The sequence below is a fragment of the Miniopterus natalensis genome, chromosome 13, assembly GCF_054644295.1.
Source record: "Miniopterus natalensis isolate mMinNat1 chromosome 13, mMinNat1.hap1, whole genome shotgun sequence".
Classification (NCBI taxonomy): Eukaryota; Metazoa; Chordata; class Mammalia; order Chiroptera; family Miniopteridae; genus Miniopterus; species Miniopterus natalensis.
The window spans coordinates 53,557,000-53,799,967 of NC_142093.1; the positions used below are offsets into that span (position 1 = coordinate 53,557,000).

The window sequence follows — 242,968 nt, forward strand, 5'->3', positions numbered from 1 at the left end:
TGGGATAAAAGGGACGAGAGAAGGCCAAGTTCAAACACCACAAGCTCCACTGTTCTTACCAAAGTTCAGTAGTTTCCCTTTGATAATCCCTCTTCAGATTGTTGTTAGCCTCTGGTTAATATCCAGATATAATCTTGCCAATGTTTTGTTGTTTTTGTGGAAGAATAGATTTGCAGAAGTTCTTACTTCACCTTCCAGAAGTCCCACCTCTGCTAGGGACCATTTCTACGCTCAGGCTCTTGTAGGACTTAACTAATCAGGAAGTATTCATAGAAATAGGATTAAAGTAATGCCCTCATCCTGGAGGTATCTGGGTTAAAAAAATAAAAGACACTTAAAGGAAGAAAACACTTGTCTTAGGATCCATAGGAATCATCCCAAAATATTGGGGTGATGTAGGCTGCCAGGACACGCACCGTGGCCTGGGCTCCCAGCCCACTGACCTCTTGGCTGCTTCCCCGGGCAGCTGCCTCGTACAGGAAAAGGAGCTGCCACGTGAGTATTTCCTCGAGGTTACAAGATGCATATTCATTATCCTCACCACTTACCATCAAAGAAAATTATCTCATTTCCACTTTACAGATGAAGAAACTGAGGTTCACAAAGGTCAAGTCACACGCCCACGGTTAGAACACTCATGGGTCTCCCACCAGTCACAGAGCTGGGAACAGCAGTCATAGGTATGCCTTGCCCCTGCCACGAACACCTGCTGAGCAGGGCTCCCAGGCCAATTGCTCCTTTTGTTCAGGAGCCAGAGCTTCTAGACACTTCCCCCAAATCAAGGGTGGCAAGGGCAAAGCCTGGTTGTGACTTCAGGGCTGGTAGTGTAGGATGGTCCCCTCCCCATGTATGCAGAATAGAGTACGCAGGCCTGAGCCCCCACCCAGGCCACTGCAAGCCAAGCTTGTGTCTGCAGGACAGGGGGGCATGTCCCCAAATGTCCCAGCCTCCTGACCAGCCCACAGCGCCACCTATTCCCACTGATTGCAACAAAGGGGCATATTCATTACAAAGCCATTCACAGAAGACAAGCTTTATTTCGATAGCTCAAAAACCAGTAAGGAAATAAGCACAGCGACAACAGTGCCCTCTCGAGTGCTAAATCATCTTCAGATGCATGACCTCACTGGGTCCTCACAACCATGTTGCATCGGGGGCACTACTGGCCCACTTTACTGAGGACTTGGCAGCGGCCAAGATGCCTCCCTGCATCTGGTCCAGCTCCTCAGTCCCCAGGCGGGCAAGGCTGCCACGGGCACATGCAGATACCTTAACTTCCTCGGCTCTGAAACCAGGGGTCAGGCCACCCACTTCTAAACAAAGATGCTTGTGGGGTCTTGGCATCCCAAGAGCCCTGGCACCTATGCATGCCAGGGATTGCTAGGTCAATGGCGGCTGTGCCAAGTGGCCAGCCAAGAGCCTTGACAGGCCCCTGGCACAAAGGAACCTGGAGCTGAGCAGAGAGACCACAAGCGCGCTGACCATTGCTGAGCCAGGTCTACAACCAGGCTCCCCATCGGGGAGACCATTCTGGTCTGGTCAGAAGGAGGGACTCCTCCTCCTACTGTTGGCCCAGGAAGGGGAAGAGCCACCATCCCCTACCTTCCTCTCTCTGCTCTGCTTGTTACCAACCCGCCTTTCTGACTTTTCTCCGGAAAGAGGGCGGCTGTACCTTCTCCACCTGCAGGGGACAGCTCAGACCTAGGTCCCATCTGCCACTCACACCGCAGGCCTGCTTCAGGTCTCAGAGCAGGAGGGCCCCATGTCGGGACCACTGTCTCGATCTCCCAGCGACACATGGGGCACTTGGCTGTGTCCCTGAAGACCCGCCAGGCACAGCTGCTGCAGAAGTGCGTGTGGCCGCAGGGCACCAGGCAGGTGTTGGCAGCGTGGTGGAAGCAGATGGCACACTCCTCTCCTGCGGTGGCTGGGAAAGGGACAACATAGGTCAGGGGCATATGGGGTCAAGGGTGGGCCGCCTACGCATGATATAGCCACGGAACGGAGAACCAGGCAGTCATGTCGGGGAAAATATTACCTTGTGAGAAAAATGCTCACAATGTAATCAAGTGAAAAAACTTGGTAAGAAACCATAATGTACACACATCGATATCAAATTCCAGTTTAGAGGAAAGAAAACAAAGCTGACTGGGGGAAAACCCACCGAGGAAGTAATGGGTGCTTTTCTTCTTTTTACTTCCTTCTTTATCCTTAATATTTTTTTATTCCTGTTCAGCAAAGCTTCTACTACGAACGTGGGCCGCTTTTGTAAAGCAGGGACAAAGTGACATCACCAGCTCCTAAATGTGCTCTCGGGGCTTGTAAAGCTGGCCGCTGTTCTGGAAGGCAGAACCGCCAGACGGCTGTTGGGTCCCGGTAGCAGAGCCATAGTGTCTGGCCTGAAGCCTGTGCGAGACTTGATGGGACTCAAAGCCTTTCCTGAGCTCCCAGGGCTGGGGCCTCTCCGGCTCCCCTGGGGCTGGAGGCCTGGGGAGTCCCTGGTGCTCCAGGAAGCCGCTTACCTTCAGGAGCAGATGGAGTCTCCTCAGGGAGAGACCTGAGTGCTGCTGTGGGGAAGGCACTGGCCCCGGGATCTAGGGCAGAGAGGGAGACTCAGGCCTGTGGGAGCAAAGCCAGGGCGCTCCGGCCCCTCCCCCGAGGCAGTGCCCATGGCCTTTCTTTTCTGGGTGGCAGTGTGTGAGAGCTCCCGGCAGATCTAGTGGCCCCGTCCCAGCCGACCCCTTTCCCAGTTTAACCCAGCAGAGAATTTGTGGGGCTTTGGGTCCTTCTTCCTAAACCGCCCTTCCTTCAGACACCACCTCTTTACCCTTCTGCCACTGCCTGGGTGGAGACCCTCAGCATCACCAGCATGGAAATCCACCAGGTGGTGGGGACACAGCTGCTTGGGCCTCACCCCACACCTACCAAATCAGGCTTTCCAGGGGCGAGGCTCCAGCAGCTGTGACAAGTGGTGTTGGGGGGACATGGGCCACCAGCCTAGGAATGCCAAAATTTCTTCTTCTGGGTGTTTCTGTATCTACTCCCTCCCCTGAATCCACTGGCCTTGCAGGCGGCCAGAGGGACGGTCTTGTTTTCCACCCACTGACTGCACATCTCACCCTTGCCCCACAGGCTGTCTTCTTGCTCATCTCTACCCCTCACACTTTTGTTCCCTTGGTTTGCCACTCTTTCTCCAGTGAACTCCTACTTAGACTGCAAAGCCCCACCCCAAAATGTCTTCCTTTGTGAAAGGTGACCAGCCTTTTAACTGATGCGCGGGGCGCTGGCCATATCTTCTTATAATTCTTTAGAGACAGGTTGCCCTTCCCATCCCCAGCTCCCATCTTCATAGCTGACACTGGCAGGAGCCCATGGAAAAACTGAATATGAATGAATGAATGAATGAATGAATGAATGAATGAATGGTTCTCCCCGGGGCTCTGGATGCGGGTGGAGTACACCCGAGTCCACCGCCCCCCTAGGGCAGTGCCTGGTCCCTGCCGATGGCCTCACCCAGCAGCTCGATGGCCTTGGTGGTCCCGTACACATCCATCACCGCCCAGAGAGGGGCGCCCGTGGGCACGCCCTTGCGCAGCACCAGCCGCGGGCCGCCGTTGACCTTTGCGCTGAGCCGGCCTCGGCGGTTCACCCAGAAGCAGACCACGTCCCCCGCCAGCGCGCAGTTGTCTGGCAGCATCGCCGCCCACGTAGGGCTCTGCTGCTCCAGGTCCGGGCACACGAAGGGAGGCAGGCTGGGCGCTGGCACGCACGCGGGGTCCAGGCGCGTGAAGCCCACGCGGAGGCCGCCGTGCCAGCCGCGCTCGTGCCCCAGCACGCGCAGGGCCACGGGCTCCCCGGGCCGCACGGGCCGCTGGCTGAACACGATGCCGTCGTGGAAAGTGGCGAGTCGGCAGGCGGTGCTCCGCCCCGGGCCCAGCAGCACCTGCGCGCCCTTGGCCTCGGCGTGGAAGCGAAGGGCCTCCAGGGGCAGCTTGGCGTCGGCGTCTGCAGGGGCAGGGGGGTGTCGTGAGGGCGGCCGGGACCCATGGGTGCGCATCCAGCCACCTGGAACATTCCTTCTCCCCGACCCCCAGCATCCTGGAGCAACCATCCCAGCTCCCTGGGGCCACCGCCCCTCCCCTCATCCTGGGGACCCCTGAGACCTGCTTAGAGCTGGCCAGGAGCCCGCTCTGCCTCTCTGGGATCTGAGTTCCTTCAGCGAAAGCCCTCAAGCCTCAATTCCCCTCCCGCAGGGTGGTTGTAAAAATAAAAGGCATATAAATTCTTTGGTTACTCTCTCCCCCCACATATGCACAACCCAAGGACACAGACAATGGTGGGGAGAGGGACTGGGGAGAGGGAAGGGACGGGGTGGAGCGGGTCATTGGGGAGAAAAAGGGACATCTGTAATATTTTAAACCAAAAAAAAAAAGAGAAAGGCACCGGTTGTAAAAGCTGATGCGTCCAAGGCTCTCAGCCCCCGGTGGTTACGTGGTTGTTACATGGCGCAGGTTTGAGAACGCTGGTGTCCCACGCTCCTGGCTCTGTTCCCCAGTGTGTTTGTTTAATGTGTCATCTATGTTCCATCTGTCTCTGCTTGGCTCTGGCCCATGGGTCCCGGGTTGGTGCTGTTTCCTTGTCTCACTTTCTGATTTTCCTGAGCACCCTCCCTCACTTGTGAAGGCCAAGCCTCCATGAGGGGCCTTCCTAGCCCTGGGGGTGGGGGTCCTGGCAGCTTCCTTCCAGTGAAGCGCAGGCTGGAGAAGGGGTCCCAGGGGGTCCTGGGGTGAGCTTTGAAATCAAGGGACTTCCCAACCTGACTACGAGGCAGCCAGGAAGGGAAGTTGCTTACTGGGCAGCTTTCCTCTCAACTCCAGCAACCTGGGGGAGGCCTGGCGGAAGCTGGAGAAGCTCCCTGCCCAGAACTGCTCTTAGCTCCCCAAGCCTCCTCACTCACCCCTCTCCTCCTGCGCCTCCTGGCTCTACTCTTTCTGGGTTGGACTAAGGAGGCTGAATATAAAAAGAGCTGAGTTCAGTCTGAGCCGGAGTCAGACCCCAGCACAGAGGAGTCCCCAAGTACCTGAATGTGAGGAATTAAGTGCCCACCTGGGCAGGCATTGGGCTGGGGTGGTTGGGGGTGGTAGGACCTCCTGGTGTAACCAGCCAAAAGCCCCCCAGCCCCTCACTTGGCTGGGTCACTGCCATCCCTGAAGTGGGCACTGGCAAGGAGTCCCGGAATGGGCTTGGTTAGGGGGGTGAATGGCATTTGAGCCCTTTCCACACACTACCATGTCCATTGCTGCCCCCACCCTGCCAGGCAGACAGACCCCTCCTGGCAGTGGGCATACAGCCTCCGGCCTTGCAGGGTAGAGCTGGGGTTCAAACAGGAGTTGCCTGAGCCTGGCCTGGATGCAACCCCTACAGGGAAAGTGCACCCCTGGGCTGAGGGACAGGAAACCCCTCACCCTTAGCTCCTTGGGCTGAGAGGGTAACCTGTAGAGGTGAGCCTGACTTGGCTGGACAGGCTGTCTCCTCTCCCTCAGGAAGGTCAGTGTGTGGAGTTTCTACCCCATATCCTGCTCGGCTGCCCTGGACAGAGACTGACTCAGGCAGAAGTGACTCTGGGACAGGAGGGGGGCAGGGAAGGAGAGCAGCCAGGTTCCCCGTGACTAGAAGGCAGTGCAGGGAGGAGGAAGGCCCTGCCCCAGGAGTGGCTTTGGCAGCTGCAGGAATCCCTCTGCAGGAAGGGGAGCCCTGGGGACTCTGGCAAAGCAAGCTTGGTCCTGGACAGGACTTGATGGTCTGCAAAGCTTGCCTATCTCTGCCTTCAGAGCTTCCCAGCAGCCCTTGGGCACAACGTGCTCACCACGGTAGAGGAGGGAGGCTGAGGGGACGCCCAGCTGCACAGGCCACAGGCTGCCAGGGAACATACCCAGGCTCTCCTAACAAATGACCTCACAGCCCCTTCAAGGTGCTGCTGGTAGGGGAGCCAAGGGCTCCAGAGAGCCTGCAGACTGCATAGCCCACCAGGGCTCCTCCCTCTACTGAGCACTGGGCTCTGTGTTTGGAGCTGGCTCACAGTGGCATAGAAGCTGTGGGTGCTCACCCCACTTATGCACCCCCTCCCTCAGGGCCTGCAGGGCTCCCTGGCCCCCGTCCTCCCACCTGGTGCACCTGCCTCAGGACTGATGATGAGGATCCGCCCTGGCTGTCATAAAACATGAGTTGTGGCCTTTGGATGCCCGCCCCACCCCCGACACGCACACATACACAGGGGATTCAAATCAGAGAAACTTTGCAGAGAGGCTCTTAGATCTAAGTGACTGAGAGTCAACCTGCTGCTCAGTGAGGACCCCCAAGACTTCCATCATCTTCATCACCGCCCTCCAGCCACCCAGCTTCTCCAGGTGCCAGGTGCCCACTGAGTGCTTTACAGCCTTTCCCCGCCCACACCCCATGGGGAAATTCTCAGAGGGCACTGAGCGTGGGGAAGATATGCAGGTTGCTGCCGTCTCGCAGCCAGAGCAAGGGGAGCCTGGGTGCAGCTCCTGGACCCTGCGCCCTGTGCTGCCTCCTTCATGGCACCGCCTGGGATCCAGAAGCAGTTGCCAAAGCTGGTCCCACCCCAGCCCCAGGCTCTGGGTGCCACCTGCTGTTGTGCGAGCCCTCAGTGCTGCTAGGGAAAGGGAGGGGGGGTGGGGGGGGGCTCTTTGCCTGGAAGGGAGCAGTGTCCAGAGAGGCGTGCCCATATCTCCGTAGGTAAAAGCAGGTTCTCCATCTCTGCCCTTCACACAGAGGGACATCGTGGCCTCTGGGGAGGTGCACCAGTGTGCCTGGTGACGTTTTGGTTGGTGCTGCTGGCAGTCTTGTAAGCCAGCAGGTCAGCTGCACCGGCTCAGCCTTCAGATGAAGGAAAAGTGACCTGCTCCGGGTCCCACAGCTCAGCTTTCACAGCTGGAACCCCCCATCTCCCACCTGGCCCACTAAACTCCATCGCTTCCCCCCAGCCAGTCTTCTCCCTGAGAGCAGGACCCGAAGGCAACCGGGCCGTGTGGGTCATCTGGTGATGACAGGGATGGTGGACTTGGTCACTGGCCTCTGTTGGATTCTTGCAGGGACAGGAAGCTCACAGCCTCCGTGCCTCACGGCAAGAGCCCACCAGCCAGGTGTGCCAGCCCGATCAGAAGCTCTTTCTGAGCGACACTGACCCTGCCTGCACCTATGCTCCCTGAGCCTGCCCCTTCCCACGCCACCCTCAGCAATGGCCCAGGGCCTCCCCTGCCTCTTGCATCCCTGTCCGGGGACCACGCACAGGGCTCCCACTCACCGGCCTGGGAGCAGAGCTGGGCCCCCATTGGGTCTGGAAGGAATGGTCCGAAGAGGCCAGTAGACAAGTCACCAGAGTCTCCACTGGTCCCCTTGTTATGGGCTGGGATCACATTACAGAGTTGATGATTAATTAAATGTTGGGAATTTCCTAATGTTTCCTGGCTGCAGCTGGCCAATCCGAGGGAAGCAGGGACTGGGATGGCCTGGGTGGGATTTAGGGGAGACTTCTCGCCCACTTGTGAGCAGTCTGTGCGTTTTAATTGCCTGTTGCACTTTAATAAGTACCTGTGCCCACATGACCCAGAGGCCCTGATTCCAGCGGCCTGGGGTAGGCCCGCATCATTTTTAAACACCCTGGTAGCCCGGCCTGAGTGGCTCAGTTGGTTGAACGTTGTCCTGTGCACCAAGGGGTTACCAGTTGAATTCCTGGTCTGGGCACACACCTGCGTTTCGGGTTCCATCCCCGATGGTGTTCGGACACATCGATGTTTCTCTCTCTCTCCCTTCCTCTCTCTAAGCATGTCCTCGGGTTATGACTAAAAAGAAAAACTACCCTGGTAGACTCTAACGTACCCAGGGTCTCCTGGAGAATCCCCTGGCACACAGAAGGTGCTTAAGTGATGTTGCTGAGGTAAGCCAGCTGAATTATCTGTTTCTTAGGACTTGTGGAGAGGCCCAGTGGGGTCTCCCAGAAAGAAGGCGAGGCAGGTGGAACGGGAGAGTGTGATGCTCCCCGATCCTTGCTGGGGCTGGAGTTTCACCTTCCAGAACCCACCTCAAAGTGCAAGTCATCCCCAGAAACTCTGGCTCCCAGAGTTTCCCCTGTGACGAAGAGACCAGGAAGCCTTGGCCCTCCGTTCCCACAGGGACGCCGAGGCTGGGGGAGGGCAAGTGGCTGGCTTTCACCTAGTGCTTCTCACTTTTCTACACGCACACGACTCTCCTGGGGAGCTTGTTGAATGTGGATTGATTCGGAAGGCATGGGCGTGCCTGGTAGCACGCTTCCCTTAACAGAGTGGCTCTGTGGACCCTACTTTAGAGACAAGGCCCCAGGTTAGTCTGGAGGCTTGTGAGTACCCTGGCCTCCACCTCCAAGCTAAGCCACTCCTAGGACCCCAGATCAAGGCCATGACCATGACTTCTCTGAACCTGGCTAAAGGGATGGATACCCCATGCAAGACCCTGGAGTAGCAGGGAGCAGCGGTGCTAGTGACTGGGCTGGGGAGGTGGTGGTTTGGAGACCCAGGCGCTGCCTCCTGTGTTTCCTTGCCCTCCCTTGCCCCCTCTGTGCCCTGGCATCTCCCCATGTGTAAGACGGGAAGCCAGGGGTCCTCTCCGGACCCAATGTTCGGTGACTTCAGAAGATGTCGCTGCCACCAGGGGCCTTCTTGCCCACACCATGCACCTTGCCAGGCTCCCTCGGTTCTTCTTCTAGAAGCAAAGGCCAGAGGCAAACTGGAGAGAGGTCAGCAGCATTCACTACGAGTCCAAGGTTGAAGGTTCAGCTGGTCCAGCCTGAGGCGAGGGTCCATGGTTCATGGTCCTGCTGGCCCAGCCTGAGGGATCCAGGCACGGGGCATCCTCTTTTCTCCGGGCAGTGTGGAGCCCAGAGATCTTGCCTTCTCCCTCCTCCCCGACCCTGGCTCCACCTGTACAGTCCCACCTTGGGCGGCCCCCGGAGGGCTGTAGCCAAGGGCACCCTGTTGATAAACTACATTCCTATAAAGGGTAATTATGGAATCTTATCAGGGAAATCAGGTCTTGGGCTTGGCCTGTGTGGAAAGTTACTGCACAAGCTGTAAACATGGGCTTTCCAAAGCCAGCAGGCTGGGGAGGTGTGTGCCTGTCTTCAGGACCTCAGTGGGGGTGGGCATTCTGAGGAACTGAAATCCCAGGCCTGACGCAGGGGGTGGGGCTGCCCAGGCAGAAGCCCCATCCCACTCCCACGTGCATGTAGCCAACAAGCATGCTGTGCTGAGTCCAGTTTTACGTTAACTTGCTAATGTCATGGCAGCTCCTCAAAAGAGTCTATTTTTTGTAATCATCCCCATTTTACAAATGGGGAAACTGAGGCACAGTGAGGTGAAGCAACTTGCTCACCAGCACAGGCAGTAAGTGACAAGCCAGGGCTTGCAGGGGGTCTAGCTGAAAGCCAGCGCCTTAACCACTGTGCTGTGCTCCCCCCTGTCTCCTGACTCTGGCTGCTGTGCCCTTCTGAGCATTTAGTTGTTACCAACGTCCTCCCCATTCAACTGTGCTGACACACAGTGGGAGCTTTATGGGTAGTTGAGCGTGAGGCATAGGCTGCCCCACGATAGAGCCTACAGATAGAGCCTGCATCTTTCCCTCCCGTCCAGGCCACCAGCAAGCAGGACAAAGCTGTCCTAAATGTTTGTTCCAAGAAGACAGTGACTGGCTCTTTGCAGGATTGAGGCGGCCCCTGGTGGCTGCCATCAGTACCCCAGGATGCGCCAAGGCCCTCAAAGCCAGGAGGGGAACTCCCAGAAGGAGAGGCCACTGAGGCTTCTGAGGCCTCCGCACCTCCTCCCCCATCCTTCAGCTCCCCGCATCCCTCTCTCCCTCCTGAAGGTCCCCTCGCTGGCAGTCAGTTTGCCTAGGACCCCATCAGTTCAAAGGGCTTTCACAGAGGTCAGCCCTAAAATGCTTCCAGCACTTTGAGAAGCTGCTGGACTGCTGGATGGCTGTTTCAGTCCCCACCATACAGCTGAGGAAGTCAAAGCCTTGTCCAGATTCATGCCAGCATGCGGCTGAGCAGAAGTGGAAAGCCACAGACACCAAGCCCAATCTGGGACACTGGCAACCCAGCCCCTCTGTCTCCTGCAGTCAGGGCTCTGGGACCTCACCTTATTATATTTGCTCGAGCTCAAATGTTCTCACTGGGCCGAAATCTCAGAGGGCAGGGGGCTGCCAAGCCTGGAAACTAGCCCCTAGAACAATCAAGGCCAAGCTCACAGTAGGTAGTCAGCAAGGATTTGTCAGTGCCAAATGGAGCAGTGTGGCAGTTTGACACTTGCCCACCCACCTAATGAATGACCCAGTGATTCCACTCCTAGGTGACCACCCAATAGGCTCAGGTGCCTATGTCTAGAGAGGCTGCTACAGAACTGTTCAGAACCATAGCCACAGACTAATGTGCGGCCCAAATGTCCGTTGTCCTGGGCCCTGTGATGCACTGCTCAGAGCCCACTGCAGGAGTGAGGGACTCGGTCCCTCAGAGGCTGGGGTGCTGCCCTAAGTGGTTTTGTTGCAGCTGCACTCCTGCTGGGGCTCTCTCCTCTGTCCAGTCCCAAGTCCAAGCTGTGAACCCTTAGAATGCTCCCTGATGAGCTCTGTCAGTAACCTCTGTCTCAAGGCTGCTCCCTGGGGCACCCAACCTCCCACTCTCAACAACAGGAGCGTGGAAAAGGAAATGGCCATGCAGTCACACCATGGCAATAAAAACAAATTACTCTTATCAACAACAACGTGGTTAAACCCCACCGACGTGATCCAGAGAAGATCCAAGCCGCACCCACTGCATGCTCCTATTTATATGAGGTTAAAAAAAACCCTAACTAATCTTTGCTGTTAGAAGTCAGAATAGTGCTCACCTTCCAGAGGGGTACACAGGAGCCTCTGGGGTGCTGGCAGTGTCCTGCATCTTGGTCAGACAGTGTGTATACATATGGTAAAATCCATTCAGCTGGACCCTCAAATTGCATGTCAGTTGCACCTTAATTATATATTAGCTAAATTTCCTTCCAGCCCCTAAAACTCTGAGTCTGCTTGAGTCAGTGAACGATGGAAACCTGCTGTGGAAGCCGAGCTCTTAGCCAACACTGCCACCTAGTGGAAAGAAACAGAACTGACCGTGGGTCCCGTACCCTGGAGGGAAATGGTCCCTGCAGGAGCCTCCTAACAACTGGGGGGGGGGGGAGGGCGGTCCACCAAATCCTCTGAATCTCCACCCTGGGCCTTTGGGGCTACAGGGCAGGAGAGTGAGGCCAGGGTATCCAGCAAAGTAGCCAGCCCCTAGTAAAGTCTGTGCTGCCACTTCCACCCTGCTGGCCTGTCCAGATCTTCCTGGGCCCTGGTTCCGCTAAGCCCTCCACTGCCCTGAGTCCCCGGGTTCCTGCCCTGCCAGCAACCCTCTGGTGTGAGTGTGGAGCCTGATAGAAAGGGGATATGGGGGAGGGGAGCCTACCTGGCTGCTTAGAGGTGAGGGAAAGGGAAGGGAAGAGGCATGGCCTCTCCTCTTTTGGTTTCCTGCTTTCCTTCTTCCTGTGCCCCACTCATCCCACACACATCTGTCAGGGTATCTATTCTGAGAACACTGTTGCATCCACGCTGGGGTGGGGGTGTTCAACAAAAATTTATTGAGTACCTACTGTGTGCCAAGAACTGTCCAATTTCTGGGTAGCCAGAGATTGAAGAAAACCCAATTCTTGTCCCTCAGCAATTGAAGTCCACCCTGGTACTTAGGTAAGTGCTACAAGAGGGCCAAACTGGGGACTGGGAAAACTATGGGTGCAGAAGGGGGTGGTTATGCTCAGGGAATGGGTGAAGGTTTTGTGGAACAATGCATCTTAAAATTGCTCCTCGTAGGATAATTGGGCTTTCAACAGCAGAAAAGGAAAGAAATGCATTGCAGGGAGAAGGAACCACATATGCAAAGGCATAGAAATGTAATCACTCACAGTGCTGTCTGGCTGTATCAGTTAAGATTACAATTGTTTGCATATAGCAGAATATCCAAGAGAATAGTGGCTTAAACAAGAGGTATTCATTTCTTTTTAACATAAAATAGGTTGAAAATAGGCAATCCAGGGTAACCACAAAAGCTCTATGGCCATAGGAACCCAGGTTCTCTTTACTTTTCTGATCCACCATTCTAGCACTGGCCTTCATACTCAAGGTCACTTTATGGCCCAAAAGGGTTGCTGGAGCTCCAGCCAGCACATCAGCATTCAAGGCAGCAGGAAGGAGAAAGAACCAAAAGAGCATTCCTTTCAGCTAAGTCAGTTCTCAATTATGCAGACTTACTGGAGAGCTTATGTAACACTTTTGTTGACATCTCTGGCCAAAATTTTCCCCACAACTAGCTGCAAGGGAAGCTGAGAAGTGCAGTTTTTATTGGGGGAGCAGTTTAAAATTGAGGTTCTACTATTGAGGAAGAAGGAGAAATGGATTCCAGATGGGCAGCCAGCAGTGTCTAGCCCAGTGGTAGAGTGGAATAGTGGTCTTCCAGTGTGTAGAGAAAGATGACAGCAAGGAACGAAATCGCAAAGGCCATGTAGAAAACAGGAAATCACTGAAGGATTCTGAGCAGGAACCTGGGGTCGAGGGGTCTGGAGCAATGTGCTATGGGGAAAGATCAAGGAGAGCAAGCTGTTAGGAGATGAGTTGAGGACACCAAGGAGGAGGCAATGCAGGATTGAATCAGGGCACAGCATAGAGCCAAAGCTAAGCCCTGGGGACATTGGGAGGGGATGCCAGGTACCAGGGGAAGGACCTGCTGAGAACAAGCCTGGGCTCAGGATATTTGAGTCTGGGGCAGCTGGAAGCCATCAAGTCAGATGGCTCAAGGGCTCCTGAGAATCCACAGGAAGCTCAGTGGAGAGGTCAGGGCAGGGGAGATAGATGTGGGAGTCGCTAATCATATGGAGGCGGATGAGGTCAGCTGGTGGGGCGTCCAGTTGTTGAGCTGGAGGAATCTGATGGGCCCTCCAGTTACTAATCCAGGAAGACAGTGGAGCGGGTAAGCGCACAAACTTCGGAAACAGACAGAACTGGGTTCAAATGCTGACTTCATCACTTAACAGCCGTGAACCCCTGGACCAGCTGGTTGCCCTTTTAGAGCCTTAGCTTTCTCACCTGCAAAATGGGAATGAAGAGACCCACCTGAGGGCTAATAGGAGGACTGAGTGGGTGAGTCAGGGAGCTGCACTCATCAGTAAACACCAACTCCTACCGTTAAAGGGGCTGCCCTCCTGTTACTGGAGGGGCCATCAGTGCCTTTCTTGGGGCGATAGGTGTGCCCTACAGCCTTCCCACTCGAGCCTGGTGGGGCTGGCTGTGGAGTGAGGCAAGGGCATGGTGCACCTCCAGGGCCTGAGGACCTCTGACCAGCACAGTCAGATCTCTGGGCAAGGGTGTCAGCCACCCACAACTGGTGGCTTGCGGGGGAGTTATGCATTTGCCAAGAAGTGGTCCAGCACCCACAAGGGGCTCTGCAGAGATGATTCCAGGGAGACCCAACCCATTTTGGAAGCTGAGAAAGACAGCAATTGCTGGCAGAGGGGGAGAGGCCACCCGGTAGCCACTGCGAGCGGAGCAGCGGCCCATGCAAGTGTGCTCAAGCCCAGCTGGGGGGCGTGGGCAATGGCCAGCCAGGAAGAAAGGCCTGACTTAGAGTCTGGGTACAGTACCCCCAGCCCAGCCCAGAAGCCCAGCACCCCCTTTGCCTCCAAGGCCGGCCTAGCCTTTATCCCCATAATGATTCCAGACTGAACTTTGGAGAAACCAACATGAGCAAGACAAACACAGGAATAAGGCCCAGGAAGGACACTGGAAAGCGACACAGAGAGACATGGGAGGTGCCAGGAGCATGGCATTCAGAGGGCTGAGAGGGATGAGCAGAAGGTGGCTAGGCCCAGCTCACCCAGTGTGTTCACCCACGAGGAGGTCCTGATGTCCCCAGAGAAGGGGAAGAAGCAAACTGGGGGAGGGGGAGAGTGCTTGCGAGTGACTGTACCAATGGGCTGTGAGTGTGGCTGCAAGCGACAGAGACACAAAATGCTCAGTGTCTCGATAGAGGCTCATTTCCTTCAAAGTACAAGCCTGGGGCTGGGGCCTCCACTCTGCCAAGCTGTCGTGGGCCAGGCCACTCTGACTTTCCATCATCTTTGCTGGGTACTGCCCTCCTCCACGTGGCCCAGAGAGCCTGCTGCCCAGCCAGCAGGAGGAGGGGCCAGGGCAGGGCAGGGCAGGGCAGGGCCAGGAGTGTTCACCGGGCCCCTTCCTTCAGCGCGCATCCTACTGGCCAAAGCTCAGCTACAGGACCAGGAAATGGAGCCGTTGTTCGGGACAGTCATGTGTCCCCCTAGAAATGGGACAGGCTGTTGTGAGGCGAAGGAGAGTGGGTACTGGAGGGAGGCAGGGAGGTCAAGAGGCTGGGTGAGAGGCATGCAGGCCTCCTGGGTGCACCCTGCGTGCGCCCAGCTGGGTGTCCATGGAGCCCTCCACTGTGAGGGCCCTGCAGCAGGTGGGGAGGGAGCTGCGGCTGCTGAGGATGGGCTCTGCGGCCATGAGGACGAACTACTGACCTTTCCAGCAGGTTTTTAAAAAAATATATACCTTTATTGATTTCAGAGAGAGGAAGGGAGAGGGAGAGAGAGAGTTGAAACATCAATGATGAGGGAGTCATTCATCAGCTGCCTCCTGCAAGCCCCCCACTGGGGATTGAGCCCTAAACCAGGCATGTACCCTGACCAGGGATTCGAACCACGGTCTCCTAAATCCTAGATCAGTCGATGCTCAGCCTCTGAGCCAAGCCCGGCAGGGCTCCAGCAGTTTTTCAGGGTTCCCTGGAGGTCCTGCTGGCCCCGCACCAAAGCCAGAATAGCACAGAGTACAAAAATATCTTCTCTCTGCTCCTTGGAGCTTTGCCCGTTGTAAATGCTCATTTTGGCCATTGTCATTGTGTCCAGTGCCTGGGCCATGGGCACTGTCCCCAGGCAAGGAGTGACGCTTCTTCCACTGTGTGGCGAGGCTGGGACTCCAAATGCTGGGTGCCAGAGGGCTCCAGCCTATTCTGTCTCCTTGGGGCCTCTCCTCCCCACCGGAGCTTTAAGAAGCTGGGTGAGAAGGAACCCAACCCCAGGGGTGAAGGGTTAACAATGGGGCGTCTCTGCCCCCTGGGCTCTGTGCTGCTGACTGCTGGTGCCTCTCTGCTCCTCCCCGTGACAGCACCTGCTGGAGGGGAGGAAGGCAGGGCCTCTGATTCCGGCTCAGTGGGCCACGCTATCCTGAGGGCTGAGTTCCCGTGGGTCTCTGGGCAGCTAGATACAGGCTTTGGGCACCACGTGTGCATACAGCCTGCCCCATGCCGTCCCCTCTGCCCCTCTGTGGCGCCCATGCATCTGCCTTTGGCTGAGCCTTCACGAGGGACTTGGTTAACGCATGTTTTCAGTCAGACAGTCGGCAAACATTTCCTGGGGCCTGTGATATGCCAGCCGGGGCTAAGTACTATTAGTGTCGCTGCACAGAGCTGGTCTCTACCACCCACCGGTTGTGGGACTTGGGTACATTACAGATAGGAAAACTGAGGCTCAAGGCTAAGTAGCTAGTATAGGTTAAACCAGGACTGATTCCAAATTCTCTACCCTTTGACGAATTCTACAGATAATTAGGCTGCAGGGTGAAAGCCCTGGAGGCATTTGAAAAACGTGCAGAATACCCCGGCAGGTGTGGCTAAGTGGTTGAGTGTTGACCTGTGAACCAGGAGGTCAGAGTTCAATTCCCGATAAGAGCACATACCCGGGTTTCGGGCTTGATCTCCAGTACGGGGCGTGCAGGAAGCAGCCGATCAATGACTCTTCTCATCATTGATGTTTCTGTCTCTCTCTCCCTCTTTCTTCCTCTCTCTGAAACATATATATTTTTTAAAAGTGCAGAATTGTGGTATATGTTCTTGGCAGCATATACATATATTTTTTAAATCTGCATTTCTTTGTTCTCAGGGGTGCTCCTGGTAGTTGAGGTGGCTGAACCAGAGGCTTCTGGGTAAATGAGGACTGTGCCACCTACGCATGGTCTTTCCGTGGGAGCGTCCTCAGAGTGGACACCCCAGGAGACCGAGTGGAAGGCGCATAGGTTTGACTGAAACAAGTCACGAAGGTCATCCCAGACTCAAGGAGAGAGGAACTGCTCATCACTTCTTGATGGGAGAGTGTCAAGGTCATACTGCAGAAGCATGTGGGATGGCAGATGTGGTTGCCTCTACCTGTGGAGAACAATTTAGCACAGCGAACAAAGAAATTTATCCACATGTAAATCTAAACAGCCATTGATTTATACCACTGCCAACGATAATACATAACTGGGGATGTTAAAAGTAAGTAAAAAATAAAATAGTAGCTAACACTACCTGGAAACGGGGGGGTGGGTGTGGGTAATGGAGTTGACGCTTTGACGGTCCTTGGCATTGATTTTATCCCGTAACTCAAATGCACGTGATCGAGACATAACTACTAAAAGCATAAAAATACAATGTGTAGTGTCCCAACCAGTAGAGGGAAAGTGGGTGAGAGAAAAAATTTGATCAATTTAATAGGCAGTGAAAGGAGATGCAAAGAAAGAGCTTGGTAACATAAGAGAAAGAAGACAGCGAATTATATCCAAACGTATCAATAATAACAATAAAGGTAAATAGCCTGAACTGACCGCTCATATAACAGAGACTCTCAGACTGCAATTTTGAACCTCTAGCCATATGCTGTTTATAAGAGATATACCTAAATCACAATGGCACAGAAATATTGGAAGTATTTCTATCTGAAGCAGATACTAATCAAAAGAATGATGGTGTAGCTAATAATGTGATAAGAGGAATAATTCACCAATAGGAGAAAACAATCTCAAACCTGACCGCTCCTAATAACTTCAAAATGTACACAGCAAACGGTTATAGAATTACAACGGAAAATGGACACAGCCACAATCATAGTGTGAGATTTAAACAACAGCAAGAATATTTTTTGCACAACCCTCCCCACACAGTGGCACTGGCCTTGCACACAACTTGCGCACTTCCGCCCCCCTTCCAGCTTTTGCTGGGTGTGCGCCTGTTGAGCCTCGAGGAATCTGGGACAGGCTGGACAAACTGAACATGCTGAGGACTAGAGAAAGATTTTGTCTCACAGCCCAGAAACCAAAGCCCACAGGGCCCTGCCCTTGTCTGTAAGGCCCTGCCCACCCTGGGCCACATGCAACCCTGCCAGCCCTGAGAAGAGGGCAGGTTGCAGGTTGTAGGTTGTGAGCCTAGTGACCCACAGAAGGCGGATTTTTCACACGTCAATCTCACTGTCTTCACATCAACACCAAGAGAGAAGCATTCCCATTTTACAGGTAAGGAGAGTGAGGCACAGAAGCCAAGCGGCATGTCCAAGACCACACGCTGTGGGACAGGGCTGGGAGCTGAACTGACTCTGAGCTCAGGCCCTGCCACTGAGGGTGGGCGCTGTGCCTCGGGCTCACGCACCAGCAGCCATCTCGTCTCCTCACCAAGGGGGTGAGCAGCTGAAGCCGCAGGGGTCAGAGCAGAGGGAACAGGGCCCCAGAGGGTGGGGTGCCCGGTTGCCACCTTCCCTATCTATGGCTGCCTACTCCTCCACAGCCAACAAGAGCAATGCCATGGAGCTCAGGCTCCCATGGGCTGTCCACTTCAGGGCATCCCCTCCACTCCTCAGTCTGGGGCCACTCAGGAAAAGCTCCCGAGAATGCACCAGGCCAAGGTGAGCCCCAAACCCGCCACCTCCTTCCTGTCCCCTACACTTGCTGGGAATCCAGGGCCTGCCCAGCTTTCTCCCCACCCCAGGCGGCCCTGCCTCTTCCCAGGCTGGCCCTCTGGCATGGCGGTGGGTCCTGGGTGGTGTGCAGGGTGCGTGGAACAGATGGGGGTGGGATGGGATGCTGGGGAGGCTGGGTCAAAGCCCTCCCCTTAGTCTACTGACCCCTTCCCAGAGGAGGTGCAAAAACCCCAAGTCCAGAAAGCGTTGGCTCTGGGGGACCAAGCATCTGGGTTTGGCGCAGACAGCCCCAGCTGCACAGGCTGGTATGAGGCAGAGGCCATTCATAAGGAAACCGGCTTCTTTACAGGACTTGGCTGGGACAGAAACTGTAGATTGACGCCAATTCTGACCCATCTCCATGTTGGTGTGTAGGGAATGTGCGATGCACCCAAACACTAACCCTGTCCCTGCAGAGAGTGTCCACCAGCTCCGCAGTGCCCTCCGCGGTGACAGCTGCGTTTCCGGGGCACACACAGCTCCTCCTTCTGGAGCCTTTCGCACCCCGGACAGTAATCACTCTGCACTCTTACAGATAAGGAAACTGAGGTTGCTGAGGTTAGGTAACCTGACCAAGGTCACATATTTAGAAAGTGGTGTAACTTTTCAAACTACGAAGTTGGGGAAATGCTCATCATTTGTAGAAAAATTTTTACCAAGACGTAAGAACCCAGTTTCCGTTAACCCTCATTTACCCAGAACAGCCTCTTCCCCAGAAGGCCAGGCACGCCATGCATGTGCGTGTGTGTGTGCCTGCTGGCACGGAGGACTCTCAGGGCCAGAGCTCTTGGCAAACAGCTGGGCCACAGGGAAAATCGTGCAGGAACCAGCCACTGTAGTCTCTAAATTCAGCCGTGTGCTTAGAGGTCCCCAGGTAAAAGGTAGCAAAACACACCTTGTTCCAAGCAACCGGCAGGGAAAGTGGAGGAAGCTGCTGCCCCTGGGAGCACAAGCGTCCATCTGGGTCCCTCTCCAGCTCCCTGCTCTCGTGAGCGGCTGACAGACCACCTCCTCGGACTCACTGAAATGCTGAAGGAAAAGCAGGGACTGACAGTGCTCCGCCACCACCTGCAGTGTGGCTGTGAGCAGGTCACCTTCCCCTCTCTGAGGCTCAGTTTTCCCAGCTGTAAAACCAAAAGTCAGAAACTGTTCACGTAAAAGGCCAGACGGTGAATATTTTGGGGTTAAGGTCTCAGTCACATTGTCTGTGGTGTTGGGTTGTGTGTGTTTTACAACCCTTTAAAAATGTAAAACCCTATAAAAATGGAACCAGGCCTGAAATGTACCAGAATGAGGCAGAACCCCCTCTGTTCTCCATCCTACCCCCAAGTTCTCATCAGCTCCTTCAAGTAGAGACGCTGTCAGCTTTCTCCAGGAGCCCAGGGGCCCCCTCTACCCTGAGGAGTCACGATCACTCCCCCCCACCTCCGCTCTAAACCACTTATTATAATATTGACAGACTTCAATATCAGTATTGGCTGCTGCTCCAGGCTCCTAGAGTGGCCCCTATCCCGGGGTGTCTTTCCCTTCCCCAGACTTCCTCAGAATATGGCAACTACATGATGCCAGGGGTCCTGGCAGGTAAGTGGCCAGGCTGACACAGCACTGCCAGCCCCGTCCACCAGCACTGCCCTGTAAAGGGTGTGTGTGCACCTGGGGTCACCTGTGTTCTCCTCCACACTCAGCTGACCCTGGATGCTCCTGCCCTTGGCCTTGTGAAGCCCGGTCCTCCATGCCACAGAGCCTCGCCGTCCATAGGACTTTTCCGCCTGAGAGCAGCTGTGCCTGGTCCTGCCTGGGAGCTCACAACGGTCCTGCTTACAGGGCACATTTTGTGCCAAGTCAGCGAGCTGGGCTGAGGCAGTGGTGCAGCGGGCCCAGGCCAGGTGTTCTGGGTGGCTCAGCAAGATGAGCCATCAGAATCTCCTTTGCACTTGTGCTGAGGTTGGAACAAGCTTGAGTTCAGCAGGGTCCCTGAGAGTTTCTGTGACTGCAGAGGCCGAGCAGCTGAGTCAGGGTCTGGAGGGGTCAGAACCCACGCTGGTGTAAGGCTGGACAAGTTGGTGAGGAAGCCCCCCGGACCCCCACCTGGCCCACTCTACCTTGGCAGTCCAGCCTGAAAAAAAGAATTAGCTACTATATATAGATCACTGTTTCTGTGAATTAATGTCAGCTCAAAGGCACCTTGTTAACTTGGGCCTCGCCGTGTCTCCCAGGACGCTGGCTGAGGGCCAACGCTGCCAAGCTAAGGGACCTGGAGGTGAATTGCTGGTAGGGCACCCGTGTCAGGGATATTGAACCAACTGAGTGGTTCTTTTCAGGTTTGTTTCAAGCTGGTCCTTATGATGGGAAGCCAGGTCTGTTCCAAGAAGGGTAGAGCCCCCCAGGAGTGTCAGTATGAGTGTTCCCCGAAAACTTTCTGAAAAGCTTCTCACCTCTACCCCCCAAAAGGAATGCAGGAATTTGCAAGCTGGTGGAGAGGAACCAGTAGTGGGAACAGAGGGTGCAAATGCGTGGAGGCCTGAGGGGCTTGTGGAAAGCAGAGAAGGTGGGGACAGGGCAGGTCCTCAAGGGGCCTCAAGGAGGGTCAGGGCCCACCCCGGGCCCTCAGCAGAGCCTGTGGGCTGGAGGAGGCCCGGTCTCAGCATCAGCCTTTCTGCCCTTAGCCCTCCTTGCCCCTTTTCTGGGGAAAAGAGGAACTATGTGGGGACGTGGGGGATTTCAACGAGGCCCCAAGGACCAGCGATGTTCCAGCCCTGGAGCTCCTTGCCTGGCAGTCATCTGGGCCCCAGAGAAATATTGGCGGCTTTGGCTAACCGAATTATTCTTTCACTTTGAACCAGCTCCCCCTTTTGACTCAAATCCGGTGGGGCAAGGAAAGCACTTTCTGTGCTCAGCAAGCCCGTGGGGCAGGGGCGCAGGGCACTGCTGTGAGAGACGCGGGCTCTCCCTGCTGGGGGGGGGGGGCAACCCTGCCTTCCTGGGTGGGTGAGGACAGGGCGGCTTGGTCCATGGAGCACGTGTTTCAGGCACCAAAATAGAACAAAAGCAGGGCAGTTTGGCTCAGCAGTTGAGCATCAGCTTAGGATCCAAGGGATTCCTGGTCAGGGGTCAGGGCACATCCCAGGGTTGTGGCTCAGTCCCCAGCAGGGGGCATGCAGGGGGCATGCAGGGGGCATCCAAACAATGACTTTCTCTCATTGATGTTTCTAGCTCTCTCTCCCTCTCTCTGAAATCAATAAAAATATATATATTTTTAAAAAAATAGAGCAAGAAAAATGCTTGGAAAGAATTTGCTATTTCCAAATGAGTGTCATAATCGCCGGACGGGAAAAGTAGGCCTTGTAGAACTTCCTTACACAAATTTAACAATTCAGCCTGTTTTTATTTCAAATTGCGCAGGGGCGGGGGCATTGTGATCTTTTTTAGGGTTAGTGTCCCCCTCCACCCCATCCCCGGGGCCCTCAGGCCTCAGTGCCTCTCCAGCGCACCTGAGTATTTTTGAACCCCCTTTTCAAGTCCCTGGGGCCACAGGGCAGTCCAGCTGTTATTTTGCAGAATTTCTCTTGCCGCATCCTCAGCAGTTCTGCTTATTACTCCTGCCACTGACTCACAAGGGAGGAGGGGATTTCTGAGCTGTTTCAAAACTTAACCAGAATATTAGGGTTTTCAAGCAGCCCTTGTTTATTTTTTTAAAAAGTCCCCAAAACCAACACTATATGCCACAGGAAGAGAAGGAGGGAAGGTGGGGTGGGCAGGGGCCTTCCAGGACCAAATGGCCCATCTGCTGTGTTGGCTTTGGACCTGGCACCTAGGTGTTCTGTCTCCCTTCCCGCCTGGCTCACCCCACACCCTCTGCTTTGGCCTGGGCTATGGATAAGGGCTGGTACAGAGCTTCCCCCTGCCAGGCAGGTGCCAAGCCCTTTATAAGAAAAGCTTGTCTAGTGCACACACTGCACTAAGAGGTGTGAGGACTATTATTATTCCACCCTCGGTTAATAGATGAGGAAACTGAGCATAAAGGACTTAACAGAGGAATTGGGGGTGTCTGCTTCAGGTGGAGCCCTGGAGGACAAGCAGAGAGGTTCACTATGTGGACCTAGTGGGATCTACTTAACCGGGGAAGGGCACTCAGGCACACAGGGAACAGCACATGCAAACACTTGGTGTCAGAAACAGAGCATGGGGCATTGAGAGGACAGCCCTCTCGGTGTGCCTGTATTGACAGATTTATCACGGGGGCTGGACGCCAAGCCATGGCCATGCCCAAGAGCTGTTCTTATCCCAGGCCCAACACCCAGAGAAGCACCTCCATGCAGCCCTCCGCCTTCAGCTGTGACAAGGACCACATAGGCAGGTCTGGAAGGGCCTACAGGGTCCAAGGCAGGGAGGAAAGGCAGTTGTAACAGAGAGGGCAAGCCCCATGGCTGAAGGCACCAAGGCACAGCTGGGCAGCTGGGGAGAGATGAGGAGCTGGACATCTGTCCCCTTCAGGGTATCTGAGGCAGCTCAAGATGGTGACTCTGGAGTGGAGAAGGAAGCCTCCGGTGTGGGCTCTTTGAGGAGCTCTAGTGGAGTGTGCACATGTGTGTTCCTATGTGTGAGCTGTAGGCTCCTCTGCAAGCAGGGTGCATGTGCAAATATACAGGTGTGTGTCCACAGGTTTGCATATGCATGCCTGATATGCAGGAGCAGACAAGGTGTCCACCAGGTGTGGGAGGAATTTGAGCTCTTGGAAAGAGGGCCTGGGGTGTGGACAGGGCTGTTGAGACCTGAGTTCCCCTTGAGCCCTCCCTGCCAAGTGCTGTTTCAAACAAACCTTGTTGGGATGTCAGGAAAGGACGAGTCCCCCACCCCCACCCATGGCAGTCACAGGGTGGATGATGCCACGATGATGAAAGCAGAGACCTGGACTTCAGGTATGGGACTGAGTGTGGGTAGAGGCGCAGGGAGAGCCTGAAACTCCTAAGGGACCTTGAGTTTTTGGAGCCAGTGGGCCCCAGATACCTCCAAGCCCGGAAGCTTTAGTTTTGATATCAACAAAGTTCCATGAGTGCTTTAGGGGAGCAGGAACTAGAGCAGCACCCCCAAATCTTGGTGTCCAGTATCGAAGGGGTTAATGGGGCCCACTCAGGTTGGAGATGAATCACTTGCCCACAATCCCTCCCAGCATCCTGGTGTCCCTGCCAGACCTTAAGACCCCACTAGGGCCCTTGGGACCTTTCAGCTACAGCCTGAAAACCTGGAAAACCTGATGGGGAGGGAATCTCAAGGGCCCAGCCCAAGTCACTGAGGCCGGGGCCTGGGGCAACTCAGCCTGGGCCCCCCTGCGGTGCACACAGGTCAGGACTGTGCAGAGGGGCCAGTGCTGTGGCCAAGGCTCAGGCCCCTGAGCCCCTGATATAGAAAAGTTGCCTATGTACTAGGAGATGGTTGGGTCTGTCGTTGGTTTTTTAGTATCTACTTCTTATTTTTCCCACAGGCTCAGAAGCACGCAGAATCTGCTCAGTCAGAATACGCAACAGAATGACCATTTGTTGAAGGCCTATGTTATTTTTTTTAAATGTGTTTTTTATTGATTTCAGAGAGAGGAAGAGAGAAGGATAGAGAGATAGAAACATCGATGATGAAAGAGTCATTGATCAACTGCCTTCTGCGTGTCCCCAACTGGGGATTGAGCCTGAAACCTGGGCATGTGCCCTGACCAGAAATCGAACCCTGATCGCCTGGTTCATAGGTCAACGCTCAATCACTGAGTAATGCCAGCCAGGCTATATTATTTCTTTTCTCTTTTCCTCTCCCCTCCCCTCCCCTCCCCTCCCCTCCCCTCCCCTCCCCTCCCCTCCCCTCCCCTCCCCTCCCCTCCCCTCCCCTCCCCTCCTCTCCTTTCCTTTCCATATATCTTTATTGATTTCAGAGAAAGGGAGGGAGAGGGAGAGAGAGAGAGATAGAAACATCAATGATGAGAGAGTCACTGATTGGCTGCAGCCTGCAACCCGGGCATGTGCCCTGACCGGGAATCAAACCCTGATCTCCTGGATCCTAGGCCCACGCTCAACAGCTGAGCCACACCCAGCTGGACAGGCTATGTTATTTCTAATCCTTACAGTAATCTTGCAAAGTAGCTATTGCTAACCCCGTTTTACACATGGAAAATTGAAGGTTAGAGATGGTGAGTAACTCATTTACGGTCACCTACAAGTCAGCCTGGCTACAGAGCCTGGGAGGGTTCTGTTTCACTCACCAGCTGAGAGTAAGTACAGCCTCGGGGGAAGTTGTGAGCCTCTCTGTGCCTCCCTCTGTCCTTTAGTGAAAAAAGAATTTAAAAAGTGCCTAAGTCTGCTCTGGCTGGGTGGCTAAGTTGGTTAGAGCATCGTCTCGTACACCGAAAGGTTATGGGTTTGATTCCCGGTCAGGGCACATACTTGTGTGTTCCGTCCCCGATTGGGGCACATACCAAGAATCAACCAATGAATGCATAAATAAGGGGAACAACAAATCAATGTGTTGGTTTTCTCTCTCTCTCTCTCAATTCAATAAAAAATTAAATTAAAATAAAATAAAAAGTGCCCAAGTCATTGCAAGAATGAATTGCTTAAGGTGCTTAGAGCTGGGCCTGGTCTGCCTCAAGGGTTCAGCGACTGCAAGCTTGGGCTCTTCTGAGCTGCTGTGGAACAGGCGTGAGAAGCCCCTGGGAAGTGGCAGGGCCCCAGTGGCCTTATCTGCCACGTGCCCAGATTAGGGCCACCGAGAATGAAATGATACTTGTGTCCGGCTCACAGCTGGGACCCGACTGGCCCTAGAGGGGGTTTAAGGAACAGGTTCTAGCAGCAGAGAGGCAGCTACTAGATCAGCTTGCCTGCCCAATTCATCACAATCCTGCCCTCAGGACTCCGAAGGTTGTGCCGGTGGTTACTCCGCCCCAAGGACCTTCCTGCAAGTGCAGAGGGAAACAGGCATTTCCCAGGAGGTTGGGTCCTCCCTCTCCTGTCTAAAGTGTCACGTGGGTCCCCAGCCCTTGGCTCTGATGGGAGGGCAGCTGTCAAGATCTGAACTCTGGAATCTTGGAGAACGGGGGACCACTGAAGAATGGGGACCCCTGGTCCCCTCTGGCACAGTCCCCCCCCTGAATTCACATGCAGGGCAGCCCCCATGAGGGACACTGAGAAGGCAGTCCCAAACTTTCCCGAAGCCCTTAACAAAAAGATAAACTGAGGCTTGGCTGCCGACACTGCCCGGGCCCCATGGCGCAGTTGGCAGGGCCCTGGCATCCGCCCTTCCTGGCTGTGCTCCAGCCAGAACCCGCCTCTGCTCCTCTGATGTAAGCTGATATTTTAATTTTCTTACAAGGAATAGTGTTTAGAGAAATGACTTAACCCGATTACTCATCGTCTATAATGACTTGGCCTGACGCCGAGACTATTCCTAGACGTGACGCCTAGGGCTTTGATTCTCTCTTTTCTTTTAAATACCGAGAAATAACAGCCTGGGGACAAGCCTGCGGCCCCGCCCCTGCCCCGCCCGCCGCGCGCGGCATGCTGGGAGATGTAGTCCTCTCCCGCCCGGTCCAGGGCATCTCCGCGAGGGTGGGTGCAGGTGCAGGTGCAGGTGCAGGTTTGGGGCCGGGTCCTGGGAACCTGATGTGATGAGGAACCCTACAGCCAAAACCCCGGTGGTGCGGTCACAGGACGCGTCACTTAAGTCTGCAGGCCTTGGTTTACTCACATGTAGTGGGAAACAGTCATAGACAGTGCTGAAGGGTCAGCTGAGACTTTAAGTAAAAAGCCCTACACGGACCCCACATTTTAAAAAAGTGTTTGTCCAGGCCGTTTGTACTGACCTCCAGCATAGACTTACCACATGTGTCACAAAGTGACACACAGACCAGACTTTAGTTATCCCGGTCTCCAGGACTTAAAAGGATGGGGCAGGCTCACCGCGGCCTTTCCTTCCTCCTGACTGTCCAGCACTTACTCTCAGCTCCTCCATGTCCTCAACTGGAACATGGGGGTAAAAACTATAGCTCCCACTTCATAGGGCTGGGGCGACACTAAGTGAAATAATCCTATAAGATGCTTGGTGAGGAAACACGAGTCAAGGTGCCCCACACCCTTCCCAGCATAGGCGGTGGCTTGGCAACTGTCTGAAGAAGGAATGGCTGGCCCAGTGCTGGCACATAGTAGGACCACAACAGATGTTGGATGAGTGAACAAATGAGGCATTACCCCTGTTTTCCAGATGAAGGATCTGAGGCTCTGAGAGGTCAAGTGACTGCTCAAGGCCACACAGCTGGGCTGTCTGAGTGGAGATAAAAACCTAGTTTCTCTTCTTGTCCCCTCCACTCCCAACACACACACACACACACACACACACACACACACACACACACACGGAATTGGACTTTCACCCTTCAGGCTCAGGATGTGCAGAATTTCGGTTTCCAGCCTGCTGGGACCTTGGTAGGAAGGGGTGCTCCCAGCCCATGCCCAGCCCACCAAAGAAAGTTGCTCCAGATTCAGCCAGAGGGCAGGGCTGAGAGGGTTGGAGGGTAGAGGAAACTGACGGCCAGGTGTGGACTGGTGCCAAATGTGGACAAAGCTGGGGAAATGAGTTTTCCCGTTTCATGGGGGAAAGGGGCCAAAGCTCTTTAGGCAGGGAGTTGGGCCCTTGGTGATCTGGGCTGAATCTTTACCCTAGCACCATGCCTCCCCACTCTCTTGCCCCCAGCAGTTCCCCAAAGGCCAAAAGCTATTCTTGGCTTTTTCTAAAAGAGGCATTTGAAGCCATGAGCCAATTTTTTCCATTCCTGAGCTGGGTATCTCTATTTTGGGCGTTTGTTGTTTTCCATGAGTTGTGAATGCCACTGTGAAGCTGGCCTTTCCTGGACAGCTAGCGTGAGGGAGCAAGGCAGGAACACGGGGGCCAGCAGTTAAAAATACTTCCCGCTTCATTTCTCCTTTGAAAACAAAGCCCTGGGGGCCTTGTGCAACAGCTGAGCCTGGAAACAGAGTTTCCCAGGGCAGAAAACTGGCAAGACAGAAAGCTGTTTTGTTTCCTGAGTACACTGGCTCCCAGAAGAAGCCACTGACAGTCACTTGCTGTGTGACCTCGGGCAACTTGGTTAACATCTCTGGGCCTGGTGGCCTCCTCCCTAAAATGAGGCCAGGGGGAAAGACCTTGAAAGCTCCCTCCAGCTCTGAGAGCTTCAGGATAAAAACTATCCCCAGGGCCAGGTTTTCTTCCTAGAACTGAGCCAGTAAGGGGTGCTAGGACTTGGAGGCTGGAGTTAGAAGGCAGTTTTTAGCTCAGTCTCTGGGAACACTTTGTGAGCTCCCAAGCCCTGAGAGTATTCTTATGGGTTCCAGAATGTTCTCAGAGGATTCATGTCATTGTAAAAAGGTTAAATACCATCAAGGGGACTAAATAAAGACATTATTTAATGTCGTGGTGGTAGCGCCACACCAAGTCCTGCAGCCTGTCTCATTCAAGAAGCAGATCTGTGTTCTGACGTGGAGAGATCTCTGAAACATACTGATGGGTGGAAAAGCAATTTGCAGAATGAGACAATTAGAATTGCATCATTCATTTTAAAATACAGTACTCATAAAACAGTTACTTTTTTTTTTTCTACACCAAGGATACATATATTTATGAAAATACATAGGGAAAGTTCTGGAAGATTTTACCCAATTTGATAATAGACCTTTTCTCTGGGGCAGGGAGGGAACTGAATTTGGAGTGATGTTAGAGAGCGCTGATTTATTTAATGTTTGTACAGGAAGAATGGGTTTATTAGTGGTGTTTTGGTTTTCTTTTTTATTATTAAGACATACAGAGAGACACCAAGACATTAAGGGCCAAGGCAACTGCTCTCAGGTGGTCCTGGGCTGGGATCCTGCCGTTGTTGGAGGCTGGCTGTGGGCGGGAAGTGGAGGTGTGTTAGTGGCTTAAGCAATAAAGGTGTTTATGCTTTTAGGGAAGCAAAGAAAGATGTCGTTCCTAGGCAAGACTTATTGGCCTTTGTAAATTACTTTCTATTGCAAACAGTTTCCTCAGGGGGCCATTAAATTTAGATCATATTGTTCCAGGGTTGGCACAGGCAGGTGTTGACTTGCTGAGGCTTTGCACAACAGCTACTGTCTGTAAGAGTATGCTTGGCTGTCTAGATGGCAGAATAACTCTATCCCATGTGGGATGAGCTGCTGCTTTGTATGGTAGTAAGCACCTCGTCAGAGGGGGTATCCAATCCAGGAGGGGGGGGTTGACCTAGACACTGACCCGGAGGGCAGCAGCCAGTCTCCAGCCTGAACCTTAGGCAATTGATCCTTATAGAATGGACGAAGGTAGAACTAGAAGTCTGTTAAACTTCCTGATGGCATTCCATCATAGTGCCTGCCACCACAGCCTCAGCTCTCCCGTACAGCTTATAAACTGGAAAGTGGGGTGCACTATTATGACCACCATTATAACGATTATTTGCAGCAATTAGTAAATATTGTCGGTGATGTGTCTGTTACCAAATCTACAGGTGCTGGCTTGTAGAAACCAACCCATTATGAGGCAGAGGAGGGAGGCCACAGTGTCATCCACTCTGGACTGAGCCTGGAGAGGTCTTCCATCAGGGCCAGAGAGTAAGGCCGGGGTTTCAGGCTCACCAACCTGCAGCCATGGTCCATTTGTTTAGGGTGATGACTGGGCAGAAATGGGTGCAGAGTTGGTGGATGCCTGGGTATGAGCGCTCCTTTACCACCTGTAATTCCAACTGTGCCTTGCTTTTGGATTCTAGGCCTCAGTTCCAGCTGCCAGCTAAACATCTCACTGCCCCCCCCTCCTCACCAGGGTTCAGGTCTTCCCCCTTATGCTCTCTTCGTCAGGCCACGATCCTTGATTCTGTAAATAGCACTGCCAAGAGATGACTGAGGGCTGTTCTGGAGCCCCATGGCTTGGGTTTAGCTCAGGCTCCGCCACTTACCAGCTGTGCTACTTGATCTAATGAACCTCCCAGAGCATCAGTTTTACCCTATAAAACGAAGACAGTGATGGTGTGGAATTCATAGGATGGTTGTATCAAAACTAATCAACAAAAATATTTTGAGTGCTTGTGTTAGGAACAGGGTTCAAGTCCTAGCTGGCCACACGCTAAGACCTTAGGCTCTTTTTCCAAACTGTGGCATATAACATAAAATTTACCATTTTAACCATTTTTAAGTTTACATTCACATTTTTGTGCATCCATCACCACCATCCATCTCCAGAACTTTTTTATCTGGCAAAACTAAAACTCTATACGTATTAAACACCAGCTCCCCATTTCCCCTTCCCCCCAGCCCCTGGTAACCACTGTTATACTATTTGTCTCTATGAATTTGACTTTAATACTTCATATAAGTGAGATCATACAGTATTTGTCCTTTTGTGTCTGGTTTATTTCACTCATCCTGATGTCTTTGAGGTTCATCCCTGTTGTAGCGCATGCCAGAATTTCCTTCCTTTTTAAGACTGAGTAATATTTCATAATATTGCAAGCATATACTCCAGTTTACCCATTCATCCACCAGTGGACATTGGGTTGTGCCTCTCTTTTGGCTGTTGTGGATGCTGCGAGACCATGGGCTCTCAGACCCGAGCCTCAGTTTCCTCTTCTATGATGTGTACATGGCTAGTGCACATGGCCAGGCGAGTTGCTCCTCGCTCCAGTGAAAGCCCTCCTCCACTGGTTCAGCATCTTCTCTGGCCCCCACTCCACCCTAACTAAGCCTCACTCTCATATCTCAAAGCAGGGGCCACGACATATGTAGCTGCCACCCTCTGTCTTCATGACATAGATGGACACTGGCCACCAAGGGCAGGCTTCCTGTTCTTGGCATTTCTAGGACCCCCACAGGACTTTGGCCAAGGACTTGCTAGTTCGTGCTGGGGTCCTTGCTTAGCTAACACCACCCACCTCTACTTGAATGTTGAGCTGGGAACTGGGAAATGTCCACCACCCAGTTCAAGTGAGTGAAGCACTTTGCTTACGCCACCCAGCCCCCAGTGGTCTGCTGACAAGCAAGGAGGGTTTTCCAAGACTCTAGTTGTGCCTCTGGAGCGCAAGGCAGCAGGGATTCCTGGGCGTCTTGCTTCCGCCCCTCAAGGTGAGGAGCCTAGGAAGGGGGGAGCGCACTACAACTCCCAGAGTACTCGGGGCTCAGGGGGCGGCCCCTGCCCCTGGCGGAGACTCCAACCCACCAACCGGAGTCGGAAGGGGGCGGGGTCAGGGCGGGGCTACGGGGCAAGGCGGAGCCGGGGCGGGGCCGGGCGGGGCCGGGGCGGGGCCGGGCGGCGAGGCTGCCAGTGCGCCCCGAGCGCGGGGTTGGGGAGCCGAGCGTGCGGAGGGCTCGGCGCGCCGCGGGACCTCGCCCGGCCATGGGTAAGCCGCTCGCGGCCGGCGGGGACGGGGATGGCGGCCCGTGGGGAGCGCGAGGCTGCCGCGCTGGGTCTCTCCCCGGGCCTCGTGGCCGTGGGCGCCGCCTCGGGGAGCGAAGCGGGGCTGGGGCGCACTCCCGAGCGCGGGCTCGGGGACCCAGCCGGCCCAGGGACGAAGCCTGCCCGGGGCGCCAGCGCCTCCGCCGGTGCGGGAGGGAGGCCAGGTGTTGGCGCGCGCTCTTCGAAAAAGGAAAGACAAAATGTTCTGGCGGCCAGGGATTTCCCGGGCGTTTATCTCGAAACTCTTCTCGCCGTCTCCTGACCGAGATGTACCGAGTCCTGCACGCTCTGTCATCCCACTTCCTGCTGTGGTTTCAATCTCTAGCTGGCCTCAGCTAATTTGTTGTGACAGCTGTCCGCGGCCGTCTCCCTGCCCCCCGCCCCCGTCTGCGCCCCCATCTGCCCCCGCCCCCCGCCCCATCTGCTCCAGGACCCCCATTTGTCCCCGCCGCCCTCTGCCCCCCACCTCCATCTCTCCCCCTCTGCCCTGCACCCCTGTCTGCCCCCTGGCCTCCTGTCTGCCCCCCGCCCCCACCTGCCCCCACCTGCCCCCAGTTCTCAGAACCCGCCGCGCCGCCGGGAAGAGGCTCGGGTCCAGGGCGCGCTCCCCACCGCGCGCGCCGTTTCCTGAAAGTGACGCTGCGCGGGTTTTGAAGAACTTGCTCGACGCACTTTGAAGAATCGCTGGTTCCTCTTTCCGCCGGAGCTGCCCCGGTCCTCGGCGCTCGCCGCTTCTCGCCCACCCTTTCTTTCTCTTTCCTCTCCCTTTTTCCCTTTTCTTCCCGCTCTCCCCTCGTGTCTCCTGCCCACCGTCCTAGTCCCCGCGGCAGCAAGGGGGCCCTGCCCTGCGCTCTCCTGTTCTCTCTCGTCTTGACTCCCCCTCGGGTCTCCATAGGGCAAGGCGGCCGGGAGGGATTGGGTTCCTCCACTGCGTCAAGGGGCGCCACCTAAGTCCCCCAGTCCTGCAGACCCCCGAGGGCTCCGGGTGCGGGTCCGGAGCCGCTGCGCTGGCCACGCCCAGAGTCCGTTTGCGGGGTCGTCGGCCGGCGAGGAGGGTCTCCGGGTCAAACGGAGGATAACCGCTATTCCCCTCCCGAGCGCCTCCGTGTGTGTGGGGGGGGGGGGTACCGGGGTTTCCGCGCCTGCAGGGCAGGGGAGGGGTGGGAGGTGGCGGCTAGAAGGTCGGCCCCAAGTGGAGTTCCAGAGTCCGTCTGAGCCCGGGAACCCATCGACTTGGAGTGGCAGCGGTAGAAAGGCCTCCGAGAGTCGGCCCCTCCTTTGATTTAGTCTGAGAAACAGGCCTGGAGACCACCGCCCCCCCCCCCCCCCCGTGAGGGAGGGCAGGCCTCTGAGAACCCACCCCCTCCCTCCCTCCTCTCCTCTCCTGTCTCCCGGTGGGAAACTGGCTGGGATGGCCCTCACTCCCTTCCAGTTCCCACACCAGGAGCATGCCCAGGAGAGCCACCCTGGGGGCCTCTGGTTGGGGCGTGGAAGGCACCAAGGCAGAGGAGTGCCCCTGCATGGGTGAGGCTGTGCCTGTACTGTCGTCCAGGTCTTGGACAAGCCCCTGTGCCTGGCTGCTCCAGGTGCAGTGGGAAGGTGGAACCTAACATAGTTCTCTGGGGCACAGGAAACAGGCCAGGGCAGGAGCTGCTACTGTTATCATCAAATGTCACCCAGGCTTGGCAGGGAGGGACATGGGGATGCAGCCCTGTCCTGGAATAGGGTCTCTTAGGACATTCCAGAGTTGCTAAAAGTGCCTGGAGGCCCAGTGGGGCCTGAGAGGTAGCGGTCTCACCTTTGGTGCCCCTCGTCCCTACCATTCCTTACTCTCTCCAGGCTGTCACTCTGGACCCAGCAGCTGGCAGACCCTGTCCCCCAACCCACCAGCTGAGACACTGAGGCAAGGCTGCGGCAGAAGCTGCACCCTGAGCCTTCTGTCCATGTCCAGCTGTCTGTCCTCAGTGCTGGCTGGAGAGCAGCCCTCCAGAAACCGCCCACTGGAGTAGTGCCACCCCGGGACTCCACCAGTCAGCCTGCTCCCAGGCGGCAGAGTGGACTGGCTGCTTCAAAGGCTGCCTTTGTTTGGGCTCCAGCTGAAGCTACGAACAACTTAAGCTGAGAAGGGGTGGGGCCATGTCTGCTGGTTGTTGTTGAGGCTGCTGTTACCATTATTGTCAAAATAGACACAGCGCTCCCAGTAGGTGACTTTTCATGAAAGGAAGTGTCACTTCCCATCACACCAAGTGTGAATTGGGCGGGGGAGAGTGGGGAGGGGAGAGGTGTTATGGCCTGGCACTGGGTCAGCACTGAGCTACTGACTGGCTGTGTGGCCTTGAACTAGCCACAGCCCAAGCCTCTCTCTGGGCATCAGGAGTGTCTGAGATCAAGTGGCTCATGCTGGTGTGGGGCTGATGTCTGTGGAGCACTGGTTCTGCCGTACGCTGCTCTGGGCTGTGGAACACGGGTAGCAAGCAGGACAGTTAGACCTCAAATCTCGCAGAGGGGTGTGGGCACACACACTCACACTCATGCATGCATGCACTCACACACTTGCACATTCCCATATGTACACTCACTCACATATACACGATACACTCTCATAGTCACACACACACTCACTCTCACACTCATATTCACTCACACACACAGTCTCATATACTCTCACACTGATACACTCATTCACATAACATACACACATTTACACTCACACACTTACACACACACTTGGTTGTGGTTTGTGGGGAAAGCCTCATTTCTCACTTTGTTCTGCTCAGCACCATGGAGTCTAGCACAGCCACTTTATAGGTGGGGATGCCGAGGCACAGAGGCAGTGACTGGCTTGATAAAGATGCACGTATGTGGTGTCAGAGTCCCCTCCCCATCGCTCCTCTGCACCTTCATCTGATTTCAGCAGGCTCTTGTTAGCACATTAATAGTAGTGTGATGGGAGGTTGCAGAACTGCTCGGGGAACATAGGCAAGCTTGCACTCTGAGCACAGGTAAGGAACGTGGGCCTCCTTGCTCCTGTTAAAAAGACCTCTAGACTTCAGGGTTCAGTGTCTTGGGACAGTCCAGCTGCTCTGGTTCTGAATCCCACCTGTGCCACAATAAGCTGTGACCCCAGGCAAGTTACCGAGACTTTCTGAGTCTTGGGTATTGTGTGTGTAAAAAGGGGAAAACATTCACTGGCTGCTGGGAGTATTCAGGGAGGCCATGCGCCAGAACGCCTAGTCCAGGGCCTGCCCTGAGTGGAGCTGGTGGAGTGTAGAGCGCGGAAAGGGGAGGAGGGAATGGCTGCAGGACAAGTAGACAGAAGGGAGCACCCTCTGTTGGAATTAGGGGCTGAAACTAACTTCTTCACGGCTGTGGTTTTAGGTTCTGGGATGAAATCAGAGATTCCTAACACGGAAAGAGTCTTGAGCAGTCTCCAGCCCAGCAGTTGCCACGCTGCCCAGTGAGGGCCAGAGTTCACCTGGCCCAGCCACCAGCCTCCCTCTGTCCTCTACTCAGAAGTGAGGGGATGTCAGGGACTGTGGAGCCAATTCCTACCCTCCATTATCAAGGCTTTTCTCACACTATTATCTTACTTCACAAAATAAGAGGAATAAGCTTAAAAGGAAGGACACGGGGCCTTTAAGAAGGACCATCTGAGGACCGCAAAGGGAGACCTGAATCTGTGGAGACATGTGGTCCTGAGAAGGAAGATGCAATCCAGAAAGGTGCTATTTCTTCTCAAAGTAATTTCTAGATTTAAGTGCAATTCAATCAAAACCCAGTGGGTGTGCTTTTTTTTTTTTTTTAAGGGAATGTGACAAAATTATCCTAAAATTCAGATGGAATTTTTTTAAATGGAAAAGTAATGATGGGGATGTGCCCTCTGCATAGTAAGTTGTTTTACAAAGCCACAAAAATTACAGCAGTGTGCATGGGTCCCAGCATCCTACAGCAAGTGGAACAAAATCAAAAGCCCAAACCTGTCCCAGATGGCTTCCATAGAAGCCTTTAGATCGTGGGAAAAGTAGCGTTTCAAATTATTGGGGGGCAAGGGGGTCACTCAGTCAATACTGGGACCACCTAACCAGTGAGGAGAGGAGTATGGTTAGGTCCTATCTCATACCTTATGGATTCCAGATGTATCCAAAGTAAACAATGAAACAGCTATCACCATTATTGTCATTATTGCTTCCTGGATAGAAAAAGCAGTGTCTGAATGCCATTCCTTTGGAAAGCAGGGGTGGTTGTAATTGAATCTGCCTCCTCGGTTACAATAAGGCATCTGAGGCTTTGTGCTCAGAGGGGTCTGTACCTGTAAGCTCAGAACAAGGCATTCATGCAGTGGCTCCGTGGGCCACAGCGGTCACTCAGCAGGTGGGTTTTTCCTGCCTCTGCAGGTTGGATGTGGCTGGGAGACAGATGGCCCTGCATTAGGAAGTGTGAGAACTGGACGCTGGGCAGGTAGGAGGGCTAGCCCATCACCTATGGCAGGGGGGTTCAAACTTATTTTTGTAGCAGAACCTTTTTTGCAAATGCAGATTTCCTGGAGCCCTGATATACAAATGACTGGGGAAGGAAGGGATTAGGGCAGCCAGCCAGGTCTGAGGCACCCTGCACTCTCCCTCTGTCATTTAAGGCTGTGACAGTTAGGCCAGAAGGCCCAACCAGGACAGGGAGAGCATACTGGCCCTGGTTGGGAGAGAATGGAAGCTGAGTTCATGTGGGGACTCAGCTGGACACAGAGGTAAAGAGAGTTAGTCCCTTTGTGGCTCTCAGCAAGCGTTCTAATCCCTTTGCCATCTGGGGTTAAACAGCTCAGATTGGTGACCTCCTTTCCAGGTAACCAGAGCGCCTGATTCCAGGATATCTTTCCTGAGTGTGGCCCAGGTGGAGCTCACCAACTTCGAACCCCAGTAGAAGGGACTAGAGATCCTCTGGCCCAGGGGCTCTCAGCCTGACTGCTCCCTGGGATCCCCTGGGGAGCTTTAAACATGGATGCCCCTGGCAGGACCTTAAGTCAAACTCAGGTGGGCGTGGGGAGACAGGCATCAGTGTCTTTAGAATGCTCCCCAGGTGATTCTAATGGGCCTGTCCCCACCACCTGTTTCTCTGAGGCCAAGGACAGTGACTTGCCAGGTCACAGACCCAATCTGCAGGAGGCTCAGTGAGAAGCCCAGGCCACAGGGACAGATGGGGAGAGTCCTGTGATGCTGAGGATCTGAGCCCGCAGGGAAGAAGGGAGAGGATGTGAAGCGGAGGGGAGAGGGCCGAGGGGAAAGGAGAAAGGCTGCTGGCAGCAGGTGCTCCCGTGACCCAGAAGACCTGGAGTTCTCCGACAGCTAGCAGGGGACTCGGGGCTTCCCCTCCTGCTTCACAGAAGGGAAGACTGAGGCACAGAGTCACCCAAGGAAAAGCAGCAGTCTGAGGGGGGTCATTATTTGTTTCTTTAAGCCTTACCCGAGGATATGTCTAGAGAGGGAGAGAGAAACATGAGAGAGAAACATCTATTGGTTGCCTCCCGTATGCACCCCAACCGGGGATCAAACACACAACCTTGGGTATGTGCCCTGTCCAGGAATTGAGCCTGCAACCTTTTGGGGCACGGGGACAACACTCCAATCAGTTGAGCCACCTGCCCAGGGCTGGTGTGGGTGTGGGTGTGGGGGGGTGTCAGTGTGAGCAACCAGTTGTTTCTGGAGACCAGCCTTGTCTCTGGTGGTCAGAAGCCAGCCTAGGAGGATGGCCGTGTCTCTTTCTCTCAAGCGTTAGGACTGGTTTCTCTTCCACGCTTATTTAGTCCCCTCCTCAAGGCTTTGCAAATGTTGATGGTAACCACAGCAGCCGCAGTGATGGCCAAGCCAGGCCACTGGACTGGGGGTCAGACAGACCTTGTTCTGAATTCTGGTTTCCCAGGGGGACAAGAACTTTAGCCTCTCTGGCTTCAGTTTCCCCCTCTTTAAAATGCGATCCCTTCTGGGATTAAACGAGAAAGCCAGAGACACAGAGCCGAGGACCCATGTAGAGTAACTGCAGGCATAGTGGCACTTCTGTGAGCAGCTATTGAAGGGGACAGCAACCCGCGGCCACGTGCTTCCGAGTGCCACTGGACTGTGGGCAGTGTTGGTACGGGTCTGTTGTTAAGGGGATTTTTTTTTTTCGGTCTGGGGTGGAGGGGTAACCTCCCAGGTTCCCAGCAGTAAGGATTTCCTGAGCTGGAGCGAACCAGGACCCAAGAGCAGTTCAAACTAGATGAACAAAAAGAAAAAGGGAAAGGAAAGAGAAAGGAAGAGTGGTCAAAAGATGTGACTTCCTGGCCTCAGATCTGCTGCCAGCCTGCCACGTGGTTGGGGCAGTTTCCATGGCAGTGTTTTTGGCAGTGGCAGGGTGTTGAGTGTTTGCGACCATCAGCTTGTGGCTGCCGAGTGAAGGGTCCTTGGCTCCTCCCTGCATTCGCCCTAACTGGCCAACAAGTGACAGGCAGTCAGTTAGGATGGTGGTGAGCAGTGAGGAGACCAGAGAAGCAGGAGCACTGTGCTTGGCTGGGGGCTGGGAAGGGCCACGCTGAGGAAGTGACCTGTCAGGTGGGACCCGAAGGGTCACCAGGGCCCTTGCAGGTGAGGGGAGGAGGGAGTGGTGATTACTCTGCAGATGCTCAGGGAAAGGCCCAGTGCATCACAAACAGGAACTTACTCTTTCCTGAATTATTCCTGGAAGATCTACAGTTCAGGAACCCCCATGGTGCTTTTGGGGCCCACAGACATGGCAGACTCAGCGGCTTTCCCAATTCAGCCGAGTTGCTGGGAAAACTTCCTGCCTGAATGTGGGGCAGATCTTGGAGACAGGATTTCCCCAAGCGCCATGGCTCCAACCCCGGCCTCCTAGGACTCGATCCCCAGCTGGTTTAGAGTTTCTTTCAGAGATGTGGGGAGGTGCTGGAACAGGCGAAGGACAGTGGCAGGTGTGCCAGGCCGGGCCTGGTGGGGGGTGAATTTGGGAGAGCAGAGTCAGCCCTCTGCCACCAGGGCAGAGGACACCCTGCAGAGGAAGGAGAGGACTCTCCCTACTTGGCCCATTCAGATCTAGCACCTCTCCCCAGAGAGCCTCTCCTCACCACCTGTTCCTGCCTGCCTGCATCTCATGTGTCCCCTTTCCTTCTTTCCCTCTTCTTCCTCTCCTCACAGCATCTCCTGTCACAGGGAAAAGGAAACAGTCAGAGGGGGGTGACCCCATAGACCCACCTGTGTCCCCTCAACCTGATGGTGAGCAGAGCAGGAGCCAGAGCCCAATCCAGCTAGAGGTGAGTTAGGTGATTTTCCCCGGGTACTTTCCAGGTGAACTTGGAGACCCCCAAACTCTCAGGAGGGAGATGTGTTCCCTTCCCCAATGCTACACAGCCAGGAGAGGGGCCCAGCGATGGTCCCAGCCCTGCACTGGGAGGTGTGGGAGCCAGGCAGGCAGGAGGGCTCGCCCCCACCAGGGTGCGGCTGTCAGACTTCTTTTTCATAGCGGAACCCTTTATCAGAAGATTACCCAGACCCTGATCAGATGACACAGATAAAAGCACTGTCCTATGATGTAAAACTACATTTTCATCCATCCCTCCGTCCACATGTATAACGTGGACGTGAGCGTCACTGGGTGAGATCAGGGAGGCTGTTCTGCTCCGTGAGCTCAGTCTGAGGAGGAGCTGGGGAGCCGAGTGGCCAGCCTCAGCACCCATTCATTCCGGCCGTTTGCTTTGGTGGCAGTCTGGAGTAAAATTCCTAACTCATGTAGAAGAAGTGTTTGCAAGTGGTCACAGTTTTTAACAGCCCACGTGGAGCTCAGAGAAGAACAAGCGCGCTCGCGCGCGTGAGGAGCGGGGGTGAGCGCCTTCCTCCTGGGGCGGCGCCACCCAGCGCCTTGGTCTCCAGCATGTTCCATTCATAGGCAGCACCTGAGCCTGTGTGTTTATCACAAGAACACCGAAACGGCACTGGATAGAATATTTGGGAAATGCATGGCTCTCTGCACTGCTCTAGGCCCGGAGGGTTACGTCCTTCTGGTATTTGGGGCCTCCCCACCCACAGGCCGGGAGTTGTCTGCTCCCCGAGCCCTCAGCCCCAGCCCAACCGTATCCTCTGCCCTGAGCCACCAGCCAGATGAACAGCATCAGTAGAAACTGCACCTCTGGGAGCAGAAACCAAAAGCTCTGTGCCTCTGACAGAAGAGTGCCAGGAACCCAGGGCATGGCTCCGGCTCCCCAAGGCTGGCACACAGACTGGCCAGGGAGGAGGGCCACTACGGCAGAGGTGGGCTGGGCGCAGGCCTGGTGGAGCGGCCCACAGCGCCAGAAAGCACCAAGCACCTTTGTTCCTTCAGCCTCTTTTTTTTTTTAAACACCCTCACCCAGTATGTTCATTGATTTTAGAGAGAGGAAGGGAGAGAGAGAGAAACAGATGTGAGAGAGAACCATCGGTTGGTTGCCTCCTGTATGCGCCAACTGGGGATCAAACCCGCAACCTTTTGGTGCTTGGGATCATGCTCCAACCAGTTGAACCATAGGCCAGGGCTGTTCCTTCAGCTTTGACCACAGGGGGCATTTGGAGACCTGGGGACACCAAAGCCTGCCCCCAGGAACTCAGCCTGGTAGAGGAGCTGAGACACAGACATAAGCAATCTAGAGCCACATGGAAGAAGTGGTCTGTGCCCGGAGAGAGGCCTGGAGAAGGTGCGAGGCTGCTCCTTTGGCCACCCCTGGAGCCAGGCCTCTGTGGACCCTCACCTGGGGTCCTGGGCACTCGTAGCTGACAAGGGCATCTTTCTGACACCAGGACCACCCCTCCAGCCCAGAGTAGTAGGCTGGGTCCTGGGCACCTGCTCTCTTCTGTGGGAGCCGGGGTTTGGGGGCCACACAGCTCATTCCTCCCCAGCAGCCAGTGGTTTAGCCTGTCCCCAGCCACCAGCTGGGGGCTGATCCCAGTGCCTCCTGTTCTTTCCCTAGGACTCCCCCGAGGCAGGCGGGGAGCGGGAGGAGGAGCAGGAGCGGGAGGAGGAGCAGGCCTTCCTGGTGAGCCTCTACAAGTTCATGAAGGAGCGACACACGCCCATCGAGAGGGTGCCCCATCTCGGCTTCAAGCAGAGTGCGTGCCTGGGGTGCAGGCAGGGAGGGGGGCCCGGTAGGGAACCCCCCCCAGGCAGGGCATCTGGACAGGCACCTCCACTCTGGTGACCCTGACACTGGCAGCCCCCAGGGGTTGCACAAAGAAAGGGTGCCCCCTTCCAGGTACTGGGCTGACTATGGGCGGGCCTGGATTTCCATCCTCACTGGCCACTGGGCAGCAGTGCACACGGCCTGCCCAGCCTGCCATCCACCGCAGTGGCCCTGGCTCTGTGCCTGCCTGACAGAGTCGTGGGGATGGGCTGCGGGCTGCCCCCTCCTCTGGCAGAGACTGACAGCGCCCTGCCCTCTTTTCTTCAGTTAACCTGTGGAAGATCTACAAGGCAGTGGAGAAGCTGGGGGCCTATGAGATGGTAAGGAAGGCACCTCAGAGTCCTCGCCATGCTGCGTCTCCCCGCACATCCCAGCTGCACCCAGGGGGATCTGGGGAAGAGGGTGAGCCCAACAGAGCTGCCCTTGCCTCCAGACAGGAGGAGGCAGGGTCCCAAGTCCTGCCCCTCCCCAGCTTCCCGGCATGCAGAGGGGAGGGAGAGGGGCTCACCTTGCCCGCCGGTACTTTGCTGCTCAAAGCAAGTTTCCTCTCTTCCCCATCTGTTCTGCCTTTCCCGAGCTGGGAAAGCTGCTTGGGCCAGCAGTCCAGTGGCCGGGGTGGGGGATGGGGTGCTGGCCTGCTGCCAAATGAGCCCCTCCAACCCCCCCACCCCCAACCTGGCCCCGCGGCTAGCAGGCACCCTGCCTCACCTGGTGCCCTTGCAGGTGACCGGCCGCCGCCTCTGGAAGAACGTGTATGACGAGCTGGGGGGCAGCCCAGGCAGCACCAGCGCAGCCACGTGCACACGGCGCCACTACGAGAGGTGTGGCTGGGGGCAGTTACAGGACCTCCAGGCCCTTCCCTCCAGGGCCGGGCAGAGCCGCAGGGGTGTGGGTGCAGGAATGGGGTGCTGAAGAATGTACAGCTGTGTACAGGGGTGGGCAGGATGAGCGGCGGGGGGTGGGGCGTGCGCCCCACTGCAGGCCTGGGCGGGATGAGGAGCGTGGCCCTGGCTGCGTGCACTGTCCACAGGAGTGTGCACGGTTGTGGGGAGGCACAAGGGGTGGGGGTGCCTGCCAGTCCTGGCCTCCTGGTAGACGTGCCGCCCCCTTTCCAGGCTGGTCCTCCCATACGTGCGACACCTGAAGGGGGAGGATGACAAGCCGCTGCCCCCCTCCAAGCCCAGGAAGCAATACAAGGTGGCCAAGGAGCCTCGGGGGGACGAAGGGGCCTCTGAGAGGCCAAAGAAGGCCAAGGAGGAGAAGCCGGTGGGCCAGGTGAGCTCCGAGCTGGGGCCACCAGCTGACCCTGGGCTTCCCTGTCCCCTGCCTGTTGCAGCTGCCCCCACCTGTCCCCACTATGGCGTGACCACATAGCTCCCTGCCCAGAACACCCGAATCTGTTGTTGTAAACTGTTCACTGTGTGAGGGTCCAGGTGGGGTCTGACTGCAGTCTGCACTCATTCCCAGGCCATGTCCTGATACCAGGCTGTGTCCATTCAGACGACAGGACACCTTTTGAAAATGTTGCACAGAGGCTACTGGGTACCCCCTGGGGCCCTGCTGTCACCGCTTCCCCAGCTCAGGATGCACGGCTCATGCCCAGCCCTGAGGCCTGACTTTTTCTCATTTTAGATAATGCCAGGAAAGACCAAGATAGACACCATTGACCTGGTGAGGCCCCCCAGCCAGGAGTCCCCCCAGGACAGTGCCGAACAGCCAGGCCCGGCTCCCGGGTCTTCTCTGCCCTTCGTGGGTGCCAGCGGCTGCCCTGAGGCCTACAAGCGGCTCCTGTCCAGTTTCTACTGCAAAGGGACACATGGCATCATGTCACCACTGGCCAAGAAGAAGCTCCTGGCCCAGGTGAGCAAGGCAGGAGCCTTGCAGTGCCAGGAGGAGAGCTGTTGCCACGGGGCGGGCAGCCCTAATGCGGAGCCCCAGGCGACCCCAGCTATTCGCCCCCTCGAGAGTCCCCGGAGCCCAGGAGAGTCACCTGAGAACCATAGGCACCGCCTGGCCCCTCAGGAGGGGTCACAGGCCTCTGGTGGCAGCTTCAGGGAGGAGGCTCAGGCGGGCCCCCACCCTCCAGCCCCCATCTTCACTGGCTGTTTCCACGCCTACCCTACCAAGGTGCTGAAGCCCATCAGCCAGCACCCTCGGGACTTCTTTCCCCATCTCAAAGATGGGGTGCTGTTGGGATCCCCTGGCAAAGAGGAGAGGCTGCCAATCAAAGAGTCGCCGCTGGTGTGGGGCGGGGATGTCAACCGTCCCTCTGCATTCCACAAAGGTGGCTCCAGAAAAGGCAGCCTCTACCCCAAGCCCAAAGCCTGCTGGGTATCCCCCATGGCCAAGGTTCCTGCTGAGATCCCTGTGCCCCTACCCACTTACCCTGGCAGCACAGGCCTCAGCAAACGCAGCCGGGAGGAAGAGGGCTTTGTCCCTGGTGCCAAAAAACTGCAGGCAGTGTCTCCCTTTCTCAAGGAGGTGGATGCCAAGGAGTGCGGGGCCAAGTCCGTGGGGCCTGGCTTGGCTGTCTCCTGCCTGCTGGGCCCGGCCCTGGGGCCTACCCTCCCGGAGGCCTACAGGGGCACCATGCTGCGCTGCCCATTGAACTTCACTGGCACCCCGGACCCCTTAAAGGGCCAAGCTTCACTCCCCTTCAGCCCCCTGGTCATCCCAGCCTTCCCAGCTCACTTCCTGGCCACTACAGCCCCCTCGCCCATGGCCTCTGGCCTTATGCACTTCCCCCCAGCATCCTTCGACAGTGCCCTACGCCACAGACTTTGCCCAGCCTCATCTGCATGGCACATACCGCCTGCCACAACCTATGCAGCACCCCACTTCTCTTTCCACCTTAACACCAAGCTGTAGGGGGAGCCCACAGCTCTGCGCTATGCTGTGGAAGGTCTGACGCAGCTCAAGATAGGGGCACTGCCAGGGGGCTCTGGGCTGGAAGCCCATTCGGCAGGAGAGCTTGGCTGTGCCCAATGCAAGAATGGGCCCTTGGTGGGGCAGCCTGGCACAGAGGGAGGCAGTGAGAAAACTGGGTTTGTCTCGAGGTAGCAGCCTGAGCCTGGGGGCTAGGCATCCAGTTGTAGGGAGGCCTGGGGAGAAGAAGGTGCAGGGCTGGCAGCTCCCAACTGGGGCCCCAGAGCGGAGGCCAGGAACAGGATGAGGGGCTGAGAAGTCAGATAGCAGCTTGAGGCATCCAGGTGCCCACGGAAAATCCAATAAAATGCCAGTGTGTACATGGTGTGACCTTCTTGAGGGCTGGTGAGGCAGGGCCATGTCTGTGGGCAGGGCTGTCAGTGGGTGGCCTTTCATAGCCCTGGAACTCACCCTGCCGTCGGGTGCTTACAGCCTCAGACCATGGGAGTGGCAATTAGTGTGACTACCCCTTAGTTAACAGGTGAGCAGGCCGAGGCCAGGAACACAGGATCACCACTGAGTGTGACAGACCCAGGCCCAGGCACATTCAACATGTCTGGCAGCTTGGGGTGGGCTGCCAGGGCTGAAGGCCATCCAGTCCAGCCTCCAACTCAAGGGGCTCAGGTGGGCACAGGTGAAGTAGCTGCCCTCCAGGCCAGGGCCAGCGATGTGGATGTCAGAGGGAGATGGTCACCGCTGTTGGGAACACTCTCAGGCTCTGGAGGGGGGAATGTCCCAATTCTCTACTGCCCTCCGGGGAGCTACCAGATGCCAGTCCAGGTAGCTGTGAGTAGCTGCGTGGCCTCCTGCTCTGAGCTCCAGCTCCTGCACACAACCACGTACTTCCTACCTCTCCGAGCCCCTGGGGTCTCATTGGTTGACGGGGTGCTGGGTCAAATCCTCTGGGTAAGGAGAGGTGAAGACTACCTGTTGTGTGCAAGGTCCCCTTCATCTGCAAAGCCGCAGCTTCCAGGGGCCAGGTGCACCTGCGGCAGTACTTGGGCACAGGCCTCTCAGAGCTGTGGTGGTGGCACCCTCTGGAGGCTGCTCTGGGGACTACATGTGTCCACTTGGGGCTGGGCACAGCTCTGTGCCTGCCTTGGGTGTCAGCAAACACCCAGGGCTAAATGTGGGCATGTTTTCTTGAAAACCTCCATGCACTGTGCCGCAGCTCTGCTATGACAGCTTAGCAGGGCTTTCTCACAGTCCCAGGGAAGGGACTGTCCTTATTTACAAATGGGGAAACAGCTCCGAGATCTGGAACTTCAGGCACTGAGCTGGGCTGAGTGGAAGAGAGCCCAGCTCCTGGAAGGGTAGCCTACACGTGCCTCCAAGTTTGAGCAAAGTGAGGGGGGACAGGGCACTGAGGCTGCACACATAGAACAAGTGAGCTGGGAGCAGAGGAGGGTCCTGGTCCTGGCTTAAGAGCGCTGAGCTTTGGGGTGGGGGTAAAGAACCCACTCAGTGACACAGAGGCAGCAGATTTGGGCCCGGGTGGGGGTGTGAACTCCTCTGGTAGTGCTTTTTGTTTTCTTAGGGTGGGGGGTGGGGGTTGGAAGTTGGAGGTGAGGGAGAAGGGGGTCTAAAGATCTGGAGGGAGGGAGCAGGCTGCACTGGGCAGGCTGATCTGGGAAGCACCCGTTTGATTCGAGGATAGTACTAGGAGAGTCCAGGAAGCAAGAGGGACCCACCGAGGACTGGGTGCGGAGGTGGTACAAGAGTGACAACAGTGGGCCACGGGGTTGAAGCTGGGTGAGAGGACGGAGAGAGGGACGCAGGAAGGCGGTGAGTGGGGACGGGGGTGGGTGGGAGAGAATGTCATTGGAGGAGAGGAAGTCAAGGACCAAGGGGTCAAGATGTGGGAAGCCTTGAGATCAGCACAAACAAGCTAGTACTGGGGAGGGACTTGAGGGTCCACTGACGACAGCAGAGATGACAGAGGCCGGACCTTCAGAGTGGGAGCCACAGGGTCTGGATGCAGTGGGAGGTTCAGCCCCTCAGGGTAGTGTGGAGAGGCTGCAGGGAGCGGTCTTGGTGGGCACAGCCGAGGCTGGCAATGGGAAGGAGAGGAAAGGGTAGCTGGGACCCCACAGGCGAGATTTCCATGGCTCAGGAAGGATTTAGGCTTAAGACCAGAGTCTGCAAACAGCGGTCTGAAGATGTGTTAGGTTTGACCCATGAGATTTAAAAAAAAATGTTTTTGTAACGCCAGCATTTAAAAATCAAAAGATTGCACATAAAAATTTGGATATTGGGGTTCTTTTTAAAAATCAGAATTTCTGGTCATGTGGGGCCACTGCCTGGAGCTGAGTAGTGGCTGCTACGCCTTGGGCAGGGTGTACCTGCCCGTTCACTACAGTCCCCACAGCCCCACTTGTCCCCAACACTGAGAGATTGGCCCCCCTGAGTCCTTGTGCTGCTCCGGCATTAGGTAGCAGCCTCCGTTCTTTGTTGCCATGGATGGGCCAAGGCCAGTTCCCTAAGCAAATGACTCCGAGGATGTCACCGCCGGAAAACTCAATGGCAGGCAGGAACGCAGGGCAGAGTTGGGTCACTGCCAGCTCGCCAGTACAGTGTCCTTGTTTTATGGGCCAGCAGGGGCAGGTGGGCTGGACAGGGCATGGGGTGCAGCCTCCCATCCTGCCTGACTCGCAGTGTCCCAGCAGCTTCTGCCCCTCCCTGGCCACATCTGTGAACCCATGAAATGAGTGCAGTCACTTCCAGGTGCTGCACTGTGACCCAGAATGAGGCACAGATTAGGGTCTAGTGTCTGGAGAGGGGTAGGTGCCCTGGTCTCCAGAGGCCCTTCCTAGCTCCCCTGGGCCCCTGGCCACTCCTGCAACACCAACATCATCTGCCCACAAGTGGCAGCCACCTCCCAGCCCTGTTTGTGCGGCCCTCATGGGGAGGGAAAGGGCTCCTGGTAGGGCTCTTAGAAGGGTGAGCACCTCCCACTTCCACTCCACTCCCTGGCTCCTGGTTCTGTCTCGGGTTCTTGGGACTCCTCCCACCTGCCCACTGTGTCACTATATGGAGCTGGAGCTGGGGGAGGGAAGGGAAGATCAAGGAGCTGGAAGCCAGAGCAGGGGCCCTGAGATCAACTCCCCCCTCCCCCTCCCCCCCAGCCCGGGTTCAGGAGGAATTCGAAGGTCACCGAGGCAGGAGAGGCTGTGCAGCTCTCCAACTGCAGGGGGAGCAGACAGGCGCCCCTCTCTCCCACCCACTGGGCACTGCTGTCCTGAGCTGGAGCTAGCCATGGCTCAGCATTTAGTGGTGCCACGCTGGTACCTTGAACTAGGCCAAAGTGAGAACACTCATACCCTCAGGGAATTAGCAAACGCTGCAAACAAGGGTTCTCCCTCTCTCATCCCTGGCCCCCAGCCTCACTGTACCTGCCACCTGCCAGCACATCACTGCCACAGCCATCCCACTGCTTACTTCCCAGTGAGTCTCAGCTTCAGGATACATTTTCAGGGAGTCTGATCTGTCCTGTGCTTACCTGTGCTCCCGAGGCACCAGCCTGTACCTCAGAGGAAGTGTGTCTGCCAAGTGGACCACATGGTGACACCAGGTGAAAACACTTCCTTGGCCTCCGTGTCCTCACCTATGACATGGAGGTGAGTCATTTCCCATCAGGAGCTATGGGCATTTAATGAGAGTGCTTGGCAAACTTGAGTCTTGCATGAATGTGCATCACCAGCTCTTTCCGGTCCTGTGTGGCCAGCTGCCTGCCACCCTTCACCTCAGAGCTTCTGAAGTTCAGGTGTGACGCCCCCTATTGTCCTGTATGACTCAGACTCAGACTGACCCTGACCTTGGGTCCTGCTTGTGTCTGGGTCGAGTGGGTAGTCAGCTTCACCCAGGTACCAGCCCTGACTGATCATGTTTCCTGCAGCTTTGAGCTCAGTGTGAAAGTGGTGCCATTGACTGGCAATGTCTGCGAGGCCCAGGGCAGGGGCATGCTCACCGCCAGGGTAGCCAACCCTGCCATGTGTGTGCAGGCTGACTAGCTGGTGACCACCTGACAATGGGCTATCTGAGGTCCTGGCCTCAATGCCACACCTCAGCCCCAGGGCCCATGCAGAGATGTCTGGTTTCCCCCCCAGAGGAAGGGCTGTGGGGGAGCAGGACCTGGGCAGGGAGCCCAATCCTAGAAGCCTGGGTGGGACCACTTGCTCATGAGCTACTGAGCTGGATGCCTGGGTAGTAATCTGCGAGGCAACTTCTTGGGAGAAATCAGGTAGGCTGCCCCACCCCCAACCACCACCACAAAAAATGGTCTTTCCTCTCGGGCTGTGAGGTAGGGATAATCTGTGATCGAAACCAAGGGTGGAGTGGGCATGGAACAGCTGCAGTCTTGTTTGTAGAGTAACTGCAATCCTGTGGCCTTGGGTATGGGGGAAACCAGTGGATAATACAAGAATCATTCACATTCCCCTTTGTCTTTGCTAACAGCACTCCAGCTGGGTCCACAGCAGCATCTCAGGATTAATGGAACATGAGTGGTGTAAGCCAGTCCTAACAACTGCGTTCCCTACTTCCCCAGCCTTCTGGCAACTGGCCCACTGAGATCCCGTATGGACTAAATTGTAGCCCAGCCCCACCCCACCCCCCATTCATATGTTGAGCCCTAACCTCCCAATGTTACTGTATTTGGAATTTGGGACTTTAAGGAGGTAATTAAGGTTAAACAATGTCATAAGGATGGGGCCCCAACCAAATAACTGGAATCCTTATAAGGGACATACTTTGCCTTTTTGGGGTGACCAAAAGGGGTGACCAAAGCAGCCTTCCAAGTAACTTGCAAACTTCTTGACAAATGGGGCTGTGGAACAGTGTCCCAGTCTGTCTTTAGGTGAGTTCAGCCTCAGTGGCAACTGCCCAGCACTGCTGCGCAAGCCCCAGACTGCCACCTTATGACATATCTCCTGCCTGTGGTTCCCTGGAGGGCAGCTGGCTATAGGATTCCTAGTGCTAAAGCTCTGAACAGTTCCTGCCTGGTTTTGTGTGAATTTGCATCTAGCATGTTGTAGATTCAAGACATGCTCCCTTTCACACACAGATGCCCAGGTCTTGGTCATGCTCTTTTGACTGTTGACATCTATGTGGATGCAGTAGACAGCTCATGGCCATCTCCGGAAAGGTCCAGCACAACCTATTCCCCTGCTAGGGCTGGGCACGACCTAACTGGACTCATGAAGCTGAGTCAGGGTCATGGCTATGGCCTGTGGAGGCCCTGCATGTCCTGGGGCACCCCAAATCTTCCTTGGAGTCTGAAGCATTCTCAGAAGCTTTCCCAGGGGCCCCAGCCACAGTCCCAGGCAGCAGAGCCATGTCAGTGGTGCTGGGCTGAGCTTTGCTGTCCTGCCAAGTCTGTAACGACTGAGCAGACTCACTGGACCTTGTGCTGAGCTGGGGCCACCTAACTGGCCAGCATAACAGCCTCCATGACCAATGCAAGGGTACCGATCTTTGGGAGCCAGAACCTCTACTCCATCACTTTTGCCTAGGAACAGCCTTGAGGGCAAGGAGCTCACAGTGCCCTGAGCTTCCATCTCACTGCTAAGTGAAGGACTCTGTCCCAACCGGAAGTCAGGCCTCTCTGATTTGTAATAAGGGCAGGAAGGCTTGCCAGGTAGTGAATTTGAATCACTCTGGAATTTTCAGGAAATAGTTTTGAATTCAGCTACTTTTAAGAACTGGGACCAAGAGGGAGACCGGACTAGTCTTCTCTGGGAAAAACCTATCCATTTGTATGCAGACAATGCTGGAGTTTACAAAGCAGTCCTTGCAGGCTTCTTTACCCCATTGTTGGGCCTTGTCAAGCTTATGCTTGTACAGGAAGCAGGGGGAGGTCAAATCAGACACAGTGGAACCTGGAGTCTAAGTCAGAGGGAGGGACAGGGAGAGAGAGAGAGAGAGAGAGATCTGTCCTCCCGAGGAGAGGTTTCCACTGACCTGCAGGAGGAATGAGGGGAGGTGATTATAAGCACCCAGAGTTCTGTAGGGAGTCTGCCACCGACAGCTACGCAACATTCTTCCAAGTCACTGGGCCTCTTCACTTTGACCCTCTCTTACACTATGAAACATCTTCCCAAGGTACAAGCTAGAAAAAATCATATTCACAAACTCCCTGCTGTCCCGAGCAGGCATGTGACCCAGGTGCCACCAATCAGACATGGCACACAGATTAGCAAGGGAGACGTGGGAGGAGGTGACCAGGTGGATGTGTTGCTTCCCAGAGGTCTTGCTGCTGTTGGTGAGACACTGCAGCATCTAGTTCGTCTCGCGTTTGTTTGTGCACTGGGAGCCCGAATCAATTAGGCATCCGGACCAGCCGGGGAGAGAACAAACGGCTCACGGATTTGAACCAAACTAGCTAGGGCACAGCTCACTGATCTGAAATGTTCAAAACTGAGTTTTGCTTTTCTGTGTGTTCTTCACATAGAAATTTAGAATCAAAGCTGTAAGGCTGTCTGTTTCTGTTTCCGAGTATATAGTATTTCCTCACCTTCAGATTAGATTATATCAAATTACGTTAGATAGCAGGTCTCTTAAAGGATCTCTATTTTGATTGAGATTTGTGTATTTTAGAGATAAGAGTTTATATAAATTGAATATTCCTAAAATCACTCCAAATTAAGGAAATTGAATCTCTAGTATTTTCAGTGTGGAAAAAGGCATTCCTATACAAACTAACCCAAATGTTTTAAGAATTCACTATCACAGTCCAGCTGGACGTGGCTCTGTGGTTGAGCGTCGACCTAGGATCCAGGCGATCGGGGTTCGATTGCCGGTCAGGGCACATGCCCAGGTTACGGGCTCGACCAATGACTCTCTCATCATTGATGTTTCTATCTCTCTCTCTCCCTCTTCTATCTTCTCTTTGAAATCAACAAAGATATATTTAAAAAAAAGAAAAGAATTCACTATCACATAATTTATATAAATCCTTTGCAAATGAGGCTAATTTAACAGTTTTAAGAAAAACAGGCATGTCTTCTCTGAGTTATCAGTGTTAAGTATAGTCCAAATTTACATTTTATTCTGTTTGGGTATGCTCTTTCTAAATACATACAGGTTTACCGATCAAATAAGCTAGCACCACTATTTAATGTTTAAGATTATGAAACATTTATAACCAAACTGAATCATTATTCTGACAAAATTTATTTCCACAGTAATCATGCTTTGTAGTATGTCAACCAGAAGACAATTTCTAAGACCTTTAGGTAACTTAAAACGGAACTGATTCTAAATTGAGTTAAATAATTGATATTCATTCAATTCCTAAATCATTTTTAGTAAAATACTAAAACATTAATTACAAGCACAATTTTATGTATTTTTGCCTCTTTACATGGTACTGAAGGCCACTATGTATATACATGTATATGTACATATATATAGTTTATTAATAAACATGGTCATTTTTCCACCTTAGGAAGTTACACTATAAAGGATGTATATGAGTACAGAAAGCTGTGAGTTTTCAGAGGAATTTTGAGTGGTCAAAGCTGGCTAAGGTTTGATGGGTTTATTTGTAAGATTTTCAAAAACAGCTTTAGCATCAAATATTGTCTGATACAACACTAAAATTTGCCCCCCTCTCTGTTAAAATGATAAAATTACCTTGGATTATTTGTCTTCTCTTAAGAGATTGTTAAAGGTTTTTCTTTACCTTCTGAGATTCTGTGTCTCATAGGAATAATTTCCCACGCTTTATGTGGACTTTATCATATCCTTTAAAGTTACGAGAGAAAATCTTACTGTATATTTGAAAGTTACTAAGAGAGTCTTAAAAGTTCTCATCACAGGAAAAAAGACTTGTAATTATGGGTGGTGATGGATGTTAACTAAACTTATTATGGTAATCATTTCCCAATATATACAATATATACATATCAAATCATTATGTTGTATAGCTAAAACTAATACAATGTTATATGCAATAATATCTCAATTTAAAAAAAGAAATGTATATATAACATACCAAATCCTATGAATCCAGCAATTACATTCCACCAAAAGATATGGTACATGTATTCACCAAAGGCATGCACACGGTGGCATTATTTACAGTAATCCCAAGCTGGGGACTATCATGTGTCGATGCATTCCTACAATGAAATGCTATACATGAAGAAAGACCCACTGATATTCACCATGGATGAACCTCACATGATGTTGAAAAATGCCAGGCACACAAAAAAGTACGATCCCACCATTATAAAAGTTAAGAACAAAAGACTGGAGAAACCAGTCTCTAGTGGTAAAAGTCAGGAAAGAGGTTAGTTACTCTGGAGTAGGAGGGGGACAGTGTGGTAGTGTTTGTGTGTGATTTAGAAAAATCATCATATTGTACACTTTCTATTTATGCATTTTTCTGCATGTACAGTGTATTTGAGTAAAAAGTTTACATTTTTAAAAGTGCTATGTGTGGATTCTCCACATTGTCAGGGACACTACTGGCTCAGAAAATTCTGTTTTAGGGTTTCCTGTGACTAGCTAGAATGGGCTCCACAGGAGGCAAAGACTTTTGTCTCCATCCCCCATTATCTGGCATCCCAGCTCATGAGACAACAGCACTCCCTGAGTGAGCCCACAGTCTAGAGAAGCAGTAACAAGTATTGCTCAGAACCAGAAACAGAAAGAGCCCTTCTGGAAGATGTCTTGGTTCTTCCCAGCCCCCACCCCCACCCCCATCAGCTGTGTGGCCCTGGCAAACTCCCTTCCCCTCTCTAAGACTCAGGTCCCTATTCTGGGAACTGAAGGTGCCAGAGATCCTCAAGGCTCACCTAAGGCACTTATTAAAATGTGTATCTTGTGGTACTCCCCCAGACCTGAGTCAATAAGCTGAGGGTAGGGCTTGGTCATATTTTAAATCCCAAAATAATTCAGTGAGCCAGGTGAGTGGAAAACATGGCAGGTGTAATCTCCAAGGTCCCTCTCAACTGTTATTTACTTGGATCACAAAGAGCAGGACAGACAGCCCCCTTCAGATGCCTTTCTACTCTTTTTTAATGGTAAGTTTAATCTATTTATATTTACTATAGTTACTGTCATAGAACTTATTCTGTATTTTCTGTTTAGGGTATTTCCTTTTTTCTTCTTCTAACTTTCCAATAGCTTTAGCAAGTTTTATTTTTCTTGCTGGCTTAAAAGGTTTACATTCTATTTTTGTTCTTAGTGTGGTTACTAACATTGCCTTAATCTACTCTTAGGTTCATGTACCTGTTTCGTAATATCTTTCCACAAGACAAGAGCTTCAGCACGCTTTACATTTCCTTTTATCTCTTGCTCACCGCTCCAGCCCCAATCGTTAATATTATCTAGAATTTTAGTTCTAGATGGGCACAGATTATATTTTGTGCCTGACCTTTTTTAACAATAAACTTTAGAAAGGTATTTAATCACTCTCATTTCTTATGTTTCTTGCTATTTGGTTTGGATTTGTTTCTAAGTACTTCTACATACTTTTAGTGAGTCTTGGCGTCAGACTTTTGAAACCTTGCATGCCTGAGAACATTTTTATCATGCCCTCACATTTAAATTCTATGCTTTTTTCCTTCAATACATGAAAAACATTAATGAATTTTTTTAAATCCTCACCCAAGGATATTTTTCCCATTACTTTTCAGTGATAGTGGGGGGGAGGGGGGGAGAGAAAGAGAGGGAGGGAGGGAGGGAGGGAGGGAGGGAGGGAGGGAGACATATCAATGTCAGAGACATTGACTGGTTGCCTCCTGAAAGTGCCAGACTGGAGCCGGGGATCGAACCTGCAATCCAAGTGTGCCCTTGACTGGAAATCAAACCCATGACCCTTTGGTGCAACAGCCAATGCTCAAACTATCCAACCACACCAGCCAGGGCTATCTGGTTATTTTTTAGTGTTTTCTTATTGTTTCTTATAATTTCTACCCTTAACTCCTTCCATACATTCACCATATATGAATATATATGGACTTCTGGGACCATCTCTTCCAATGATTCTGCTTCAGAAGGTATATGTTGTCCAGTGTGCTGCCTTTTTATAAGGCGAATGTCTCTTCAAATGTCTAGTTATTTGGGCATTGGTGTCAAAGAAGGCCAGTGGGGAACCAAAACTATCATTCCAATGAGGGGTAATGAGGCCTCTAACCCTCATCCCTACTTTCTCTTTGGAGACCATATGATTAGCCTGGAACATCCAACCCTACCTGGAGGTAACAAGGCACCCCACACACCACCCCAGCTGGGGTGGTATCAGCAAAGGCCTAGTGGAGAGTCAGAACATTTACCAGGAGTAAAAAGGACACGAAACCCCTACAGTGTAAACTGAGGCAGGATGAGGGAGAGTAACAAGTACCCCTTTCCCACTTCAACCAGGTTGGCATTAGCAGAGGCCCAGTGGGGAGCTGAAGCTCCCACCTCCACCCAGCAGTACAGAGGAGCCCCTCTCCCACTCCAGTGTCAACGAAAACCAACTAGGGACCCTAGACTTCCATCTCACCTGGCAGTACCAAAGCAGCCCCCTTTATCCTGCGAGAGCAGTCTCAAGCAAGTTCTATTAAAACAGAAGATTTAAATAAGATCTATGGTTTCACAGATAATACCCAAGGTATCCAGGTTTCAATCATAACCACTCAAAGAACATACCAAGAACCAGGAAATTTCAGCCTGAATGAGAAAAGACAATCAACAGATTGTCAACACTGCAATGTCACAGATATAAGAATCATCTAACAAGGACTTTAAAGAGGTCATCATAAAATGTTTCAGTAAGAAATGACAAACACATTTGAGACAAATGAAAAAAAGAAAAAGGTTCTCAGCAAGGTGATAGAAGATATAAAGAACAAAACAAATTTTAGAACTAAAAAATATAATCACATAAGTGAAAATCTCAATAGATGGACTCAATAGCAGAATAGAGGGGAAAGAGGAAAGAATCAGTGAACTTGAATATACACCATGGAATACTATGCAGCTGTAAAGAAGAAGGATCTCGTACCCTTTGGGACAGTATGGATGAACCTGGAGAAAATTATGCTAAGTGAAATAAACCAGGCAGAGAAAGATAAACATCACATGATCTCGCTTATATGTGGAATCTAAAGAACTTAATAAACTGATGAACAGAATAGATTCAATGACATGGAAGCACAGATCAGACTGACAAATGTCAGAGGGATGGAGGAGGGTGGGTGGGTGGAGGGGGAGTAACCAAAGAATTTATATGCATATATGCACAACCCAAGGGCACAGACGATGGTGGGAGAGGAACTGGGGAGGGGGGTGGGATGGGGTGGAATGGGTCACTGGAGAGAAAAAGGGACATCTGTAATATTTTAAACAAAAATAAAATTAAGAAAAACAAAAAACAGAACAACAGAAATAATACAATCTGAACAGAGAAAATGGGGGGTGGTGGTGGTAGGAAGAGTCTCAGGATCCTGTGGGACTATAATTAAAGATCTAACATTCATGTTGCTGGGGTCTGGAGGAGTGGAAGAGAAGGGTGGGACTGAAAAAATAATGGCTGAAAACCCCCCAAATTTGACAAAAAGGCATAAGCCTACAGATTCAAGAAGCTGAGCAAACCCTAAGACAAGCCCAAAGAAAATCATGCCAAAACTCATCATAGTCAAGTCTGAGAACCAAAAACAAAGAAAAATATTAAAAGCACAAAGAAACAACACCTTGCCTATGGGGAATTTTTTTTTTTTTAATGATAGCAGATTTCTCATCAGAAACCAAGGAAGTAGCATATTTTTCAAGTGCTGAAAGAAAAGAATGGTCAATCCAGAATTAGAAGGATGTTTTCACTATATATACAGGGTGTCCCCCCAAAATGTATATATACTTTAACAGCTGATAGGTCAGCTGTTGAAAATGAAATGTATTTAAATAAACACTGCCTTTATAATTATTCAAAGTGTGTGTATACATTTTTGGGGGACACTCTATATATCCAGTGAAAACATCCTTCAGTAATAAAGGGGAAATTAAGACAATGCCAGTTGAAGGAAAATTAAAAACATTTATTGACAGCTGACCTCTAAAAGAATGGCTAAAGGAAGTTCTCTAAACAAAAAGGAAATAATAAAAGTAGGAATCTTGGAACATAAGGAAGAAAGAACACTGTAAAGAATTAAAATATGAGTAAATACAATAGATTTTCCATCTCCTCTTGGGTTTTCTAAATTACACTTGAAACAAAACTTATAACATTGTCTAATGTGTCTCTCAACATGTAGACAATTATATCAAAAATGGGGGAAGGTAAAGGAACATAAAGGGAGGTTAGGCTTCTACATTTCAAACTAGTAAATGTGAACACCAGCAGGCTGTGGGAAGTTTCATGTATACATAATGCAACATCTAGAGCAACCACTAAAAGCTCTCTATACAAGCAGATACACTCAAAAAAACTACAGATAGCCGGGCTGGTGTAGCTCAGCGGTTAGATCGTTGGCCTGTGCACCTGAGGGTCATGTTTGATTTCTGGTCAAGGGCACAAACCTAGGCTTGATCCCTGCCCCCAGTCGGGGCACATGTGGGAGCAACCAATCCATGTCTCTCTCACATCGATTTTGTTCTCTCTCTCCTCTCCCCCCACTCCCTTCCACTCTCTAAAATTCAATGGAAAAAATATCATCACTCCTCGGGTGAGGATTAAAAAAACACAAAAGAAAACCAAATACTACAAATAAATAAAAATGGCATTCTAAAAAAATGTTCAAGTAAGGCACTTGAAGACAGGAAAAAGAAACAAAAACAAACAGAAAACAAAAACTAAAAGCCCTAACAGAGCTACAGGGTGGGCATAGCTACACGGCAGGCTTACAGTTGTTTGTATGGAAAATAATACAATAATTACTAAATAATAATACAAGAATAAACTGTTTTGCATGCTCACAACTGTAAACCTACTTCTGTCCCACCCTGTATAATTGCATTAAATGGAGACAGTTTAAACACACCAATTAAAAGATAGACTGACATCAGAGCAGACATCAGAATGTCAGATAAAATAAACTGCAGGGCCAAGAAAATTAGCAGGTATACACATTACATAATAACAACCTGCCAAGACACAGGAATCCTCATTGTGTATGCACTAGATGACAGAACTGCGAACTGTGATGCAAACACCGACAAACTGAACGGAAACAGACAGTCCCACAGTTAGTGTCAGAAAGTTCAACACCACACTCTCAAGTACAACTGTCAAGAATGACTTGACAGGAAGTGGGTAAGAGTAAGAACCAGCCATGAGTGGGCTGAGGCAGTCAGGTTCTTTGTGTTCAGAACGGGAACTGGAAGACAGAGACCAGCCATCCATGCAGGGCTCTGAAACCGAAAAGTCCTGTAACAGGATCACAACTGGGCCCTCGGCAGCTGAAGTCATGAGGCAAGTAGCAGAAACTGTCAGGTCCCGTCTGTGAGAACACCTACTGGGAAAGACTCCCTCTATAAACTAATTTGGGTGGTGAATGGTTTCTGCTTCCTGCAGCCACCAATCTTAACATATGCTTTTAAAAGGGAACTAATAAGGTACCAGATTTCTCTGCATCATAATTTGCTACAGCCCTGTCCCTATCCTCCTGAAGTTTAAGACAGCTATCACCTGAACAACCTAACCCTCATCTCACTTCATCACTCCCCTAGGTCAGTGAGACTAGAGTTGGAAGGGAGGGAAGGAACACGTCTCCACTATGGATGGTGACAAATGAGCCCACTTGTGCAGGACCCAAGCTGTCTACCACAACAACAGCTTCCACCCACAGAGGGTTCCAATGCCAACTATAGGGACCTGGAATTTATGGATGAGGGAAGGCCCTCTTGAATATAAGTTCATAAATAATCTGGTACTTGGAATTCATTCATTCACTTCTCTTTCAGAGGGAGTGAAGGTATAGGATGTATAAAGGGATCTCAATTTCTCAGGACTAAGGGTTAGGGACCCCATCTACTGACTCTGGCCCAGCCAAGAGTCCTGCCACGACAGCAGCAATCACTGCAGGCCTGGTGACGTAAACTGAAAAGGGTCACATGAAGGCCAAGCCACCATCCCCTCACCTCCTGGGCTAACCTCCACTTCTGGGAGCATCTCTGAACCCCAGCAAGTGCAGAGGAGAACAGACACTGGCAGCAGGCTGCCTGGGTACTAGTCTCACTTCTGCCACTTCCTGTTGTGTGCCTCAGTTTCCTCACCTGTACAAAGGAAATTATAGTACCTACCTCATGGCAAAGGCGCCAGTGAGAATGAATGCAGGCATTACCACAGTATCTTAGCCTTTATTTTCTGAGCCACTTCACTGGGTTGTTATCAGAATCAACATGAGAAGTCAACTGGAAACAAGCTGGAGCGATGCAAAGTTGTTTTTATTTTAATTGTTTTTGCTAATGTAAGAACAGAACCGTTACAGTGGCTCAGTCTATAACCCATCCAGCCCAAGACTGTTCTTGTGGGGGGGCCAAGGATAGACAGGAGGACCTCTCACACAGGGCATCAACATGCCTCTATCATCCAAGAATCTAACCAAAGTCTTCCTGCTCCTTCTATGTCTTGGCCAGTAGTATCCCTGTCTGAGGTTATAGACTCCAGGTCTGCTATGTGATGGGTGGAGGAAAGCTTCCTTTTACATTTCAAGCAGTGTGGCTGAAGACATGTGGAAGTGGGAAACATGACTCTATGGACTTCAACTTCTCTCTGTAGCCTGTCCCTCTGAGGTGAAGAATCTGTGTCCTCACAGCTCCCCTTCTCCAGTCTGGCATTCTTCAGTGTACAACCCAAGCCTCAGGAAATCATCCATGGGAAGCACACTAGGATGTACATAAAAGCAGGAAGGTGTGTTGTTCCTCTGGCCCCAGCACACACCAAGTCAGCATTTTCTAGGAGCAGCCCTGCCAGTGCCATTTAGGATGCACTCCTACGTCACAAATGGCTGTTCAGGACCCTTTGTCTGTCCTAAATGATTCCTAAAAGCTTCATAGTCTCACACAGTCCTATTGTCCTCGGGCCTGTTGGTATATTATTCTACCTGTAAAGTTATCAATCCCCTGATCCATGGATGCCTCTTTCAGATTTCATATCTTCTTCAAACTTACTAAATCTTCCTGAATTTCAGAAAGCAGTTACCCACCAGCTGATGCAAGAATACAGAGTCATCCTGTGAGTCACCACTGAGACCAGCTCTGCAGGAGTCAAGGAGGGACAGTACGATGTTTATCCACTCCTATCATACACACACCCCAGATCTGTCTTGTCAGACTCCTGCACACTGTGCAACCCTCCTGGCTGCCACTCGGACGCAAAAGTGACACTCCTGAATTGAATGCAGGTGGCCTGGGTTGGATATACGCTGCACATGGGTCAGGCCCCCGGACCACAGTTTCAGCCATAGCATGCTGTGGGCCCTCCCTGCCTACAGATACTGAACAGAGTCCCATTGGGTTGCCTGACTCATCACTGTAGCTGGAAACATTCTAGAGTATGGAAGGAAAGGGAGGCTGCTGTGGATGACTGATTCTAAGCCAAATCTAAAACTACCTTTGCACAAAAGTATTGTGAGGAGGGAAGAAGGGACTCTCAGCTCCATCTTCAGCGATTACTTGTCCAGGAATCTCCCCTTCCTGGGCTCAGGCTGGTACCAAGAGCCCTGCACAGTAGCATCAGCATCAATGATTTTCCCACTTCTCAGCACAAAGGCAAGTCACATGGGATAGAAACAGATACACTGAAGCATGGCCTTCATAGTCTTGATGCCTAAGCTTTCTGGGACGGCCCAGATGTTTCACCTCCAAGCACTAGAGAGACAGATTTGGAGGGTGAGGCTTTCTTCCCCAACCCTGCAAATTCTTCTCATCTCCAGTTGATCAGCAGTTCCTTAGGTACTAGAGGCAAAGCCTCAAGCCCGAATCCTTTTCACCGCAGGACTTACTGACACATCCTTGAAGCTACTTCATTTGCTGTTCGTTGTTCTTCTTCGACCTTTCTGGACCGGCAGGCTTTCTGCATATAGGAACTGCCCAAGCCATGATAAAGAAAAGAAAGGGGCCAGATTTTGTCTCCTAGCAACTGCTGCTCTCCACACGTACAGTGGCCCAAGGGGCTGAGAGATGACAGCCCAGTTCTCTCTGCCCTCTCACGGACTTGAAGTTAGGTATTCTGTCTCAGCAGGTGACTCTGATGTGGCTCCTAAGAGGCAGTTGCATGGGCAGCACTCTCCCATGCTGCTAGTGAAGCAGCAGCAATGTCCAGAACAAGCCCTTTCAATACTGACCAGTTGGTTGGTGGGCCAGGATGACCCTGGTCCTCAGCAAAGGGCTCGAAACCTGAACTCCCGCAGCCCTGGACCACATAGACATCTCCTCCCAACTTGGCACAGGGGCAGTACAGACTTCCATAAGGAGCTCCTTCATGAAATGCAGTAAGCAGTCCAACACTGCTGCTTAGAACAAGTCCCAGCTAGTGCTGGTGATCCGTGAATGGCCAGACCTGCTGAGGAGCCTGCAGATTCTGGGAACCAGATCTGTAGATGCTGGAGGACGACGCTCCCCTTGCTGGCACGATATCACTTAGCCTAACAGTTTCACAGGACCCAGAGGCCCAACCCCGAAGACAGCTCGCAGGGAGGCAATAGAGTGTCTTAAAGAGGTCTTCAGACAAGTGGACAGCTCAGCAGGACAGCACATGTGCCCGGGTTCACTGCAGCAGCCATCACCAACCTGGTAAAGGAGGACCATCACACAGCATCTTCAGGGAGCTGGAGGCAGGCGCTATGGCAGGAGAGGTAGTGAACAAGGGTCAGAACTTTGCCAGGTTAACACATCTGGATCCTCTGGCCCCTCAGCCCTCTCCTGAGACTTTATACCAAAGTGATTCTCAATAGGGAAGAAGCTGGGTGCTCGGGACATGCATTCTAGCAGCCAGTGGTTCACAGAACATGGACGATGCCCTCAGAGACCCCGCCACGTTCTAGGGCCAGTGACCATGCTCTCTGAGCCTCCTTTCCTCATCTGTACAATGACAGCACCCACTCCCCAGGTGCTTGTGAAGTTAAGTGAGACAATCCGCATAAAGCACCCAGAGTGTAATACCTGTTTAACTACAAAGATAAGCTCTTATTACACCATGAGGACAGGAAAAAAATGCAGGAAAAGGAACCAGGTGAATGCTAAGGGTGACACTGCTAAAGGGAAGTTTTCCATACTTGTTCTGACTAATCATCTTTTAGGTCTCTCTGTGTTTTAGGTGTTGTGGAGGGTGCCCTGAATTGTTGAGCCCTGCAGCTCAGGAAGAATGAAGCAAGGTGGCCTTTTCTTACCAAGGCCTCCCACTTCTCTAGACTTCACCTTTGGAAAAGCAGTGAAGAGGGGAGGATGGGGGGCGCAAGAGAGGAGGAATGAGGAAGGTCTGATAGTCAAAACTGGAGAGGATGAGCCTCCCAAGTGCTCACCCGGCCCAGAGGTGGCTGTGCACAGATGCTGCCTGTCTTGGTTAGGAATACACCTGGAAATGGCCAACTCCCCAGGGGTTGCCACAGGGTCACAATGTGGCCAGAGAGGTATGGTGGGAAAGGGGGGGGGCCGGACACACCCCATAACCACAGACAAGGACTCAGATGCAGGCACAGCAGTCTCTGTCCCCACTTCCCCCTTCAGCTTCTCAGCTGTGAGGTGTACACAACAGTCCAGCTCAGTGAAGGAAACATACTGCAAGAACCCATCAGTGCCAGAAACAAAACAGATGATTTGTGCTTGAACAGACCTTAGAGAAGTCTAGCTGGTGCTCACAACTACTTTTTAAAAAAACTCATTCTATCCATAAATATTGCAGTATGTAACCCAAAAACAGAAAAGGGTTATTTTTTTCAAACTTTTAAACACCATCATCACATGTAAAAAGGTTAATAATTCCTTAATATCAACAATTACCCAGTGTTCAAATTTCCAAATGTCTTATAAATGTCGTAAATGGGTGGTTTGTTTCTCGACCCTTAAAAATTCATCTTCTAAAGCCTGAGGAGATTCTGAGACAAAGCCTGCTAATCCCACCAGCACAACAGTCACCACCTCACTAGACTAGACGAGAAGACCAAAGCTCAGAGAGGTTGGCTGATTTGCCCAGGCTCACACAGCTTGTTTAAGACAGCGGGCTGTCCACAGCCCAGTTCTTTCCATGGTATCATACTGTCTGGCAGTCTGAACACTATCAGGTAACTGTTAGAAGCTTTCAAGTCAGCAAGTCTGAATCTAATAATACCTCCTTTGTAAGAAAAGAATCGCCATCAGAACCCTCCTAGTAATTACACACCCATTTTACTGAGATAAAAACTAAGCTCTCAGTTAATTCCCTCAGGTAGAAGTCAGATGTTATCTTTATTCTGTGCTTCCATTTAGCCAGGAAGAGGGTTCCCAAAGACTCTTAATCTCATCTCCATATCAACTAGCTCCCCGGGCCACAGCAAGCCCAAAGGACCACCTAACAGAGAGGAGGGCATCATGTGGTGGGGACCTGGTTCTAGTTGTGCCTCTATGTGGCATCAGCAAAGGTTAGAACTACCTGAAAACAGGTCCAACTGTTTAGAGTCATTTCCATCAGACCATCAAGGAACTGGTCATTTCTGTGCTATAGAAATGTTTTGAAATATGAGAAAAACATAAAAATACTTTTCACTTCATTCTATAAGGACAGAATTAGTACCTTTATACAACTGGACAAGGAAAGCACACACACAAAAACAGGGGTGATTAAAAGAAAACTATAGGTCAATCTCACTAATAAACACAGAGGCCAAACCCCTAAGTAAAATAAAAACAAGTCAGAAGAGTGCTTTTCCTCTGTAAGCTTGGCTTCTTTCCTTCTATTGTGTTTTGTTCCTTTTTGATAGGGTCTTCTTTCCTATATGTGCAAAATAAAAATAAATTTGGGCATGTGTAAAGAAAGAGAATAGGACATACTGGGCAAACTCCTAAATCTGAAATTTAGATAGTTCAATATTAGGAAATCTATTAAAGTAATTCATCATTTTAACTAATTACAAGGAACTATTTATGCTCATTCATCTCATTTGATTCCAAAAGGGAAATGGGCAAAATTCGCAACCCATTATTTATCAAGGGAAAGGAAAAGGATAATGATGATATGAGCAAACTAGAAACACCACTGACACTTCCTCTGCTGGGGGCCCTGCATCACCAGACACAGCAGAAAGCCAGGGCACAGCAGATGCTCCATGGTATAGGACAGGCCCGCGTGTGCACCGCAATCTAGAATGTGAGAGCAGCAGATGTCAAATGAATGAAGGATGAATGGATTCATCTACAGTTAGAGCCTTATCTCACTTAGCATATGAAAATAAATTCCAAAATAAATAAATAAATTCCAAGTGGACTGAAAAACTAAAGGTAAACAAACATTATAAGAAAACACAGCTTCAGTATGGGACGAAGGAAAAGTTATAGAGCTGGATGGTGGTGATGGCTGCACAATAATGTGAGTGTGCTTTATGCCACTGAATTGTAAGCCTAAAAATGGGTAAAAATGGTAACTTATGTCTATTTTACAACAATTCTAAAAATATAAAAAAGAAGAAAATGAAAAAAGATTATACTCTTGCAATGGGAAGAGCATAAAGGAAAAGATCTGAAGACTTTACCATATAAAAATTTTTAATGTCTGTATGATAAAAGATCCAGAAACAAAAATTAAAGACATGCACTTAATAGTTCAATAGAAAGAAAAAAGCAAAAAAAAAGCAACTGACTAGAATAAAGTATGTGCAATTTGTATAATAAAGGATTAACATCAGAATATACAAAGCTGCTATGAAATAAACAGACGTAGAATATAACCGGCAATTCATAAAAGACATACAACTTCATAAATAATCAGGAAAATGCACATTAAAACAATTTCACTTTTCACTTATCATCGATAAAATTAAAAATACTGATTTCCACAATTGACAATGGTATAAACAAACAGATATTCTCATCACTGTGACTTGACTTATATCAGCAAAACCTCATGAAGAACAATCAGCAGCTGCCAGGTGGTAGATGCACATACCCTCCACTCACTGGTCTCCAGCCTGTAGAAACCTCCGGGAGGTAAACAAAAATCATGACGAGGGTGTCCACTGCACCATTATTTATGATATCGAAAAACAAAACATAACCCAACTCTCTATCAGGAAGTGGTAAAACTCGCTTTCTTACATTCCCCTTGTTAGGGAGCCACTGACAAGACATAGGTAGTCTTCCTGTAACACATCATGTGTTTTATAAACAAAGGCTAGTTACACAAGTCCATATTTTGTGATCTCATTTTTGTCAAAAAGTAAAATAAAATGATATACTTGGTATAGAAAGAAAAATCTAGAAGGATGCATATCAAGCTACCAACAGTGGATATCATCTCTGGGAGTGGTATCATTGGAAATTTACACTTTCTGAGTTATATTACTTCTGTAATGTTTGAATTATTGAAAATAAGCACAATCACTTTTGTAACTGAAAAAATAATAAAATAATGAGAACAACTCCACCTCTCTGCAGAATGGCAGGGGGCTGGCTATGATCCCAGCGGGTGTTGGGAACAACCCCTGTGCAGAGGAGCTTCTGGTCCAGTCAGGAACTGTCCCCTGCCAATCGTGCCCAGCCCCCAGCCCGAGGCAGAGCTGGTATTGGGAATGTCAGGCCCAGGGCCAGCTTCTGCCATGGCAGCCGGCACAGCACCGTTCCTGCATGGAAGGCCTTGATTGAAAAGGTGGGCACTGAAGGAAAGCACACTCCACACTGGGTACAAGCAACTGTTCTCTTTAATCTCTGGCCTTTGGGTGGCTCTCAGATCACCATTTAAGATTAGAAACATTTCACTGGAAAAGATCATAAAAGAAATCAGATCAGCTGAGAGGAATTGAAGGTGACTCCTGGGTAAGAGCTATAAAAAACCTTGTTGTGCCCAAAAAAGATGGCAATGAGTGCCCAGATCTGGAAGGGCATGATGCCGGAAAGCCTGTGCCACAACTTCTGCATGATAAACTTGAGTGGAGAGGAGAAAAGGAATGGAGAGGGAGAGTAAACCAACACACGAAACACCAGGCCCTGCGACACACGGGAACACTATGTGTTTAAACTTACAACAGACCAGAGAGTGTGACAGGAAAGGAGGCCCAAAGAGGTCCATGACTTGCTTAAAGTTCCAGAGCTACAAACCCTGATTTGAACCTGATCTGCCTGCAAGCCCAGTGCATTGAAATTTCCCAATGCTGGAGCCTCTCTCCTCCACCTTCCTAGGCAGACCCACCTGTGAGTTGGAGTGGCACTCCTCAGATGGGGCTGCTCCTGGGCCCATGGGGCTCAGCGTGGTGATTCGGCTTGGTTGCCCTCGGAGGGTCAGAGTAATGGTGGTAGGGACCTTCAAACCTGAGAGAGAAAGAAAGGTAGGTTTTTTGGTCACATCCCCACTTTCCTTTCCCGAAGAGTTTCTCCACATAACACACCTCCCTCGGTCCCCCACTTTGGCCTCTTCCCCAGCTGGGTCATCTATGTCCTATCAGTCATTCTGAAGGACAACAGAAAACAGCCTGTGTTCTCTCAATCTCTCTGGGGGATGGACCCCCACATATGAATCCCTGAGGGTCAATGCCAAGACCCTGGTTGAGTTCAACAGTATACCTTGCCCATGTGAGATGACAAGGTCCTAGGGGAAGATCCCATGTCTGGGAGTCCCCAGGGTTCTCAAGAAAGACTCACCTGATGCTTGGTTAGAGATCTGAGCCAGGCCAGGGAGGCTGCTTGCCAACTTGGCGAGGCCCCCATTGGTCAGCAGCTGGTGGATGGCTGTAGGCTTCCCACCAGGAGTGGCACCCAAGGAGGAGAGAGTGGTGGCCACAGGAATGGTACGAACAATGGTGCTGGTGCCCGTGGTGATGGCACCCAGGCTCTGTATTGGGGTGGGCAACTTCACACTGGTGGCCTGTGGGACACACAAGCCCAGGTGATCAGAAGCTATTGCCCAACAGCCACATTCGAGTGTGGCAGGCCCACAGCATGTTATCAAAGGCTGCCATGTACTCAGTGCCCACCACATGCAGGGTTCCCTCCAGGCATTCCACACACAGTATCTATTTAGTCCTCAAAACAGCTCTGTGAGGGAGGGACTATTATCCTCATTTTACAGACAAGGAAACAAAGAGAGACAGACGTCAAGAAACCTGCCCAGTGTCACACAGTAAGTGATAGAACCTTAACCTTTGATAGCTCCTACCTGGGAAGTCAGAGGCTGTCTGTCCTTGACCCAGTCTCCCTACCAAAACCAACCAAGCTGAGGAAGCCACCTCCCCACACCTGCCCCGCCCAGAGGAAGGCACCTGCGGGGATGGTCCCGGGGAGGGATTTGCTGGGAGACCAGAGGTCTTGCTGCTGATATCCTGCAAGCTGAAGCTGAGGCCTTGGAGGAGGCTGCTGGCTGATGTGGCCCCTAGGAGATGATATGACAGGCATCAGCATAAGGTCCACCACTTATGTGACAGCAGTCATGCCCATCCACCCTCAACAACCCGGTCAACACTGTGCGTGCTCTTTCCCGCGGACATTCCAAGCTCTCAGAGGAGGCCCACAGGGCTCCCAGCACACCCGGTGAACGTCCACGTGAGGAAGGGTCTTTGCAGATTCCTTCGATTCCTTCTACATGTCCCAACTGCTCCAAACCACCCATTCTACATTTTGGACAGTTTTAGGGAAACCAGAAAGAGCGTGAATACCACTTTTCAGAACTCTAAATTCCCTCACTTCTTTCTAGGGAAGAGAAAGGACTTTTTCTTAAGAATTTAATCTTCACCCGATGACATAGAGAGAGGAAGGGAGGAAGGGAGAGAGGGAGAGAGGGAGAGAGAGCAAGAGAACGAGAGAGAGAGACAGAGAGAGAGAGAAAGAGAAAGAAACATCAATGTGAGGGAGAAACATCCATCAGGTGCCTTCCATATGCACTGACTGGGGATCGAACCTGCAACCCAGGTATGTGTCCTGACCCAAAATCAAACCGGGAGCCTTTTGGTGCATGAGACGATGCTCAACCAACTGAGCCACTCCAGCTAGGTGAGAAAGGACTTCTTAAGCCAAAAGAATTCCAAGCACCTGACTTACACCTCACTTTACACACAGCCCAGTGGCCACAAAGCAAAGAGAAAGGTCTCCTTGAAGGAGGGCGCATGGCTTGGCCCTGCTGGGTTCAGGCAACTAGCCTTTCAGTGTCGGGTGGGGGTGGAGAAGGTGAGGAGACATGCACAGGCAGAAATGTCTCATTTACTAATACCCAGCATGGCATCATTTCCAGTTTTATTCAATCTTAAAAACACCAAAATGAAGCCTAATACCTATATCTCCCACCAGCAATTTCTCATTATAGTATCGGAGGCATTGCCTGCAGACTGGGATGTTTACTCACTGTACATATTAAGGCCAAGATCTTCATGCTCCTTGAAGCTAATTCCAGCTTCTTGTAAAACTTCCCTGACAAGCCCAAGACCTCAAGGAGTACCCTCCAGATTCAGCTCCAGGCTGCTTTCCCAGGACCACCCTCCAACAGCTGCCCAGACTCTGCTGGGAGGTCAGGATGCTGGGCCCAAGATACCTGGGAGGGAGCTGCTAGGAGAGGTGGCCACCAGGCGGCTCTGGAGTGTGTGCAAGGGACTGGGTGTGGCGCTGCTGGAGACCACAGGGGAGGCTGGGCTGGCTGACACACCTGCTTCAGAAGCACTAGACCTGGACACAAAGACAGGAGCTCCATTATCCAAAGGTTGGAGGGGTAGACCCTGGCAACATGGGGAGGGGCCAGACTGGGGCCCAGTAAGGATTCAGCAATGGACCTAAGGCTTGAACATTTGGTTTCTTCATCCCACCTTCTAAATTGGCCAGTAGTCCTTCCAGAGTTCAGAAGAACTGAACTCTGAGTTGGCCCAAAAGAAAAACAAAGATCCCACCCAAAAAGAAGTCACATTCCAAAATTGACAGAATCCAGAATTCACCATCTTTCCAAAGCACTAAGTGGACCAGAAAAAAAAGGTGAAGAGGAAGGGAACAGAGCCAGATAGACCACCAAATGGACTTACTTGGTTGTGGTAAGGAGCCCTGTGAGCTCCTTGGCCCCTGTTGACGCCTGCCCCAGTGTCATCATGATGGGCTTCCCTCCCACGGCTGCAAAACAAAACCCCCAGGCTGCCGGTCAGTCCTATTTGGCTCACCTTTCAGATTCCACAGCCAGGCTAAATGCAAGATACTATGGACAAAGACTGGAAGATGAAAAATGCAGAATGATATGAGAGCAGGAAGAGTTGGAGTTATTTTTTTCCCCTTCTGTTTTCTAAACTTCCTGGAATATTTTATTTTTAATTGAGATAAACCAAAAAAACCCCAAATATATGATGCTTTGAGAGTTTCCTCTGATCTTCATCTTGCCATCAGGTCACTTCCCACCTTCCTCATGGGCTACCTGGAGCCCTCTGCTCCAGGCACCACTCATACTGAAGTAGACGCAGAGCGCCAGCAAGCAGCCCCAAGGGGGCAAAGCTACGTGCCCGAGGAGGGCCCAGTCAGTGTTTACTGGGACAGGTCAAGGGAAACTCACCTTCTGGGGCTCCTCCTTGGGAAGGAGTACAAGGCCCTCCAGTTGGGTCTCCTTGGGAGATGAGGGACACCTTGATCTTGGGTCGCTTGGAGGTCTTACTGCCAGACAGAGGACTGGAGGGATGGTGCCGCTTCAGCTGGACCCTAAGGTCCTCTTTCTCTGCTTCCTCCGTTTGTTCTGATGAAATGGGAACTGAGAGATAGAGCTGGGGTAAGGTCCTCCACAGTCTCACAGACACTGGTAGTCCGAACCAGTACAGGTACAGCTGTGTGTGGGGATACACAGAAGTACCAGCCACGCATGGAGTCACACTTCAAAGACAAGGACGCCTGCATTAGTTCCACCTTGCTCAGCCCCACCTGCGGTGGAACTCCACCTTGCCCCTCAGAGAACGGCACCATGCCCATCCCTCACTCTGTCCTGGAGTTGGAAAGAAGGGGGCTCTGAGTTGGGAAAAGGAAGGAGAAGACACCCTGACCTTTCCTAGCAAAGGCCAGCCAAAACACAGAGGCCTCACCACAGTGGATCTAAGGGGCCTCATCACGGTGGATCTAAATGGTGCTTCCCAGACTCAAAAAATGTAATCATTTTCCTGTTTCAAGCCTGCCCCAGTTGGCACAGCTGGAGGGCAGGAAACATTCTAGGAAGAAGCAATGGAGGGCCAGGGTGCACAGCCTTCCCTACCCGGCAGATTTTCACAGGGCTCTGAGTCCCCCTGCTCTAGGAGCCCAGGGTTGAGGGTTTGCTTGCCACACGGAGGACTGCCACAGGACTTCAGGCTGGCTTTAGGAGCTCCTAGGCAAGGGAGCCTTGCCTAGGCATCTCAGCCAAGATACCTTTATGCCTCCTGTCCCAAAGTAACAGGGTAACAGTGGCCCATGTCACAACCTAGTCCCCAGGTCCCTTGTCCTAGGTACAGAGAAAGGGTACCTGTTCACATATAGGCTTTTCGCTCTACTGAGTCAAACAGATTCATTCTGCACATGGCTAAGCCTGGGTATCGCTCAAGCTTCCTCATAGATCCCCCTCTTTAAACCCAGAGCCCCCCAGCCCCTTGTCTTAGCAAAGGCAATCAGGGGTGGGGTGGGGAGAAGGCAGCAGTTACATGAAGGTGGGGGGAGCTGGCATGGGTCACTGTGAGCTATTCCAGACCACAGTCAGGGCATAACCAGCTGGAAGGATTGCTTAGGGGATAAATGTGTCAATTAAAATCTGAATTGGAAAGAGGTTATAAACGGGAAAGGAGCTACAGTCTTATGCTGCTAAGTGGCTCGCAGCGGCCAGGATGGAGGGAGGAAACCACAGGCAGGGAGAAAAACACCCAAGGAAATGCAGGCTCACAGGCAATGGCCACAGGCACTCATGGGAGAAGCAGAGCCAAGAAACACAATAAGAGACAAAAAGAGAAAAACACCATAAGAGGCAAACAGAAAGAAAGGAGAAAAAGCAAAGACAATGGAGTAAGCAAAAGGAGTCCAGGGGGGAAAAAATTGATAGAAAAAGGCAGAGAGGAAAGAACAGAAGGAAACCAAACAGGGACAAATGAGAGGCTGGGGCAGGGGAGCGGCAGAGGGAGGAGGTGAGAAAGAGTAATACTCACCAAAGAGACAGGAGGAGGTGCCGGGAGGAAGAGCTTTCCTCACCAGCATATTTTGTTTCAGAAAAGCAGCAAACTGTGCTGGAATGAATCAGAAAGAATTATAGAATCACAGCCAGCCAGTGAAAGGAGAGACAGAGAGGGAGTAAGAAAAAGATATGAAAATGTTCTAGAAAATGGTCAACAGGGGCTTTCTTTGGAATTACTGCTTTCAGCAGCTCCATGGAATCATCTATAAACTGAAAATATAAAAAAATATAAATGCACCTGCCTCATGGGGCTGTTGCCGAGATCACTGAGCCACAGCAAGTCAAGCAGCAGGAAGAGGCCCTAGCACGTAGTAAGGGCTTCATAAACGTTAGCCACCCTCATCCCCTTTGTCTCTGAGTTCAGCCAAAGCAGAAGCTACAGCTGCTGCTCACCATGATACTCTGGGTCCCATTTCAAACCCAGCTCACCAGTCAGCCTTCCAGAACTTCTTAGATTCTCGAGTAATTAATCCCCCCCTCCAGAGGCACTACAGACCACTGGCTCTCTCTTCGACAAAAGTCTAAGTGGATATCACCCACCTAGAACTTGGCTCTGGCCGCCATTTAAGAAGGTCCAGGTCGCAAAGCATCCACATGGACCCTAGGGCCTGGCCTCTTTTCTGCATCATTCATCCACTCACACTTCTGCTCCTTGTCAGCACCACTCTTAAGGACAATTTCCTTAGAGCTCTGGATTTTATGTCCTTACCCTTTGGATTCACTAAAGGAAACATGGGGGAAGTAAGCAGGTCAGCCTCCTGTCACCTCTGCTCTCTCTACTTGACAGCCAGTTCTGGCTGCTGCCTCTTCCCTTAATCTCAGTTGATACGCGCTCCTGGATACATCATCAAACACCAGTGCCCAAGAGACCTTACCACAGGGCCGCTCAACTGGATCAAAGTAGGGGGAGGGTAGAGCCACTGTTTCTCCTTCTCTCCCTACCCAGTGAACCCTCCCTTCCCTAGAGCTTACATAGCACTCACTGATCTCCAAACTCTAATTTCAATCATACCAGTATTTCCCAGCCTAGTCTAAAACCTATCTGCAGAGACTCCAATAAACCTCACTGAAAGTACCAGTGTGGAGATCTTAACTCTTCAAGAGCAAAACAAAAAAGGGGCATGACGCCTTTTAGGCTGCCCCAGAATCTGACGAATAAGCCAATCACCCTGCTGGCATGACCTGGAGAGTTCCCTGGTTGCAGGAGTGGCTGGGCAGGGCCTGAAACAGAAGCTGTAGCTCCCCCAATTGGGAGTTAGAAAAGCATTTGGGGCCAGTATACGTGTAGTCAGCTCACACAGCCTAACTGTCCAGAACACCAAGGCAAAGCTGTAACCAGTGGGATGATGCAGCCCCTACACACAGACCCGAGTGATGTTTCACCCAGAAAATAGCCCTCGGTATTCCTTTCGCCCTATTTTTGCCTGGACAGAAACGTGGGAATAGTGCCTCTCAAATGCCCCTGGAAAAAGCTGCAGATGCCAATACTTTCCAACCGCCATCTGCCGTCAACTGCAGAGCACAGAACTTGAGAGAGGCCACAGGGCCAGGCACTGGTACCTTGGGCTTGTTTGTGGGCCAGCACAGCTTCTGTCCGCTGCACGTGTCTCTTTAGCAGCTGAGAGCTCCCAATCTGACTGGACTTCTGGGCAGAGGCCACTGGGGTCACCTTGGTCTTAGGACTGGAGGTGGGGCTGCTGGACACACTGGAGAGATCCTGGGCAGGGTGAGAAGGACAGGAGCTGAGCCAGTTGTCTGGGTTTGACCACCAATCAGCATGTCCCTTAGAATTCCCTGGTCAGGAATTCTCCCCGTGGGAACTCACAGGCCTACAGCACTGGCCCCAGCACACAGGTGACCCTAAGAAGCCAAAATGTCAGCTCTGTGGTCCTCATTCCCCAGCAAAAGTGCCCCTTCTCTTTCCGCATTACCTCAGAGCCTGAAGGGGAGGCAGGCAGCCTGGCAGCTGGTGAGGCGGGTCGACTGCCCCTCTCAGGGACCTCAAAGGCCAGGTCCCTGCGGGCCACATCCCGGGGCTTCTTCTTCTTCTCGGCATCCTGGTCCCGAGGCTCAGCACCCACGTGCCCCTCAGCGCGAGTAAGCACACCAGTCAGGAAGTCCACAATCTCATCCTGGTGTAAAGAGAGGCCAATGCAGAGTCTTCAGCTGTGGAATACGAACTTTCCCAATAGTTCCAACTAAAACTGATTACCTTGGCTTTGGCATCGGAGGTGCCAGTCCCTCGCCATGTGCACAAAACCTGGCACAAACCCCAGCCTCAGCCAGAGGCCAGAGGAACCTCTGTGAGGTGGAGTCCTGGAGTGGCGTGCGCCACCATTCCCCCAGTGAACTCATTCTCCCCTGATGCTTTTCCTATACTTTAGCTCATTACTCTCCCCTCCCCTTCTTTCTTTCTTTTCTCTTTCTCTTTGCTTATGATTTAGGGCTACCAGAGGCCCCAGGGGATGCTCCTTACCCCTCAGAGACAAAGAGGCTGCTGCTGACAAGACTGAGCCTAAAAGGCTACAGAAGGGAAGCCTCTGAGAAAATATGCAAAGCAACTGTGTACCTGGATGCACCTGTCCACCATGCTCTGGGTCAACCCTTCTGACTTCTTCTTTGCTTTGCTTATCCTGAGAGACAAAGAGAAGGAAATGTTCACTTTCTAAATATTCCATAGCATCAAGTAGAGGTTATTTTCTACACCCAGGAAGGAAGATTATGTTAGCCCTCAGGCAGGTATTGCAACCTCTCTGAACCTCAGTTTCCACATCTGCAAAACAGAGAACCATAATGCCTCACTTACAGAGTTGAGGGATTGCACAAAAGAGCATATGGAAAGTGCTGGAACTGCAAACTCCAGAAGTGCTATACTTATGGCCTCATGAACCTCACAAGTCCCCCAACACAGGCCCATACCCCAAGAAGTTGTCAAATGACCAAGACCAGAAGGAATTCTCTCAAACATCTCTGGGTAAGAAACTGCCAAGACAGGTGCAAGCAGCTACCCGCTTTAACTCTAGTTAAAGCACACAAATGACTGAATCTCTAAGAGTGAGCATATAAAAAAAGGCGGCCCCATAAATAACACCTCTCTTTCAGTACATTTCATGGAAACATACCTAAAGGCCCTACAGGCAGCTGGCCTTGTAAGTGAGGAAGGGAAGTCTCAATAACTAAAGATGCCTTCATAAAACTCCCAAACTTTGGCTGTTTAAACTCCCAAATATATAAAAAGGGCTTAATACAAATAAAATGTGTTCATACTCATCCTCAGGAAGGAACAAAATGTAAAGAAATGCCTACCCCAGTGAAACCATGATGACAAAGACTATATTTATAGGTTTTCAGAGTATCTTCTCCCCACAAGGTAACTACTAATTACAAAGGGAAAATAGTTACTTCCCGGTGGAGAAACCTGGCAGAGGCCACCTTAACCCATGATCAAGGTTAACATCACCAGAGATAAGACATGTCAATATCGTGTATCTTCTGAAGGGGTGCACTGATGGCATTGCTGCTTCTAAGGCATTGCTGCCAAAAATATATAATATATATCTTCACCCTAATAATTAAAAAATGCCAAAAACTGCCCTGGCTGGTGTGACTCAGTGGTTAGAGCGTCACCCCTCACACCAAAGGGTTTCGGGTTCAATTCCCGGTCAAGGACACATACCTGGGTTGTAAGTTCAATCCCTGACCCTGGTGGGGACATGTGTGGGAGGCAACCAATCAATGTGTCTCTCTCACATCCCTGTTTCTCTCTCTCCTTCCCTCCCTCTCTCTCTCTAAAAAGCAATGGAAAAATATCCTCGGGTGAAGATTAAAAAAAAAAAAAAGACAAAAACCTACATTGAGGGACAGTCTACAAAATAACTGGCCAAGTCTTCACAAGTGTCAAGGTCATGAAAGACAAAGAGGGACCGAGCAGTATTGAATTAAAGGAGACAGAGAGCCATGGCACCAACAGCAACATGTGATCCTGGACTGGATCCTGAACAAGAGACAACTGATACAATCTGAGTCTGTAGGTTAGATAACAAATCATAGCAAAGTTAATTTCCTGACTTTGATAATTATACGCTGGTTATGTAAGATGTTAATATTTGAGAAATCTGGGTGAAGGGTATACAGGAATTTTTTATACTATTTTTGCAACATTTTATAAATCCGAGTTAGTTAAAAATGTAAAAAAAAATGTTTTTTAATGCTCCTTTTCAGATTTAGTCTGAACCAGATCAGCCTATAGCTAGCCACCTCATTGGCATCTCTCCAACACTACAGCATGGGTCTCTCGTAGCCCTGTGGGGCCTACCCACCTGAGGTTATCGTCAGCTCCCCCAACCACCACCAAACTGTTCTCAGCCCGAATCTTCTCCCGGAAGTCCTCCATGGCTTCAGGGTGACACTGCAGGGAATTCTGACCAATGACAAAGAGGACTGGAGTCTTCATATCCAAGAGAGGATCATCCACATCCTAAAACAAGTACAGAGCTCACAATCAGCCAGTTCATAGTCACCGAGCACTGCCCTGGCCGGTCCACTCAGGAAGTCAGCTGGGCTGCCGCAGTCACTACACACCAACTTGGGTGACACATGCACTCCCTACTCTCACCTGCCTAGCAATCAATGGTGTCCCATGCTTACCCCTCTGGGGCCATCCACGGTAAGCAGAGGGAACCCAAGGCAGACAACCGCAGTGACATACTCCATCACCGACACCTAGAAATAATGGAACAGTTCGTCTCAAAGGCAATTGCCTTCCTACCCAGAACCAGAGTTGGTCCAGACATACAGCCAGCCCCATCTACTCCTTCCCGTCTCAACCCCTAGGAGTAGCAGCCATGGTGGAAGCAGTAAGAGCACAGAACACAGATGTGCCATTCTACAAGTAGCCACACCTGGAAAACTGGGGCCCTGAGAGGACCCCAGCAGAGGCTGAACCACAGGATTGGAGGTTTAATATTTCCATCCTGTCAATGCCCTAGACTAGAGGCCTCCAGCTCACTCCCCGCCCCATCCACGCTTACCAAAAATACAATCAGGAAAACAAAATGCTGCTCTTCTCCCTTAAGAAAATCTCCCCCTTTTGAACTTAATGGGTAACTCCTAGGTACTCCAATTTCTTAGAGAATTTGCTGTCCTGGGACCAGGGTTACAAGGAGATAGCCTTTTCTCATGGCCTGAGATGTCATATTTCACTAGACCACATTAAGCAGCACAGACTTCGCTTACTTGATCCTCTCGAGAACTGGGGCTCTGGACAAGTCAAGGACACTTATGCAAACTTTTATACATGCAAATAATATGTAAAATAATAAAGGTTCCTTGATGTCTTGGAAATGGGCAGAACATGGACACAACAGCAAATTCCAGAGCTATTAAAAATTTTGCCTGCTAGAATTTTGTTTTGTTTTAGGTGGAAGAATAATGCTTATATTTTGGGGAAAAAAGGAATTATTTTTCACAGATACATGCTGAAATACATATGAATGAAATGATATATTTGGGATTTTCTTCAAAGTATCAGCGGAGAGAAAATGGGCAGGGGTGAGACGAAAAAGCCTAGCTATGAGCTGACCACTGGTAAAGCTGGGTGAGGGCCCAAAGGGTTTACTAAACTAGTCTATTCTCCCTTTAAGTTTCCATCTAAAATTTTCCACAATGAAGCTAAAAGTTTGTCTTTTGCAGTTTAAAATGTAATTATGTAGGTCTGGCACCTAGCACTGTGCCGGAAACATAAAAGAGGACTCCACCATGGCCAGCAGTGATAGCAGCAGCATTCTATCCCAGAACAACCTCCAAATGAGGTCAGAATTACTTACGTGACAGGCCACCAGAGCTCCTGTGTTCCAGCCAATCAAGATAATGGGTTTGTGGGGGAAATGGCTGTGAATCTTTGTGGAAAGAGAAAGAAGAAAAGACAGTTAGACAGGAGGCTAACGACAGTTAGACAGAAGCCCAGAGGCTGGGTGTGCCTCCGTGAACTCAAGTAGGGGCAGGCTCACCTCTAGCACTTTGCTTCTCACGGCCCCAATCATATGCTCAAGACACTGCAGAACGCCTACCCCACTTCCATTGTTCAGCAGGTGGGTGGCTACAGGGATGACCTAAAGGAAGGAAGTGGCAGCCATGCCAGTAAAGGTTAAGTTTCAAGTCTTCTCTCAAATCTGCTTAACCTACCCTAGGTTCCATCAACCCTGGATAAGCACCACTCAAATTCCAAAAGAAAAGACAGTTGGAAAACTCCATATTTAAGTTCATTCATTTTGGCCCCCCGCTGCATTTTGTCTGCTCAATCCTCTAAGACTATATTTCCACCCAAGACAGAGTTCCTTTTGTCCCCACACATACCTTGCCTAAGCAGGAGAGCTGAGACTGCCAGAAGCGGTGGCGGCGCGAGGTGGGAAACGCAGAACTGGAGGGCCCGGAGGAGGCAATGAGAATGAGCGGAGAGCCAGGGAGTTTGCTCTATGGAAAAAGAAAGCCACCAGAGAACCAGGGAGTGAGAGGGTTCCTCCACGAAATCCCAAGTGTCCCCCTACCTTCTTACCCCAACCAATGCTGATCTGCCTATGAAACTCTGTTGAGCATTATACGCAACCAGTTATCAATGAAAAAAGTTAAACAAGCCACTTACTATCCTTTTGCCAAAGTTCTAAGACCAGATTTTAAAATTCCATGGACCATGGTTAAGTCCTGAGCCACCCAACTTACTGGTTTGTTATGAGAAAGCACCCCCACAGCAGGGTCCCAGGGCCTCTTCAGCAGGAGGGACAAGGCCTCAGCTCCTGCAGCCCCGGTCTTCGTGTTGGACGACACAAGCATCCGGTCAATCAAGGTAGGGATCTAGAAGCAAGGAAGAACAAAGGTGCTTCCAGTGTGAAGCAGGAGACCTGCTCACCAGCAGCAACCAGGCAGAGCAGAGCTCCACTCTGACCCAGACAGACTTCAACTATGCCTCTCAAACTTCCCTCAGGAACAAAGATACAATTAAGTGGATGGTTGAAAAGTATGCCTCCTGCCATTAAAGGTAAATGGGTACAATCCTTTGGAAAGACACCTGGTGATATGTATCAGGAAACTTAAATTTATTCCTACCCCTTCCCCAAAGGATTCTAATTCCGAGAACCTTTCCTAACAAAATATATCAGAGAGCCCTGGATGGCATGGCTCAATGGTTAGGGCATCAGCCTGTGTACCAAAGGGTCACTGGTTCAATTACCACTCAAGGGCATGTACCTGGGTTGCAGGTCTGATCCCTGTCCCTGGTCAGGGCATGGCCATGTGGGAGGCAACTAGCGGATGTGTCTGTCTCACATCAATGTTTCTCTCTCTCTCCCTTCTTTTTCACTCCCCCTTACGCTCTCTGAAAATCAACAGAAAATATATCCTAACTCCTTGGGTTAAGATTAAAAAATATGTGTATGTATACACACACACACACACACACACACACATATATCAGAGATACATGCATGTGTGCACTCACACAGGATGAGGATCACACAAAAGACAAATTCACTCTCAATAACCAAAAAAACAGAAACAACCTAAATATATATATGAGAGTAGTTAAGCAAAATTATCTACATAATTCAATATTAAGGGTTAATTCAAAATGTTTTTAAAAATCTGTAGTAACATAAGGAAATAACTTTGCTAAAATGTTAAAGATAAAACAGAAAATGTAAAAATTATCTCTATTCAGAAAAAAACGTTAATATGCCAAAATGTTAACAGTGATCTTTATGGAGTTATGGCCAACAGACACATGAAAATATGCTCAATATCACTAATCATCAGGGAAATGCAAATCAAAACTATAATGAGGTATCACCTCACATCTGTCAGAATGGCTACCATCAATAAATCAACATACAACAGTGTTGGCAAGGATGTGGAGAAAGGGGAACCCTTGTGCACTACTGGTTGATTGTAAACGGTGTAGACGCTATGGAAAACAGTATAAACTACCACATGATCCAGAATTTCCACTTCTGGGTATTTATTCAAAGAAATCCAAAACACTAATTCAAAAAGATAATGCACCCCTATGTTCACTGCAGCATTATTTACAATAGCCAAAATATGGAAGCAACCTAAGTGTCCATCAGTAGACAAACAGATAAAGAATATGTGGTACATACACACAATAGAATATTACTAAGTCATAAAAAGGAAAGAAATCTTGCCATTTGCAAGATAGACCTAGAGGATATTGTGCTGAGTGAAATATGTCAGTCAGAGAAAGACAAATGCCATATGATTTCACTTATATGTGGAATCTAACAAAACAGAATAAATGAAAAAACTAAACTGAAACAAACTCATAGGTACAGAGAACAAACTGATCGCTAGATGGGTGGAGGATTAGGGGATGGGTGAAAAAGGGGAAGTGATTAAGAAGTACAAGTTGCCAGTTATAAAACAGTAACAGGGATGTCAAGTACAGCATAGAGAACAGAGTCAATAATATCATAATGACTATGTATGCTGTCAGATGGGTAGTATACTAGACTTTTCAGGGTGATCACTTTGAAAGGTATATAAAAGTCTAATCACTACAATGTACACCTGAAACTAATATAATATTGTAGGTCAACTATAATTTTAAAAATAAATAAAAAGTAGTTAACAACAACAAAAAGAATGTGAAGGGCTTACTCTAGGCACAGATAGCCTGAAGTCGAGGGTTCAAGTACGGAAGGAAGATACAAGGCTAGAAACATAGGGCCAAACCAAAAAAAATTTTCACCACCCCCTTTCTTAGTTCCTTTTTTTTTTTTTAAATCCTCACCTGAGGATATGATTTTATTGATTTTAGAGAGAGGGGAAGGGAGAAAGAGAAACATGGATATGAGAAAGAAACATCAATCGGTTGTCTCTCATACGTTCCCTGACTGGGGATTGAACCCGAAACCTAGGTGTGTGCCTTGACCGGAAATCGAACCCACAACCTTTTTGGTGTACGGGACGATGCTCCAACCAACTGAGCCACCGGTGGGGGCCATTTCTTTGTAACTTACTCTATAACTCTAAGCTACTCAACACCTTGAGGCAGAGGATCTGATCTGATTAGACTTTAAAAGCTTTCATGAGGCAGTGGAGTACACCTCTGGAAAAAAAAAAAAGCCTTGCAACTCACTTTCTGTCAATACAGAATGCTTAGAAATCATTAATCAACAACCAACTTCTCTGTGAGAGCTAAGCTGACCAAGCTTCCCCAGTCTTCCCAGCTTTGCATCTCTCTCAACAGACAATTAAGAGGCTGGGTCTACATCTTCTCTGCTCCCTTCACAAGGGATCTAATGGTGAAAGGGGCTGGGCCAAGAGCAAGATACCATCCACCAACATTTTCATCCAGCAGGTAACACTAAAAGTTCCGGGAAACAAGCAAAATATTTCTTGTGAATATGACAGTCATGGGAAAACAAGAGTCTGATGGAACTACTGCTGAAAGCACAGCCTGGCGTGGACAGCACCTCAGTCTGGGGCCCTCACTGACTGGTACTAGAGTGTCCTTAGCCATTCCTGCTAGTCCACATGGTGACCTGGCCGCAGCAACTGTGCACACCTGTGGAGTCCCCCCAGAGGTCTGTCACGCTCATAAAACCTGGACACCACTTCATTCACTTGGGAATGTTCAGACTGTAACTTAAATAAGGAAGCAATGCAAACTTCCTTACAAGGGGGAATTACACTGCAGTCGTGCTGGCCATGCAGAGTAAGGCAGGCACTAGCAAGTGGGATCCTGGCGCTACCAGCACTCTCGTCGTGGAGCAGGAGCCAGTGTTACACCTTTTACATGGGTAGAGTCTGTGAAGAACATTTCAAATGACTGAAATACTCTTAGGCTGCCCCTCTCTTCTGGGTCCCATCTTGTCCCCACCCCCCACCCACCATTCACCTTCTGGGCCCAGGTTTCTACTGTGGAGCAGCAGCAGCAGCAGCAGCAAAGGGGACGGCTAGAGCTACCTTTCCATTTGTCTCTTTCTCCACTAGAAAAGAGAGTCTATCAGAGTAGGGGGCATTTCTGGTTTGCCCACCCCAGTGCCTGACATATTATAGGCACAAAATAAATTATTTGTTGAATAAATTACTATCAAATTTCCTACCAGGAATATCATTATTGCATCTAGTCCTGAATTTTATTTCTGCACTAAAACAGTCTGCTTTTGCTCTCAAACTCATCCTCCTTCTACTGAAAAGCACATAGAAAACAATGAACCTGAAAATTTGGGGGTAGTACTGGGGGAAGCTGTTGGCCAGGCAAATAATAGCAACGAAATGGGCCAGCTTTCCACAAAGAAGAAAGAAAAACTTAAGGGGAAAAAAAGTCAAGAACTGAATTAATCCAAGCTGTCTGAGGCTACTTTGGAAAGGAGTAAAATGCTCTAAAAATTTCAAGAACCTATAAGCTTATATAATTGTTAACAGTCGCTGTGGGCTTACTTGGCCAAATTTTGTGCCAAGTACTTTATATGGATTAACTAATTTAATTTTCATAGAAACCTTAGATAGATATTATTATTGGCCATGTATTAGAGATGAGGAAAGTGAGACACTAATCCAAGATGAAATAGTTCACTAGTGATTGCTATGAGATGAGCCAGGCAGTATGCCCCAGAACTGGTTCTCTACCACACTGAACAGAGTCCAGGGCAGTACCTGAAATCACAAGAAACTGGAATCATGAAAACAAAACAGTTTAACTTTGTGCAATACTGTCCCAGTGAGAAAGCAGAAAAATGTAGATATGCTTTATAGAGAATTATTAAAGTCAAAGTGTTGCTACTGGAGGCTCAGCCCATAATGAGGAGAGACTGAGTCATGAATGCCCCTCCCTGCTCTGGACACCTCCCCATCTCCCACCCTTGCACTCTGAGTTCATGGGTCTGCTTCTGGTCCCTTCTCAACACTCTTGCCTAGTAAACCCTTCATCTTCTCTGTAATAATTCAATTCTTTTCTCACCTCACCTCAGAGGTGACTCAAACCACAAGCTGCAGGGCTGGAGAGGTTACAAGTGTACTATGGTTTTCAAGCCCACACTTCATCCTGGAGCCAGCATGGTTGAAGACGTTTACACCAGACGAAAATGTGAAATGATACCATGTCTCCTATTTTAATAGCAAACCTGACAGATTCAGTCATGCCCTCCTGCTAACCAAGCAATGACCTTGGCGACCCCACTTCCTGAACCCACAGCAAAGGCAGACGCCAATCATAGCCTTACCTTCCCTTTCAGTGTCTGCAAAGCATCCAGGTAGGCCGCCAGCATGGGTAGACTCAAGGTCTCCACTAGGGTGGTATGCAGCCACTGGATCAGCTTGGTGTCCCAGCTCACACTTGCCAGGGCCTGCCGCACTCTCCTCGCACACTTGTCCACTGCAACGCGACGTAGCACTGGCTCATTGCAAGCCTGAAAGATGGATATGGACCAATAAAACATGAGGTCCACCTTGTCAGCAATGGGGGAGGGGGACACACTGTGGGCAGCTTTCTGGAGTCTCACCCCTTCGTTGGCCAAGCGGGCAAGCCGGTCAGACTGCAGAGCTTTGAGGATCTTGTTGAATAGCTTGTTCTGGGCCATTGTCCAGCCCGTTCTGTAAGGGAAGCTCCGAGGAATTAAAGTCAACCCTGGGAACACTCCATGCATGTACACTGTACAAGGATTATGGCATGTCTTGTGTTCCCACTTAGGAATAGCATACCTTGAAGTAGCTCTGCCTAAGTCCATGGAGCTAAAGCACAAGACCGAGATTCTGGTCCCAGTCTGCCAATGAGCCACCTCAGCATACACTCATATTAATAAATACACTACAAGTCAAGTCAGTCATGATGAAGTCTTTTTAGTGCTAGCCAAGCTAATTATTTACCTAGTGGCTAAAATAATCCACGGTTAAATAAAAGCATAGCTCCATTGCACAGACACATTTGAATTTCACAAGATTAGTATTTCACACAAAAAGGCACACAAGATGAGCAAGCATTTTAGTGTACTAGAACCCCATACTAAGATAAAAAGCCTATTTAAATTAGCTTCAGGAATAGAAATATAACAAGTGAAGTGGCTATTCTCCCACCTTTCTCCCTTTTCCACCATGTATTTTTTTTCTTTCTGTATATCACCCAATTAACAAATTTAATTTTTAACGTCTGCACCATGTGAGTTAACACTGCATCATCTCAGCACAGGACACAGGCATACACTTCTACCCTGCTTGTGGATGGCGGAATGTGCCCTTCTCGAACTCAGCTGTGAACCCCTGCAATTAGAAACCCATCCCACTGCCCTGCCCCCACCTGTCATACCCTGTACAGTGAAGTGGAGCTTACTGAAGTCCCCCTCCACTCCACTCCTATCAATCTTAATTACTCTGAGACCCCAACACTGGGCAGTAATCTTCCTAAAGACACTGAGAGAAAGGTAATAGAAGATGCCCAATTAGTATTTGTTTACCAAATCTCCCAGCCATAAAATAAATTAGTAATAAGATTACCTTTAAAAAAAATTTTAAGTAGGTGCCAGACCCAAATGAGAAGCTGGAACAAGACCAAGGTAGCAGTTCAAACCAGCGGGGATAAAGGAAGTGGGGCCAAGACAATAAGTAACCGAATAGGAAAAGAAACCCTGGGCCCCTACAAAATAAATTTCAAGTGGAATAAAAAGTTAAATATCAAAAAATAAAATTACCAAAATACTAGAAGAAAGAGTGATATCTACCTACCTACCTATCATCTATCTTAGAGTAAGTAAGACCTTAAGTGTGACCTAAAACCTAGAAGCCATGAAAGAAAGACAAATGTAACTACATAAGTATTTCAAACTTCTATGAAAGAAAAAAATGACAAATCATAAACAAAGTCAAAACACCTGCCATTTCATTAAAATAGAAAAAGCCACTAGAAAATTAAGAAAAAAACAACTCAACTCAAAACAAAAACCGGACAAAGAACATGAAAAGGCAGTTCACACACAAAAAGTATAGTCAACCCTGTTCAAAATCAAATATGCAAATTAAAATATTATTTTTCACCTATCAAATGGGTAAAAATTAAGGAGTTTAATATTACTCTGTGTTGTGAGGATGTAAGAAGATAGGTGTCTCCTTACTTTGCTGATGGAAATATAAATTAGTACAACCTTTTGGAAAGTCAATTTGGAAAATCACTTTTGGAAAGAAATCTATCAACAAACCTAAGTCAGATCATGTCCCTCTGCTCAAAGCCCTTCAGTGGCCACGTATCAATCTGCTAAAAGTCAAAATCATTGCCAGGCTGTCTGGACCCCACTCCCCGCCTCCCAAGTCCCAAATCTCTGAATATCAAACTACAACCAAGCCTGACCGGATCCTGATGAAGCAGCAGGAACAAGCCACACTGTCATCCACAACAGCCCGACTTCTGAGCTTCGCCACACTGCACCCCCAAACCCAGTTCTGCATGTTCCCAAATCACAGCCAGGCCCCGGTCATCCCTTCCCTCCAGGGAACAATGGCTCCCTTTCCACCTCCTTCAGGTCATTGCTCAGATGTCAACCTCTACTGTGGCTTCCCTGGCTCACCTCTATTTATAAAACTGTCAATACCCCACTTCCACCCCGCTTCCCTATCCCGATTCCAGCCATACCATCATCTCACGTCTATCTGTTTTATTTATTTCTTTAGTCTGTCTCCCTCTGCAAGAATGTAAAGGCCAAGATGGCTGGGGCTTTTGTTGGTTTTGTTTAAGTGGTAGATTCCCAGCATGCAAAACAGTATCTGACACACTGCAGGGACTTGACATCTGCTGAATAAATAAATGGATAAACTGTGTGCATATGACATTCTACGTCCTATAAACAGCTGAGGGCAAACTCAAACCCTCACCACACTTAGCCCTTGGGGACTGAGCTGCAGAAGACACTGAAACATGACTTAGGTGCAACTAACTTGAGCCTTTCAGCATCGCAGGGTGGCCAAACAACTTCAATGCCTCTTACTTTACAACAGACCAGCATCCTTCCCATCACGCCCCACCAGAAGGTACCTACTTTCCACGACTCATCTAAGAACACCAGTAACGTGGTGCAGTCACCATGAAGAGGGAGGATAAACTACCCTTTGCAATTCACTTTGCACAGCTGTCCCACTGACCTTGGAAAAAGTAAATACCCTCTAGAAAGCAGGAAAATATGGCCCAACTTCCTTTTCTTCAGTAAAATAAAATCTCACCTTCATTTTGCAACTGATCAGAGTTATACAGTCCAGAAGAACACTCACTCTAACCAGCTCTGCAGTGAAGAACCAGATGTGTGCCTCAGCCTCGACTGTGAAACAGACATGGATGTCTACAGTTCCTCTAGCAATAAAAACTCTGGTGAGCTGATTACCGATGGAAGCAAAAGCTGTAAGAGAGCAGCTGAAGTCCATGATCAGAGAATTCTTCAGCTTTCCTTGCTCCACTAAATCCTTTCTCAACCTCCAAACCTTCCACCCTTCATGGGGACCAGAAGCAGTCTTGGGTTTCTGAGAATTGTCTTTTTTCTTATTTTCCCCTAGTTCTCTTGGCTTATTCCTGCTACCTCATCAGGATCCAGTCAGGTTTGGTTGTAGTTTGATATTCAGAGATTTTGGACTTGGGAGGCAGGGAGTGGAAGCTTCAATTCAAGTGTTGGGACTCAGGACACCCTGGATCCAGGAAGGCTTATGGGAATCAGCTGGTTCACATTACTTAAAAGCACAAAACACATGAGTAGCATCTCTCTGGGCTTGGGGATCTGGTGGTAGGGGAGGAGACAGGATATTCACAAACAGTTTAAAAAGCTCTCTGGAGCCCGGCCAGCATGGCTCAGCAGTTGAGCATCGACCTATGATCCAGGAGATAGCAGTTCGATTCCCAGTCAGGGCACATGCCTGGGTTGCAGGCTTGATCCCCAGAAGGGGGCGTGCAGGAGGCAGCCAATGAATGACTCTCTCTCTCATCATTGATGTTTCTATCTCCCTTTCTCCATCTCCCTTCCTCTCTCTGAAATCAGTAAAAACATATTTAAAAAAAAAATAAAAAAATAAAAAGCTCTCTGGAGATACATGGATTTATTTCCATATTAACATACCTCTTTGTTTTTACTGGCTGGTTTTGTCCTATTGGTGGGCATTTAGGTTGTGTCCCTTTTACTGCTCTTATAAGCAGCTGCAGGAATCACCCCTCCTTTCCCCACAACACACACATGCACACATCTATCTCCAACTTTATGTGGCTGTGGGAGTATCTCTGAAGGATAAATTTCTTGACGTGGAAATGAAAGATCAAAGGCTATCTATGTTAAAATTTTTGAATTTCTAGTTCTGTGAAAATATGTGTAAAGAACTTGTGACATCTTGAAAGGGGTATTACACTGCAGCCTTACCCCCAGCAATAATGCTCATTTGTAGGTTAGACAGCAATACAATTCCTTCATGTTCAACAATCTCTTAAGCTTTCTCAAAGCCTATTGATTATGTTGCAAACTTTAATTCCAAAGACAGCAAGTGAAAAGGCATAATTTATGAGGCCCCAACAGCATTTCCAAAATTATCCTGTTCTTTATTATGTAACAGGCTGTTTTCTCCATTTGTTTTTCTTACTCTATATTTATTCTGAATCCCAAAATGATGGCACCAAGGAAAATGATGTGAACAAAATGGGGAGGGGTGAGAAAGCTATTTAGAAATTACTCCTATACATCAATGACAACTAAAATTAAATTAACAAACCACAATGTTGGGAGTCTAAAATCCCTGAAAAAGTCTTAGTATTATTGCTGGATATACAAAAAAGTGTCAGCTTTGTGGAAGGCTGGAAAATTAAGTGGGTGGGGAAAAAAAAGATCTAACCTAAGATTAAGATAAAGAGCATGCAAAAGATATAATTAAGGAAAATTTTAAAAACAGGAGACAGAATTTTAAATACATGTCTAAACAGTCAAATAGCTGATGGGAACTGTAGTGAGTCAACCCAGTCCCCCCACCTAAACCTATTCCATTTTCATGAGTATAGAAACACCTAGTCTCCTTTTCTTAGAAAAGATCAGATAACCTCATGGTCCCCATGCTCTGACTGATCCTGAATGATGTGACCTCTGGTTCATCTTATCCAAAGCAGCCAAAAAGTCTCATCGGTGCTAGAAAAGCCTAACATTTTTAAAGGTAATTATTCTTTCTCTGATAGAGACTAATTTTCCAAGGGAGACAAATTCAATATTAAAATGTTTAAAGAACTTTTTTTAAAACCAGAAGTCAAACAGAAAGAGACAAAGAACATCCAGAGAGATGAAATAGGTCACACTTACTTTTCCAGATTATAAAATTTTTGCTTAAACATAAGGAGAAAGGAAGGAAAGAATGAAGAGGAAAGAGAGACAGGGAGGGAGAGAATGGGAAGGGAAATAAACAACACAAAGATCTTAGACTCAAAATTTCAAACATTGATTAGAGCAAATTTAGAAAAGGAGAATGGTTTTCTTTTGGCTGAATTCAGGGAAGTTTTGATTTCTAAGATAAGAAAACCTGCTTTAGGACACTAGATTCTTTTACTGAAATACTGGAAATGTCCTAAAATCCATTTGAGCAATGCTGAGACATATCATGTATCAAGTATTTTATTGAATGTCTTTCAAAAACTGTGCATCTAATTAAACTTGACATTTGAAAAACACTGGGGGGGGGCGGGAGCTGATCCAACTTCTTCAGGACAACATTACCACCCCAGCAAAATGTAAATCATTTTCAAAGTTCTTCAAGTCACACAACTTTGGCATGCAGACACAGAAACAGGATCTAGACTGGAGGCCAGCAAACCTTTTTTATAATCGACTAGAGAGTAAATATTTGAGTCTGTACATCATATGGTCTGTCACAACTATTCAACTCTGTGGTCATAATGCAAAAGTAGCCATGGACAATACGTAAAAGAATGGGCATGACTGGTCCAATAAAACTGCACTTATAGACAATCACATTTGAATTTCATGTGTTTTCTTTTGATTTTAACCACTTAAAAATGTGAAAACCATTCTTAGTTCATGGGCTGTTGTAAAAACAAGCACTGGGCCCCATGTAGTGCCTGGGCCCTGGCTTGCTAACCCTGATCTAGACAATTCAATCAGTCAGAGAAGAGATTTAAACTGTTTCACAAAATCTCAGGCATTACTAAAGAAAGTCAGAGTCGGTTGGGGGGGGGGGTGCTTCATTTTCTATACACAGAAAGTTATCTGAGGGCAGTTACTATTGAAATAATTCAAGAGGGGAAAGCAGGGCACTAACAAAGAAAATTAAGTTTCTGACTCCACTGAAAGATCTCTGAGGAAAAACAAATTTCTGGTCCCATAGCCCATGAGTTTTTTAATATGGGAAACTGTAATTTTACATGATTTTATACAGGAAGAAAAGAAGCAGCAATTTAACAATTAAGTCAAGGGAAAGAATGGCAACAAGATGATTACAATCAGAGCAGAGGGAACTACTGCAAGTTCCAAACGGGTTACGGATCCAGAGTTCCAGAGTTCGGGGATAAGGTCATAAAATGGTGACCTCTGAAAGTGAAGCCAGTAAGTAGCATCAAATAATAAAATTAGCTGTGTGCAAAAGTGACCTACCTGAAGAGATGGTTTGTAAGCCTGTTGCTAATGAGAAGGACGCCTCCAAAATCTCATCAGACACTAAAAAACAAATAATCTGAGATAAACTGAGCGCTAATTAACCATATCAATCTATGGTAATGTCATAACAGAAGGATGGAGGTCCCCATGGAGAAAAACAAGGCAAAGGCAAGAATCTGTCAGTATTTCTCTGCAGGGCTGGGCAGGTGAAGGTGTGCCCTGCCTACTCTGTAAGCCCTTCTTACTTTGAGGAAAGATGGGTACATCCAGCTACCTTGCTGAATGAGGCCTCCAGAGCAGACTCTGCACTTGCCATCTACTCTGGAATAAAAGGGCTTCCCAGGCTCTCCTACTGAGAATCGGTGCTCTGGCCAGGTCAACCCGTGTCCCATCTGCCTTACAGTTTGTTGTATCTGTCCTTGTAAATTAAGAAACTGGTATTCATATGTATTATTAAGTCTCTGATGACTTTGGTAAGTATAAAAAGTTCTCCCAAACCTCCTGATCATGTCCAGGGGTGAACTGATAAAAAACTTCATGCAGCTCTCCCACGCAGTTTCTGAAACTGCACACTGAGGACACCACAAAGGGACATATAACGTGTGGGGTCACCTTGTTCAGCCACTGACTGCCCTGTTTACTGCCCTTAAAAAGAGGGTAGAGTAGCCGAGAACACTGGGCTCTGGAGGTGGACTGCCTGCTCTGAACAAGTCCCTGCTCCATCACTTCCTAACTAAGATTTCTCAGCCATCCTGAGCTCAGTTTCTCCATCCTGTGAAACAGAGATGAAGAAGGGATATACCTGGAAGAGTTGCTGTGAGGATTAAGAGATCATGGACATGAAGCACTTGGCACAATGCCTGGCACCTAGAAAGCACTTGACAAATGGTAGTTCTTTTTTGTTACTACCACTGTCACTATTTTTTATTATTAACTGCAACAACAACGATAAACCATTTTGCTGAATTCACTGACTCTGGTAATATCCCAGCAGTTATCTTCACTCATAGCAGTTTTCCTCTTTATCCGAAGCTCTGGAGAGCATTTCCCCTTCTTAGGGCACAGCGTTAATTCCAATTCAAGGCCCCAAACAACTTCTCCACAAGCTCTTCAAAGTGCAGAGCTGCTCCTCCTCTAACAGCTCCCACCTTGATCACACAAGCATACCTGTTCAGCCTCATTCCCGGCTTCCAACCAGACTTATAAATTGTGACAACTGCCTCAAACGTTCCTACCCTTCTTCCTACAGAGTGTCCCCTTTCTCTCCCATTATGATAAAATAAGACCTCTCTAACATTACGGTAAGTGCTCCAGCTACCAACTCCTGTGTAAAGATTTTAATATTCCCTTACACATGGCAGATAGACAGAGAGCCATGAGGGACATGCAAATTAAAACCACAATACGATGTCACTTCACAACCTCTAGAATGGTCATAATAAAGACAGATAATAAATGTTGGCAAAGCTGTAGAGAAATTAGAACTCTCTTACACTGCTGGTGGGAGCATAAAATGGTGTAGTCCCCTTGAAAATCAGTCTAGAAAGTCCTCAAAAGTTAAATATGGAGTTACCATATGACCCAGCCATCCTACTCCTAGGTAAGTATGCAAGAGAACGGAAAACATATGGCCACACAAAAACAAGTACATGAATATTCACAGCAGCATATTCATAACAGCTAGAAAGCGTTAGCAATCCAAATACCCATCAACAGATGAATGGATAAACAAAATGTGGTAAAACCATACAATGGAATATCACTTGGCAATAAAAAGGAATCAAGTACTGACTCACGCTACAACATGCATGAACCTTGAAAACATTACACTGAGAGAAGCCAGACACAAAAGTCACATATTGTATGATTCCATTTATATAAAATGTTCAGAATAGGCAAACTTAGGGAGACAGAAAAGAAATTAGTGGTTGCCAGAGGCTGGAGGGGTTGGGAGGAAATGGGAAGTGACTGTTAATGAAGTTCCTTTTTGGGGTGCTGAAAATGTTCACTAAGTTGATTGTGGTGATGAAATACTAAAATGTACACATAAAATAGGTGAGCTGTATGGTATATCAGTTTTATCTTCATAAGGTTGTTATGCAATAAGCAAAAGACAAATGTTCGCCAAATGAACAATGACAAATGACCTGGAGAGGAGTATGGGGTCCCTGGGTCAGTAGGAAGTGTGGTAACAAGACAGCAGACTCATGACAATGGGTTACAGTATTCCCTCAAAACCGCAGACTGAAAATCTACATTAAAAAGCCACTCAAATCAAACGTCTGTTAGCTTTTCATGTGACTCCAAAATATTTCATGACCCTAGCTGTAGACCATATAAAACAGTATCTTACAAATGTACACTTATTTAATGTTTTTAGGGGGTTGTTTTCTTAGAGTCTGGATAACTCCCATATCAGATCTTGTACTATATAAGCAATAGAGTTAGTCATACCTATCAAATTTAATTCATTTACTTATTTGATAAACATTTATCATATGCCTACTATGTGCCAGGCAGTGTCCTAGGTGTCAGGGATGCAAAGATGGCTGAAATGCAAGCCCTCCTCTCAAGAAGCTCACTGCACAGTGAGCTGAGACTTACAATGCAGAGTTAGAAGAACAGGGGTGTGCCTGCAAATGAAATAAACGCCTAAATAAATGTGTTTCAATGCAGATGATGATACAAAATATTTACAGTGCAGTGAGCATTAACCCTGTAGTAACCAGTCCTCCTGAGGAGTGGCCTACCTGTTGACATGCTCCTCCCAGTCCTCTGGTGGGGGAGGGGCATCTGCATCAGTCCTGGCAAAGATGACATGCCGTTCGCACTCATTCATCACGCTGCGTGCCTTCTGATTGTCATAGAGTGGCATGGGGGTTGATGTGACTGTCTCCACATCTATTGGGACGTCTGATTCACTGTAAACAGGTGAGAAGATAGGACCAGGCCACATGCACTGTACACAACACAGGCATTTAACAATCATCTGGTTGCCAAAAATGTCTCTTTGATATAATCAACTTTAAAGTATGCACAAGTACATTATATCCACAAGAAAATTATGGTCCAAACTTATCTTTCCCACATCTCTGCCCTCTATATGCTAAGGAACATAAAGTCATTTTATTTTTTTTATAATCCTCATCTGAGGATATTTTTTCCATTGTTTTTCAGAGGGTGGGAGAGAGAGAAACATCAATGCAAGAGAGACACATTGATTGGCTGCCTCCCGCACAAGCCCCAACCAGGGCCGGGGACTGAGCCTGCAACCGAGGTACGTGCCATTGGCCGGAATCAAACCCGGGACCCTTCAGTCCGCAGGCTAACACTCTAACTGAGCCAAACCAGCTAGGGCCATAAAGTCATTTTTAAACAACTGTATGCAAAAAATGACAGCTATTTTTTAAAAAACACACAAATATATTCCATAAGCAAGTAACTCATTGCTTTCCAATGCAACAGCTATAGGCCACATGCAACTATTTAAATTAAGAAAAATTACACAGAATTAAAAATTCAGTTTCTCAATCACACTAGCCGCATTTCAAGTGCACAACGAACATATGTGGGTGGTGGCTATCGTATCGAGTGCTCAGGTATGGAGCATTTCTCTCATTGCAGAAAGTTCTGTTGGACAGTATTGATTCTGACTTTTAACTATTCATACAAACTTTCCCTTTCACTAGCAAGTCAACTGGTAGTTAACAATATATTGTAAAAGCCTATGATTGTCTAAGACAGAGCACCTGGAATACAGACACCTCAGCTATTTAACTCACTGTGAAAAGGGCCTAGAACAGAAACAAACAGAAATGGACATCTAAAGAATCATATTTTAAAATGTTGTTAATGAAATCCTAGAACCATAAAGGTCCTTCACAGCACCAACTGTCACCCCAAATACTATGCCAATCAAACTGATCTACCGGTTGTCTACCAGACATCACTTTAACTTTCTGACCTCGGTGATTTTACTGCATCTATTACCAATGGCTGGAATAATTACATCATTCTGAAATGAAGTGAAATCATGTGCAGCTAGATTGGGTGGTAGGTGAAAGAGCTGATGATCTTCTCTGGACCAGACACTGGATGAGGCACTTACTATGTGCCTAAAAGAGAACTTTTGATTTCATCATTCCAACATATCCTCCCTGAGTTTTCCCCAACTCATGGCACCACCCAGCTGCTTAAGCCAGAAATCTAAGAGTCATCCTAATTTCATTTCACCTTGTCCCTTAATTCTGGCCCCTTTCCAACTCACCACAGCAGGTCCTGTTGACTTTATCTACAAAATAAATCTCAAGGCCATTCACTTTTCTCCATCTGTACTACTGCTGCCCCTATCCAAGTTATCACAATCTCTGGCCCCCCCTACTGCAATGGCCTCCTAGCAGGTCTTCTCTATCCCACTCGTGCAGTATAATCTTATTCAACAAAAATTCAAAGTGATCTTTTAAAAGTATAAATCCAACTTCTCCCCTAGCTCCCACTTATATCCCCATTGCAACCATACTCCAGACACAATGGCCTAAAATGAGTTCGTAGAACATGCCAAACTCCCACTTTCAAGACCTATATGTAGAGACAGTTTATAAGAGGGAATAATTTCTAAGGACTGAAATAGCCAAATCCACCGAATCTCACTTTTTTTTTTTTTTTTTAATATATCTTTATTGACTTCAGAGAGAGGAGAGGAGAGAGAGAGATAGAAACATCAATGATGAGAGAGTCATTGATCGGCTGCAGCCCACAACCCGGGAATGTGCCCTGACCGGGAATCGAACCCTGATCACCTGGATCGCAGGTCAATGCTCAACCACCGAGCCATGCCCGGCTGGGCCACAGAATCTTACTTTAAAAAAATATGAGATACAAACACAGGAGTTTCAATGTTAGCAAGCAGCTATTAAATAACTAGAAAAAAGAGAGAAAGACTTCGAACTCTATTTAAAGGAGCTCATCAGTTATGCCCTAGGCCAGACGCATCAGGATTATGCTGAATAATTCCCTAAAGTCAGAGATCCTGTGCCCTGCACAACAAAAAAAAAGCCAACAAAGTACTGCTGTCCTTAGGAAATGAAATAAAAAACACTACTCTTTAAAACACATATCATAGTAACTCTAGCTCAATAAGGCTCAATGGGACATCTAAAGAAGCAAAATACAAGATCTCTATTCCCCAACAAACCTAAAACCTGTGCTAGAGGGAAGTTTAAACATTAGGTCAAATTAAAACAAACAAACAAAGCCCTGACCACCGGGTAGCTCAGTTGGTTACAGCATCCTCCCGATACACCAAGGTTTTGGGTTTGATTCCCTGTCAGGGTGCATACAAGAATCAACCGATGAACGCATAAATAAGTGAAACAATAAATCAATGTTTCTCTCTCTCCCTTCCTCTCTCTCTCAAATCAATAAGTAAAATTAAACAAACAAACAAACAAACAAACCTCCTCTCCAAAACAGTCTATAAAATTACTAAGGGCGTGATTTGGTCATCAAAATGTATCAACAAATCTTGAAATATAATTAGAACACCTTTAAAGCTCAAAAGAATTACTAAACAGGTTTAAGTCAAATGTAATTGTATCATCTATTACATACTAAATTTATGAAAAAAATTCCTTACCCAATAATTAGGCCAGCTGAAAATACAATCAGACCTAGAAGGGTTAAGATCAACCATGGTGACAGTTCCGAAACAAGCTAAGGTCTTGGGAATATACTCCTAAACTTTTTGGGTGAAGTCAGGAATAGGTTATTGTTGCCAGTGTTTGGACAAGCCAGAACACTGGACTGAAGGAATGAGTCTAATCATGTGTGGCAGTTTTTAAGTCAACTACTCTTCAGTCTTTTTCTTCACCCATTAAATAATCCTCTTCCATTTCCTCTTTCCAATATCAAGTCCTATTACCTAAATGGAATAGGCTGTTTACTTTTTTTTTGAACATCTTGGTTTGTCTTGAATGTCAGATGTCTTGAATGTTGATATCCTCACACTGCTTACCAGGCCCCCCACTACCCCCACAGTAAAGTCCTCTGGAATCCCACCTGACCACTGCCCAGTTAGGGCAACCAGAGCCCTTAGGAGAGGAACCCAAACTCACATGGTACTTTCATGCTGCCTCCGAGGAGTAACGAAGAGCATGCGGGTGGGCCGGGCACTACTGGCATCTGGGTGGGCACTCCATGGCTTAGCATAGCTATGATCCAGAAAAACCAGATCCAGCTCCCGTTCGTGCACTGAAAGCTGGAAGAGCAGTGAGGTGCCCATGCGCCGCGCTGAAGACTGGAAGTCCCTCTCCACACCCCGGTGGGCCATGTCAGTGGGGGGGCAGCCAGTCAGAGAACTGCTGTCTGCATGCTAGCCACCTGCATGGAAAGTTTGTCAATTCAAATATTCCAAATTTCCCCCAACCTGTAACATCCCCAATGCTTCTTACTTTTGTGACCTTCCATCACTTATACTTGAGAATTGGGTACACTGCGCACCCTCAGCCGCCCACTATAGGGAGGGTTCCTGAGGTCCCATTCCACCCTCGGGAAAGGCTCTCGCACAAGTTTCTCTACACTCAATCTCTACAAAACTCGTTCATGGAGAGCGGAGTGACTCCACTGGTCGCAAAGGCCTCCCTCCGACAGATGCTAACTTGCTTGCCCAGCGCCTCAGTTTCCTGTGTGGGCCAGAAGGGATCTGGCGAACAACACGAATCCCAAGGTTTAATTCTTCCCACGCTAAGTAGGGGTCTCCACCGCTCCTCGCCCTCCCTGCGGCTGCACCGGCAGCCCAGCACCAGCGGGGCGACAGGGGCCTCACGGGGGCCTCTGAAGTCTCTTGTTCTAAGTCAAATAAAAGTTTTGCAACGGCTTCATAATACGCTGGAGTTTTTACACGTACAAACGAGGGCTCCTTCGCGAAGCCGGTAACAAAACGCCACCCCAGGAGGACCTCTTCCATTCCCGGGGTGGGCGGTCCCGGCAAACCACCCCCGGGGGTCTCGCCACAGAACCTCCAAACCGCCCCATCCAGTAGGCGGGGCTTATCGTTCGCACTTCACAGGTGAAGACGCCGGTTCAGAGGGGAAGAAGCGACTAGGCCAAGGTCACCGAGAGTTCGTGACCAAGAGGCGCCGCCTCGCACCCGCCTCCCGCCCGCCCGCCCGCCCGGCCCGGCGCCTGCGGCCCCCGGCCCAACAAGACCGGTCGCCCCGGCCTAGGCTCCAGCCCCCGGCCCTCGAGCGCCGGGGAGCCCCGAGCCCCTCGCCGAGCCCTCGCCGAGCCCCCACCTATCCCACCCCGGGCCGCGATCCCCCAAGACCCCCCGCCCCAGCTGGCCTACCTCACTCACCCGCAGTCCGCGGGCCGCGCGCTCAGCCCGGACGGGCTCCCAGGGCGCGTGCGCGTTACCGCCCCCAAACCTGGTTCTCGGTGCTCCAAGTAAAACGCGGAAGCGGATCACGGCCTGAGAGGAAGGGGTGGGGAGTGGGAAAACCCGGAGTGGATAACCCCGAGAGCGGGAAGCGGAGAGCCGGGAACGCCAGGATCTGCGAGGCAGGTCTGCGGAGTCCGGGGTCGCCTCCTGCGTTTTCAGCGCGAGTGTGAGGGCGCAGGAGGAGGCTGGTTTCTGCAGCCCCCGTCCTGCTGCCGCACCCCGCACCCCGCACCCCACACCCCGCACGCCCTCCACCTCTGCCGGAGCAGGCTCCCTGCATGAGCTAGGCAGGAATTTTACTCTCAAGAAACAACCACATTAAAAACGAATAGATAAAAAGTTGCTGTGAGCCTAAAACTACTCTAAAATATAGTCTATTAAGCCCTGGCCGGTTGGAGCCTCGGTCCACGCACGGAAGGGTCGTGGATTTGATTCCAGACCTAGGGCAAGTATTTGGCTTGCAGGGTCGACCCCGCCCTGCTTGGAGCACGTGAGGAAAGCAACCCATCGATGTGTCTCTTACATTGTTCCTCTCTCTCTCTCAATAGAAATCCAGTGAGGATTAACATCAACAAAAATACTCTTATTAAAAATGAATAAATGGAAAAGAAAACATTTATCCTGAGTGCTGTTGAAACGGGGTAATAAGGGTACTTGGCAAGAACACAAATCGATTTCAGAAGCAATTACCATAAGGGACTGTAGAATGTTCCAGAAGAAAGATTTCCTGATGAGAAGATTGGGGTGGTCATGAAGTCACCTGAGGCTGGGCTGGAAGGACCAGGCCATTGCAGAGGGACTGGAAAGGTTGGTAAGGGCCCATGCAGAGATAGCAAATGGGCCAGGTACAATCCACCACCATATCCTTTGGCCTTCACATTACTTTCTTAAATTTTTATTTAATTGCAGACACTTCAGATTTAGGAAGTTTCATGTAAAAATCCAGATTTCCAGATTCTCTTGACAAATTGGAGTCTGTGGCAGCACTGGGCTCACCTGGTGTGGCAGGCATGGGGTGTGCATAGGCCCTCCCTCTGGGCAGCCTCACTGGCCTCAGTGGCCCCTGGGTGATTTGATTCATGGTCCACCCCTACACACACACACACACACACACACACACACACACACACACTCACACCTCCCCTGGGCTAGAGTCAAATGCAAATGTCCCTGGAATGGAAGCCACAATCAGGGGGCAAGTCCAGTCATTTCCAGGTAATCAGTGGATTGGTTCATTTGGTTGCCCTACTGGGGCAGGAGTGAGATTAATGGCTTGTAATGCTGATGGAAATAGGGTGAAGAGACTAGCCCAAAGGAAGAGACACAGTGCTCCAGACAGCCTGTGCAATGCCACAGAGAGTCCCGAGTGTCTAGACGAAAAGTGTGTGTGTGAGGGGGAGTGGGGTTAGACGGTGGAGAGACAAGAGGCAAATTGTCACTTCACAATTCTGGACTATTTCCAACATGACAGAAAGCCTTCTCTATAGCGGGATGTTAAAACCATGGTGCTTGTCCTGCAGTTTTTCCTTACCTATTACCCATGGCAGACATGATTAATTAATAACAATCCACTCTCCCTCTGAACCCAGATGCAACTTCACAATCATTTTCTCCATCCAAGACATCCAAGGGATTAGAGTTGGGCATCTCTTCTCTATAATGCCTCTCCTTCCTCTGATATCCGTTGGATACACCTGGCCTTCATTTATTCTCAAATATTTCTTAAATCCCTGCTATGTGATAAGTACTTTGCTAGGTGCTGAGGACGTAGCACTGACAAAGCATATTTCTTTATAATCTACATAAATAATTTTTAATTTATAATTGTGATAGTAAGGGCTAACATTTAGAGAATGCCAAATAAGCTCTAAGTGGCCTAAATTATTTACTTCATTTAACCCTCTCAACTACTAGGTTCTATTATAGTCATGTCCAGAGAGGTAAAGTATCTTGCCCAAGGTCACACAGCTAGTTAGTATCAAAGGCAGAACTGGTACCCAGACAGTGTGGCTCCAGAACCTGCGCATTTACTCCCTCAAAATTCCTACAAAGCACAAGGTAATGAGAGAGAGTAGAGCGGTAATCCAGCCTTGGCTTGGTTGGTGGGGAAGGTGTCCCTGTGAAGGTGATGTTGAAGCTGAAATCAAAAGAGGAGACTGAGTAACATGGTAGAAGCTGGGAGACAAGCTCTCCAGGAGAAGGAACAGCAAAGACAAAGGTATGTGCTCAAGATTACTGAAAACATATGTCCAAGTATACAAACGTTCAGGGCGGCATTATTCATAATAACTAAAAAGTGTTAACTACCTACACATCTATCAGCTGATGAATGAATAAACAAAATGTGGCATATTTATACAATGGATTTATTAAGCCATAAAAAAGAATGAAATACTGGTACATGTTACAACATGGATGAACATTGAAAATATTATGCTAAGTGAAGGAAGTCAGTCACAAGACCATATATTGTGGCTCTGGTTGGGTAGCTCAGTTGATTAGAGTGACATCTGGATATGCCAAGGTTGCAGTTCCATCTCCGATCAGGGCACATACAAGAAGAAACCAGTGAATGCATAAATAAGTGGAACAACAAATCGATGTTTTCTTCTCTCTCTCTCTTTCTTCCTCTCTCTCTCTGAAGTCAATTAAAAATAATTTTAAAGTGACTATATATTGCATCTTTCCATATATATGAAATGTCCAGAATCAACAAATCTGGAGAGACAAAAAGTGGATTCATGGTTTCCAGTGGCTATGGGAAGGGAGAAATGAGCAGTGACTGTTGATGGATACGAGGCAGAATTTATGGTATTAAATTCTCATTCCCCTTGACTCCTCCCCAGAACCAGGATCCACCCACCTTTGTGACATCGCCTCTATTGCTAAGCAACAGACTCAGGGCTCCACTAGCCCCTTGAGTCCTGGGGGACACTTTGGACCAAGGTGTTTCAAGAAGGAAGCTTCAGAAGGAAGAAGGTGGTCGACATGTTGCGTGTTGTCGTGGAGTCGACCAAGATTCACCCACCCCTGACCCCCCCACCCAGACCCTGTGTGTCTGTCTTCTTCAGAGGTGAGCACCAAGATTCTGGATGGAAGAGAGGTGCCCCAGGAGGCAACATGTATTCAGTGAAAAAAACAGGATTACTGGTGCCCTGTTATGTAAAAGATGCGCTGTCTGACAGAATGCTGAGGTAGACACCCTCCAGTTCTTTCCAAACTTATCATCTTTATTGCTATTATTTCTTTTATTATGACATTTTTGCCTCCCATTTTTACCAAGGCGTGGTTATGGGAAAAAGAGAAGATTAATACTTTTCTCAAATTATTAATCTCAAGCTTCTACGAACTAAGGCTGTGCCACAAACTCAAGTTTAGAAAAAAATTACCTATTTCCTAGGATCAATGTGAGGATTTTTTATTATTTTTAAATATTTTTTTAAATTTTCTATTACAGTTGACATACATTATTGTATTAGTTTCAGGAGTACACCCCAGTGATTAGACATTACATACTTAATAAGTGATCATCCTGATAAATCTCACACCCACCTGACACCATACTTAGTTATTAGACTATTATTGACTATATTCCCTATGCTTTACATCACCATGACTATTCTATAACAACTAATTTGTGCTTCTTAATCCCTTTATCTTTTTCACCCATCCCTCCAACACCCCTCCCATCTGGCAACTGTCAAAACATTCTCTGTATCTAATTTTGTTTCTGTTCTGCTTATTCATTTATTTTGTTGTTTAGATTCAATTGTTGATAGATATGTTTATTGCCATTTTATTATTCATATTTTTTGTCTTCTTCTTAAAGAAGACCATTTAGTATTTCATGTAATACTGGTTTGGTGGTGATGAACTCCTTTAGCTTTTTCTTGTCTTGGAAGCTCTTTATCTTCCTTTGATTCTAAATGATAGTTTTGCTGGGTAATCTTGATTGTAGGTCCTTGCTTTTCAACACTTTGAATATTTCTTGCCACTTCCTTCTGGCCTGCAAAGTTTCTGTTGAAATATCAGCTGACAGTCTTATGGGTGCTCGCTTGTAGGTAACTAACTGCTTTTCTCTTATTGCTTTTAAGATTCTTTGCCTTTAACCTTTTGCATTTTAATTATGATGTGTCTTGGTGTGGGCTCTTTGGGTTCCTTTTGTTCAGGACTCTTTGTGCTTACTGGACTTGTACGTCTCTTTCCTTCGCCAAATTAGGAAAGTTTTCTGTCATTATTTTCTCAAATAGATTTTCAATTTCTTGTCCTCTCTCTTCTCCTTCCAGCACCCCCATGATGTGAATGTTGGTATGTTTGAAGTTGTTGCAGAAGCTCCTTTCATTATTCTCATTTTTTGGATTCTTTTTTCTTTTTTGCTCTTCTGATTGTGTGCTTTTTACTTCCTTATATTCCAAATCACTGATTTGATTCTTGGCTTCATCTACTCTACTGTTAATTCCCTGTAAATTATTCTTCAATTTCAATTAATGTATCCTTCATTTTTGACTGGTTCTTTTTTTATTCTATTAAGGTTTTCACTAAGTTCATTGAGCATCCTTATGACCAGTGTTTTGAACTCTGCATCAAGTTGATTGCTTGTCTCCATTTTGTTTGGTTGTTTTTCTGGAGTTTTGTTCTGTTCTTTCATTTGGGCCATGTTTCTTTGTCTTTGCATTTTGGCAGCCTCCCTGTGCTTGTTTCTATGTGTTAGGTAGAGCTGCTTCATCTCCCAGGCTTGGTAGAGTGGCCTAATGTAGTAGGTGTCTGGTAGGGTCCAGTGGCACAGCCTCCCCTATCACTGAAGCTGGATACTCAAGGTGTGCCCTGACCCCGTGTGGGCTACACACCTTCCTCTTGTAGTGCAGGGGCCCACCCCATAGAGCAGGACTTATTTCAGCAGGACTCTGGTGCCCGCTGAGTCTGCCCCTTGAGTGTGTTGCTTGTGGAGATCATTGGGTGATGGTGCTTCAACATGGTCTGAAGCTGTCCACTGAGTGTGCTGGCTCTGGGGCCTCTCGGGATGTGAGGCCAAGGTCAACCACTGCTTGAGTTTTGCTTGGGAACATTTGACATAAGCTACAAAGCAATCTGAAGATGGCTATTGCTGTGTTGGGCTCGGAGGTGCCCAGCAAGGCCAAGCTGTGAACCAAGGCCTGCTGCCACTAGTGCAGGGCCTGGGGCCACTTAGATAGAGGCACAGGACTCTCTGAGGCCAGATGTTGCTTGTTTGAGAGAATTTAGGAAAATCTGAAGCATGAGCCAAGACATGCCATTCGTATGGAAAAGCCACTGGAAACAGCATGGGTGGGCCTGAAAATTGGGTGGGGTGGGGCCTCAGGGAATCACCAGGGTGGGGAACAGTGTGAGCCAGGTTGGTGGAGACTCAGATATGGTGTCCACCTACTGGCTCTGTGGGGCAGGTCTCAGAAAAGGAGCAATGGTCTCCGCCAGCACTTCTGTCTGGGATAAAGCTGCCCCTCCAACTCTCGCCCTGGTGCCAAACAATTAAGTTCTTCCCCATATGTCTCTGGTTCCTTTCAAGCTGCTGAACCCCCCTCCCCAGCTCAGAGGAAGTGAGTCTGAGTAAGTCCCTGTGTGGGCCCTTTAAGAGGAATGCCTGTGACTCCAGCAGCCTCCATGTCACTCGGCCACACTCTCTGCTGATTTTTACAGCCCGAAGTTATGGGAGCTTCTCTTCCTGGCACTGGAACCATGGGCTGGGAGGTCTGGTGTGGGGCTGGGACACCTCACTCCTCTGGGAAACCTCCACAGCCTTTCCACCCCGGTGACCTTCTATACCTGGCCCGTCATTCTTGCTCTGCTCCTGTTTACCTGTCTATAATAGAAAGAATCAGTGCCATGTCACACCTGCCATTATAGACTTGACGTTTTCTTTTTTTAATCTTCACTTGAGGATATGCTTCTATTGGTTTTAGAGAGAGAAGAAAGTAGAGGGAGAGAGAGAGAAACATTGATGTGACAGTGAAGCATCAATCTGTGCACAGGACAACACACCAACCGAGCCACAGCACCAGGGCAACTTGAAGTTTTCTTAGAGCTTCCCACCTTTCTTTATCCCACTTGAACCTAGACTTTGAAGTATTTCCTGTCACCAATGCCAGCCCTTTGGTGTCTTTGCAGATGTCAAGAAGAACACTTCTGAGGCAGAAGGAAATAACCCCACATGGAATGAGGTAAGATGTACAGGGGCAAGCCCAGAAGAGGCAGTGACACCCAATAGTGAGGATGGGTCTAGGGAGAGGACATGGAGCCTCATGAGCTTTTCCCAAAGCTGGGCATCTTGGCCCTGGGAGTAGCCTCTGAGCTGACAAGGCTATGAGGCCTGAGGGCTACACCAGCCATATCTGCCCATTGCTGCCTTGGCCCTTTTCCCCCACTCTGGGGATGGACTGTGGTGTGGTCTATCTTGTTCAACATGGCCACCTTTATGTCCTCAGAAACCTGAAGCAAAGACAAGGCTCCCTGTGCAGGATCCATGCTCATCTTCCATTCATCCATGACCCCACTGCCCCTTGGTCCCCAAACCTCTTAACATGCCCACAACACTGCCTTTCAAGCTAGGGGGGCTTAAGTAGGATACCTAGCACCTTTGTGAAAGGTAGCAAAGGCCATCCTCTGAGGAAATTAGACTTGAGGGGGTATCCTCAGGTCGAAAGACACATAGTGCTAGCCCGTTGTCTGCATCTTTCTCATTTCCTAGAAGGATGGGAAGGGGAGGGATGCTGACCTCTTTGTGTATCCCACAGACCCTAATTTGGCACCTCTGGAACCGCCCCCTACAGAATGACTCTTTCTTACAAGTTATCCTTCAGGACTTGGGCGCAGCAAAGGAAGAAAGGTGAGAGAGAGAGAGGCACAAGAAGCCTGGCTCTGACCAAAGCTACAAGAAATGCTGCATCCTCCGTCTCTAATCCATAATTCAGATGCAAGGACCAGAACACATTCCAGCCAGCTACTGAAAAAAAAAAAAAAAAAAAAGGGCAGGGGCTTGTGGAGGGTAGTGAAGCTAGGAGTGAAGATCAACCAGAACTAGGAAGCTAGGAGCCCAGGAACAGTTTGTCTCCTCTGAAGACATGGGATTCTCAAATCTCTCCTTCTCCCTGCCTATCTCATCAAGGCCCCATTCACCTAAGACTGACATCCACTGAGATAGAAGCTATGGCATCCTAGAGCAAAATTCCTACAACGAAAGAATCTAATTGGCCCCGGTCAGGTGCCACCCCTAGTCCAATTTACTGTTATTTGGCATAGTTCCCACTCAGGATGAGTGTAGGAGCAGAGCTGCTGGGAAGAGGCTGGGCAGGCAGAACCAGTAACCAGGGCTCCCACTGCCCAGGAGTCCCAAAGCCATTCCCAGAGACTTGAGAGCCCTGTATCCTCTGATGGATGCTCCCCATCACTGCATTCTTCCTTCAACCCCTCTGTGGACAACACAGCTGCTAGGAGAGAAAACCATATCTAGATAAAATCCTGCTTGGGACAGGGAAGGACACCCCTTCCCCTGGCTTAGGCTCCCATACTTGCTGCTCATCTCCCCAGGTTCATCGGCATGGCTACAGTGCTGCTCAAGCCCTTGGTGAAAAAACCAAAAGAGGTTCTTTTCGTGAAGGATCTGGCCCTACTCAACCATTCCATGCTGCCCACAGGCGTGAGTTGGGCCCCAGGAAAGGTTGCTAGAGGATTGGGGACAGCCAGAGAAACTGGGCTACTCTACCCCAATAAAGGCCCAGTGACCTCACCCAGAGAGTGTTTCCTGCCCACGGGGGGCCCCATCACACTGCCATCATCTCCCTGACTTTCCTACCTTTCCACCCACCTGCCCACCCACCATTTAGACTACTTAGTTGATCATTCACTGGGTATCGGTGACTGTGGTAGGCCCGGGATACTATATTGAATGAAACCCACAGTCTATTGGAGTAGGCACCACTCACAGTGACAAGTGCTCCAGCACAGTGTACAAGAGTGAAGAGAGCTAGGTCACTAAGGTCAAGAGGGAATGAATGATTCTGCTTGGGAGGTCATGGAAGGTTTTACAGAGGAGGTGATTAAGACATGTGGAAACAAACAAAGACCAACGGGTTGAGAACCAGCAAAGGCTATGTATTCGGAACTAGCAATAGCAAGGGAGTCAACCACCATCACTTGAGTTTGGCAGAGACTCAAAGGCAGGCAGAGGAGAGGGAAAACTCTACATAAGGGGGGAAAAAAAGCTCCAGGTGTGTGTGGATGGGAGGCTGTTGGCCTAGGGAAGCTGTAAGTGATGTCACTAGAGCTGGGTATCCTGTGATTGGTTAAGGTGCACATTTGGCTTTCTCTGGTTAGTCCTAAGCTGGAAGTGGAGACAAAAATGAGGGAAGTTGCAGTTATTAATCAAGTCCTGGCCATTTGGGGCTGATCACTGTTGTTTGCTTCCTGGATTATTGTTGCTGGAGCTAGTGGTCTGAATTCTTATAAGTCTGATTTACAGCACACTGGCTTCCTGGGCTGGTTACTGTAGATACTGGGTTGATTTCCTGGACTGAGTGCTGCAGATTGTGGGGCAAAGTTCCACTTTCATATATGCTCTGGCCATTGTCCATTTGTCTATTCAGTTTATAACCACCAGTTTACAACCTCTCTGCACCCGGACTGCACAATGCCCCATGGTGTGGCCTTGCAATATGGCCAGCATCGCTCCACCCAGGAGAACTGGACTTGAACCTACCAGGCTTGGCTGGGTTCTGGTGCTAGGACTGGGCCAAAAATTGCATGGTCTGGCTTACAGCTCCCTTGCCTTTGCCTTATAGTGCACTATCACCCTACATGTGGCCCATATGACCAAACAGGATATTAAGAAGACAGGTATGTATGTTCATGGAGCTTACCCCTGCCTTTCCCCAAGCATAGCTGGATGAGCATTTTGGGATCTTCAAGACCCAACCCTTGAGGCCTATAGAAGGATTGTAACCAGGTTAGTGTCTACAGGCCAGATCTCCAGACACTGAGCTGAGGCTGTCACCTCAATATGTCCATTTGTATCTCTAGACATGCAGCCTCCAATGGGCTGCAAGGAGAGGTAAGGATGGCCATTTCCAAGAGCCCCCATGTGTAGAGAGTGGGACCTGGGGTTACTGAAGGTAGGCGGGGGCCCATGGAATGTTCTGGGACAGGCGTGTCCCTATCAGGTCTTGGCCATGCTTTTAGTTAGGAACTAGCCTTTGGGGATAGAATGAGAAAATGAGGAAAAGTCCTCAAAATGTCCTGAGCCCCAGCCTCTGAGAGCTCACCCTGGACTGTGTTTCTCCAGGGGATGAAGGCCTCCTGGACATAACTGCAGGAGAAGTAGCCAGGCAGAAGCAGATGGTTCCCAGCTACGCTGTGCGCAAGGAGCTCTCCTCAAAGCCTCAGCACTTCCAGGTGAGGACCTTCCAGGTTGAAAGCCCATGTAATTTGCCTGACACCTCATGGTGTTCCCAGGTTATCCCACCTCTCCACAAGGTCGTGGCAGAGGGTTGGAGCTTCAGATCGAGCTACAGGTTCTCAGATCCTCACTGCATCCCTGCTCATCCAAGGGACACCACTCTGGGGAACTTCTGCACATAGCTGAAGCTAGAGACAGTCTTAGTGCAGTAGGAGGCACTGGTGGCTGTGCACCAGCAGGTCCTGGCAGGTGCCAGGGAGACAGAGAAGAAGGCCTGGGCCCTGCCTGCAGGAGTCCACGGGATTCTTGACAAGGCCAGCCACGTGCAAGGTCAAATTAGCTGGATGGGAGAGCTGAGGACAGTTTGAGGGATTCGTGGGATGGTTCATGGGCTCCACTGTGAATCCTGTAACCCCCAACTTCCCTTCAATCTCAAACCGGTGACCTAACATTTCCGCCATGGCTTCGTCTGCCTCCGCCTGCCACTTGCTCAGGAGGCTGGGAGCCATCCTTGACTGCTCCTGTTCCTCACAGAACTCCTTGCATCCAGCCACTGGCCAAGGCCAGCGCTTAACTTAATATCACCTGACTGCTCCCGTTTCTCCATCGCCACTTCCATTCCTTGGCTCAAGCCATCCATCACCTCCCTGGACCAAACTCCAGGCTCCCAGCTCTTTCCTGTCCCGTCTTCATGCAAGTTGGTCTTTCAAAGATGTCATTCTCATCATGTGATGCACCTGCTTAAAAATATCCTTAAGCCCAGGTCGGTTTGGCTCAGTGTTAGAGCGTCAGCCTGAGGACTGGAGAGTCCTGAGTTTGATTCCAGCCAAGGGCACGTACCTTGGTTACAGGCTCGATCCCCAGCCCCAGGGTCGGGGCACCTGCAGGAGGCAACCAATCAATGTGTCTCTCTCCCTCTCTCTTTCTCTCTTTCTCTCCCTTCCACTCTCTCTGAAAAACCAATGGAAAAAGTATCCTCAGGTGAGAATAAAAAATAAAATGTCCTTAAATATAAGGACACCCCAATGTCCCCAGGACAAAAGCCAAACTCCTTACAATGGCTTCCCAGGCCCTAGATACACCAAGCCTGCCACTCCAAGCCACCCTCTCTCCTGCCTCTGCCACTCTACCCCACGTGAACATCCTGGACAACGCACAGTCCCCATCCTCGAGCTTCTCTCCAGGCCAGGCCTTTGCACGCGCTGCCTTCAGAGTACCTTCTCCTTCCTGTTGGCCCCACTCTTTTTCACCAGGTTAGTTTTCCACAGGAGAGAAGGTCAGTGTGCCTATGCCACTCCCTCCTAGGTTGCGGTGGCTAGGACCAAATGCTGGCCCGAGGGCCTGCAGCCTGGTTTGGCCTCCTCTAGTCTCTGATGTTCAGGCAGCTGCTGTGAGTCCGTCTCTGAAGGACCCCTGACTTGCTGGAGACACAGGAGGCCTCAAGGAGAATGGCCGGACCCACGGCCTGGTCTGGGAGCGCCGTATACTATTTACTCCCTGTAGTCAGGCGTCAAGCTCCCAAGGCTGTGCACCGCTCCCCACGGCCAGCGCTATTTCCTCCTTCCCGGGCTCAGCCCGCCTGGATCTTACATGACTCTAAGTTGCTCATCTCCCTCTTGCTTTCCAATTCTAGACTCAGATGTCACAGTCCCTTTACTGAGTCTTGATAAAGTTCATAAAAGCAGCAGAAGAAATCACAAATCAGAGATTATACCACGATTGTAGATTCAACTGGGTGGAACTTTAAAATTTTCAATTCCTTAAAAAGATCATAGGTAAATAAAAATCAGCCCTGGCCAGTGTGGCTCAGTTGGTTGAGCACTGTCCCATGCATGGAAGGGTCACTGGTTCGATTCCTGGGCAGGGTACATACCCAGGCTGAGGGTTAGATCCCCGGTCAGGATGCATGTGGGAGGCAACCAACTGATGTTTCTCTCTCCCTCTCCCTTCCTCTCTCTCTAAAATCAATAAAAATTTATTTTAAAAAAGAGAATAAATAAATTAAATAAAAATCAACAAACAGAAACATTAGACTGTTTTTCTTCTTCTGTAACAAACCCACTCCAGTGGAAAAGAAAACCAAGTCCACATCTTTGGTTTCATCAAACCAAGATGAAAAGGGCAAGGCAGTGGAGTGACAGTTCCCAGAAGGAAACAGCCAGGCCTGTCTCCAGGCAGGCAGATCCAGCTCCTGCCAGCCTTCCCCCTGTGGGTTCTCCTACTCACAGTAGATTTTTCTCATCACATTTGGTTCGTTTAGAGAGAATCCCTGTGGGAGAAGGGGAGCCCAGGTCCCCAACATCAGGGTCTCATTTTTGTCCCTGGTAGGTTCAAGTAAAGGTGTTTGAAGCCCGCCAGCTCATGGGCAATGACCTCAAGCCGGTGGTGAAGGTGGTCATCGGAAGCCAGCAATACTACACACGGACCAAGAGGGGAAACAACCCTTTCTTCAATGAGGTGGGCCACACGTGGCTTTCAGGGCTGAATGGGTGGGCACTTTCGCCAGTTGAGCCAGTGGGCTGGGCATTTCCTGCAGGTGGGAAGCCAGCTTGCTCCTTGATGAGGGCATTGTCATGTGTTCCATAAACATTTACTGAGCACCTACAGAGGGTCGAGCACTGTGCTTGGCACTGGGAACACAGACGGGTAATTTGCAGGAATTAGTGATAGAACTGTAGACCTGGGGAGGGAAGCCTACAAAATGCACTGGGGCTTGTCATGGATGACACTTGGGAGCCACACAAGGATCGAAGCAGGAGAGTGACAGAGCCAGGTTTGCATTTGGGAAGGAAGTTCTGGCTGCATCAGGGGGTGGGGGTGGAGTGGACTGACAGGGCCATCTGGAGGGAGACAGAGGCTTCAATCTCCATCCCAGGGTGGCTAGCTGGGCCTTAAGCAGCTCACAACAGGTTCTCTGGGAACCCCCTACCCCTACCCTTTACCCAGGCAGAAAACCCTTCGGGAGCCTGGCAGGCCTCTGCTTCCTGAGGGCGAGCGTGAGGGCAGTGTCAGCTGAGAGTTACTGAAATGGGCAGGTGACGGGAGGGAGTCCACCTCTCTGAGCTTTTGGGCTTACCGAGTCGCTGGGTCAAGTGCTGGAAGAAACATCGTCTACCCCCATCCCTATCCTGTCCTTCAGATCTTCTTCCAGAATTTCCATGAGATTCCTGCAAAGTTCTTCGATGACTCCATCTTAATCCAGGTGAAGAACCAGAAAAGATGGGTCCATTCCCTCGTCCCACCTCAGTTGTGGGAAAGCACGTCTTTCCCCGCAGCCCCTCCCTTAGAGCCAGAGTCACTTCAGATGGTCTTTCTGACTCCAGGGCAGCATCTCCACCACCTTCCTCACTCCCTGGCAGCCAGACCCTCATTCATTCATTCATTCATTCAGTAAATATGAAACGCCAACTGCGAGGCCCTGACCTGGTTGGACACTGAGTTGAACAAAACAGCCTCTTCCCATGTGCCAGGCCTCTCATGCCACCAGAGGACCCCTCTAATGTCCACTAGAAGTGGCACATTCCATTCTCTTACCAGAGGGAGCCCAGTGGTGAACATGTGCTCATCACATGTCCCCCAAGTGCCCAGCGCAGGGCCAGAAGGAGGAGGCCTCCCCTCCACGAGTTTCCCCATGCGTGGGAACGCAGGCATGTAGGACAGCCAGGACAGCAGGCAGTGAGGGCCGAGTGTTGACCTTCGGGTTGACCAAATGAATAGGCCTCTGTAATCAATTTTTCATCAGGAAAATGGAACTAAAAACCTGAACCTCAGGGTTTCTCTGAGAATTAAAGGATATACAGCGTTGGCCACTGGGAAGCTGGAGAAAACCCTGGAGAATTCTGAGTGTGCCCTTGGGGCTCCTGCCCTGGGCATGGGGGAGATGGCGGTATAAACTAAGCTCTCTCTGGGCATCCCCCTGCAGGTGATGAATTCCAGGATGTTGAGATCCAATGCGGAGATCGGGAGATTCCAAGTGAGCACTGGAGAAAGGGGGAGGTTTGGGGGACCGGTCATAGAGACCCACCCACCCTGGGGCTCCAGGCACAGGCCCAGAAAGGACTTGGATTTTCATGAGAAAGATCCAGATTTGGATCCACCCACCAACTGGGTGGCTTAGACAAGTGTCTGAGCCCCTAGTTCCTCATCTGTAAAATAAGGGGGATAATTTCCTCAGCCACAGGGTTGTGAGGGTTAAAGAGTGTAGTATTGGTGAAAGCACCGGATGCCATGTTGAAACCCCACACTTCTAATGGGATCGACACAGTTCAAGCTTCTGTCTCCAGGAAAAGGAAGCAGGGGATCCAAAAAGGCCGACCTAATTATTGGAAAAACCCAGAGAAAGATCACTGCCCGTGAGGACAGAGTGAAGGGTTTGCTTTGAAAAGACACAGGCTGAGGCAAGGAAAGTTTACATAGTCACAAAGGGCCACACGAAGATTCCCCAAACCCAGGAAGGTCAGAAAAGGTAGTGTTGCCAGGTTAAATACAGGAGCCCCATTAAATCTGAATTTTAAACAACAGGTACTTTGTAATTAGAAGTATGCCCCAAATATTGCATGACTCCTCAGGAAACATCACAGGGGAGAAATGTATCCTGAAAAGTAGTCATTGTTGATGTGCAATTCAAATTTTAAGCAGCTTCTGTGTTTTTATTTCCTAAACCTGGCAACCCACCATAAAAGGGCTCCACCCTGGGAAAAGGCAAATTTAAGACAAATTAAAGTTAGGTCACTTTCTCATTACTTGTAATAAGCACATGAACAGTAATGAACTACCCCTCCCGCTGTCTTGCCCTTGAAGCAGAAGTGCAGGCTTAGAAATTAAGATTCTGGAGAGGGTAGATGGCACGAGGTCAAAAAGGTTGTGTTTTGACAAAGGCCACTGAGAAATTTTCAGACAAGTACCAACCATATGAACTGCTGAGTAAAATACAGAGGGCAGAGAAAATCTGAGCTTTTAAAAAAAATATGTTACTTTTGGGGAAAATTTCAAACATACCTAGAAGTAGAGAGAAACGTATCAATTCCCACCTCCTCCTCTCGGCTTCACCAATTCATTGCCAATCAGGTTTTTATCCACACCCAGCCCATGTCCCCAGCCCCTAGGAATCACTTTGACTCAAATCTCAGACACGATATCATTTTATTTTTTAAATATTTCAGTGTATAGTTCTAAAACATTTTATTAAGCATAACCAAATACAGCTATCACATTTAATTAAAAACCTTTCTAATTTGGTATTCAAATTCTCCTAATTGTCTTGTGAATTCCTTTTACAGTTTGCTCAAATCAGGATCCAAACAAACCAGGTGCATACATTGCAGTTGGTCAAAATGCATTTTCAGGTCTCTTTTATTCTGTTGATCCCATCCCCTTTTTTTCCTTGCAATTTATTTGTTAAAGAAACAAATTTGTTTGTCTTATAGAGTTTCCCCCCAGTCTGGATTTTGCTGATTGCATCTCTAGGGGATCACTTCTCAGGTCCCTCTGCCCACATATTTTCATCTCTTTGCCAAAGTGACTTCAGCAGGAGACACAGAATGTCTGCTGGTCTCTCTTTTCTTGGCAACAGCTACTGATGATCACTTCCTAGATCTACTGCTTCATTAGGGGTGACTGAGGTTTTGGGGGTTTTAGAGGTGACTGAGCTTTGTTTTGTTTTCTTCCAGCTTTATTGAGGTACAACGGACATACAATGAATTATACATGTTTAAAATATATAATTTGATATATTTAAAAATATGTATACACTTGTGAAACCATCATCATAATCAAGATAATGAACATATCTATCACATCTGTCATCCCCAAAAAGTTTCCCTGTGTCCCTTTGTAGTTCTCCCCTCTAACCCCCATCCCACCTCCTCCTATCCCCAGGCAACCAGTGGCCTGCTTTCTGTAACTATAGACTGCTTTGTATTTTCTAGAATTTTATATAAATGGAATCATACAGTATGTATTGTTTTTGTTTGGCTGCTTTCACTCAGCATAATTATTTTGAGATTCATGTATGTTGCATGTATCAATAGTTCATTCCTTTTTATTGCTGAGTAGTACATTGTATGGATATACCACAGTTTGTTTATCCTTTCACCTGTTAATGAACATTTAGATGATTTTCAGTTTTTGGCTATTACAGTAAAGCTACTGTAACATTGATGTATTATATAAATCTTAGTTTGGACATATTTAATTTCTCAAGTAGATATGTAGAAATGGAATCACTAGTTCGTATGGTAGGTGTATGGTTAACGTTTAAAGAAAATTCTTAATGGTGTTTCCCCAAAATTCCAAACGAGTTTTATCACTTTTTATTCCCACCAGAGGTGTATTAGAGTTCCAGTTGCTCCACATTCTCATCAACACTGGATATAGTCCATCTTTTTATTTTAGCCACTCTAATTACGTGTAGTTGTACCTCATGGTGATATACTTCCCTGATGACTAATGATGTTGAGCATCTTTTCATGTGCTTGTCATCTATGTATCTCCTTTGTCTGCTCAAAATGTCTGTTCACATCTCTTGCTTGTTTTCACTGAGTTGTTTTCTTACTATTGAGTTTTGAAATTTTCTTATATATTCTGGATACAAGTCCTTTATCAGATATATGACTTGGAAATGTTTTCTCCCGGTATTTGGCTTGTCCTTTCATTTGCTTATTGGCGTCTTTCAAAGAGGAGACGTTTTTAAATTTCGATGAAGTCCAGTTTATCAGAGTTTTCTTTTATGGATTGTGCTTTTGTTGTTGCATCTGAGAAATCTTTACCTACCTGATCCAAGGGGGTAACTGGTTTTAAAGGAGGCCTAACATGCAGGATCTGGGGACTGCTCCGTGGACCCTTCAGATGTGAGCTACAAGGGTGGCCTTGCCTCATCGCATTTCAACCCTGTACCACATCCCTCCAGCCTGTCAGAAACCTTCTCCCAGGGAAAAAGAAAACTCATAGTCTCTCTGCCAACTCCTCCCTTGATGATTCTCTTCCCCAGACAAGAGAAGCCCTTCCCACACCCAGGGAGAGGGGAGGGTCAGTGCTATGTTCGCCAGGCAGTGCTGCTTGGTGGTTAAGTATCCTTTCAATCCAGGCCTCCTAATTTATTACCTGTAAGACCTTGAGCACTTCTCCCAAACTCAGTATCTTCCTCTGTAGAATGGAGGAGATATGGATCAACTTCTAGGTTGTTGCAAAGATTTAAAAAGTTAGGGCAGGGCATGTGGCTAATATTGTCATCAGCTTAGCTGGTACTACAAATCTTGGCTGGAGGTCCTAACCAATCTTTACTCCACTTTTATCTTTTCAGACGGATATTGGTTTTATCTACCATTCTCCAGGTAAGTAAACAGTTTTTGCAAATATGTGTGGCTTCTGAGAAAATTCAGGCCAGGTGTCAAAATGTCACAAAATTGCTGCACATTCAACACATGGGGGAGAATATTTGAGGGTGTGAATTATTTTCTGTACTTGAAAATATCTTACTGTACTTCATGGTATTTTATATAAAAACATCTTTCTCTTCAAAACTGAAGGAATCCCTTTGGGTCAAATGCTAATCTTTTAATGCAACCTTGGGCTGACTTTCTATTTTTCTTTTTTAAATTTATTTATTTGAGAGAGAGAGAAACATCAACTTGATGTTCCATTTATTTATGTCTTCATTCATTGATTGTTGTATGTGCCCTGACTGGGGATTGAACCTGAAACCTTGGTGTGTCCGGACGGCGCTCTAACCAACTGAGCTACCAGGCCAGGGCCAGCCTCAGGCTGACTTTCTATTTTTGAGGCCACTGGGGAATTGAAGTTTGAGTAGAGGTTGCCTCTGTGGCCAGGCCATCACATACATGCCAGGTTGAGGTTGGGACTTAAAGCTGGGGAGAATTCTTGTCTTTCTCATACCAGGACAGTAACAAAGCTGTAGGTTCTCAGAATGGGAAAGAGGGTCCCTATTTTTTAATGGCAATAGCTGGCAGCCTGGTGAGTACGCTCTCTTGTCTTAATGGTAGGAGTGACTCTCATTTGGCTGCTACTGGATAGCAATCAGAATATATGAGATGTGTTTCCACACCCCTCTCCCACGCAAACAAAGACTGGTTTCAGGGGAGAGGGCTGGAAGCTGGAAGCTGGTCTCCCATGGACCCTGTGCCTCTCCAGGTCACGCACTCCAGAGGAAATGGTTAGGCCTCTGCCAGCCAAATGAACCGAACAATGGTGTGAGAGGCTACCTGAAGGTCACCATCTGTGCCCTCGGTGTGGGAGACCAGGCCCCGGTGAGGCTGCCCCCTACACCCAAGTAACATTTCCTACCTGGCTGCTTCTATGGGGCACTCCTGAGCTTCCAAGTGACCATGGACCTTCATATGCTTTCATCTGTCCACTGTGTCACTTCCGAGTTGTCCACTTACTCCTCCCGGTGGCCTTGGCCGTGACCTCCCTGTGACTCTGACCCTGTTAGCTCTCTGGTCTCTCCAGGTAGATCAAAAGCCGCCCTATGGGGATGATGACATCAAAATTCATATCTACAAGTCAACGATGGTCCCGATGAAGAAGGCCCACTTACAGTTCTACATCTACTGCGCGGAGGACCTTCACCTTAGTGAGTCAGGGTGGTGGAAGGAAGCCACCCTGAGGAGCCCTACGCAGTGGCACCCTAGGTTCCCATGGGGCTTCCCTATTCCATGTGGACACTGACCTAAGATCTGGGGTGGAGGGAGAGGGTGAAACTAAAGCTCATCAATAGTCGTTTTATAGAGGCCCCATACACACCCTTTAAAATGGCCGTATCTCCCTGACTTGTCTCTGATGCTGGGGTGCAAGGTTCACTATGCCAGCCCCCATCCCTCTGCCATTATGGGTCATGACACAGAACAGCACACACAGAGACAGTGAAAATGGGAGGGGTCTGCCCAGGGGGCGCCAAACCACATTATGGGGAAGGGTTTTAAGTTGTCCTGTCACCTCTCCATCTCCTCCTCCTCAAAAAAAATTTTTAAATGCTCTTGTCTCAGAAATCTTTTAACTTCTTGTCCACAGAGAAACACCACCTAGTGAGCCCAATGTTGGAGGTGGAACTAATTGGAGAAAAGGTAAGTGTAGAAAGGGTGTGTATGTGGCTTAGAGAAATGGTTACCTAGAAAAAAATAGTGTAGGGGTAAGGCTGGATTGGTAGGCCGGACCCCAGGAGTCATCTCCCAGTTCTTCCATCAAAGGGCCATGTGATCCCACTGATAGGAACTCTGTGAAGGTGGGGACCGTGGCTTAGCCACTGTCTCCCAGAGCTGTGCCCAGTGCCCAGCGTGGAGACGATGCCCCCTGAAAACCAAAGTCATTAAATCCAGCCCGTGTATAAGAGGAGAGGGCTTAGTGTTCACCTTTTGAAGGAGGGAGTACCAAAGGGTTGGTGGACATGTCTTAGAACCATCGCTCTGAGGGTGGTTTGTACTCTGGATCTAGGTGAGGTGATCTTGAGTGGTCGATGACACATATTTTTCAAGATTTTTAATATTTATGTGTTTTTCTGAGTGTGTATTAAAAGTTTAGTCAGTCCAACTACTCTTTGAGTTCTCTGACATGACTGTTTAAGGCTAGATTTAGAAATGCTGCTGCTGCCGACGGAGATGTTTTGATCACTTTTCTGTTGGGATCTTAGAGTTCATCTAACACAATCTAACGTGTTAAGGAATCTGGACCTAGGCAGGTGCCCAAAGGACTAAAGTTGTAGCCGATGAGCAGTCGTCCAAGTGCTTCAGGCCAGGGCATCCCATGATCAGCCCTGGGCTGCAGACGGCATCCTTCTGTGGGCTGGACTGGCAGGGCTGGAAGGTGAGGCCGTGGAGAAAGCAGGGGACAGGCTGGCACTGACATGGCTTTGGTATGTTCCCAGCTGAATACACAGGTGAAGACCCAAACTGAGAACCCGATCTGGAACCAGGTCCTGACCGTCCATACTCAGGTATTGCCATCCTGCCTTGCCTGCCCTCCTCCCCGCCCATGAACAGGAGGGGTGTCCAGGTGTTGTGTGTGTAGAGGTGAGGAAGGAGGGCCAGGAAGCACACAGGGAGGAGGGCTCCACCTGGCAGGGAGCACAAGGAGGCCCAAGGCTATGATGGAAACCCTTATTATATCCAGTATTAATGAGTGGGCCATACAACTGAACATTCCAGAAAACTTACACGTGTCCTTTCACCTACATTAAACAACAAAACAATCACTTTAAAGACTCATTCTAAACTGTATTACCTCCTAGGCCGAATGCCCTGAACAGAATGACAACTCTTTGTTGGTGGCCTAGAGGTACCACGGGCCTATGGTTATTATTCTGGGCTCCATGTGGTTGGACTACTGTTCCTACACTAAATGCCCAAGGTGCTCTTCTTTGCGGGGTTCTGTGATCTGGTTTTTATAGCCTCGCAGTCCTTCTTGGCCACTTGTCAATGGTGTGGATGCCAGTTCTCTTCAGGCCCTGGAAGCTAGACTTCCAGGACCAAGGTAAAACGAGAGAAGGTGATTCTGAGAACTTGAGCACTCTCATGAGCGCAAATGCACAAAGCTCTAGGTGCCATCTATTTGGCCACCCAGAGAGTGCTTGGGCTCCTTATCTTATATCTGTGTGACATGTAACTAGCTAAAGAGCTCCCTTCTTCCCTCTTTTGGACCCTCCTCCTTGCTTCTAGAAGCTTCCCCAGTCTGCCTGCTGGTGAGTCATCATTTTTAACCATTCCTCATAATCCCTACCTTCTTAGGTGATTTTATAGACTCTTAAAGTAGGAAGAGAGCTTAGAGGGGCCAAGTTCATCCCCTATCCTTGCCAAGCTCACTCCCACCTGTCCCTGGCTATGATGAGGCAGGACCCTCAGAAGCTCAGCTGCCATCAGGCTCAGAGCCAGTGACACAGGCCAGGCCCTCCTTCATCCGTGAAAGAGGCCTTCCAACCTTTGAAGGTGTCCAAGCATCCCCTGGACCCTCACCCATTTTTGGCAGGACACTGTGTCCAGGACTGGGACCACTTAGATGCAGGCCTGATTATTACTGGCCCTCTAGAAATGCAGCAGACATGTGAACCTCACTCTGACATGGCAGGTTGACCACACAAACAGTAGCATCTGAGGCCAGCTGGTCAGGCCTCAGCAAGGCAGACTGCAGGGGGTGCCCGGCTGAAAATGCAGGGGATGCCACTTTATAGTCCAGAGGCCTCAAGGCAGGAGGGGAGTTAATACAAGGAACTGGGAAAGGGAAGGAAGATTTTCAACAGGGTGGCTGGAAAGGTGGTTTAGCCATGAACTTGAATTTGGTGGATTCTAACTTTGGAAGACCTGGGTGCCTGACGGTGCTCACGTCTCCACTTCCAACGTCCTTCCTTAACCTGGGCAATTTCCTCATTTCTTAATAGCCAGCTGCTCAGCTGGAAAGCCCTTCCCCTACCTCTCCTTGGCCTCCTGAGGACCCATGCAAGTGGGGGCCCTAAAGTTTAGGGCTCAGAAGCTCCCATGGAAATCCACCTTGGCTGTAGTTAATGGCTCACTGGGAACTGAGCCAGGCATTGGACAAGGACCCAGGATTTCCAAGTGCTTGTGGTCTCTGCGAGGCCTGGACCCTCCAAGCACCAACACGTGCCCATTGTGTCTCTTGTCCCCCCTCCCCGCAGCTGCCCTGCCTCTCCAGCTACATCAAGTTCAGAGTCTTGGACTGGTGAGCAACTGGGTGGAGGCTGGAAAACATGCCTGGAGGGAAAAACGGAGCCTGTCAGGGGCTCAGCCAGAAGTATGTGTTTCTCTCCAGCCCCAAAGGCAGCTGCTCGGGTGAAATCGGGACTGTCAGCCTGGTCCTCAACCATATCTCATCCACCGGAGCAGAAGTAGAAGGCAAGCAAGTCCCCCAGCCCCCCTCCTGTGCCTCTCCCACCTGGCCGCCATCTCACCAGCTCTTCTTGCAGGGATGTACTCTGGCTTCCTACCCTGCTTTGGCCCCAGCTTCCTGACTCTCCATGGGGGTAAAAAGGCCCCTTTCCGGATCCAAGAAGAAGGCGCTGTAAGCCTCTCATGTCAGCTCTAGGGAACAGAGGAGGTAAAACTGACCATGTGTGAGGCACTGGGGCCTGGGAGATGCCTGGGGAGGCCCTGGCCCTGGTTTCTGTCCGCCACATGCTGGTGAACATGAAGCCTGCGCTGAAGGGCCACGGCTGTGTGACCTGTGCTGCGGCACAAGAAAGGAACAGAAGGAGGGCACTGAGATGGGATCCTGGGTAAGATTTTCAACAGGTGGAAAGGACCTGTGAGACCGAAGAAACAGCACGGGTAAATGCAGAACAGCTCTGGGTCATTTAGGCCTGGCGAAGCCAAGTTCAACTGGCTTGCACGAAGCAATGGGGCTGGGGAGGGCTGTGCGCAGGCAGAAACAGGCGCCAGGGCCTCAGCGCACAGAAAGGCCCTCCCGTGCTCTCCACCCCTCATCTGCTCAGCCACCCAGCCCAGGCCTCTTTCTTTCCCACGCAGTCAGGTTCCCAGGCTGGGACCGTGGTCCCCAAGCTTCTACCAGGTGCAGAAGGGTTGGGAGATGGGCCCGCTCCGTTTCTCATCCCCTTTCTCCGTTTTCCTCCCTAGATTATCCCCAGCTCTGTGAAGGATGGTTTGGCGTATCGAGGCCGGATCTTCCTGGAGTTAGTTACCCACATCACGACCCACCACGACACTAAGATAGGGGACCTCTCCCAGGAAGTGACCAATGTAGAGGTAACCCAGCAAGAAGGGAGCCCTCTGCCCGCCCCCATCCGTGGCCGCAAGCTCAGCGTGGCGATGGGTGCATGAGGAAGGATGGTGGCCAATCCTCTTGAGTCTTTACTGAGCCGCTAGAGCATCCTGCTGTTGCCCAATCCCAGGTGGCCAGGGGATCCCGTAAGGACAAGATAAGGCTTCGGTTTAATAAATGTGTCATCTGGTTAGGGAGAAAGATTCTAAGAAGCATCCTAAGGAGCCTGGATTTCTCCCTGAAGACAGGGGAGGGCCACTGAGGCAGGGAAGTGTTGAGAATAGTTGGGAGGCAGTAAGGTGAACCACTCACTCAAGAGAAACAGGGTACAGTCGCAGGGGAAGAGAGCCGGACAGGAGGGGGCTGGTTCCAGAGTCCCTTTGGAAGCAGAATGATCAGAGCCACCAACTAACTGGACATAAGAAGTGAGGTTGAATCCCCTAGGCTGATGCCCATTTTCTGCCTCCGGTGGCAAGGTGGTTGGGTGGCTTGCATCATCCTGGGCTTCTTGAAGGGGGAGCAGGTCTGGGAAGTTGATGAACCCCACTTTGACCTGTGCTTGTGAGACATCCATAAAGACCAGTCTCGAGGCTGCTGGACAGATGGGTGTGCCATCAGCGCAGCAGGATCTGAACCGTGGTTATGGAGGACTTGCCCAGGGTGGGTAGGTGAAGTGAAAAAAAGGAGCTGAAGCTGGATGCCACAGCCTAATGCAGGAGGAGGAGGGGCTTGTAGAGGGCCCACTGGGGCAGCCTGTGGAGGGGAGAGCTGCAGAAAGGAGCCGTCAGGTATCTGAATGTGGCAGAGAGAAAGGGGGAGGACTCACAAGTGTCCCCTGGTTATTGGGAAGGCTCCGTCTGGTAGCCTTGGGTCAGGAGAGAAGCCAGGCGCCATAGGTCGGAGGGAGAAGTTGCAGGCGGTGCACAGAGACAAATGTGTAGCAACTTGGCTGGAAAGTGGAGGGAAACAAGGTCAGGTGGTAGCTCAGGGCAGAAGGGGGGCTAAGTTTAAGGCCAGGAAACCTGAGCCAGGGAACAGACTGGGAATAAGCCAGAGTAGGGCAGAAGCTGGCAACAGAAGCAAGAGAGGAGCTACCATGATGGAGAGAGGAACCGAGCAGACAGGAGGCAGGGTGGGAAGACAGGGCTTGAGAAGGGGCAAGAGAGGATGTGTGAGTGTGTGCCGCCTCTGCCACGCACCCCTGCCCACACTTGGTCTCATCTGAGGAGGGCAGTTAGGCCAACAGGAGGGGGTGGGGTGGCCCAACATGGGTAGAGGCGGGTGGCCTAACCACGGCCTAGCCTGACCGGGGAGAAGCCCCCCTGCCCAGTTTCAGGAAGGGAAGGGACCAGCCTGGCTGGGTGGAGGGGCCAGGTGATGGAGGTCCTGGAAAGAGCTGCCTCCTTGGTCAGCCAGGTGAGCTGGAGTCAAGGCAAAGCTCTGAGCGGGGTGGGTATCAGTGATGGTCTAGCTCAGCCTGAAGAGCGGCAAAGATGGTTTCTGAAAGAAACGGCTCACCTCATCCTTGCCCCCCGCCTGTCTTCATAGCCTTGTTCATCCTTATGTTCTGGGGGCACGGGGGTTATTGTTTTAGAAACAACAGAACCGCCAAAAGTATGGGCTCTGCGTCATCTTCCTTTCCTGTACCATGATGTCCAACTTCAAGGACCTGATCCAATTCGAGGTCAGCATCGGCCACTATGGAAACAAGATGGACCTGAATTACAAGCCTCTCATCTCAACTACACAGTACAGCCCAGTGATATATGACGGTAACAGTCAGACCCAGCCAGGAGGTGGAGAGCACCCCCTGCATGCGGGCTCTGGGCCTTTCTACGGGTATTAGCTCATGGGACACTCACAGGCACGGTTAACCCACGTTTCACACATTAGGAAAGTGCGCTTCAGGGAGGGGAGTGCCAAGCATTGCACAGCACTGGGCGGGGAGCCCACAGAGCTGAGACCAGGTCTCGACTTCAAGTCTTCTCCATACTACAACGCCCGCAACCCCATCTTCTCCGCCACTACCCTCGACCACCCCGTGCATCCACACAACTTCCACCCACTGCTCGCCTGCCTGCCTGCTATCCATCCATTTGTCTCTTAGTCCAATATCTACCTATTGGACACCCATACTGGGCACTAGAGAGAAATGGTCCTCAAAGCGTGGTGTTTGGGCAGCAGCAGCAGCATTGCCCGGGAACTGTGAGGAATGCAGATTCTTGGCCCCACCCCACTCCTACAGAAACAGAATCTCTGGGGATGAGGCCCTGCGGCCTGTGAGTAACAAGCCCTCCAGGCGATTCAGATGCTGCTCAAGTTGGCGACCTGCTGCCCTGGAGGAATAGGTCTCCCTTTCACCTTCATTGGCTTCACCATCTCATCACCTGGGAGGCTTTCCATTCATTTCTCTTCTCTGTCTGTTCTTTTAAGAACAGCTTTATTGAAATATAATTCATAATACCATACAATTTATCCATGTAAAGTAGGCAGTTCAGTGGTTTTCAGTATATTCACAGAACTGTGCCTCATCACCATGGTCCATTTTAGAGCATTCATCACCCCAGAAGGAAATACTGTACCCACCAGCAGTCGATTTCTTTTCTCCCCCATCTCCCAACCTTAGGCAACCACTAATCCACTTTCTGTCTCTACAGAGTTTCCTATTAGGGACCTTTAACATACACGGAATCATACAATATGGAGAAAGACTGGCTGCTTTAATTTGGCATAATGCTTTACTTATTTTTGTTAATTTTTAAATTTTTATTCACTTTTAGTAGTGACATGCTATGAAAAAACTTGGCACACCATCATAGTCACTTTCAAGGGAAGACTTTAGTGTCTGGCTGTGTAAACTACTCGTAAAAAGAACGCAGTATTCAGCCATGCCTTCCACTTGTTTTTAAGTTATAAAATAAATATACACAAAGTATATAAACACACATAGTTTAAAGAAGAAGAATAAAAGTAGTACCCATGTGTTTACCACTCAGATTAGAAGAGAGAAAATTGTCAGCCTCTTAGAAGTCCCCCATGTATTCTTCCCAGATTCATCTACCCAAGAAATAACCATGATCCTGACTCTTATTATATTTATATCCTTGCTTTTTTATATATATATATATATTTTTTATTGATTCTTAGAGAGAGAGGAAGGGAGAGGGAGAGAGAGAGAAAAAAACAACAACCATCAATGTGAGAGCAAAACATGGATCAGTTGCCTCCTGCATGCTCCCAGGGATCCAACCTGCAACCAGGGCATGTGCCCTGACTGGGAATCAAACCAGCAACCTTTTGGTGCATTGGGCAATGCCCATCCAACTGAGCCACACCAGCCAGAACCACTCCCTTACTTTAAAAAAAAATTTGACCACCTGTGTGTGCAGTCCTAAAGAGCATACTATAGATGCATTTTAGACCAGTGGAAATTTTCAGTCTGTACTCATCTGTTTTTGTATCCTTTGTTCAATATTAAATTTTTTTATATTGGTATTAGAAGCTGAAGTTCATTTTTATTTCTGTTTATATTCCACTGTATGATTACAACCTTCCTTGAAAGTTTGGTAGAACTCACCTCTAGTTATGTGGCATATGTACACATTTAGGTTGTATCTTTTTTTTTTTTTACTATAATAATTTTGTTATAAACATTCTTATACATGTCTCCTGGTCACAAGAGTGAGACTTCCATCCTGGCCAGTGTTTCCCAGCGGTTAGAGCATCAGCCCACACACCAAAGGATCTCGGGTTCGATTCCCAGTCAAGGGCATGTACCTGGGTTGAAGGTTCAATCCCTGGCCCCATGTGTGGGAGGCCATCAATAGACGCGCCTCTCTCACATTGATGTTTCTCTCTCTTCCTCTCCCTCCCTCCCACTCTCTCTAAAAATCAATGGAAAAAATATCCTCAAGTAAGGATTAACAACAACAAAAAAGGGTGAGACTTCCTCTAAATTTCATACCCAGGAGTGGAAAAGAAATTTAAAGCAAAAGTAATTCTACCAAATTATACTTCCATCAGCGTGGCATGAGAATCCCTACTACTCTGTATTCTCACCAATACTTTATGTTGCCCTGCCTTTTAATTTTTTGACAACCTGGTGAATGTATTTTTAATTGAATTTATTGAGATGACCTTGGTTAATAAATTATATAGGGTTCAGGCGTACAATCCTATAATACATCTGTATATTGTATGGTGTGATGTAAAGTGGTATCTCATAAGACCTTGATTTGCATTTTCCTGCTTATAAATGATGAGCGTCTTTTCATGTTTCCAAATATTTGTTTTTACTCATCTGTAAAAGCCTATCAGACCCTTTTATCCATTATCCTATTTGGCTGTATTTTTCTCATCAACTTGCATATTATTTTTTCTGGGAACAATCTTTTATCAGATGTGTGTGTCATAAAAATATTCTCTAAGTTGGGGCTTTTCATTCTCTTAATGGTGACTGTTTCTTAATTGAGGCGTTATTTACAAACAATAAGATTTTAAGTATACAGTTAAATGGATTTTGATGCATACATACATCTGTGTATCCACCATGGGTAGAAAAATAAATCACCCCAGAAAGCGGCCAAGTTGCCCTTCTCAGCCAGCCTCCCAAGCCCTGGGACATTAGTGCTGTGACGGCTGTCGCTACAGGTTCCCTTTGCTTACTCTCCAGCTTACCAATGAAATCGTACATACTGTACTTTATGACTTCTTTGGTTCAGCCAGTGTTTTAGATATTCATCTGTGCTGTTGCATATATCAGCATGTTGTTCCTTTTTATTTCTGATAAATATAGGATATTTATTTCTGATAATTACAGGATATCTTTTCCATTGCTTTTTCAGAGAGTGGAAGGGAGAGAGAGAAACATCAATGTGAGAGAGAGACATCAATTGGTTGCCCCCAGCACATGCCCTGACCCGGGCTGGGCCTCAAGCCTGCAACCAAGGTACATTCCCTTAGACAGAATTGAACCCAGGACCCTTCAGTCTGAGGGCGGACACTCTAACCACAGAGCCAAACTGCCTAGGGCTTGCCCACTTTTAAACTGGGTTGCTTGTCTTCTTCTTAAGTTGTAAGAGTTTTTCATATATTCTGGATACAAGTCTTTTATCATATATATGACTTGCAAATAGTCCATGGCTTCTTCTTTTTTTCAATTTTTTAACTTTATTTGACAATCAGCAGTTAATTATCATCCACATTAACTGTTTGCAGATTTTTATGCATTCATCGGTTGACTCTTGTATGTGCCCTGAGCAGGGAACAAACCCGCAACCTTGGCACACTGGGACGACACTCTAACCAACTGAGCTACCCGGCCAGGGTGCTTTTCAGTTTCTTAATGGTGTCTTCTGATATGCAAACATTCCATTTTTGAAGAAGTCCATTTTTTTTTTTTTCTTAAATGGTGTCACATCCAAGAATTATTTGCCTAACCCAAGGTCATGTAGGTTTCCTCCTCTTTTTTTCTTCTAAAGTTTTACAGTTTTAGTTCTTACATTTAGCTCTGTGATCCATTTTTGAATTCATCTGCATTAGCCACCCATCTTTCCCCAGCACCGTTTGTTAAAAAAACTGTCCCTTTCCCATTGTTCCACTGTTCAGGTTTCCACAGCTCTAGGTTTTCTTCTGTGTCTGTCATTTTCTCCCCGATCATTTTGGACTCTTTGTTTTATTTGGTCACTTTTCCTTTTCCCGTGCTTCTCACTGCGCGGTCTGCAAGGCCTGACCTCCCCGCGGCTGGCGTGTCCACTCTCTCTCCTTTCTGCGATGCTTTTGCTTTGCTCTGACTTGTTTTCTGCCTCCTGCTGGCTCCCGTTTGCTCACCTGACTGCCGAGCTGCCTCTGGGAGCGTGTTTTTGCTGGCTCGGCTGCTCTCTGCTCCTGTCAAGCTGGGCTCCTTGCCGCCTGTCTCGGTCCTCGGTCTCCGCAGGTGGCTTCTGCTGCACTCCAGCCCTCGGGGCCCCTGGGGCAATCACAGCTTGCTTTTGGCAGCCCTTAGGTGCACTTGGAGTCTGAAGATTATATCTGTCTCCTTGTTTTGCTGAAAATGGAGTTATTTCCCTTCTTGTTGCTTTTGTACGCCATCCAAGAGAACAGGAAAATTGCCGTCTGGTGTCCTCATGCTCCTTCCTATCTGACAGCCCCAGCCTGGGGTCGCTGCTTGTTGATCTTTCTAACTATCCCCTCACGGCCAAGGTCTAAAGCTGGTGCCTTCCAACAATTCTGAAAAATTATAAAATACTTTTCTTTGAAAGTTACCCCTTCCCCTTGCCTCTTGTATCTCCTTCTCGAATTTGCTCTATCATCTGCGGGACTTCTCACTTTATTCTTCACATTTCTAAATCTCTCTTCCGTATTTGTCATCTCTCTGGGCTGCATTCTGCATAATTTCTTCTAGGTCTTCCAGGAAAGGCCTTAGTTGGCCATTTTATTTCAAACTTTTTGGCAGCCCCTGTCCCCCTTCTCCACATTCTTCCACATAGCATTGTCCATCATTTGACACACTGTATTTTATGTATTTATTTTGTCTTCTTTGTCCCCGCTCTCTTTTAAATTCTTAAGTAAACTTTGTATGTGAGCATGGCATGTCTATGGAAAAGTACACAAACCAAAGCGTCCAGCTCGGCAACGCAAACATACCCATGTCACAGCATCCAGACCATGAAACAGTCGCAGCATCCCAGAGGCCCCTCGGCCCCCTCCCCCACCCCTCCAGGGGCAATCGCTCTCCTGGCCTCCAGTTCGTTTTGTCTGGTTTTGAACTTTACGTAAGAGAAATCATATAGTATGCATTCTCGTGTGTCTGGCATCTTGTGCCCATTATTTCATGTGTGAAGTGCATTCACAGCCCCAGATGTTGTTGAGAATAGTCATAGCTCATTTATTCTCATTGCCGTGTAGTACTCCATGGTGCAAATATAGCGTAATTTATGTATCCCTTCTACTTCTGAGGGAGGTTTTAGCGGTTTCAAACCTGGGGCTGTTACGAATGGCGCTGTTATGAACATTTTTCTGCATGTCTCTTGATGATGCTGTGCGTGCCTTTCCATTGGCTGTACACCTAGGAGCAGAATTCCTGGGTTAGAGAGAGTGTATCGGTTCTAAGCTGCTCATTTGTTTGGAACTTTCTTTGTGGACTCCTTTGGGACTTGACTAAAGTTTCATGCCCCAGAGAAGGTTTGCCTTTTTTTCCTCCAGTGACTTGGGGGGCTGCCAACCAGAGACCACTTTACATTTTCTGCAGACCCTACAGGTGGCATGAATGTAGAATGCAACCTGCACGAGGCCTCATTTGTGGTTATGAATTTGGGGGAACATTTTCCCATCCCCTCCCCCAGAGCCATGATGGAGACAGGTCTGTTTTCTCACTGTGTTCTTCCGTGTGGTGGATTATCTTTCGTTGACTGAGTGCTTAGGCTTTGAAGTACCAGCTTTGTGTGGCATATTAATTTGCTAGGGCTGCCATAGCCAAGCACCACAAACTCGGTGGCTTATAACAACAGGAACTTATTCTCTCACAGTTCTGGAAGCTAGACATTTGGAACCAAGGTGCTGGCTTGAGCAGTTCCTTCCGAGGAATCTGAGGGAGGGTGTTCCAGCCCCCTCTCCCAGCTTCTGGTGGTTGCCTGCAATCTTCAGTGTTCCTTGGCTTGTAGACAAAACATTTCATCTCTGCCTCTGTCTCCCTCTGCCTCTGTGTCTTCATAAGGCCACCATCTCTCTGTGTCTCTCTCTTCTTATAAATACACCAGTCATATTGGGTTAAGGACCCAGCCTACTCCAATATGACCTCATCTTAACTAATTGCAGTTGCATGAATAACCTTATTTCCAAATGAGGTCACATTCTGAGGTACTGGCTGTTAGGACTTCAACACCTTTGTAGGGGACATAATTGAACCCATTTTGGTGGTTTCCAACCTGGGACTATTACGAATGGCCCCATGGGGTCTCCTGTTAGACTCCCCACTGTGGGCAGCACTAGGCTTTCTTTCCTGACCACTGGGCCCTGGCAGCTGCCAAAAAGAAATGCAAGTTCTCCAAGATTTGCCAGAAACTCAGGATAGAAGCCAGCTTTGCTTCTACTTGCCTCAGACTTTCTGCTTTTACTTTTTTTTTTTGGCTTCCGTGGGTTTCTTCCTTTTGCATCAACAATACACCTCAGAAAAAAGATCCCTTACGTTTTATCTAGGTTCCCCCCTCATTTCAATAAGGAACATCGCCAGGGAACCCAACCTGCCACCCCATCATGGACTTTATCTATACTTGCCCCGACCCCCCTCCTCCACACTGGCAGGACCTTTATGTCAGATGTCTGCCTACCCCGGCCAGACCCTGGGTCTCCTCCTGAACCCAGGCCCACTTCTCCGCTGCCTTGCAGACCACCCAGAGGTAGGCCCGCCTCGAGCCATGCCTCTTGCCTTGACATCTCGCCTGAAGTTAAGGGCACCGGGCTGTGGAGCTAGTCGCCTGCCTTATGACCTCCTGGGGGTCCACTACAGGCAAACCACTTCCCACCAACAGCCTGGATTTTCCCACCTGCACACTGGGGCTGTGAAAGGCTGCCTGACACACTGAGCCCGATCCATACCATCAGGGCGACCCACCCTCTGGTGGAAGGGTCCAGTTGGGATTATCAGCAGATGGCATCTGTGAGGAATGAAGTAGCTCGGTGAAGGTCCTCTGAGGGACACACTGAGACCTCCCAGAGCCCCTCACACACCGCCCCCTGTGTCTCTGTGTCCCAGGGAACATCTACCATTATGTGCCCTGGTACAACACCAAGCCGGTTGTGGCCGTGACCTCCTACTGGGAGGATGTCAGCTTCCGCATGAGCTGCCTCAACCTTCTCCACTTCACTCGGGACCGCCTGGTGAGTGGTGCCAGAGTGGGGACAGGGAGGACCTGGATCACCGAGGGGAGACTTGGGATAATGAGGCACAGTCAGGGGAAACCGGTAACTTGGTGACACCTTCCACCCCGATTGAGGTGGAAGTGCCTGAAGCGGGCTGGGCTCTGAAGACACCGAGCTGAGTAAACGCTGTCCCCGTCTCCAGCACCAGGGACTCAGACAGGCACATACTCTGCCGCGCAACCAGGGCTTCAGTGGACACACAGGCACGAGAGCCATCAGGGCAGAAACTGGGGTGGGGCGGGGGAGGGGAAGAGAACATAGTCAGGCGCTGTTCGAAAGGAGGTGACATTTGAGCAGAGTCCTAAAGAATGAGTTTGCTGGGGGTGTAGTGGGGTTCAGAGAAGGGAACAGTGTGCAAAGCCATGGTGATGTGAAGTTTGGGGGGCTGGGCATGGAAGTGAGTGAAAATAAGGCCAGAGAAGCTGGGAGGGGTCAGATCGCAAAAGGTCTTAGGAATCTGTTAAGGAAGGAAGCCACTGCACAGCTTTAGGCAGGAAAGCCACCTGGTGCCTCCACCTCAGATGTGACTTTATTGCACATACGAAGGGAGGCCCAGCACCAGGATCTGTGCTTCTCCTCGGTCCCACCTATCCTGGCTCCTTCCTGCTACCCATTTCTTCTGTTGGGTAGTGGGGAGGGTGCATGAGATCCTAACCCTGCAAGAGCATGTGACAGCTTTGGACTGACATCTCCAGGTTGCCCCCCAAAGGTTCCCAAGTCTTGATTAAAATGTCTTGGGTGCATCAGCCCTATAGCCGGCCTGCGTGATCCGTGCTCATCTGCCCCTTTTCTCCTGCTGGGCAGAAAGCCAACCTGGATACCCTGAAATCTCTGAGGAACCCGAGGGACCCCGCCCTGAACCTCCAGTGGGAGAAACTGCTGAGGGAGCTGGTGGAGGACTGCAAGTAGGAGCGGGCACCACATCTGAGCTGGGGCTTCAGACCAGCGCCCTTCCCCACCCCCACCCCCACCTCCTCAAAACTCTCCCTGGCTTGAGACCCAAACAACAGAGCAGCTTCTCCTCTCTCATCAGGCCTCACAGAAAGTGGCCTTGACCTTCTCCATCTCCCCCGCCTGCGCCCCTGCCCAGAACATTGTCCCTGCTGTCCCCACATGAACACCTGGTGCTCCCACCAAACCAAGCCTCTCTGTGTTTCCAGACAAGCCCTGCCTGTCCCAGCCCCACACCGGTCCCCTAATGCTCCTCTCCACACCACCTCTTCAGGGCTCTAACTGTTCTGGAAGATTCCTTGTAAGGCCTCTGCCTGCCCACACCCCCCTTGGATCCCTACTCCTACACCTCAGGGTTTGGTTGGCTCACACCCCTCTCCAAGAGGTAGTCCTTGAGCACAGGCCTGGCTCACTGCAGGCACTGGTAGGGTGGGAGGGGGACAGGTGAGAAATGGGCTAGGCCCACAGTGAGCAGGCTTCCTCAGGAGGGGTGGGAAGGGCTCCCTGCTTCAGGCCAGCTGGGGCTAGGAAGGGCACACTGGCCTAAGACAGGCCTGGAGGTCATGACATGGCCAGCCCCCTTCTTCCCTGTCCTGGCCACAGGCGCCCTCTACCCTGCATTTACGATCAGCCCAAAGCCACCAACCTGGACAAGGAGAGATGGCAGCTCCGCAACCTCCTCCTGATGGAACTGGCCCAAAAGGCCCAGGTAGCCCAGCCTAGGGACATGGTGGCCACCGCAGAGGACTGGCTCTACCGTCTCAACACCATGCTCCCTGAGGTGAGCGCTGCACACACTGGCCAGGGAGCAGGCCTCGGAGCCTGCGCACAGGCCTGACTCTCCTGCCTCCGCAGCCCCAGGTGAGCCTCCCAGACGTGATGATCTGGCTGATGGCCAAGGACCAGCGAGTGGCCTACGCCCATGTGCCCTCCCACAGCATCCTATTCTCCCCAACCGGGGCCCTGCACTGTGGCAAGTTTTGTGGGAAGATGCAGACCCTCCTCCTGCAGGTGCGGAATTGGGAGTCCTTGGGCAGCCCCAATCCTCAGGAGGAGAGGCCCAGAAACACTTCAGGGAGACTCCCTGAGCTCTGGGGCAGCTCCCATGAGCCTCCCTGAGGGCCTGCCACTGCCAGCCGCCTGGGCCCGTTACCAGGTGAATGAGGTGTAAGTCTCCAGAGGAAGGAAGGCTGCATCAGCATGGGGCTGACGTCAAGTCCATGTCCCTAATAAGTGTTCCCCAGCTGTGCCTCCTCCATCATCTTCACACCACACTTGGTTCAGTGCCTTGTTCTCTCTCCCCTGGACCACATTTGGGGGCACTCCAAAATATTTAATGCCTCCAAGGTTTGGGCACCAGCCCATCATATCATATATAAGCCATAAATGAGGCTGATGACCACTGCCCCCACCCTGACTACAGCCCCTGCTTCCAGCCCTCCTCCACAGAGGCAGGTGGGGGGCACGTACCTGGCTCCCCACTACGTCCTGGAGAAGGTTCAACCTCCCTGGCCTGGTCCTAGCCACCTCTCCTCCTCAGCCCTCTCGGTCCCCATACTCTCAACAGTCAGGCCATGCTGGGCTCCCCCAGGCACCTGCCTGCCCTCTGCCCTCACCTGCCCCCCTGCCCCCGGTGGACCCCTGTGGCTGATCTGCCTCTGGCTCAGTACCCAGAGGGTGAAGGACAGAAGGACACTCTCCCCGCCCACCTCCGGGTCTGCATGTGGCTGGGCAACATTGTGGACAGCTCGGACCTGCAGCTGCTCCAAGAGGGCAAGGTGGTCGTGTACGCAGAGACGGTGAGCAGCCAGGGGCAGGGTGGGGGGGACGAAAGTGGGGGAACTGCAATGGCCCAGCACCAAGAAAACGTTACTGGAGAATTTGGGATTGTGAAAGGGAGTCTGATAGAGAAGGGCAGCAGACACTAGTGTGACCTTAGACACTGCCAGCTTGGGGTCCCTAGATGACAAGCCATAGGCCTGTGGTCAGCAGAGTGGGCTGACATTCACACTCTGGCTGGTGGAGGTTTATGGGGAGTTTCTCCCTGTTAGTTTAGAGCATGTGAGGTCAGCAAGGCTCCGACTTGCAGGGGCCTTGTCCATAACCAACGGGGCAGCCTGGGGCCTCCACACCCCACAGGTGGGTCCTTCAGGCCAGGCTGGGGGTCCCAGGGAGGGGAAGGCCTGGAACAGTCAGAGGGGCAAGAACTGAGGCACCTCCCCACAGAGCAGTGAATTCAGGGGGTGGGCAAGCAGTCAGCCAGAGGTGGCTCTAGACTCCAGGCAGGGAGGGCAGGGCTTGAGAGAAGCTGAGAAGTGAAATAGGTTTTGAGTTTCAGGCTTTGTAATTTACTGAATTAAAACACTTTTTCATGGTTCCTAAGTTGTGTGCTGGATATATAATAAGTGGAACCAGCTCGTATAGGGCTTGGAGACGCTGAGATGGAGTGGGGATTCAGGAGGAGGTGCAGGGACCACACACCCAGCAGAGGAACCTGGAAGAAAGGCCCAGAGACAGCAAAGAGGTGGCAAATGGTGGAGCAGGACGGGGTTCAATGGCTCAGCAGTGACACAGGGATACAGGCCACATTGCAGGCACCACCAGGCTCTGTTCTGCTCCACTGTGTGCTGGGGAGGCAGCAGGCACTGACAGTCTTCCCTTCCACCCCCACTCCCACCCCCAACCCCACCCCCAGTATGAGAACCAGGCCAAGTATAAAGACCAGTGGGGGCAGCAGGGGCTTTACCACTGCCCCAACTTCTCTGACGTCCTGGGGCGCAAGGCTCTCCCCAAGGAGGATTTCAAGGAGCCCTCGGGATGGCACTGGCAGGGAACGTGGACAGTGGAGCCTCAGAGGAGGTAAGTGTCAGGTGCAGGGCCTGGAGCTTGTGTGCCCTGGCCATGCAGCCCTGGAGTCAACGCTTCCTTTCACACGGGAGGCCAGCCAGCAGCAGCCTAGACAGAGGGGCACAGAGCCCCTGGAGCCCAGTCCTCGGGTTGGGGTGCCCAGACAGAAGCCCTGGCCACCACCTTCCCTACATGCCAGCCCACTGCCCAGCCCTTGCCAGAGCAGGTGGAGCTGCCCACTGAGGGCACACTTGGCCAGCAGAGGAAGACCTCAGGGGTCTGGAAGTTTGGGGAGATGTGTTGGGAACTCAGGGTCTTGCTACCCCCAGACTCCTCCTGGACACAGACATCAACAAGAGCCAGATGCTAGACGAGGTTTATGAGAACCAGCAGCGGGACGTCACAGGGGCCTGGGTGCCGGCAGCCACCCCCAATACGGACGTGGTGAGCAGTGCAACCAGATGGGCACCTTGGAAGCTGGGTTGTGCAAGTGGAAAGAGGGCTGGACCAGGGGTTGCCACCTGAGCCCTGTTTAACCCCCTGCGTGGACCCTGGGCTGGCACTGACGCTGGCTCCAGCCGGGTGGCCTCTTCAGAGGGAGGGCTTCCCCTGAAGGAGAAAATGGGTTTGGGGCTCGTCTAGGCAGTGCTGTCCAGTAGAACTGACTGTGATGATAGAAACGTTCACCCGGCCCAGTGTGGCTCAGCGGTTGAGCATTGACCCGTGATCCAGGAGATTGAGGTTCGATTCCAGGTCAGGGCACATGCCTGGGTTGCGTATCAATCCCCAATAGGGGGCGTGCAGGAGGCAGCTGATCAATAACTCATCATTGATGTTTCTCTCTCTCTTCCTCTCCCTTCCTCTCTCTGAAATCAATAAAGACTTAAGAAAAAGTAAAGTATCTTTATTGATTTCAGAGAGAGGGAGAGAGAAAAACATCAGTGATGAGAGAGTCATGGATTGGCTGCCTCCTGCATGCCCCCAATTGAGGATTGAGCCCACAACCAGAGCATGTGCCCTGACTGGGAATCAAACTGCGATCTCCTGGATCCTAGGTCAATGCTCAACCACTGAGCCACGCCGGCTGGGCAAGATACATTAAAAAAAAAAATTTAAAAAAAACGATGTTCTATATCTGCCCTGTCCATGTGTGGCTACTGAGTACTTGAAATGTGGCATTGTGAGGGAGACGAACTGAACTCCTGAGTTTTGTTTAATTTTAATTAATTTAAATGTAACCGTCCCCAGGAGGCTGGTGGCTGCTGCATGGGACCTGGCGGTCTAGTCCCTTTCACACATGCTGGGCTTCCCTACCAACCACGGCCGGCAGCCTGGGCTTGGGCAGCAGCATCAGGTGGCAGCCATAGCACAAGTTTGCTTTCAGTCATTACCATGGTTATTTCCTATTTATGGGGAGTGATACTGATTTTCCACAGAGAGTAGACATATAAAGTTTCCTTTTACAAATATATTTATTGCCCGGCCAGGCGTGGCTCAGCGGTTGAGCATCAACCTAGGATCCAGGCGATTGAGGTTCAATTCCCGGTCAGGGCACATGCCCAGGTTGTGGGCTCCATCCCCAGTCGGGGACGTGCAGGAGGCAGCCGATCAATGACTCTCTCATCATTGATGTTTCTATCTCTCTCCCTCTCCTTTCCTCTCTCTAAAATCAATAAAAATATATTTAAAAATATATATATATTTATTTATAGTTTGAAAAGGCAAGTCGGTAAAAGTGTATTAAGTGACTCTGTGAGTGGTGTTAGACGTACCAAGTGCTGTCTGCTCCCGGGGGCAGGAGGCCACTGTGGCCTGGACAGAGAGAATGTGCGGGCAGATGAGTGAAGGTGGCCCCTTAGCTCAGACACCCCTTAGACCCTGTCCCCTCTCTTTCCCCACAGAATGGACAGCCTGTGGAGGCCCGGGAGAATGTGAAGTGCCCCCCTGGCTGGCAGGTGAAGAAGAACTGGACTGTGGAGCTGAACCATGCGGTAGACAATGAGGGTCAGTCCTGTGCTCACAGGCTGGGCGGCAGGAGGGCTTGGAGCTGCCAGGGTCCAACACTTCCCACAGCCTGAAAGCAGCCAAGCTCCCAGGTGGGGTCCCCAGCCTTGGGAGATCGGGGCCTTCACCCTTTCCACAGACATGGGCCCTAGTTTTGAGACAGGGCAGGTTGTAAGTGCCTCCCACGCACCTGAGCCAGGATCTGGTTATGGAGCCTGGGTTCACCCCGGTGGCTCCAAGGGAGGTGCCCTGAGCAGGAAGTCTGAAGACCTGGGTTGGAGACACAAACCCTGCTACTTATGGGCGATGCGACCTTGTATGGGTCACATGACATCTCTGAGCCTTACCTTTCTCACCTGTAAGATGGGCTGTTGGGCCCAGGCCACCAGGGTGACACAGTGTGACCACACCTTCTAGGACTAGAGAGATCTGCCCCGTAGCCTGCCCCCTGGGACCCATCTCTCAGGCCTGTCCCAGCCTCCTGGCCTGTGGCAACTGGGCACCCACAGGCCACGGTCCTGCTTCTGCAGGCTGGGAGTATGGCGTGGGAATCCAGCCCTCCGGCCTGCCCCAGGTCTGGAACGCGGTGGAGAAGACCTACTACTCTCGCCGGCGGCGGCGCTGGGTGCGTGTGCGCTACCGGAAACACGGGGAGCTGAGCCTGGAGGAGGAGACCCTGTCCTTCCTGCAGCTGGTAAGGGGCCACCTGGGCAGGAGCCTGGCAGGACCGCTGGCAGGGTCCAGCTGGGGCCAGGGCAGGAGGGTGACTCTGCCGTCCTCCCTGCAGCACCACCCTGGCCCAACCCAGGAAGAGGAGGGCTGGGAATACGGCACCATTGGCTCCAAGTTCGACCTGAACCCTCAGCCGCAGAGCCGGTTCCGCCGCCGCTGCTGGCACCGCAGGCTGGCCCCCAACAAGGACAAGGGCATCGCACCCATATTTCTCCTGGAGGGATCCTTGGTAAAGCCTCAGAGGGCCAGGCGCCTCCTCCCTGCACCCCACCTCCTAGAGCCCAGGCCAACAAGAGATGCCCTGGGTTGGGGCACTGACAGCTGGAGGGTGGCGTGCCTGAGCCCTGGATCCACATAGTTGGACTTGGAAGGGTGGAGCTCAGAAGGGCAAAAGTGTGGCCTGGGCCTGGGCACCCAGGAGCCTCAGGGGAAACTGTTGTGGGGGCAGGGGAAGGATCTGAAAAAGCAGGCTGAGGAGGAGGAAATCAGGGCGTCATCACGGAGCAAAACAACCAGGTTCCCCTGGAGGCCGGCCCCAGAAGACACCCAGCAACCCCACCTGCCCTTCATCTACTGCATCTTCAACAGTGAGCACTTAACTGAGAGTCAGCCTGGGTGGCCCCTGAGGCCCCGTATCTGAGGCCAGGGAGAGGGGAGGGGTGGAGTTGGGTCCGGAGTGACAGACTCAGCTCCTCTCTTACCCAGAGCCCCACTACTACCAGCTTTTCTGCTACATCTACCAGGCCCGGAACCTAATGGCCAACCGGATCCAGACATTCCAGGGTAGGTGGCAGGCACCTCTTCTCCCCCAGCCCCCAGGGATGCGGCCACTTGAAGTATGAAGAATATGGCAAAGGAAAAGGGTGACAAAGATGCAGACCACCCCCCATGCCCCAGCAGCTCATGGCCCTAGTTTGGGGAAAAGACAGGAAAACAAGGAATACAAAGCGAGGCTGTTCTTGAGGTATGTCCCCAGCGCTGCAGAATCAAGAAGGGGGCGCTGGGGAGGCATCACCTCATGGGCACTGCGTAGCTAGGCCTTGAAGAGAGAGGAATTTGCTGGTAGGGTACGGATGAGACATGAAGGCAGAGAGGGTGGCACATTTGGAAACCACGTCCTTTGTGTTGGACAGAAGATGAAGGGTAGGGAGGAGGGGTGGCAATTTATGGTCCTGCACAGGAGGAGCCTGTCCTTTGTTCTGTGAGGAGGACCCATGGAAGGCTCCAGGTGAGTTAGTTTCTCGCCCTATCCTGTTGATGGCACTGTGTAGGGAGCCAGGTTGCTGGAGGAGTGGCTAAGCCAGGGCAGTGTCCACTGGGCATCAGCACCCGCATCAAGAGGGCTCTTTGAGCCCTAGCTGGTTTGGCTCAGTGGTTAGAGCATTGGCCTGCAGACTAAAGGGTCCCAGGTACAATTCTGGCCAAGGGCATGTACCTAAGTTGCAGGCTGTATCCCTGGCCCTGGTCAGGGCAAATGCGGGAGGCAACCAATCGATATGCCTCTTTCATATTGATATTTTTCTTTCTCTCTCCCCCACTCTCTCTGAAAAGCAATGATAAAATATTCTCGGTTGAGGATTTAAAAAAAAGGGGGTGGAAGCTTTTTTATATTCCCTGCTACCAAGGCCACTCGCTGATGCTGTGAAAAGGCAGCCTTGTGAAGCCTGGTCCCCAGAACTCCTTCAGGGGCGCAACCTGGCCCTCCATCTCTGTGACACCCAGGCCTCAACCACGGTAGTGTAAGACAGACGTGAGTGGGACCAAATAAATGGCCATTGACCTCTGATTATCTGTCCATTTGCTCTGTGGCTTACACTGAGGTGGCCTTCTGCGCAGCGGGCCGTGACTGGGCTGCCCCACCTGAGCCTCCCTGGGTACCTGGTCCAGTGGTGGCAGTAGCCCTGGAGAGCCTCACTTAGCTCAATGGTGAGAATCACCCCTCTCCTCCACCCTCCAGAGCCCTTCATTCGGTTGGTCTTCTTGAACCATAGCCAGCGCACCCAAATCTTGAAGAGCTCTGCAGCCCCCACATGGGCCCAGACGCTCATCTTCCAGCACCTCCTTCTGTATGAGAGCCCTCAAGACACCAAAGAGAGCCCGCCACTTGTGGCATTGGAACTGTGGCAGCGGGACTCCCAGGTACGCGGGCTGGGCTGGGCAGAGTGGAAGGTGCTCCAGCGGGCCTGGCTCCCGGGGCACACACATTAGCCCTTTTCCCAGACTCATCAGGGTCCCAGGGGAGGAGCCAGAACCCACCAGCTTGGCACCATATTCTGCAAACTTCCCTCCCTCCAGGGCAAGGAGAGCTGCTGGGGACGGAGCATATGGTCTCCGGTGGTCTGGCTGGATGTCCAACATCGGGTCCTGCCCCCCATGAGATGGCACCCCCTTGCAAAACAGCTGGGGGAGGAAGAGGGCGAGGTCTTGGCGTCCTGTGAGCTGATCCTCGAGACTGAGGTACTGGGAGAAGGGCCCTGCAGGGAAGTGTCATGCTCAGTGCCCACCCTGCCCCTGGGCCCCTGTGACAAGTTCCCACAGCCAGTGGTCCCCAACTACCCCTCAGGAAAGGCCCAGGGCCTGGAATCAGCATGGGGGGCCTGGGGAACCCAGCTGGCCTGCCCAGCATCTGCCCTAGCTCCCCTCCCAGCATCCGCCCACCAGCTCTGGGGCCTTCTCAGCTGAGCTCTCTCGGGGGCCTGCTTGGGTGGGATGGAGGACAGCAGGACCAGCCCCAGGGCCTCATGCTCCTTGTCCCCCCACCTCAACCCTTCAGAGTCTCAGAAGGAATCTGCCAATCTTAAGTGTCCCCTTGAAGAATGGGGTCTACGCACTCCCCAAGAGCATGCAGCCTACGCTAAGGAAAATGGCAGTTGAGGTGATGACGGGGCAGGGCAGGGAGCGTGGGAGGGCGGGCAGGGAGTGTGGTGCCCTCTGCTGACCCTCTTGGGGTCCTCCTGACCAACTGATTCCAAAGCCAGCTTGGAGGAAAACAAGGGAGTAAAGAGCAGAAGCTCTGGGAGAGCGTGCGCAGTGATTTTATGGCACATCTTGCAGCAGGGAGCAGACAGGGACGCAGTATTCATGGCTGCATGAGCCTCCTGCTGCTCCTGCTGCAGGGCTACTTTTCAGAGAAGGAAATGGAAGCTCTGAGAGGCAGTGGCATGGGGCTAAGTGGCAGAGCCAAGTTAGGGCCAGGCCCTGCCTAACTCCAAAGCCAGGGCGTTTCTCACCTTTTGAGAGTAGCATGGAAATCCCCACACAGGAACCTATGCGCCCGGCCACACATCTGGCAAAGAGCAAAAGGTGGTCAGGGCCTGTGGGCCCTGGATTCGCCCCCAAGATGAGGCCCAGGCTGCTTCCTGCGCTGGTCCTGAGAAGGGCCTGACGAACGGGCACGGACATTCCCTGGGATGCTCAGTGGCTGCCAGTTGAGAGCACAATCACAGGGTATGGGCCACTGGATGGCACGGCGTTCCATGGGAGACAAGTCAGCAATGAGCCAGCTGACAATAGGGATGTCTGAGAAACCTGGACCTTCGAGGTAGCCAGCCTCAGGAACTCACTCCTGAGAGAACTGATGGGAGGCCAGACAGGGCAGCCAGTGAGGAAGGACAATATCTGTGGGGCAGTGGAGGTCAGTGAAGGACAGTCGCAGTGGCCACCTCCCTCAGGAGGGAGGACTGAGCAGGAGCTGAGGACAACCACAGATCACCTGGCCCTGCGTGCTCCCTGATGCACCGTCACTGCCAGCACAGCTCCCCTCTCTGCCAGGACCCCCTCACAGAGGCGCTGCCACCCCTGACCTCTCTCGCAGATCCTGGTCTGGGGGCTCCGCAACATGAGGCAAGTGCGTTCCCCCCAGCTGCTGGTGGAGTGCTGGGAAGAGGCCGGGCACACAGAGCCCATCAGGAACTTCCAGACCAACCCCAACTTTGCCAAGTCGGTCATCTTCTTCACACTGGTAAGAAGGCCCCACGCAAGGGCTGGGCTGCCTGCTCCTGGAGTGAAGCCTCACGGGGCCTCTCTCTGGGCTGCAGTTCATGCCCACAGAGGAGGCCTACGCGCTGCCCCTCATGTTGAAGGTGGTGGACAATCAGGACTTCGGCCAGCAGACTGTGGTGGGTCAGGCCAACATCGACTCCCTGCACCCCTACTTCTGTGACCCCTGGGCCTCAAACTATGTGCCCCCACGGCTTCCAAGTAAGCCTCCTGGCCCTTCTCCAGGCCTCACCAACAAGCCTGCATGGGGAGGGACAAGGTCCTCCCCCTGTCCCTCCCCTCTCCTGAGATTCATGATTATACTTTCTCCACAGAGCTGGCAGTGAACAAGCGCCAGGTAAGGAATAAGCTTGAGGTCCCACTTTCTTCCACACCATTTCCAGGACACAGCCCTTGTCAGAGGGGCTCTGCTCCCTGTGCCCCCTGCATGAGGCTAATTGTACACAAAAACTCTAAAGCAGTGATTCTCAACTCAGACTGTACATTCAAATTGCCTGAGAGTTTAAAAAAATTCTGAGCGTCAGGCCAATGACCAACTCCATCAGAATCTCTGGGGGCAGGACCCAGGTGTCAGTATTTTTTTCAAGAGCCCCCCCCCCCCCCCCCACCCCCTGGGGTGATTACAATGTTCTCAGGCTCAGACCTACTGCTCTAGAGCAGAGCTTGTCACACTTGAACTCACAGGACTCCTTGGGACCTCTGAGTCAGGAGGTCTGGGGTGGGGCCTGAGGTCCTGCCATTCTGAGCCCTTCAAATTTGGTCTGAAGCTGTGGGCAATGAGAAGTAGGAACTGGGCTCACTCTCCTTGCCCCAGTCTCACGTCTGAAGACCTCTAATGAAAGGCCTGCGGGCTGCCTGGCTGCGCCTGACTCACCCCCTCTCCTTTCTCAGCTCCTAGATTACTTCACTGAAAAGTTCTGGTTCAAGTCCAGTGAAGTCGAGGTGATGTGGGCTCAGCCCTGGGGAACAAGAAGCAACTCCCGGCGGCTTGGGAAGTGGGGGTAGCGCAAGCCTGGGCAGAGAAGGGCCAACTGCCCCTCGTCCCAGCCAGGATGAATACGAGGAGGTGGTGGACTGGTGGAGCAAGCTGTTCTGGGCCACAGGGGAAGCCAAATCCCTGAAGTTCAAGGACAAAGACTACCACACCCTGGAGGTTTGGAAGCCCCCAGGAGGGAGGCTGCTGAGGTGGAATAAAACCTGCTGGGAAGGCCAGCAGACCTAGCCCTGATTCCCCTGGGAAGCACCAAGGTGTGGGGGAGCTTCCTCACTGCCACCCCACTCCAGGCCACACCTCTACCACGCTCACCCATTCAGGGACCAAGGCTGCCCGGGCCAAAGGAGGCAGTGCTGACCCTGGGACTGCTAACTGGGCAGACACTTGGGGGACAAGACCTGGGAGCTGGTGGTCCCTCAATCCCCCATCCCAGGAAAGACCGCCTCTGGCCAAGCCCAGGCCTGCTCCCCAGCAGCCTGGGTCCCACACACCCTCCTGCAGGTGTACGACTGCGAGCTGGAGGCTGTGCCAGCCTTCCGAGGCCTGCAGGACTTCTGCGAGACCTTCAAACTCTACAAGGAACAGCCCAAGTCAGACAGCCCCGTGGTAGGGGAGTTCAAGGTGCGTGTCTAGCGGGTTTAGCTGCCCTGTCTCCTCAAGCTCCTCCTGTCCCCAGAAGACTCTAATAAAAGCCCTGGCTCTATATGCCCCTTATAGGATGGGACAGGGAGGGCTTGAAAACCCATTTTTGGAAGTGGGGAAGCAGAGGCTGACCTCTGCAGGGGTTCAGAGTGACTCCCCTTGCACAGGAAGGGTGAGGGCCTTCTCATCCCGGCTCTGGCCTATACTGGTTCCCCGAGGCCGGAGAGCCTTCGAGGAGGAGTTCAAACCTGAAGGGGCTGGGGCTGGGATGGGAATTCACATCAGCAAAATGGGGATCACCTGGCGAGCACAGTTCCTTTGCCCAGCGCCCTCCTACACAGGGTGGTCCCTGAAGAGCATCTCTGCTGCACCTGCCTCTACCCATCCTTGTGGCCCTGCCATCCTCACACAACCCACTCTCCTGAGCTTGGACCAGGGCCCCTCCGGGAGGGTTCTATAGAGTCGGCTGCCAACACTAATCTCCCCAACACACGCACAGGGCCTTTTCCGCGTCTACCCCTTTCCTGAGAACCCAGAAGACCCTCAGCCCCCCCGCCAATTCTCGGTTTGTCCTGGTAAAGAGGACTTCCCTCAGCAATGCTTGGTGCGGGTGTACGTGGTACGAGCAATCAACCTGCAGCCTCAAGACTACAATGGCCTGGTAATGAGCAGCCCCAAACCTGCAATGCCCATCATCCAGGGCTCCACCCAGCCCAGGCACCTCCCATACCCTACCCTAAACTCTGTGTCTGGGAGCTCCCTCAGGCTGCTGCCACCCACACTGCCACCTCCCCACAGGCTCCATCTGGTGCAAGGGGCTCATTTCTGCCCCACTCCTGCCCTCCCTGACCAACCTGGACTGACTCCCTATTTCCTGTCCTTCCCTCACTTGTGCCTAACCCCCAGTGTGACCCTTACGTGATCCTGAAACTGGGACAGACAAAACTTGGCAGCCGGAACATGTACCAGCCCAACACTTTGAATCCCATCTTTGGCATGTGAGCTGCCCAACTTGCCCAACCCCACTCTCCACTCCCATCCACACAGTGCCAGGAGAAAGCTCCAGGAGCAAAGAACTTGCATTCCTTTCTAGCCGCCTAATTCCTAGCATGGAGTCTTATGCACTAATGGAAGATGAATGGGTGGGCAGCACAGTTCTACCCTCTCTCTCACACGCTTTGTTTGGGAAGGGAGCTGAGTTCCACACCCAGGTCTATCAACAGTTACTTCCTGACATACAGGGGGATGGTTATTGGCAGACAACAGTCATCCAGGCTCTGGTCTCCAAAGTCACCGGGCAAACCAGGGGTTGGAGCATGGCCCATGGGGCAGGGGTGCTAGAGGGGAAGCATGTAGGTAACATGGTGGTGGTCCTGTAGTCTCCAACACCCTCCCACCAGGATGTTTGAACTGAGCTGCACCATCCCCCTGGAGAAGGACCTAGAGATTGAGCTGTATGACTTTGACCTGCTTTCACCTGATGATAAGATTGGAGCCACAGTAATTGACCTCGAAAACCGACTCCTGTCTGGCTTCGGAGCTCGCTGTGGGCTCTCCCAATCATACTGCCAGTAAGAGTGTACCTGACCAAGGGCAAGGACATAGAGAAGGGTGGAGTGAGCCCACAGCCCCCTTCCAAGAGGCCTGCATCCTGAGTTGGAGAACTGGGGCCTGAACCTGTCTTCCCCAGCCCCTACACTGGGCATCCTGCAGCTGAAAGCAGCATACTCTGCAGGACCCACACCCTTCCTCTCACATATCCCCGCAGGGCAGGACCCTTTAGGTGGCGGGATCAGGTGCTCCCAAGCGTCCTCCTGGAACACCATGCCAAACGGAAAGGGTTGCCTCCACCTGTGTTCAACACTGCGGGTGACTCTGTTTATTACAATGGGAAAAAATTCAAGCTGCGACGCTTTGGTGAGAAGCACTGCACACACTGCCAGAAAGCACAGGCCCAGGCCTCAGAAACCAGGGAGGCTCCAGGAGGGAGGAGCCACAGAGGGCATGGCACCCCTTTCCCCTTCCTCCTGTAGAGGACAACCATGGCTACTGTCTAGGCTGGGCACCAGGAAGGTGGGGGCCTACCTGGGAGAGGGGGAGGCTAATGACCTCAGGATCCTCTCCTGTCCCCTTCCAATCTAGAGCCCCAGCCCCCTACTGCTCATTACTTGGGACCCAAGAAGGAGCGCCTTGCACTGCACCTCCTGCACACCCAGGGGCTGGTACCCGAGCACGTGGAGACCCGCATGCTGTACAGCAACAGCCAGCCAGGCATTAACCAGGTACGAGGCTGGAGGGTCTGGAGTGGGAGACAGGTGCACACCCATCCAGGACAGAGCCTAGGAGGGTAAGGAGAGGCTGGGCATTCAGAGACATACATGGGCAGGAGACATGCACTGCCTGCAGGTAATGAGCAAGAAGCCCCGGTGACACCTGAGGACGGAGAGATTCAGAGATGGAAAAGTCACGTTCAGGAAAGCGAGGCTGTGCGTCCACTGCAGGACGTGCTGAGGTGCCCTAGCAGCCAAGGCCAAACCTGCCCGCAGTCTCTCCTGAGGGAGGGCAGGCCAGCAGCTCCAGGCGCGGTGTGCAGACATCACAAACCTGGTCTGACTGTTAACCTCAGGATCCCGGAACAGAAGGAAGCAAACCCCCACAGGCCCCTATTATCACCCACCCTCTACCTGCCAGAATGCTCACTTCCTTCTTCACATTTCTCAGGCTAATGCCACGTTCTAGACACAAAGTTCTCTGCTGAGCATTTTTTAAAAAGCATTCTCATTAAACCTATTTTCTAAAAAAAAAAAAAAAAAAAAAAAAAAAGTTAAAAATTAGGTCAACTTCAAAAAAATTAAAATTACATCAGATAGTTTAAAAGAATATATATTTATTCCAGCGTTGGCAGCTCCACCCTCTTCTTTCTCACCAGTTTCATTTCTCTTAGACCTCTGTGCTCTGTGGATAGCTTCATATCCCTGGGATATGCTTACATACCCTAAAACAATCTGGAAATCTGGACTGGAAACTTCGATCACTCTGATTCACTAAGCTGGTTAATAAATAAATCCCCAAGCCCATTCTGGAGCCCTCCAGAAACTTCTAGCATCACCTGCTAAATGGCATTAACTCTCCAGACCCCAGTTACAAGTGATGCCCCAGTCCCATGACCATCAGCCTCAAAGCCATCATACCTCCCAACCCGATGCACTATTCTCCCAGGCAAAAACAGGAAAAGGGGAAGCTGGTGGGTGGCCGCCTGACTTCCTGTCTGAAGTCTTTCCACCTCAGAGACTGTCCCCCCATCTCTCAGTGCTGAGAACATGGCCTCAGCAGACCTGAGCACCTGGAACAGGGCTGAGGACAAGGGCAAGGAACCCCTGCCAGCTAACCTATCTCTGCTCTAGGGAAAGGTGCAAATGTGGGTGGACATCTTCCCCAAGAAACTGGGGCCTCCTGGCTCCCCAGTCAACATCCTGCCCAGGCAGCCTAAAAGGTGAGTGTGGGCTCATTCCTTACCTCCACACTTCCCGGGCGGCCTTTCCAGGGGTGGGCACCAGTGCACTCAGTACTGAGCAGCAGGCATGCTTTCCTCTGCTGGGAATCCTGGGGCTCCTTTCCCGAGTCCCACCAGTACAGCAGGAGTGTGGGCATGGAGGGCGGCCACCCAGGCTGCCACTGGGGAGCAAGTCCTTGGCACAGCCTCAGAGTGCCGTGGCTGCAGGTATGAGCTGCGCTGCATCATCTGGAGAACTGCCCACGTAGACCTGAAGAGCATCAATTTGAGTAACGAGAAGATGAGTGACATCTACATCAAAGGGTGAGCAGAGGAGCAGACTCCAGCAGAGTTCCCCAAGTCCCCATTTCTAGCTTTCCTGTGGGTCCTCCTTGTCCTGGGTGACATCTCTCCACTTCCACTGCACCTGGTGTCTGCTGGTGGCCCTTCATACAGGGCTCCAGCTCCAGGATGGGGACAGTGCACATGAACCCCAGGTGAGAGGACTCTGACCCCAGGTGGTTATTCGGGCTAGAGAAGGACATGCAGAAGACAGATATCCACTACCAATGCCTGACTGGGGAGGGCAGCTTCAACTGGCGGTTCATCTTCACCTTCGACTACCTGGTGGCTGAGCAAATGTGCGTCCTAAGCGAGAAGGTAATGAATGTGGAGGTGGGCTTCTCTTCCTGTTCCTCCCTTTGGAGACTTGCAGCTGCACCAGAACCCTTGGAATGAGGCCTCAGGCAGAAGCCCTCTTCCTTGACAGTCCATCACGCTGGGAAGTGGGGTCCTAAGATGGCTGAGGGGACTCTCCCAGAAAGTGGCAGTGACACGCTCCTCTGCCATCCTTCAGGACTACATATGGAGCCTGGACCCCACAGTGACAAAGTTTCCGGCCCGGCTCATCATTCAGGTCTGGGACAATGACATCTTCTCCACTGATGGCTTCCTAGGTGAGATCCTGGCCTAGGGCCCGTGACCTCAGGATAGGGAGTTCCTTCTTGCTGATGGCATTTCTCTGGCTCAGGGGTCCTGGAGCTGGATCTGTCTGACATGCCCCTCCCGGCCCAGCATGCAAAGCTGTGCTCCCTCAAGATGATGGATGCAGACCCCAAGTGGCCCCACTTCCTCCAGCACAAGTACTTCTCCCTCTTTAAGAAGAAAACTGTAACCGGCTGGTGGCCCTGCCAGGTCCTTGAGGATGGCAAATGGCACTTGTCGGTAGGAGCACAGGACTGCTGTGCCCCATCACTGTTCTAATTGACTCCTGGGGGCCTTATCTAAATTCCCTTTCCTTTGTGGATTTAGGAGGAGGCTCCTGCTACCCTAACTCAGCCCCCCACCCCCTGCTGTGTTTCCAGGGTAAAGTGAAGATGACGCTGGAGATGCTGTCAGAGAAGGAAGCCTTAATCAGGCCAGCAGGACGTGGCCACTCAGAACCCAACCAGTACCCTATCCTCCACCCTCCCCTGTAAGGGTCCTTCTCCATAAAGCTGAGCTGCTGGGACTGGCAATATACTAGGGGTGGTGATCGGGAGGCGTACAAGTGGAGGGGTAATTACTTCCTGCCACCTCAGCTCAATGCTGTAACAATCAGGAGAGAACAGTCATGGGGGTGGGGGGACAGAAGTTGCTTTTGAAAAAGAAAGGGCTTTGCTGTGGAAGACTTGACCTGAAGGTCCCCTCTGCCCTCCATTCTCGGACATCAACTCTGCTCATGGACAGGCGCACCAACACCTTGCTCTCATGGTTTCAGTCACCTGTTAAAAACTTCTGCTATGTTTTCTGGAAACGCTACCGCATTAAAATCATAGTCATCTCAGCCATAATGATTGTCGGGTATATGCTGTTCAGCTTCATATATTCAGCTCCAGTAAGTGACAACCATGGGGATAGGGACAGGGACAAAGGCACTGGTTGCTCTTGGGCTGCCTCTGGAGAGAGCCTTCTGGTTGCTACCTTCAGCTGACTGTTGCCTGTTTTTTCTAGAAATATTTGGCCATGAGCTGGATCAAACCTGAGTTTCGGCTGAAGGCGCCCATTAATACCATCAATTCACTGAAGAGCAATGCCAGCTCTTCCGATCTCACCATCCGGCATCCGAACCTGGAGTCTACAATAGGCAGTCAGCTGAAACTCCTGCAGGAACCCATGAATCACCTTTGAGCTATTTTTACAGAACTTCCAGCCCCACAAGGCTGATCTGCCCATGTGTGCCTGGCTTTTCTTTGCCACTGTCAGCTCTACCCTGGAGCTTCCTGCCAATTCCTTGTTTCTATCTTCTAGGACAGCAAGGGGCTAGGGATATTCTGGCCATTCTGTTCAGAAACCACTTCCAGCAAAAAAGGCAAAGTTGTAATTTTCCACTGAAATAAACAAGCTTTGTAACAAAGCCGCTTTGTAATTTGGGGGGTTGAAGACCATATGAAAGGTTGGACATGCCAGCCTTTCGGACAAGACTCACAGGACAGGAAGCAGTGACTCTCTCCTTTCTGCACTACCTCCAGTCTTCAGTCTCTTCCAGTCTAAGGGGCTCTGAAGTCAGAGGAAAACAGAGGGAAAGGGTGGCAGTGAGGAGAGAAATGGCTCCATGGGGTAAGTAGCAGGAGCCACACCAAGAACCAGGCACTGCCCTCCTCTAGGACAAACCTGGGGTCTCAGTGCCCAGAACAATATTCAGCCCCATTCACGGTAGGAAACATTTGTTTCTAAGACAAAATACAAGAGCTAGGACAAAACACACCATGTTTGGTCAGATGGCTTCCTTGTACCACACATCTCTTAAGGCAGCCCAGGCTGGGTGGGGACTGCATTTCATGTCTTCCCTGTCCTCTTTAAAGAGCCTCAAGGTGCTCATGAGCTGAAATCACACAAAACCCACAAGTTTGAGCTCTGTCACTCACATGCTCCCCTCAAGAGGAAACCCCCCTCTCCACCACTGCCTAGGCCATCTCAAGAGCCCACCAACGTCCTCCCACCACAGGGGTCTATCCAATCTCCCCTTGACCTCAAAGATGACAAAAGAACCACTTGCTTTTTTCAGTTCTCCTTGGTCTTAAGGCTGAGCTCTAGACCAGTCCGTCCTCTGGCACTCTGGAGCTGCTCTGCTATTGTAGGGAAGGGGTTAAGAGAATCCCACCTTAATCCCACCTGCAGGAGAGTATTACAGCCCATGATGCTTAATTAAGCACCTGGGAAGGCTATAAGGTGGCCCGAGAGGACAGAGACCCATACCCAGCCAAGGTGACCCTTTCTTTCTGGATTGAGCTGAGGATTTCCCAAATGAGAAGGCAGAGCAAGGACAGGCTCCATAAAAAGGCCTAAAGCCTCCCCGCAAACCCACCCCTAGAAGGAAGAACACTGGGTCAGAAGCTCATTTGGTTTCCATCAGCCATTTTACAGATTTCCCTTAGGCTACAGCAGTACACAGCTAGGAGAGCTCAGTTCTGGGCCCTCTATTGGCCAGTTTCATCATGGGCAGACAGGTGAGCAGAGCAGTGTGTGACCCCTTGTCCAATAAGGCAGGGGTGGGGAACATCCGGCCCTTGGATACAGCCCTCGAAATCTAGCCCTGCCAAGCCCTCACCAAAGAGAAGCAGTTCCAGCCGTCACATTAACGGTGAGTTTATTAAATGTTTGACCAAATATAGCAGGCTAATTTTTAAATTGATAATTTTGTATGGCCCGCGAATGATGTTATAAATATCCAAATGGCCCCTTGGCAGAAAAAAGGTTCCCCACCCCTGCAATAAGGCAACAGAATAAGGGCTGACCCCTGGAGGATGACACTCAGGCTCTATTGCTCAATGACAATGAACTCTTCCAGGCAGATGACGACGGCCTATTGACCTCAGTTTTGCAACATGGGAACAGCAACTGTTTCTTATCCATTAAGAAAAAGAATCCAGATTTCCTCCTGGGGAGTATCTAGGGCAAGGCTATAAGAAAAAGTTTTCTTACATTCTGAACAAAGTGGGATTCCAAAGATCATGACAGACACAAAACATGCAGCTAAGCAGGCTCCAGATGGTCCACGTGGTCGGATCACTCAACAAATGTTGCTTTTGGTATCAAATCCTGGAGCAGATCAGTGTCACAGTTAATCCCACTGCATCCATGAGATCTCCCAAGCTTCTCTTGACTTGCACACCAACTTCCAGCCAAAGAAGACTGAGGGCTGAATGGTACCTAATTGGGAAGGTCACAAACACGCCAACAAAACCAGGATCCACACTGACAAGCAAAGGCTAGAGCAGTGAGCCAAAACAGAAAGCTCTCTCCCTGCAGACACCTAATGAGGGTCAGTGCAACATGCTTGTTCCACAGCCCCGGCCCCAACACAGAGGCATCAAATGTCTTTTCAAGCTCAGGCTGCACGTGGAGAGGACAATAAAAGGAGGGGAGGAAGGTGAGGCGGGGAAGAAGTTTCCACCCAGATTTCCAAGGAGAACTCCGCAGGCGGACAGAGGCTTAGACAAAAAGCAAAAACCAAGGAAGGTATGAGGAGTTATCAGTTTTCCATTCTTTGCAAATTTAAATGAGAAGCATGGGGGTCCTGAGTCCAACACCAAGGCATCCTGGGCTATTAAGTTCTTTTCTGTGATCTTGGCCTCATACCAGCAGATACTGTCTTCACCCTCTGAGCTCCCAGTGGACAGACTGCAGGGAAAGGCACATCACAGCAGCATTGCCCTAGGGTGGGTGGGTTTCCTGAACCAGAGTCAGAGGTCCTCATGTATGACCATGGGAATACAGTGTCCCTGCATTCAAAGCTCCAGGGACAGGACGCAGTCCATGACTAGCTGTTGGAGAATGGAGAAGACCACTGGGCTGTGTGGTCAGGCCAGCGCCTGCTCCTCCTACATCTCATGGTGACAGCCACAATGGGGGTGGCAGCAGGAAGACTCAGTAGAAACGCTTCCGGCTCTGTTCCTGCCACTTGTTGTAGAGTATGATCCCAATGACAACGGCAAACACAGAAAACACCAGAGAGAAGAACACGATGAGGAAGAGGGCCAGGCCACTCAGGGGCGGCAGTGGGGCTGTCACTGAGGAAGCCAGAGAGAAAAGCAAGTCAGCACCCGGGAGCCTACCCCACTGGGAAAGACCACCCAACAAGCTACAAGCCTTAAGGTTCTGATGCCCATTTCTGCGAGCCAGAGCTCAGACTCTCCCTTTCCAAATGCTTTAATTGGAAAATGAAGACGCCGCCTCCTGCTCATCTTTAACCTGGAGACAAGTGACAAGCAGCTGTCGGTGCTCCATATTCCTCAGGGGAGGGACAGAGAGGAGACAGCCCTGCGAGCTGTGGGTGTGCAGGTCCCTCAGCCCTCCCCCAGGACTGCGACCCCTCTGCCACTGTGGGCCGTTTTTCCCAGGGTCCCCATGCTCACTCTCAGGCAGCTTCATGTTGTCCACCGAGGGCAAGAACACATCTCGATGCAGCTTCTCCTCTTCTGGGGTTCTCTCCACTGTCAGCTCAAATAGCTTCAGGGAAACAATGTCATGGTTGTCTAAAGGAAAAAGAACAAGGACTGCTCATGGCCCCTCAAAAAGAGGTATCTTGCAGTATCTTGGCTTAAGCTTCCGATTCCACAGCTAACTAGCAGTGACCTTGAAAAAATAACTGCAACCTCTGTTTTCTAATCTAAAAATAAGGATAAGGGCCTTAGTTGGTTTGGCCCAGTGGTTAGAGCATTGGCCAGCAGACTGAAGGGTCCCGGGTTTGATTCCAGTCAAGGGCATGTGCCTTCGGTTGCAGGCTAGATCCCAGGCCTCTATCTGGGCATGTGAGAGAGGGATCAAGTCAATGTGTCTCTCTCACATTGATGTTTCCTTCTATCTGCCCCCCCTTCCATTCTCTCTGAAAAGCAATGGAAAAAAATATCCTTGGGTGAGGATTAAAAAATAATAATAAAATAAGAATAAGGAACTGAAATATTCTATATTATTCCGTATTGAAAGTTTTTAGCAAAAGTATGCATTACCACGATTAAAAATTTTAGAGAAAATACAAGAATGAAATCCCCTATGATACGTAAAACTTTCCAGCACAGTGAGAGGAGGCTCAGCAGCACTTCAGCTTCCCTTTGATGGGAACACACACGCAAGATAGGAAAGGGCCTCACGGTGGTGGTATGATGGCTGCAAGCAGAGCACAGCCACGGGCATGGACCAACACATTTCCTTTCCTGACTGGGCCTAATGCTTTGCGGCTCCTTACAACTGTGACCCTGTATCTTACTAACGATTACCGGAGAAAGGATCAAAGAATTAGGGACTCTAATTTCTCTCTTTTTAAAGCATCATTTCATGTGTTTCAATACACTAAGGTTGTACATCTTACTGATGCTCGAGTCTACCCATTTTGGTCCAGTGGGAGCCTATTCAACGTGGCTTCTCAGTCTTTTTACATGAACCCAGAAGTTTTTAAAGATGTTTAAAATTTTTTTATTTTATTGATTTTTTTTTTTAGAGAGAGAGGAAGGAGAGGAAGAGAGAAACATGGATGTGAGAGCACGCTCCCTACTGGGATGGAGCCCACAACACAGGCATGTGCCCTGACTGGGAATCAAACCGGCAACCTTTCAGTACACGGGACAACACTCAACCAGCTGAGCCATCCGGCCAGGGCCCAGCGTTTTTGATAGCTTCCTTGCTTTTCTGGGAAGTTTCCACTTGTACACATCTTGCCATAGATCTGCCATTTCTCCAAGAAGCTCTTCTTCCTCTCAGTGGAGGCCGTTATTAAAATATTTTTAAAAAATATGTCTTACCCGGCCGGGCGTGGCTCAGCGGTTGAGCCAGGATCCAGGTCGACCTAGGATCCAGGCGATCGGGGTTCGATTCCAGATCAGGGCACATGCCCGGGTTGCAGGCTCAACCAATGACTCATCATTCATGTTTTTATCTCTCTCTCCCTCTCCTTTCCTCTCTCTGAAATCAATAAAGATATATTAAAATATATATATATATATATGTCTTTATTGACTTCAGAGAGAGGAAGGGACAGGGAGAGAGAGATAGAAACATGAATGATGAGAGTCACTGATCGGCTGCCTCCTGCACAGCACCGACTGGGGATCGAGCCTCAACCCAGGCATGTGCCCTGACCGGGAATCAAACCCTGATCTCCCAGATCCTAGGTCAATGCTCAACTGCACAGCCACGCCGTCTGGGCCAGAAGTCACCTTCACTAGGAGTGCTAATGCATGGTCAAGACACGGTACAGAGCAGTGTGTTCAGAGCGGGATGGCTAGAAACAGGAGCATGTCTACACATGGCACTCAGAAGCCTGGGGCCAGTCAGAGAGAGGGACAGCAGAGTCACAGGGAAGCCTTGCTAAGCGAAGGGGAACTGAGTACATTAGGAGGGGGGGAGAGGAAGCTGACTAGAAAGGCAGCACCAGAAACAGAAAAGTGTGGAACTCAAAACACAGGCTGGAGAGCTGGCTCCACGAAGAGGCAAACACTGCTTTCCCTTAGCTCCGACCATCTCCTGGGACAGCTGTCTGAGGACAGCCTAAGTCTGGGGTCTTAAGGAATCTGGGTATGAGAACACAGGAAGATAAGCACTCCCAGGGCACCTGCTTCCCAGAGTTCGGCTTGTCTGACTCCCCCCTCTGAGGGGCCTCGCGAAGGCCTAGCTACCGAGACGTGACCTCAGTCAGGGCAAATTAGAAGTGCAGTGGCAGCACCTGAGAGATCCCCAGTGATGGAGGAGGTGCCAAAGTAGTAGCCCCTGGGCAGGCGGACCCCGGGCACCTCAATGCAGTCCCTCCACTCATGCTTGCCATCGATGTCCATCATTATCTAGAATAAAAAGAAGAGAGAAATCAGGGCCAGGCCACGGGAGAAAGAGCCAGACAGCCCACACTGCCAACTGGTCCAGAACAAGCACTCACCGTCAGATGCCTCTTGACATAGCGAATCACAAGGAAGGTGTCATAATGGAGGTTGCGGACAATGGCCGTACAGCCACCCAGCTCTGTGGGCCGCCCATCCCGCTCATGATCATAGCTGAGGGAGCCATTGTTGACCATGGCTGAGATGTAGGGGAACACCCGCTAGGAGAGCAGGGAAGGAAGAGCAGAGGACAGTGAGGAAGTACTCTCAGGAATGCCTGGGCAATCAGCAACAGGAACCACGCACATACAAGCTGAGCACCTTACAGAGACCAGACAACAGCCCGGCCTCATTGTTAACAACCCGCTAGCACCCACACTCAAGGGATATGGCCCAGGAAGTGACTCACTCTGTACTTGTCTTCAGGAGTCCCCTTGCTACAAATCTGGGTGGGTCTAAAATGGTCCCTCTGGCTCTGGAGCCTGACTCTAATCTCTCAGATCACTATTTTGCACTGTTCTTCTGCCCCAGACTAGTGGCTTTCTTTTTATGTATATTTACCCAACTGCCATGTAAACTTCTTTAAGAAAAAAATAGTTTATTATGCTTCTTTGCATGTCTCCAACTTAGCCCATCCCTTCTCCCCCAGAGTGTTTTGTACACAACAGGTATTCCGAAAATACCTGTTTAGTCAGGGGAATCTTTCCATTCAGGATAGCTCCTTCCAAATTCTAAAATCCTATAAGCATATGATGCTAAATGGATCAAGACTCAGAAGAGCAGCACTACCAGAACCAGGCTGCTAGGTGGTATTCTCCAGTCAAGATGACTGTTTTAGCCAAAAAAACCTTTGAGCCCAGTTAAGCTTCAGCCACACACAACTTCTCCCAATAATACACAGGGCAAGGATCTCCCACCGTAAGTTTCCCCAGGTCCCACCCATATTCCCACCTACTTCAGAGGCCCTCTCTCTTCAGTAGAGTTGTAGGAGCAAATTCTTCCTTCGAAATAATGGGCTAACCATTCTAGAGCAAGCCCAGTGCTAGGCAGTGCAGATGGAAGGAGAGGATGCGTGACACATGCCACGAGGTGAGTTGCACACCCCCACAGCCAGCATGCAAGGTGAAGACACACTCAAAACCAGAGGCTGGTGGTTCTTGAGACAAGAGCCACGTGGATTCTAAACAGTAGCAAACGCTGGATGAACACACAGGGAATAAAGGATGGCCACGGTGGGTCAAGAACTGAGTACCTGGACTCCTGGAGAGTATCGCCTCTTCTGGGCCTGAGAGGGTCCAACAGGTTTGAAAACAAGAGAGGGCACAGAAGACAGGAGACCAAGTCAGAAAGAAACAGCCATGGAAGAGCAAAGGCACAGCTGTGGTGGACGAGCAAACCAAGCTCAATCCCAAAACAGAAATTTAGGGTCTGTGGAGGGCATTCAAATCCTTATACCTCCCAAAGTTATAGACAAAGCTATATGCACAGGTACCTGCACATTTTCTGAGGACAGGAGTGTTACTATCACCAGATCCTCGAAGAGGTCCTCTGGGAAGACCTCTCTAAGGTCCTGAAGCTTTCAGAAGCTTCATAAAACACACAGAAGACAAAAAGCCCAGCACTGGAGAGGCTGTGAAATTAACACGAATCCAAAGGGAACATTTACCCTCTAGTTGAGCCTATGGACATATTATTTCCAAATGACTGTATCACACCATCCAAGCTGGCCCCACTTACATCTCTGAGCCACAAGTTTGTACCCAGGCTGTAGTATTTCTATAGCAAGGGGAGAGACAGGAGTGACAAACAGGGCTAAGTTCTTCCAAAGTCAAGATGTCCTTTACTGCCCAGGATCTCAGAATATGGCTAGTGTCCAGAAGACAAAAAGCCCAGCACTGGAGAGGCTGTGAAATTAACACGAATCCAAAGGGAACATTTACCCTCTAGTTGAGCCTATGGACATATTATTTCCAAATGACTGTTGTCACTCTAACCTACAACATGTGGGCAAGGCAAAGCTAAGTGGGAAAGTTGAAACATGACAGATGGTTCAAGGATATTTAGTTTTGCTCCAGAAAACTGCTACAGTTCTAGCAATAAGAGATGCCTACACAGGCTCAGTTCAGCCCTGCCCTGCGGGAAGGGTGAGTGAGGGTGCAGAGCCCCAAGCATTCCTTCCTCTGATGCTTCCTGAGAACCTATTAGCAGCTAGGCCTGTTCCAGATGCTTTGTGTTCAATGGGAAACAACATAGACAGGTACCTGCTCTCATGGAACTGACAGTAAAGTGGAAGAGACAAATGATAAGTAAATAAAATTTCAGACAGTGATAAACACTATGATGAAAACAAAGCCTTGGGAATGCTCTCTGAATCTAGACAGATATGAAGAAAAAGAGGGTAGGAGAGAACAGAGCCACATGGCTATTGCCAAGATATCTGCAGAATGTCCCTAGTGAATGTGACAGTGACGAGAATAGGTAGCATTTCCTGAGAGCTCACTCTGTGCCAGACACTATCAGTAATGAGTACATATGCATTCCTTTATCACAACCCATGAGGTTATAGTACTGGTCCTCCCATTTCACAGGTAAGAAAACTTTTTAAGTGAACACAGGTATTGCTCTGGCCAGTGTAGCTCAGTTGGTTGGAGCGTCATCTCATGCACCAAAGGCTGAGTTTGATTCCCGATCAGGGCACATACCTAGGTTGAGGGTTCAATCCCCAGTCAGGGAGCGTACAGGAGGCAACCAATGTTCTCTCTCACTTCTCTCTCTTCTAAAATCAATAAGCATAGCCCAGTGGCTCAGCGGTTGAGCATCGACCTATGATCCAGGAGACTATGGTTTGATTCCCAGTGAGGGCACATGCCCAGGTTGTGGGCTCAATCCCCAGTGAGGGGCGTGCAGGAGGCAGCCAATCAATGACTCTCTCATCCCTGGTGTTTCTGTCTCTCTCTTGACCTTTCCCTTCCTCTTTCTGAAATCAGTAAAGATATATTTAAAAAACAAAATAGCATATTCTCAGGTGAAGATTAAAAAAAGAAACAGAGAGACCAGAGAGAGAGAGAACACAGGTATTAAGTAGTGAAAGGATTTGAAACAGGTAGTCTGGCTCAGTCACTCTGAGAGCTACACTGCTCTCAATATCTACCAATATGAAAAAATGCTAAGTATAGTCTATGAGATACAAAAACAAAACAAAACTAGGTCTCCACCTTGAAACACAAAGAAACACTGGGGAATGGTTCCAGATCAAAGGAAGAACAGACATGACAACTGAACACAATATAGCACCTGGGATTTTCTTTTGCCATAAAGGACATGTTTGGACAACTGGTAAAATCTGAATAAGGTCAGTAGAGTAGTTAATAGTATTGATATCAATATTAAGTTCCTGATTTTAATCATTGTGATGTGGTTATGTAAGGGAATTCTTTGTGTTTAGGAAAAACAAGTGAAGTATTTAGGATTAAGGGAGCATCATGAAGGCAATTTACTCCTAAGTAGTTCAGAAAAATACACACAGACACAGACAGAGAGACAGAGACACACACACACAGATAAAAGAAAAGGAAAAGCAAATGTAGTAAGATATTAACATTTTGGGGAATCTGGGTAAAGAGTACTCCAAACTCTTTGTTGTATTATAACTTATCTGTAAATCTGAAACTGTGTCAGCATTTTAAAAAGATTAGTCTGAATCTAGTATTTGCCACATTCTCAATTTTTCTATATAACTAAAAAACTTAAAAGGAAAATTCAAAAAAATGGTATGCTCATGTGATGCAAAGCTTTGTTTTTAAAAAGTTTTATGTTTTGCTTTTTTTAGCCTTTTCTGATTTTTCTATAATGAGCTTTAATATAAAAATAAGAACAAAAAAGTGCCCCTTCTGCAGCATCTCCCTTCAACCTCCATCTGATCCTCCCCTTGGACAGCAGTGGAACAACTGTCACTTCCACAGAAGACCCTTTTCAGGCTTACAAAACTTCTTAAGTCACTGGTCCTACAGTCATCTTCACCCAACTACCCTTTCTGCAGGAATCTAGGTCCAAAGGTGACAGGGTAACTCAGCAATGTCCATCCTACATAGAGTGAGATTCTCGTATTATTGGGCAGCATGAGAAGGCCCCTGCTCCCTAAGCCCCCAAACTACTATTGAGCTGTAAATCTTAAAGCTCTTCAACTGAGAACACTTGAAACGGGTGCCTCCAGCCAGCTGACGGGATTGAACCCTCAGGAAAGAAACATCTTCTCCTCGCCTTCACTCAATTCCAGCAGAAAACCATACATTTCTACTTCCCTGGAAAACTAGCTCTCACCAGCAAAGCTCAGCCTCACTGCCTACTCACACCAGAGCCTGCCAATATTCCCCACACCTACTTTCCAAAGGAGTATCTTGGAAAACATTACCTCACCTGGGACCAAAACAAAAACCCTAAATCACATCCACATTGGATGACAAGAGAATTTAAGAAGCGATGAAGTTCCTTTAAAAATGTAAAGATCCTCTCTGCCAACAACAAAGACACCAAGAGGGATCAGTGTCTCCAAAGGAATGTGTTTTTACACTGGATGGCACGATATTGTTAATTTTCTTCCAGTTTCAAAGAAGGAAAAACAATGATCACATTATAAACCATGGGGAGTGTCTCAAACTCGGCTTCCGTGCTGGCCTGGCCTGGGAAGAGCGGGGAGCCTTCTCCTCACACCAGCAGTCTCGCCTCCAGAGGGAGGCCCAGTGTCTCGCCGAAGGATGAGGGCCACGCCTGCAGAGGGCTGCGCTTCGGCGCTCTCCTTCCAGAAGGCCTAGTAATCATACTAATGTCAACTGAAAAAGACATTCCCGTTCCAAGAGTTCCTGCAACTTTTCATCAGCATCCGGGCTGTCATGAGGAACCATGACTGTCAGCTGATGACTTTGCAATGCCAAAAAAGATGACCAAGTTATGCTTGAATCAACATTTTAACAGAAAGCAATCCTGAGATATAGTTCACCCAGAATACCATTCACCTAGTTAAAGTCTGTAACTCAGTGGCTTTTAGTATATTCAGAGTTAAGACTGTGATTACCTCAACGAATTCTAGAACATTTTCACTGCCCAGAAAGAAACCCTTTGCCCACTAGCAGTCACTCTCCCCACTCCCACCCTCTAGCCCAGCTTCAGGCAACTTCTCCTCTTTCTGTCCCTATAGATCTGCCTGTCTGGACAGTTCATGTATATGGGATCATAAAAATGTCACCTTCTGTGACTGGCTTCTTTCACTTAGCATGTTTTCAAGGGTCATCCACATTGGAGCACATATCAGTGCTTCACTTCTTAATGCTGAGTGATAGTCCATTATAAGGACACATCGTATGTGTTTATCCATTCATCAGTTGGCCATTTGAGTTGAACTCATTTTTTGGCTATCATGAATAACGCCACTATGAACATTCACATAAAAGTTTTTATGTAGACATGTTTGCATTTCTCTTGAGTATGTACACAGGAGTAGAATTGCCAGATCATGTGAACTCTTATGTTTAACCATTTGAAGACCTGCCCAACTGCTTTCCAAAACAACTGCTCCATTTTCCATTCCTACCAGCAGTGCAAGAGGCTTCCAATTACTCCACAGCCTTAACACTTGTTATCATCTGTCTTCCACTTTAGCCATACAAGTGGGTGTGAAGTGACATCTCATTGTGGGATTTGTAATGTTTTTATTGACTTTTTTAGAGAGGGAGAAAGAGAAAGAAACATCAATGTGAGAGAGAAACAGCGATCAGTTGCCTCCCACACTCACCCCAACTGGGACTGGGGATTGAACCCACAACCTGGGTATGTGCCCGGACCAGGAATCAAACCAGCAACCTCTCAGTACATGGGACGACGCTCAACCAACTGAGCAACAGTGGCCAGGGCTGTGGTTTTCATCTCTGTCCCTAATGGCTAAGATGTTGAACATATTTTCAAGTGTTTACTGGCAATCCGCATATCTTCTTTGGGGCAATACCTTTTCAGATGCTTTGTCCATTTTTTTAATTGAGTTGCCTTTTTCATTATTGAGTTGTATCTAGAATATATAAAGAACTATTACAAGTCCCTTATCCCAGATACATGATAAATGTTTATTTTCTCCCAGTCTGTGGGTTATCTTTTCACTTCTTTGATGGTATCCTTCAAAGCACAAGTTTCTAATTTGGGTGAAGTCCAATTTATCTATTTTTTCTTTTGTGACTTTTGTTTTTGGTGTTATATCTAAGAAATCATTGCCTAATCCAAGGTCATGAAGAATTAACCCTGTTTTCTTCTAAGAATTTTATAGTTTTAGCTTTATCTTTAGTTCTTTGATTTGAGATAAAATTTGTGTATGGTGTGAGGCTGGAAAAACTTCATTATGCTCCCTGTGGATATCCAGTTGTTCCAACACCATTTGTTGAAAAGATTCTTTCCCCATTGAATTGTCTTGGCACCCTTATCAAAAATCAATTGCTCATGGGTGAAAGGGGAAAAGGGGGCAGGGGGAAACGGGAGACATCTGTAATACTGTCAATAATAAAATAAATAAGATAAAGTCATACTGGAGAAAGACAAATGGGTTTAACTATATCATAACCTTTAAAGGTTCTTAAATATTTGAGCTATTAATATTAAATCCAAAATTGCAAACAAAACAAAAAAAATCAATTGCTCATAAATGTGAAGATTTATTTCTGGACTTTCAATTATATCCCAATGACCTACAGATCTGTCCTTATGCTAGTACCATACTGTTTTATTACGATAGGTTTGCAGGAAGTTTTGAAATCAGGAAGTGTGAGTCCTCCAGCTTTGCTCTTCTTTATCCAGATTATTTTGCCTATTCTGATTCTCTTTAATTTTCATTGATTTTAGGATCAGCTTATCAATTTCTGCAAAGAAGCTAGCTAGGCTTTTGACAGACAGGGACTGCATCAAATCTGTAGATCAATGTGGGGAATATCGCCATCTTAACAATACTAAGTTTTCTGATTCATGACATGGGATGTCTTTCCATTTACTTATATGATCTCTAACCTCTTTCAACAATATATTATTGCTTTCAGAATATGTTTTTTAAATTTATTTCTAAGTATTTTGTTGTCTAGTTAAATTTATGTCTAAGTATTTTATTCCATTTTGATGATAGTGTAAATGGAATTTTCTTACTTTCATTTTCTGATTGTTCAATGCGAACATACAGAAATACAACTAAGCCCTGGCCAATGTGGTTCAGTGGTTGGAGCATCGGCCAATATACCAAAGGGTCTTGGGTTCGATTCCTAGTCAAGGGCATGCACCTGGGTTGCAGGTCCAATTCCTGTCCCTAGTCCGGGAATGTGTGGGGAGGCAATCAATTGATGTGTCTCTCTCACATCGATGTTTTTCTCCCTCTCCTCTCCCCCTCCCTTCCACTCTCTAAAAATCAATGGAAAAAATATCCTCACTCCTAGGGTGAAGATAAAAATTTAAAATTTATAAAAGAAATACAATTGATTTCTGTATGTTGACCTAGTACCCTACAACCTTGCTGAATTCATTAATTCTAATAGTTGTGGATTCTTAGGATTTTCTATATATAAGATAATGTCATCTGCAAATAGAAGTAGTTTTACTTCTTCTTTTCAATCTAGATGTCTTTTATTTTCTTGCCTGTCCTGATCAGAACCTCCAGGATTATGTCAAATACAAGTGGCAAAAGCAGAGTCTTTGTCTTGTTCCTGGCCTTAGGGGAAAAGATTTCAGTCTTTTACAATTAAGTATGGTGTTATCTGGGGGTTTTCATAGGTGCCCTTTATCAGGTTGAGGAAGTTCCCTTCTCTTCCTAATTTGTTAAGTGTTTTTATTACCACAAAGAGGTATTACATTCTGTCAAATACTTTTTCCTACATCTAATGCTATGATCAAATGGTTTTTGTCCTTTATCCTATTAATATGATCTATCATATTGATTTTCAGATATTAAACCAACCATTAATTCCTAGGATAAATACACTCAGTCATAGTATATAATCCTTTTTATATGTTGCTGGATTTGGTTTGCTAGTATTTTGTTGGTAATTTTTACATCTATATTCACAAGAGATATTGGTCTGTAGTTTTCTTTTTTAATATGTTTTGATTTCAGAGAGAAGAAGGGAGAGGGAGAGAGAGAAACATCAGTGATGAGAATCATTGATTGGCTGCCTCCTGCACCTTCCCCTCTGGGGATCAAGCCTGCAACCCACGCATATGCCCTGACTGGGAATCAAACCATGACCTCTTGGTTCACAGGTTGACACTCAACCACTGCGCCACATTGGCCAGGCGGTAGTTTTCTTGTGCTATCTTTATCTGGTTTTAGCATCAGGGCAATACCAACTCAAAGGATGAGTTGGTAGTGTCCTTTCCTTTTATATTTTGTAAGGGTTTGAGAAGAATTCTATATTAACTCTACTTTACATATTTGGTAGAATTTTCCCAATAGTTCCTCATAGACAGACATGGTAGGAAGTGAGTTGAGCAGCAAAGTCATGTGCACTCTGGTGACAAGGAAACAAGAAGCCAGAGAAACGTTTTCACTACAGCTGCTTTAGGGATTTGATGAATTGTTCCACAGCCCTCCTGCTGGCTCCTTGTCCTCCTCATCCAGCACATCTACACATGACATTTGCAAGCTTTTAAAAGGTACCATATTTGTCTTCTTCTCCTTATGTGCTCAAAATAATAAAGCGAAGTAATAAGACCGTGGTCTCTGGAGTCAAACCCATTACCACTGTGTCACTAACAAGTATTTTTTAGCCTTTCTGGACTTTGGTTTCTTACCCATGATGTAGGGATAAAAATAACATATACCCCAAAATACTGTTTTGACAAGTAAATAATACATGTAAAAGTGCATGGAACAATGGCTGGCACCTTTTGTATCATATCATAGTAAACCATGCTGCTAACAAAACACATCTGATCTTAGCCTCCAAGGTAGTTCCAGGTCATTGGGATGTAGAAAGGAGTACACTTTCTATACTCTCTGCACTGAGTAGAAGCTCTAAGAACGGAAATTGCACAGATCATATGAGAATAATAAATGTCTCCATTCTCAAGAAAATCCACCTGGCAGAAGAAAACAGTGAGTGGGAGGTAAAAGATCATAAGTCCAGCCTCTGGAATCAGCTGGACCTGTGTTCAAAATCTGATTCCACCTTATACTGGCTGTTACCCTGAGCTAGGTACTTACCTTCTCTAAGCTTCTGTTTACTTACTGGTAAAATGGGAAAAATAATACTAACTATAAGGAAATTTGATGAGGATTAAGACAGTATTTGTAAAGTGCCCAGCACAAAATTGCCACCCAGTAAACAAAAACTGCTTTTATTCATTTTTCAAAATTTAGTTTTATTTTTAAAATTTGTTTAATAAATAAATAATAAGAAAACAAGGACCCAATATTGGTCCAGGGCTTCTCAATCCTGGCTATACATGTGACTCACCTGGAGAGCTCTGAAAAGTAAGGCTGCCTAAACTTCATCTAAGACAAAGGGAATCAGATTCTGAGATTGGGCATGGACATCAGTCTTTTTAAAAGCTCTCTAGGTAATTCCAGTGTGGGGTTGGGAGTGAGTACCATAACAGCTAGCCAGAAAAGTCCTGCTTTTTACATTCGCCAACTAATTTTTCTGATTAACAGCCACTTTTCTTATAAAATAAGCCCATCATATCTGCCCTCTCAAAAACTAGTATCTGGCAGTTTTAACAATTCACTTCTGGGAGAAACGAGAGGCAGGTTTAAAACTCCAGTCAGGTCCTGAAGTCCAGGCCTCTTATTCAGACGCATTTCTACCTACCACTATTTCCTTAGCATGACTGCAAACCTAGTCACGGCAAGCCCCTCATTAGAATCCTTTAATGCACTTACCCCCTTAGAATACAGTCCAGATTCCTTAACGGGAACACCACCCTTCAGAAACTGGCCCCACCGTGTGCACGCTGAGATGAGTCACATACACGCAGAGTGCTCTGCTGCTGGTCTAAACAGCCAAACCACCAACCACCCAAGGAGACAGTGTTCAATGTCAGTGGCCAGTGAATATGCCAGAGAGAACAGTGTTAATACAAAAGAATGCAATGTGAATGGTGACCCCTGGAACTGTGCAACATGGCAAGACTGCTGGCTCCTTTTCTCCTTTTAGCCTCATCTCTCTCTGATCCCCCTTTTTGTCCTCACACGCATTGTCCCTTCTCTTACTTCATCACCTTAACACATGCTTTTCCCTCAGCATGAAACATTGGTTCTTCATTCTGTGAACTTCAATGTAAATGTCACTTCCTGGAAAAAGTCTTCCCCAACCACCGCTGCCACCATCGCCACCACCACCCAAGACCCGCCCCAGGTTAGAGGCTGCTGCTATGCCTACCTTTCGAATCCCCCAGTTCACCCACCAGCACTCTCACACATCAGTGCTGAGTGCAAGGACCATGATGGTCTTGCTCAAGATTCCCTGGGCCTGGCACCTAGACAGGGCTTGATGACGGTGGAGTGAAGAGGGGCCTACAAAAAACTGTAACTGACCCACAACAAAAGGTTATTCTCCTAACTCTGGTTTCACTTTCCACATTCTCTAAGGTGAACTCTGTGGGAAATGTAAAAAACTGCTGAATCTGGGTGTTGCATATACAATGATCTGTTCTTCCAATTTTTTTATAAGTTTGAAATTTTTCATATACTTTTGGGGTAAAAATAAAGTGAATCCTACCTCCATTCCTAATCCTTCCTTTCTTGCTAAATATTATTTAGCTACAGGATCCCCAGCAACAACCTGTCATAACCGTTTTCCCACCATCTGATGACAGGGCAATCAGGCAAAGAGTACCTACCTGTTGCTACCGTAAGAAAGTACTAAAGAATCTCTTATTGCAAAAGAGATCACGTTGAATCAGATGGAGTTTGCCATGGAGTTTAATACTTTGGGAAAGTATTAAAGAATCCTTAGGGTCTGCTAACAAAAAGCAAAAAGCTTCTGTCAACAGCCAGATACTGGGTTCCCACAAAATCCTGAGCCTTCACCCATTTCCTCTGATAGCCTTCCCTAGAGAAGAGAATGGCTGTTGAGGTCTGAGAAGAGGAAGAAGAAAGGGATGCTGGAAAGGGTGAGCAAGCTGCAGGAGGACATGGCAGTGATGTATTAAGTCATCAGGGAGCTTAGTTACATAAAGTCAGCTTGCTTTGATGCTGGCCTAGTAGCCAAATCACCAACCAGACAGGCATGCTCACTTCCAGCAACTGTCTAATGTGCACAAGACAGAACACCATTAATGCTAAAGAGAAAACCCCCATTCAGACGCCATTCCCAAAAGACTGCACCATGAACAGCTTTCTCTAGAAAAAGCCCTGAGAAAGGCATTAACTTTTCAAGTTCAATAGATGAAGAAAGTAGCAGCGAACCCCTCACTTCCTAGCCCCTCTGTTCCCTCCTGAACAGCATTCCTGAGGCAGAGGACGGGGACGTCCATGTGGCTGCCCTAAGCTCTGACACTTGCCATTACCTCTTGCTGCTTCTCCTCATTGGGGTAGGTGTCTACAAATACTCCCAGCCCCACAAATTTGTCCATGTTTCCAAACACAGGCCCTAGAGAGAGAGAACAGATGATGAACAATGAAATAAAGCCGAGAGTTGATAAAGGAATAATATATCTCTATGACGAAGGAAAAAGTAAAAAAAAAAAAAAAAAAAAATGACTCTCAGGCCTCAGTTAAGACAAGAAAACATATGTAAAAGCACCCAGAAAAGTACATGGCCTGTAACAAGCACCCGATAAACAGCTGTAGTTGTTACTGACAGCAGGGGAAAGAGAGAAGGCCACTGCAAACTTGTTTAGCACTACTTGTTTAGCTGCTCCCGGACCCCGACTGGCCGCTATGGCACCCCTAAAGAATTTTGCTTCGCAAACACTTGGTGATGACCATGCCCTTAAGAGATCTGAATTCCCAAGTTTGACTTCTTATTGCAAAAGAGATCAGGTTGAATCAGGTGGAGTTTGCCATCTACTTTGGGCTATGGCTCCTACACAACAGGGGAAAACAGACACTCGACTCCTAACTCAGGAGCTCTGAGATTGGTCACTGTGAATGCCCAGAAGGAATCTGTTCACTCAATCATTAGTGTTCAGGACAGCCAGTGCTTTCACCTAGTCAACAGGCCAGGTGGATTCACAGGGAAATAAAGAACTAATAAGCAAGAAATCACCCCAGGATGAGTCAAGGTCAGCTGCTTATGAGGACTCAGACCCCATTATAGAGACTAGACAGGCCAGTCTTCATCCACAGACATCAACGGAGAGGGAAAACAGCTGGCATTGTGGGGACGTACCCTTCTCAAAAAGAGGGCACATGAAAAAGCAGGTTGGTCACACCCTACACGAGAGCAACCCAGGGTCCCAATACCTGGCTGCATCCGATCCTTTGTGTACCAGATTGCTAAGCCATCCCCATGCAGATTCTTCTTCCCTTGTCCATGGATTTTGAAGTGCACCTGCAACTCCCAGTCTCTCAGGAAACATGGCTGAAGTGAAAAAACACATTGGGATCAATGAGGATCATGAAATGCAAAATCCCTCAAGCCCTCATCAGCAGTATACAGACTAGGAAAACACAAATGCAGGTAACACAAGGCTAAGGATTAAATCTGAAATCTAAGACTTGCTAAATGTTTGTGTAATAAAATTAAACTGATAGAGCCATTCAACTATATATGAGATTTAATATGAAACATGAATAAACCACCTAATTTTCTTCAACATCGCCCAACAGAAACAGGATAGTACTCCGAAGCTGGAAAAGACACCAAAACACCACATGAGACTATCATCCTACACACATCCAGCAAAGCGTCTCAGCCTGTAGAGTATAGGTGGCTAAATCAACTCATCTGCGGCTTAAGATCACCCCTCCGATAGAAAGACCCTAAAAAGCTTAGATTTAAAGAAAGGTCAAAGCCTCACTCATTGTACAAGAATAAGAAAAACGAGGTCATTATGCAAAGGTTTCCAGGAATAATTAGCAGAGGCTATACACAACTCTAATTAGTTAGATTTGGCCCTATGCCAAGCTGAGAGGGAAGCTGGAGTTCCCATGAGAAGGGGTAAGTTACAATCCCCCAAACTTCATGCGCGTGGACAGAAGCATAAATGCACCAAAGGAGAACACCCCCAACCTCACTGCATCTGGTGGGAAAATTTTAAGGAGGTAGGTATGAATCAGACTCCTGTTTCTTTTTTCTGAACTGTGTAGCAGACCTTGGAAAAATGGAGGAGGTAAGTCTCTAAATAGTTGAACACTTTCAAATAGAAACCACAGTAGGTATTTGGTTTAGAGAAGCTCCTGGTTAAAGTTCACCATGAAAAAAGAAGAGGAGGAGCAGACAGACCAAAGGGGTTCCACCAAAGGGTCTCCTAATAGATTGTCCTGGCTCTTAAGCAACATATTGTTACATCATTTTCAGTTTTTAGTTTAATTTCTGGGAAATCTTCCAAAAGTGTTAGTATTAGAAGTATATAGTCCAAATAAAAGGGGTACGGATTCTTCTGAATTCACCAATGAGCCCTGAAATCTCCAACAACTTACCCTACTCTGACAAACCCAGTCTCTGTGTTCTCATTCTGGGCTCTCATCTTCCTGCTCTTACATTATTTCAGGGCAAAAGTGAAATTCACTGGCAGAAAGCTGCCCCATACCCAGTGGGTGGGTATTATGTCCTGGGAAGAGAGCAGGGCCAGAGAGGTTCAAACTGAGCCAATAGGTGTCTACCACTTATCTTTGGCCTCGTGTAGCACAATGCTATACAGTTTTGCTCAGGGCTACATCTAACAGTGGTTCTGAACCTTTGTTGCATATTAGATATATTAGACTCACCTAGAAGGCTTTAAAAAAAAATCCCAATGGCCAAGCCATGCCCCGATCCAATTAAATCAGAATCTCTGGGGGTGGGATCCAGGTATCAACTCCAACGGACAGCCAAACTTGAGAGCCACTGCTCAAACCAATGCTTCCTATTCAAATACGTAATTCAGAAACAATTCCAAGGCTCTTTCTGATAGCCAGTTATCAAAAAATACATGTAGCAGCCCTGGCCAGTGGGGATCAGTAGTTAGAGCATTGGTCCGAGCACCAACGGTCATGAGTTTGATTCCCAGTCAAGGGAACATACCTGGGTTGCAAGTTCGATCCCCAACCCCAGTCAGGTCATGTGCAGGAGGCAACCAATCAATGTGTCTCTCTCACATCAATGTTTCTATCTTTTTCTCTCTTCTTCCCCTCTCCCTCCCTCCCTCCCTCTCTAAAAATCAATGGAAAAAATATCCTCAGGTGAAAAAACAAAAACACACAGGTAGCAGAGAATCTGAAAATGGGCAGGAAAACCAGAGCGTAGACTAGAATTGCTAAGAGTTATATAGAAACAGCTAGCAGGACAGCAGCAAAGTATCCAACCCTGGATATAATCATTTAGTAACCCAGAGACCTCCATCAATGAACCTTATAACAGATGTAGGACATAACACGCATATTTCTGTAACCATTTTAACTTTCCAAAGCTTTTTCATGTCTATCTCCACAACAACCCTGGTTGGCAATTAGAAGAGGTATTATGAAGTGCATCTGACAGATGGAGAAACTAAAAACTGAGAGTTTAACTAACCGCCTAGGGCTCACAGAGGGTGTGTGATACAGCTACACCTGGAGCCCGAGACTTTCAACTGGCAGCCCTTCACCTCTTCTACCAGAACACACTACTGTACACTGTTCAGGAACAAGCTCAGCACTACAATCTGGGTTAAGGGGCCAGCCTATGCAAATGGCTCATGTAGAAACTTCTCTTCTCCCTCTGCTCCTTCAGAACTCTCTGCACATAAAATGAACAGAGAGAAGAAATAGTGTTCTAATGATAAAATAAATAAATTTAAAAACAAACAAACCATGAAAAAGTGAGTTCTTAGCTTATGCAAATCTGAAAGTATTTGAGGATGCCAATGTCATTCCCAAAAGTAAAGCGGTCATAAAAGATTTAGAAAGAGCCCTGGAAACCAAAAAGCAAGCATCATCTTACACTTGTACAAAATCAGGGCAGCCACACCAGGAATACTGCACTCACTTCCTGCCGCCATACCTCAAGGAAGACAATGTAGCTAGAAAGGGTCGAGAGAAGGACAGATAAAATGACCAAGGGCTCAGCGTGGCTTTCACATGAAAATAAAACTTAAAATTAGCCTCCTCAAAGTGAAATAACAAGGGAGGAGGGAGAGAAACTGGGATGAAGTTTGGGATAAATTTAAAAGACCAGTCTTCTACTTTACAAAGCAAAGTAACTAAACCTCCAAGAAGTCATACAATCAAGTCAATCAGGAATTAAAGACATTTCAGAAAACAGAGTAAAAATGAATTATATGCTATAATTAGGGCAATAGAGAGCATTTCCCTAAATATCTGGTTTCACTATGGTCATCATAAGCTCTGAAATGAAAACCCTTAATATCCACAGAAGACAAAATACTGAGAATAGACAGTAAAATTAAGTCTATTCTTATGCCCCTGGCAAACTTTTTGGGTCACCAACACAGGAGGGAGGAAAACTCTTACCACCCGGTTCCACAGGGCACCCTGTTTACTTTGCATGTCTGGAGTAAGGCGGATATATTGGGTCATCACCATGGCGTTGCCCATCAGATTCCACAATGAGGAACTGCTAGTGCCCACACCTACAGGGAGGAAATATATCAGTTCACAGTCTTCAACACCAACACATTCAGAAAGCCACCACAAGGCACTCCAAAAGCTGGTTATCATCTTTCTTTCCCTTTCATGTCAATCTCCCACCTTCTATCACACATAAATCTTAAATCCTTACCATCTTTACAGCTTCCTTTCACAAGCCCTTCTGAGATGAAGACCCCAAAGCACACCAGAGCTGTTACTTTATCCATGCCACAGTGACCATAGCTCAGATCCATTCTCCCCTTTTTATATGTGAGTAAATTGTAGCACCAAGAAAGAAAAAAATTCCCCAGTTAAACCAAAATGAGCTTGATCCTCAGGCCTCTGGGGCTTAATCACATTCTTTAAACAATCCAAGCATGGCTTTACCAGATACCTCAGACTATAAGCTTCTTGAGACTAAGAACTGTGTCTGTATAACCCACAGCATTAGCAGAGACCCACACAGAGGAGGCACTCCATGCATCTAAGTGAACAAATAATTACCCTTAGCAGTAGTGTATATTCTCTTGCACTTGAGGTTTGTGTTTGTTTGTTTGCTGTCTCCCTACCCACACTCCAGCGGGAATACAGACTTGTGTTGGTTACGCCATCTGCACTGACTTGGGTCCCTTTGCAGTCAAATATATATATTGCCTGGTTGATAACCTCTCCTGGAAGTCTGTGCACCCTAAAAAGAGCAAAGCTACCAGCCTCTTTCATCAATAGGGCTTCTGGACTGGAGAAGAACAGGTGTTTTAACCAGCAACAGAATTTTATCTTCTTTCTCAGCCTGGCCAAGTTCTACCCCAGCTCTGCCTCCTCCTTTATTTCTAGCACATCTACAGCTCCATCCGGAGATCCGCTCATTGTTACTGCTCTCCATCACTCGCCCCCATTCGCGGTCCCCTCCCCTTCCCATATTCCTCCTGTCCAACCCCTACGTTCAGGCCTAATAGCCCTAGCGGCTTCCGAGAGCGCAGTTACGACCTGCGGGAAACATCAGTGCGGGGCAGGGGGTGGGAGAGAGGCTGACCCCTGCCCTTCCGACCCGTAGCTCCCAAACGCCGCGGGAGTCCCCGGGGGCCCCCACCCAGCGCCAGCAGCTTCCGGGGCACTAAGCCCACGCCGTCCACCTCTAGCGAGGGGCTCAGGTCCCGAAGCCCGCCCCGAGCACGACCACCTCGTCCGGGGCGCCTCACCCAGGTAGGGCTTCGACAGCGAGTGCTCCCGCTTCAAGTACTCGAACGTCTGACCCGCCCCGACTTTTCGGGGCCCCTGCCCAGATCCCAACAAAAGGAGGAGGAGCAACATCCTGGACCCATCCCGCGCCGACAAACGCCGCCACCGCAGCCACCACCCCGAGGGGTCCGGAGTGGCCGCCATCTTTCTCACCACTGTCCCTTCACCAAAAGTCCGCCCCATCTCACAAGCCATTGGCCCATGGAACTACCTGCCTCGCGTCCCATTGGCTGTCGTCGATTCCCCGGCCCCGCAGGTGAGCATTTCACCGATTGGCTGGCTTGGAATCAGTTGCCTTGCCAACCCAGACAGGGGGCGTGGCCAAGTGCCTGGACTCCCTGCTTTGCAATTGTCCCGAGCTCCGCTAGGCCTGCTGGGATACGTAGTGATTTCCATTTTGTCTCCGCAAGCTAAAGAAAATTTAAAGAGACGAAACGTTTCTTCTGTGACCTAGAGTCAGTTTAAAGAGATAAAACGTTCCTTCCTGTTCCACGCAAACGTTCTGACTTCTCTGCCATAGCGCCCTCTCCTCTGTGCGGATCAATCAGGAGGATAGAGAACTGAAAGGAGAAATAGACAAATACACAGTTGAAGTAGCTGGGAAATTGTCAAGAAAATTAGCAAATTTATAAAAAGACTTGAGCAGCACTACCAAACAACTTGACCTTATGACATTAATAGACACTCCACCCAACAACAGCGAAAGACAGGTTCTCTTCAAGGGCAAAAGAAACATTTGCCAAGATAGTGTGGGTCAAAACAGCAAAACCCACGAAAACCTTCGCAAATTTAAAAGAATTGAAAGCACATAAAGGATGTTCTAGCATGACAGAATTTGACTACACATCAATAACAGAAATATTTTGGGGAAATCCCCAAATATTTGGATATTGAGCAACTAACTTTTAAATAACCCAGGAGGGAGCAGGAGGTACTGGAGGACTTAAGCAAGTCCTCTAAGAAATGGAACAGGGTAACCAACCCTTTACCTGGGTAGAGCAATAATACACGCTGTCCCCAAAGCCAAACAGGTGAGTCATCCCAGTTTCTCCTTTTCTCACCAATTCCACCATGCAACCAATAATTAATCAAGTCTTGATGACTGTATTCCTATTCTGCAAAGCCATCGCGTCCTGCCCATCCTCCAATTTCTCTGGAACCACAACATGTGTCCCTGGTATTGTTCTGGCCACCATCATCCACATGGCCACCCAACGGATCTAAACAATCTACCATGCCATTTTCTCAGTGTCGAGGTTAAATAAGTCAAAATTGGTAAAGCTCTTAAGAGTAATGCCTGGCACGTAATAAGCACTATATCATTATCATCATTATTATTAACAGAATCCTTTTAGGGTGACCATCACCTGTAGGGAAGAGATTCAGTCCGCTTAACTTGGCACACAAAGCCCTCTGCCACTGGCCGTGGCCCTCCTCTGGCCGTATTGCCCACAGCTCCCTCCCTCCATCGATATGCTCCAGTTTCCCTCCTTCCCTCTCCTTTTCCCCAGCCCACTCCTCCTGGAGGTCTTCGTTGAGTCCCTCAGGTAGGAGCAGGTGCCCCACTCAGAGCAATGTGTCCCAAGCACGTTTCTTACAGATCACTTGCCAGATCTGTTTCTCTGTCTTCCCAATAGACTTAACTAAAGTTAACTCTTTCTCTCCTAAGGATAAATATACTTAATAAGAAAAACATGAATACAAGCCTGTTTTACAGGGGATCAACTTTTTAAAATTAAAGTTGTCACAGCCATTAATCTTTAACACACTCCACACAGAGCAGATGTTTGGTGATAAGACATTAGAAATTCCAATGACTTTATTCCTTGTCACACCCTCACTTTAAAACCATTCATGGCTCCCAATTACCATAGAATAAAATCCAAACTCCTTAGTGTAGCATTCAAGGCCTTTCACAATCTGGCTCAAATCAGGCTACACACGTCTATTACAGTGTGTCACCCTGAATTATGTTGCTCAGTTAGCAGATTATGTGTTTGTCTCCCTGGCAAGGCTGGGAGCTCCTGGACTGCAGGAAGCAGGTCTTACTCATTTTCTATTCCAGGCCCCACCCACTTCCCCCTCTCCCTAACCAATCACCCAGCATGTAGTAGGGGTTCTAATTGTTTTGAATAAAATTATTTCCATTTTATTTCTATGTCAGCTGGAATTTTTATTGTAGTAAAAATATACATTATTTAAAATTTACCATTTTAACATTTTTCCCCCCAATCCTCACCCAAGGATACATTTTCACTGCTTTTTAGAGAGAGAGGAAGGCAGAGAGAGACAATGTTCCAACCAACTGAGCCACCTGACCAGGGCCCGTTTTAACCATTTTTAAGTATATGTTTCAGAGGCATTAGGGCATTCATACTGTTGTACAAGCTGTCAGCTGGATTTTTGATAGCTTACCTCAGCAGATCTCTCATTGTAAAATTCATTATGATAAAGAAAAGGGGGAAGAGTATGAAAGACAAAATGCACAGGACAATAAATTCAATGATTTTATTCAGACTCTTGCAATAGGGAGAGTGCTCGTTAATGAAGAACGTATCAAAGAAAAGAAGGTGGCTGCTATGAGGCAGATCAACAAGGGAGTGTGAGGAAGGATAGAGAGGGTCTTATCTGAGTCATTGGGGAAAGGTGGAAGTGGGTCTTATCTTGGAATATTCTTTTAAAATCAGCCATTTCTCAGAATTCAAAATGGGGTGTGGGGGGCACAGAAGGGTAGGGGGATTTCTTGATTGTGTCTGCTTTCCAGAAGTATGGGGTTCAGATAAAGCTCAGTACTGAAAAGGTGTTGAGGGGAGGTGGAGGAGAGAAAAAGGAGCCATGCCCCCTCCAACACTGCTCTATTCACACCCAGAGGTACCTTCTGAAAGCCCGGTCAGGTCTAGGCCTACCATTCTTTCAGCTACTTAATATTCCTCTTTTTCTCCCTGGAATCATCGCCCATGATCTAGGGCTGCCCACCTCCAGCACATGGGACATTTATACACAATGTGAGTTGTGCATTCCAGCAGTTCTGGGTGTTTCCTCTACTTTCCTGTCTTCAAAGCCAGACAGGTACCTTCACTTAGGAGCAACATGAAGGCTGATGCCCACGCCACCCTCAATGACAGAGGCTCCAAGGCAGCCTTGTGACCCCACCTTTTCCTCTCCCTCCCACACTTCACTTTGAAACCAAGTCATTCCTTTTAAATCCACCCTTACCCCCAACCTGGGACCCAAAGCAGAGCCTACCAGTAGCCCTCCTAAAGCCAGGTAGATCATTCCTCCCTCCTCAGGGATCCAGTTTGGACCTTGTGGTTGGGCCCATCTTCAGCCCTAAGGTCTAAGTTGATCTGAACCCACTTTCAGAGTTCTGAGCAGACCCTAGAATATAGAAGGGGACAGTAGCTCTGACACTGACTAGCTACTTTACAGTGGTGATTTACAAATTCTGACCTCCCAACAAGTCAGAATTAAACAGCCTGGAGTGGTTTGACACACCCAGATACTTGGTTCCCACTTCCAGACACCTGATTCATAGGTCTGGGGTAGGGCCCAGGGGTTTGGTTTTGAAAATCTCCCCTCAGAGAGTTTGATGTGCAGCCCATTCTCAGAGCCACAGCACTCTCACATCCAGGATCTCATTTCAACGTCACAAGGTCTTGGTGTGGTGGGCACCTGTACACTCAGTTCAGAGAGTGAATTTCAAACAGGGTACAGCATCTGAGTTGAGAGAGAAGATTTAGAGATTTGCTTTAAAATAGTCTAGGGGAAAGTTGTGTGCGTGTTGGGGGGGAGTGTAGGGTAGATGAAAAAAGGCAGTGGCAGGATGTGGATCGATGTTGAAGCTGGGCGGGTACCTGGGGAGTCCCTCTAGCTCTGTGTGTGTTCGAGGGTTGCCATAATGAAAAGCTTTTCACAGTCTCCCTTGGAGATGATTAGGAAATATGCTGGGTATGCATTTGTGGTGTTTTCTAAACTTCCCCTGAGAAATGAAAACTGTAATTAACTATAATCTAGTAAAGTTCATTGTGACCCATCCAATATAGCGTTGTCATAACTGAAAAGAAAAGCGTCTGCACTCTAGAAGAACAGTTAAGGGAAGGGAATATGTCAGAGCATGTCAATTCCGCCCAGGGGACAAAGTATTTCTAAGTGTCCCATGTTGGTTGTTCAAATCAAGTCTGCTCTCCTAACGCCTTAGGAAGGACTTCCCACTGAGCATTCTAGCTCTCCTAGCAGTTTAATTTCTCAGTGTATCAAGGAATTAGTATTAGCATACTATTTTATTGCTGGTGTTAGTATATTAATTCAGAAATTAGCATTTGGGTTTATCACTTACTTACTTGTTTAGTCAGTGTGACTTACCTTCCCCAACCTGTTTACCCTTCAGTGAATCGATAAAAATCAATGCCCTAAGGACCAGATTGCAGATCTGTGGTGACTGATGAAGTGGCAGAAGTCCCACAAATTAGGAACTGTTTCTAGGCATCTAGATGCCTGCTTGTCACAGAGTTGGGGCAACAGGTTCACCAAGAATTGCAGAATGGATGGGCAGGAGGGAGGAGAATTCTGGCATATTTGAGTTGGAATGAAAATATCTGCCCTTTTGAGACCCGGCTCTACTGTATGACCTTGGGCACCTTACCTAATCTTGCTGAACCTCAAATTCCGTCTGTAAATTGGGAGTGATGACACCTACCACACTGGATTGTTGCGAGTCATCTCGGGAAAGATTGCATAAGGAATGCACAGGCATACTGTGGGCTCTAGAGAGTTCTGTTAGTACCCAAATTACTGTTGTTTGTACAGCTTTTTTAGGCTTGCTTGCTAGTGTTCTGAAATGTTTGGGAAAGTGGGTTTGGTCCCTTTGGAAGAAAGTACATGTGTCAGAGTAGGTTTATAAATGAAGTAGAAACCACTGGTTCACTTGAGGATATCATTCAGGGATCTGGGGTAGGAAATGTGTAATGTGCAAATCCTATCACTGGGGTTTAGAATTAGAAATATGATAGCTCTGGCTGGGTGGCTTAGTAGGTTGGAGTGTCGTCCCATATGCCAAAATACTGCAGGTTCGATTCCCGGTCAGGGCACATAACCTAGGTTGCGGGTTCGATCCCCAGTTGGGATGCACACATATGGGAGGCAAACAATCGCTGTTTCTTTCTCTCTCTCTCTCTCCCTCCCTCTCTCTCTCTCTCAAATCAATTTTTTAAAAACATATCCTACTCTGGACTGTGTGTTCAGTGGTTAGAACATCAACCTGAGCACCAAGTGGTCTTGGGTTCGATTCTTGGTCAAGGGCACATACCTGGGTTGCAGGTTCGATCCCTGGCTCCGGTTGGGGCTCTGTTTCTCTCTCTCTCTCTCTCTCTCCACCCATTCCTCCCTCCCTTCCACTGTCTCTAAAAGAAAATCAATGGAAAAAATATCCTTGTGTAAGGATTAAAAACAAACAAACAAAAAACCAAAATCTCAGGTGAGGATTTTTAAAAAAAGAAATACGATAAGCTATTGCTTTGAAGATCAAACAGCCAAGAAAAGGTTTTGGTGGGTATAATGTTCCTCATTGACCTTCTGCCTGTGGAAGGTGAACAGGCCCTGAGCTCTCCAAGTGGGAAAGTGCAGGGGTACAGCTGACCTATGGCTATGGCAGAAGCCAAGGGACAGGGTGGATGGGGTTGGAAATTACCATTCTGGCAGCAGGCAGAGCCCATCACCTCAAGGAATGAAAGGCTCTTTAGGATGAGTGGAAGCCATGGGGTCTAGGGAAGACACGTTGGGGCTCTCACATTTACCTGACCCAGAGTCCTGAGCCAGACTGATGACGGCTACTTAAAAGGCAGATTGGGGATTGTTGGCTCCGGGGGCAAGCCAGGAGGTCAAGGTTAAATTAAACATTAATGGATAAAAACTGAAGATTAATGTGTAAGGGGCCTAACTGCAAAAATGTGGTTGTAGTTCTTTAAATTGTATTCCATTCGGTATTTCTTTAAACAACTAGACCCAGGCATGGCTGTTCTCTATAGAGAGTTCTATTTTCTATCATGAAGACTTGTGCAATGTCTCTTGGTTTCAACATTTCTCAATGAAAATGACAACTTGGAATTCATTGGATGTAGATAGGTTTGAGTTTCAATTCTTGGCTCTATTGACCTTGTTAGTTGCATGACCTTGGGAAAGTTATTTAACCTCTTTGGGGACCCAGCTTTCCTCCCACAGTATATCAGTTTGGGTCCATATGACCAATAGAATATGGAAGACATGTTAATATGCTTGCTACCTGTAAGGCTAGGTCATAAAAGATATGTGATTTTCATCTTGGTCTTTCTCTCTGGGATCACTTACTCTGGGGAAACCAGCTACCATGTTGTGAGTAGCCTTATGGACAGGTCCACATGACAAAGAACTGAAGCCTCCTGCCAATAGCCACATGAGTGAGTTTGGAAGTGGAATTTCCAACCCCAGTCAAACCTTCAGATGACTGCAGCCCCAGCCAACAACTTGACTGCAATTCATGACACTCTGAGCCAGAACCACCCAGCTAAACTGCTTCCTAATTCCTGACTCACAGAAACTATGGCATAATAATTGTTTATTATTTTAAGCCAGTAAATTCTGGGGGTAATTTGTTATGCAGTGGCCTGGCCAGAGTGGCTCAGTGGTTGAACACTGACCTATGATCCAGGAGATCGCAGCTGGATCCCCAGTCAGGGCACATGTCCAGTCGTGGGCTTCATCCCCCATGGGGGGCATGCAGGAGGCAGCCGGTCAAATGACTCTCTCATCATTGATGTTTCTATCTCTCTCTCCTTCTCCCTTCCTCTCTCTGAAATGAACAAAGATTTTTTTTTTTTTTTAAAAGTAACTAACACACCAAAGTCACATGAAGGAAGAGCTCTAAGAAAATTTGGGGGCTCCTGTACAAAGGGAAAATGGCATGTAATACCACGATCAGACCTCTCCTTGGGTAGCCAAATGCTGTCTGCCCATGATTCCTAGAGCAATAGGAGGAGAGAACTGGAAAGGGACCTGGGGCAGAGAGAGGGGTCAGCAGTCAAGTGGTCCCTATTGCAACCACTGGGTGGATTCATTCAAAAAAGGCTACCTGACAGGCAAAGGTTACCCCACCAGTATGAAGCTGGGGGTAAGGAATCCCAACAGGGGCTGAGCTGAACTTCTCACTACAAGAAACCAATAACTAGACACAAGCCATACTCAGTCAAGCAGCCACAACCACAAGAAGGGGTGTTCAAACTTCAGGAGACTAAGTAAAGAGAAATTACCCTTCTTTCCCTCTTGTCCCTGCCGGGTGCCAACACCGGAAAAATTCAGTCCTGAAAAGGAAGACAGAATTGTCGCAGAACCAACACGAGTCCCTTCACTGGACACCAGACACATGCACGTGGGCAAACACCAAGCCCCTACCTCCTCAATTGGCTGCAGTGATTGGAGGATTGAAAAGTTGACCAAAGCCCTTCCCTGCTCCAAATCCCTGGAGCAGATACTGGACCCCAAGCCTGGGTGATAGGGGGGAGCATTGGTGATGTATACCAGAAATGAGATGGTAGTTTTTCACAGACCTGACTGGACTTTTAACACAAAAAGTCACACTACAGCTGGAGGATCAGGTCACAAGTGTTCTGTGGAAGAGAAAGGGAAAGTGACAGAAACTGGTTAAAAACTTTTATTGGAAAATAAAGAAAATGATGCCATGTTAACCGATTACAATTCCATTCCTGTAACCCTAGTCCTCCCAGGTGCAGTGTAACGCAGGGGTTAAGAAGGTCTGGAGTCCAGGCAGGTTTGAACAGTATCGAAATCTACTTTTGTGTGGTTCCCAAGAAGGTTTCTTCAGCTTTCCAAATCCCCCTTTTCTCATCTGTGGAAGGAGACAATACTTTAGTATCCTCTCTTGCAGGGCTGTAGAGAAGGGGAACAGAAGTACTGCAGTCAGTAGGGAGAGGGGACAGAGCAGCAGGGAGCATGAGGCTTCTATAATCTTCATTTAGGGACCCTCCCCTTGATCCCCTGAATAAAAGCCCAGGCCAGACTCTTGATTGCCCACCCTTGGTCACTTGTGGCCTGAGTGCTTTTATCCAGGTCTGGTCAGTTGCCTGTTCCCTCTAGAACCCATGGAGTGGAGGCCCCCAGAGGGAAGGAAGGAAACTGTTCTAGGAAGAAGGGGGTAGGAAGCGGAAGCAGGACAGATCGGAACAACAGATACTCACATCTGAGCTTGCTGATCTGCCTTTACCTTCCTCCCTTGGTTGCACAGGAAGAATTATACATCCAAGAATTTAAATCAGGATAAACTTGATTACCGAATCCAGTGCCCTCACGTTAAACATAAAATAAAGGCCCCGAGGCCTAGCAAGGTGAGCTGGTTGCTGGAGGCTCTCCAGGGATTTGCTGCCTTGGCAAATGTTGGGGCAAACCTGCAAGAATCTCAACACTTGGGGAAGAAGATCTCGAAAGCTGTCTCCCTTTCTGGGTAGGTCTGGGAAACAATGAGATTCAGGAATCAGAAACATGCCTGATTTCTGACCTGGGCAATTTATTACCTTGTGTGGATTTTGTCAGTCACTGCGGGTGTGGTGCTATTTACATGGAGAACATTCTAGCCTACCCATCCTTCCAGGCTTCCTCCAAAGGCAATTCCAGTAGATGCCATGAGCCACAAATGAGACCAGTATTTTTCAATTTGTGGATCAGTCAAGAAATCAATGTAGTTGGGTCAAGATCAGATTTTTTTTTTAAGAAATAAGATAGAGCAGAAATTATATCAACATGTAAATATAGTCCCATGAAGGAGTTTTCTCAGTTGTAATTTTACATATAAAGCTACTGATTAAATTGTTCCTCCTCATTTCCCACCCCTGTCCCCCAACAGTATTATTCCTACCCCCTTTTTAAGGGAAATCCAATTCAAGCCACAAATGCAGATGGAAGGCCGAGCTCCAATACAGAGATGACTAAGACACAAGTTTGGCCTCAGGGGACTTTCAACCTAGTGGGAAGTGGCCTCCAGTCCAGAGCAGGGAAGAGAAAAAAAATGAAGAGGTAGACCTTCTGCTTTCTACTTTATACACTCTGCATTATGTGAATTTGTTGTAATGAACATGCATAACTGAGTAATTTTACAAGCCCCATAAAATATAAAAATACATGAATGAGTAAATGAATGAAATGTCATGTGAAAGTCCTGGCCCAGGAGAAAGGAAAAGAAACCAACTTTTAGGGATTAGCTCTCAGACACAGGCTCATTTAGCCCTTTCAATACAGCTAGAAGGGTCTCTTTTTTTTTTTTTTTTAAATATATCTTTATTGATTTCAGAGAGAGGAAAGGAGAGGGGGAGAGAGAGACAGAAACATCAGTGATGAGAGAGTCACCGATCAGCTGCCTCCTGCAAGCCCCCGACCGGGGATCGAGCCCGAAACCCGGGCATGTACCCTGACCGGGAATCGAACCCCAATCGCCTGGATCCTAGGTCGATGCTCAACCACTGAGCCACGACCCGCCGGGCTAGAAGGGTCTCTGGATCCTCATCCTAAAAATGGAAGAATGCGAAGCCCTCAGAGGGGAACGAAGCAGGTTACCCCAGTTCACAGCTGGCAAGGGACAGAGTCCGTGACATTTCTGCTGTAGCATTTCTCCATTAGGCAACTAAGAAAAAAAGGCCAGAAACTAGAGACACTGACTCCAAGAACTTTGTTCTCAAACCTTTGTAAGTATTACGTGTTTATTATCTTGAAGAAAAAAAAAAGGGGTCTCTGTGTTTTGGCAGCAGAAGGAAAAGCTTGCTGGGGTGGCCAGTCTTGGGGACAGAGGGCGCTGCAGCACCTCAGGGGAGGAAGGGAGCAGAGGAGTCCTCCTCCGGGGGTGGGGGTGGAGGAGCTTCTCAGACCCCGTGCTGCCCGGGACTGCTCACAGGGGCCTTGGTACCAGGAGGCCTTGCCTTTCACAGCCGTCAGGCTTCCCTCTCTCCCACTTGCCAGCCTTGGCAGCCTGAGCCCCTTGTTGCCCTGAAAGCCCTCCTGCCTCACCTCCATCAGCTTTACCAACCCCCAGCCTCCCTTCTTCCTCCAATATCCTCCACTGAGCTTCTCCCTCCGCAGCAAGACAAAGAAAAAGGACAACACTGGGGCTGGAGTTGGATAGACACGCTGGAGCTGAGGGAATTTGAGTGTCCTCTTAAAAATCTCGGCCGCATCATTTCCGTCATTGTCATGGCTACTGATCATGCTTATTGAGCTCTTGAACCGGGGCCAGGCATCATCTCATCAGCACTCAGGAATGTCCCCAGAGTCCCAGGTCACACAGGCAATTGGTGGCCAAGCCAACCAGGAGCTGTGCCTGAACCCCCACGGTGGGGCATCCTGCCTCCCATGGTCCTGTCCCAAAGAACAACTTGTCCTATGGCCACAGAAGTCTTGAAGCGTGCCCAGTTAATACAAATGCTTCCTCCCCTTGCTGCTCTGGCACCCTTTTATGGGCCTGGACCCGCTGACGGAATGTTTTCACCCCCTCCCCTGGTTCAGTGAGTGTCTGCTTCAGGTAGAAATTGTGGCACTGGGTCCTCATGCCCCTACTTTCTGAGATGACCAGAGTTGGTACTACCCCAACTGACCCCAGGCTCGCTCTATGGAGGGATGACTGTCCTTTCCCTCCTGAGACAATTTACTAGTTGGCATGTGTCCAGCAAATGCTCAGATTCACTATAGATTACGGACAGCTGGTGAACAGATCACTGCATGTAGTGTGACAGTGGCCTGTGCCTCATTCTGAGAGGGTGTCCCATTGCTCTCATCCAGGCTCTGGGACCCTAGGGCCCACAGTGTCTCCCAAAGGACTCTGCCCAGGCTCTGAGCTCCGACAGCAGACAGGCAGCTTTTCTGCCAGCTAGCAGCTTTCCATCTTGGAAACTCAGAGGTTGAAGGGGGAGAAGAATCAGGCTGGAAGGGCCCCATCCTGGGGAGTGGGGCTGGCGATCCCAGGTACCAAGTCAGGACCCGTTCACCATCAGAATCTCAGTATCAGCACAACACCAGGTACAGAAGAAGGGGTGATGGACCTTCAAGGCTGTCTGCACAAGGCCAAAGAGGAGTGGGCTCAACCATGAAGGTGTAGACCTACTGCCACGGGGCCTAAACGTGGAGAGAATCTGTCAGATCCAAGAATCTCATGAATGGAGTGCTTGGAGACGCTCAGGGGTCAGGTATCAGAACCCCTCTGAGAAAGACCCCCAAACTTCTTACTTGCAAATGGAGGCAACTCAGGTGAGTAAGGGCTTCCACCTGGAGACAGAGAAACAGGTCTGCCCCCAGAGGAGAGAGGTTTCTCACTTGCTGATTATGTTCTGCCACTTCCACAGCCTGGTTCACAGGAGCCACACATGCTTCCAGGCTTCCTGACTCTTCCTATCAATAGGCCTCCATCTCCATATTGTCCACACCATTCTGTGGGGAGGTTTTTCAACTCCGCATGTGTGGAAAGGGCAAATGACTTAACCAGGAAACAAACCTGTGTCAGTAAATGCATCTGAACTCCAGTTTGGGCCCCCAATACCTCCTTCGACACTTACCACTTCGCACTGCATTTATCTTTTACCAAGAGAGTCTTGTGTCCTCTGCTGGACTGAAGGCACTGGGAGGGCAAAGAGAAATGTCATTTCTTTACTTCATTGGTTCTGCCCTACTCACTAATCACAGATATGAATATAATTGTGCATGGGTTTATTTAAGTGAACTTTAGCAAAGACTGATTTTTCCTACCAGACCCTCACCACTAAAGTATCTCAAAAGCTTATAAATTCCTTCCCTTTCTTGGCTTCTGTCACTGGACTCTGCATATATACAGAGCTTCTGAGTACAGACAGTCTGAAAAGGGCAAAATAAAAATAGCCAATTGGTCGATAATAGAATGGGAAAGTGCCCAGGGGAGAGAACTAGTCCTAAAGCCAGCTGGAAAGAGATGAGGTAGGGTGGGCGGAAGCCTCCTTGAGAGCTGGGCTTGCTCTGAGGCAGGCCCATGCAGGTGGCTCCTCCTGGTTGGGGGAGATGGAAGGAACAGTGGATCAAAGGTCCTGCCTTCTGCTTTTGTTCTGTCTTGGCCAGTGCCCACCCCAAGGACCCTGTTCCCTGAAAACCTGGCACTCACTGTGGAATAAAAAGTGAGGCATCTAGGTGCAAGAAACTGCTTCAGGATGGACTAATATGCAGACCCTCTGCCCCTGATAACAGTGATTCATTGAATCAGGCCTCTGCCGCCTCACCTCCTCCCATAGCCCTGTATGATTGTTTAGACTCTTTCAGGCTGGTATTGATTGTTACTTTTATTGGCATAAATAATATACCAAAACAAAAATAAACACAAGGGTTTGTGCAGACACAGAGGTAAGTGGATTTTGTGTCTCCAGGGCTGGGGAAAAACTTGCCTGAGACCTAGTGGTCAAACTGGCACCTGATCCTCCCTTCATTGCACCTTTGCACCTCTGCAATTATTATAAGGATGTTTGTTTGTCTCCTTCCTAATAGGGCAGAAGCCTCTCTCTTTCCCACACTCCTTGAGTGCTTGGCGCTCACTCATAGTTGTCGACTGACACCAAAGCAGGGCTGTCCAGGAAGCAGTTATTTAGGGCTAGGGCTAGGCCTGGTGCCCGCCTCTCAGCTCGTTTCCACATGTAGCTGCCCCAGTTGGCCAGTCACTACCCCAATTTGAGGTTAGGGATTTGGCCCCGGAAGGGCAGGCAACAACAACTACACAGCCAAAGAACCTTCACAGAGATGTCCTGTGGCGTTCGGTGCCTAGGCCAGGTGTTCCCAAGGCTTAGTGTAGTGGCTCTGCATTACCATTTTACCCCCATTTCACAGATTAGAAACTGGGGCCGAGATACATCAGCTTGCCTTACCAGTTACACAAGCCTGCTGTTCAGATGACGATTTGTGCCTAGACTCAAGTCCTTCATGTGTAACATGGAAATAATGACATCACTGACTCATAGGTAAGAATGTTACATATGTGATTACTTGTTTATTGCCTGTTTTCTACTCTTAACTGTAAACTCCAGCAGGCAGGGACTTTGGCTTATTCCTGCTAAGTTGTTGGAGCCTAGAACGAGTGTCTGGCACATAGTAGGTGCTCCAATACTTGTGTTATAAATGGAAATAACATGAAATAAGCCCAGGCCAGACGCTGGCCCTTCATCTGCGGGTATATTTTATAGCCTTTTTTTCCGACTTCCCCTCCATCTTGGTCAGCCACTGGCCGAAGGAAGCCTCGGGCTGTGGCTGGGGGAAGCTACTGCTGCTGGCCTTAGGGCAAGGCCAGCAAATCCCCAGGGGTGCAGGGGCCAGAACAGTTTCCAAGCGGTAGGCTGCAAGGCCATAGACTTGACGGCTTCTCTCAGGTTCCCCTTGGCTTTTATTCTCGGCAGAGCACAGGGCAGTGCTGCTTCCGAGGTTCCTGCAGAGAAGATCCCCGCCAAGAGCTGCAGACGTCTGGGGAAGGGGCAGGGGAGGCGGACGGAGCAGGCACCAAGCCAGCCAGGCCGCGGAGTATGAACCCGCGCAGAGCAAGTCGGAGCCCAGGCGCCCCGGGCCCGCGCGGGTAGAACGTAGGGGGGCGGGGCCCGAGGGACGTCAGAAGGGCGTAAAGGGCGGGGCGTAGAGCGGGACAGTGTCCGCGGGCCCTCTCCAGTGCTGGGGCTCCGCTCCACCTTAAGCATAGGATTTCCTCAGCAGGGCCGGCGGCCGCAAGCCTTAGGGGCGGGGCCTCCCATGCAAATGAGAGGCGTGGGCCTGGGGGCGGAGCCGGCGGGGGCGGGACGGAGCTGGCGGGGCGGGGCGGGAGGGGCGCTGGCTTGACGTCAGGCCGGCGGCCCGGGCAGTTGGCTCGGCGGCGGCGAAGCGGCAGGAGCGGCGGCGCGAGCGGGCCGCGCGGCGGGGCGCGGGGAGCGGCGGCGGCCGAGCCGGAGCAACATGGCGCCGGCGGGAGGGGGAGGGCGCCCGGGCGGCGGGCCGGCCCGAGGGCGCCTCCTCCTGGTGGCTCTGGTGCTGCCGGTGCTTCTGTGGGCGCGGGGGGTCCGGGGCCAGGAAGACCCCCAGCGGAGCACGATCCTTGGCATGCGGCTGGCCGGCTGCAACAAATCGTGTGGGATGAACCCGGATGGCATCATCTTTGTGTCCGAAGGTAGCACGGTGAACCTGAGGCTGTACGGCCACGGGCTGGGCTCCATCTCCAGCAACCTGATCTCCTTCACGGAGGTGGACAACGCCGAGGCCCTCCGCAACTCCACCCACTGCCCTGAGCTCACCAAGGACCTGGTGGTTCAGCAGCTGGTCAACGTGAGCCGCGGGAACACGTCCGGGATGCTGGTGGTGTACACCAAGTTCCTCCGGAGGAGCGAGAACATGAAGCTGTACGCGCTGTGCACCAGGGCCGACGTGGACGGGCCCTGGGAGAGGTGGACGGAGAAGGACTCGCTGCTCTTCATGGTGGAGGAGGCGGGGAGGTTTCTGCCCTTCTGGCTGCACATAGTTATCATTTTGGTGCTGTTTGTGCTATCAGGCATCTTCTCTGGCCTCAATCTGGGCCTAATGGCCCTGAACCCCATGGAACTGCGCATCGTCCAGAATTGTGGCACCGAGAAGGAGAGGTGCTATGCTCGCAAGATCTTGCCCATCCGTCGCAAAGGCAACTACCTGCTCTGCTCGCTACTTCTGGGAAACGTGCTGGTCAACACCTCCCTCACTATCCTTCTGGACAACCTCATCGGGTCGGGACTCATGGCTGTGGCCTCCTCCACCATTGGCATTGTCATCTTTGGGGAGATCTTACCTCAGGCCCTGTGCTCCCGACACGGACTGGCTGTGGGTGCCAACACGATCATTCTTACCAAATTCTTCATGCTACTCACCTTCCCCCTTAGCTTCCCCATCAGCAAGCTCCTGGACTTTTTTCTGGGCCAGGAGATTCGCACCGTTTACAATCGGGAGAAGCTGATGGAGATGTTGAAGGTGACAGAGCCCTATAATGACCTCGTGAAAGAGGAACTAAATATGATCCAGGGGGCTCTGGAACTACGGACCAAAACCGTGGAGGACATCATGACCCAGCTCCAAGACTGCTTCATGATCCGCAACGATGCCATCCTGGACTTCAACACGATGTCCGAGATTATGGAGAGTGGCTATACTCGCATCCCTGTATTTGAAGATGAACAGTCCAATATTGTAGATATTCTCTATGTAAAAGACCTGGCCTTCGTGGACCCTGATGACTGCACCCCCCTCAAGACCATCACCCGCTTCTACAACCACCCTGTGCACTTTGTCTTCCATGACACCAAGCTGGATGCCATGTTGGAGGAGTTCAAGAAAGGTAAGGCCTGAGCTGCTCTCCTGGCTAACTTTGGTCAGACTTCTCTGGCCTGTTCTGCATCTGCTGAACCTAGTGTTCCTTTTGTGGGACTCTGCCCCTTTGCCCATATCACTTTCTAGGCCTCTGAGATGAAGGGTATTTGGGGCAGCAAAAACAGTTCTTAAGCATCTGCTGTCTGCCAGGTCCTGTGTTTTGCTTCAGCTGAATCAAAGCTGAGTAAGACACTTGCCCACTTGGCGGATGGAGCAAGACCTCAGGGAGCTCTCGAAGCAGGACAGATGCAGGCAGTTGCCTTAAGGAGGCCAGTACCAGGGCACAGAGATTAGATTGGGAGCACGCAAGTCTGATTGGGGTGGAGTGGGAAGGGGCTGGGGGACTGGGAAAACCTACACGGGGGAGGGAGTGTTTGAGGAGAGCTTTAAATGGTGGAGAGACTTGGTACTTGAGTAGAGAGAACCCCCAGGAGCAGAGAATCCAAGCGGGGGAAATGGATGTACCATTTATGGCCCAGCAGGTGGTCCTGTTCATGGGGGATATAGGCTCTGCTGATGAATGATCAGCAGGGGGGAGAGGCTGAGGCATTAGGCGCCTGGGGAAGAGCCTGAACGTCAGGATAGTAAGTTTGCTAGGAGCCCGGAGCTATGGAAGGTTTGTGAGCAGGGGAGTGGCATCACTGGAGCTCCTAGCCCACAGAAGCTGATTGGGAGCTCAGAACATTGCCAAGTACTGCTCTTCACTCTTCAGCAAAAGCAAGCAGGTTAAGTTTTGGTTATCGGTCTGCCTTTCCCAGGCATCAAATATAAGCTTTCCTCCTGTGGTGTGTTAGAATCTTCAGCTGGCCTTGCATCCTCTATGTGTTTTTCTCACATGGATTCTTGACCTGTTCTCAGATCCTCAGAGAAGCACTTGGAGGATTTACTCACCAGCCTCAAAACTGAAGGCATACACCCCCTTCCTTCTTCCAGCAAACTTTCCTCCCACCTCTGCCACTCCAAGCCCTCAGAGTGGAAGTAAACAAGCCAATTATGGAGCAAAACCCTCCTAGGCCACAGAGAATGAGGGGGCAGAAAGGGAAGCTCTTTGTGAAGGAATGGAGGAGGGGAGGAGCTCATCCCAAACCCAGGACTTTGCTTGTTTCCCATAGATAGTGCTTTTGCTGGCTAAGCCTCCCAGGCCACTTAGGGCCAGCAGCAATTTCTGAGCCCTCACTGGGAGCAAGCCCCACACCCTTGTCAGTTGTTTCTGGAACAGAGTGCAGGGGAGCCCAGAGCTGGCTGGATTGGTGGGATAGGGAGGAGCTGGCCTGGCTAGGTTCGGTCTGAAAAGATGCTTGGGCCACTGCCAGGGTGCAGGGTTGGTACCCAGTCTTTTCCAGTTTGACAGATGCATCTCAGCACCAGAGCTAAGGGGTACTTGAGTAATGTAAGATCCAGTGGAGACTTTAGGGGGACTGGAGGGATGGAGGTGGCTGGTGGTGATGGCACCACCTCCCTGGAGTGTTGGGCTACAAACCCCGGAACCTGTTTCTGCAAGGTACCCAAGCTTGGTGCAGCAGAGTAGTGAGGCTCTGTGCTCTACACCTGCCCTGCAGCCTCTGGGCCCTGAAGACTTCTCCTGTGTCCTTGATCAGGAACCTGATTAGAACTCACTAGGGAAGTTCACTCCTGACCACTCCTATGGTCTTTGGGACTGTTGCTGGTGACCCACCCAGCAATCATGTTTGCATGGATGCAGCCAGAATGGATGGGCTTGGCCAGGCTTCCCAGCTCCTGATCAGTAGGGCTAAGCTTTCACAGGGTGGGAGCTTCCTGAGTCTTGGCAGCACCATCTTTGGACTCCTGTTAAAAAAAAAACAAAAACCACTTCATGTCTCTCAGGCCTTTGCCCTACTGAGTGGAACTCTCCAGATGTTGGTTCTCAAGAGAGGAGGTGTTGATAATTCCATGGAAACGCAGGCACAGTCTGCTCTGTGCAGCAGGAAGTCCTGAAGATGTGGGTGTGACAGGATGCTCACCCCAATGAACACACCTTGGGCTTCATACCATCACCTCTCAGTTTCCAGTCTTAACTCACTGCCATGCTATATTCCTCCTCCCCCCTCCCCCAGTATGGTCTCTTCCAGATCTTTCCATCTGGCATCTACCTTTCAGTCTGAGGCCATCTAGGACATGACAAACATTAGTGTACACTTGCAACCTCAGAAATTTTCTTTACAAATCTGGTGTTTGGAAGGCTTCTTTTTTAGCCAAGAAAAACAAGTGAGCTGGGGTCCTGTGCTTCAGTGAACCTTCAGCACCTCCAAGTTGAGTAGGGCCCTGAGCTCTGCATGTATCGTCTAAGTTCATTTTGACTCCTTGCTCCCCAGCATTATAAGCTCCTTGAGGGTAGGGATTCTGCCCTATTAGTGTTCTCACCACTCAGTACCTGGCAAAGAGAGGAAGAGTAAAATGCTTGTTACACAATGAATGAATGAATGAACAAATGAACGAACAACAAGTGAATGGATGACTATCTGGTAAGCCCTCCTGGCACTCTTGTTGTTCTTGGAACATACCGTGATGCTCCAAGCCTAGGGCTTTTGTCCTGGCTCTTCCCTCTGCTGGAATGTTCTTCCCCAGATGCCTCTTTCTCTCCCCTCCCTCATATCTGCTTCAACTTCACCTTCTTGGTGAGGCTTCATGTCACCCTGTTCAAAACTGTAACCCCCATCCCACCCTGATCTTCCTGATCTCCCCGCCCTGTGCTGATTTTTCTGTTTCACACAGCACATATGACTTTCTAACAGTCCTGTAATTTTTGAATTTTTGTGTTATTTATTGTCGTCTCCTCCCATTATGAGTTCCAAAGGACAGGAAGCTCTGTTTTGCTTGCTGATGTGTCCCTGGCCCCTAGGTTCTTGGCACAGAGCAGACCTCAACAAAAAGTCACTGAGTGAATGAATCACCTGTCAGGATTGAGAAAGAGTTATCCTATTTCAGTAGTGTTAGGATTTTGAGGGCCCGATGGGGATAAAGAAAAATGGGTGTTTGACTTTCCCAGCTGCATCAAGAAAGACAGGAGGAGCTCCTGCAATGACATGTGTATTCGTGGTTTGGGTCAGGGACTGAGAAGCAGGGTCTGGGGTCTTAAGTGTGACACTTGGTTCCACTTCCCCGTGCCTTGGCTTCTCTGTAAGTGGTCTTTGACCATCAGGAATTTACATAGCTTCATGCATTAATATTAATGAATCAGGAATATGCTCCTACACACTGAAAGACAGGCATGGGGCTGGGCTTCCCCTATACTAAGGCAAGGGGCTTCCAGTTGCTTTTGCCTCTCAACTCAAGGCATTTATCATTAGATCGTTTGTTTTTTTAAAATATATCTTTATCGATTTCAGAGAGAGGAAGGGAAAGGGAGAGAGAGAGACAGAAACATCAGTGATGAGAGAGTCGTCATTGATCGGCTGCCTCCTGCATGCCCTCGCCTGGGGATCAAGCCCACAACTTGGGCATGTGCCCTGACTGGGAATCAAATCTCAAGCTCCTGGATCCTAGGTCGATGCTCAACCACTAAGCCACACCCGGCTGGGCATCATTAGATCTTTTTTGAACCCATACTGTGTGCCAGACACAGTGCTAGGTACTGCAGGGCCTCAGGAGTAAGACCTCTAGCTGGTGAGAGTTTTTAGGCCACTGAGAGCAGCCGGTGCGATTTGAACTTTGGCCCTTCCACTTAAACCTCGCCTAGAACTGTTAGTACGCGTGTTGTGGTTGAGTTTGCCTGTAGCTGGAAATCTTAGAACAAAATCTCCCTGGGCTATTCCTGGCCCGGCTGCATTTTTCCTACCCGCAAATGCTCTCCCCGGCTCTGTTGGAAAGGAAAGCATGAATGAACTCTCCACAAGGAGGTCCGGGCGGTCAGGAGCTCAATCCCCACACTGAAGCCTACCTTCTAGCTTTCCACTGTGCCCCTCCCTCTGAGACATTCCTACCCCTCCTAGGCACTTAGCTCCTCTTTAGTCATCCTATCTTTCCCCACCCACTTTACAACCTTCTAGCCCCCTGTAAAGAGCTGTGGTTAAACTTCATCCAGCTCGGTCACTGACCCATGAGGTGACCTTGGACCTATTAGGCTCCTCAGAAATTTCATGGGTTATATATTGGAGAGGAAAAAGCTAGAAATATTTTCATCAAAACTCTTCCCATGTTTCCATGTGTGCCACATCACATTTCCCCACCTACTTACTTTTATTCCTGAAACAACTTTATATAAAGTAAAAAAAAACACTGCGTAATTTTGCATTCACTTTTGGTTCCCACCATCTGCCACACCTTCAATATCTTATTCACACCCCCCTCAGACTACCAGGGAAACAGACATGTAGACAGAGTTTAGCTTTACACAGCTCAGGTAGGTCCAGTGGGGCCAAGAAAGGCCAGGCCCCAAGGTGCTTCTGAAGTCCAGACAGTAGGACTCTGATCCTCACAGAGATGTCAGGGCCGGCAGATGGTTGTGAACAACTGAGGTTTCTTTTTGGGGTTCAGGTGGACAGTGTTGCTATGTAGTATAAGTGGGGAGAAGAGGGAACAGAGCCAGTTTGGGAAGGGTGGGGGGAAGGCTGTAGTGGTAAATAATGGTGTGGCCCTTTACTGGCCATCTCTGTGCCCAGCCTCCTGCATACCAGAGCTTCTCACACTTGACCGTGGGCCCAGACTCCCAGGGCATTTTGTTAAAATGTAGATTTGAGCTCAGTGGGTCTGGGTGTGACCTGAGAAGTTGCACGTCTGACAGGCTCTCAATGCCTATACTGCTGGTCCTGGGCCCCACCAAGCAGCATGAGGGTGCAGCCCATCTCGCACGCGTGCAGGTGAAAGTACCCTTGTGGGGCTTGGGAGTGAGGCCAGGACTGGTCAAGGAAGTCTGGAATCAGCCGAGAGCAGGCAGAATGTGTGGAAAAGGCAGAAGCCTGGCCAAAGTGGCTCCTGGGAGAGACGAAAAAGAGCCGAGCGGGCATGGTTTGGGGAGCCTCCTACAGAGGTCAGATAGGGTGAGGGCCTAGCACAGATGGTGGGATAGACAGTTGAGTCACTAGGTGCTTGGAGAGGGCAGCCTCAAGGGTGGGGATCGAAGGCAGCTGTGCATCTGGCCTCAGACAACTTCACCTGCAAACAGTCTGAGTTGGGCTGGTGATTTGATCTCCAGAAGCCGCCTAGGGGCAAGTGTGTCTGAAAGAGTGACAGGAGCTGCCTGCTAGGGCAGAGGTCCCAGCGGGACAGCTGACAACACACTGGCCAGGCTCCTCCTCACTTTTTCTCCTGTGTGGTGCTTGTGGGCAGGGAATTTGGCACCTGTTGCCTTTGCCAGCATCGTGCAGTCTGTGGGCAGCTTCTGCTGAGGAGCCTGGATTGGGAGCTGTTTCCTAGTCTTCTGTTTGCAGTCTGTCCTAAAGCAGTTGTGTCCTGAAAGGCACTGCTTCACATCTAGGCCCTAATAAAAGCTTCTTAGGTCATACTGAGATCATACTGGTGTTTACTTTTCAAAGTCTTATTAGACTTATTTTTCATTAGAAAGCCCAGCTCCAGAGTTTTCCTGGACTCCTCTGGTCAGGACGAGGGGTACTGAACAGATGTTTAACCTTGAAAATAGATGAGAGCACAGAAACACAAAACCACAGGACTTTCCTGCAGGAGAAATAGATGAGGGGCAGGGGCTTGTCTTGGGAAGTCTGGGAAGACACTCCAGAGGAGGTGACATTGCACCTTCACTGGTGAATAGACAGGGCCTTTCCCACTTCTCTGCCTCTCATACTGGAAGAACTTGAACTAGACCACAGGATGAGAAACGAGCTTATCAGGCCAACTTAGGGTCAACTACTTTTATGTATTGTGACTGCTGCTCAGCCCTTTCTAGAAGAATTTTGAGGTCAGGCCACCATGTGCCTCCTTTCTCCACTCCTTCCTCTGAGTTAGTGCAGTTACACAGTTGAGCCGGGGCAATGGAACAGCAAGGACATCCTGAGGGAAGGAATGGCACCTCGAACTGCAAGCTCCCTCTGGTCTCAGTCTCCTTGAAGGCAGGGGCAGAGAAGTATTTATTGGAACTCTCCTAAAGGGCTGCACAGCCAGGGAGAAGAGAGTGTGTATAGTTATGGAGGCTGGACCAGGCCCTCTGTCACTGTCAGGATGACCAATTTGGGCAGTTGCTTGGTTCTTTCAGCCCAGCCTATGGGGAGGGCCAGGCGCCTTTCCTGTCCTAAGCTGGCTTTCTCTTGAAGCCTCCTTTATGTCTTAGGCATTTTTTTTTTTTTAACTTCTCATTAGAACTTGCCAGGAGGATGTGAGAGTTACGGAATGTCCCCCAGGTGCCCAAGACAGTCCTCAGCTAGGGGATGGGGAGCAACTTTCTGCGCTGTTGCTGCCATTTGATCCAGCCTGTCCTCTCCTCTGAGCCATTCCTGTAACTCAGGTTACCCTTCGTGTCACACCTGAGTGTGCTGAGGCATCCTGCTGTCAGATGCTTTGCAGCTACGTAGGGACTCCTGGCTCATTTCGTAGACCAGAGTCTGGACTCCTTAGTCTGTTCCTGTTCTATTTATTTACTAGTGGTTATTATTTTTAAAAAATACAGATCATTGTCAGAACTTTAGAAAACACAAAAATCTACAAGACAATCCATGTGATTGTGACCTAGAAAGAAGTACTTTTAATATTTTGAGTTATTGTAATAAGTTCTTTAGAAATTTACATTAAGGTGTTTTGTTTTAAGTTTAAAAAAATCCTGTAACAAACAGCAAGATGAAAACCATTTTCATTTTTATAGCCATCTTCTCTCCCATTAGCTAGCCCATATGTATTTTTTTTTTTTTAAATATATCTTTATTGATTTCAGAGAGAGGAAGGGAGAGGGGGAGAGAGAGAGAGAGAGAAACATCAGTGAGAGAGTCCCCGACTGGGGATTGAGCCTGCAACCTGGGCATGTGCCTCGACCAGGAATCGAACTGTGATCTCCTGGGTCCTAGGTTGATGCTCAACCACTGAGCCATACCTGGCCTGGCAGTATATTGTTTTTTTTAAAAAATTTATCTTTATTGTTGAAAGTATTACAGATGCCCCCCCCCCCCATTGATGCCCATATATATTATATATTTTCATGTTGAAATCACGGTCTACCTATAATTTTGGAACACTGTTTAGATTGGATGTTCAGATTTCTCTTCTGACAAGCAGTGAAATTCTTTATTATCTCTGGAATTCTGGGGAGGAGCATCTGGGAGGATTTCCACACTGGGTAGTGCTGTGGTGACAAGGGAACCCCAAGGGCTCGGCTGTGTAGCCCCAGCCTATTTTGCGGGGGCTAAAGCTGATGTTGCTGAGCATCCCCGGAGGGCACAATCTCTTCCAGCTGCAGGGCCTTCTTACTGGGACCTGGACAGGCTTCTGGACAGACTGGTTTCCTGGGCCCTCTGGAATGCTTGGTCTCTGGCCAGCAGGAGCCTGGGATGGAAAGAGCTTCTCTCCCTGTCCCCACCCCAGGCAGGCTTACTCCCACACACACACTCACCCCCCTACACATACGCACACACACAAGGACAGGCTCACACAAATTCACCTCCCACACACAGAGACAGGCTCACTCCCACACACACTCACCCCCCCTTACACACAAAGACATGCTCACTCCCACACATACTCACCCCCCTTACACACAGAGACATGCTCACTCCCATACACACACACACACACCCCTTATATACAGAGACAGGCTCACTCCCACACACACTCACCACGTGCGCGCGTGCACACACACACACACACACTAACCCATACACACACACAAAGACAGGCTTAGTCCCACACACACTCATCCCCCCCCCCCACAAAGACAGGCTCACTTCCACACACACCCACACCCCTCTCCCCCAGAGACAGGCTCACTCTCATACTCAGCCCCTTCTGCACACAAAGACAGTCTTATACACAGACCCCCCGCCCACACACACACACAGGCTCATGCACATATACTCACCCCCCCCATAGACATGTTTAAACATACCCCCCCACATAGGCAGGCAGGGACTCACACACACTTTTTTTGTTTTTTTAAAGAGAAAGGAAGGGAGAGGGAGAGAGAGATAGAAACATCAATGATGAGAGCGAGTCATTGATCGGCTGCCTCCTGCATGCCCCCTACTGGGGGTCTAGCCCACAACCTGGGCATGTGCCCTGACCGGGAATCAAACTGCAATCTCCTGGATCACAGGTCGATGCTCAACCGCTGAGCCACGCCGGCCAGGCTCACACACACATTTACCTCCTCTAGGCAGGCTCTGTGTCTCTCTCTATCTCTGTCTCCGTCTCTCTCACACACAGATACACACTCGCAAACAAGGACAGTCACCTGGAGTCCTGCTTTAAACTACGTCCGTGTCTCATCAAACTTCCCTAAGAATGGTTTAAAAAGTGAGCAAATGTTTATGAGTGGTGTTTATTTCATGAAAGGCTCAAAATAATGACTGACTCTTTGTCTCAGAAAAGTTTCTCTTTGGTTGCCGGTGGTTGGTTATCCACGTTTAATGACAGTATCCAGCTCAGAGGGCTGTGGTGAGGACTCAGTGAAGTAAGGCACGAAGAGGCCTTAGCTCAGTGCCTGGACCCATGTCATCATGCAATAAATGTTTGCTGTTTTAAAAATTACTGTTATTACTGTCCAAAGGTGCCCCAGTTGGTGTTGACACCTACTTGGGCCAAGGTGGTTCTCACACAGGCTCGGGTGGCAGGCTGCCCCACTGTCTGGGCGTGGTGCCTTTCTGGGAGTTATGAGTACACTGAGGTCAAAAGAGCCCACTCTGCTCCAGTATGTAATTACATGCTAATTTAGATACCATCTTATCCCGACCCTCGTGTGTATATTAAGGGTAACAGAAGCCAGAGCTTAAGAAAAAATAGTATGGAAGAGAAACTTAAAACTGAGGCATTTCTCCTCATTTACTTAATAACTTTTTCCTGAAAATTGGAAAAAGGTAAGCTTGCCATCCTGATTGCCAGCATATTTGTTTTCTAAGGGCAAGAGCAGAATCTAAGGATGGCTGCTCCGGAGGTAGGCAGGAAAGGGCCTGTCCACATGGACCCATTGCACCTCTATTTGGGTGAGGATTCACCAGTTGCCTGGTATCCCAGTGAAGGAGGGGAGAGGCTGTGATAGAAAAGCAGCAGCCATAGAGGGGACCCGAGGGAACAGAGACATTCCAGGAGGCCCAGCCCCAGAGCTCTGGAAGAGGGTAGAGCAGAAGAGCAGAAGGAAGGAAGGTATGGTTAAGCTTTATTGAATACTTAACTAGTCCTACAAGTGCTAGAGGTGGGGAACTGAGGCTCAGAGAAGCTGAGAATCTTCCCCAGCCAGGTGACAACTAAGTGGCAACTCCAGACTGCTCTCCTCCAGAGTCAAGCTCCTCTTAATCACTGTCCTGTGTCACTTTTCAGTGAGGTCGTAGCTATAATCAAAGACCAGAACGCTCGGATTCTCCAGTAACTCCAGGTTGGGAACTTTACTGTCGATTCTAGATTTTTAAAATTCAGATGTAATTGACATATAACATTATATTACTTTCAGATCTACAACATAATGATTCCATGTTTGTATATATTGTGAAATGGTCACCACAATGTTTAGTTAACATCCATCACCACACATAATTACCCAGTTTTTTCTTGTGATGAGAACTTTTAAGATTTACTCTATTAGCAACTTTCAAGTATACAGTCCAGTACTATTAACTGCAGTCACCATGCTGTACGTTAGATCCCAGAACATATCTATCTTATAACTGGAAGTTTGTACCTTTTGACCCCCTTCACCCACTTGGCCCTGCCTACCTCCCACCCCTGGCAGCCATACCTAGATTTGCTTTACAGTGACCTTTTCATTGAAGCAAAGTACATAAATCATAAGTGTACAACTTGGTAGTTTTTCACAGAAGGACTATGTAACTACCACCACCGCCCTAGGAATCCCCGTGACCCCTCCCAGACACTGCCCTTGCCCCCGAATCATCCGAAGTTAATTTTTAATGAATTTTTATAAGTGAATCATGTAGCGTGTGCTCTTTTGTGTCTGGTGTGTGCTGCACAGAGTTGAGGTTCTCTGCGTCATCCGTGCTGGGTGCGGCTGCGGTTCAGTCTTTTCTGGTTGCTGAATAGGTTCCATGATAGAAACACACCGCCATGGCACTGTTGGGGGGCATTTCGATTGTTTCCAGTTTGGGACTATTACAGACCACGCTACTAAGAACAGTCTTGTGTATGTCTGTCGGTGACTATATGTGGGCATTTCTGTTGGCAGAAATTCTACCCCTGGGAGTAGAATTGCTAGGGCTTAGTAGGTGAGACAGTGCTCTAGAGTGCTCGTGTCTGGTCTCACTTCTGTCCCCACCACTCTGGCATCGTCTGCTATTAGTTATTTTAGCAAGTTAAGTAGGTGTGTCCTAGTGCACGGTGAGTTTCACAATGATTTCCCTAGTGACTAATGATGGGCACATTTTCCTATCCTTATTTGTTATGGTTAGTGCTTTTGATATCCTGTTTCAAATTCTAAAAAGTCTTGATATCTGCTGATGTGAAGTACTCTGTTCTTTGTTCTTCAAGATTGGTATTGACTATCTTAGCTTTTCTCCTGGAAATTTTATGGAATTGCATTGAATTGAGAGGTCAACTTGAAGGCTTGACATCTTTATAATAGTCTTCTGATCTACAGGCATAGTTATTCCTCCATGTATTTATGTCTTCTTAATTTCCTTCAGTGTTTTATCATTTTCTGTGTTAAAGTCATACATGTCTTTTCTTAGATTTATTCCTAGGTATTTAGTGATTTTAAGGCGAGTCTTTAAATTTTTATTTTCCACATGTTTGTTCCAGATTGTTCCAACTGGAATGGGCTGCAGTTCAGTTCTGATGCTAACTACCTGGGGTTAGCATTGGACCCCACAGGTCTGGGTGCTCAGCCCCTACCAGTAGACCCCAGCCACAAGTGGTGTCTCCCACACTTGTACATTTTTGACTGACCAACCGGCTATAAATTGGGGGCTCCCACGACTCCTTTCAGGTTCAATAACTGACTGAATGACTCACAATGACTCAGGAGAGTGTCACATTTGTGATTAGTTTTATTTTAAAAGATAAACATGGGATGAGGGCTGCAATAGTCTAGGAGGCAGAGTTTCCCTGCCCTCTCCAGCTGGAGTCAGGGTATGTCACCCTCCTGGTACATCAAGGTACATCAGACCAGTAAAGTTTGTCTTCCCCCAAGTCCAACCCGTACCTTAATGGATTATTTTACTCCATTTCTGGATGTTTACCATCTGAAGAGGTCCACTGAGCTTTGGTGTCCAGAGTTTTTATCAGAATTTCATTACCTAGGCATGACTGATTAAATTATTGATTGACCTTAATCTCCAGGCCCCCTCCTTTCCCTGGAAGTAGGGCAGCTGAAAGTTCTTAGCTTGGTTTTACTGGTCACCAGCCCCATCTAGGGGCCCACCTAGAGTCGTGTCATTCGAGTAACAAAAATTCCACCATTACTCAGGAAATTCCAAGGGCTTTTGAATCTGTGCCAGGAACCAGGGTCAAAGACTAAAGATGTTTTTTACTGTACTACACAGGTCTAGAGAAGTGATAGCTAATTTTTGTATAGTGGCCTTGACTCCATTGGCCTTGCTAAATTCAGTCATTAATTCTAATAATTTATTTTAGATATTCTGTACACAGAATTTTGTTGTCTGTGAATAATTTATTTTATTTTTGCTAAGCTTTATACATTTTACATCTAGTCCTTGCCTTATTCACTGGCTAAGACATCTAGGATCATGTTGAACTGGTGACAGTGGGCACCATTGTTTCATTCTGTGTCTCAAAGGAAAGCTTTCAGAATTTGTCATTATGCATGATTTTGCTGTGATTTTCTTTTGGTAGATTTTATGAGGTCAACCAAGTTTCCTTCTTTTCCTAGTTTGCTAAGAGTTTTTATAATGAATAGATGTTGAATGTTACTAAATGCTTTAAAAATATCTGTTGAGATTGATACTGTTGTAATTACCTAGTTATTAATAATAGGAAAGGACCAAAGGGAAGGCCAGACATAGGCATGTCATTTGGGCAGCTTCACCAGGAAGCTGCAGCTTTGCACTCCTCAGGGGACCACCAGCCTGTTCCCTGCAAAATACTGGGACTGGATAAAGGAAAGATAGATACATACCCAATAAAGTTGGGGTGACATAGGGAAGGTCCTTGCCCGTAAATCACATCTGGGAACAGAGATCATTGGCCAGAATGGGTGTGGCCACTGCAAACGCATGAAACTTTGGGAATACATAATTTCCTAAACAAAGGAGTTTGCTCTCTTATTGCTCCCTACTCTTGACTCTTGGCTTGTGGGGCTCTCTTGTTTTGCTCCCACCCATATTTCTTTCATAGCCATGTGGCCTTGCAGATCCCATGTGCAATAGACTGATGGGCTGCAGCTGGAAATACAAACTAAGCTAGCCCGATGCTGGACTGGACCTAGCTCCAACATGGAAAGGAAATTCTGGGCACTGGCTCTGATTTTAGCTCTAGTGAAGCCCCAGCTACACTACTTCTATGATTGGACTGAGGGAAATAGGACTTTGGAAACGCAGGAGTGTAATTCCACAGAAATAAAGCCTTCTACTATACCTCATCCTCTTGTGGGGGCCTCTGGAAATGCTTATTCCAGCAGTACCCCAAGAACTCCACTTCCATGAACAACTGGGGGAGACGAGCCCCTCTCCTATCCTGTACAAGATGACTGATTATCTTCGTAGTATTCTGAATTACACAAATTTTTAAATGTTAGCCCATAACAATTATTGCATAACCGCAGTAAGCCTTAATCATGATGTATTATCTTCTTTACACATCACTGGATTTCACTTGCCAATGTCTTCATATAGAAGTTTGGCATCTACATTCCTGAGAGAGAGAGGTCTATGTAACTGTTCTTCCCGCCGTTAAAAGACCAAAACGGAGGAATATATTTCAAGGTGTCCCTGGTGTGTTTTTTGTGGCAGAAAAAATAGTTGTTTAATAATGAATTCTTTTTTCCTCTTATAACTAATCTCCTAGTTTAGGTGAACAAGTTTGAACACATCAAGTTTGAACACATCTCACCCTCTTTGTGGTGTCATCGTCATGTGTCCCCCGCCTTCTGACAATCAGTAAATAAAGGCCTCTCACATCAGGTCAAATGTTGGTGCAGTTTTGCTCCCTCTTCAGGTTGTGATATCAAGGCCTATAATAATTTTAGTAGTAAATTTGGAAACATTTGGTATATGATAACCAGTTACCAACTGAGGTTCACCAAAGGAAAAAGAAAGCTTTTTCTTTTTTGCACGTGATGGGGATAGTTTAGTAGGAAGCTAGTTCCAGACTTAATGCAGGTTGATGTCACTCAGCAAAGCATTTAGCAGCATTTCCTGTTATAGCTCTATGACTAACGTGGGACGTGGGTGTTAATCACAGTCCAGCTCTGAGATCGATTTGCCTGCAGATTATCAGCTGGTCGCACACACAGGTTCAAGGAACACGGGTGCTGTGAGTCTGTGAGCAGAGCTATGAAAAGGAAGGGGCTCCTCCTGAGTGGGGGGATGACAGGGGAAAGGGCCAAGGGGGTCCTGAGAAGAGAGGTCCGGGTGGGAAGGGAGAGGCAAATCAAAAGGAGGGAACTCACTTGGCTCTTCCCTATCACTCGGCCCTGCCCTTCCAGCTCGATGTCAGTTGATCCAGAGTCTTTTCATTGCATTTTCTTCTGCTGCCTAAAGAGGCTTGAATCCTGTGTATTGCTCTGCCTTTTGGACTGTCCCAGCGTCTCCTCCAGGAGAGATTTCCATGCCACTGAGGTCGAAGACATTGGCACTAAGTCTGAACTCACTCCTTAGGGAACTTAAGACATTTTTAAAAAACCTGTCCTTTGACCCAGTGATTCCCCTTCTAGAAATCTGTCTTAAGGACATGGAGATATAACCCAAATATATTTATTACAAGAATTTTCATAATGGCAAAAATGGGAAGGGCCCAGTTTGAGAGCCCAATGGGGATTGGGATTATGTACACATATGCACAGTGAAATATGATGAGGCCATTTATTTTTAAAAAATATATTTTTTTATTGATTTCTTAGAGAGAGAGAGGGAGGGAGAATGAGATAGAAACAATGATTGGATACCTCCTGCACACCCCTCACCAGGAACTGAGCCCACAACCCAGGTATGGGCCCTGATTGGGAATTGAACTGGCAACCTCTTGGTGCATGGGGTGACACTGAGCCACACTGGCCAGGTGAGGCCATTCAACTTTTAAAAATATTTTACAGGAAAAGACAAAGAATGTGAAGTGGGGTGCAGTCCAGCTGGCGTGGCTCAGCCATTGAGCATTGACCTATGATCCAGGAGATTTCGATTTGATTCCTGGTCAGGGCACATGCCCGGGTTGCTGGGCTGGATCCCCAGTGCAGGTGTGCAGGAAGCAGCTGATCAATGACTCATCATTGATGTTTCTGTCTCTCTCTCTCTCCCTCCCCCTTCCTCTCTCTAAAATCAATAAAGACATATTTAAAAATAAATAAATAAATAAAAAGTGGGGTATAAAACTATACACATGATGATCCAGTTTGTGGTAAAATATATATGGTAATATTTTATCTATGTATATTAATTTTTAAGACCAAAGCAAATACTCAGTTAACAGTAGTTATCTTTGGAAGGCCAAATTATAAGTGATCTTAATTTCCTTCTTTCTACTTTTATTACCAGTATCAGAAAAAAAAATCATGTAAAAATTAGTTTAATGTAAAAAAAATCATAAGAAAATTGGGGAAATTAGAACACTGTTGATGTTGTTGCTCTTAAGGAATTACTGTATGTGGTAATACTGTTGTGGTTTTGCTTTTTAAGAGTCTTTACTTACTAAAATGCTCGTAAAATTTATAGATGTTCACAGATAAAATCTGGGATTTGCTTCAAAATAAGCCAGTGGAGTGGGTGGAAGGAAAGAGGAAACCAGATTGGCCAGGGGAGTTAGCTGGAGTTAGGTGAAGGGCCCTGAGGGTATAATTATATTATTTCCCCCCTTTTCTATATGCTAAATATTTTCTATAATAAAAGGTTTAAAAATTAGAGACTACTGGCTAAGTAAAAAATCAAAGGCATGAAGACTTGTCTCCAGGGTGAGAGACTAGCTTTAGGGTCTCCTGACATCTGTCAACAGCTTTACCCTCTGGGCTCTCTGGTTAAAAGAAAGCTGTTTGGAGAAGTTCTGTTTCTGAATTCCAGCTTGCTTACCTGTCCTTGGGTGGTCCTGGGCAGGACTTCTCTGGGCCTCAGTTTCCTCCCTTGAAGAGTGGAGGTCAGTCATAGGAGAGGCACCCAGGGCAGCACCTAGGCCCCTGCTCACCACAGTGTGCTTACCCTGTGTTCACCCCCAAGTGCTCTGTAGCTGGGATGGGGGAGGTGGGCCCTGAGGGGATACCCAAGTGTCTCCTGTGGGAAGAGACAGCTAAGGTTTGTCCATTTTTTTACATATATATATATATATATATATATATATATATATACGCACACACACACACACACACACACATATAGTTTTTCATTTCAGAGAGAGGAAGGAAGAGAGAGATAGAAACATCAATGATGAGAGAGAGTCACTGATCGGCTGCCTCCTGCATGCCCCTTACTGGGGATCATGTGCCCTGACTGGGAATCAAACCATGACCTCCAGGTTCATGGGTTGATGCTCAACCACTGAGCCACACCTGGTGGCAGTCCGGCCATCTTTACAGGGCTGTTGTGAAGGGAACTCTCCAGACTTTGTGGTCATTCACCTTGTTAGAAAGACATTTTTAAAATTTGTACTTCCAGCCCTGCTGGCATGGCTCAGTGGTTGAGTGTGTCAACCCATGAACCAAGGGGTTACTGGTCAGGGCATATGACTGGGTTGTGGGCTCAATCCCCAGTAGGGGGAGTGTAGGAGGCAGTCAATCAGTGATGCTTCTCCCTCATCCATGTTTCTCTCTCTCCCTCTCCTTTCCTCTCTCTCTAAAAATCAATAAAAACATTAAAAAAAAAATTCATACCTCCATTCACTCAAAAGCTATATACCTGTACTATTTTCATGTATTATGAAACAAACACATTTTAAAGAGGTAAAGATGAAATAACCATAATTTTTAAAAATTATGTTTTTATTGCCCTAGCAGGTTTGACTCAGTGGTTAGAGCATTGGCCCTAGTACTGAATGGTGCCAGGTTCAGTTCCGGCCAAGGGCATGTACCTCAATTGCAGGCTTGGTCCCTGGCCCTGGTCAGGGCATGTTCGGGAGGCAACCACTGGATGTGTCTCTCTTGCCTTAATGTTTCTCTCTTTCTCTTTCTTTCTCTCTCTCTCTCCCTTCTACTCTCTCTGAAAAGCATTGGAAAAAATATCCTCAGGTGAGGATTTAAAAAAATATATGTATATATGTATATATATGTGTGTGTGTGTATACCTATATATCTATGTTTTTATTGATTTTTTTAGAGAGAGAGAGAAAAAAACATTAATGTGAGAGAGAAACATCGATCAGTTGTCTCCTGCACACACATCTTGATCTGGGATTGAACCAGCAACCTGAATATGTGCCCTGACCTTTCGGTGCACAGACAATGCTCAACCAACTGAGACACACTGGCCAGGGAAATAACCATAATTTTTAAATGTCTTGCTAAAGTTGCCATTCGTATTATCTCTAGCACATACTTTATATTCTTTTTCAAGGCACAAAATACCCTTATGGCGACATTTGTCAGTACTAACAGTGGTTGTAAGTCTGTTTCAAATAGTTTTTTAATAATTTTTGAATTATTTTGGCCAACCCCCAGCCCTGACTCCGTGGTTACTGCTTCCCCCGTGCTGATTGACAGGGCTGGCAGGGATTGCGAGGTTGGCCTCTGGCCTTTGTAGGCCCTTGTGCTTGCTTTATTCCTGGGATTTCCCTGCAGGAGTCTTGGTCAGGGCCCACTGTCAGCCTGTATATAAACAAAAGCTAAAATTGCTTATTTATGTTGGATGAGCCCCCCTTCGGAGATCCCGTTCTAAAAGGTTCTGGATGGCCCAGCTCTCTTCTGAGTGCACTGGAGGTGTCTGGCTCAGGATGGTGGGGCAAGTCTCCCGGGAAGTCTCTAGAAATCCTTCTCCCTGCAGACCCCTGTCTGTTTTGGCAAGTGGGCCACCATATTTATTTTTCCATTTTTCGTTTCCATGCGGCCACCCTCCTATCAACTTCTCTCTTGTTTTATGCTTTACTCTTTTTATCTCTCGGTCTTGCCTTCTATTTTTATTTCTTTCCTTTAAAAACAGAACAATTTATATCGCAGACTTTTCACTGGTGGTATTTATTGAATGACTGACTTATTGAGCACCTGCTGTATATCTAACCTCATGATAGGAGTTGATGGATCAAGAACCACCAAATATGATTTGTGTTGGTGAGAGTGTAAACTGGGAAGTTTCTAAAAGATTCACCAATGCATGAATCCTTTGACTCGGATACATCTTGAAATGTATTGTCATCTCACATGGGGCAAATGATGGACTTACAGGGACAGTAGGAAAAAACTGCAAACAGCCGTATCCAGTAGCAGAAAGGAGAGGGTTAAATTCATCCTGGCGTCCACCAGTGGCAGGCTGCACAGGGGAGGTGAACGGAGCTTAAAAAGTAAAAATAAAATAATATATTTATTGTAGAAATGTTGAGAAAATGGAAAATGATTAAGAAATGAAAGTCACCCTTATTCCATCACTCAAAAATGTGAAATGTTTTGTTGTGTTTTCTTCTGGTAAGTCAGCAATGAACTATATTGCTTTTCTTCCCCTCTCAAAATAAGATATCATTCTTGTCTCTTCTGATTATAAAAGGAGAAAAATAATATATATTGATTTTAAAATGCATTAAGCCAAAACCTAAGAAACCACTATCAGTCGCTCCTGTTCTCCCATTCGGTAACTTTCTGCTTTACACAAACGGTAAGCACCGGCTCTTTAAATAAATCTCTGCTTCGGCCTCTTTTTGCAGTGGCTGCAGTACCTGTTGTAAACTACCCTGGACAGGCCCCCCTGGGCACACCTTGCACACTGGCCTGGGTATTTCCTTTGTATTAAGGTTTTTCCTAGGAGTGGAAGATTGGCTGAGTCCAGATCGTGCACATTTTACATTTCCCTGAAGAAAAAAATGTCCTTATTTTCTCCAGTATGGCATTGTTTTAGGCACTGTGGTCTGATAATATCCATTAATTTATGTTAAAATGAAGGACCTCCTAGTGTTCTTTTAAGTTGCTTATTGATTAAACATTTTCCTCCAGCCCCTCCAAGCCCGCCCTCTGCAGGGGTCACCCTCTCACCTTGGAGCTGAGGGGTGTGGGATGGGAGGGCTGTGCAGGGGTCCTTCGCCTGCTGCTGTGTCCCCTTGGGTCCTCTCCTGCCCTGCCTGCGTCTGGCTGGGCCGGGCCCTCTCCTCCTGCTGGTTGAGGTCAGCACTATTAATAGTCTCTTAATCCTGCTGTGGCCTGTGTCGGGGTGGAGGGAGGAGAAAGGAGGGGATTCCCAGGAAAGGAGGACACCATGGGAGGGCCTGAGAACTAAGGGCCAGTCCTGGGGACCCAGGATGTTGGGAGGTGGTCTTGCCTGGGAGGCCAGCGAGGAGGATGCCAATGACAGCGTCTTAGATGGTGGAACCCGTGTCTGATCTGGGGCCTTTGGATCTAACCCATGAGAAAGGCAGCTGGAGCTGGTGAGTAGGGTCCTCATAGGGCCCTTGTGGACTTGGAAACCCAGTACCTAGTGATGTGTCCGTCTAATGGTCTTTGAGAGATTTAGCTTTTTATGAGGGAGGACACAGCAGAGACTGGGGACTGGGCTTCCTGGGGCTTCTGGACAGTGCCTGTATGTATCCAGCAAAGAGTGTGGAGCATCTGGTGTGTCTTGGCTTAGGGTGGGAGGAGGGGGCGGGGGATATGGAGAGGAGCAAAGTCACAGTGCAGGCCTGGCCGAGCTGCAGCCTGCTCCAAGGGACATTGACAGTAGTCGGCCAATGACACAAGCAGGCCACATAGCCGTGCAAGTTCCGGGAAAGGAAGAACTGGGGCACCCAGGGCTGAGCCAGGGGAAGGGACCTCTCCCTCCTTACCCCTGTTCCAGGTGAGAGAGGGCAGTGGAAGAGGCCTGGGCTTTTGCTGTCTGTCCTTCCTGGCCCCTCTGGGGTTTCTAGAAAGAAGCCTCATGTGCAGTATCCTAACCTGGGAGGAGACCTGGCTGGAAACCTGGGTGACGAAGGGCACCGCGGGCACACTGGCAGCCAGGTGTAGCCCCGAGGAGACCGAGGTACAGCAGCTTAAAGGTACTCCTCTCCGACAGCCAGGTTCTTAGCAGTGCTCATATTAAAGGCCAAGGAAGCCCCGAGTCCCAGAGGAGTATGAGAATCTTTTAACAGTTACTTTAATGTGTGTGTATCTTTCTCATAAAATTTATGCTATTGATTATGGAAATTTTGGAATTTCTACTCAGAAAAGTACAAAAAAGAAAACAAAAACCATTTTGAATCTCCTATACTGTTAGGTTAAATCATATGAGACTATTATTTTTGTTGGTCAAAAGTAGTCGAATATCAGCAGTTTCCTATGGATCAGCCAAATATGAACATCTAGGTGTATTTCCTCAGTCTTTTTTCTTTTAATAAAGATTGCTTTGAAAATGTGGGATTCTTAGCTTTTGGGGTAGATGTATTATTTAAATTTTCATGTTTCATTTCTCATCCCACCCACCTCCAAAATCCAGTTCCCAGTTGAATGTCCACTAATAATAAGATGAGGAAACTCATTAAAATAAAATTATATGTTAGATTTAAATGCCATACAATGAGAATCATAAACATGTAAGTCCTAAGTCGATCCTCTTATTTTAAATGGGAAATGAGTTAACAGTAATTTCTGAATTACAGAAACTTCTTAATTACTAAAATGCAAAATAATCCTTTCTCTAGTCTTCACCCCCTTCCCCCTCCCCATGTGAACAAACTCATTTCCCAGAACATTCTCTGAGCACTTACTGTGTGCTGGCCACTATTGTGAGTTTTGCGAACACAAACTGAAGCCCCTGCTGTAATGGACTCACAAGCTAATGGGAGAAGAGGGGCGATAAACCAAAGGTAAAGTGAGTAAGCATTTATATCATTTATTTTAGGTAAAAACTGATGACCAGCCTGGGGTGCTAGAGGAGGGTTGTCAGTCAGGCCCTCACCAAGAGGGTGACATTTGAACAAAGACCTAAAGGGGGGTGGGGTGGAACTACGCAGATATGTTGGGGAGGAAAAGCCAGGTAAAGGAAGCAGCCTTAGGTATTTGAGGAACAGTTGGAGGCTGAGGCTGACCTGAGCACAAGAGAGAGGAGTAGGAGACTGGTGAGGGGTCAGCATGGGGGCTTTGGGACCTGGCCACGGAAGAATGTGGTTTGTGTGTGGAATGAGGCATGAGTGACCTGACTTCCCTGTAAGGGGGTTGCACTTGCTGCTGTGTTGAGAGTGGACTCAGGTCCAGGATGGAGCAGGGAGATGGTGAGAGGCTGTTCCTGCCCTCTGGGTGAGAAGGAGATGCATGTGGCCCAGAATGGACAGTAGCAGTGCAGCCTGCCAGACGAGGTTGGGTTCCAGGTGCCCTTTCAGGCAGAGCTGACAGACCTGCTGAAAGGATTGGATGTAGAAGGGTAGAGAAATAGTGGAGGCAGAGTTTTTTCTCTCTCACACGGATCAGCTGGATAGAGGGAGATGGGGAAGGCTGGGGGGAAGGGCAGGAACTTGGTTTTGACAGCAAGTTCCAGGTGTTAGACATCCACGTGGCTCTAAGCTGTCAGCAAGCAGTTCGGTATTGGAGTCTGGAGGGCACAGAAGGAGGCTGGGCTGAAAGTATTTATTTCAGACATATAGTTTGTATTTAAAGTCACAAGACAAAGGTCCAGGTGCAAGGACTGAACCCTGGGACCCTCCTGCATTAAGAATATAGGGCAAGCCCTGTGGTCAGTGGAACACCAGGAAATTACCCAAAGAGGGAGAGTGGCCAGGGGCCACAGGGGAGCATGAGATCCCCACCATTGGAAGTCATTGCTGACTTTGGAAAGGGGAACATTCTGCTAAGAAAATAAAAATGCCCCCACCCGTCTGATCTGGCTCAGTAGTTGAGCATTGACCCGTGAACCAAGAGTTTACCTGTTCGATTCCCTGTCAGGGCACATGCCCAGGCTGCAGGCTCCATCCCCAGTAGGGGGCATGCAGGAAGCAGCTGATCGATATTTCTCTGACATCGATCTTTCTATTTCTCCATCCCTTTCCCTTCCTCTCTCTCTAAAGTAAAAAATATATGTATCAATAAAAACATATTTTTTAAAATGACCCTTTGGGCAGACAAATTAGAAAAGGCAAACATAGCCCAGGATCCAGTGGTCAGGACAGCAGAGGGTGACTAACTGGCCCTTGGTATGGGGCCACAGCTGGCCAGCCACAGTGCCAGCGCACCAGGCTCTTTAGGGTGCAGAGCAGGGGTAACTGCGCAGTGCCCCAGGCCTGCACATCTACAAGGTACTCATCTTGATGATGATGCCACTAGAGAGTGCCACATACACCAGTGGGTTCCACAGACAGAAGCCTCAGAAAGCAGGCAGGGAGGCGGAGAGTTGCCCCAATCCAGCTCAAGGAATCCGCTCATTTCACTCACAGGAAGGATATTTCTGTCCTTTAGAGGAGCCAACAGCCTGTCCTGGTGAGACCTAGTGCAACCCTTGACCATGGGTTGATTGGAGATTTCAGTGGGTGGACATTTTCTCAGATTATTGGGGCTGAGTCTGCAGTGGCTCTGACTCCTGGGGTTTGAGCAGGGTGCTGCTAATTGGGTACCAGTCAGAGATGCACACCATTCCTGGGGCTCCATGTGCCACAGTACAGGCACAGGGCCCTTGCTCCTCTAGACTCTCACCAGTTCCCCTTAACTTCGTTTTTCTCAATATTTTTGTCAGTTAAAAAAATATATAGAAGGAAAACATGCCCATCAAATAGAACAATATGGAAGGGTATAGAGTAAGTGATAATAGCCCCCCAACTTCAAAAGCCCCCAAAGGTGACCTCTGTTACCTCTTCCAGACAGTTCAATCCCCTTCCCTTCTACCCCCATTTCTATGCAGGCAGATGGCACCATACATTCTGTCCCATCACTTGCTTTTCCACTAATGGCCTGTTTTGGGTTTCCCTCCATATTTCGGCCCTCCGGCCCTGTCGCCTCTCCCCAGGCAGCAGTAGCCCTTGAGCAGCGCTCCTGCTCCATCGCTACTGATTTAGGTTGTCTGGTTTGAGGCTGTGAAAAAGGATAGTCTGATGACCCCCTTTGCTTTTGTGTTTTTCTGCTTTAGTGAAGGTCACATACATCATAGGATAAGTTCCTGCGAGCGGAAATCCTGAGACCAAGCTTAGGGACCCTTCGTTTTGAGACGTGCTGCCAAATCAGCCTCCTGAAATGTGTTAGTTTTCCTGCCCACCAACCAGAGTGCCTGTGAGGGCTTATCTGTCTCCCCCAGCCCTGGGCATCACTGACTTCTAGAGTGTGCTAGTCTGGAAGGTAGTAAAACCTACCTGCTTTAACTCTGGTTCCTGTCTGATGATGTCTAAGCCGGCTGCCCCGGCCCCTCAGCATTGTTTCTCTCTAGAGGGCTGTCCTGGAGGGGGCACCTCTGGCAGGCGAAGAGGCCAGCGTCTGAGCCCTGACTGTCTTGACCCTGGCAGATCGCCTGCTCTTGTTGGCTCATCTCTAGAAGACACTGGGAAATCTTTAGCCAAGTCTAGCCCTGGTCTGTCTAACAAGGTGCTCAGTGTTTTGACCATAGCTCCAAGCTGGAAATAGTGTATCGTAGTGACCACACTGTGTGTGTGAATGTTTCACAGGACAGCATTCCCCCATCACATGGGTGTGCTCAGACGCTCTTCACTTTCTTTTTTCAAATGCTGGGTGTGAGAGCTGACATCTCTGTTCTCCCTAAGGGGCCTCCTAGGAGTCCTGAAGAGTGCCTGCTGGGGCTATCGCCTTAAGGGATCTACAGGGACGTCCTTAGAGTGAGGCCCTGAGATTGGCTTGTGAGGAGGAAGCTGTGAGGAGACTGACATGACCTTCACAGCTCTCCCAGGGCTTTCTCCCTGAGGCTGCTCTACATCTGTCTCCCTGTGTGGGGCACTCCCTTCGTTCAACCTGGAGTGTGGGCCAAACCCTTCTGGGTTTTCCTATTGTCACACACTGGGTTCAGGGGCACAAGAGCAGCGTGGGGACCCAGGAGGGCCTGGGAAACGTAGCCACTCCACAAAGCTTCTGTGGAAGGTTTTCCCCCAACCCCCTTCCTGACTTTCTCTAATTACAGTGCCTGCCTGGCCTAATTATACTGGGCTAATTTGTTAATGGCTTTGGGAATACAGAGCCTTTGCCTTGGACTGTGTTGTGGCCCCAGGGTCCTTTCAGGGGAGTTCTGCCAAGGAGCTGGGTGAGGTATTGTGAATGGCCCTTAAAGCCCCATGGAAGGTGGGCGCCCTCTGAGGAGCCCCTTGTCCAGCTGGCACTAACCTGTCTATGACATATGGCTTCTCTGTCCTCGGGTTGTCAGTGTGGGTCTTTTTCTGCCCAGGAGGACCTTGCTGTTTTCATTCTATTTAAGCCAATGGTCCTTAATGCTTTGACATTAAAAAATACCTTTAGTTTTCCTTTTCATAAAAACAGTATCTGTGTGCAATAGAAACTCAGGAAATATAGAAAAGGGGAAAAAACCACCCCTGACCCCATCCCAATGACTCATGACCCCAAGTGTGTTAACATTTTGGTGGAGGAGTCTCGTGATTGATCCCTTTGCTCTTGTCTGATTCACTGCATTGTCCCCCAGGGAAGTCCCACCTGGCCATTGTGCAGAAGGTGAACAATGAGGGCGAAGGTGACCCCTTCTATGAGGTCCTGGGCCTGGTCACCCTGGAGGACGTCATTGAGGAGATCATCAAGTCTGAGATTCTGGACGAGTCAGATATGTACAGTGAGTCCACCCTCCCCACAAGCCCAGAGCCCCTTTCCCGTTCAGGCCTGACATCTGCTGTCCTGGGTGGGAAGGCCACAGTGCAGGGACACAGGCCAGGGCAACCTGGGAGCATGTTGCTTGGCCTCTGTGCCTTAGCATCAGCCTGGGGACCTGCCTTGGCATTGTTGCTGCTTCATGGAGGGAGGGAGGGCAAAGCCGGGAGCTGGCGGGCAGGTTCCATTCTGTTCCTGAGTCCACTGTGGGGACAGTGTGCTCAGCTCCACTCTCGTTCTCTGGCAGCTGACAACCGAAGCCGGAAACGGGTATCTGAGAAGAACAAACGAGACTTCTCAGCCTTCAAGGACACTGACAATGAACTCAAGGTGAAAATTTCACCTCAGCTCCTCCTGGCTGCTCACCGCTTTCTGTCCACGGGTAAGAGCGAGAGGAGGGCCTTCATTGTTGGTGGGACAGTTACAGAGGGAGAAGGACCAGGCCCCTGCCTACTCCCCTCATGGGATGAGGCTACGCCGATGCGAGGTGCAGGGCAACCCGGCTGCCTCTGGTTGGGGTGAGGCGGCTCCCACTTCCCTGGGTGTGCCCTGCGATCTGCTTTCCCTATTGCCGGCTTCTAGAAAGCATCAAGTTAGTTAGTTTTGAAAATAAGCCCTGGGAGGTCCTGAGATCGGCCCACTGAAGCTCACAGAGTGGGAGGGAGAAGGAGGTCCGCCCAGGTGCAGTGCATGGCCCTTTCCTGGCTCATCCACACCTAGGAGGCTGCATCCAGCTCTGTTCTTGTCTCTCCCACCTCCCCTCTGCCTGCAGTGCTGGGCCTGATTGCAGGATTTGACCTGTAGATCAATGTCATATATCTTCTCACCCTGATTCACAGCTCCCTTGGGGACCTGGGTGACAGATTAGAAAGATACCTGCCTACTCCCTCCCCCTACCCCAACCTGACTTCAGTAATTTCTTCTCCTTTATTTTTTCTGCCAGGGTATGGATGATGTTGATAATGATAATAGTGATAATAACATTCATCGGGTACTTTCCATGTGCCAAGGGTGTGTCTAAGTGCTTTATATGTATTGTCCCTTTTAACCTCAACCACTCTATGAAGTTTTTTTTTAACATATCTTTATTGATTTCAGAGAGAAGAAGGGAGAGCAAGAGAGAGATAGAAACATCAGTGATGAGAGAGAGTCATTGATCAGCTGCCTCCTGCAAGCGCCCCACTGGGGAGCCAGCCCTCAACCCAGGCATGTGCCCTGACAGGGAATTGAACTCGATCTCCTGGATCCTAGGTCGATGCTCAACTGCTGAGCCATGCTGGCCGGGCTCTATAGTTTTTAATTCCCATTTTACAGATGAGGAAACTGAGATACAGGTTAAGTAACTTGCCCAAGGTCATGCCCTGGTAGTACAGGAGCTACCATTCAAGGCCAACAGGCAGACAGACTCCAGTCTGACCAGTCTGGAGCCCAGAGCTCTCCCCTCCCTCGGAAGCAAAGGGAAGGGTCTGGCAGTGCGGGAGCTTTCCCTGTGCTGCAGTGACCGTCCCGGCAGGGCCCAACCTCTCCCCATGTGAAGTCTTCCTCTCCCCCTGCAGAGGTCCCCCAGTTCAGCCCCACTCTGATATCAGAGAAGATCCTACTTCGGCTGCTCAAGTACCCAGATGTGATTCAGGAACTCAAGTTCGATGAGCACAACAAATACTATGTCCGCCACTATCTGTACACGCGGAACAAGCCGGCCGACTACTTTGTGCTCATCCTGCAGGTGAGCGCTGCCCCGCCTGCTCCCTTTGTGGCTGAGATGACGGGGGACGCAGGGTTGTCCTGCCCCGAGGCCATGTGGCTCACTCTGAGCCTGTGCTCCCCTACGCCCCTTCTCTCCCAAGTGGCCACCCTCGAGCCCTCAAGTCAGGGCCCCTGAGCCCCTCCTCGGGCTCCCAGTGCCATCACCCCTATGTCTCCCTCTTGCCTCGTCTTCTTTCTTTTGCTTCTCACTCCGTAACCCTAACCCTGTGTTCTTTCAGGGGAAGGTGGAGGTGGAGGCTGGGAAGGAGAACATGAAGTTTGAGACGGGTGCCTTCTCCTTCTACGGGACCATGGCCCTGTCCGCATCACCCCCTGGTGAGTTGCTGGGCTGCACCTGCTCTGCCCTCCAGTGGGCCTGGAGTGGGAGCGGCAGTGACTGGCCCCCACCTCCTTGGCGTCTAGATGGCTCATAACCTAGGTGGTTCGACGAGAGGGAGACCTGTAGGGGCTGGGGCCTAGAGGAGGTGGCGTGAGGGGGCCTAGAGCAGAGTGACTTGCTCCTTTGGACAGGATTCAGAGGACAGGGCGGGGATGGGAGAGTGGCATTCTGAACAAAGGCCTGGAGAGAGCTGAGAGTGTGTCCTGGGACGGTGGGTAGACCAGCCTGCTAGAAGGGAGGAATACTGGGGAGTAAGGACAAGTTGAGGAGTCCCAGAAAGCTGATGGTGTTTGGTTGTGATAGGAAGCAGGAAGCTGTAAATGGCCTTTGAGCAGGAGAAGTATGATAGTAGAATACGCCAGTGGACAGCGGGCTGCGGTGGCCCTCACTGGCCATCACGGCAGGCAGAGAGTTGAGAGAGCAGGCATGTGGAGGGAGGCTGCAAGGCCTTACTGTGAAGGCTGGGAGAGGGCAACCAAAGTACCCAAGGTTGGGAACCAGGCCAGGGCAGGCTGCAGACAGGTTTGGTTTCTCAAGGCTTAGCTGCTACCTCTTGGTTAAGCGTTGGTTGTGATGGAATAAAGGGACTTGGAGCGAAGAGGGTACTGGACAACCTCCAAGAAAGGTTATGACAAGACCAAGGAAGGGCCTCCCTGGCCACCCTGGTGCCCTCTGCTTCTCCAGTCCTGGGTGGCTCAAGCGCCCCTTGCCAAAGGGGCCAGCGCAGTTCCTCACTCATCGTCGGACCCTTCCAAGCCTTGAGAGAGGCCCAGGTGGCTGTGGGCTGGAGAGTAGAATTCCACTTTTGTGCTGGGGGACAGGTTACAAGGTGAGGTGGTGAGGCAGCTCTGGGGAGCCTTGGCTATGCCTGTTGTCCTTGGACAAAAAGGACCTCGTGGGGGGGCCCGGGCATCCATGCTGCTTGACCCAGTTCTGCCCCTGCCAGCATGAGCTGGCCTGCAAGGGAGGGGAGGGGAAGAGGAGGGACAAGGCTCCAGAGCTAGGTTTTGGACAGGTGGCAGCCCTGGGGAGGACTTCTCTGCCCTTCCTGAGAGCACCTCTTGCCATCCAGTTTGGGGGAATCTTGTTCAGAAGGACACACAGTCATGGGACATTTCCTCTAGGCACTCCCTGCCCCAATGCCTCAGGAGCCCGGGTAATGATTCTGGGTTCTGTCCCTTGACCTGGAGGCCCTCAGTTCCCATTTCGAGTGGCCAGAAGGGAAGGGAGATCGCTTCTGGGGGCTCTGGGTTCACTGTGGGAACTCTGGGCCCCTTCACCGCATCTGCCCTTCTCTGAGCAGGGCTCATGGGTCTCCCCTGAGCACCCTCCCTGTCAAAGCCATGCCTCCTTTTCCATTGTGCCCCATTGCTGCTCGAGGGAGCCTGGACAGCAGGTCTGTTTCTTCAGCCCATTCCTGTGGCTCCATGTCCTGCCCCCTGACGTGGACCCCACCTGCTACTGACCTTTTCCTCTTTTGCTCCAGTTCCTCCAACCCAGGTTGGGTGTCCACCTGGCAAGCAGAACTCCCTGCTCTCCTGGCACTCAGGTAACATGGCATGGCTGGAGAACTTTATACTGCCACCTGTCGCCTGAGCCTATACGCCACAGCTGCATTAACCTGTCCCAGCAGGCACTGGGGCTCCCCACCTGTTCACACTTGAGGGCCAGCTTCGCCTGGGGGTGATACCAGGTAGCTTTGCCCTTATCCTAGAAGGGCTTCCCTGAGGGTTCTTCATTCTTTGAGAAGGGGCGTGTGTGTGCATGTGCAGATACACACATACACACTCTCAGATGATAGGCTGGGATGGGGGGTTGCTGCCAGCCAGGCCAAATGAGCCCAGCTGTTCAGCCCCTCTGATCAAAGCCACTTACATATTTGTCATCTTATCAGCTTTCTCTAAAAAACTCTACCTTTCTTCACAGGCTTTGCCTTTTATTATGTGACTACTGGTGTCTTCCTACCAAGGAGAGGCAGCGGCTGGGCAGCTGGCAGCGCAGACACAGCCAGGCAGTCCTGTGTGAACACTGTCTCCACAGCTGCCAGCTAAATGATCCCGAGGAGTGACATACCCTCCCTAAGCCTTGCCTTCCTCCTGGGCACACTTCTTAGAATTGTCAGGAGCAGTGAGCGAACTGATATACTTGTTTAGTTAGACCTCAATTATTGTTCTTTCTCTGTTACAACTAAAACGTGACATTCTAAATATTTAGAAGGCCAAATGCCATATGCTGTTCTGGCCTTTGGTATGTTATACTCCTGAGTCCCCATCCCAGGACTGGTGGGGACTGTTCTGGCCAGACTCATTTCTGCTCACTGGCAGGAGCCCTGTCCCCTGTGTTCCAAGGCAGCAGATGGTGGCGGGAGGCACTGGCCTAGTCACCAGAGTCCTGGCCTGGCCCGGTGAGCCTGAGGAGGTTGAGAGCATAAGTGACTTTGAGCTCTAGTCTCAGTGCATAACTTAGAGAAGCTGCTGAGCTTCCACAGGCCTAAGAACCTAGCACTGCAGTCAGCTGTTTCCCCCCTTTGTATTCCTGCATCTAGTTTTTTCTAAACTGCACCCAAGCACTCTTTATTATTGATCTTCTTCTAAAAAAAAAGTTAAAGGTGACTAAGAAGTCACTGGTCCCTTTCAGACACAGCCAACTTTTGGCTGTGATGGAAGCGGAGGCCGGTAATAATGGCTTTTGAGCAGGGGGTGTCTGATGAGAACAGATGGACCAGCCTCCCCCTTCCCCTTCTGCACTTTCTTGTTTCACATATGGCCAGGAGTTTGTGCATAAATGGTTTGAATCCTGATGTTTCATGTAACATGGGACCAGAGATGCTTTTCCGTAAGCTTTCTAGTTAGAGCCACACAGAGTCCACCAGGCAGATGTGCTCTCATTTGTTATTCCACTCATGCATATTCATGGGGTCTATATGCTAAATGATGCCATGATGCAAGCCTCTTTATGAAAAATGTTTTCTGTTTGAGTTTATGTCCTTAGAATATTCTTTTAGAAGTGGAATTACCAAATTAAAAATCCCTTTTTTGTTACATAGATTGTTTTGTTTTAATCATAAAAGTAACATAGCTTATTGGGAAAATAAGAAAATTAAGAAGCATTATAATTTCATTATTCAGAAACAAATGCTTCATATTTTGTTATATTTTTCTTTAGGGCCTCAATTTTTTTTTTTTTAATCCTCACCTGAGGATATTTTTTCCATTGCTTTTCAGAGAGTGGAGGGAGAGGGAGGGAGAGATAGAACTCGATTTGAGAGAGATGCATAGATTGATTTCCTCCTACATATGCCCCGACCAGGGCCAGGGATGGGGCCTGCAACCGAGGTATGTGCCCTTGGCCAGAGTCAAACCTGGGACCCTTCAGTCCACAGGCTGACGCTCTAACCACGGAGCAAAACCAGCTAGGGCAGGGGCTCTGTTTTCAATGGGCCATGTCACCAATCTGTGTTGGTTTTAAATTAATTTCCTGTTCTGGCATGTTAATAAGCATTAATTAGCCCTAGCCGGTTTGGCTCAGTGGTGAGAGCATCGGTCTGTGGATTGAAGGGTTCCAGGTTCGATTTCGGCCAAGGGCATGTACCTCAGTTGCAGCTTGAACCTTGGCTCTGGTCATGGTGCTTTGGGAGGCAACCAATCAATGTGTCTCTCTCACATCAGTCTTTCTTTCTCTTTTTCTCTCTCTCTCCTCTTCCACTCTCTCTGAAAAGCAGTGGAAAAAATATCCTTGGGTGAGGATTGAAAAAAAAAAAAAGCATTAATTAAAAGCATCCTATGATCCAAATAATTAATGTGAAGGTTCGTTGTTTTTTTTAAATTTTAGAAGAGTTTATTTGAATTACGCTGATGACAGTTGCTAGGAAGCAAAGTCTCAGGTCCTCCCTTAATGTGAAAGGTGGATATCCCCAGCATTTGTTTCCTTCTAGAACTTAATCTGAGGTGTTACTTAGTTTAGAATGAGTGATACATGCACATGATCCTCTAATGATTGTACACTACCCAATCCTAGAATAGTTAGACTATATTTTCCCTGTTTTCTAACAGAAGCTCAAAGATGGCGTATTCCTGATTCAGTCTCACTTGGTAAAGCTCCATTGGTCATTCGGTCGCCTGATGTTTGCTTTCTTTACTGGGCTATTTGTTAGAGCGGCTAACTTAGTAGTTAGTAACTTAGTACTTAATTAAGCATATCAGCTTAGTCTACTTCCTGTTTGTTTGAAATAAGCCAGCATGCCGTCACAATTAACTTCTTTGTGGGTTTCATTGTTTTCTAAGTGTTTTTAAAAATAAGAGCTAATGATACGCAATATGTGTGCAGTTTCTTTTTCAAAATAAGGACTGTGTTCCTTCCTCTTTCGAGGTTGAGTCATCCTGCTTTCCTGGGTGCAGTCAATGGAATGAGGCCTCTGCTGCCCCTGGTGGCGGAAAGAGGCACCATGCCAACACCGCCCATGCTTTGCCCCCTGGGAGGGGCACTGGGCCTAGCTGGGAATGGGAAACCTGGAGTTCTGGGGCCTCTGGTTCCTGCCCCCTGCCCCCTGCCCCCTGTCAGGCTGGCTGGGGCTGAGCAGACACCAGTGAGGAGCACTGTCCACACAGAACAGGTCACGTGCAGAGCAAATGTTTGACCTCTTTAGAGCATTTTTAGTTATGAGCAAGGTTTCATGTTGAGAGGGTGTGTGTGTGTGTGTGTGAGATGAGAGTGCAAATTGTGTAATTTTCTTTTAATATAATTTAAAGGTATGTGGTTTGTGTCCATTGACATGAGCTGTTACTGAGACGAAGAGAGCAGCTGCCACCCGAGGGTAACCATCGTGCTGCCCTTCACTGATCAGTTGTTTGGGTTTTGTGGCCATAAACTTTCTGAGCCTTTGGTTTTTGACTTCTGTTTTGTTTTGGTAGACTTTTTAATAGTCATTGCACAACACTGCTAAACAAACTAACTCGTTGCTTTGATGAGGTCAGAGCTTCCGCGGTGAGAGCTTCTGATTGTCCTTAAGAAGTGTTCCCATTCCCGGAGGGGGCAGCACCGCTGGGCATCCATGGGACAAGGCTACACAGGAGGCTTTGAGGGCACCACAGTCCAGGGTGGCTCGGGGCCTGACAGCCTCTCTCTCCCCACAGACCGCTCCCCATCGCACCCCGGCACCCTGAGCCGCTCGGCTTCCCTCAGTTACCCGGACCACACAGACCTCTCGTGCCCAACCACCTTGGCAGGCAGTAGCAACCAGCTTGGCAGCTGTGTCCTAGGCCAGTACATCTCTGACTTCAGTGTCCGGGCGCTCATGGACCTGCAGTACATTAAGGTGAGTGCTTCCCGTGGCCTCGGTCTGGACATTTGGGTCACTGTCTCAGAAATCAGCTACTCTTTCTTTCCTCCACCACCTGGAACACAGGGCCCAGACCCGACACCAGTTTCCTCCTTACTCTTGCTACTTACTGTCTTGATAGTTTCTGGAGACTCCCCCTGCTCACATCCTCGCTTCTGGACTTGCAGCCTCTGTCCTGCTGGCCCTGATTCCCCAGGTCACTGGTGGGATTCGCCTCCCAGCCCCTGCTCTTAGTGACCCTCATTCTTTCCTCTTGCAGATCACCCGGCAACAGTACCAGAATGGGCTACTGGCCTCGCGGATGGAGACCTGCCCTCAGTTTCCCCTGGATGGGTGCACCATCTGTACGGAGAACTTGGTAGAGAAGCCTGAGCTGCCTGTGGTGGACGAGACCACAACTCTCCTCAACGAGCGCAATGCCACGCTGCACAAAGCTTCGCCTGAGAGCGCCATCTGACAGGAGGGCCCGGGGCCCCCCGCCAGCTCCGCGGGGGCCGCCCCAGTGGGCCCACCTGAAGAGAAGGAGCCTGTCAGGCCAGACAGGGTGCAGATAACCTGTCTTACTGCGCAGCCAGGTGGCCCCCAGCCTGTGGGGAAGCTGGCCTCTGACAGGGACCTGTGAGCATCTTGGAAGTAGCGGCTGCCCAGCCCTGGACTGTGGGGTGGTGAACAACCACCACAAGCAAGGTGGTTCTTTTACTAGAAACTTTCTAAACTAGGCTTATTGCTCCTCTTTTGAAATATCATTTGGGGAAGGGAATGGGGTAGGGAAGACAGGGTTAAGGAACTTTATTTAAAAAAAATTTTTTTTCCACAAAAACTTTGAAAGGGGTAGGGTTTCTCACCCCGGGAAGCAATAGCCATAATCTCCCAGCCACGACCTTCTGGCTATGTCCCTGACTCAGGAAGCCACTCTTCCTGCTCCATGTCCTCCAGAGACAGGTCCCAGCAGCTACTGGAGGAAGGTCTTCTCTTGGGAGGAAGACAGTGCTTCCCAGGAAGCAAAGAACCAAATAGCATTGAGAACAACTGCCCGGACACGTGCACCGAGGTTTGTCTGACATCGCCGAGGCCAAGAGATTCTGGGGAACTGTGATCAGGGACATGATGCTCCCAGTTACAGAGGAGTAGCCCTGCTCCTGTCACTCACCGGATCCAGGAATTTCTGAGAACGCAGCTGATGGACTTTCCTGGTAAGTTGAGGCCTCTGAAGACTTACCCCTGTCTCCGTTGGTTTGCCTCATATCTGCCCCTTTGGACAACTGTTCCCTTGTAATGGGGCTGACTTAATGTGTTAGACAGAGGGTCTCCCACCTTTCAGATTGCTCCCCCTGCTTCCCAGGCTGCCCTCACTTTTACCAAAGGCTTTCCCCTGGTTTGGGACAGCATCTACATTGGAGGTGACTTGTCTGCTATACTCCTTTTGGTTCCAGAAGGGAATCTGGTCATGGCTATCAGCATTGTTAGCAAGTAATACCGGCCCCTTCCCACCCCACAGCGAAAGTCCAGTCTGACCCTTGAACTCTGCTTTCCAGACTCCCTACTTCTAATCCAAACCCCAAGGCCTCCTGGGGATTGAGAACAGAGGACATGTAGAGAGCCAGCCTAAGCAGGTTCTTCACGCCCTTTCTCCATGGCTGAGGCTTACCTGCCCTGTTTATACACTTTCAGAACCCAGGAAAGGTTTCCACCTCAAAGGCACACAACTGGTGGTCACGTTTCCCCATATCTGTAATCCTAGTGTGAGATGTCTGAAATGTGTGAGATGTCCTGTGCTGAAGCTGGTGGTACAGAGCTCTACGCCCACAGGAAATCCTGCCCCAGCACCTTTTCCCTGGGAATGAACCAGGCCCTGCTGCACAGCTCCAGGCTTCCCACTGCTGGGAGGCTGCGGGACCAAGGTCCACGTTGGCCCTTTTGTCAGGAGGAACAGTTGCTGGGGCCCAAGATCAGGCGAGGGAGACTCTGCAGGCCTTCCACCTGAGTATTGCCTATTTGCTCCTTTCTTCAAGTGCTTTGTTCTGCAGGTGCCTGGAGAACCCTAAGTCTTGGGACCTGGAAATGTCTTGTACCAAGTATGTACCTGCTCCTAGCCAGTCACCGAATTTATTCCTACAATTTTAGAGAGAAGGTGGTGACACCCATGGGTTCTTAGCCAGAAAGAAAAAAACACTGGACCTTTGTTCCCTGGGGGGAAACCCATTAGTTTTCTGCAGGAGCAGCTTGCTTTCTGAGTTCACATGGAAGCTTGCAAAGCTGTGGTCTTGAGACCCGAATGCCAGGCAGGGCTAAGAACATAAGCCTGAACCAAGTGAGTGTGTGTGAAGTAAAAGCGGGTGCACACACTTCCACGCTACCTCTTTGCACACACGGTTACTATCCACAGATGGCCCCTCCCCCCGCCCCTCTCTTCCCTTCCCCATTTATAATCACTTCTTGCAAAGGGTCATAATTATTTCCAAATATTACTGGTCCGATGACTTCCTCCTCCCAGTGCAATTTTTCACTTCCTATTCCAACTTCTGGTTCCTGGACTGAGCTCTACCCTGGAACTGGCCCATCCCTGCATGTCTTCCTGTGTAAGGGAGACCTTTGCAAATGGCCTCCAAATGGGTAGGCAAGTCACAGCCACCATAGCAAGCAACTCATATTTATTTTGCATAAGATTTTAATTTGTATATATTTGTGATTTATTTTGGCATTGTTATGAGTTTGACTCTCGGGGAGTTTTGTTGTTGACTCTTGTGTCTTTTGTCACAAAACAATGATAATATTTGCTAAACAATATATGGAATTTATTTTTGATTGGTAATAAAAAATGAAATAGGAAATCTTGGTGAGTCTACAATTTGTGTATTTAAGTTCAGTCAATATTCAGTACCTGTGATAGAAATAGAAGTGATTGTGATTGGCTGTCACTTGTGTCAGGGCAAGGGGCAAGTATTTTGGGATTGTTTAGCAGTAAAAAGGAAGCAGAAATGTAATTTACAAAATATATATAATCAAGGCTGTCTTCAAAGGAGCTGCTAGACATACATGGCAAATGTGCTCAGTTGCCACAATTAAGAATCCCATAAAATGGACACCACAGGGTCTTCTGCCTGCAGGCATTGGAGGGGGCAGTTGGAATGGGGCAAATTGCCTCTTCTGTCTCCCCTGGGGGCTGAAGGAAAAAGGAGCTTGACCCAAAAATAGGATCACATTGTTTTATAATGTGCAGTTGTTGCCTGATTTCAAAGTGGGAGTGCTCATCCCCTGAGGAACCCACCTGAGAGGGACATCACTACATCCACTGCCCATAGGTGCCTTGGCCCTAGCATGGGATTGTGCTGAAGCTAGGGGCTCAAGACAGCCAGGTTTAACAGAGCTGCCAAGTTGGGGAGGGGGAATGTTTAACGTAAGGGAGGCACTTGGATAGGCAGAAAGGACATTCCAGATAAAAGAAATAACAAATGCAAAAAGTTGTATATAGGTGGGAAGAGCAATTGTATCCATCTGTCCCACATGTTAAACCCCCTGCTGCATGCCCAGTGCCACCAACCCCTGAGTTTAGTGAGGAAGACCTTCTCAGGGAGATGGTCACACAGGACCCTTGGACTTGCTGTTTCCTCGCCTGGAACACTCTGCTCCCAGGGGTTCGCCTCCTTGCTTGGTCTAGACCTGTTCAAATGTCACCTCCTTGGAGAAGCCTTCCTGGATCACCCCACATAAACACAGCATGGTCCCAACCCCTGTCTCCTCTTGTCTCAATTTTCTCCATAGCACTTACTGTCAGATGTTAAAATACAATTTGTGCATTTCCTGTTATCCCCATACTAGAACCTAAGCTCCAGGAGAGCAAGGACTTTCTTAAGAATTTCCACATAGTCCCAGCACGAGAACAGGACCTGGTACATTACAGGCACTCAATACAGGAAATACTTGTTGAATGAATGAACCTACCACTATAGGCAAGTACTGGATACTCTTGAGGAGGAGCACCTCGCTCTCATAATCTTGACCCAACCTAGTCTAGATTGTGGAGGAAGACCGGCTGGAGGAATTTGCAGACTAGAAGTAGGAATTAGCCAGTGAAGTCACAGTAGCTATGGGCTTAAAACTCAAATATTTTGAAAAAACATGGAAATGTTTTGAACCAAATGACCAGTAAGGAAAATGGCCCAGGGAGGGTGAACAAGGGACCTGAAGTACAGTTGAGGCCTCTTCTGTTAACAGGAAAGCACTTTGCCCTGTGCTAGATTCTTTCTTTAAAAATAATAACTACAAATATAAGCTGTTTGGTATATATTTTTAATCCTCACCTGAGGATATGTTTTTTTAAAGAGAGAGAGAGAGAAACATCTATTAGTTGCCTCCCACATGTGAGGTTGGGGATTGAACCCACAACCTGGGTATGCACCCTGACCGGGAATCCATCCCACAACATTTTGCTGCACAGGATGACGTTCCAACCAACTGAGCCACCCGGCCAGGGCTGTGCTGTATTCTTTGTCTTTGGAATAACCATTTGTGCTTTTCAAGTGTGATGCAAATCGCTCCAAGTGTCTGTCCAAACGTTTTCCCAATAAAATGAGTGATTGATAGGTCCTTTCCCCAGGAAGCCAGCCTGAGGCCAAGGAAGAAGTAGAAGTGGAGTGACAGGTCCAGGCATTCCTGACAGAGCTGGGGTGGTGACCTGGGACGATGACACAATATTAGGTAGGTCGCGTTGGAACCCAATATCCACCGAGTCATGCGTCACTTTTCTCGCGGAAGACAACTTGAAGTAGCGGCGACGGTGCCAGGGAGTTGTGATCTCGTGCGTTTCTAGAGCTGTGTCTCCGTCCCCGGACTACAGCGAGGTCAGAAACCATCAACAGGCATCTTCCTGACCCATAGCTTCCCCGAGCCCAGGCTCCGGTTTCCCTTCATCCTTCTTGCCTCTAGTCGGGAGTTCCCAGGGCCTTTCCTCAGAAAGCAAAACGTCTCCATACACCGAGACCCCCGCGTGCAGCCGCCCGCCCGGCGACCCAACCCGGGACTTCTAGGAGCGCGAGCGAGCCTCGGGAGCGGGGACTGCAGCCTGGAGCGCCGCGCCCACCCCCGGGGCCGCCAGCCCCGCCCCGGCCCGGCCTGCGCCGCTTGTTTACGCCCCGGCGCAGCCTAGCCCGACCCTGGGCCCGCCCCTACACGTCGCCCATTGGCGGAGGGGGCGCCGAGGCCGGCGCCGATTGGCCGGCGGAGGCAGAGGTAGGCTGCGCGGGGGCCGAGAGGGGCAGCGGGCGATGGCGGCAGCGGCGGCGGCGGGGCGGCTGGGCTGGTTGCTGGCTGCGCTCTGCCTGGGCCACGCCGATGGGAAAGCGGCTCAGGGCCCGCGAGTGCTGGGCATCTGCCTAGAGCAGGCTGGGGCCGCGAGCGCGGCGTGGGCGCGCGAAGGGGAGGTGTCGGCCGTTTCTGAAGCTACCTTCCGCTTGCGCCTCTTTGGCTCGGGCTTCGCGAACAGCTCCTGGTCCTGGGCGGCCCCCGAGGGGGCTGGCTGTCCCGAGGGCGGGCCGACTGCGGCGCCCGGGGCGGCGGCGGCCCCGACGGACGAGTGGAGCGCGCTGCTACGCCTGCGCGCCGAGGCCGAACACCCGCACTCGGCACTGCTGGCTGTTCGCGGGGAGCCGGGCGGCGCGGCTGCCCGGGAGACAGTGGCTGCGGCCCCCGAGGGAGAGTGGCGAGCGCTGCTGCGCCTGCGCGCCGAGGCTGTGCGTGCGGAGCCGAGCGTCGCGGCGTCCTCCCAGGAGGCGGTGCCGCCCTGGGCACTTGGCCTGGGGGCGGCGGGGCTGCTGGCGTTGGCAGCGCTGGCACGGGGCCTGCAACTGAGCGCGCTGGCGTTGGCACCCGCTGAGGTGCAGGTGCTGCGGGAGAACGGGTCGGAGGCGGAGCGCGCGGCGGCGCGGCGCCTGGAGCCGGCGCGGCGCTGGGCCAGCTGCGCCCTTGGCGCGCTGCTGCTTCTAGCCTGCCTGGCACAGGCGGCGCTGGCGGTGCTGCTGTACCGCGCGGCCGGCCAGCGCGCGGTGCCCGCCGTACTGGGCAGCGCGGGGCTCGCGTTCCTGGTGGCCGAGGTGCTGCCGGCCGCCGTGAGCGGGCGCTGGACGCTCGCGCTGGCCCCGCGCGCTCTGGCGCTCAGCCGTCTGGCCGTGCTCCTCACCCTGCCAGTAGCCTTTCCCGTGGGGCAGCTGCTGGAGCTGGCGGCGCGACCCGGGCGGCTGCGGGAGCGCGTGCTGGAGCTGGCACGAGGCGGCGGCGACCCCTACAGCGACCTCAGCAAGGGCGTGCTGCGCTACCGGACGGTGGAGGAGGTGCTCACGCCGCTTGAGGACTGCTTCATGCTAGACGCCAGCACCGTGCTGGACTTTGGCGTCCTGGCCAGCATCATGCAGAGCGGCCACACGCGCATCCCCGTGTACGAGGAGGAGCGCTCCAATATCGTGGACATGCTCTACCTCAAGGACTTGGCCTTCGTGGACCCCGAGGACTGCACGCCGCTCAGCACCATCACCCGCTTCTACAACCATCCGCTCCACTTTGTCTTCAATGACACCAAGCTCGACGCCGTTTTGGAGGAGTTTAAGCGAGGTAACGTCCGGGAATCGCGGAGGGGACCCAAAGGTCTTCTCTCTCCCCTAGAAAAGGGGTAAGGGATTATGGAAGCCTTGGGGAGAGGTTCCCAGCCCTGTGCAGGGCAATGAGACCTCAAAGTGCCTTCTTAAAGATGATGGTCTTGCATCTCTGATCTTCTGAAATATCATTTAAAGGCTACCGTTCAGAGGGTGAAGATGCTATAGACAGCAGACCACCCCTTTTCCTGGTAGGCCCCCAGTTCGGGGAGGTATGCCCACTAGGCTCCAACCCCCAGCTCTTTACCTCTGCAGATCATTTTTATGGGCTTTGGCTTTGTAGCACATCCAAACTCTTGGATAGAAACTTAAAAAAAAAAAAAAAGGTAGGAAAAATTAGTTTCCAGACACCTGGACAGTATTATCTGCCTGCATATACAGGCACATCTCAGAGATACTGCGGGTTTGGTTCCAGACTGCTGCAATAAAGCGAGTCTTAATCTTTTCGCTGGTGGAGGGTCTTGCCTTCAGTTTGTAAAAAACTCAACACCTGTGAAGAGCAATGAAACAAGGGATGCCTGTAAATGTCAAAATAGCCCTGCCTGTGATGTTTCTAGGTCATCATTGTTAAGGTAACTGATGGGCTGCTGCCTTCCTGATTACAGAAAAGGAGTGATTGGCATATACTTTTCTGCAGGTGTGGATAACATTTTGATTTTGATTTTGCCCAAAGCAACTTTATGGATACTGATTTAGTCTCCCCTTCATCTGTCTTTAGAAAATTTTCCCTTTTCTAACCCTGAGTAAGGTCTCTCAAGTTCTCCCTTAACTACACATTTCACCCTCTTTCACCTTGATGTATCTGAGCAACTCTAAGGTTGCAGGTAAAAACCAAGACCTACCCTCCAAGTGTGAAGGTGTGGGCTGCTCTGCAGTCCTCTCCATGGCCAGGCTTGGGTGTGCTCCTTAGAGCTAGGCTGCTCCTTGGCCACCAGCCATGCTTCCCTTACCTGAACTCCTGCAGAATGGGCACAGGGGACACCCCAGCATTCTGGGTGGACTTGATCCTAAAGGCTGCATAATGTGAGGCTGGGAAGTGAGCAAAGCCCCCTGATCTTCTTGCAGCTGTGAGGTTTCCTGCCATGGCCAGTCTGGGAGGTGCTCTGTGAGCCCCTGACTATCAGGGCAGGAAGGCAGGGCTTTGTGGTAATGACGATGTTATTCCTGCGTTAGCATGGCTAGATAGTAGTGGGCGCTCAAGTGCACCATCGCCTTTCATCCTTGCCTGGGTGTTGCATAGTCAGGCAGTTACTGCTACTACTGTGCCTCCAGTTGGGCAGGAGGGTTTGATGGGTAGCTCCGACTGCTCTGCTAGAGAATCTCATGGGTGCTCCTGGCTGTCTTCCCAGAAAGTGGCCATGCAGCCCCTCTCAGGGGAGGGAAGCCCAGGGTAGGGGCCAGACAAAACCTCCTGGTGGTAAGTATTCCGTCTAGGCCACTGTAGTCTATGAGGTGGCCCTGGAGTCAGCTGGGAGGGTTTATTCCATCCTGCCCCTGCTGCCTCCCAGCTTGAGACCCTGGGGAGGCTGGACTTGACACCAGGGTGGTACCTGTGAGCAGAGCATCTCGCCATGACTGGTGTGGTTACCAGTGTATGGGTGGTGGGGGGTGCAGAGGAGAGAGGGTGGCAGGCTGAACAGGGCCTGGAGAGGAGACCCAAGAGGGCATTTGGAGGTGGAATTAGGAGGATTTTGTAGTTGTCTGAGGGCCTTTTGGACAAGAGGGAGAAACTGGGGATGAAGCCTGGATTGCAGAGAAGAGAGGGCGAGGGGTGGGGCAAGGAGTTTTTTTCTGGACATTGGAGTTTGTTCAGTGGCCTGAGGACAAGTCCTAAGGGGCAGGTGATGGGAAGTTGGAAGGACCCAAGTGGAGGTGAATGTCTGGTCCTAGTGTAGAAGTGGTCCCTCAACCACAGAAGGGGAGCAGAGAACCTAAGTCTGAGCAGCACAAGTATGTCCGGTGAGGGCAGCAGAGGAGAGGCTGCTGAGAGCCAGAAGTTTGGAACATCTGGAAGTGGGGGAAAGAGACCACCCATCAAGGGAAGGAAAGCGATCAGGAGAGGAGGCCAGCATTGTGTGGTCTAGATCCAGCAAGCAGGGTTCCCTTGACCTTTGCACAAGTGGATGGGGTGCCATGGTGTGGGGCGATGGACAGAGTAAGTGGGGCATGAGAGGTATGACAGGTAATGAAGAGCCTTCTGGGAGGTGTGGCTACAGAGCAAAAGCCAGAGAACAGTGGCTGGGAGAGGGTGGCCGGGGATTAAGATGGGTGAGTCAAGTTGGTTTAGGGTTAGGTATTGTTGGAAAGGAGCCAGTAGAGAGGGTCGGCTACAGTGCAGGCCACTCCTGTGCTGGGTGGAGAGCTAAGCAGGTTTCATGCAGCCTGATGCTGACCCTGTAGCTGCCTACTAACAACTACTACTACTAGTAGAAGGTGATGGGGGTGATTTGCAACCTGGAGGTTGAGTGGGGAGTGCTTCCCTCCTCTGCCTTCCTCCTATGGTGAGGGCCATTCTCAGGGCAGAATGACCACATCTTTTCTGTGACATCCTGGAGCTTTTTCTGCTTCTTGCACAGTGCAATTCTTTGGTGGGTAATCTTTATTTTTCTTCATTAAAGTCCTTTTTAGCCTAGCCCCTTTCTTCATTCTGCTTATGAACAAAGGGCATATTGGAGCCTTCATGGCGCCTGAGGCTTCAGAGGTTGGTTCCCGTCCCACCTCTCTGCCAGGCATGTGAGGTGGTGGTGCCTCTGAATTTCCTGAAGCCGGAGTCCCTGGCATCTTGGCAGTTACCATTTCAGCCCCTGTTACTGTCCTGCTTCCAGAGCCCTATCTCTCTGGGACTTTATAGTCTGAGAGAGTCACCTTCCCCAGTGAGGAGCCTTAAGTCAGTGTGCGGACTTTAGGTGACACTGATTATTTTGTGCAGAACATTACCAGGAAGAGTGAGTACTTTGGAGCTGTAGTAAATAACATGGATTTCCTTTAAAGCCATCAACCCCTGCCTGCCTTGTCAACCCCCAAGGATCAGCCAGGGGAGGGTTTAAGATAGGTGAGTGTGTCAGTTTCTGCTTTAAAGCACCTTAGTTCATTGTCAGAAGCCACAGCTCTGAAGAGTCAGACTTGCCATGACAGATTCAAATAGTGGCTTTAAAGACAAAAGAGGGGCCTGGCAGGCGTGGCTCTGTGGTTGGTCGTTGACCTATGATCCAGGAGATCATGGTTCGATTCCCAGTCAGGGCACATGCTGAGGTTTGGGCTCAATCCCCAATGGGGGTGCGCAGGAGGCAGCCGATCAGTGACTCTCTCATCATTGATGTTTTTCTCTCTCTCTTTCCCTCTCCTTTCCTCTCTCTGAAATCAATAAAAACGTATTTTAAAATAAAATAAAAAGAGGAAAGGCAGAGGAATTTAAACTCCAATTGCTTTTTTAAGAATATCTTAGTAGAAACTAGGCATTCCGAAGAGTCCCCAAGCATTCATATAATTTATGAGTACTCTTGTACCTGTTAACTAGCTAAAATTAAACTGTAGATCTTTTCAGGGCTTTCTGGTCTATGTTGGTGAAACGTGCCATCTGCTCCTTGCTTATAGCTCTTGCACTGGGCCAGGGCTTGTGTCCGGTTTTGCAGTTGGCCAGCAGGGCCCATATTTTCAGAGCGTTTTATTCTCTCAAATGAAAAAAAAAACTCAACCCCTCCAACTGCCCTTTCTCTGTGTACTTCTGCTGCTTCCTCACGGTTGCCTTCTGGACCCCCTCAAATGTTGTCTTGAGATGAAATCACATGGCCATTGTTTTAGGGGATCTTCCATGTGGCAGGTCACTGAGAAACTTGTGCCTGTTTTGTAGAAATTTGTGGGCAAAGAAAAAGTTATTCTATTCTGCCGGTATCCTGCCAAAACGAGTGGCTTCGTGGGAGAAGGGAGCTGAGATGGGTCCTCTGTGCTCTTAGATGGCCATCGAGAGCCTGGGATCTGGTTCCAGAATCTGAGAAGGCTGCTGGCCAGAGTTGTGAGTCTTGCTTTCCTGATCCGGCTTGACAGATTGGTATCACATGGCAGGGCCACCGTGGCCCTTGTAGAAATGGCGCCTGTCTAGTGGTGTGAGCCATTCCCACCACAAATACCAAGAGGTAGAGAGCACCTCAAAATGCTGCCGTCCCTATTCAATGCCCGTCTCAGTAGGAATGAGCAGATTGTTCTCCTGGCCTTTTTCTCTGAAAAGGGTAAGATAACGTAATGTAGTTATTTCTACCTTTAATTACTCAACATATTAGAGCATCTTCAAGATGAAAAAGAAATGCTTTCTTTACTTTAGAAGGGCCTGTGGGAGTCACCCGAGGGGAGAGTCTTCTCAGACTCAGTCTGTTCTCAGTGGAAGCCAGCGGAGCATGGTGGTGAAGGGAGTGGATTCGGGAGCCAGCTGCTAGAGTACGAATCCTGGTTTTGCACTTGGATGGGCTACCGAACCTCCCTGGGCCTCATTTTCTCTGTAAACTGTAAATGGGAATAATAGTACTCTGTGCCTCAGAGAGTTGTTGGAGGGCTTGGTAAGTTAATAAACGAGTAAAGCCCTTGGCGACCAGCACACAGTAAACGTTAAATCCTGCTCCTTCACCTGTCTGCAGTCAGGCTGTGCCCCACAATTGGTGGCATCTCAGGTTTGAGGAGACTCAGTAAGTGTTATCTTTCTATTCTTTTACAGCCTCATTCCTTTCTTAATCATCCTGCTAGTGGTTTACTACTACTGATAATACAGTAATAGCTTTTGATCAAGTCTTGACATTTGCATTTCATCTAACTTTGGAGCAGAGGTCTTCCTATACCTGACTGTTGGGGGTGAGGTGGGGCACGGATGCTGGAGAAATGGGGTGAGCATGCCGAATAGAGTTCCACAGAGTGTGTTTCTAAACTCACCGCATAGAATTGTGGTTAAACCGGAGGTGTGTAAAGGGTGATTCACACAAAGAAAAGAACTTGACTTCTTGCTTTACCAAAAGATTCTTGAAGCAAGTATCCTCGTACATGCAGGACCAGGCCAGCTTTCCCCTTGGCCTTTTTTACTAATAACAGAGAAGGGCACGGTTGAGATGAGTCTGCTCTCAGGTCCGGGACCTGCACAGCCCAGTTGCCACCACCCATGTGTGGCTACTGAGCTCTTGAAAGGTACTGCCTAGTCTGAACTGAGATGCGTTGTAGGTGTAAACATACATCTGATTTCAAAGACTTGGCACAAAAAAGTAAAACGTCTATTAATGAGTTTATATTGATTGCATGTCAAAGTGATATTTTAGTTATATTGAGTTGTTACAGTATATTGTCAATTCATTTCACCTGTTTTTTTAAAAAAATTTTTAAAACTTTTATTTATTTATTTTTAAATATATCTTCATTGATTTCAGAGAGAGGAAAGGAGAGGGGGAGAGAGAGATAGAAACATCAATGATGAGAAAGTCATTGATCGGCTGCAGCCCACAACCCGGGCATGTGCCCTGACCTGGAATCGAACCCTGATCGCCTGGATCCTAGGTCGACACTTAACCACTGAGCCACGCCCTACCGGGCGTTTTTTTAAAATTTTTAAAAAGTTTATCTTTATTGTTGAAAGTATTACAGATGTGCCCCCTCTTGACCTTTCCACCCCTCTCCTGCCCCCTCCCCAGGTCTTCCCCGTACTGTTGTCTATCCATGGGCTGTGCATGTATCATATAAATTCATTGGTTAATCTCTCCCCCACCCCTTTCTTTCTGAAATACATCAGTCTGTTGCATGTTTCAATATCTTTGGATCTTTTTTGTTCATCAGTTTATTTTGTTCATTAGATTCCACATATAAGTGAGATCCTGTGATACTGTGTTTCTCTGATTGGCTTATTTCACTTAGCATAATACTCTTCAGGTTCCTCCATGCTGCCCCAAAGGGTAAGAGATCCTTTTTTACAGCTGCATAGTCTTCCATTGTGTAAATGTACCACTGTTTTTTAATCCATTCATCTACTGATAGGCACTTGGGCTGTTTCCAGATCTTACTCTGCTATGAACATAGGGGTGCATATAGTCTACTGATTGGTGTTTCTGGCTTCTTAGGATATATTCCTAGAAGTGGGATCACTGGGTCAAATGGCAGTTCCATTTTTAATTTTTTTGAGGAAACTCCACACTGTTTTCCATAGTGGTTATACTCATCTGCATTCCCACCAACAGTGTACTATGGTTCTTTTTTCTCCACATCCTCACCAGCACTTGTTGTTTGTTGATTTATTAATGGTAACTTTCTGACAGATGTGAGGTGATACCTCATGGTAGTTTTAATTTGCATCTCTCTGATGATTAGTGATGTTGAACATTTTACATTTTTTCAGGGTCTCTTGGCCATTTATATGTCCTCTTTGGAGAAGTGTCTATTCAGGTCCTTTGCCCTTTTTTTTTCTTTTAATTCTCACCTGAGGTTCTTTTTTCCATTGCTTTTCAGCGAGAGTAGAGGGAAGAGAGAGAGAGATAGAAACATTGATGTGAGAGATACATTGATTGGTTGCCTCGTGCACGCACCCCCAACCTGGGCTGGGGTTGAGCCTGCAACCGAGGTATTGCCCTTAGTTGGAATTGAACCTGGGACCCTTCGGTCTGCAGGCTGACCCTCTAACCACTGAGCTAAACTGAGTAGGGCCTTTTGCTCATTTTTTAATTGGATTGTTTGTCTTCCTTTTGTTGAATTAGTATGAGTGCTTTATGTATGTTGGAAATTAACCCCTTATCAGTTGTATCATTGGCAAATATGTTCTCCCATACAGTGGGCCCCCTTTTCATTTTGATGTTGATTTCTTTTGCTGTGCAGAAGCTTTTTATTTTGATGTAGTCCCATTTGTTTATTTTTCCCTTTGTTTCTCTTGCCCTAGGAGATGTATCTGAAAAGTTTGCTATATGAGATGTCTGATATTTTGCTGCCTACATTTTCTTCTAGGATTTTTATGGTTTCATGACTTACATTTAAGTCTTTTACCCATTTTGAGTTTATTCTTGTGTATAGTGTAAGTTGGTCGTCTAGTTTCATTTTTTTGCATGTACCTGTCCAGTTATTTCAACACCAGTTATTGAAGAGACTGCCTTTACTCCATTGTATGCTCTTGCCTCCGTTGTCAAATATTAATTGAGCTTAGTGGCTTGGGTCGATTTCTGGGTTCTCTGTTCTGTTCCATTGATCTATATGCCTGTTTTTGTGCCAGTACCAGACTGTTTTGATTGCAGTGGCTTTGTGGTACAGTTTGATATCTAGTATTGTGATCCCTCCTATTAATGTGTTTACACAAATTGATTGCATGTCAGAGTGATATTTTAGCTATATTGAGGTATTACAATATGTTATCAATTCATTTCACCTGGGCTTTTTTTTTTTTTTTTTTTTAATACAGCTACTCAGAAATTTGAAAATACATATGTGGTGTGCATTGTGTTTCTCTTGTGCAGGTACAAAACTTTATAGATGAAGAGCACTTAGCTGAGGCAGAGTAAATTCCTGAAGTTTCCCCAACGTGCCCCAACACTCAGAAGTGTGGATTTTTTTCAAGCTTACATTTTCTCATTAAACAAACAAATAGGAAGATAACCAAGAAAGACACAAGAGGAAGGGGAAAGTTCCCAGCTGCTGTTCTTCTTCCCACAGAGATCCCCTGGATCACCTTCATAGACCTCATCTTCTGGAAATAAAGGACAGCTTTCAGAATTGGGAAAACTGCCCTAGGACAGTCAGACTGGAGGCCTCTCTCGGTTCCCCCACTTAGATGGTCCAGGGAGCCTGCTTTTCTGGAGTTGGTGCCTTGTGTCCGTAGTCTGTCTGATACATGCACATCTAAGCCACATTCACAGCTTAGAGCCACACAGACTGGGGCTGAGTCCAGCTTGGCCGCTGCCTGGGTCGCCTTGTGTGGGCAAACACAGTGTCTGGGGTTCAGGCTCCTTGCATGTGAGGTGAGGCCAGTCCTCATGAGCATGTTAAGAATCTTCAGTCAGAACCCAGAAAAGTTGCGCCCTGTGCTTGGTGGTCATAGGAACATAAACATTAGCATTTGTCCTTTTGGTGGGTTTGTGCAGGGTGGGACCTAGAAATGTGGGAGCCTCTGGCACCCTGTAATGGGCATGTCCCTCCCCCAGGGAAGTCCCACCTGGCCATCGTACAGAAGGTAAACAATGAGGGTGAAGGTGACCCCTTCTACGAGGTCCTGGGCCTGGTCACCCTGGAGGACGTCATTGAGGAGGTCATCAAGTCTGAGATCCTGGACGAGTCTGGGGACTACCGTGAGTCTTGCCTCCTGGCAGTTTTCTGGCTCAGCTGGTCTTTCAGGGTCACTGAGATGTGTCTCAGTTTCATGGGATGACGAGTCTCCATTGTTTCCCCTGTGGACCAGTGTTGCCCCCTTACAGGAGGGCCCACTCCTGCACCTGGATGCAGAGCTGTGGTGGCCCATCCATCCGTGGCCTTGCAGTTGCAGCGCTTGCTTGGGGCTCCGCTAGTTTCCTCCATCACTGAGGGGTCTCTGCCCTTAATGGGCATTTCCCAGACTCACTCCTCACACCTTTCACTTTTCTTGTGGTTTGTAGAGAAGTGTCTCCTCGAACCCATTCTTTACTAAGAAGATCTTCCCAAAACCTGTCCTTGGTGCCCGTTATGTCCCTGGGTTATGTCTTAGAAGCATCTGCTTCTTAGGATGGTGGCTGGGGTCTGCAGGGTGGACATGTGCTCGATGACTAGGACGTAGTGCCACCCACCCGTGTGTGCTTTCAGGTGAACTGCTTTGCCCCATGCATGTGTCCCACAATGCAGCATCTTTAGTTTCATTCCTCAGACTACCCCAGGCACAGGGCCTCTAGGTTAGCCGGCACTGTGTAGCACCAGGGAGCCTCCAAGGCCTGCTTTCTGGTGAGTGGTCTAATGACCACAGGTTCCTGTCACTATGCTGCTGCTTTCTGTCATGTCAGCATTATCTTCTCCCAACTCCAAGGAGATGTACAGTCTCTTCTGGTACTTTCTCGGGGTGTAGCTGCAATGTGGGCCACTGCCCCTCTGTTCTTGGGTACCAGGTTTACTGTGGTGGGAATGACAGCCGGGCACCATCCAAGAAGCCAAGGATGTGTCCCTGGGCCTCCTGAGGTGTCTCCCAAGAGCCTCCAGGCTTGTGGAGGGGGTGCGGGCAACATGCCCTTTGGTTTAGTCATGTTGACAGAGGGCTGCTGGTGCCTAAGCCGCCTTCTGCTCACCATCCCAGGAGACACCACAGTGAGGAAGAAGCCTGCTTCTCTTAATGCCCCTCCCAGGCGGAAAGAGGAATTCTCCTTGTTCAAGGTGTCCGACGATGAGTATAAAGTGAAAATCTCGCCCCAGCTGCTCTTGGCCACCCAGCGCTTCCTTTCCCGAGGTGAGGGTGAAGGATGGGCCTTGTTCGCACTCTTGCTTACCCTCCAGTAGGTCAGGAGACTGCCCCCCCAGGCAGACACTGACTGCTCCCATCCCCAGAAAGCAGGGGAGTGTCCAGGAGAACCTCTCTGCTTCTCCCGGCTGCTCTGTCAGCAGAGACTCTTCTGGACACTCTCAGGTCCCCTGAGGGGGCAGCTCCTCTGCCAAACGACCAAAAGCCAGGGCCAGGCTGGTGCCACCTGTGGTGAGCCTCAGCCAGGAAGCCTTGGCTGGTGGTTTGCGTGGCTGTCCAGCCTTCTTGTGTTGGGGAGGGGACTCGGCTCAAGGGCTAGCCAGGAGATTCCAGGTGGGCAGCAGGCGTCGGTGTGGTTACGCAGGCCGCTCAGGGCCCAGCGGACACTGTCTCTTCTCTCTGCCGTGGGCAGAGGTGGATGTGTTCAGCCCATTGCGAATCTCCGAGAAGGTCCTGCTGCACCTGCTGAGGCACCCCAGCGTCAACCAGGAGGTGAGGTTTGACGAGAGCAACCGCCTGGCTGCACACCATTACCTGTACCAGCGCAGCCAGCCGGTGGACTACTTCATCCTCATCTTGCAGGTAACCAGGAGCCTGGGCCAGGCCCCGCCTGATCGGAAAGCAGGGAAGGGTCCGAGAGAGGGAGGCACATTTAGGTGCACCCCTGTGTAATCAGAGTGGGTGCTTTCTGCCTGTGCTTCCTCCTGGCAGAAAGCATAATGTGTGTGCATCTGTTTCTCTCCACCTCCCAGGGCAGGGTTGAGGTGGAGATCGGGAAGGAAGGCCTGAAGTTCGAGAACGGGGCCTTCACCTACTATGGCGTGTCTGCCCTGACAGCGCCATCCTCCGGTGAGCTGCAGCCCCTCCTGAGTGAGGGCTGGGCTGGCGCGGGGCTCTCCCTCTGCTGTGGCTGGGGGCCCCAGGGCCAGGATTCTCTCCTTTCCTTCCTCCAGCGCTTGGCCTTCTACAAGGTGGTCTGCTTTAGGACATGCTGGATTTTCTGCTCTCAGGGTTGTGCAGTGGGAAGAGGCAGCATTTTTTTAGTGCTTGTCTTGGCTGCTCATTCCCATCTCTGTAAAACCTTTCCCTGGAAGAAGCATGTTTGCTAACTCTCCAAAATTCCTGCCATAATCCTCCCCAGAGTAATTGTGGGATGGGTCTTATAGGCTGTGCATCTATCCCTGCCAGGGTGGGGCTGCCCAGCTCCCAGCATGGCTTCCCCATCACTGATTGTTCCTCTCGCTAGTTCACCATTCCCCAGTGTCCTCGCTCCAGTGCCTCCGCCATGACCTGCAGCCCGAGCCAGCTGACGGCACCTGCTTGTCCACATACTGTCCTGACTACACCGTGAGGGCCCTCTCTGACCTGCAGTTCATCAAGGTTTGGACTGCTCATTGGTGCTGGGTTCTAACCAGCTTTGTGTCCCCAAAGGGCTAAACCACCTGGCTACCAGCTTGTGTGAATTGAGAGTAAATTCCAGTAGAGTTGGTCTGAGATGCCCCAGAGCAAACCTTGAACTTGCTCTGCAGGATGATGGCCTTGGCTCCCCAGAGGCCCCCTCTGACCACTGCTGATCTGGTCTTGTTTCTGGACCTAGGCAACCAGTTTCCTTCTGCAATCTTAAAGATACTTTGCTAGATTGCCCTTAGCCAGCCTACGGTTCTTTGTTTGCATCCTGCCCAGTGTAACTCCCACCAGGTTTGGGTGCTTGTGGGCAGGAGGGGTGCTATGACCATGTGCTTCACCTGCCCAGTAATGCATTCTGTCCTCCAGGTCACACGGCTACAGTACCTCAATGCACTCCTGGCTACCCGAGCCCAGAACCTGCCACCGTCCCCTGAGAACTTGGATCTCCAGGTCATCCCAGGCAGCCAGACTAGGCTCCTCAGCGACAGGACAGCCGCAGAGGCAGGTGAGCCCTGGGTGGCCACATCCCGCATGTCGGAAGGCGTGTACTCTTCTGGGTCCGTGCTCCTGCACACACAGACGTGCTGTCTCCACCCTCACTCTGCCCTGCATTCTTCTTTCTCCCATCCTTTTCCCCAGCCTCTCTTCTTGCTGTTCTTAATAGCTCAGATGATACTGAGCTATGCAGATCAGCAGGCACTTGAGCATATGAAGTCAACATTTTTTCTCGAGTCTGTTAGGATAGCTGACTTAATTAGAGAATAGTTGTTAAATGGGAATAAGCTCAAGTACAGACATGGCCGTTTAGGATTAGGGTTAAATCACCCAGAAAAGGAAGATTTGGGTCACTAGTGGGCCCAGCTCAGAAGGTGGATGGCTGGTGGGCATCATCCCAGCTAGAAAGGGTCCTGTGGCCTGTGGTTAGGTGATGCTCATGTTTAAAGCCTGCCCTGGGTTCTGCTGTGCGCGGAAGCTTGTGTGAGAAGGTGCAGATTTTGTGATGTGAGGTGGCAGACCCTACCCTCCGGGTAAGGGGAGCCTGTGGAACGCGGGCTCTGAGGAGTGGTCAGCATCCGGGAACCTCCTTGTCCTTGTTAATGAGGAAGGTTCCTTTCCTCTGACAGCTCCTCCTAGGCTGGGGTCAGAGATACTCCAGGGTTTGGTCTTCCTGGAGAAGTGTGCGGGGTTCCCCGGGAGGCCTAGGGAAGAGATGCCAGCCTCTGCCTGACTTGCCCCTGCAGTGGGAACACAGCTCTGGGTGAACCTCACTCTGCTGGGCACTGTGCTTAGTGCTTTCCTGGTCCTGCCTCATCTAAGACCACTTCCCTGAAGTTTGAGAGGGGTAGTTCTTATGCCCATTTTCCAGATGAATGCTTGGAGGCAGAGGCAGGCTCAGGCCTGTTTTGGAGCCTGTGTGTATCCTTGGCTTCTGGGCTGTGGTGCCTCATGGGGAACAGCTCTGCTTACTCAGACCCATGCTTGAGAACACAGATGTGTACCTGTAGTAGAAAGGTACTTTCTGAGAGGTGATACACAGGTGCAAGGGACAGAGAACCCCACGCTGGGCCATGTTGCTGGCTTAGCCCAGTGCACCATCTCTGGGTGTTGGGAAAAGGGGGCCCCGAGTGTGGTGCACTGCTTCAGTCCTGCATGTGGGCTGCCCTAACCCCAACCCTTCCAAATGAACAACAATGCCACCTTCTGGGTCTGGTGACATTCCATTTGATTTTGTGACATCCCCTGTTCACACCGTCACACTACACTTGGGTCTCAGGAGCCAAGACGTTTTTTATGGAAGCCTTCTGGCTTTGGTTTCTTGCATGGGAGCCTTTCCTGGCTCCATCTGCTGCTCAGACTGCGTGTGTCACATTCAGGGTACAGACTTAGGTATAAGAATGATGGTTTTCTCTGCATTTCATCCTTGACCAGATACCCAGAGGTTTTTAAAATCTTCTTTTGGCTTCAGCCCCTCATTGGTCAGTCCACTAAGGGAGTGATTTATAATGACTCTGTGAGTCATTTCCCCTTTGTGACCGATTGCTATCCCGTTCTGCAGTCAAAAAGTGGGCTATTTCCTCCTAAATGCCACTGACACTTGCCCCTGTGAGGCTCGCCCACTGTCTTTCTGCTCCTGGCCTTGGCTCTCTGGCATCTCACTGCAGTCTCTGTCACCCTGGAGGGCTGACTGTCACTCCACGTGTGGAAGTGTCATGGTGCACTCCTTCAGTAGTGTAGGTTGGGACCACTCCCACGTGACTTTGGCACTGGATTCCCTGGCAGAGAACATGCTTAGAAGGCACGATGATTTTTGACTGCCTACAGCAGGGTTGGCAAAGTGGACAAAGGGCTGGAACTGGCCCACTGGCTATTTTTGTTTTATTTTTTTTAAATCCTCACCCAAAGATATTTTTTCCAATGCTTTTCAGAAAGAGAAGACAGAAAGGGAGGGAGGGAGGGAGGGAGGGACGGAGACAGAGACAGACAGACAGATATCGATGTGAGAGAGACACATTGATTGGGTGCCTCCCACATGTACCCCGACTGGGGCTGGGGTTCAAGCCTGCAACTGAGGTACATGCCCTTGGCTGGAATTGAACCCAAAACCCTTCAGTCCACAGGCCAACACTCTAACCACTGACCCAAACTGGCTAGGGCATGCTGTCCTTACAAATAAAGTTGTTTTTGTTTTTGTTTTTAAAATACATTTTTAATGATTTGAGAGAGAGAGAGGGAGAGGGAGAGAGAGAAGGGAACATGCTTGGCTGCCTCCTGCACAACCCCTGCTGGGGATTGAGCCCACAACCTGGGCATGTACCCTGACTGGGAATCTAATTGGTGACCTCTTGGTGCATGGGACAATGCTCAACCAACTGAGCCACACTGGCCAGGGTGTAAATAAAGTTTTATTGGGACCCACCTGTTTGTTCACAGATTGTATGTGGCTGCCTTTGAGCTACAGTAGTGGAGTAAAATTGTTGCAGAGACCATGTGATGTGTAAAACCTGAAAATACTAGCCCTTTCCAGGAACAGTTTTCTGACCCCTGACTTGCTGTTTCAAATTTGGAGTAATGCCTCCACATTGAGCATTCACAGAACTAGATTTTCAAGGGGAAGTTCACTGAAGACTCCGTGTTCCCTGGCCCTCTTGTTCTGAGCAGCGGGAAACAGTGTGTGTGCCTCTGCTTTGGCTCTCTGCCCACAAGTATCGGTCTCCTCAACACTGGGGCAGGGGATCTGAGGGTTCCGCTCAATAGCTTGTCTCCTCCTCTCTCTTTCTCTCTGTTCTCTCCAGCCTGCCCAGTAGACCTTTCCCTCTTTGGCACATTTGGAAACTGCAGTTGATAATTGACTGGATTAGTGAGCATTTTTTGTTTTAAGAAAACACCCAAGGTAAATATCTTCTCTTTCCTTTCGCTTTGATTTCCTTTCCAGCCCTTTAGCTGCTGGGCGGCATTTCTCCATGGGGGTGTATGGTTCCTTCCTGTCCCTTCTTGCTACTTTTCATTTTTCTAGAAGACAGGAGGACTCATGGAATACCTGCCCAGCCTTGGAAACTAAAGCTCCCTTCTAGGGCAGGCTCCCCTTGCCCAGTGTTACGGCCTTGGCCTCCTGTGAGCGGATCCCCCAGCCCCTGCTTTCCTGCCTCAGTGATGACACCTGTCCTCAAAGTGCTGTCTTTCTGAGGTGGGGCCAGGCTGACCGTTTTCCTAACTAGTCACTCCCAGGTCTGCTTCAACACCTCCGGAGGCACCCCTGCCTGCCCTGCCCCTTCCTATCCCAAAGAGGATCGTCGCACTTTCCTATCTGTGATAGTAATTCTTTCTCTCTTTCTTCTAGGGTCCAACCACGGCGGACCCGGCCTCCCAGCGGAGGAGAGCCCTGGGCGGAACCCAGGAGTTTAACTGCTTGCCAGGCAGCCCCAGGTCTGGGGAATAGACAAGCACGTGGGGAATGGAGAGAGCCCAGCCATGGAGTAGCTTCCTGCCAGCCTGTTCTCATCCCCTCTAGGCCACGTTTTAGATGGCCCTTGTAGATGTGGCCCTGAGCTGTTCTCAGAACCAGACGTCAGTGCCGGGAGCCTTCAGCAGGTCTTGCCTCCTTTAGGAAATGGGGGTCAGTGGGGCTCAGCCCTCCAGGCCTGCTTCTGAAGGGAGTGAGGGGGACACCATCATCTCCATTGTCCGGGCCCAGCCTCCTCCCTGTGCCGGTGCAGTGTACCTGTACCTCTTCGGGCCAAGCCATGATGTGAGTGCACGATTACTGCCTTTACGTGGCCGTGACCTGTACTCACTTTGCTTCTACTCTGCCAACCTTCTGCTGCTGGCAGCACTTCCTGAGCAAACCAAGAGCACCAGTTTTGGCTGGGGGTTCAGATCCATGGCATTGGCCATGGCGAACTTTGTGGCTTCCCTGATAGTGCCATGTCTCCGCACGCCCCAGCCTGTCCTATGTGCCAAACCTGGAAGCTCGATTCCTCATGAGTCTGTGCCACTAGTCCTCCCCCTCCTGTGGAGGGGGCTGTTCTGACCCTTCCAGAGCCCTGAGCAAGTCAGCTGGCCCCCGGGGGACTGGGAAGGCCTGCTGTTCCTGCTGTGCCTCTGCCTGTACTGCTTAGAGGCCAATAACGGTATTGTCACTTTCTGTGTTTTAACGAGGTCACGTGTGAGAGGAAGGGCCCTTCTGCTGCACCTAATCCTTTCCTCATGTCAGATCCCAGGACGAGTAACCAACTGTTAGACTCGTCTCACGCCTTCCCCTCGGCTTTGGCCAGGGGTGGTGTGGCTGTGAGTGCATGGAGAGCAGTGAGGGAGGGGTCAGATAAGGACCAAGTAGATCATCGCCTTTCTTTTAAAAAAGAACATGGAATCAGAGTTTGCTGTCTCTCTCAAACATTTCAAGCTCTTTGCCTGTTTCCTGTCCCTGGCGACGGGGTAAGGCATTTGTCTTTTTCTTCCAGTTTATCTCTATTTACCGAAGCCCACAGTTCAGCTGTTTAGAAACAGGCACCACAGGGACCTAGGATCTTAGATTGGGCAGGGGAAGTGGAGGGTTTCTAGAATCTTTTTCTCAAAGGAATTTGGGTCTTTATCTGGGATCAACGGGAATGAAGGTCAAACAGTGGCCTGCTTGCTGAGAAGTCGTTCTCAAGGAATTTACTCCAAGAGCAAAATCCCATGAGAAACAGATAAGCAGGTCCTCATTATTGTCTCATTGTACTGCCGATGGGACACCCTGGGAACATAACTCTTGCTGGTTTCAGTCAGCCGGTGTGGTAAATTGCAGAACCTGTTGACCACTCTAAGTGAGGACTTACTGTACTTCACAATCATCTCTCCGGAACAGTGGTTCTTCACCTTGGCTGCACATTAGAATCACCTGGCAAATTAAGAATACGGATACCTGGGGCCCACCCCCAGGGAAGATATAATTGGTCTGAGCATCAAGATTTTAGTGTTTGAAATAATTTTAGATTCACAGAAGAGTTCCACGTATCCTTCATCTAGCTTCCCCAAATGTTAACATCGTACATCACCTCGGTACCTTTATCAGAACTGAAAGATTAATAACACTGGTACAAAAATAACTAAATTACACTTTATATGGATTTTACCCGTTTTTCCAATGTCCTTTTTCAGTTGCAGGATCCATTCCAGGGTACCAATTTGCATTTAGAGCTATTGCTTTTTTTTTTTCTAACTATTTGTTTTGAAATGACCGTCATAGGAGGTTGCGAAGATAGAGGTACCCTTCACCCTGTTTTCCTCAGTGGTTACATTTTTCTTAGTTATAATACAGTATCAAACCAGGAATCAGACACTGGGCAGTGAGGGTGTATAGTTACCTGTCATCTCGAGTGTAGCTTTGTGTAAATCACCACTACAGTCTAGACACAGCTGTCCCTTCACCATCAGGATCTCCCTCCAACTATCAGAGCCACGCCTGCGCGTCCTCCTGCCGTCCCTCATCCCTGCAACCACTGGTCTGTTTGTCATCTCTCTAATTTTGTCATTTCAAGAATGTTGTATAAATGGGGTCATATAGCATGTAACCATTTGGGATTGGCTTTTCTCAGCATATACTCTGGAGATTCATCCAGGATGCTGCGTGTGTCCACAGTTCGTCCCTTTTGGTGGTTGCCTGGTGTTCCATGGTATGCTCATTGTTCCAATTAAGGACATCTGGGTGGTTTCCAGTTTTCGACTATCCCAAATAAAGCTGCTATGAACATTCATTACAGGTTTTGGTGTAAAAGTTGGTTTCTTTCTCTGAGAGAAATGTCCAGTAATACAATCACTGGGCTATGTGGTCATTGCATGTTTCGTTTTTAAAAAGTGACAAACTTCCAGAGTGGCTGCACCGTTTTATTTACATCCCCACAAGCAACGTTTGTGAGTGATCCAGTTCCTCCAAATCCTCGCCCGTTTTTTTATTTAAGCCATTCTGGTGGGTATGGAGTGACATCTCATTGTGGTTTTCATTTGCATAGACATAATGGCTCATGTATATCTTTCCATGTGCTTACTAATTGGATTAATTTTTTTACTGTTGAGTTTTAAGAGTTCCTAATATATATTCTGAATACTAGTCCTTTGTCAAGGTTTTGGTTTATGAATAGTTTGTTTTTTTATTCTCTAAACAGGATATTTTACACAGCAAAAATTTTTAATTTTGATGAAGTACAGTTTACAGAATTTTTTTTCTTTTATGGATTATGCTTTTGGTGACATGGCTAAGAATTCTTTAACTCCTGCTAGATCCCAAAGATTGTCTCCTGTGTATTTTTCCCCGAAACTTTATATGTTTGTTTTTACATTAAGCCTGTTATCCATTTTGAGTTAATTTTTGTATAAGGTATGACACTTAGGTCAAGGTTCTTTTTTTGAAATTTGCATTTCACTGTTCGCTAACAAGATTGAGCATCTTTTTACCTGTTGATGGGCAATTCCTGTTTTCTCTTCTGGGAAATGCCTGTTACGTCTTTTGCCCTTTTTCCATTCAGTTTGTTTTTTTTCTTATTTATTCATAAGAGTTCTTTATATGTCCTGGATTCTAATCATTTGTAGGATAAATGTGTTGGGAAAAGTTCTCTGTTTGCTATAGTTTATCATTCTACTCATTGTGTCTTTTGATAAATAGCCATTTTTAATTTTTCCGCTGTCAGACTTATCAAATATTTTATTTGTGTGTGTGTCTTAAATCCTTCTCTATCCTATGGTCATAAAAATATTTTTCTGCATTATCTATCTACACGCATGCACATACACTTAAATGTCTAACCCACTAGAAATTGATATGTGTGTCCACTATTTGATTTCCTTTATTTTTCCCCAACTGGATAACCAAGTGTTAAAGCTCCACATACTGAGTAGCACATCTTTCTCCTCTCTGCAGTGCCGTCTCTCGTAAATCAGATGTAGACACGTGTACTGGCTTGGTATCCTGCAACATTACTATTTTAAAAAAATTATTTCCTCCCCCTTTTTTTTTTTTAATCCTTACCTGAGGATTTTTTTCCATTTCTTTTTAGAGAGTGGGAGGGAGAGGGGGGGGAGAGAGGAGAGAAAGAGAAATATCCATGTGAAAGAGACACATCAATTGGTTGCCTCCCGCAAGTGCTTGACTGGAGCCAGGGATTGAGCCTACAACCGAGGTACATGCCTGTGCCCTTGGCCAGAATCGAACCTGGGACCCTTCAGTCCATGAGCTGACACACTAATCACTGAGCCAAGCCAGCTAGGGCTAAAAATTATTTCTAATACTCTTATGGTGGCATCTTTAGGGTTTTCTATATATGGTATCATGTCATCTGCAAATAGTGACAGTTTTACTTCTTCCCATTTTGGATGCCTTTCATTTCTTTTTCTTGCCTAATTGCTCTGGCTAGTACTTCCAGTACTATGTTGAATAACAGTGGTAAGGTGAGAGTGAGCATCTTTGGCTTGTTTCTCATCTTAGAAGAAAAGCTGTCAGTTTTCTACCATTGAGTATGATATTAGCTGAGGGTTTGTCAGAAGTGACCTTTATTATGTGAGATACTTTCCTTCTATATCCGTTTTATTGAGTGTTTTAATCGTTAGTGAATGTTGTATCTTGTCAAATACTTTTTCTACGTCTATTAATATCATATGACTTTTATTTTGTAAATGTATTGTTTCACATTGATCAGTTTGCATGTGTTGAACCATCCTTCTGTCCCAGGAATGAACCCCCACTTGATCATGATGTATATGATCCTTTTAATGTTTTGTTGTATTTGATTTGCTAGGATTTTTGCATCTATGCTCATCAGAAATAGTGGCCTATAGTTTTCTTTTTTTGTGTTGTCCTTGCCTGGTTTTGGTATCAGGGTAATGTTGGCCTCATAAAATGAGTTAGAAAGTTTTCCCTCTTCAATTTTTTGGGAAGAATTTGAGAAGGATAGATATTAAATATTCTCTGAATGTTTGAGTAGTGGAGCCATCTGGTCCTGGGCTTTGTTTTTGGAGAAGATTTTTGATTACTGTTTCAATTTCATTACTAGTGACCGGTGTATTTAGGTTTTCCAGTTCTTCATGATTCAGTCTAGGAAGGCTATGTATTTTAAAGAATTTGTCCATTTCTTCTAAGTTATCAAATTTGGTGGTGTATAACCTTTCATAGTATTCTTGTATAATGCTTTGTATTTCCTTTATGTTCATTGTAACTTCTCTTTCATTTTGGATTTTATTGAGTCTTTTTCTTTTTTCCTTAGTCTAGCCAGAAGTTTGTCAATTTTACTCTATTTCTTTTGGTTCTCTATTTCATTTATTTTCACTCTAATTTTTATTATTTCCTTCCTTCTACTGACTTTGGGCTTCATTTGTTTTTTCTAGTTCTTTAAGGTATAATATCAGACTATTTGAGATTTTTCCTGTTTCTTGAGGTAGACCTGTCATGCTGTAAATTTCCCTTTTATTTTTTTAGTCTTTACTGTTGAAAGTATTACAAATGTTCCCTTCCCCCCCATTAATCCCCTCCCCCCTGCACTCCTCCCCCCAGGCCTTCACCACACTACTGTGGGTTATGTATATATGCCTATAAGTTTTTAGGTTAATCTCTGCCCACCCACCCACCCCTGCCTTTCCTCTGAGATTTGTCAGTCTGTTCCATGCTTCTGTGTCTCTGAATCTGTTTTGTTCATTGGTTTATTTTATTCATTAGATTCCACATGAGTAATTCACGTGATAACTTGTCTTTCTCTGACTGGCTTATTTCACTTAGCATAATACTCTCCAGGTCTCACCTTGCTGTCTCATAGGATAAGGGATCCTTTTTTATAGCTGAATAGTATTCCATGGTATAAATGTCTGAGAAGATGCTTGATATATTTCAATCTTGAACTTGTAGAGACTTGTTTTTTGTCCTAATATGGGGACTATCTTTGAGACTGTCCCATGTTCACTTGACGAGAATGCGTCTTCTGCAGCTTTGAGGTGGAATGTTTCATAAATATCAGTTCACCTGATCTAGTGTGTCATTTAGAATCAGTTTCCTTGTTGATTTTTCGTTTGGAAGATCTATCCGGCAAAGTCAGTGGGACATTACAGTCCCCTACTATGACTGTATTTCTGTTGATCTCTCCTTTAAAGTCCTCCAGAAGTTGTTTTTCCAGCCTGTGTGAGCCTTTTATTCTGAGGTAGGTCTCTTGTAGATGGCATATATTTGGCTCATGTTTTCTTATCCATTTAGCTACCCTATGTTTTGAATGGAGCATTTAATCCATTTACACTTGAGGTTATTATTGATAGGTACTTATCTATTGCCATTTTATTTCTTTATGCCTGTGTTTCTCTTTTTATTTCAACGATTTAAAAAAATATATCTTTATTGATTTCAGAGAGAGGAAGGGAGAGAGAGAGAAACATCAATGATGAGAGAGTCATTGATCGGCTGCCTCCTGCACCCCCCCACTGGGGATCGAGCCCGCAACCCGGGCATGTGCCCTGACGGGGAATCGAACACTGATTGCCTGGATCCCAGGTTGATGCTCAGCCACTGAGCCGGGCTGGTCGGGCTCAGCTTCTTTTTTGTTAATTTTTTTAATCCTCATCCAGATATTTTTTCCTTGTTTTTCAGACAGAGGTTGCGGGGGGAGATAGATATAGAAACGCTGATGTGAGAGAAAGACGTCGATTGGCTGCCTCCCCCTTGCATGCTGCCTGGGGCCTGGGATCGAGCCTGCAGTTGAAGTACGTGCCCTTGGCCGGAATCGAACCTGGGACCCCTCAGTGTGAGGGCAGATGCTCTAACCACTGAGCCAGACTGGCTAGGGCTCTATTTCAGCTTCTCATTACACAGTCCCCTTAACATTCCCTGCAGTGCTGGCTTGGTGGTGATAAACTCCTTTAGCTTTTTTTTGTCTGGGAAGCCCTTTATTTCACCATCTATCTTGAATGACAGCCTTGCTGGATAGCGTAGTCTTGGTTTCAGATCCTTGCTTTGCATTACCCTGAATACTTCATGCCGTTCCCTTCTGGCCTATAGAGTTTCTGATAAGAAATCAGCTGACAGCCTTATGGGAGCTCCTTTGTAGGTAACAGACCACTTTTCTCTAGCTGCCTTTAAGATTCTCTCTTTGTCTTGAATTTTTGGCATTTTAATTATGTGTCTGGGTGTGGGCCTCTGGGTTCTTCTTGCTTGGGACTCTGTGTTTCCTGAACTTGTGTGACTTTTTCCCTGACCAGGTTAGGGAAGTTTTCTGCCATTATTTCTTCAAACAGGTTCCCTAACCCTTGCTTACTTTCAACCTCCTCTGGCACTCCTATGATGTGAATAATGTTACATTTTGTGTTGTTCCATAGCTCCCTTAAACTGTCCTCCTGTTTTTTAATTGTTTTTTCTTTTTGGTTCTCTGATTTTTTCCTACCTTGTCTCCTAATTCACTGATCTGATCCTCGACTTCCCCTAACCTGCTGTTTATTCCTTTCAGTGTTTTTTTTTGTTTCTACTATGTCCTTAATTTCCTTCATAGTTTCCATATCTTTTCTCATGCTGTTGAGCGTCCTTATGATCAGTATTCTGAACTTTACATCTGATAGATTGCTTATCTCCATTTCATTTAGCTCTTCTTCTGGAGAATTCTTTTATTCTTTCATTTGGGGCTTTTTTGTCTTCTCATTTTGGCTGCCTATTTGGATTTGTTTTTATGTATTGGGTAGATCTAGACTACCAGTCTTTTTGGATGGTCTCTGGTGCAGGCCAATGTCAGATGCTCTATAAACTTCCCTTTCGGTGCTTCTCTGCTGCATCCCAGTAATTTTGGTGCGTCATATTATCATTTTCATTTGTCCCTTATGTGTCTTTTGAGCTCTTATTTCTTTGACTCAGTTATTTTTCAGTAGCATGTTTAATCTCTATATAAATGTGATTTTTTCAGCTTTCTTCTTGTAGTTAATTTCTACTTTTATACTCTTGTGGCTGGGAAATACGTGTGGTATGATATCAGTATTCTAAAATTTTATTGAGACTAGTTTTGTGCCCCAACATATGGTCTGCCCTTGAGAATGTTCCGTATACACTTGAAATGAATGTATATTCTGTCATTTTGACATGGAAAGTTCTATAAATATGTTTATGTGGTCTAATGGGTCATTTAAGGCTGGTTTTATATATATGTGTGTATGTATATATATAGTTTCTTTTGATGTTGTTAATCCTCACGTGAGGATATTTTTTTTTATTTTATCCATTGCTTTTTCAGAGAGAGAAACATTGATGTGAGAGAGAGAGATCAACTGGTTGCCTCCCATACGGGCCCCAGCCGGGGGCGGGGAGTGAACTCACAACCCAGGTACATGCCCTTGACCAGGAATCCAATTTGCAACCCTTTGGTGTGCAGGCCGATGCTCTAACCACTGAGACACACTGGCCAGGGCAAGGCTGATATTTTTTTATTGACTTTCTGTTTGGATGATCTGTCCATTGTGTCAATGGGGTATTCATAAGGTCCCCTACTATAATTGTATTTTTGTCAGGTTTTCCCTTAGGTCTGTTAGCATTGCTTTATCTTTTGGTGCTTCCTGGTTGGGTGCATATATATTGATAAGTATTGTGTCTTGATGCCTATGTTTTCATTGTAATGCCTATGTTTGATCTCTAATAACCTTTTTACCTTGAAATCTGTTTTGTTTGATATAAATACAGCTTCACCCACTTTTCTCTGGATACCATTGCTTGGAGTATCATCTTCCACCCCTTCACTTTGAGCCTGTGTTTGTATTTGTAGCTGAGATGTGTCTCCTGAAGGCAGCATAAAGTTGGGTCCTGTTTTTTAATCCATCCTGCTACTCTGTGCCTTTTGATTGGGTGTTCAGTGCATTTACACTTAGGATGATTACTGATACATGAGAACTTAACTGCAGCCACTTTATCTTTTGTCTTCTGGTTGCTGTGTTATCGCCATTGTTTCTTTCCCCTTGTGTTTCTGTCTGCTGTTTTAGCTTGGTGGTTTTCTATAATTTTTTTCCCTCCATTTTCTTTTATGTTATGTATCTCAGCTCTAGATTTTTGTTTTGTGGTTACTATTAGGTTTATGTAAAATAAGTTTCATACATACAGTAGTTCTTTTTCTTCTGATTGTGTCTTCACTTACCTGTGCAAGTTCAGTCATCCCCCCTTTATGTTTTTGTTGTCACAAACATCCCTTTTTATGATGTGTTCATTTCCAGATTGCAGAAGTTATAGTCTCTTTTTAAAATATTTTTCCCCTTTAACCTTTATAATTGTTTAATACCAAATTCTAAAACAGAGTTGCATTTTCTTGCTTCTGTCTGTCCATTTTTCTCCTTACTCAGAAGTTGTTGTGCCCTGCCAGTTTTGCTCAGTGGTTAGAGTGTCGGCCCTCAGACTGAAGGGTCTTGGGTTCAAGTTTGGTCAAGGGCATATACCTCAGTTGCAGGCTCAATCCCTGGCCCAGGTTGAGGCATGTGCATGAGGCAACCAATCTATGTGTCTCTCACATCGATGTTTCTCTCTTTCTCTCCCCTCCCTTCCACTCTCTCTGAAAAGCAATGGAAAAAATATCCTTGCGTGAGGATTTAAAAAAAAATGGTTTTTTAATTGATTGATTTCAGAAAGGAAGGGGGGGCAGGGGAGGTAGGGAGAAACATTGATTT

The 242,968-nt window shown here is 49.2% G+C and overlaps 7 protein-coding genes and 1 non-coding gene across 15 annotated transcripts; 4 read left to right on the top strand and 4 right to left on the bottom strand.

Annotated features, from left to right (window-relative positions):
- Positions 1-1,598: 1,598 nt before the first annotated feature.
- NEURL3 (neuralized E3 ubiquitin protein ligase 3) lies at positions 1,599-7,355 on the bottom strand. Its single transcript, XM_087823770.1, has 4 exons — positions 7,328-7,355; positions 3,514-4,005; positions 2,523-2,594; positions 1,599-1,927 (listed from the first exon to the last, which is right to left on the bottom strand). Exons 1-4 carry the CDS (start codon positions 7,353-7,355, stop codon positions 1,599-1,601), a joined length of 921 nt encoding a protein of 306 aa, XP_087679896.1.
- Positions 7,356-39,411: 32,056 nt separating this feature from the next.
- On the top strand, positions 39,412-42,478 carry ARID5A (AT-rich interaction domain 5A). The gene is made up of 5 exons (XM_016219233.2): positions 39,412-39,481; positions 39,820-39,872; positions 40,276-40,373; positions 40,668-40,827; positions 41,185-42,478. The coding sequence occupies exons 1-5, from the start codon at positions 39,427-39,429 to the stop codon at positions 42,418-42,420; spliced, it is 1,602 nt and encodes a 533-aa protein (XP_016074719.2). The 5' UTR covers positions 39,412-39,426; the 3' UTR covers positions 42,421-42,478.
- A 14,266-nt stretch (positions 42,479-56,744) lies between these two features.
- On the bottom strand, positions 56,745-93,735 carry KANSL3 (KAT8 regulatory NSL complex subunit 3). Of its 6 annotated transcripts, none has more exons than XM_087823699.1 (21): positions 93,692-93,735; positions 92,460-92,724; positions 89,097-89,267; positions 80,242-80,332; positions 79,963-80,148; positions 75,443-75,574; positions 75,080-75,196; positions 74,734-74,835; positions 74,551-74,622; positions 73,373-73,447; positions 73,045-73,202; positions 71,295-71,358; positions 70,657-70,857; positions 70,286-70,442; positions 67,100-67,291; positions 66,585-66,669; positions 66,107-66,237; positions 64,845-64,954; positions 64,228-64,450; positions 63,779-63,897; positions 56,745-59,244 (listed from the first exon to the last, which is right to left on the bottom strand). In XM_087823699.1, the coding sequence occupies exons 2-21, from the start codon at positions 92,672-92,674 to the stop codon at positions 59,224-59,226; spliced, it is 2,622 nt and encodes an 873-aa protein (XP_087679825.1). In that variant the 5' UTR covers positions 92,675-92,724; positions 93,692-93,735; the 3' UTR covers positions 56,745-59,223. The 6 variants fall into 6 exon arrangements, with proteins under 6 accessions (XP_087679825.1, XP_016074725.2, XP_016074724.2 ...); XM_087823700.1 differs by lacking the exon at positions 56,745-59,244 and adding an exon at positions 62,122-62,561; XM_087823701.1 differs by lacking the exon at positions 56,745-59,244 and adding an exon at positions 62,122-63,347.
- A 3,037-nt stretch (positions 93,736-96,772) lies between these two features.
- FER1L5 (fer-1 like family member 5) lies at positions 96,773-142,732 on the top strand. The gene is given in 53 exon segments (XM_016219228.2): positions 96,773-96,857; positions 99,926-99,978; positions 100,552-100,643; positions 101,345-101,453; positions 102,595-102,649; positions 103,095-103,204; positions 105,537-105,665; positions 106,348-106,410; positions 107,131-107,181; positions 110,509-110,539; positions 111,357-111,472; positions 111,675-111,798; positions 112,236-112,288; positions 113,086-113,154; positions 114,847-114,890; positions 114,981-115,063; positions 115,135-115,229; positions 115,802-115,930; positions 117,541-117,718; positions 124,699-124,823; positions 125,670-125,770; positions 126,420-126,597; positions 126,672-126,827; positions 127,484-127,615; positions 128,512-128,675; positions 128,993-129,107; positions 130,565-130,667; positions 131,198-131,361; positions 131,476-131,628; positions 131,848-131,986; positions 132,105-132,182; positions 133,357-133,538; positions 133,695-133,870; positions 134,184-134,274; positions 135,214-135,360; positions 135,437-135,599; positions 135,713-135,735; positions 136,290-136,340; positions 136,450-136,551; positions 136,894-137,013; positions 137,534-137,695; positions 137,941-138,032; positions 138,435-138,605; positions 138,803-138,951; positions 139,177-139,316; positions 140,439-140,527; positions 140,756-140,851; positions 141,046-141,187; positions 141,384-141,483; positions 141,558-141,751; positions 141,892-142,001; positions 142,256-142,403; positions 142,520-142,732. Coding segments are annotated over 53 exon segments (6,138 nt in total).
- Positions 118,709-118,838, bottom strand: LOC148091702 (small nucleolar RNA SNORA15). Its single transcript, XR_015715572.1, has one exon. It is a non-coding gene; the product is annotated as a small nucleolar RNA SNORA15 (small nucleolar RNA).
- Positions 142,733-143,903: 1,171 nt separating the features above from the next.
- On the bottom strand, positions 143,904-165,487 carry LMAN2L (lectin, mannose binding 2 like). 2 transcript variants are annotated; one of them, XM_087823702.1, is made up of 9 exons: positions 165,304-165,487; positions 163,988-164,106; positions 160,799-160,916; positions 159,901-159,983; positions 149,627-149,659; positions 148,434-148,595; positions 148,227-148,341; positions 145,924-146,043; positions 143,904-145,578 (listed from the first exon to the last, which is right to left on the bottom strand). In XM_087823702.1, the coding sequence occupies exons 1-9, from the start codon at positions 165,485-165,487 to the stop codon at positions 145,436-145,438; spliced, it is 1,077 nt and encodes a 358-aa protein (XP_087679828.1). In that variant the 3' UTR covers positions 143,904-145,435. The 2 variants fall into 2 exon arrangements, with proteins under 2 accessions (XP_087679828.1, XP_016074730.2); XM_016219244.2 differs by lacking the exon at positions 149,627-149,659.
- A 13,830-nt stretch (positions 165,488-179,317) lies between these two features.
- Positions 179,318-214,135, top strand: CNNM4 (cyclin and CBS domain divalent metal cation transport mediator 4). Of its 2 annotated transcripts, XM_016219245.2 has the most exons (8): positions 179,318-180,719; positions 204,700-204,843; positions 205,126-205,260; positions 206,435-206,604; positions 206,864-206,960; positions 208,511-208,573; positions 212,157-212,338; positions 212,622-214,135. In XM_016219245.2, the coding sequence occupies exons 1-8, from the start codon at positions 179,318-179,320 to the stop codon at positions 212,817-212,819; spliced, it is 2,391 nt and encodes a 796-aa protein (XP_016074731.2). In that variant the 3' UTR covers positions 212,820-214,135. The 2 variants fall into 2 exon arrangements, with proteins under 2 accessions (XP_016074731.2, XP_087679829.1); XM_087823703.1 differs by lacking the exon at positions 208,511-208,573.
- Positions 214,136-217,626: 3,491 nt separating this feature from the next.
- CNNM3 (cyclin and CBS domain divalent metal cation transport mediator 3) lies at positions 217,627-235,353 on the top strand. Its single transcript, XM_016219229.2, has 8 exons — positions 217,627-218,965; positions 227,154-227,297; positions 228,266-228,415; positions 228,840-229,009; positions 229,180-229,276; positions 229,674-229,807; positions 230,201-230,339; positions 233,673-235,353. Exons 1-8 carry the CDS (start codon positions 217,627-217,629, stop codon positions 233,735-233,737), a joined length of 2,238 nt encoding a protein of 745 aa, XP_016074715.2. The 3' UTR covers positions 233,738-235,353.
- The last annotated feature ends 7,615 nt before the right edge of the window (positions 235,354-242,968 follow it).

What these genes read in the sequence shown, in the direction of transcription:
- ARID5A (XM_016219233.2), top strand. Translation starts at nt 39,427, where the DNA reads ATGAAGGAGCGACACACGCCCATCGAGAGGGTGCCCCATCTCGGCTTC. An exon ending in CCATCTCGGCTTCAAGCAGA is followed by an intron (nt 39,482 to 39,819) that starts GTGCGTGCCTGG and finishes TCTTTTCTTCAG; the next exon opens with TTAACCTGTGGAAGATCTAC. An exon ending in AGCTGGGGGCCTATGAGATG is followed by an intron (nt 39,873 to 40,275) that starts GTAAGGAAGGCA and finishes GTGCCCTTGCAG; the next exon opens with GTGACCGGCCGCCGCCTCTG.
- CNNM4 (XM_016219245.2), top strand. Translation starts at nt 179,318, where the DNA reads ATGGCGCCGGCGGGAGGGGGAGGGCGCCCGGGCGGCGGGCCGGCCCGA. An exon ending in GGACGAGTCAGATATGTACA is followed by an intron (nt 204,844 to 205,125) that starts GTGAGTCCACCC and finishes GTTCTCTGGCAG; the next exon opens with CTGACAACCGAAGCCGGAAA. An exon ending in ACTTTGTGCTCATCCTGCAG is followed by an intron (nt 206,605 to 206,863) that starts GTGAGCGCTGCC and finishes GTGTTCTTTCAG; the next exon opens with GGGAAGGTGGAGGTGGAGGC.
- KANSL3 (XM_087823699.1), bottom strand. Translation starts at nt 92,674, where the DNA reads ATGGCCCACCGGGGTGTGGAGAGGGACTTCCAGTCTTCAGCGCGGCGC. An exon ending in TCCTAGCAGCTCCCTCCCAG is followed by an intron (nt 64,955 to 66,106) that starts GTATCTTGGGCC and finishes ATCATCTCCTAG; the next exon opens with GGGCCACATCAGCCAGCAGC. An exon ending in AGTGCCACTCCAACTCACAG is followed by an intron (nt 59,245 to 63,778) that starts GTGGGTCTGCCT and finishes CTCCTGCCATAG; the next exon opens with CGCCTGCCTCCAGCTCCCTG.
- NEURL3 (XM_087823770.1), bottom strand. Translation starts at nt 7,355, where the DNA reads ATGGGGGCCCAGCTCTGCTCCCAGGCCG. An exon ending in CCAGCTCTGCTCCCAGGCCG is followed by an intron (nt 4,006 to 7,327) that starts GTGAGTGGGAGC and finishes CTGCCCCTGCAG; the next exon opens with ACGCCGACGCCAAGCTGCCC. An exon ending in GACTCCATCTGCTCCTGAAG is followed by an intron (nt 1,928 to 2,522) that starts GTAAGCGGCTTC and finishes TCCCTTTCCCAG; the next exon opens with CCACCGCAGGAGAGGAGTGT.
- LMAN2L (XM_087823702.1), bottom strand. Translation starts at nt 165,487, where the DNA reads ATGGCGGCCACTCCGGACCCCTCGGGGTGGTGGCTGCGGTGGCGGCGT. An exon ending in GCTGTCGAAGCCCTACCTGG is followed by an intron (nt 164,107 to 165,303) that starts GTGAGGCGCCCC and finishes TCCTCCCTGTAG; the next exon opens with GTGTGGGCACTAGCAGTTCC. An exon ending in AAAGGATCGGATGCAGCCAG is followed by an intron (nt 159,984 to 160,798) that starts GTATTGGGACCC and finishes CTCTCTCTCTAG; the next exon opens with GGCCTGTGTTTGGAAACATG.
- CNNM3 (XM_016219229.2), top strand. Translation starts at nt 217,627, where the DNA reads ATGGCGGCAGCGGCGGCGGCGGGGCGGCTGGGCTGGTTGCTGGCTGCG. An exon ending in CCTGACAGCGCCATCCTCCG is followed by an intron (nt 229,277 to 229,673) that starts GTGAGCTGCAGC and finishes TCCTCTCGCTAG; the next exon opens with TTCACCATTCCCCAGTGTCC. An exon ending in CTGACCTGCAGTTCATCAAG is followed by an intron (nt 229,808 to 230,200) that starts GTTTGGACTGCT and finishes TCTGTCCTCCAG; the next exon opens with GTCACACGGCTACAGTACCT.